This window comes from Saimiri boliviensis, chromosome 3 (assembly GCF_048565385.1).
Source record: "Saimiri boliviensis isolate mSaiBol1 chromosome 3, mSaiBol1.pri, whole genome shotgun sequence".
NCBI lineage: Eukaryota > Metazoa > Chordata > Mammalia > Primates > Cebidae > Saimiri > Saimiri boliviensis.
Genome location: NC_133451.1, coordinates 39,071,081 through 39,359,438, shown reverse-complemented (window position 1 = coordinate 39,359,438; position 288,358 = coordinate 39,071,081). Strand labels below are relative to the sequence as shown.

The 288,358-nt window shown below is 44.0% G+C and overlaps 1 protein-coding gene across 10 annotated transcripts; it reads left to right on the top strand.

Annotated features, from left to right (window-relative positions):
• Window positions 1-67,797: 67,797 nt before the first annotated feature.
• On the top strand, window positions 67,798-285,490 carry RBM47 (RNA binding motif protein 47). Of its 10 annotated transcripts, XM_039468156.2 has the most exons (8): window positions 67,798-67,903; window positions 68,060-68,218; window positions 155,860-155,944; window positions 239,465-239,587; window positions 269,958-271,111; window positions 272,157-272,363; window positions 275,723-275,937; window positions 283,056-285,490. In XM_039468156.2, the coding sequence occupies exons 5-8, from the start codon at window positions 269,989-269,991 to the stop codon at window positions 283,293-283,295; spliced, it is 1,785 nt and encodes a 594-aa protein (XP_039324090.2). In that variant the 5' UTR covers window positions 67,798-67,903; window positions 68,060-68,218; window positions 155,860-155,944; window positions 239,465-239,587; window positions 269,958-269,988; the 3' UTR covers window positions 283,296-285,490. The 10 variants fall into 10 exon arrangements, with proteins under 10 accessions (XP_039324090.2, XP_074252142.1, XP_074252141.1 ...); XM_074396041.1 differs by lacking the exons at window positions 67,798-67,903; window positions 68,060-68,218 and adding an exon at window positions 68,256-68,553; XM_074396040.1 differs by lacking the exons at window positions 67,798-67,903; window positions 68,060-68,218 and adding an exon at window positions 68,256-68,684.
• The last annotated feature ends 2,868 nt before the right edge of the window (window positions 285,491-288,358 follow it).

Genomic DNA, 288,358 nt, shown 5'->3' with positions numbered 1-288,358 from the left:
GTCCATCCAGGACTTTCATAGCTAGAGAGGAGAAGTCAATATCTGGCTTCAAAGGACAGGCTGACTTGCTGGGCTAATGCAGCTGGTGACTTTAAGTTGAAGCCAATGCTTATTTACCATTCTGAAAATCCTAGGGCCCTTAAGAATTATGCTAAATCTCCTCATCTTCTGCTTTATAAATGGAGCAACAAAGCCTGGATGACAGCACGTCTGTTTATAGCATGGCTTACTGAATATTTTAAGCCCACCATTGAGAACTGCTGCTCAGAAAAAAAAAGATTCCTTTAGAAATATTAGTGCTTGGCCGGGCGCGGTGGCTCAAGCCTGTAATCCCAGCACTTTGGGAGGCCGAGGCGGGTGGATCACGAGGTCGAGAGATCGAGACCATCCTGGTCAACAAGGTGAAACCCCGTCTCTACTAAAAATACAAGAAGTTAGCTGGGCATGGTGGTGCGTGCCTGTAATCCCAGCTACTTAGGAGGCTGAGGCAGGAGAATTGCCTGAGCCCAGGAGGCGGAGGTTGCGGTGAGCCGAGATCACGCCATTGCACTCCAGCCTGGGTAACAAGAGCGAAACTCCGTCTCAAAAAAAAAAAAAAGAAAAAAGAAAAAAGAAATATTAGTGCTCATTGACAATGTGCCTATTCTCCCAGGATCTGTCATGGAGATGTACAAAGAGATTAATGTTTTCATGCCTGTAAACACAACCTTCATTCTGCAACCTATGGATCAACAATAATTTCGACTTTTTTTTTTTTTTTTTTTTTGAGACGGAGTTTCACTCTTGTTACCCAGGCTGGAGTGCAATGGCACGATCTCGGCTCACTGTAACCTCTGCCTCCCGGGTTCAAGCAATTCTCCTGCCTCAGCCTCCCGAGTAGCTGGGATTACAGGCACACGCCACCATGCCCAGCTAATTTTTGTATTTTTAGTAGAGACGGGGTTTCACCTTGTTTACCAGGATGGTTTCGATCTCTTGACCTCGTGATCCACCCGCCTTGGCCTCCCAAAGTGCTGGGATTATAGGCGTGAGCCACTGCGCCCGGCCTAATTTCGACTTTCAAGTCCTACTATTTAAGAAATAGATCTCAGCTGGATGCAGTGACTCATGCCTGTAATCCCAGTACTTTGGCAGGACGAAGCAGGTGGATCACTTGTGTCCAAGAGTTCTAGACCAGCCTTGAGCAACATGGTGAAACTTTGTTTCTACCAAAAAAAAAAAAAAAAAAAAAAAAAAAAAGTTTACTTAGTTAGGCATGGTGGCAAGTGCCTATAGTCCCAGCTATTCAGGAGGCTGAGGCTGGAGAATCACTTGAGCCGAGGAGTTTGAAGCTGCAGTGAGCTGTGATTGCCACTGCACTCCAGCCTGCGTGACAGAGCAAGGCCCTGACTCCAAAAAAAAAAAAAAGGTCTCATAATGGACTGAAGCTTGCATCAATAGTGATTCCTCTGATGGATCTGGAGAAAGTAACCTTTATATGCACTGGGAAACCAAAAAAATTGACATGGCTCGCTTTATTGCAGTATTAACTTTATTGTGGTAGTCTGGAACCAAGCCCACAATATCTCCAAGAATGCCTGGGTTTATTTGCTTCCTTCATGTTGATCTCTCCCCACTAGAATGTAAACTCCCTGGGGGCAGGGACTTTGATTTATTCCCTACGGTATCTTAAGCACCTCTAGGTGTTCAATATTCATTTGTTGAAGGAATGAACAGATGAATGAATGAATGGATGAATGAGAGATGGACTTGATGACCTCTCAGACTTCTTCCCCAGCTCATCAACTGTAGTTTGGAGAACCTGAACCAGCACTTCATGTTCTGCTACCTTGTGCAAAAGCTTCCTGGCCCCTTCCCTCAGGGAAAGTTCCAAGAATTATGGCCAATCTCTCCCATCTTCTACTTGTTTCCCCACCGTAAGTGTCTACAAGGAACTATGCCAACCTTTCATCCAGTACCAAGTTTTTCCAGTGCCAACTACCTTCTGCCCCATTCCTGTGTTTTACCAGATGAGAAAGCAGGCCAGGGCAGCTGGGAGCCACTGGGGCTGGATTGGGAGCAACGCTTAGTTGCTGTAGTCCAATTGCAGCGCACTGGAACGCCTCCAAGGACACACAGAGAAGCTGCTGCCAGACCATAAAACTGTGTCCCCATAGGCTACCAGACTTCATATCCACCTTACAATGCCAGTCCAGTTGATAAATATAATACCCGTCCTGTTGGTAAATGACCCTATTGATTGTAGCACAGAGGTGCCAACTCCACTGAACACACCTGGTAAGTTATTCATTGTTTTTTTTTTTTTTTAGAGAAGGAAACAGGCAAATGAGATTTTTAGTCTGTCTCAGAACAGTATCTTCTTTTTGTGGGGAGAAAGTGCTGGGAGGCGGAAGCAAAATGTACAGAAAAGAGAATGGATTAGGCACCAGAAGGTCTGGATTTGAATCCCAGTTTGTGAGTTGGTGTGTGCCACAGCCTTGGGCAAACCTCTCCTGCCTTCAGTTTCCCAACTGTAAGTAGGGATTAGAATTCCTGCTCTGCGGGCCTTTCAGGGATGTTGCAGGGATCATGAGACAATAATAGGTTCATACTTTGTGAACAATTTTCTTCCAACATGGAGATTTTTATGAGCAGAACCATAATGGTGGCATCTCTCAAATGCCTGATGACGTTAAAGCATGATCTCTCTTCACCCAGTAATGAAAGTTCATCAGAGGTGAGGAAAGGAATCACTATACATTTTTAAACTTCACATTGCTTTGTTTCTTTTCTTTTTTTTTTTTTTTTAGAGTTTGGGTCTCACTCTGTCATCCAGGTTAGAGTGCAGTGGCATGATCATGGCTTACAGCAGCCTTGATCTGGGCTCAAGCAATCCTTCCACCTCAGCCTCCCTACTAGTGAGACTGCAGGTGTGAGCCACCAGGCCAGCTGGATTTTGCATTTCTATGGAAACCATCAGCACAGTATCTATTGTCTGCAGAGAAATATTCAATTATAAATATGTTTTTATGGCATGAACTAAAGGTAGTCAATGACTACCTTTAGTCATTTATATTAATAACCAAAAAAACAGATTCACGCAGACATGGTGGCTATTTGAAATTATGGCTCTGAAAATAATTTACTTTTTTTTTTTTTTTTTTGCAGAGACGGGGTTTTGTCATGTTGCCCAGGATGGTCTCAAACTCCTGACCTCAAGTGATCCACTGCCTCAGCCTCTCAAAGTGCTGGGATTACAGATGTGGGCCATATTTTTTCTTTAAAAAAAAATTCTTTAAAGAATTTTTTTTTAAAGAAAAAAGTTGTGATTGTGTGTGTATGTATATGTGTGTGTGTGCTCATTTAAAATAAGTACTCATCTAGAAATGCTTCAAAAATATACTCCACCCAATTTTAACCTAAGCAAATCGTTCAATTAAGATTGACATTTTAGGGTGGGCTCAGTAGCTCATGCCTGTATTCCCAGCACTTTGGGAGGCCAAGGCAGGCAGATTACTTGCACTCAGAAGTTTGATACCAGCCTGGACAACATGGCAAAACCCCATCTCTACAAAAAACACAAAAATTAGCCATGTATGGTGACATACACTGTAGTTCCAGCTATTTGGGAGGCTGAGGTGGGAGGATGGCTTGAGCCCAGGAGGTGGAGATTGCAATGAGCCGAGATAATGCCACTTGAACAGCCCGGGTGACAGAGCAAGACCCTGTCTCAAAAAAAAAAAAAAAAAAAAAAAAAAAATTGACATGTTAGAGTACAATGTTATGAAATGTTATGAAAGAAAATGTCACTATCCTTGTTGAAGATTATGAGCGAGACAATACCCTGGTGTTCATTTGCCATTTGCAAGCATGACATTACTGTGTATTTCTAGAGAAGTGGTGAGAACGGTTGACTGTTTCTGGGGGAAAGAGTAGGTGGGCATAGGTAAATCTCAAATAAAAACCCTACAGTGAGTAGAATTAAATTATCTATATGTCTCTTCCCCTACATTAAAAAGATTTGAGACTTATCGAAGAAAAAACCTCAAATTGTCTTGGGTGGTTGATTTCTGAGAATTAGTCAGGTAAACCTATTGTGCTGTGTGACACCATAATGAAGTCTTCTTACTGCACTCCAGCGTTCAGTTTCCAAAGGGTTTCCATCCAGCTTGGAACTGTGCCATGCCCTTGGCATCTTTATTCATGTACTTTGTGCCTCAGTAGTTCCTTCTGCGGGATGTGAATGGAGAAGAGGGTGGAATCCTGCCTACAGCATAGGCCTTGATTACAGAATCCCTTGGTTAGCAGATCTGGTGAAACTAACTCAGTTGAAAGTAAATTGTGGCCAGACACAGTGGCTTACATCTGTAATCCCAGCACTTTAGGAGGCTGAGAGGAGCAGATCACCTGAGGTCGGGAGTTCAAGACCAGCCTGACCAACATGGAGAAATCCTGTAAAAATACAAAATTAGCCAGGTGTGGTGGTGCATGCCTCTGATCCCAGCTACTTGGGCGGCTGAGGCAGGAAAATCACTTCAACCCAGGAGGCAGAGGTTGTGGTGAGCCGAGATTGCACCATGGCACTCCAGCCTGGGTGACAAGAGTAAAACTCTGTCTCAAAAAAAAGAAAGAAAGAAAGAAAAGAAAGAGAAAGGAAGGAAGGAGAAAGAAAGAAGGAAAGAAAGAAAAGAAAGAAAGAAAGACAATAGCTAAAATAAGAGCTTGAGTTTATTTGTGAATTTCAGATGTCCATGTTATCCCGACCCTCAAAGCATGGAAATCCAATGTGGTATTTCCCACCAAAACCAACATGGCTGCAAGGATTTCTCTTTTTTTTTTTTTTTTTGAGACGGAGTTTCGCTCTTGTTACCCAGGCTGGAGTGCAATGGCACGATCTCGGCTCACCGCAACCTCCGCCTCCTGGGTTCAGGCAGTTCTCCTGCCTCAGCCTCCTGAGTAGCTGAGATTACAGGCACGTGCCACCATGCCCAGCTAATTTTTTGTATTTTTAGTAGAGACGGGGTTTCACCATGTTGACCAGGATGGTCTCGATCTCTCGACCTCGTGATCCACCCGCCTCGGCCTCCCAAAGTGCTGGGATTACAGGCTTGAGCCGCCGCGCCCGGCCTAGGATTTCTGAGAAATGAAGGGAGGTATGGATTTCTCCTGTTTTGCCAGTTAATGTTTGCTCACATTAGGAGGGGACCCGTGTGTATCTGGTAGTTCTGCCTGTGTCACTTGAGGTCATCACTCTGTCCTCTCAGGAGCTGAAAACATCACTCTTTAAACCTGAACCTTGACTCCTGTTTGCTCATACGTTTGGCAGTCTAAAGACCCCATTCCCTTTCATGCCTGTTTTAACCACGCAATACATGAAGCCTGTGAAATAAAATACCCACATTATATAAATTGCAATAATCAGCTCTTGACAGATTGCTGCAAAATGTTTATCGATAACTTCCTTCAATATCCTGAGACATTTTACAAAGAATCATTGTCAGTGTTTCAGAGGGAAAGAAAAATGAGATAGTTATCTACACGATTGCTCCATTCTACTATTGCATGTGCTTGGACGCCAACCAGCTTTTTAACAAGGTTTAAAACATCAGCCAGGGCCGGGCGCGGTAGCTCAAGCCTGTAATCCCAGCACTTTGGGAGGCCGAGGCGGGTGGATCATGAGGTCGAGAGATCGAGACCATCCTGGTCAACATGGTGAAACCCCGTCTCTACTAAAAATACAAAAAACTAGCTGGGCGTGGTGGCGCATGCCTGTAATCCCAGCTACTCAGGAGGCTGAGGCAGGAGAATTGCCTGAACCCAGGAAGCGGAAGTTGCGGTGAGCCAAGATCGCGCCATTGCACTCCAGCCTGGGTAACAAGAGCAAAACTCCATCTCAAAAAAAAAAAAAAAAAAAAAACATCAGCCAGAATGTACTGAATCTATAGCAGAGGCGAAGATTAAATTTCCTTCAATTTACTTAGATAAGCTGAGTTTGGGGTTAGTTTGGGAGGAAGGAGGGAGGAGTCACTGGTTTTAATAATATAATTCACTGCCCTTTAATAAATCTGCTCTTACTTTCCCCTTTAATTTGTTCCTTTCTCTGCTTTGTTTGTTCTTTCTCTGCTTTTTATCATATCCAAAGAGCTGAGTAATATTCAAATCTATAAATGGCCTCTTGATTGAAGAAGTTCTTTAAAACAAAACAAAACAAAGGGCCAGATGGGTGGCTCACTCCTGAAAATCCCAGCACTTTGGGAGGCTGAGGAGGGTGGATCACTTGAGGTCAGGAGTTTGAGACCAGCCTGGCCAACATGGTGAAACCCCGTCTCTACTAAAAATGCAAAAATCAACTAGACGTAGTGCCTCACGCCTGTAGTCCCAGCTATTCCAGGGGTCTGAGGCACAAGAATTGCTTGAACCCAGGAGGCAGAGGTTGCAGTGAGCCAAGATCACCCCACTGTACTCCAGCCTAGAAAACAGAAAGTGAAATTTGGTCTCACAAAAAAAAAAAAAAAGCGCCGGGCATGGTGGCTCAAGCCTGTAATCCCAGCACTTTGGGAGGCCGAGGCGGGTGGATCACGAGATCGAGAGATCGAGACCATCCTGGTCAACATGGTGAAACCCCGTCTCTACTAAAAATACAAAAAATTAGCGGGGCATGGTGGCTCGTGCCTGTAATCCCAGCTACTCAAGAGGCTGAGGCAGGAGAATTGCCTGAACCCAGGAGGTGGAGGTTGCGGTGAGCCGAGATCGCGCCATTGCACTCCAGCCTGGGTAACAAGAGCAAAACTCCGTCTCAAAAAAAAAAAAAAAAAAAGCTAGGTGTGGTGGCAGGCACCTGTAATCCCAGCTACTCAGGAGGCTGAGGCAGGAGAATCACTTGAACCTGGGAGGCAGAGGTTGCATTAAGCTGACATTGTGCCACTGCATTCCAGCCTGGGCAACAGAGCAAGACTCCATCTAAAAAAACATACACACACACAAACTACCATGAAAGGAAATTAGCCCTGGAATCACACATATTTCTCTATCCTATAAGAAAATACAAATGGAGCAACTCAAGCAATCCCTTCATACTCTCCCTAAATGACACAAAGTTGTGAAGTTCCCCACTGAAAATGAATTTGCTTAAATCAGACCTGAAGAGTATTACTTTGTTTGAAGTTTCAATAGACAGGGATGTTTTCTGTTTGATGAAAGCAATTTCACCTGGCACGGTGGCTCGTGCTGTAATCCCATCACTTTGGGAGGCTCATGTGGGAGGATTGCTTAAGGCCAGGAGTTTAAGACCAGCCTGGGCAATATAAAGACAAGTCTGTCTCAAAAAAAAACAAAAAAAAAGGAGAAGAAGAAGAAGAAAGTTGCAAACAGATTTGCTAAGTTCACATATCACTTTCTGGCCCCTTAGGGTATGCCTGGAAATGCTCCAGATTCAGCTCAGCATGGCAAACAGCACAAATTTTGGGGACATTTCTTGGGCACCATCTATGGCTAGAAAAACTCTCATCTCTCTGCACCTGTCTTCCTGCTGATATTGGCAAAGAGAGCCATATTGCTGAGGCTCTTTGACTGACTTTCTCTCTCTCTCTCTCTCTCTCTCTTTCTCTCTCTCTTTCTTTCTTCCCTCCGTCCCTCCCTTCCTTCCTTCTTTCCTTCGTGTTTTTCTGAAACAAGGGCTGTTGGCAATGTCTGGGCTCCCTTGTCTTCTGCCATGGAGGGTTTCTTAGCATCCAGGAGCTGCCAGTGGTTACTGGCTCAGCTCCCCTCCCTCTGCATAGACTCCTGGATTGAAATCCTGCTGACAAGAAGGAGTTCATGTTTCCTCAGGTCAGGATAAAGAATCACCAGGATTGTGTGCTTTTTAAAAAAAAAGCTTTTTGGCTGGGTGCGGTGGCTCATGCCTGTAATCTCAGCACTTTGGGAGGCAGAAGTGGGCAGACCACCTGATGTCAGGAGTTTGAGACCAGCCTGACCAACATGGAGAAATCCTGTCTCTACTAAAAATACAAAAAATTAGCCAGGCATGGTGGTGCATGCCTATAATCCCAGCTACTCGGGAGGCTCAGGCAGGAGAATCGCTTGAACCCAGGAGGCAGAGGTGGTGGTGAGCAGAGATCACACCATTGCATTCCAGCTTGGGCAACAAAAGTGAAACTCTGTCTCAAAAAAAAAAAAAATTAAAATTTTTCTTTTCATAAGAGATGGAGGCCGGGTGCGGTGGCTCAAGCCTGTAATCCCAGCACTTTGGGAGGCCGAGGCGGGTGGATCACAAGGTCAAGAGATCGAGACCATCCTGGTCAACATGGTGAAACCCCGTCTCTACTAAAATACAAAAAAAATTAGCTGGGCATGCTGGCGTGTGCCTGTAATCCCAGCTACTCAGGAGGCTGAGGCAGGAGAATTGCCTGAACCCAGGAGGCGGAGGTTGCGGTGAGCCGAGATCGCGCCATTGCACTCCAGCCTGGGTAACAAGAGCGAAACTCCATCTCAAAAAAAAAAAAAAAAAAAAAGAGATGGAATCTTGCTATGTTGCCCAGGCTGGTCTCAAACTCCTGGGCTCACATGATCTGGTTGCCTCAGTCTCCCAAAGTGCTAGGATGACAGGCATGAGTCATCTCACCTGGCCAATTGTATGCTTTTAACTCCTGAGGGATCCCAAGTATCTATAAAGATATATACAAGTGTAATTATACGCATAGAATTGTATATGTGGTTGTGGTGCTGTGACTTCGCAGTCATACATAGTCCATTTCAGTTTATTATTTAATTCATGAGCATAAAGCCATGGGAGGTTCGTGATTATAGACATAAGGACCTGGATGGGGGTCTAAGGTAAGTCTCAAACTTGAAATGTACATTGGCTACCTTTCAAAGATAGTGTTTGTATATTCCTACTGACTCTGAAAATATATAAACAAAAAACTGGACACCTTTCACAAAAGGAGAGATTGTCTTTCCTTCTCCATCTCCCATCCCTGTGGCCTTCCTTGGGAAAAAGTGGAGGCAGGGACCTAAATCTTCTAAGAATTTATTTTCTCGGTGGAAATCTTTAATTTAGTCCAATCTCTGTATCCTAAAGATGGAAAAAATGGAGGCCCAGAAAGCTGCAAGGAAGTGTAGGTATTTGATGATGACTGGAGACTGACATCTCATCTCTCTGTGTCTGACCCATCGTTTTCAGCGTGGGACCACCATGCCTCTCTGCCATATTACCTTGGGTGCATGGGCAGAATTTTACATGTAACATTAGAAGCCATTCCATATTTGCCTTTAGAGTGTTGTTCTTGTGCTAAAGTAATATTTGTCCTTTTTCTACCCTGTTTGCACAAAGTGCAGGGAGATCGGGTACACTTCCCCAGAGCTTGCAGGAGAGAGGTCTGCACTTTGAAGGAGGCTGCGGCCAGGAGTGAGGTAGGATAAAGCAGTGATTTTCTTTTTTTCTTTTTTTCTTTTTTTGAGATGGAGTTTTTCTCTTGTTGCCCAGGCTGGAGTGCAATGGCTCCATCTCGGCTCACTGCAACCTTCGCCTCTTGGGTTCAAGCGATTCCCCTGCCTCAGCCTCCCAAGTAGCTGGGATTATAGGTGCGCGCCACCACACCCAGTTATTTTTTAGTATTTTTAGTGGAGACAGAGTTTCACCACGTTGGTCAGGTTGGTCTTGAACTCCTGACCTCGTGATCCACCCGCCTTGGCCTTCCAAAGTTCTGGGAGTACAGGCATGTGCCACTGTGCCTGGCCAAGCAGTGATTTTCAAGTGTTTTCCCAAACATCCACAATAAGACATACATATTGCCGGGCGCGGTGGCTCAAGCCTGTAATCCCAGCACTTTGGGAGGCTGAGGCGGGTGGATCACAAGGTCAAGAGATCGAGACCATCCTGGTCAACATGGTGAAACCCCGTCTCTACTAAAAATACAGAAAATTAGCTGGGCATGGTGGCGCGTGCCTGTAATCCCAGCTACTCAGGAGGCTGAGGCAGGAGAATTGCCTGAACCCAGTAGGCGGAGGTTGCGGTGAGCCGAGATTGCGCCATTGCACTCCAGCCTGGGTAACAAGAGCGAAACTCCGTCTCAAAAAAAAAAAAAAAAAAAAAAAAAAAGACATACATATTGTGACCTAGGTCCCAAATGACACGGACATGGAGGTACATGTACATCTGTACATATATAACTCAAACAAAGTCCACAGACAAACACTGGCTGTTACTATTTCAGTGAATTCTGCTGTGTTTCATTTTTGGAAAATCTGTTGCTTGTGATCCATTGCATTGATTTTCTGTGTCTTTTGTCAATAGGACACAATTCTGTGGCTTTACTTCATGGGCTGTACCTGGCTTGCTTCATCATGCTCTTGCTGCCCCGAATATAGCTAAGCAAATTGTTTCTTTTTTTTTTTAAGAGACTCAGTCTTTCTCTTGTCTGCCAGGCTAGAGTGCAATGGCATGATCTCGGCTCACTGCAACTTCTTCCTCCTGGGTTCAAGCGATTCTCCTGCCTCAGCCTCCCAAGTAGCTAGGATTATAGGCGCCTGCCACCACTCCCGGCTAATTTTTGTATTTTTAGTAGAGACAGGGTTTCATCATGTTGGTCAGGCTGGTCTCAAACTCCTGACTTCAGGTGATCCGCCCACCTCGGCCTCCCAAAGTGCTGGGATTATAGGCATGAGCCACCGTGCCCGGCACAAGTTGTTTCTTTCTTTTTTTTTTTTTTTTTTGTGAGACGGAGTTTCGTTCTTGTTACCCAGGCTGGAGTGCAATGGCGCGATCTCAGCTCACTGCAACCTCCGCCTCCTGGGTTCAGGCAATTCTCCTGCCTCAGCCTCCTGAGTAGCTGGGATTACAGGCACATGCCACCATGCCCAGCTAATTTTTTGTATTTTTAGTAGAGATGGGGTTTCACCATGTTGACCAGGATGGTCTCGATCTCTTGACCTTGTGATCCACCCACCTCGGCCTCCCAAAGTGCTGGGATTACAGGCTTGAGCCACCGCACCCGGCCACAAGTTGTTTCTTAAAATGGGACCCAGTTATATCCTATAACTCACTGGGCACCGTCTTGGTTGGTGTTGTACATTACCAAGGGACTTTCCCCTGGGCAGACCCCTGTTTTCTAGGGGAGCAGATGCCCTTTAAGGATAGAGCTTGTAGCGCCTCTTTTAAGCTACTGGCTCACCTTTTGGGTTCCCTTTCCATTTCCCTTCCCAAGTAGGAGTAATCAGTAAATAGTTGCAGACCAACCTGTTCCAGTCTATGACCTTGGGCTAGTTGCTTAAATTCTTTGATCCTCAGTTCCTTGATCTATAAAATGAAAAAAATAATTCTACCTCACACGGCGGTTGTGAAAGATAAGTGATATATTAAATGTGAAGCTGCCTTCTCAACATTAAAGTCAATGTTAGGTATAATTATAATCTTACCTGTAACACTGTAGGCCATGACACGTTAGAATTAAATGTACAGAGGATAAAGGGACCTGCTCTGAACACCTCTTTGGTTTCTGATGCTTCAACTCCCTGGTATTTAATAAACTAACAAAAACATTAATACATTCTAAAAGCTGATAATTAAATAAACCTATTAAAATCTATGTAAAGTTATATGTTGCTTCCTAACAAGCCACCTTAAAACTTATTGACTGAAATTTATAGAGACAGAAAATAGGACAGTGGTTACCAGGGGCTGGGAGGAGCAGGGAAAGGGGGAACTATTGGTTAGTGGGTACAGAGTGTCAGTGTGGGAAGATGAAAAAGTTCTGGAGCTAGATGGTGGTGATGGTTGCATAACAATGTGAATGTACCTAATGCCACACTTAAAAATGGTTAAAATGTTCAATTTTATGTTCTGTACATTTCACCACAATAAAAAAGAAACACGGGCCAGGCTTGGTGGGTTCATGCCTGTAATCCCAATATTTTGGGAGGCCAAGGTGTGTGGATCACCTGAGGTCAGGGGTTCAAGACCAGCCTGGCCAATATGGTGAAACCCTGTCTCTACTAAAAATATAAAAATTAGCCAGGCATAGTAGCCGGCACCTGTGATCCCAGCTACTAGGGAGGCTGAGGTAGGAGAATTGCTTGAACCCAGGAGGCCGAGGTTGCAGCGAGCCAAGTTTGTGCCACTACACTCTAGCCTCGGTGACAGAATGGAATGAGACTCTGTCTCAAAAAAGAAAAAAAAAAAGGAAAGAAACACTTGGTAACCTAAAACTGTGATGCTTTTAGAGTTAGAATTTGGCCAGCTCATCTTTGCCCTATGTGGTGTCACTGGGACAGTTCAACTGGGACCAAAACATCCAGGATGGCCTTTTTTACTATGCTGGTGCTGGCTTTTAGCTGGGATGCCTCTCCTTTCCTTCACGTGGACTCTCAACCTCCAAGGCTTCTTTCTCCACGTTGCCTCTCTCTACAGCTGGACAGCCTGGACTTCTTTACAAGGCAGTTGGGTTCTCCGAGAGAAAGCAGAAGCTCTAGATCTCTTAAGATCTGGGCTTGGGCCGGGCACAGGGGCTCATGCCTATAATCCCAACACTTTGGGAGGCTGAGGTGGGTGGACCACTTGAGGTTGGGAGTTTGAGACCAGCCTGACCAACATGGAGAAGCTCTGTCTCTACTAAAAATACAAAATTAGCCGGGCACGGTGGCTCAAGCCTGTAATCCCAGCACTTTGGGAGGCTGAGGCGGGTGGATCACGAGGTCAAGAGATCGAGCCCATCCTGGTCAACACGGGGTCAACATGGTGAAACCCCGTCTCTACTAAAAATACAAAAAATTAGCTGGGCATGATGGCTCGTGCCTGTAATCCCAGCTACTCAGGAGGCTGAGGCAGAATTGCCTGAACCCAGGAGGCGGAGGTTGCGGTGAGCTGAGATCGCGCCATTGCACTCCAGCCTGGGTAACAAGAACGAAACTCCGTCTCAAAAAAAAATACAAAATTAGCTGGGCATGGTGGCGCATGCCTGTAATCGCAGCTATTTGGGAGGCTGAGGCAAGAGAATCACTTGAATTTGGGAGGTAGAGGTACAGTGAGTCGAGATCTCGCCGGTGGACTCCAGCCTGGACAACAAGAACAAAACTCTGTTACACACACACACACAAATATGGGCTTGAAGTCCCAGAAAGTTGCTTCCATCACATCTCAGTGGTTCAGGCAAGTCATTTTGCTGGTATAGATCCAGCGTGGGAGTGGAGGACACACAGGGTGAATTCGGAGGGGCACGGTTCCTTTAGGGCCATTTTGTAACAATCTACTACAGCCTCCACGCCAATTTATTAGCATTTCTCCATGCTCTGCCATACCTTGAATTCTGTTATGGTGTAATGTCTCCAGATTAGCACATAGGGTCATGGTTAAGACGATGGACTTTAGCCCAAGGTTTCAAATCTTGGCTCTGCCATTTGTTGACTGTGAGACCTTTAGCCAGTTATTCACTGTCTCTGTTTCAGTTTTCTTACCTATAAAATGGGGATGACAGCCGGGCGCGGTGGCTCAAGCTTGTAATCCCAGCACTTTGGGAGGCCGAGGCGGGTGGATCACGAGGTCTAGAGATCGAGACCATCCTGGTCAACATGGTGAAACGTCTTTACTAAAAATACAAAAAATTAGCTGGGCATGGTGGCACGTGCCTGTAATCCCAGCTACTCAGGAGGCTGAGGCAGGAGAATTGCCTGAACCCAGGAGGTGGAGGTTGTGGTGAGCCGAGATCGCGCCATTGCACTCCAGCCTGGGTAACGAGCGAAACTCCGTCTCGAAAAAAAATAAATAAAAAATAAATAAAATGGGGATGACAATAATCTTTATGTCATTGTGTTGCTGTGAGTATTGAATGAATATGAATAAAAAGCTTAATAACAGGCACAAAGTAAGAACTATATAAACATTTGCCATTATTGTTATTGTCATAATAAACATAAGAAGCAGTATGGTGGAGAAGGGAATCTTTAGAGCTACATAAGACAGAAAGATTGGAAACGCTTGGATACACAGGACCTCCCTGCCTCACAGAGGTCTCACTTACATCCAAATCCTTTGCTGACATTTAAGCTTCTTTCCTTTTGTTCTGTCCACAGGTGACATGGAGAACAGCTGATCAACATCTCTCCATAATAATCCTCTGAACACCTGAACACAGCTGTGAGAGCTTAAAGGTTTTCTGAGGTTAATCTGGGCACAGGTAATTGTGTTGATATGTTCAAATGCATCTAAGTCTATGCCTGGGTATAGTTGCTGGGTTAAAATAGGCACATCATATACACTTCAGGAAGCTGGAGCGCTGGGTCTTGTTTTCCCTGAAGGCATTAGGGAATGTGCCTGCTCTTTTTCGGAGCATAAACCTGGAAGAGGATTCCAAGGAGGGCAATGCAAGCCAGAGCTGAGAGGTGCCATGTGTAAGGGACGCTGCTGGCCCAAAAGACCAGGCAAGCCTGAGAACCAGTCTTGTTGAACAATTAATTCGCACCTATTGTTTATTACCATGAGTTCTTTCTGAGCTCAGCAGTGGCCCTATTGCCTAATCCAATGGACACTTGTCTTTTTTCTTTTCTTTTCTTTTTTTTTTTTTTTTTTTTTTTTTTGAGATGGAGTCTCATTCTGTCACCCAGGCTGGAGTACAGTGGTGCCATCTCTGCTCACTGCAACCTCTGCCTCCCAGGTTCAAGCAGTTCTCCTGCCTCAGCATCCTGAGTAGCTGGGACTACCAGCATGAACCACCATGACTGGCTAATATTTGTATTTTTAGTAGAAACAGGGTTTTGCCATGTTGGCCAGGCTGGTCTCGAACTCCTGACCTCAGATGATCGGGCCCCCCCCTCAGCTTCCCAAAGTGCTAAGATTACAAGTGTACCTGACCCCAATAAGCACTTTTCTTTCTTTTTTTTTTTTTCTTTGAGACAGGCTTTTGCTCTTGTTGCCCAGGCTGGAGTGCAATGGCACCATCTTGGCTCACGGCAACCTCTACGTCCTGGTTTCAAGTGATTCTCCTGTCTCAGCCTCTTGAGTAGCTGGGATTACAGGCATAAACCATCATATGTGGCTAATTTTGTATTTTTAATAGAGACGGGGTTTATCCATGATGGCAGGCTGGTCTCAAACTCCTTACCTCAGGAGATCCGCCTGCCTCAGCCTCCCAAAATGCTGGGATTACAGAAGCAAGCCACCGCACCTGGCAATAAGCACTTTTTAATCCTCAGCTTCATGGACAGCCCTGCAGCATTTACCATCCTGTCTTATTTTGGAGGGAAGCAGTACATTGTGATGTATTGGAGCCAGCATGCTTGGATCCAAGTCCTAGCTCTGCCCCTTCCAGCTCCATTGATCTTGAGCAAGTTTCTTAACCTCTGAGTTTCATCATCTTTATTCCATCTATAAAATGGGATTGATGATACTACATTGTCATAAGGTTGCTTGAAAAGATTTTAAGGCTATTTTTTTTGGTAACCCTCTTAGCACAGGGGAGGAAAACAGTAAAAATTCAAAAAAATTTTTAAAGTCTCTTCTCCATTGACTTCTGGAACATTTGGTTCTTCTCTTGACTGTTGGACCAGTCCTTCTGTTTCTTCTGCCAACCTTCTTTCACTCATCCGTGAAAAACTGGTGGTTCCCCCAAGATTCTGTCTTTGATCCTCCGTCTTCTCATTTTGTATAACTTTCCTATGTGATTTCTGCCCTTGGTCCTCCAAACCTTTGTGCCCTGATGTCTTCCAAACCTTTATCTCTAGGCTTTTTCCTTTGTAGACGCCTTTATCTGGATGATCCAAGGTTCCTAAAATTCAAAAGGTCTAAAGCCAGAACTTCCATTCTTGGCTATGATGGAGTAGTAATTGGTATTCGACTAGCCATCCCACCATTAAACACACACACACACACACACACACACACACCCCTGTAATCCCAATACTTTGGGAGGCTGAGGTGGGCAGATTGCTTGAGCCCAGGAGTTTAAGACTAGCATGGTCAACATAGCGAGATCCTGTCTCTAAAAACGTTATTTTTAATTAGACAGGCATGGTTGTACGTCTTGTAGTCCCAGCAACTCAGGAGCTGAGGTGGGAGGATTGCTTGAGTCCGGGAGTTCAAGGCTGCAGTGAGCCGTGGTTGTGCCACTGCACTTCAGCCTGGGTGACAGTGAGAGACTCCATCTAAAACACACACACACACACACACACACACACACACACACACACAAACACACATTAGTCAACAGTTTCAGGAATTGGCCAGGAGAGACTACAAATCTCTGGTCCCTGAGGGAAGAGAAACTCATCTTTTGTAAGCCCCAGAATCATTCTGTCTCTTTACCTGGGGGCAGTTTCTTGGCATTCAAGCAGGAAAAGGAGAAGTTACTGATCTGAGGAGGCAGATTTCAGAGTTTGGGGCAGCTGAGCAGCTGGAATCTACTGTGCAGGGCACTGCAGAGAGGAGCTTTGCAGAGGAAGGATTCCAAAAAGTCCTGGTGGGGGTGTCCTCTGAGTACTTGGCTGAGAACTGTACTGCACATGTATAAGGTGAGACTACCCAAGGATGACCAGATACCAGCTTCCATGTGGTGAAAGAAGCTGAGCAGAGAGTGAGTTCAAGCAGCAATGGAGGGGGTGGGCATTAGAGTTACGGCTCAGTCTGAGTGGAAAAGCACTTTAGCACTTTGTTAATAACAATCCAGGCATCCATCTGGGACATCGAAGAGTTCATATCTTAAAAGTAAGGACGAGGGCCTGGTACAGTGGCTCATGCCTATAATTCCAGCATTTTGGGAGGCCAAGGCGGGTGGATCACAAGGTCAGGAGTTCGAGACCAGCCTGGCCAAAATAGTAAAATCCCCGTCTCTACTAAAAATACAAAAATTAGCCAGGTGTGGTGGTACAAGCCTGCAGTTCCAGCTACTCGGGAGGCTGAGGCAGGAGAATCACTTGAACCTGGGAGGCAGAGGTTGCGGTGAGCTGAGACCATGCCATTGTGCTACAGTCTCGGTGACAGAGTGAGATTCCGTCTTAAAAAAAAAAAGTAAGGACTATGGCCAGGTGGGTGGCTCGCACCTGTAACCCCAGCACTTCAGGAGGCCAAGGTGGGCTCAAGCTTGAGGTTGAGCTTCAGCTCAGGAGTTTGAGACCAGCCTGAGCAACATGGCGAAAGCCCAGCTCTACAAAAAATACAAATAGCCAGGTGTGCTGGCATGTGCCTGTAGTCCCAGCTACTCATGAAGCTGAGGCAGGAGGATTACTTGAGCCTGGGAAATTGAGGCTGCAATGAGCCCTGATCTCATCACTGCACTCTAGGCCCTGTCTTAAAATAAAAAATAAAGTTAGGACCACGGTCTAGAGAGATTTTTTTTTTCTTTTGAGACGGAGTTTTGCTCTTGTTACCCAGGCTAGAGTGCAATAGCGCGATCTCGGCTCACCGCAACCTCCGCCTCCTGGGTTCAGGCAATTCTCCTGCCTCAGCCTCCTGAGTAGCTGGGATTACAGGCACGTGCCACCATGCCCAGCTAATTTTTTGTATTTTTAGTAGAGATGGGGTTTCACCATGTTGACCAGGTTGGTCTCGATCTCTTGACCTCGTGATCCACCCGCCTCGGCCTCCCAAAGTGCTGGGATTACAGGCTTGAGCCACCGCGTCTGGCCTTTTTTTTTTGAGGCAGAGTTTCGCTCTTGTTACCCAGGCTGGAGTGCAATGGTGCAATCTTGGCTCACCGCAACCTCCGTCGTCTCCTGGGTTCAGGCAATTCCCTTGCCTCAGCCTCCCGAGTAGCTGGGACTACAGGCGTGAGCCACCATGCCCAGCTAACTTTTTGTATTTTTAGTAGAGATGGTGTTTCACCATGTTGACCAGGATGGTCTCGATCTCTTGACCTCGTGATCCACCCGTCTCGCCTCCCAAAGTGCTGGGATTATAGGCCTGAGCCACCGCGCCCGGCCAAGAGATATTTCTTAAATTGTTGTCCCCGGACCAGTAGCATGAACATAACCAGGAAATTTGTTAGATGTTCTGTTGGAAATGCAAATTCAAGGGCCCCACTTCGGACCTGCTGAATCAGAAACTCAGGAGAAGCGCGGAATATATGTTCTAACAATAGCTCTTCAGATGACTCAGATACAAACTAAGTTTGAGAGCCACTGTCCTGGAGGAAGGCTCTCACTAGACATGCCCTAACAAAGCCTAAACCTAAGCCTTTACGAAATTCACAGGGGAAACAGAGCTTGAAGGTTGGAAAAATATCTTGAATTTCCCAAAGATCTTCCCTAACAAGGCAAAACAACCAACCAAACAAACAAAAAAAAACTCGTACACAAGTTCAAAATGACCAGGGAATAACTGACCTGCCTGCTAGAACAAAAATAAAGATAACAGAATCCAGGATCCAGAATTTCTACAATGTGTTATCTGTACTGTCCAGTATTACCATAAAAAATTACTAGACGTGAAAAAAAGGAGTAGGAAGAAGGAAAATAAAGAAAAACAAAAGTAGTCAACAGAAATTGACCCTGAGACTGCTCAGATATTAGATGTAGTAGACAAAGACATTTAAGCAGTATTTATAAAGATATTTGTCCAGCTGCAGTGGCTCACGCCTATAATCCTAGTACTTTTTAGGAGGCCAAGGCAGGAGAACCACTTGAGCCCAGGAGTTCAAGACCAGCCAGGAAAACAAAGTAAGACCCCGTCTCCACCAAAAAAAATTAAAAATTAGCCAAGTATGGTGGCACAGGCCTGTGGGACCAGCAAAATGGGAGGCTGAGGCAAGAGGATTGATTGAGCCCAGGAGGTCAAGGCAGCAGCGAGCCAAGATTACACTATGCATTCTAGCCTGGGCGAAAGAGTGAGACCCTGTCTAAAAAAAAAAAAAAAAAAAATTAATTAAAGTAAAATAAAAATAAAGACATTCAAGCCTGGGAAATATAATAGAAACCCTGTCTCTACTAAAAAAAATAAAAGTAAAGGCCGGGCACTTTGGCTCATACCTGTAATCCCAGCACTTTGGGAGGCCAAGGCAGGTGGGTGACCTGAGGTTGAGAGTTCGAAACTATCCTGGCCAACATGGTGAAATCCTGTCTCTACTAAAAATACAAAAATGAGCTGGGTGTGGTGGTACATGCCTGTAATCCCAGCTACTCTGGAGGCTGAGGCAGGAGATTCTCTTGAACCAGGGAGTCAGAGGTTGCAGTGAGCCGAGATCGTGCCATTGTACTTCAGCCTGAGTAACAAGAGCGAGACTCTATCTCAAAAAAAAAAAAAAAAAAAAAAAAAAGAGTAAAGTAAAAATTAGCTGGGCATGGCAGCTTGTGCCTATAGTCTTAGCTACTCAGGAAGCTGAGGAGGGAGGATCGCTTGAGCCCAGGAGTTCAAAGCTGCAGTGAACTATGATCACCCCATTGCATTCCAGCCTGAGTGACAGAGCAAGACTCTATCTCAAAGAAAAGAAAAGAAAAGAAAAGAAAAAATGTAGGCCGAGCATGGTGGCTCACACCTGCAATCCCAGCACTCTGGGAGGCCGAGGCAGATGGATCACTTGAGGGCCAAAGTTCGAGACCAGTCTGGCCAACATGGTGAAACCCTGTCTCTACTAAAAATACAAAAATTAGCCAGGCGTGGTGGCACATGCCTGTAATCCTAGCTACTCCAGAGGCTGAGGCAGGAAAATCGCTTGAATCTGAGAGGGAGAAATTGCGGTGAGCTGAGATTGCCCCAGTGCACTTCAGCCTGGGTGACAGAGTGAGACTACGTCTCAAAAAAAATAAATAAATAAAAGAAAGAAAAAAATGTAGCACTTTGGGAGGCTGAGGCAGGTGGATCACCTGAGATCAGGAGTTCGAGATCAGCCTGGCCAACATGGTGAAATCATCCTGGCTCGACTAAAAATACAAAAATTAACCAAGCACACTGGCAGGTGCCTGTAATCCCAGCTACTCAGGAGGCTGAGGCAGGAGAACCACTTGAACCTGGTAGGCATAGGTTGCAGTGAGCCAAGATTGCACCACTGCGCTCTGGCCTGGGTGACAGAGTGATGCTCTGTCTCAAAAATAAATAAACAAATGATAAAAATAAAGAAAAATTAGCCGGGCGCGGTGGCTCAAGCCTGTAATCCCAGCACTTTGGGAGGCCGAGGCGGGTGGATCACGAGGTCGAGAGATCGAGACCATCCTGGTCAACATGGTGAAACCCCGTCTCTACTAAAAATACAAAAAACATTAGCTGGGCATGGTGGCGCGTGCCTGTAATCCCAGCTACTCAGGAGGCTGAGGCAGGAGAATTGCTTGAACCCAGGAGGCGGAGGTTGCGGTGAGCCGAGATCGTGCCATTGCACTCCAGCCTGGGTAACAAGAGCGAAACTCCGTCTCAAAAAAAAAAAAAAAAAAAAGAAAAATTTTGAAGGCAGAGAAAAATGACATGTTACGTATCGGACAACAGCAATATGAAGATGGCTGACTTACTGTGAGAAACAAGGGAGACCAGAGGGCAATGGAATGACAACTTCAAAGTTCCCAAAGAATCTAAAACCAAATAATTTTCCATCCCTCTTCCTAGTTTGCTCATCATTCTCTATTCTCCACTTGAATCCCTGGTCACTATCCATTTGACTTTCCAAGCCAGAAAACAGAAAATTCTTCTAGATTCCCATTTGTCATCTTTTTTTTTTTGGAGATAGGATCTTGCTCTTGCCTGGGCTGAAGTGCAGTGGTGCTATCGTGGCTCACTGCAGCCTCCACTTTCTGGGCTCAAGCCATCCTTCCTCTCCAGCTTCCCAAGTAGTTGGGACTATAGGTACGCCACCACACCTGGCTAAGTTTTTTATTTTTTGTGGAGACAGGGTCTCACTATATTGCTCAGGCTTATCTTGAACCCCTGGCCTCAAGTGATCCTCCTACCTCAGCCTCCCAAAGTGCTGGGATTATAGGCATGAGCCACTGCACCTGGCTTCGTCTACTATTCTTAATCATCTAACAGATTTGGTTTTTTTTTTTTTTTTTGAGATGAAGTCTCACTCTGTTGGCCAGGCTGGAGTGCAGCGGCATGATTTCTTGGCTCAATGCAGGCTCCGCCTCCTGGGTTCAAGTGATTCTCTTGCCTTAGGCTTTTGAGTAGCTGGGATTACATGCAGTTGCCACCATGCCTGGCTAATTTTTGTATTTTTAGTAGAGACAGGATTTCACCATGTTGGCCAGACTGGTCTTGAACTACTGGCCTCAAGTGATGTGCCTGCCTTGGCCTCCCAAAGTGCTGGGATTACAGGTGTGAGCCACTGCACCTGGCCTTCATCCAACAGATCTTTTTGATTCTACCTTTTTGGTTCTTTTTGTTTGTTTGTTTGTTTGTTTTAAGACAGAGTCTCACCCTGTCGCCCAGGCTGAAGTGCAGTGGTGCAACCTTAGCTCTCTGCAACCTCTGCCTACCAGGTTCAAGTGATTCTCCTGTCTCAGCCTCTTGAGTTGTTGGGATTACAGGCACCTGCCACCATACCTGGTTAATTTGATTATTATTTTTAAAATATCACTTAGTTAGGGCACGGTGGCTCACGCCTGTAATCCCAACACTTTGGGAGGCCAAGGCAGGAGGATCACTTGAGGTCAGGAGTTCAAGACCAGCTTGGCCAACATGGTGAAACCTCGTTTCTACTAAAAATACGACTAGCCAAAAATTGGTGGTATATGCCTGTTGTCCCAGCTACTTGGGAGGCTGAGATAGGAGAATCTCTTGAACTTGAGAGGCAGAGGTTGCAGTGAGCAGAGAACATGACAGTGCACTCCAACCTGGGTGACAGAGCAAGACTCTGCCTCAAAAAACAAACAAAAAAACCCAAATACACTAAAAAATGTACTTTGGGGCTGGGCATGTTAGCTTACACTTTGGGTGGCCGAGGCAGGTGGATCACTTGAGGTAAAGAGTTTGAGAACAGCCTGGCCAATATCGTGAAACCCCATCTCTACCAAAAATACAAAAAATTAGCCAGGCATGGTGCCACAGGCCTGTAACACCGGCTACTTGGGAGGCTGAGGCAGGAGGATCCCTTGAACCTAGGAGGTAGAGGTTGCAGTAAGCCGAGATCAAGCCATTGTACTTCAGCCTCAAAAAAAAACAAAAGACTCTGCCTCAAAAAAAACCAAAAAGCAAAACAAAAAAAAAAAAAACAAAACAAAAAAACAAAAAAACAAAGTCGCTTATCTAGGCACATTTGTTCATCTTCATTTCCATTACATTAGGTCAGGCTTTTACTGGCTATTGTTCGCAGCTCAGATTTAGGAGTCCCATTCCCTGGGTTTGAATTTTGGCTTTATCCACTTACTAGATGCAACTATAGGCATGTTCTTTGACTTCTCTGAGCCTTAGTTACACATAAAACAGGAATAATAATAATAAACCTATCTGTGGAGTTTTTTTTTGTTTTTGTTTTTGTTTGTTTTTTGAGATAGAATCTCGCTCTGTCGGCCAGACTGGAGTGCAGTGGCGTAATCTCAGCTCACTGCAACCTCTGACTCCTGGGTTCAAGTGATTCTCTTGCATCAGCCTCCTGAGTAGTTGGGATTATAGGCACCAGCCACGATGCCTGTCTAATTTTTGTATTTTTACTAGAGATGTTGTTTCACAACGTTGGCCAGGCTGGTCTGGAACTCCGACCTCAGGTGATCCACCTGCCTCGGCCTCCCAACGTGCTGGAATTAGAGGCGTGAGGCACCGTGCCTGGCCAATGTGTGGAGATTTTTAAGGTTGCACAGAAATATTCTGTGTCTCCACTATGAGAGTCCCAGGTAGACTGTGTTATGCTGTAATTACAGGCATCCCCCAGGCTAAAAGAACAGAAGCTATTTGGAATATTGCCAGTTGCCATGGCAGAGAGGAAGCAAGTCTGACACAATATGGTCTAGCTCTTCCTCCTTAAAGTTTTGGCTGGGCGCAGTGGCTCACACCTGTAATCTGTAATCACTTTGGGAGGCCGAGATGTGCGGATCATCTGAGCTCAAGAGCTTGATACCAGCCTGGCCAACGTGGTAAAACCTCATGTCTTCTAAAAATATAAAAATTAGCCAGGCATGGTGGTACACACCTGTAGTCCCAGCTACTGGGGAGGCTGAGGCAGTTGAATCACTTGGACCTGGAAGGCGGAGGTTGCAGTGAGCTGAAATGGTGCCACTGCACTCCAGCCTGGGCATCAGAGCGAGACTCCATCTCAAAAACAGAAAAAAGATTTCAACATGGATTTTGGAGGGTCACAAAATTCAGACCATAGCAGTACCTGTGCTGTAAAAGCCAAATGCAGAGTCCTTTGTTAATGAACTCCACCAAAGTACATGAGAAGGAAGAGGCAGCAAAATGATTTGATAAAAGAGAGAGAACTAATGTATTCAGAGAAAAAGGGAGAAACTCAATCTTTGTCTAAAATGAATTTCCAAATCAACTCATTAGTAAATGCTCCAATAAAAACAGTGTATTTGTTATGTGTGAAATGCTGTTTTAATATTCATAACTATAAGAAAGATAATGAAAGGTGTTACCATAGGCAGTTCGGAGTTTGGTCTTACGCTAGATTGACTGAGTAGCTCAATTACTTAGTTGCTCCCTGCATCGAAGAGGCTCTTAGAATAATAGTAACGAAGCTGACTACTATTTTACACGCATATATTATCTCTAATTTTCAAAAAAGTTCTGCCGGGCACAGTGGCTCAAGCCTGTAATCCCAGCACTTTGGGAGGCCGAGACGGGTGGATCATGAGGTCGAGAGATCGAGACCATCCTGGTCAACATGGTGAAACCCCGTCTCTACTAAAAATACAAAAAATTAGCTGGGCATGGTAGTGCGTGCCTGTAATCCCAGCTACTCAGGAGGCTGAGGCAGGAGAATTGCCTGAACCCAGGAGGTGGAGGTTGCGGTGAGCCGAGATCGTGCCATTGCACTCCAGCCTGGGTAACAAGAGTGAAACTCCGTCTCAAAAAAAAAAAAAAAAAAAAAAAAAGTTCTATAAGGAAGGCAACTGTTTTAGGCAAAATGTCTAAAATGGCCCCTAAAGATGTCCCACCTTAATCTCTGGAACCTGTGAATATGATGAGATTTCACTCTGATGATTATATTATGTTGTATGGCACAGCTGACCTTAAGAAAGAGATTTTCGGCCGGGCGCGGTGGCTCAAGCTTGTAATCCCAGCACTTTGGGAGGCCGAGGCGGGTGGATCACGAGGTCGAGAGATCGAGACCATCCTGGTCAACATGGTGAAACCCCGTCTCTACTAAAAATACAAAAAATTAGCTGGGCATGGTGGCACATGCCTGTAATCCCAGCTACTCAGGAGGCTGAGGCAGGAGAATTGCCTGAACCCAGGAGGCGGAGGTTGCGGTGAGCCGAGATCGCGCCATTGCACTCCAGCCTGGGTAACAAGAGCGAAACTCCGTCTCAAAAAAAAAAAAAAAAAGAAAGAGATTTTCTGGGTGAACATGAGCTGTTGAAAGCAGAGAGCAGCAGGCACGGTGGCCCACGCCTGTAATCCCAGCACTTTGGGAGGTCAATGCAGGAGGATCACTTGAGCCCAGGAGTTTAAAATCAGCCTGGGCAACACAGCGAGATCTCAACTCTACAAAAAATAAATAAGTAGAAAAAAAAAGAATAAAAGCAGAGAACTTTATCTGGCTGAGAGCAGAAGTCAAGGTGTTCAAAGTGTCAGAAGGGTTAGATATGTAGTTGCTGCTTTGAAGTAGAGGGGTCACTGAGGAGGAAGGGGACAGGCTTAAGGAGCTGAGAAAGGGCCTCCGCTGATAGCCAGCAAGGAAAGAGGGCCTCGGTCCCACCACTGCAGGAACTTACATTCTGCTGACAACAGGATGAGCTTAGAGGAAGACCCTGAGCTCTAGGCGAGAACACAGCCAACCAGCATCTTGATTTCAGCCTTTCAAGGCTCTGAGCAGAAAACCTGGTTATGCCATCTGGGGCCTCTGGTCTACAGCCCTGTGACATGATGAGTGGCTATAGTTCTTACCCTCTAGATCTGTGCTAATTTGTTACACAGCAGTAGAAAACTAATAAAGCATTCATACCCTCCTCCTAAAGAGAGGAAACTAAGACCCAAGGAAGTTTAGTAAATGTGGTAAAAACTATATATATATATATATATATATATATATATATATATATATATATATGTTTTTTGAAATGGAGGGAAGTTTAGTAAATGTGGTGAAAACTATAGTAAATGGAGTTTTACTCTTGTTACCTAGGTTGGAGTGCAATGGCACAATCTTGGCTCACTGCAACCTCTGCCTCCTGGGTTCAAGTGTTCTCCTGCCTCAGCCTCCTGAGTAGCTGGGATTACAGGCATGCACCACCACACCCGGGCTAATTTTGTATTTTTAGTAGAGACAAGGTTTCTCCATGTTGGTCAGGCTGGTCTTGAACTCCTGACCTCGTGATTGCCCGCCTCGGCCTCCCAAAGTGCTGGGATTACAGGTGTGAGCCACCACGACAGGCCAAAAGCTATCTTAAGAATGTGGTGGCCGGGCGCGGTGGCTCAAGCCTATAATCCCAGCACTTTGGGAGGCCGAGGCAGGTGGATCACGAGGTCAAGAGATCGAGACCATCCTGGTCAACATGGTGAAACCCCGTCTCTAATAAAAATACAAAAATTAGCTGGGCATGGTGGCGCACGCCTGTAGTCCCAGCTTCTCGGGAGGCTGAGGCAGGAGAATTGCCTGAACCCAGGAGGCGGAGGTTGCGGTGAGCCGAGATCGCGCCATTGCACTCCAGCCTGGGTAACAAGAGCGAAACTCCGTCTCAAAAAAAAAAAAAAGAATATGGTGAGAGCAGGGTTTGATGCAGGCAGACAGACCTACCCACATCGCTGTGCAGTAATGTGTTAACCAACCAAGATCCACAGGATGCACAAGGAATAAAGTTCTCGAGAGAGGGAAGGATGACTCAGCTTCCTACTCAAGTTTTAGAATGACTCAGATTCTTACTTACTATTGGCTGAACAATGGCATGGGTTTCTGCAATGATCTTGATCTGTGGGAGTGGCCCCCACGTATCTGCTCTGTTGAGATGTATTAGCTTGTCTCCTTTTTTAGCTACAAGCATTAGATGACTGATTTCCAAATGAGTGAAGCTGAATGGATTTAGCCAGATTAACATTCTAACAGCAAGAAATAGGGAAGAAAAGGCAAATCCTGGGGCGCTTTGTTAACACACGGAATCACTCACACAAACATGCTCAGGAAAAGCCCTCTCTCCAAGGCCTAGCATTGTAGATTTTCAGCTTCCTAAAGACACGCAGGTTTTAAAAGGTGGAGTTTAAAGAGCAGTTACCATCAGGACCTGGCCCTAGCTCTTCAAGTGACCTTTCCTTCCTTTTTCCGACTTACTCCACTCCAACCACAGGACTCTGGACTCTCCCATGAATATGCTAAGCTCCTGCCTGCCTTGGGCATTGTGCCTCTGTTCTCTCTGGTGTGGAATATTTTTTCTCTAGTTCATGTACTTAATTCACTCAAATCTCTGCTCAAGTGGCACCCGACTGGAGAGCCTTTCCCTGACTAACTTATTTAAAGCAGTGCTGTTCTCTGCCTGTCAATGTCTCTTTCTCCTGCTTTATTTACTTATTTATTTATTTACTGAGACAGAGTCTTGCCCTGTTGCCCAAGCTGGGGTGCAGTGGCGCGATCTCAGCTCACTGCAACCTCCACCTCCCGGGTTCGAGCAATTCTCATGTCTCAGGCTCCCAAATAGCTGGGACTACAGGTACGTGTCACTAAGCCTAACTAATTTTTGTATTTTTAGTAGAGACAGGGTTTCACCAATGTTGGCCAGGATGGTCTTGAACTCCTGACCTCAGGTGATTCTCCCGCCTCGGCTTCCCAAAGTACTGGGATTACAGGTGTGAGCCACCCGCACCAGCCCCTGCTTTATTCTTCTTCATAGCACTTTGATTACCTGATATGCCTGAGATCTATATATATCATTTGTTTGTCATCACCTTTCTCCTGCATGAGGACGTAAGTTCTAGGAGGGCAGAGAGGCTTTGTCTGTTTTATTCATTGCTGTATTCCCAGCATCCACAACAATTTACAGCACATAGTAGGGAATCAAATACTTGTTGAATGAATTAATGAATCAAGAACAAAAACATTGCGTCTGTTAAATGATTTGGCATTCCTGAGCTATTTCTGTACCTAATCTCTCTCTCTCTCTCATTCTTTGTAGTATTTGTGAATGAGTCGAATGTGGGAAAGATACTTAATCACATGGTTGTACAAAATCTAGAATAAAGAAGATTAAACCTGGAGACAGTGTGGTGTAAGGCTGAAGTCCTTCCTTGCCTTTCAATAGGCATGTGGCCTTGGAGAAGTCATTTACTTCTTTTGGCTCCAGATGTCTTATCTTTTTTTTTTTTTTTTTTTTTTTTGAGACGGAGTTTCACTCTTGTTACCCAGGCTGGAGTGCAATGGCGCGATCTTGGCTCACCGCAACCTCCACCTCCTGGGTTCAGGCAATTCTCCTGCCTCAGCCTCCTGAGTAGCTGGGATTACAGGCACGCGCCACCATGCCCAGCTAATTTTTTGTATTTTTCATAGAGACGGGGTTTCACCATGTTGACCAGGATGGTCTCGATCTCCTGACCTTGTGATCCACCCACCTCGGCCTCCCAAAGTGCTGGGATTACAGGCTTGAGCCACCGCGCCCGGCCAGATGTCTTATCTTTTAATGGGTCTAATGATAGGGTGCTATTTGAAGGGACTAGAGCAGATGGGTTCTGGAGGTTTCTTCTTACACTAAGATCCTTTGAAATTAGAGCTCAGCTGGTAGAGAATTAGGAAATGTTGGATTTAGTCCTATGTTAAATGTAAACTGAATGTATAACTTAGAGCGAGTCCTTTGAGCTCTCTAGAACTCCAGCTAAACCAGAATTTCTTTGAGGTCCCTTTGAGGTCAGGTCTCAATCACCTGCAGGCATTGGGGGGAACCAGGTTGACCAGATGTCCTGGAGTTTGTGAGACCTTAGTCTCTGTCCCTCCAGGGCTCGGGTCCACCTGCTGTTTGGTAGAGGTGAGCCTTGCCACTGCAAAGTGGGTATTTTCCATAAGTATTTTCAGTAAGTATTTTCTGAGCACATGTTATATGCCATGTGTTGGGGATACCGCAGTGAACAAGGCAGAGAAGGCCCCTGTCCTCTGACATTCTAGGGATAAGAAACAGACAATAAGCAGATAAATGGAAAATAAATCAAGGCCGGGCGCAGCGGCTCATGCCTGAAATCCCAGCACTTTGGGAGGCCGAGGTGGGTGGATCACCTGAGTTCAGGAGTTCGAGACTAACCTGGCCAAAATGGTGAAATCCCGTCTCTACTAAAAATACAAAAATTAGCCAGGTGTGGTGGCACATGCTTATAATCCCAGCTACTCGGGAGGCTGAGGCAGGAGAATTGCTTGAACCCGGAGGCAGAGGTTGTAATGAGCCAAGATCACACCACTGCACACCAGCCTGAGTGACAGAGAGAGACTGTCTCGAAAAAAAAAGAAAAAAGAAAAAAATCAAGACTAGTGTGATATTGTGGTATAATAAATAATATATATTTAGTCTTTGTCCTCATTTTCCTGCGCAGAGCTCCTAAAACCTTTGTAATTTCCCAAGTGATAAGTTGAAAGGAGTGTCTTTTTTTACTCATAAAAGCCCCTTTCAACCATACCTGAGTTTTTTGTTTTTGTTTTTGTTTGGTGACAAGGTCTCACTCTGTCACCCAAACTGGATTGTAGTGGTGCAATCATGGCTTGCTGCAGTCTTGACTTCCTGGGCTTGAGCAATCCTCCTGCCTCAGCCTCCCAAATTGCTGGGACTACAGGCACATGTCAGCACACCCGGCTAATTTAAAAATATTTTGTAGAGACAGGGTCTCACTGTGTTGCCCATGCTGGTCTTGGGGTCTTCCTGCCTTGGCCTCCCACAGAGCTGGGATTACAGGCATGAGCCACCATGCCCGGAACACACCTTCACAAGTTTGTGAAGTGACTTCGGGAAAACCCCTAAGGAGGGGGTGCTGACTGTCAGGAGAACTATCTTTGTGATTAAAGAGTTGAAACTTTCAAGCCCACTGCTCAACCTCTAGGGAGAGGAGGAAGGTTAAAGATTGAGTTCAATCAGAAATGGCCAATGATGGACTCAATCATGCCCACATAATGGAACCTCCATAAAACCCCTACACAACAGGGTACAGAGACCTTCCAAGTGAGTGAAGAAACACATCAAGATGCTAGGAGGTCAAAGGGATGTGGCTGGAGAAAAAAAAAAAAAAGATGCTGGGAGCGTGGCATGCCTGGAGAGCATGGGAGCTGTCCCCTTACCTTTCCCTGTGCATTTTTCCCACCTGGCTGCTCCGGAGTGGCTTCCTTTACAATGAACTGGGTGATGGTAAGCGAAGTGTGTTCCTGAGTTCTGTGAGCCACTCTAGCACATTACGGAACCCGAAGAGGGGATTGTGAGAATCTTTTATTTATAGTCTGTTGGTCAGAAGTGTAGGAAGCCCACTGGCTCCGGCATGGTTTTCTGGGCATAGCAGCTGTTCTCCTTCCTACTCCAGCTGTTTCAGGAGCAACAGAGTCAAGGTCCCCTAGGCTCAGGCAGACCGGTTATGAATTTAGACCTTGAATTTAGGCCTTGACAACAGCAGATAACTACTAATTAGAACTGGCTAGCTGGGCCAGGTGTGGCGGCTCACACCTGTAATCCCAGCACTTTGGGAGGCCAAGGCGGGAGGATCAATTGAGATCAGGAGTTAAAGATCAGCCTGGCCAACATGGTGAAACCCCGTCTTTATTAAAAATACAAAAAATGTTGGCCGGGCACGGTGGCTCACGCCTGTAATCCCAGCACTTTGGGAGGCCGAGGTGGGTGGATCACGAAGTCAAGAGATCGAGACCATCCTGGTCAACATGGTGAAACCCCATCTCTACTAAAAATACAAAAAAATCAGCTGGGCACGGTGGCACGTGCCTGTAATCCCAGCTACTCAGGAGGCTGAGGCAGGAGAATTGCTTGAACCCAGGAGGCAGAGGTTGCGGTGAGCTGAGATCATGCCATTGTACTCCAGCCTGGGTAACAAGAGTGAAACTCCGTCTCAAAAACAAAAAACAAAAAATTAGCCGGGTGTGGTGGCAGGTGCCTGTAATCCCAGCTACTCAGGAGGCTGAGGCAAGAGAATCACTTGAACCTGGGAGGTGGAGGCTGCAGTGAGCTGAGATCATGCCATTGCACTCCAGCCTGGGCAACAAGAGCAAAACTCCGTCTCAAAAATAAATAAATAAAAATACAAAAATTAGCCAGTCATGGTGGTATGTACCTGTAATCCCAGCTACTCAGGAGGCTGAGGCAGGAAAATCACTTGAACCTGGGAGATGGAGGCTGCAGTGAACTGAGATCGTGCCACTGCACTCCAGCCTGGGCAACAAACAAAACTCCATCTCAAAAAAAAAAAAAAAAGGAACCATAGGAAGCCCAGTGTTGTGTTCGGCATCTGAAGAAATGGTAGTCTTATGGGACTGAGCTCTTCCTCAGTGGAGTCTGTGCTAACTCCAGACAGTTAGTATGTCAGAATTGAGTTAAATTGTAGGACACCCAGCTGTTGTCTGCAGAGAACTGGTGAACTGCTTGGTGTGAAAAACCTACGTGGTTTTACTGACATGTGTTGTGTTTTCAGAAGTATTCTGTGAGGGTATAGGAAAAAAAGGGTTCTTTTTTTCCTTTTCACTAGAGAAAAGTGCTAGAAAGGAAATAGAAGAATGGTATCATAGAGAATAGCAGATAGGACCTGTTGAATTAACTTAGATCAGGAAAGGCCTTTCTGGAGCATTTAAGCTGAGCTTTACAAAATGAGAAAAATCCAGCCATGCGAAGAGCATTCCAGGCAAAGGAAAAGGCAAGTACAACCCTTGAGGCTGCAAAGGGCCAGGCTGCTCTAGAACCAGACCAAGGCCAGTGTGCAGAGGGTGCAGTGATTGAGGGAGAGCAGATGAGGTAGGCCGGGAGGCAGGCAGGAGCTCTTCATGGGAATGAGGCCTTAAAAGCCATGGTTAGGGGGAAACATTGCCCCAGTTTGCCCAGAACTGATGGTTTCCTGAAATGCAGAACTTTCAGTGCTGAAATCAAGAAAGTCCTGGGCAAAACAAGATGAGGTCACCCTCGCCATGGTAAGGAACTGTGTGTGCCAAGCTGATACTGTGCTTTACTCGGCCTGCAATAGGCAATCACTGAAGGGTTGTAAGTAGGAAATGATGCTTAGTGATTTCTGTTTTTAAAGGCTTTTCTGTGGCAAATGCTTAAGAAAGGAGCAAGTTGGAAAAACAGGTGGCCAGTGAGGCAATTACTACACTCCTCCATGCAAGAAATGATGGGGCATTCAAACAGACTGAAGATGGAGAGAGAAGAAAGGATATAACGGCCGGGCTTGGTGGCTCATGCCTGTAAATCCAAGCACTTTGGAGGCCAAGGCGGGCGGATCACCTGAGGTCAGGAGTTCAAGACCAGCCTGACCAGCATGGTGAAACCCCGTCTTTAAAAAAAAAAAAATAGGCCGGGCGCGGTGGCTCAAGCCTGTAATCCCAGCACTTTGGGAGGCCGAGGCGGGTGGATCACGAGGTCAAGAGATCGAGACCATCCTGGTCAACATGGTGAAACCCCGTCTCTACTAAAAAAAAAATACAAAAAATTAGCTGGGCATGGTGGTGCATGCCTGTAATCCCAGCTACTCAGGAGGCTGAGGCAGGAGAATTGCCTGAGCCCAGGAGGCGGAGGTTGCGGTGAGCCGAGATCGCGCCATTGCACTCCAGCCTGGGTAACAAGAGCGAAACTCTGTCTCAAAAAAAAAATAAATAAAAAATAATGGATATAAGATACATTTTTGAGTTAGAATGAACAGGACTTGGAAACGTATATGGAGAAGGCAAAGGAGTTCAAGATGTCTGTAGTAGCACAACTCACAATTGCAAAGATGTGGAACCAACTTAAGTGTCCATCAAGCAATGAGAGGACGAAGAAAATGTGGTAGGCCAAGTGCGGTGGCTCACACCTGTAATCCTAGCACGTTGAGAGGTTGAGAAGGGTGGATCACTTGAGGTTGAGAGTTCGAGACCAGCCTGGCCAACATGGAGAAACCTCGTCTCTACTAAACATACAAAATTAGCTGGATGTGATGGCACATGCCTGTAATCGCAGCTACTTGGGCGGCTGAGGCAGGAGAATCACTTGAGCCCGGGAGGCAAAGGTTGCAGTGAGCGGAGATCGAGCCATTGCACTCCAGCCTGGGGGACAGAGTGAAACTCCATCTCAAATTAAAAAAAGAAAAGAAAATGTAGTATATATACACCATGGATATGAGTAGTACTCAGCCACAAAAAGGAATGAAATAATACCTTTTGCAGCAACTTGGTTGGAGCTGGAGGCCATTATCCTAAGTGAAGTAATTCAGGAATGGAAGCCAAATATCATATGATCTCACTTGTAAGTGGAAGCTAAGGTATGAGGACGTAAAGATATAAGAATGATATTATGAACTTTGGGGACCCAGGGTGCGGGGGAAGGTCAGGAGGGGGTGAGGGATAAAAGACTTTTGGGTACAGTGTACACTGCTTAGGTAACAGGTGCACTAAAATCTCAGAAATCGCTCCTGAAGAACTTATCCATGTAACCAAAAACCACCTGTACCCCCAAAACTATTGAAATAATTTTTTTTAAAGGTTGATATCCTCAAAAAAAAAAAAAAGAAAGACAGAAAATTAGGCCAGGTGTGGTGGCTCATGTCTGTAATCCCAGCACTTTGGGAGGCCGAAGCGGGTGGATTACCTGAGGTCAGGAGTTTGAGACCAGTCTGACCAACATGGTGAAACACTGTCTCGGAAAAAAAAAAAAAAAAAGATATCTGGACTCTGGTTTTACTATCTCCTCAACTGGTTTTGCCAATTAAGAGAAATCTGAGGAGGACCTGGGTATGGAAGTTCAGAGTAGGCCAGGATGGAGGTACCTGAAGTTCCGTTCAGAAGAAAATGTAAAACACAGAATGAAAGCACTCTTATTGTTAATGTTCAGGGTATTTTGTAAGCAGTAGCTAATTAGTTCTCAAAATCGTTGTTCTGAGTTGTTAATTACCTAAATCCCATTTTATAGTTTCTGGAAAAGAGCAAGTATAAGTAATTTGCCTAAGGCTAGAGTAAATTGTAGAACTGACAGCAGCACCAATTAATTCCTGGTAGTCTTATGTTCTGCCAATCTTTTAAAAGAGTAACTCATAGTTGGGATGAGTAAATTGAATGACGTTTGGGAGAGTAAGGCATAGATTTAGTAGTCTGAGGGTTGTGGCTAGGTGCGGTGGCTCATGCCTGTAATCCCAGCACTTTGGGAGGCTGAGGTAGGCAGATCATGAGGTCAGGAGATCAAGACCATTCTGGCCAAAATGGTGAAATCCCGTCTCTACTAAAAATACAAAAAATTAGCTGGGTGTGGTGGCGGGCACCTGTAATCCCAGCTACTTGGGAGGCTAAGGCAAGAGAATCACTTGAACCCAGGAGGCAGAGGTTGCAGAGAGCCACCGAGCTCCAGCCTGGGTGACAAAGCAAGACTTCTGTCTGAAAAAAAAAAAGGTCTGAAGGTTGTGTTTTGACTTTCCCATTTGTTACTTAGGTGACATGGGCACATATATAACATTCTTAGTTTCCTCATCCATAAAATATTAATTTTTATCTTAGAGAGTTAAATGTTCAACATGTCCTTACTTTTTTTTTTTTTTTTTTTTTTGAGATAAAGTCTCGCTCTGTTGCCCAGGCTGGAGTGCAGTGGTGAGATATCAGCTCACTGCAACTTCTGCCTCCCGGATTCAAAGGATTCTCCTGCCTTAGCCTCCTGAGCAGCTGGGATTACAGGTGCATGCCACCATGCTTGTCTAATTTTTGTATTTTTTGTAGAGATGGGGTTTCACCATGTTGATCAGGCTGGTCTCAAACTCTTGACCTCGTGATCTGCCCACCTTGGCCTCCCAAAGTGCTGGAATTACAGGCACGAGCCACCGTGCCTGGCCCATGTTTTTACTTTCTGCTATATCCTCTGCCTAGAAACAATCTTACCCAGAAAACTGTTAACCTATTAGGGATATCTTCTTTGATCACCCTATAATAAATTAACAGCAGCCACCCTTCACCCAGAGGCACTTTTTACTCTACTTTAGCCAAGTTTGATTTCTCTTTATAGCACTTATTACTGTCTGACCTATTAGATGTCCATTTTTTTTTTTTTTTTTGAGACGAAGTGTCGCCCTTGTTACCCAGGCTGGAGTGCAATGGCGCGATCTCAGCTCACTGCAACCTCCGCCTCCTGGGTTCAAGCAATTCTCCTGCCTCAGCCTGCTGAGTAGCTGGAATTACAGGCACGTGCCACCATGCCCAGCTAATTTCTTGTATTTTTAGTAGAGACGGGGTTTCACCATGTTGACCAGGATGGTCTCGATCTCTCGACCTCGTGATCCACCCGCCTCGGCCTCCCAAAGTGCTGGGATTACAAGCTTGAGCCACCGCGCCCGGCCTTTAGATATCCATTTTTATAAGGTCATAGGTGTTGTCTGTTTTATTCCCTGCTAGTATCATCCATGTCTAGAACATTGCCTGGAACAATATATGAGTGCTCAATAATATTTGTTGAATAAATGAATAAATTAAATGAAATTATGCATATAAAATACTTAGTACAATATCTGCTCATGATAGAAATTCATCATTGCTAGCAGTTACTGACAATGTTTAAAGCAATGTTTATTTATATATCTTTATTAAAAATAAATCTTTAGGCTGAACATTTAATGCACACACCTATAATCTCAGCATTTTGGGAGGCCAAGGCAGAAGGATCACTTTAGGCCAGGAGCTTGAGAACAGCCTGAGCAACATAGAGAGATATCTGTCTCTATATAAAAGATAATAGTAATAAATAAAATTTTAAAAATACTTCGTCTATTCTTGGCCGGATGCAGTGGCTCACACCTGTAATCCCAGCATTTGGGTGGCCAAGGTGGGTGGATCACTTGAAGCCAAGAGTTTGAGACAAGCCTGGCCAACATGGCTAAACTCCATCTCTATTAAAGATACAAAAATTAGCTGAGCGTAGTGGCATATGCCTGTAGTCCCAGCTGCTCAGGAGGCTGAGGCACAAGAATCACTTGAACCCGGGAGGCAGAGGTTGCAATGAGCCAAGACTGCGCCACTGCACCCCAGCATGGTTGACAGAACGAGACTCTGTCTTTAAAAGAAAAAAAAAAAGCCTGACACAGTGGTTCACACCTGTAATCCCAGCATTTTGGGAGGCCAAGGCGGGCAGATCACTTGACGTCAGGAGATCGAGTTTAGCCTGGCCAACATGGTGAAACCCCATCTCTACCCAAAATACAAAAATTAGCGAACATGCGTGGATGACATGTGTCTGTAATCCCAGCTACGTAGGAGACTGAGGCATGAGATTCACTGGAACACGAGGGGCAGAGGTTGCAGCGAGCCGAGATTGTGCTACTGTACTCCAGCCTAGGCAACAGAGCAAGACCCAGTCTCAAAAAAAAAAAAAAAAATTTATATACCTAAATATATACATGTATGGGTTATTCTTAAAAAGGTGCAACAGTTTTGTACTTCACTTGATTAATTTACAAAAAGACTGTCTTTATACTCCTTGGTGATTCTCATTATTATTTTGTGGATAACAGCTATGTGGCTATGAGAACAAACCAAGCCCAGGGATCAGTTTTGTTTTTTTTTTTTTTTGAGACGGAGTTTCGCTCTTGTTGCCCAGGCTGGAGTGCAATGGCGTGATCTCGGCTCACCACAACCTCCGCCTCCTGGGTTCAGGCAATTCTCCTGCCTCAGCCTCCTGAGTAGCTGGGATTACAGGCACACGTCACCATGCCCACCTAATTTTTTGTATTTTTAGTAGAGACGGGGTTTCACCATGTTGACCAGGATGGTCTCGATCTCTTGACCTCATGATCCACCCGTCTCGGCCTCCCAAAGTGCTGGGATTACAGGCTTGAGCAACCGCGCCCGGCCAGGGCTCAGTTTTTTACTTTATTTGTTTATTTTTTCTGAGATAAAGTCTCGCTCTATCGCCAGTGGCACAATCTTGGTTCACTGCAACTTCCACCTCCCAGGTTCAAATGATTTTCCTGCCTCAGCCTCCCGGGTAGCTGTGATTACAGGTATGCAGCACCACACCCAGCTAATTTTGTATTTTTAGTAGAGATGGGTTTTCTCCATGTTGTCTAGGCTACTCTCAAACCCCCAGCTTCAGGTGATTCACCTGCCTCAGCCTCCCAAAATGCTGGGATTATAGGTGTGAGCCATTGCGCCCGGCCTCAGTTCTATATTTCAGAAGTGGATTTCCTTTTCTGGAAACCAAAACAGAGTCGAATGTATGCTATATAATCAGTGAGTTTGCAAACAAAGATTCCAGCTCCTTCTGATATGATCGAAACTAAACATGCTAGGTTTCACGTCTGGTATGGGGAAGAAAAAAAAAAGAATGAAACATGTAAACCAACAGGCTCCTAAAACTATCAGTGAGTCAATTCAACTAGAAAAACAAAAAATACTCTATTGTCATGGCTGGTGACAGTGGGTGCAGGAAAGCTAAACGTTTATTCATAAAGATGCTGATACATTTAGAAAAAGAAAAAGCCAGATGCCATCCAATTGAGATTTGGGTTCACTGCACTGAGAAGTGTGGAGCCTTCGTACTCTCAGGGGTGACTAAGCCATTATTTCACTCCGAACACAAAGAACCGTTACTTCGTGCACCCCTCACTGTAATTAGCTCTTGCAAACAAGGGATGAAGAATCGAACCTGAGATGTCCTTGGCTGTAGGCCAAGTGCTCAGAATTATTTATTTTATTTTGGTTAAGGAAACAGGGTAAGAGGGCGATGTCTAATAACCTATTTCTTCACGGGCCCCTGATTTAAGCGCAATAGGATAATAACTACGCACTCTTCTCACTGAGAGTAATAGGAGATTTCTTCCAAGAAACTCTGGTTGCATATGGTTTGAGCCAGTGGTATGCTGGTGGATGTTTAACCACCAGCCTGGGGGAGGTAGAAAGGCTCGTTTGTAATGTTTGCTGATTTCTGCAGTGTAAATATTCCCACTCTGGCTGATTTCAAGCTGCTAATCTGACATCACTGAATGAAGAATTGGAAAGAAAATGTGAAGTGGCATGTTGTTATATACAATTTCCACTATTCAAATACAGCCGGGAATGGTGGCTCACGCCTATTATCCTAGCGCTTTGGGAGGCCACGACAGGTGGATCAGTTGAGGCCAACAGTTTGAGACCAGCCTGGCCAACATAGTAAAACCCCGTCTCTACTAAAGATAAAAAAATTAGCTGGGCGTCGTGGTGGGCACCTATAATCCCAGCTGCTAAGGAGGCTGATGTGGGAGAATTGCTGGAATCTGGGAGATGGAGGTTGTAGTGAGCCGAGATCCTGCCACTGAACTCCAGCTTGGGAGACAGAGCAAGACTCCATCTCAAAATAAATTAAAAAATACACAGGCCACGCACAGTGACTCACACCTGTAATCCCAGTACTTTGGAAGGCAGAGGCAGGTGGATCTCCTGAGGACAGGAGTTTGAGACAAGCCTGGCCAACATGGCAAAACCCCATTTCTGCTAAAAGTACAAAAATGAGCTGGGCTAGTAGTGACGCATGCCTGTGATCCCTGCTACTAGAGGGGCCGAGGGAGGAGGACGGCTTGAACCTGGAAGGTGGAGGTTGCAGTGAGCCGAGATCGCGCCGCTGCCTGGGCAACAGAGTGAAACCACAGTGAACTATAAGAAAATCATTAGGAAATGGTAAGTTTTGAGTACCTATTTCTTCACCGTAAGTATACTGTATTTCATCGTAAGTTCGCGTAATTTAATTTTAGTAATGGCTGTTTTAACAACTGGCTTACGGACTTTCAAAATTTAACAGTTGGCTCTCAGGAGCCTGTCAAAGGAGGTTCAAGGTGCACTGCTGATGTGAACCCGGAGGCAGGGGCCCTGTGTGTTCGGGGGCTAAGAAGAACGCAGCAGACCCATTGCTTCAAAAATGGAGCTCCCCAGTCTCTTCCAGGGGTTCTCTTTTCTCCTTCTGTGAGAATCCTCGTTTTAGCACACCTTGCCTCGTTTTACTCGTTAGCAAAACAGAGAGAAGACCACTCCCATTCCTGGTGATGGAGTCTGTAGGCTACCTGTGATGTTACACAGGAGGAGAGTAAGTCTCAGAAGAGTCACATGATGATGATGATGATGATGATGATAGCTGACACTGGTTAAGCTTGTATTATACGTGCCAGTCACTGCGGTAGATGCATTACATAACATCTCATTTGAACCTCATAAAAATCATATGAGTAGGTGCTTTAATTTGTATTTTCCTAGACCGGGCGCGGTGGCTCATGCCTGTGATCCTAGCACTTTGGGAGGCCGAGGTGGGTGGATCACCTGAGGTCAGGAGTTCAAGACCAGCCTGGCCATCATGGTGAAACCCCATCTTAAAAAAAAGAAAAAGAAATTTATATTTTCCTGTTTCAGATGAGGAAACTGAGATGCAGATGGTTGCACAGTATTTTCTGATTCTACTTCTAGAAAGAGGTTAAGCCAAGATGGAAATTCAGGCTGTCTGACCAAATTGCTCATGCTCACAGCTACTATAATTGGATGGTTTGTAAGTGAGGTGGGGGTTGGCAGGAGTCAAGGGGTGGGGTTGGGGTGGTGGTCAAACATAAGTCTTCCAGTTCCTGTGGGGCGATAAAGATAGAAAAAAGTGAACTTCTGAGGCTGATTCACCTTTCTTATCCTAGTTTATCTGTGGAAAAAGAAAAGTTCTGAAGAATGAACCACTTGGCCAAATGAGTTGAGTGATCAAGAATGAACACGCACAAAAATAAAAAAGATTGTCTTTATAAAAAAAAATAGGTGGGGCATGGTGGCTCACATCTATAATCCCTGCACTTTGGGAAGCCAAGGTGGGTGGATGACCTGAGGTCAGGAGTTCAAGACCAACCTGACCAACATGGAGAAACCCCATCTCTGCTAAAAAAAAAAAAAAAAAAAAAAAAAAATTAGCTGGGCATGGTGGCGAGTTCCTGTAATCCCAGCTATTTGGGAGGCTGAGGCAGAGGTTGAGATCACGCCATTGCTCTCCAGCCTGTACCACAAGAGTGAAACTCCATCTCAAAAAAAAAAAAAAAAAAAAAAAAGCCAGATGCAGATGTTGTGGTACATATCTGTGGTCCCAGCTACTTGAGAGGCTGAGATGGGAGAATTGCTTGATCCCAGAGTTCAAGGTTGCAGTGAGCTATCACAGCACTGCACCACTGCACTCCAGCCAGGGCCAGAGTGAGACCCTGTCTAAAAAAAAAAAAAGAAGCCAGATGCAATAGCTCACTCCTATAATCCCAGCACTTTGGGAGGCTGAGGTGGGCAAATCACCTGAAGTCAGGAGTTCAAGACCAACCTGGCCAACATGGCAAAACCCTGTCTCTACTAAAAACACAAAAAATTATTTGGGTTGCCGGGCGCGGTGGCTCAAGCCTGTAATCCCAGCACTTTGGGAGGCCGAGGCGGGTGGATCACGAGGTCGAGAGATCAAGACCATCCTGGTCAACATGGTGAAACCCCGTCTCTACTAAAAATACAAAAAATTAGCTGGGCATGTGGGCATGGTGGTGCGTGCCTGTAATACCAGCTACTCAGGAGGCTGAGGCAGGAGAACTGCCTGAACCCAGGAGGCGGAGGTTGCGGTGAGCCAAGATCGTGCCATTGCACTCCAGCCTGGGTAACAAGAGCGAAACTCCATCTCAAAAAAAAAAAAAAAAAAAAAAAAAAAAAATTTATCTGGGCATGGTAGTATGCCTATAATCCTGGCTACTTGGTGGCTAAGGCAGGAGAATAGCTTGAACGTGGAAGGCAGAGGTTGCAGTGAGCTGAGATGGAGCCAGTGCACTCCAGCCTGCAACAGAGACACTGTATCCAAAAAAAAAAAAAAAAAAAAGGAATGACTATGGGCTTCTCCTAGGCTTTCTAAGATCCCTTTGAGAACAAATAATTCTCCAGATTTTTAAAGTGATTATGATAAAAACTCATACCTTCTTTCTTTCTTTTTTTTTTTTTTTTTTTTTTTTTGAGGCGGAGTTTCACTCGTTACCCAGGCTGGAGTGCAATAGCGCGATCTCGGCTCACCGCAACCTCCGCCTCCTGGATTCAGGCAATTCTTCTGCCTCAGCTTCCTGAGTAGCTGGGATTACAGACACGTGCCACCATGCCCAGCTAATTTTTTTTTGTATTTTTAGTAGAGACGGGGTTTCACCATGTTGACCAGGATGGTCTCGATCTCTTGACCTCATGATCCACCCGCCTCGGCCTCCCAAAGTGCTGGGATTACAGGCTTGAGCCACCGCGCCCGGCATACCTTCTTTCTTAAATGGAAATAATATACTGTATATGTTAGTGATAGGACAGTTATATATATCATCATATCTTCTTTTTTTTTTTTTTTTTCAAGACAGTTTTACTCTGTCATCCAGGCTGGAGTGCAGTGGCACAATCATAGCTCACTGCAGCCTCAAACTCCTGGGCGATCAAGGTGATCCTCCTGCTTCAGCCTCCTAAGTAGCTGGGACTACAGGCACGCGCCGCCACACCTGGCTTTTTAAATTTAAATAAACTTTGGCAAATCCACAAATGGAATATTAACAGCTTTTTTATTTTTTTCTTTCTTTTTTTTTTTTTTTTAATTTTTTTCAAAGATGGGGTTTCACCATGATGGCCAGGGTGGTTTTGAACTCCGGACCTCAGGTGATCCACCCACCTCAGCCTCCCAAAGTGCTAGGATTACAGGCGTGAGCCACCGCGCCCGGCCAACAGCTTTTTAAAAAAATGAGGGGGATTCAAAAGCACATGCAGACATCAATTACACCTCTGAGTTACATTGTAACTAAAAAAAAAACTAGGATTACAGGTGTGAACCACTGCACCCAGCCTAAAGATTTTTATTATTATTATTTTTTTTGAGATGGAGTTTTGCTCTTGTTGCCCAGGCTGGAGTGCAATAATCCGATGTTGGCTCACTGCAACATCTGCCTCCCAGGTTCAAGTGATTCTCCTATTTCAGCCTCCCCAGTAGCTGGGATTACAAGCATGCACCACCACGCTCAGCTAATTTTTAGTATTTTTAGTAGAGACAGGATTTCTCCATGTTGGTCAGGCTGGTCTGGACTTCCAACCTCAGATGATCCACCTGCCTCAGCCTCCCAAAGTGCTGGGATTATAGGCATGAGCCACCATGACTGGCCATAATTTTCAATGTTTTCGTAGAGATGGGGTTTTGCCATGTTGAAGGAGCCATTCTTGAACTCCTGAGCTCAAGCGATCTGCCAGCCTCGGCCTCCCAAAATGCTGTCATTACAGGTGTGAGCCACCATGCCTAGCCTGAAAAGTGCCAGGACTTTTTAAGGGAATTTAAGAGATTAGAGTAATTAACAGGGCAGGAGGAGGGCTCGCCAGATGGGTATTGATATCTCAGTGGGACCAAGACTCCCACACCGACTGTGCCACCTGCTTGAGTGCTCTGGTTTCCCACATCCTCTTTTGAAGGAGCTATGCCTCATTCCTTTGCACTGAGACTCAGTTTCAGGTTAATGTGGTCCAGTTCTGAAAGGCCAAACATTCTTTGCGGGCCTTGATACTCATAGGGACATTTGGCCACCTCTTTTAATCTGATCACAACCCAGAATTTCTGCACTGATAAATGACTGAGTCTTTTGATTTATTTTTTGCAGAGGTAAAATCTGGCAGCTAGTAATCTGGTTATTTTCTGATCAGTGTGGCCAGATGGCACTTTCAGTGTTAAAACTGTTCAGAGAAAGAGGTTTCACGGTGTTCTATAAGTTCTCAGCACTGTTTCTCATACATCCACATTTTTGATGATGCAAACTTTTTTCTGAGCCCGGAAACTTAGACATTCAATGATGAAAAGTGATGTGGGAAGCTCCCAATGTCTGGTTAGCCAGGGATCATCCTCAAAACCCTGTTTTATTAGACATTCAATACAATTCTATATGTTTCCTGTTTAGATATTTACTTTGATGAAGGGCATTTAAAACTTTTCCATAGGCCGGGTGCAGTGGCTCATGCCTATAATCCCAGCACTTTGGGAGGCCGAGGTGGGTGTATCACGAAGTCAGGAGTTCGAGACCAGCCTAACCAACATGGTGAAACAACGTCTCTACTAAAAATACAAAAAAAAAAAAACCCGGCTGTGGTGGTGTGTGTCTGTAATCCCAGCTACTCAGGAGGCTGAGGCAGGAGAATTGCTTGAACCCGGGAGGCAAGGGCTACAGTGAGCCAAGACTGCGCCATTGCACGCCAGCCTGGGCAACAGAGTGAGACTCTGTCTCGAAAAAACAAAAAACAAAATAAAAAAAACTTTTCCATTACAGTTGTTATTACTGCATGATAACCATTATTGTTGCATTAATAATTAGTATTGTATAGAACACTTGTACATTGTTATTTGCAGAATATCTTTTCATATTTGCCTTTTTTGGGCCAAGTACACTGGCTCACATCTGTGAGCCCAGCACTTTGGGATGCCAAGGTGAGGATCTCTTGAGACCAGGAGTTAGAGGCCAGCCTGGGCAACACAGTGAGAATTCATCTCTATCTATCAGGACAAAATATGACAAATTTAAAAAGATACTCTGTGAATGACAATATATAAGTGTTCTATACACTATTCACTACTTTTGTTTTTGTTTTTTAGAGACGGGGTCTCACTATGTTGCCCGGGCTGGAGTGCAGTGGCTGTTCACAGGCGCAATCCCACTACTGATCAGCACGGTAATTTTGACCTGCTCCGTTTCCGACCTGGGCCGGTTCACCACTCCGTAGGCAACCTGGTGGTCCCCCACTCCCGGGAGGTCACCATATTGTTGCCGAGCTTAGTGCGGACACCCGGTCAGCATAGCGCACTACAGCCCAGAACTCCTGGACTCAAGCGATCCTCCAGCCTCAGCCTCCTGAGTAGTTGGGACTACAGGCACAAGCCACTGTACCCGGCACAGTATTCATTATTAATGCTACAATAATGGTAATAATGCAGTAGCTTGGGCCTGTAATCCGCGCACTTTGGGAGGCTGAGGTGGGCAGATCACTTGAGGCCAGGAGTTCAAGATCAGCCTGGATGACTTGGCGAACCCCCATCTCTACTAAAAATACAAAAATTAGCCAAGCACGGTGGTGGGCTCCTGTAATCCCAGCTATTCAGGAGGCTGAGGAAGGAGAATCACTTGAACCGGGGAGGCGGAGGTTTTAGTGAGCTGAGATCTCGCCACTGCACTCCAGCTTGGATGACCGACAGGGATACCCTGTCTCAAAAAAAAAAAAATCTGCCTCAGTCCTCTCCACTGTCCTTTTAGTGCCCTTGCCACCCAAAAGAACTCTTTTAGTGCAATGAAAGTACCTAGTTTTGTTATTTAACTTATTAAAAGGGTATTTGTTTTTAAATTTTTTTACATGCTGCTTCCCTTATTTCTGTTTACTTCGTAATCTTTTTTTTCTTCTTCTTTCTCTTTCATTTACTAGAACTCAAATTAGAGAGTTTGAAATGCCTGGTAATATGAATAGTTCTTGGACTGATTTCTGATTCATCATCTTTTAGCCAAACAGCTTGAAAGTATGAGCAATTGCCTACCTCTTTGGCAGCCTCTGAGGACTCCCTTAGATCTCTGGAGCTGGGAGTTCGAGTTCATTCTGGTGTTATCTAGCACAACTTCTTCATGAAACAGAGGAGCGTAGAGGGGCCAAAGTTACTGCAGTAAGTTCACACTAGTGAAGGAAAAACTAGAGTCAGAACCAGAACCCGCACGTGCAATATTCTAGTCCAGGTTTCTTTTTTCTTGCCTTTGCTCTTCTATGAGTGCTATCCTTCATCTATCCTTTTAAACGAATGTGTATTTTCTCCCTAATCCCATGTGATGGATTCAAGGATCATTTTATTTTTTATTTTTTAAGATGGAGTCTTGCTCTGTTGCCCAGGCTGGAGTGCAGTGGTGCTATCTCAACTCACTACAACCTCTATCTCCTGGCTCAGCCTCCTGAGTAGCTGGGACTACAGGCACAGACCACCACACCTGGCTAATTTTTGTACTTTTAGTAGAGATGGGGGTTTCACTATGTTGGCCAGGCTGGTCTCGAACTCCTGACCTCAGGTGATCTACCTGCCTCAGCCTCCCAAAGTGCTGGGATTACAGGAGTGAGCCACCATGCCCAGTCGTCTAGGATCGGATCCTTTTAAATATCAGCGGGTTACACAATTGTGACATTTGAGACACAGCAGTCTTAAGACTAGCCAGGCCTCTTTGGAAATCACAGCTTTCAAGATGGGAGTCTCCTCCCAACTTTTTTGTTCCGGTCTTAGGGCAGTAACAAGAGACTTTCTCGTGACATACCTAAGCCTTCCTGCTTTGGGCTGAATTACAAGTAGGGCAGTACTTGCCAATCCCATGGTATTTTGGTGTCTCTCTCTGGTCCTTGCCGAGATTAGGAAGTGGGAACATTTAAATCCCATGCCTGCAGGCTCCCTTTCCCTTTTTTTTCTTCTTCCTTCCTTCCTTTCTTTCTTTTAAGTCAAGCACACTGCTAAACCCAAATTGGGAGATCTTCCAAAAATGAGGGCTCTTTAAACTCTATCCCTTCCCTTTTCTTTCTCCCAGTCATGGTGCCTGCCTCACAATGCACCCAAAGGCAGTAAGTCTACAAACGCATAGAGGAGAAAAATAAGAATCATGCACGGAGTTTTATTTCTTTTCTTTTTAATTCCTCCTTTTATAATTTATTTTTTTTGCTGGGTGCAGTGGCTTACTCCTGTAAATCAGCACTTTGGAAGGCTGAGGCAGGAGGATCACTTAAGGTCAGGGTTTAAGATCAGCCCGGGCAACATAGAGAAACCTCATATCTTAAAACAAACAAACAAACAAACAAACAAACAAAAAACTGGCATGGTGTATGCCTGTAATCCTCTACTCAGGAGGCTGGGTGGGAGAATCACCTGAAGCCACAGTGAGCTATGATTGCACCTCTGCAGTCCAACCTGAGTAACAGTGAGAGACCCTGTCTCTATAAAAATAGGCCAGGCATGGTGGCTCATGCCTATAATCCCAGCACTTTGGGAGGCAGATGAATCACAAGGTCAGGAGTTCGAGACCAGCCTGGCCAACATGGTGAAACCCCATCTCTACTAAAATTACAAAAAATTAGCTGTGTGTGGTGGTGGGCGCCTGTAATCCCAGCTAGTCAGGAGGCTGAGACAGGAGAGTCGCCTGAACCTGAAAGGCAGAGGTTGCGGTGAGCCGAGATCGCACCACTGCACTCCAGTCCAGGTGACAGTGTGAGACTCCATCTCAAAAAAATAAATAAGTAAAATAAAACTTTTTTTTTTGAGGCTGGTCGTGGTGGCTCACGCCTGTAATCCAAGCACTTTGGAGGCCAAGGCAGGTGAATCACCTGAGGTCAGGAGTTCAAGACCAGCCTGACCAAAACGGTGAAACCCCGTCTTTAAAAAATAAATAAATGTAAAAAAGAAAAAAGAAAAACACAACTTTTTTTTTTTTTGAGACAGTGTCTCGCTCTGTCACCCAAGCTGGCCTCGAACTCCACGGCTCAAGGGATCCTCCCACCTCAGCCCTGTGTGTAGCTAGCCTACAAGTGTGCACCACTGTGCCCAGTATTATACAGAATTTTAAATTATTATGATATCTATTTTGAACACATGACCTAAATCAAATAATGAGAGTCTTTTTGCCGGGGGGGGGAGGATAGACTATTGCTCTATCACCCAGGCTGAAGTGCAGTGGCGTGATTTTAGCTCACTGCAACCTCTGCCTCCTGGGTTCAAGTGATTCTCCTGCCTCTGCCTCCCAAGTAGCTGGAATTACAGTCATACGCCACCACACCCAGGTAACTTTTGTGTTTTTAGTAGAAATGAGGTTTTACCCTGTTGGCCAGGCTGGTATCAAACTCCTGAGCTCAGAAGATCTCAGCCTCCCAAGGTGCTGGGATTACGGGCGTGAGCCACCACACCCCGCTTGATAGTCGTCTTGAGTTTTGAACTGTGTATGAACTATTTTCAAACTCTTCTTGTCGTTTAGACCTAGGTTGCATTCCTTGCTAGCTGGGAGACCTTGAGCAAGTCATTCAACCTCCCTGAGCTTCTCTTTTTCCCATCTGTCTAACAGCTATACGGCAGCCCCTAACTAGCGCTAACGCCTCTTTCATCTCTGCCCAAGTCCATACCTCTCCTACCCTCTTTTCACCATTGCTTCGCTTTTTCTCTCCCTCCTCAACCCTCCTGGTTCTTTCCTCATTTCTACTAACAGTATAGCTAAGCACGGGTTCACTTTCTTAGGCCAACTCCCCATTTCTTACACTGCAGGCTGTTTGGTTCATTTCCATTTCCACCCAGCAGGGAAGATTAACTTTCCTTCTCCTGGCTCTGGAATTTGTGTGTCTGTTTGTTTGTTTGAAGTTGAACATGGCAGGGATCGGCCTGCATCTTCCATTCCTGCTCATTTTGGTTCTTCAGAGGGGATCAGGTCTTCTTTGGCAGGGAAACTTTAAAATAACACCTCAGGCAAAGCACAAAAAGTCAGCTGCAACCAGCCTTTCCCAAAGACCAGCTGCCCGCTCACCCAACAAACAGATAGGGATTCCTCTACAGGATTCTATCTTTTGGGGGGCTATTCATCCAGCTTTTGGTTTCCTACCAGAGCTGGTATTTGCTGTCCCGCTGTGATAAAAACTACAAAGATAACAGCTTTCTGAAGGACTGAAGGCATCTTTGAGATGCCTCAGGCTGATCTGCAGAGATTGTCATCGCAGTTTAGCTGCCTTTGCACCAGTCCTCTGGCTTCACGTATTTTCACTTACTGGAATTTACTTCATTGATTCCTAATGGCCTGGGCAAGTTAGCCTGGAAAGGGAGGGCCTTCTTTGCACTAAAATCACAATCAGAGTCAGCCCTGTGGGAGGGAGAAGGCGAGATTTCCTAACCTTTCCTGAAAGCACACCAAGAATTCCCCTTGGCGGGGAGCTGGGGTCAGGAACATGGCTTCCAACTTCCTACTGTGTACCCAAGAATTACAGCTAGGAAATCACAGCAGAGGGGTCATCTATTCATTCATCAAATATTTATTAGGCATCTTCTCTGTACAAGGCACTCTGCTAGGGCCTCAGTTTACAAAGATGCGTAAGTCATGGTTCCTACCAGGCAAAGTCAAATAAGCCTACAGATACTCACAGTGCTATGTGATTCACATCTTAAGAGAGGCCTGTATTGGCTGGGCGCAGTGGCTCACACCTGTAATCCCAGCATTTTGGGAGGCCGAGGAAGGTGGATCACGTGAGGTCAGGAGTTCGAGACCAGCCTGGCCCACATGGTGAACCCTCGCCTCTACTAAAAATAGAAAAATCAGCTGGGTGTGGTGACATGCACCTGTAATCCCAGCTACTTGGGAGGCTGAGGCAGGAGAATCATTTGAACTGGGAGGTAGAGGTTGCAGTGAGTCAAGATTGTGCCAATGCACTCCAGCCTGGGCAACAAGAGCAAAATTGTGTCTCAAAAAAAAAAGAGGTCTGTGTTAAGGTTGAGGATCTCAGAAGAGGGAAGCCCTCACGCTGGAGGAAAGATGGCTTCACAGAGGAGGTGACTGTCTGCAGAGCCTTTCAGGAGGAAGAGCTCAGCCACTGGAGACAAATGGCATGAGGGCTGAAGTGGTGGAAAAGGAAGTGACTGTTTGGTTTTTGAGTCTTTCCCGAAGCAGTTCCGGAAACAAGAATATGAAGGTAGTAGTGAATTTGGGAGATGATTCCAGAAAACCTCAGAGGGACATGGGGAGTGCAACAGGGAGTGGAAGAAAGGCATGGCATGTTAGCAAGACGCTTGCCACTGTGAGCAACTGGAGCTCAGTCCAACCAGGCAGCTCTGGAAGTTGATGGAGAGCAAGTCTCAGAGTCATCGCAGCACAACGGCAAAGAAGTTGGGTGGGGGGAGTTGCTTTCAGGGATACTTCCAGCTTGCCCTGCCTCTGTGTTCTTAGAGTCAAAGAAAAGCTGCAGGAGAGTTGTAGATATTTGCAGCAGTGTTCCGTGTGTACAGGTCAATGCAACCAGATATCAGGGAGGCCCCATGGTAACTGCTACATGGGGCCCAAGGAAGTGAGACATGAAAACAGCACCACAGGCTGGGCATGGTGGCTCATGCCTGTAATCCCAGCACTTTGGGAGGCTGAAGTGGGCGGATCGCCTGAGGTCAGCAGTTTGAGACCAGCCTGGCCAACATGGTGAAACCCTGTCTTTACTAAAAATATGAAAATTAGCCTGGTGTGGTGGCAGGCACCTGTAATCCCAGCTACTCGGGAGGCTGAGGCAGGAGAATCGCTTGAACCTGGGAGGCGGAGGTTGCAGTGAGCAGAGATGGTGCCACTGCACTCCAGCCTGGGCGACACAGTGAGACTCCGTCTCAAAAAAATAAATAAAATAAATTTAAAAAAAAGAAAACAGCACCACAAATGATGGGCCATTTGTTGAAGTGGCAAGAAGTAGGTTGTGATTTGGGAAGGCAGAGTGACACAGAGACACCCGCCTTGGCCAGAACACCACATGGATGAATTGCTAGCGTTTCAGGGAATGTGAGTGAATCATTCCCTCTTCTGTGCCCCCAGGCAAAACAGGGCCCTTGTGCTCTTATAGCAATGGCCGTGTGTGCCGACGTGCACCCAACCAGACCGTCGGTTTGTGAATTGTGGTTTCATTCACCATCTTGAGTCTAACAGCCAGCCCAGGGTCTAGCACAGGGCAAGGACTCGGAAGGTATTTGAGTGATGGATGACTAGTTTGGTTTCTGCTCACAGTTCTACCCAGAGCTATTCACTGTGCTTAGAGTAGGATTATCTTGTGTACGCACTTTGGAAGTGGATTGGAGAGGCGTGGTTGACAGGATGCTCTGAAATATTTTGGAGCTCTTCCCTGTAAGTCCAGAGCTGGTCCCAGGAGACACTTCCTTCTTCCCGTGCTACTGCAGCCAGGCCGGCAAGAACTTTGCCGGATTGTCACTTTCACGGACGACATTGCGCTGCAGTCCTGTTGTCATTGGAGGAGCCTGGACTTTCCCTCCGGCCTCGGCCAACGGAGTGGCCCGAGCTCCTTTTTCTGACTAGCTCAGACAGCAGTGGCCTCTGGTTGCCAACCAGAGAAGGAGGCTATCACTGTCATTCAACAAGAGGACAGTTTTCTGAAGTGGCCATGTGACCTTTTCAGAAAATCCCCATGGAAAGGGGAAATATCTTGATGTAAACAAGAGGAAAACAGAAACGACTCAGTCACCAAAATAGGGCCTCACACCCAATGATTCTGACACAGACCTCGAGAGAGAGGAAAGTTAATAGGATCTCATCACAGGGTCCATAAAGAACCTCTAGAGGTCTATTCAGTTCATCCTCCTGTGGAGATACAACCAAACTGAATTCATTAAACAACTATACTTAAAAACTTCTTAGGAAAGAAGATTATTTTTTGACTTTTCTCACTGGGCATCGGAAAATGTTTAGATAAGAAATTCTTTGGAAAAGAGATTTCTTTTGTCTTTACCCATTAAGGATCAAAGAATGTTTACAGGTATAATAGAATAATAGAACTTATTTCCTGAAAACTCATTTCATAGCTGAGGAACTGAAGCAGAGCCCGACTGAAATGTGTCCTTTGACCCACAGTTCAGAAACTTCCTTCAATCATTCATCAGGCATTCCTTGAGTCCCTGCCCCATGGACCTTTATTTGGAGCTGGGGAAATTGAACTCAGCAAGGCAGTTGCGACACCACCAGGAGGCGGCTTATACTCCAGATGAACAAGAATATTTGCGCTTAATTAACTATAACCAGATGTCACCCATGCCGTAATGAAGACATGTTCAAATGCATCTTAAGTCTTACCAAGGGCCTTTCTGGTATAAAAACATGGGCAGTCAGCTGGTCCGAGTTCAGTGGTGTTTACAACTAATTGATAACAACCAGTTACAGATTTCTTTGTTCCTTCTCCACTCCCACTGCTTCACTTGACTAGCCTTAAAAATAAATAAATAAATAAATAAATAAATAAATAAAACATGGGCAGTCGCCTAGGCGAGGTGGCTCATGCCTATAACCTTAGCACTTTGGGAGGCCCAAGGTGGGAGGATTGCTTGATTTCAGGAGTTCGAAACCAGCCCAGGCAACATAATGAGACCTCATTTCTACAAAAAAAAATTGTTAAATGATGTAGGCATGATGACACACATTTGTAATCCCAGCTACTTGGGAGGCCAAGGTGGTACAATCACTTGAATCTAGGAGGTCGAGGCTGCAATGAGCTGTGATCACGCCTCTGCACTTCTGCCTGGGTGACAGAGTGAGATCCTATCTAAAAAAACAAAAAGAAAATTTAAAAAAAGAGAAATAAATTCACTTGGGCACACACTTAATGACAATTGTGTAAATCCCTGGATTCTTCTGTAAAAACAGAAAACACAAGTCCCCATCTCAAGTTTGTAGTGCCAGACTATTATTTGTCCAAAGAGTTCAAAGGAGCTAGACCTTTCTACTGCTGCAATCTTGGAAATGTGGTCTCACTACGTCGCCTCGGCTGGTTCTCTAAAATAAAAGAAGAGGAAACTCCTTCTACTTCTACTAATATATATATATTATATATATATAATACATATATAATATATATATAAACTCCTTCTACTTCTACTAATATATATATATTATATATATATAAAATTTTTTTTTTTTTGAGACAGTGTTTCACTCTTGTTGCCCAGGCTGGAATGCAATGGTGCAATCTCGGCTCACTGCAACCTCCGCCTCCCAGTCAAGCGATTCTTGCCTCAGCATTACAGGTGCCCACCACCACACCTTGCAAATTTTTTGTATTTTTAGTAGAGTCGGACTTTCATCTTCTTGGCCAGGCTGGTCTTGAACTCCTGACCTCAGTTGATCCACCCACCTTGGCCTCGCAAAGTGCTGGGATTACAGACATGAGCCCCTGTATCTGGCCCACTTAATATTTTTGAATGAAGGGGTCATATGAGTCACTGGTACCTGGATGATTGTCATTGTCATGTACATAGCTGATTGCCAAAGCAACCAGTAGAGGTTAGGATATAATTCGATTTGAGCAATACAGTGTCAATTATACTCTGAAAGAAAGACTTTGGTACTGATACTTACTACTGTAAAAAGAAAAAAAAGTACCAATTTACTGAAGTTAAGAAAGGACATACGGGCCGGGCTCAGTGGCTCACGCCTGTAATCCCAGTACTTTGGGAGGCTGAGGCGGGCGGATCATGAGGTCAACAGATTGAGACCATCTTGGCCAACATGGTGAAACCCCGTCTCTACTAAAAATACAAAAAAATTAGCTGGGCGCTGTGGTGTGCGCCTGCAGTCCCAGCGACTCGGGAGGCTGAGGCAGAAGAATTGCTTGAACCCGGGAAGTGGAGGTTGCAGTGAGCCAAGGTCCCGCCACTGCACTCCAGCCTGGTGATGGAGTGAGACTCTGTCTCAAAAAAATAAAAATAAATAAAATAAAATAAAATAAAATAAAGGACATACTACCAGGAAGATGGCTTTTGACTAGTAAGATAGGAGGGGGAAAACCCTGTGGGACATACATGTGTGTGAATTCCACTAACTCCACCATTGCTATTTCATGACTCATTCAAGAATTGGACTTGAAGTTGTGGCTCAGTGACACACTGCAGTAAAAGTGCCACTTAGGCCCTGGACCAAATCTTCTGCTCCCCTCGTGGTCAGCAGTGATCTAGCTCAGCTGCTAGCTCCATAGCTGAATGCTGAGGAGAACCTGTTCTGGCCAACCCATGAGATACCCCACTCTCTTTCCTGCAAATCTCTACCTTCTCTCTGCAGCCTGATTTTGATTGATGGCCACATGAAGCTAGAAACCTTGGAAGTAGTTGCTGCCTCTCTGCTTCTCACTGCTACTCAACCTCTTCCTTTTTTTTTTTTTTTTTTTTTTTTTTTTGAGATGGAGTTTCGCTCTTGTTACCCAGGCTGGAGTGCAATGGCGCGATCTCGGCTCACCGCAACCTCCGCCTCCTGGGTTCAGGCAATTCTCCTGCCTCAGCCTCCTGAGTAGCTGGGATTACAGGCACGCGCCACCATGCCCAGCTAATTTTTTGTATTTTTAGTAGAAACGGGGTTTCACTATGTTGACCAGGATGGTCTCGATCTCTTGACCTCGTGATCCACCCGCCTCAGCCTCCCAAAGTGCTGGGATTACAGGCTTGAGCCACCGCGCCCGGCCTCAACCTCTTCCTTACCCCATTAGTTGGTCATCAGATTCTCTCAGCTGTCTTTATTTTATTTATTTATTTGTTTGTTTGTTTATTTGAGACAGAGTCTCATTACGTCACCCAGGCTGGAGCGCAGTGGCATGATCTTGGCTCACTGCAACCTCCACTTCTGAATTCAAGTAATTCTCATGCCTCAGCCACCTGAGTAGATGGCACTACAGGTGGGCACCACCATCCCCAGCAATATTTTGTATTTTTGTTGTTGTTGTTGTTGAGACACAGTCTCACTCTGTCACCTAGGCTGGAGTACAGTGGTTCCATCTTGGCTCACTGCAACCTCTGCCTCCCTGGTTCAATGATTCTCCTGCCTCAAACTTCCAAGTAGCTGGGACTACAGGCATGCGCCACTATGCCTGGCTAATTTTTTATATATTTTTAGTAGAGATGGATTTTCGCCATGTTGGCCAGGCTGGTCTTGAACTCCTGACCTCAAGTGATCCACCTGCCTTGGCCTCCCAAAGTGTTGAGATTATAGTTGTGAGCTACCACACCTGGCCTAAAATTTTTTCTTTCAGTAAAAACATAATAATAGTTTCCTGTCCAAATATTACCACCTCTAAGAGGCTTCCCTTACTTTTCCCTTTTTCCCCACAGGCAGAATTAATAGACCTCTGGCACTTGGAGCCATCTCCACTGCCCCCTGACTTTGTACTCTGTATCTACGGGTCTGTAGTTCCAAGGTGTGGAATAGATCATGTTTCCATTTATCTGTGTATGCCCAGTGTGTGACTCTTGACAGATAATATTTGTTGAACAAGTGAATGAATGAATAAATGAATGAATGCATGTCCGGGGTGTCTGGGACACCCAATCCCACCTGACTGGCTTTTCTCTTCAGTTTATGGACATGCTCATCTCAAAAGGCCAGCTCCCCTTTGAACCCTGTCACTGTTCTTCATTTCATGGCCCCATTAGTTGAGCAGGTTGTCTTGCTTGCTGTCTTCATGCCTTCACTGGTCAGCCTTACCACCCTTGTCAAGGGCACCATTATCTCCCAGCTGCAAAATGAAATGATAGTTTTCAATCCTTGTCTTAATACTTTGCCTCAGTTGACTTTGTAAACGCGCCTTCCTTCTTGAATCTAATCATTTCCCGGACTAATGCTTTCTTCTGAGCTTCTCTGTGTGCTCTTTTCTCTAGTCCCAGCCTCTTTTTGTTCACCCAGCACTCTGGGCGATCTCTTGGTTTCAAGCCCTATCAATTTGCTCCCAAGACATCAAACTTGTGCCTACCTACGGGACACTCTTCTGCCTGCTAGGTGCACTGATAAGGCTCATTTGGCCTGTCTGTGTGGGAGTTTTGAAGTTCAGGAGTTTGAAGATGAATTCAGGCACTACCTTAGTGACCTCCGAACTGGTGTCTCTGCTGCTGCTCTGATCCCTTGCAATGTGCACTAACACTGCACTCAGAACTAGTGACCTTGTTAAAACTAGCATCTGTCTGGGTACAGTGGCTCACGCCTGTAATCCCAGCACTTTGGGAGGCCAAGGCAGGCGGAATAGCTTGAGGTCAGGAACTCGAGTGTAGCATGGCCAATACGATAAACCCCGTCTCTAATAAAAATACAAAGATTAGCTGGGCATGGTGGTGCACATCTATAATCCCAGCTACTCGGGAGACTGAGGTAGGAGAATCACTTGAATCTGGGAGGCAGAGTTTGCAGTGAGCCGAGACTGCACCACTGAACTCCAGCCTGGGTGACAGAGCAAGAGACTCTTTCTCAAACAACAACAACAACAGCAAAAACAAAAACAAAAAAACAAAACCCAAAACCAAAACAAAACCCACTAGCATCTGACTGGTCACTCCTCTACTTGATAGCTCTGCATGCCATCAGAGCAAAAGCCAAAATCCTTACAATTTGGCCCTATTATCTTCCTACCTCATTTCTTACTTCTATTCATTCTGGCTAAAGCAGCCCAAACCTTCTAGCTGTTCTTTCTTTTATTTATTTCTTTTTTTAAAACACATTTTTGCAAAAATTTTTAAATTTTTAAATTTTTAAATTATTTTTTAAGAGACAGTGTCTTGGCCGGGCGTGGTGGCTCAAGCCTGTAATCCCAGCACTTTGGAAGGCCGAGGCAGGTGGATCACGAGATAAAGAGATCGAGACCATCCTGGTCAACATGGTGAAACCCCATCTCTACTAAAAATACAAAAAAGTAGCTGGGGATGGTGGCACATGCCTGTAATCCGAGCTACTCAGGAGGCTGAGGCAGGAGAATTGCTTGAACCCAGGAGGCGGAGGTTGCGGTGAGCCGAGATCGCGCCATTGCACTCCAGCCTGGGTAACGAGCGAAACTCCATCTCAAAAAAAAAAAGAGACAGTGTCTTGCTCTGTCACCCAGGCTAGAGTGCAGTGGTATAGTCATGGCTCAGTGCAGCCTTGAATTCCTGGACTCCAGCACTCCCTCTGCCTTAGCCTCCTAAGCAGCCCATTTCTTTAAAATTGTGGCAGGGTCTCAGTATGTTGCCCAGGCTCCTGAGTAGCTGGGATCACATGCATGTGTCACCATGCCCTGTTTTTCCAGCTGTTTTTGTTTGTTTGTTTTGAGACAGAGTCTCGCTCTTGTCGCCCAGGCTTGGGTACAGTGGCATGATCTCAGCTCGCTGCAACCTCCGCCTCCTGGGTTCAAGTGATTCTCCTGCCTCAGCCTCCCAAGTAGCTGGGACTGCAGGCACCCGCCATTATGCCCAGCTAATTTTTGTATTTGTAGTAGAGACGGAGTTTTGCCATGTTGGCCAGGCTAATCTCAAACTCTTGACCTTACATGATCCGCCCGCCTTGGCCTCCCAAAGTGCTGGGATTACAGGTGCAAGCCACCATGCCCGGCCTTTTCTTTTTTAACTTTTATTTTAGGTCCAGGAATACATGTGCAGGTTTTTAAATGCAGGCAAACTCGCATCACAGTGGTTTGGTGTACAGACCATTTTGTCACCCAGGTACTAAGCACAGTACCCGATAGTTATTTTTCCCTATCCTCTCCCATGTCCGTCCCGCAGGCCCCAGTGTCTGTTGTTCCCCTCTTTATGCCCATTGGTTCTCGTTATTTAGCTCCCATTTATAATGAGAATATGTGGGCTTTGGTGTTCTGTTCCTGCAGGATGTGATGGTGAAATGAAACTTGGACTTAGAGTCAGAAGAGGTCTGAGTCCTGGCACTGCCTTTTAGAGTCTGGTTAATCTTGGGAGAAGTCACTTTATCTCTCCAGGTCTGTTTCCTTACCTATAAAATAAAATGATTGAACCAGAAAAGAGATGGCAGATAAGTTTCTCTTTTGGTGCTAAGCCTGATAAACGGCTACTGATTTTCTGGAGAATTTGTTGAGAATACCAAGCTCAGTGGCAAAGAGTTAACTTTGCTAAGAATGCTGGCCTCCAGCTCCATCCATGTTCCTGGAAAGGACGTGATCTTGTTCTTTCTTTTTGACAGGGTCTTGCTCTGTCACCAGGTTGAAGTGCAGTGGCATGATCACAGCTCACTGCAGGCTTGACCTCCCAGGCTCAAGCAATCCTTCCACCTTAGCCTCCTAAGTGGCTCTGACTACATGGTGTGCACCACCATTAAATTTTTTTGTAGAGACAGGATCTCCTTACATTGCCCAGGCTGGTCTTAAACTCCTGGGCTCAAGTGATCCTCCCACCTCAGCCTCTCAAAGTGCTGGGATTACAGCCATGAACCACCATGCCTGGTCGATCTCACTCTTTTTTGTGGCTGCATAGTATTCCATGGTATACATGCATTCTGGCCATTCTTGAAGGCACCAAGCACACTCTTGCTCTGCCTGGAGTATACTTCCTCTGAATGTCTGCATTAATCTGTCCCTCACTGTCCTTAGTTCCTCTCAATGTCACCTTCTCAGGGAAGTCTTTTCTTACCATCTTTGAAATATTACAACCAGCTTAGCTTTGTTTTGTCTCAGTTTTACTTTTTTCTATTCCCTTCTCTGCTCTTTTTTTTTTCTTCTTACTTACCATCATCAAACATGCTTTATATTTTACGTATTTGTTTTTTGTTTGTCTGCTCCCAACAGAAGCAAGCTCCATGAGGACCGGATTTATGACTATTTTGTTCACTGGTGTTTTCCCCAGGCCTAGAAACATGATTGGGATATAGTATGAGTTCAGTGAATATTTACAGAATGAATTATTATCTCTACTCCAAATATTCTGCTGTCTTCTATCTTACCCTCAAATATCTGACTCTCTCTCTTTCTCTCTCTCTTTTTTTTTTTTTTTTTTTTTGATGGAGTTTAGCTCTTTTTGCCCAGGCTGCAGTGCAATGGTGCGATCTCGGCCCACCACAACCTCTGCCTCCCGGTTTAAGGGATTCTCCTGCCTCAGTATCCCAAGTAGCTAGGATTACAGGCATGTGCCACCATGCCCGGCTAATTATTTTTGTATTTTTAGTAGAGACAGGGTTTTTCCATGTTGGTCAGGCTGGTCTCAAACTCCCTACCTCAGGTGATCTGTCCACCTCGGCCTTCCAGTACTGGGATTACAGGTGTGAGCCACTGCACCCAGCCTGACTCTTACCATAATACCATGACTCTCATCTTTTAAATATATCTTGAATCCTCTCTTTATCTACTTAGCAACTACCCTGGACTCTGACGGATAAGCCTATCTGACCTCAGCACTCCCTATTTGAAACCTTTCTGAATTCCCTGGCATGACAGACACTTTTCCTCATGAACTGGCCCCTGTCTGTCTCTCAATTTCATCTCATCTCACTGCCATGCAACCCTCTAGCCATAGAAAACTCCTTGCCTTTACACACCTGAATCTACGATTTATTTTGTTCCTTGGTGAATTTTGCTCAGCTGCAATGCACGTCTCCTCTTCTTTGCCTCGCTAGCTTGTAGGCAAACTTCAAGCCTCTCAGCTCTCCCCAAGACTGGCCCTTTAAGCCAAGGTTAGACTATTTAAATACTTCTCAAAACAAAAAACAAAAATAAAACAAAGAATATATAACTACTTGCCGGGCGCGGTGGCTCAAGCCTGTAATCCCAGCACTTTGGGAGGCCGAGGTGGGTGGATCACAAGGTCAAGAGATCGAGACCATCCTGGTCAACATGGTGAAACCCCGTCTCTACTAAAAATACAAAAAAAATTAGCTGGGCATGGTGGCGTGTGCCTGTAATCCCAGCTACTCAGGAGGCTGAGGCAGGAGAATTGCCTGAACCCAGGAGGCGGAGGTTGCGGTGAGCTGAGATCGCGCCATTGCACTCCAGCCTGGGTAACAAGAGCAAAACTCCGTCTCAAAAAAAAAAAAAAAAAAAAGAATATATAACTACTCATACAGCATCCTGGGCTGATACATCGTATGACCATTGGCTGGTTGCTTACCTGACTTCATAAGGTATGAGTTTCTTGAGGAAAGGAACCATAGCTCATTTTCTTTTCCTTCTTTCTTTTCTTTCTTTCTTTTTTTTTTTTTTTGAGACAGAGTTTCGCTCTTGTTGCCCAGGATGGAGTGCAATGGCATGATCTTGGTTCACTACAACTTCTGCCTCCCAGGTTCAACTGATTCTCTTGCCTCAGCCTCCCGAGTAGCTGGGATTACAGGCACATGCCACCACACCCAGCTAATTTTTTTTTTTTTTTTTTTTTTTTTTTTTTTTAATTAGAGACAGGGTATCACCATGTTGGCCAGGCTGGTCTCAAACTCCTGACCTCAAGTGGTCTGCCTGCCTTGGCCTCCCAAAGTGCTGGGATTACAGGCATGAGCCACCACATTTGGCCCAGACTATGTTCTTGAGGACTAAGTATATACAGGTGATGGACAGATGGTGGACACACAGGTTTTCCAAGTGGAAAAATAATGGAAGCAGAGGCAAGAATTTTCACATTATTTTGATGTAGATTTTACAGTTAGTAAATTTGGCCACATCTGCAATTAATTCTGTCCTGTAAAATCATCATCCCCTGCAGTATATTTCAAATTAAAACCTTACCCCTCCCTGCCCCAACACACACATATTTTTAGAGATGGTTTCTCACTATGTTGCCCAGGCTAGACTTGAACTCCTGGGTTCAACCGATCCTCTCACCTTAGCCTCCTGAGTAGCTGAGACTACAGCAGCATGCCATGGTGTCTGGTGTAACCATATTTTTGAAAACGCACTTTTATTCTGTGAAAGAAATTAGTGATCCAAGGGAAAAAAATAAATAAATAAAATAAAGAAACACACTTTTAATAATTTTGAAATGTGTTCCTAACTCTCAAATCCTAGATGAGCTAGACCCTTTCTTAACACACACCTCTCAATATTGACAGCATAAGATTTAAATGTCTATACACATTCACTCATTCATTCAAAGGACACTTACTGAGTGCCCACTGTGTTCCAGGCACTGTTCTCGACACTAGTGATACCATTACCAGAATACACATAACATTTGTAACATAATCATAGACATACACGGAATTTTTTGTGAGGCCTTTGAGGCCATGGTTAGGATCATAGGTTCCTGAGCCAGAATGCCTGGGTTAAACCCCGGCTCTGCCACCTTCTAGTTGTGGGAACTCAGTGATGTCACTTACCTGGTCTCTTTGTGTATATAAATGGGTGTAACAGCAGTCTCTAGCTCATGGGCTTGTGAGGATTACATAGTTAATACATGTAAAGTGTGTGGCACAGCGTCTGGCAAATTCTCAGTAAGCACTTAATAAATGTTAGCAATTTTATGTTGGCAATCTTTTCTGATAAGTTATTGCTGAATGACTGAGCTTCTTAGGTGGGGCTGGTTTCCATTATAAAGTAGAAAGAAATCTGCAGATCGTCTCTGGTAGGGAATAAGTCTTAAAGGGATACAGAGGAATTAACAGCATTTGTTGCCATAACAAAATCATTCCTTGGTCTTGAGCAGGCCTTTAAGAGCCTATAATTTACATTAGTGCTCCCTCCATCTCAGCGGGACAGGCTTTGGCAGAGCTATTTGTGCAAGAATGAAGGTCAAGAGACTCCTTACATTGAAGGCCTTTCTCAAAATGAAGGATTTGGCTTCTGAGATTAATGTTCGAAGTGAACCCCTGCTATACTTAATTCCCTTTTCTGTGAACTCAGGACATTTTTAAAATTCAGTCAGGGGCCCTCCTATGGTGTGGCATGGAAACCGATGACCCAGACCCCCTTCTAAACGAGTTCTCAATGGCCCTCCCTCATCCTATGGGCTGGCGGCTGCATTCTAGGGGTAGCCCCTGGGCTAAATCCTTTGGATTAAAGAGTGCCCTGGAATAAAATGTCTTAAATTTGCACATATTAGATTTAGTGGGAATTTGATATTAAAATTGAAAACAAAACTATTTTTTAGAAAAAGTTTCTATGGGGTGGCCACCCTATGGGGCAATTGGAGGGGCTTTTGAAACTGTGTGGAGAGGTCTCTCTGGTTAAACTGCATGTTCTGGATTAAAATAGGATTTACTGGCTGGGCATGGTGGCTCACGGCTGTAATCCCAACACTTCGGGAGACTGAGGCAGGTGGATCACGAGGTCAGGAGTTAAAGACCAGCCTGGTCAACATGGTGAAAGCCCAACTCTACTAAAAAAATACAAAACTTACCTGGGTGTGGTGGCATGCGCCTGTAATCCCAGCTACTCAGGAGGCTGATGCAGGAGAATCTCTTGAACCTGGGAGGTGGAGGTTGCATTGAACCGAGATTGTGCCACTGCACTCTAGCCTGGGTGACAGAGCAAGACTCTGTCTCAAAAAACAAAAACAAAAACAAAACCTATTTCTTTTCTGAATAATACCTGTTGAGAGAAATATCACCAGCCACAACAGAATGCTTAGGTTTAGGCTTGGTACAGTCTCATGCCTGTAATTCTAGCACTTTGGGAGGCCAAGGCGGGCAGACAACTTGAGCCCAGGAGTTTCCAGCCTGGAAAACATGATGAGACCCCATCTCTATAAAAAATACAAAAATTGGCCGGGCGCGGTGGCTCAAGCCTGTAATCCCAGCACTTTGGGAGGCCGAGGTGGGTGGATCACAAGGTCGAGAGATCGAGACCGACCTGGTCAACATGGTGAAACCCCGTCTCTACTAAAAATACAAAAATTAGCTGGGCATGGTGGCGCGTGCCTGTAATCCCAGCTACTCAGGAGGCTGAGGCAGGAGAATTGCCTGAACCCAGGAGGCAGAGGTTGCGGTGAGCCGAGATCGCACCATTGCACTCCAGCCTGGGTAACAAGAGCGAAACTCTGTCTCAAAAAAAAAAAAAAAAAAAAAATACAAAAATTAGCTGAGAGTGGTAGCATGTGCCTGTAGTACCAGCTGCTCGGCAGGTTGAGGCAGGAGGATGGCTTGAGTCAGGGAGGTCAAGGCTGCAGTGAGCTAAGATTGCGCCACTAGACTCCAGCCTGGGTGACAGAGCAAGACCCTGTCTCAAAACAAACACACAAACAAACAAACCAAAATGTCAGTTGTTTATCTTGACATCACCACTGCCATCAGGCAAAATAATAACAATAATAGCAAAGAGTTACAGAGCAATTGCTATATACTCAGCATTGTTCTAAGTGCTTTGCATTTTTTCACTATAGTGCCCATTTAGGTCTCATATGTACCATTTTAATGCACGGCTTTCGATCTTTAAGAAAAATAACAGGCCAGGCGTGGTGGCTCAAGCCTGTAATCCCAGCACTTTGGGTGGCCGAGGCAGGTGGATCACGAGGTCAAGAGATTGAGACCATCCTGGTCAACCTGGTGAAACCCCGTCTCTACTAAAAATACAAAACATTAGCTGGGCATGGTGGCACGTGCCTGTAATCCCAGCTACTCAGGAGGCTGAGGCAGGAGAATTGCCTGAACCCAGGAGGCGGAGGTTGCAGTGAGCCGAGATCGCGCCATTGCATTCCAGCCTGGGTAACAAGAGCGAAACTCCGTCTCAAAAAAGAAAAAAAAAAAGAAAAATAACAGAGGCCAGGTGTGGTGGCTCATGCCTGTAATCCCAGCACCTTGGGAGGCTGAGGCAGGGGATCCCCTGAGGTCAGGAGACCAGCCTGGCCAACATGGTGAAACCTCGTCTACTAAAAATACAAAATTATCACACAATTGCCAGCATGCAAACTTCGATCATCCTAACTTCCATCCCAAGCTGTATCTTTCTGGCCTTTTCATAGAGTTGGAAGCTTACTTCACAGGGCCAGCACATCTCACTTCTCACAGGGCACAGATCTTTGACGGGAGTCTTCTTGGATTTGAATGCATGCAAAATGAGAATTGTCCAAAAATAGTCTGGCTCTGTCTGCACAACTAAGAGCTAAAATAATCTTTTGGAACTCTTTGATTCTGCTCCCCAACTGAATATAAGAAAATAGACAGGCCGGGCGCGATGGCTCACGCCTGTAATCCCAGCACTTTGGGAGGCCGAGGCGGGTGGATCATGAGGTCAAGAGATCGAGACCATCCTGGTTAACATGGTGAAACTCCATCTCTACTAAAAATACAAAAAATTAGCTGGGCATGGTGACGTGTGCCTGTAATCCGAGCTACTCAGGAGGCTGAGGCAGGAGAATTGCCTGAACCCAGGAGGCGGAGGTTGAGGTGAGCTGAGATCATGCCATTGCACTCCAGCCTGGGTAACAAGAGCGAAACTTCGTCTCAAAAAAAAAAAAAAAAGAAAGAAAATAGACATAGTTTCAGTAGTGTGGAATAGTGAAAAGAAGTAAAAAAAAACAAAAACAAAAATAAAACCTGGCTCTGCAACTTACTAGCAACTACTGAGAACCTCACTTTCCTGATCTGAGCAGTGAGGTGCTACAAATGCTTTGTGCCTTATCCATATTTAACTCTCACAGTTGTGATGATCAAAAGTGATAATAAATATATCATTGGAAATGTTACATACATGCTGTACACATGAGTGGAAATGCTATGCACATGACTGGTTTTTTTTTTTTTTTTTTTTTTTTTGAGACGGAGTTTCGCTCTTGTTACCCAGGCTGGAGTGCAATGGCACGATCTTGGCTCACCACAACCTCCGCCTCCTGGGTTCAGGCAATTCTCCTGCCTCAGCCTCCTGAGTAGCTGGGATTACAGGCACGTGCCACCATGCCCAGCTAATTTTTTGTATTTTTAGTAGAGATGGGGTTTCACCATGTTGACCAGGATGGTCTCGATCTCTTGACCTTGTGATCCGCCCGCCTCAGCCTCCCAAAGTGCTGGGATTACAGGCTTGAGCCACCGCGCCCGGCTTTTTTTTTTTTTTTTTTTTTGAGACAGAGTTTCACTCTTGTTACCCAGGCTGGAGTGCAATGGCGTGATCTCGGCTCACCGCAACCTCCGCCTCCTGGGTTCAGGCAATTCTCCTGCCTCAGCCTCCTGAGTAGCTGGGATTACAGGCACGTACCACCATGTCCAGCTAATTTTTTGTATTTTTAGTAGAGACGGGGTTTCACCATGTTGACCAGGATGGTCTCGATCTCTTGACCTGGTGATCCACCCGCCTCGGCCTCCCAAAGCGCTGGGATTACAGGCGTGAGCCACCGCACCCGGCCTAATGACTGGTTATTTTTATATTGTGGCTTACCTCGCTTGATGAAGGTGTCTTAGATAGTGTTATTTGATCTAAGACTCAGGCGGGGCACAGTGGCTCATGCCTGTAATCCCAGCACTTTGGGAGGCCAAGATGGGTGCATCACCTGAGGTCAGGAGTTTGAGACCAGACTGGTCAACATGGAGGACCCCTGTTTCTATTAAAAATACAAAAATTAGCCGGGCGTGGTGGCACGTGCCTGTAATCCCAGCTACTCGGGGGCTGAGGGAGCAGGATCACTTGAACCTGGGAGGAGGTTGCAGTGAGCCAAGATAGTGCCATTGCACTACTCCAGCCTGGGCAACAGAGTAAGACTCCTTTTCCAAAAAACAAACAAACAAACAAACAAACAAAGACTTAAGCATGGGAAAGACAATTCTTTGTGAGCCTTGGAATAGATTTCTTTCCAGATTCTAAAGGAAATACCGTATCTTCGGTAACTTCTATGTGCCAGGGACCATGCTGAGATTTTAGCTCTCATTTAACTCTTGTAGAAATCCAGAGAGATGGCCGGGCGCAGTGGCTCACACTTGTAATCCTAGCACTTTGGGAGGCCAAGGTGGGTAGATCACCAGAGGTCAGGGGTTCGAAACTAGCCTGGCCAAGATGGCAAAACCCACTCTCTACTGAAAATGCAAAATTAGCTGGGGGTGGTGGTGCATGCCTGTTATCCCAGCTACTTGGGAGAATCGCTTGAACCTGGGAGGCAGAGGTTGCAGTGAGCTGAAATTGCGCCATTGCATTCCAGCTCGAGCAAGAGTAAGACTCCATCTCAAAAAAAAAAGAAAAAAAAAAAAAGAAAAATTCAGAGAGATAGGTGTTATTAATTTATTGAATACACTGAAACTCAAAGTGATTAAGCAATTTGTCCAATATCACATAGCTCAGAGAAAAAATTGAGATTCAACTCAAATCTATTGGAAAGTAATTTTCATGCCATTTGCACTCACTCTGGAACACTACCTCACAGGCAGAAGGAAAAGAAGAAAACAGAAAGTAAAAGGCAGGGGTCTGGAAAACTAGAATGCCCCAGGAGAATAGAGTTGACCTAAGAATTAAAATAATTATAATAATAATAAAACAGGGATCAAGGTTAGCCACACAGAAAAAGAAATAATAAAAGTATACATTTCTTTTGCTATAGCCTGCAACTTAGAAAAATCTATTATTATTTTTTGTTTGTTTGTTTGGGATGGAGTCTCACTCTGTTGCCCAGGCTGGAGTGCGGTAGCACGATCTCGGCTCACTGCAACCTCCGTCACTTGAGTTCAAGTGATTCTCCTGCCTCAGCCTCCTGAGTAGCTTGGATTACAGGTGCCTGCCACCATGCCTGGCTAACTTTCATATTTTTAGTAGAGATGGGGTTTTGCCATGTTGGCCAAGCTGGTCTCGAACTCCTGACCTCAGGTAATCCGACCTCCTCGGCCTCCCAAAGTGCTGAGATTACAAGTGTGAGTCACCTCACCTGGCCAGAAAAATCTATTTTTGTCATGTTCCTGGGAGGCCAGTGAGAAATAGGAACAAGAATTATACCTGTTTCTCCAGTGAATATGGGGTTCATAAAAAAAAGGATATATCCAAGCCGGGCGCGGTGGCTCAAGCCTGTAATCCCAGCACTTTGGGAGGCTGAGGTGGGTGGATCACGAGGTCGAGAGATCGAGACCAACCTGGTCAACATGGTGAAACCCCGTCTCTACTAAAAATACAAAAAATTAGCTGGGCATGGTGGCGCTTGCCTGTAATCCCAGCTACTCAGGAGGCTGAGGCAGGAGAATTGCCTGAACCCAGGAGGCGGAGGTTGCGGTGAGCCGAGATCGCACCATTGCACTCCAGCCTGGGTAACAAGAGCGAAACTCCATCTCAAAAAAAAAAAAAAAAAAAAAAAAAAAGGATATATCCATTTCATAGGGGTCAGCGGGCAAAACTGAAGAAGGAGCAGAAGTGCCAGGCAACATCTGAGAGACAGTAACTGATGCTCTCTGAGATGGGGACTCTCTTCCTGATGTGGAACCTGAGGCTCCTCAGCAGGAGTTTTCCCTGACTCCAGCTCCAGTTCACCTGTAGTCACCGACCTACACACTTTCAAACTGCTTTTATTTTATTTATTTATTTATTTATTTATTTATTTATTTGTTTGTTTATTTTTGAGACGGAGTTTCACTCTTGTTACCCAGGCTGGAGTGCAATGGCGCGTTCTTGGCTCACCCCAACCTCTGCCTCCCGGGTTCAGGCAATTCTCCTGCCTCAGCCTCTCGAGTAGCTGGGATTACAGGCACGCGCCACCATGCCCAGCTGATTTTTTTGTATTTTTAGTAGAGACGGGGTTTCACCATGTTGACCAGGATGGTCTTGATCTCTTGACCTTGTGATCCACCCGCCTCGGCCTCCCAAAGTGCTGGGATTACAGGCTTGAGCCACCGTGCCCGGCCCTATTTTATTTATTTATTTAAGTCTTACTGTGTCACCTGGGCCAGAGTGCAGTGGCTCGATCTGGACTCACTGCAACCTCTACCTCCCAGGTTCAAGCCATTTTCCTGCCCCAGTCTCCTGAATAGCTGGGATTACAGGCACCCTCCATCACACCTGGCTAATTATTAAATTTTTAGTAGAGATGGGGTTTCACCATGTTGGCCAGGCTCATCTGAAATGCCTGACCTCAGGTGACCTGCCTGCCTCAGCCTCCCAAAGTGCTGGGATTACAGGCATGAGCCACTGCACCCAGCCTTATTTTATGTATGTATTTATTTATTTATTTGAGTCAAAGTCTCACTCTGTCACCCGGCTGGAGTGCAGTGGTGCAATCTTGGCTCACTGCAACCTCTGCCTCCTGGGTTCAAATAATTCTCCTGCCTCAGCTTCCCAAATAGCTGGGATCACAGTCACCCGCCACCACACCTGGCTAATTTTTGTATTTTTAGTAGAGATGGGGTTTCACCATGTTGGCCAGGCTCATCTGGAACTCCTGACTTCAGGTGACCTGCCTGCCTAGGCCTCCCAAAGTGCTGGGATTACAGGCGTGAGCCACTGTGCCCAGTGAGACTGTCCCCTCTTGAATCCTTCAGCTCAATCTCTGACAGTGAGACTTTTGAGGTGATAATCCAGATACTTCTGGAAAAGAAAATTTCAGGCTAATGTGAAGCTAGGTTTTTGAGTTGTCTTAAGCAGGTGGAGCCCTTGTTTGTGCCTGGCAGTGTCAACCCTTAGGTCTGGTGAGGGAACTTAGCACAGAGAGTTCCCACTGCCTGCTGTTTACAGTTGGTGCTGGCTGGTATTGACAAGAAATGAACCTAAAATGCAGGAAATGTTGAATTTGTCTGGGTTAAATTTTGCTTCCTGGGAAGATAAAAGATCAGAAGCATTTAAAATGTTTCAGAATTCTTTGATGATTTTAAGGAATCATTTTTCCCAAAGGTGGCAAATGCTGCTTTTAAATTTAGCTAGAACTGAGAACCAGCCCTGGCCTTACCACTCAGTCCTTGGACTTAACCCGTGTGATCTGTGTCTTCATCTGCAAAATGGGGACAAAATAGCTAAGAGCTCATAGGATCATTTTGTAAGGATCAGATAACATAAGAAGGGTGAAAATGCTCCATAAAGTAGAAAGGGCTTCATTAATGGAAAGGGATTATGAGTTCTTTCTTTAAATGTGAAGTTAAATGGAGGATAAAGGGTGGAGGCACTGATAACATTTTAGCCTCCAATAATCACTTTTTAATGTTTATGAGGCGTTTCAAAACCATTTTCCTCTCTTTCGTACTGTTTTTTTAAAAAAAATTTTCTATAGGAAGATAGGACCTCTCTAAGTATTTTTTTTTTTTTATTTTTATTTTTATTTTTTTTATTTGAGACGCAGCCTCACTCTGCCGCCCAGGCTAGAGTGCAATGGCGCTGTCTCGGCTCACTGCAACCTCCGCTTCCGGGTCCAAGCCATTCTCCTGCTTTAGCCTCTGGAGTAGCTGGGACTACAGGCGCGTGCCACCACGCCGGGCCAATTTTTTTTTTTTTTTTTTTTTTTTTTTTTTTTTTTTTTTTTTGTATTTTTAGTAGAGACGGAGTTTCACCGTGTTAGCCAGGATGGTCTCCATCTCCTGACCTCGTGATCCGCCCACCTCCGCCTCCCAAAGTGCTGGGATTACAGGCCTGAGCCACTGCGCCCAGCCCATACTACTTTTCAAACGGCAAGGGTCATTACTTGTCCGGCCCAGTCTGGGATAAATAACTCTCCCAGGATTAGACACCAGGTCAAGTGCCAAAATACAAATGAGAATTAAGCATAGCAGATGGTTGATTGCTGGGTCCTGAGTTTCCTTCCTATTTAGTGAGCTTCATGGAATGCGGGCAAATTTATCTGCATTTCTCCTGTCAATCTTGTAACTTTTAAGTGAGATAAAATTCAGTTGGCTACCCTTTACAGGGACTTTATTTCCCATTGTATTCAAGACTGTCAGCAATGAATATAAACTGTTTGTAAAAATCCCATCGTTAGAATCTTCCAGAAACTGAGGCTGGGAGAGATTAACTATCTTGCTCAGGCCTCACAGCTGGTGAGTGACAGGGCTGGGGCTACAGCCCCGGTCTAACTCTGATCACACACCCCTTCTTTGGAAAAAAGTCATCATGTAAATAATAATAAGAATAACAACAATAACGGCAGCTAACACTGAGCGCCAGGCACCGTTCTAAGCTCTTTGCATGTGTTAACTCAACCAGCAAAGAACTACTTTTAGAGCATTCTTTTACTAAGGTAGCCCGATGAGAACGGTATTTTTTTCCCCCTCAGCTGAATGACACCGCAACCCGAAATCACAACTGTGTTTTAGGTTCCTGGTGGTGCCTGCTTCCTCTTCTAGTTTGTTTAGTCACAGAATGCGATTCCTGTTGGCCGATTCCGCGCCTACAAACAGGCTTAGCGCTCCTCTGAAATGCGGGAGGCTCCTTAACTCTTGTATAAACAGGTAAGGCGAAGGGGGTGGGGCGCAGATTGCGGACTTCTGGGTTTCTTTGGGATGGGAACGGAGTGGGGGTTCGAGCCAACTGCCCAGAGAGCAGGCAAGGTGAAGCGAGGGCTTGGCTGCTGTTTCTCAGTGCAGTGTTTTTTGTTCCCTTTCTAGAAACCAGCCGCAACTTTAGGTCAGAGCGCATTAAAATGAGCCGCTTCTGAACGAGCAGCGCCCAGGCCCCAGGCCCTGCTGCGAAGGCCCCGGCAAAGGTCAGGGCCCCGTCCGCGTGACGCTCCTGCCTGCGCGCGGCCAAGCCATGCTCGTCCCCAGGTAAGGACGTCCCGGGAGCTCTCCCCCGGTACGCGGGGGGCGCAGAGATTCCACCTCGTCCAGCGACTTCTTTACTTGGGGGGAGAAGGGGAGCGGGGCGGTTCCAATCGGCTTGAGATTCCACAGCAGGTTCCTGATTCCTCCATGGCTGGGTTTCTTGGAACAGCCCGACGGGGCCCGGGCGTCTGACCCGGACACACGTTCCCAGGTGGAGCAGGTGCCACTTCTGGGTGTCTGAAAGGCATGTGACTTTTGGGGCGGGGAGAGAAGTCCGTCTGGTCAAGGCCCCCCAGTCTCTCCCATCAAGGCCGATTTTCTTTGAACCTTCAGCAAAGGTATCTGCGCTCCTAAAAAAACAACAGGAATGTGGCACTGGCCTTTCGCCAGGCGAGGCTCAGCGAGCAGGATACAATTTCAGGGCAGATTTACGGGAAGTTGCCGGTGTTGGGAGTAAAAATCTGGTTTGGTGAGTTTAAGGGAAGGGAGTAGACGAGAGACAACCTCGCTACTGTGAGGCGGATGGCCTCGGCAGGGGGCGGGCGGCGGGAGGAGAGAGGGAGGGAACCGGGAAGGGCCCGCAGACCAGACGCCGAGCGCTCCCGAGCGCAGCGCCCCACGCAGCCGGGACCCGGTGCCGCTCTGCGGGTGGAACCGCCGCGCGCTCCCAGTCTCGGGAGCCGAGCCCCAGAGAGCTCCGCCGCCTTCGGGTCGCCGCTCCCGCTCTTCACTGTGGAATGAGCAGCTTGGGATAGAGAGAAGCCGGGGTTTGGGGAGCGGTCCTCCTGGAGACTTTCCCTTTGCAGGTCTCCAAGGTTAAGCAATTCCGACCCACTGGAATTCCCAGAGCCTGGGAGTTAAGCCTAAAACGCTCTGTTGCTTTAAGCGGCGCGGTGGGGAGTCGCTGGACTTTCCTTATTTTGTTTTTACATTAAAAAGAGGGCGGCGGAGAAGATGTTGTAGGTGACTTCCTAGCTGTGTAAGTTGCTCCTGGGCTGTGATGTTAATTTCTGAAGTGGGCGACTCCAAAAACTTAACAAGGAAAGGTAAGGTGATTTTGGTAGTCCCTTCTAACTATTGTCCCTTAATCTTACGTTTGGGTCCCGATTTTTGAAGTATATATATATATATATATATATATATATATATATATATATTTTTTTTTTTTTTTCTTCTCTCTTTAGCCCTTATCCCTCATGCTATCACTCTCCTGTCTCTCGGTATATTTAGTGGGAATAAAAGGGTCAACTTCTGGGAAAGCAGATAATCGTATACAGTCCCCATCGTGTTTCCTGTAGTGATGAATCTCTTTCCATAAAAGAAACTGATTTTTTTTTTCACTCTTGAAAATACATGATTGGACCGCCCAGAAGCACAGGTGACTTTAGACTTAGATTATTACTGTGTGTTTGGGGAAGCGTCCTGGACGGGAGGCAGCTCATTTAAGTGTTAACCAAGGCAGAGGGGGGTCTTCCTGCAGTAATTTACCTCTGAAAGTAACACTCGGTGGAGGTGTAATTGTTTCAAATTAAAAATTCAACCCGTAGAAAAGAGCAGGACTGACGAATTATGACATCTGACAAATCATCAGTCAACCGGATATTTAAGAAATCAGATAAAATAAATGGAAGTGGAATTTTTTCAGATAGATGACTCATTTTTTAATTAGGTAAAAGTTCAGCCACTCATGGGTACTGTCCCAAGGCATAAGTGATAGGAAGATAGCGTCTTCAAGGTACTTACAGGCCATTACTACCCTGAACTAAAAAATCAAACCTTTTTTTTCTTCCTGGTAGTATTTTAATGACTCATTCAGTTTTCTCTAGCAGGAATATAGATTAAAAAATGTATTTAAAAGTTTTAAGGCAAGGTCATACGAATTTCTCAGGGTGGGGGGAAGCAAAGGGTTGACAACCCAACTTGAAGGCATTGCCGAAGTTTTGAGCTCAAAAGGTTGGCAGTTAGACCCGGAGCCTTTGAGAATTGGAGGTGCCGATTCTAAATGGTGAAAGTCAGCGGCGCAACACTCAACCTCTAGACAAACCAAAGTAGTCAATCTAGAGGCTAAGGGAACACTTTGTGGGAGTTTGTTGCTATTCATTTAGACAATGATCTTTGTCAGATTGCTGAATTGGAAATCTTGGAAGGAACTAAAACTAGCCCAGTCTGAAAGGAAAACAGAAGGAAGAAAAGAAAGGTTTAGATTTTAATATTTTTTCTGGTCTACCTTACCTTCACCTTGTTCTAATATACACAATATTGGCCTCTTTGACTTAAATTACTGCATACTGGAGGGATGGGGTCTCAGAAATGTCCCAAGCACCTAGCTTCATTATTAACTTTCAGTATGTGTCAAATGAAGAAACAAGCCTAGCTCTGCTATCCTTTACCAGACTAGGTAGGCCATGCTGAAATTCATCAGATCAAGAGTTTCTGAATATCAATCAATTATTAAAGATTTATTATCTTTCTCTTGGTTTTTGCATTTACAGAAGTTTGTAGGATTGAGAATTTATTATCTTTTTTTGTCAATTTCTATATTTTTAATAGTCAACATATTTATTTTTGATCCCTTCACTCACTGTGCTGCTCTAGATTAAATGTTGAAAGAATTCTGCCCTAAGCAGTGGTGATACTGAGGATGAAATAAAGACGGAAAGCAAGGGAACTACATGCTTCTGGACACATGTTCTATATACTTGCTCTAGCTAGTGTTAAAGACTACTCACGTTTTTTTCCTCACATGATAAGAACATTCATATTAGACTCTTTGGTTTACTGTTCTAGGTCATGATTTTTTTTTTAAGATTAGGTTAAAGTAGATGAAATTATTTTCTTACAGAAGGATTTAATTTGCTTTTCAAGTTCTGCTCTGGAGCTCAAGATTAAATCACTTCCCACATGATTGAGGTTTCACTGCTATAGAAAAGCATTTGGCGATTTCAGTTAAGTTTCTACCTCCACACCTTAAGTCTCCTGATTTTTCAGAAAAGATCAGGGAATGGATACAAGGGTGAAGGGAGGGAGATTTTCTTAAACCTGGACCCAGGCTCAAGTGGAACTGTGATTTGGTTATCCCAGAAGATACATAATTCGCGGGTGGGGGTGGGGATGTGGGGAGGGGAACTTACTCTGAAGAGGGTTTAAGTTTGGGATTCATGAGATTTAGAATAAAGGATACATTTAGAATGAAAGTAAAATTTGTGTGCCATACTTTTATCAAGTTACAGTGAAGACATTAAATGCAGCTTTAAGTGCTTGTCACGGTTGATTCCAACCTAAATGTTGTATTGCAGTGTTTCAGCTACTGGCCTGAGTAGGGGAAATATTTTCTTTCTCTCTTAGAAACAGTCTCTGTGTCTTAATGATGATGCTGATTTTCTGCTTTAATATCATAAAAGGTATGTGTTAGTCACAGCATTACTGCTCTGAGGAATGGCTTCAAAGAGCAACTGGGTAAAGATTTTCAATAATAGCAATGCAGAGATGACTTGGGTTTCAAGATAGGAGGCCTTTGGAGCCTCTAGAGAATTGTCAGAGAAATGATCAGTAACTAATTGCTCAGTTGCCGCCTCAAGTTGTTGGAAACATCTTATGCTGGAGAGATTCAAGGGGAAATGGCACCCTGCCATTTTTTGTGTGTGGCCCTGAATCATCTTGTCAGTAAAACTCCTGAGATTGTCTGAGCTTGAGTTCTGATTGTTTGTGTTTCTCTCACAGTTGCTTCCCCATCTATTCTGTCTGCATCTGTATGGGGGGAGGGGCGGTGGGGAGGGCCATCTCCCCCACTTGAAGTCAATGACCACTTTCTTTTAAGGATCTCTTATCTTTTGCTCTGAAAATGTTCTGGGGAAGGAAAACTTTCATTTTCCAGTGAAAGTAGAAAGGGAGAGAGTGTCTAGAGGAATACATAGCCAAGAAACAGGTACGTTCTGAATGTGGTCCTAGTGTGGAAAGCTCACATGGAGATTATCCATATCCTCAAAGTATTGCAGGTAAACTAGCAACTGTGGGAATGGGAGGCTCCTCCTTCCCTTTTGTAATTCAGATGTTCGTAGTGTACTGCAATAGACACTAGTTTGAATGAATTCAAGATAATCATCTCTTGGTACAACCAAAAGTAAACTGATTACAAAAGGTGCGAACCCTTCAACCGCACTCCTACTTTTTGCCTTTCCTCTACTTTCTGTGTGATTTAAGGACTCCTGAAAAAAGAAAAGAATCACAGTTCAGTTTATGTAACTTACATATTTAATAGGAACACTTTTTTGTTGTTGTGACTCTCCCCTTTTTGTCTTCATAGGAACTTAGTTTATGTAAAAAATGATTTGTGGGTGTGTCTGGATGTACATGGTTTGTGTGTTTGTAAAATAAAATGCACAAATAAGCTGATCGCATAGAAGTGATTAGTAGCTTTTTCGGAACACCCTATCAGAGCTTTTAGAGTGGAGTCATTTTAGAAATCAAAAGCACAATCTCTGCTTTTCCGAAGGCCATTTCAGGGAGATGGCATCAGGAGAAGACAAAGTGCTACTGTAACCCTGAAAACCCTTTGTGTTTTAGGAAAATATCAATCTTTTGGTCTCAGGAGATTCCTGGTTCTGCAAAATGTACACTTTATTTATGGATTACACTCAGCCACATTAATCAAGGAAACAACATCCAGCCTCTTCTTTTTTTTTTTTTTTTTTGAGACGGAGTTTTGCTCTTGTTACCTAGGCTGGAGTGCAATGGCACGATCTCTGCTCACCGCAACCTCCGCCTCCTGGGTTCAGGCAATTCTCCTGCCTCAGCCTCCTGAGTAGCTGGGATTACAGGCACGCACCACCATGCCCAGCTAATGTTTTGTATTTTTAGTAGAGACGGGGTTTCACCATGTTGACCAGGATGGTCTCGATCTCTTGACCTCGTGATCCACCCACCTCGGCCTCCCAAAGTGCTGGGATTACAGGCTTGAGCCACCGCGCCCGGCCTACATCCAGCCTCTTCTAATCACGATGTTTGTCTTTGGGGATACTATCTGTTTGTGGTTCACATGAACCTGGTGGCCCTGCATGAAGGCCATAGTGGGTTTCTGGTGGGCGTATGTTGAATGAAAGGGGAGTTGCTGACAGCTTTGGCTTCCTGATTGTGCCTTGCTTTGAGAAATGGTCAGTTTTGCTCATACTTCCTGAGTATCCACCAACTGGGGTTGAAGACAACCTGTACCCAGATGCTGTGGGTAATCCACTTATGGGTGAGCAAGAGTTAAGTCTATGTACCAATGGGCAGTGGGTGGGTATACAATGAATGCAGGGCATTGTGCAGCTGAAATGGAACAGGACACCTGTACCTGCCAGTGTATTAAAATTATAATAAAAAGTACCTACCTTTCAGAGCACCGAGTCGTGGCTAAATAGAGTTTGCAAAGCATTTCACATGCCCCAAGAAAAAGAAAAAGTACTGAAGTACAAAATGGACACGGTTTTTTCAGGTGTTACTTCTCTTAGATCAATTTGATTCCTATTCTGAAAACGTGTATTTGAGCCTTGCAAGCTCCGGTAAATCATTCATGTTTCAAAAAGTAGGGTTCTATGTTGGTGAGGATAATAGCACTGTGACTTTTGAAAAGATGGTTTAGGCTGGGCACAGTGGCTCGAGCCTGTAATCCCAAGCACTTTGGGAGGCCGAGGTGTGTGGATCACAAGGTTGGGAGTTCGAGGCCAGCCTAGCCAATATGGTGAAACCCTGTCTCTGCTAAAAATACAAAAATTAGCTGGGCGTGGTGGTGGACATCTGTAGTCCCAGCTACTCGGGAGGCTGAGGCAGGAGAATCGCTTGAACCTGGCATGCAGAGGTTGTTGACTGTGAGCCGAGATCGTGCTACTGCACTCCAACCTGGCGACAGCAAGATTCTGTCTCAAAAAAGAAAAAAGAAAAGATGGCTTAAATAATATTTCTTTTTGTGTGTTGTCATTTAGTTTTAAAAATAATAACATGGTTTTCGGTACACCAAGCCCTTGCCAAGATTAGGCCCATCTTCCCAGTAGCCTTCTCAAGACAAAGTTGCCTTTGTGTAACTACCACTGGGAGGGTTTGGTGACACAGAAAACTCAATGGGGCTCTGCAGCTTATTAACAGAAAATGCAATGGCCTAATGTTTGTGTTGTTTTTTTTGTTTTGTTTTGTTTTGTTTTATTTTATGTCCTACCAGCTAATATCTGTGATCTATTTCTCCGTGAGGATGTGATCTTACCATTTTAGACTTTTCCAGGGAAGAATGAGGTGGCTGTGGTTTTATCTTATAATTTAGTTAGATTATAAAAGGCAAAAGCTGCTGCATGCTGGCATGGAGGAGAGCTCAGCCCTGTGGGCTAGTTTGTTCTCAGAGTAATCAGCAAAGTTTCGTCACATGTGGAGAGAAAGAAAAGGGGTTTAGCTAGAGTAAAGATGCAGATTTTGGGGAAAGGATGGCTATTCATACTAAATTCACACTTCGTAGCAGCGTGGCTAGGAGCATAGACTGTCTTGGTTCCACTCTTAGCTCTGCTGCTTATTTCATGTGACTTCAGGCAGGTTAACTTAAAAACAACAACAACAGGCCGGGCGCGGTGGCTCAAGCCTGTAATCCCAGCACTTTGGGAGGCCGAGGCGGGTGGATCACGAGGTCAAGAGATCGAGACCATCCGGGTCAACATGGTGAAACCCCGTGTCTACTAAAAATACAAGAAATTAGCTGGGCATGGTGGCGCGTGCCTGTAATCCCAGCTACTCAGGAGGCTGAGGCAGGAGAATTGCCTGAACCCAGGAGGCGGAGGTTGCGGTGAGCCGAGATCGCGCCATTGCACTCCAGCCTGGGTAACAAGAGCGAAACTCCGTCTCAAAAAAAAAAAAAACAAAAACAAAAACCCTTGTGACTCAGTTTCCCCAACTATAAAATGCCTACCTCACAGGGTTGTTACAAGGATTAAATAAATTTATCTGGGCTAGGCGCGGTCACTCATACCTGTAATCCCAGCACTTGTGGAGGCCAAGGCTGGTGTATCACTTGAACCCGGGAGTTCGAGACCATCCTGGGCAATATGGCAAAACTCCGTCTCTACAAAAAATACAAAAATTAGCCAGGCATGGTGGTGCATGCCTGTAGTCCCAGCTACCCGGGAGGCTGAGGTGGGAGCATCCGTTAAGACCAGGAGGTGAAGGTTGCAGTGAGCCAAGGTTGTGTCACTACACTCTAGCCTGGGCAACTGAGCAAGACTCCATCTCGAAACAAACAAACAAGACAACCAGGTTTATACCTTTTTGTCTGTTCTTTAATATCCTTTATTTATTTATTTAAAATTTTTTTTTTTTTTAAGAGACGGGGTCTCGCTATGTTGCCCAGGCTGGAGTGCAGTGGCTATTCACAGGCATGATCCCACTACTGATCAGCACAGGAGTTTTGACCTGCTCCATTTCCGACCCGGGCCGGTTCACACCTCCTTAGTCAACCTAGTGGTTCCCCGCTCCTGGGAGGTCACCATATTGATGCTGAACTTAGTGCAGACACCGGATCAGCATAGCACGTTACAGCCCAGAACTCCTGGGCTCAATCGATCCTCCCACCTCAGCCTCCCGAGTAGCTGGGACTGCAGGCACTACCACCGCGCCTGGCTTTAATGACCTTTAAAAGGGTGAGAGTTGCCAATAAGCAATGATGAGGTGAAAAAAGTGTATTTTTTTTTTTATAATTAGAAAAAACATATTAGGTCATTATTAGAAGGAAATTACTGATAGTTGTTAGAAGGAAAAAAGCACATTTTCTCAAAATTAGGGAGAGTAAAGATCTGAGCATCATGGTTCATGCCTGTGGGCTACTTGGGAGGCTGAGGCAGGAGCACTGCTTGATGACAGCGTTGAAGGCTTTAGTGTGTTAGGATTGCGCCTGTGACTAGCCACACTGCACTCCAGCCTGGGTCACACAGTGAGATCTTGCCCTTAAAAAATAGGAAGAGTCAACCAAGAAATCCAAGAGTGAAAGGGCAGTCTTTGGTGAATATGAATGAGCCACAGCAGTGTGGTTTTTCTGGTGGGCTGATGGTGTACTCCTAGTTAAGGAAAAGAGATGAGGAAGGACAGGTGGCTGAAAAAGTATTGGAAGAATTGCCTCTAGTGAAATCCTATTTACAGAGCAAGGGGAAATCCAATAACAAGTTAGCCCCTCCTATTTGGTGCAAACAGTAGTTTGGCCCAGGGACCTCTTTTGCTTGGTGCCCCACATTGTGGGTTCCCGGATCTACTTTAAGGTGTATGTCAGTTTGCCAATGAGTAAACAGAAACTGCCAGCTCATGTGATACGAACAAGCCCAGTGTGAAACCTAGGAGTCACTTCTCTGGTGGGAACTGCAGGAGGCACACAGACCCTGAAATTAAATGGTAACACCCATGTTCTCATACACCCTGGTCCTGTATGAAAGGTCTTGCCCTTTCTCCATTGGCTAGAGTTAGTCATGGAAGGGTGGATGGTTCTCCAGAATCTGCTTACCTGCTCCCCTGCTTCCACCTTTGCCCTTACTGCTCTCCCCGCACTCGTTTCTTGACCCAGTATCCAAGTGACTTTTTTTTTTTTTTTTTTTGAGATGGAGTCTCAGTCACCCAAGCTGGAGTGCAGTGGTGTGATCTTGGCTCACAGCAACCTCTGCCTTCCAGGTTCTGGTGATTCTCCTGCCTCTCCTGAGTAGCTGGGATTACAGACGTGCACCACCATGCCCAGCTAATTTTTGTATTTTTAGTAGAGATGGAGTTTCACCATGTTGGCAAGGCTGGTCTCTAACTCCTGGCCTGAAGCGATCCACCCACTTTGGCCTCCCAAAGTGCTGGGATTACAGGTGTGAGTTACCTCACCTGGCCAGAGTGACTTTTATTTTTATTTATTTATTTATTTATTTATTTTGAGACGGAGTTTCGCTCTTGTTACCCAGGCTGGAGTGCAATGGCGCGATCTCTGCTCACCGCAACCTCTGCTTCCTGGGTTCAGGCAATTCTCTTGCCTCAGCCTCCTGAGTAGCTGGGATTACAGGCACGTGCCACCATGCCCAGCTAATTTTTTGTACTTTTAGTAGAGATGGGGTTTCACCATGTTGACCAGGATGGTCTCGATCTCTCGACCTCATGATCCACTCGCCTCGGCCTCCCAAAGTGCTGGGATTACAGGCTTGAGCCACTGCGCCTGGCCCCAGAGTGACTTTTAAAACAGAAGTCAGATCGTGTCAGTCCCCTGCCAAAAACTTTTTAGAGCCTCTCTATCTCACTCAAAACCAATGAGTGACTTTATTTCTAGCCCGAACATCTCTTTTAGCTCACCTCCTACCATGCACATGCTTACTCCCTTTGCTTTAACCACACTCATTTTCTTGATGGGGTGTGCCCAGCACATTCATACCACAGGGTCTTTGCACTGGCTGTCCCGATCCCCGAACCATCATCCCCAGATATCTCCGTGCTTCACTCCTTCACCTCCTTCAAGTCTTTGCTGTGCCTTCTCCTGGTTAAAACAGCAAGTCCTCCTTCCTGCTTGCATTCTCTGTCTCCCTACCCTGCTCGCTCTGGTATTTATCACTTTGCAGCATGCTATGGAATTGTATGACCTATTGTCTGTCTGTCCCTGACGAAAATGTCTGCTTCATTCATTGATATACCCCAAGCACATTAAAGCAGCATCTGCCACAGTGCAGGTACTCCATAAATATTTGTGGAATGAATAAGACACACAGGCTTTTTATACATTTCAGGTGTGACCGAAAGTGTTTACTCGAAATACAACCTCGAACACACCTTTCTGAATGAGCATGGGTTTTCTCCCCGACCTCTCCCAGGAGGCCGCCATGTTTTCTGTGGTTTATTTTCTCTGCCACCACAAGTCCTTGATGGAGGCTGATGACTAAGTAACGTTCAAGGCAGGGCCAAATGTGGGGATGTCGCAATCATTTCAGTACTTCCCAATTTCAGAGCTTCCCTGTTTCCAAATCAAAGCCTCCTCTTTGGCAATCTTTTTGTGATTTATATCTAAATGTATAGCCCTCTGTTTTGAACCCTGAATTGTATGCCCTACAGATAATTACACTTGACTGACTTGTGTTACTATATCATTTATCACCTTTTCTATTGTCATTTAATTATAATGATTGTTCTGAAAGTAACTGTCAAGACAAATTTTCTTAACTATCTCTTTTCAACTTTGAGGTTATCACAAGTGCCAGCTGCTGCTGCAGGAGTCCATACAGATTGTTCTCGGTTGTAGAGCTCAATTAGTATTTTTGCCTTGACCTGGCACAAAACGAAAGTGCTAGAGTCATTGTTTGAGTCTTTGATTTTCCCCCAGAACCTTTGTACAAATACTTGATCTTGGGTTTTACTGAGTGGCAAGACAATTCTCTCATCTGTCATGCGTGTTTGTTAGTATTGGTTTTGTTCTCTCCTTTGGACAATTACCTAGGTTTGACAAAATTGCTTTTCTTGGCCTTTGGAGGCACAGCTCCCTCTCTGCGTTCATTTGCCTTGTTTAGATCCGTAATTCACTGAAAAGGGCTTCCCCAGGAGGCGGAGGTTGCAGTGAGCCGAAATGGCGCCATTGCACTCCAGCCTGGGTCACAAGAGCGAAACTCCCTCTCAATAAAAAGAAAAACCCAAAATCCAAATAATTCTAAATCAGCCACAAACCATGACTGACAACAGTCAGAAATAGCTAAATCAATCCAGGCTCTTCATCTACGATCAGTTGACTTTATGTACTATCGTCTTTTTTTTTTTTTTTTTTTTTTGAGATGGAATTGCCAAACTGGAATGCAGTAGCGCAATCTTGCCTCATTGTAACCTTGGCCTCCTGGGTTCAAGCGATTCTCCTGCCTCAGCCTTCCAAGTAGCTGGGACTACAGGGGCGTGCCACCATGCCCAGATAATTTTTTTTTTTTTTTTTTTTTGAGACAGAGTTTTGCTCTTGTTACCCAGGCTGGAGTGCAATGATGCAATCTCGGCTCACCGCCTACTGGGTTCAGGCAATTCTCCTGCCTCAGCCTCTTGAGTAGCTGGGATTACAGGCACGTGCCACCATGCCCAGCTAATTTTTTGTATTTTTAGTAGAGACGGGGTTTCACCATGTTGACCAGGATGTCTCGATCTCTCGACCTCGTGATCCACCCGCCTCGGCCTCCCAAAGTGCTGGGATTACAGGCTTGAGCCACCGCGCCCGGCCCAGATTTTGGGTTTTTCTTTCCTTCTAAACTGATTTGGAAGACATCATCACAATTTGTTGAGGAATTTAAAACACACACACACACACACACACACACACACACACACACACACACACAATTATACCTAATAAACAAAGAGCTACTGTTCATAGTTCTTTCTGCAGATCATCACTTTTCTTACCATATGTGCTGAATGGGACATTAGAAATGAATAGTGGGGCTGGGCTCAGTGGCTCATGCCTGTAATCCCAACACTTTGGGGAATTGAGGTGGGCGGATTGCGAGAGCCCAGGAGTTAAAAACTAGCCTGGGCAACATGGTAAAACCTCTCCTCTACTAAAAAAAAAATTTAAAAAGAAAAAACTAATAGCATATAAATATTAAATTAGACTTGTCTTTGATAACATACCATGTAGAGGGAGCTGGTGGTAATTATTTACCAAAATACAGAACCAGTAAATATAAATTAAATTGGTTTAAACTAGACACATTGAAAAGACTTATTTTTCTTGCCTAGATACAGACTTTTTTTTTTTTGAGACTGAGTCTCGCTCTGTCACCCAGGCTGGAGTGCAGTGGCGTGATCTTGGCTCACTGCAACCAACCTCTGCTTCCCGGGTTCAAGTGATTCTTCTTTCTCAGCCTTGCGAATAGCTGGGATTACAGGCATGTGCCACCACGCCTGGCTAATTTTTGTATTTTTAGTAGAGACAGGGTTTCACCATGTTGATTAGGCTGGTCTCGAACTCCTGACCTCAAGTGATCCACCTGCCTCGGCCTCCCAAAGAGCTGGGATTATAGGGGTGAGCCACTGCACCCGGCCAATTTTTTAATTTTTTAATTTTTATTTTGTTGTAGAGACAGGGTCTCACTATGTTGCTCAGGCTGGTCTTGAATTCCTGGGCTCAAGTGATCCATCCCCCTTGGCCTCCCAAAGTGTTGACATTATAGGTATGAGCCACTGTGCCTGTCTGGGAGTTCCTTTTTGGGGGTGGCGGTGACAGTGGAGAGAGCCAGTGGCCTGCATGTGATTTCTTCTGTGTATCCACCTGTCTCTTACAGGCTGAGTCTGAGGCTGGCAATGGCTGGCAGAAATAGCAATATGTGGTGATGGCCTGGAGGGAGGGCTGAGGATGAGGGGTTTTGACCTGTGTTGCTGGCTGTGATGGCAGAGACTGGAGGAGAACAAGTCTAAGGCAGGTAGGGGAGATCAAGAGCTCAATTTTGGGCGTGTTTACTGAGATTCCTGTTCAAACATCCCAAGGAGATGCTGGAAGTTTCCCTTTTATTGATTTTTTTTTTAGACAGAGTCACACTCTGTCTCTAGGCTGGAATGCAGTGGTGCCATCTCAGCTTACTGTAATCTCCGCCTCCCAAGTTCAAGCAATTCCCCTGCCTCAGTCTCCCGACTAGCTGGGACTACAGGTGTGTACCACCACACTTGGCTAATTTTTTGTATTTTTAGTAGAGACAGGATTTCACCATGTTGGCCAGGATGATCTTGATCTCCTGACCTCATGATGCACCTGCCTTGACCTCCCAAAGTGCTGCGATTACAGGCGTGAGCCACCGTGCCTGGCTTTTAGAAGTTTCCCTTTTATATCCAGTGCCTCTAGCAAAAAAACAGGAGACATCTCTAGTGCCTAGCATTCATTTTTAGAAAAATTATATTATTTCTTATTTTATTTTATTTTTAGAGACAAGGTGTCACTCTGTTACCAGGCTGGAGCACAGTGGCGTGATCACAGCTTACTGCAATGTCTTGGGCACAAGCAATCAGTCATCCTTCTCAGCCTCCTGGGTAACTGGGACTACAGGCACATCACCATGCCTGGCTGCCTAGCATTTTTTTTTTCTTTTTTTTTTTTTTTTTTTTTTGAGGGTCTTACTCTGTTGCCCAGGCTGGAGTGTGGTGGCACAGTCATGGTTCACTGCAGCCTCGATCTCCCTGGGCTCAGGTCATCCTCCCAACCTCAGCCTCATAAGTAGCTGGGATTACAGGCATGCATCACCATGCTCAGCGAAATTTTTTTATTTTTTGTAGAGACAAGAGTTTTGCCACGTAGCCCAGGCTGGTCTTGAACTCCTGGGCTCAAGCAATCTGCTCCCCTCGACCTCTCAAAGTGCTGAGATTACAGGTGTGAACCACCATGCCTGGCCCTTCACATTCTTTTAGACAACTATTCTGTATTTCAGTGTTTCTCTTTGTGTCCACATTTGCAAATGTAAAGTATGTGATCTTTACTTACATATTACAAATGACAAAATAATGCTAATTGAGTATCAAGGGTGTATAGGTGTATAGGAAACTGTAATGGGGAAATGGGGGGGGTGCAAACATTAAAAAAAGAACATGACTGGGCATGGCGCCTCATCCCTGTAATCCCAGTACTTTGGGAGGCGGGTGGATGACCTGAGGTCAGCAGCTCAAGACCAGCGTGGCCAACATAGTGAAACCCCATCTTTACTAAAAATACAGAAAAATTAGCTGGACGTGGTGGCAGGCGCCTGTACTCCCAGCTACTCGGGAGACTGAGGCAGGAGAATGGCTTGAACCCAGGAGGCAGAGGTTGCACTGAGCCGAGATTGCGCCATTGCACTCCAGCCTGGGCAACAGAGTGAAACTCCGTCTTAAAAAAAAAAAAAAAAGACATAAGTATATTTTCAGTCATCTTATAGTTCAAATTAGTCATATAGTCACTAAAATTTTAATATTTATGTTCTATAATATGTAATCATATACTGATATAAATGTATTTAAAGTACACGTATATTTATATATACTTAACATTGAAGATATTTAATATTTTAGCATGTATATGTACTTAATTTACAATATTAAATGCCATATATATTTAATAGTAAAAAAGAAGTGTACATCGTTGTGTGAACAGAGATTCATCCCACGTAACTAATAAGCAAAAGATGAGGGAAAATATAAAATGAAGTTGAGCCCGGTGGCTCACGCCTGTAATCCCAGCACTTTGGGAGGCTGAGACGGGTGGATCACCTGAGATTAGGAGTTCGAGACCAGCCTGGCCAACATGGAGAAACCCTGTCTCTACTAAAAATACAAAAATTAGTCGGGCATAGTGGCGGGTGCCTGTAATCCCAACTGCTCGGGTTGAGTCAGGACAATCACTTGAACCTAGGAGGCAGATGTTGTGGTGAGCTGAGATTGTGCCATTGCACTCCAGCCTGGGCAAGAGAGTGAGACTCTGTCTCAAAAAAAAAAAAAAAAAGAAAAAAGAAAATATAAGATGAAACAGTGGATTTCCTTGTGAGTTCTAACCACTGAAAGGCATGCAAATTCATGCTGTAAATATTGACAGTATAAAAATGGATCCATTAGAACATGTAAATGTATTTTGTGTCTGTTTCTTACTTAACTTTTGTAAGCTTTGTAAAAAGGGTCTGCTGTGCTGCTTTTGCATATTATGTGGGTAGGAATTAGAAAGCTGATACAGGCACACTTTAAACCACTGATTTGTATCTCTAGTATACCGAGTTTTTGATTTTCTAGTACCTAAAGCAAGCACTGGGGATATTAGGGTGAGCAACACACAGGGTTTTTGGAGCTTACAGTGGTGGAAGCTTTATCGCTTTGTTTTTAGCACCACACTGAAACCTCCCAAGCAGAGATTATTCTGAAAAAAAAAAAAAAAAAAAAAAAAAAAAAAAAAAAAAAAAAAAAAAAAAAAAAGATTGAGCATATACTTGCAAACTCATAGGAATAAAAGGCCATATTTTAGTCTCAAGCAATGACCAAAAAAAAGTGATGTTTTAAAAAGTCATGAAGCATTAGAATTGGATGGAGGTAGAAGAGGCTATGATGGATAATGCTTTGCAACCATGGCTATAGAAACTGTCAGTGGCTGTAGCGTTTTACCTCCAATGTCACGTTAACGCCATTGGAGCCTATGAGGTATAATTTTATTTATTATTGCTTAATTGAGCCACAGATGGTGTGGTTTTTGGATTTGCATAAGAGGGTTCAGTTTCCAAAAGGATATGAAGTGCCTGAAATTTTCACATTTATTTATTTATTTATGAGCCGGAGTCTCACTTCATTGCCCAGGCTTCAGTACAGTGGCGTCATCTCAGCTCACTGCAACCTCTGTCTCCCGTGTTCAAGTGATTCTCATGCCTCAGCCTCCCAAGTAGCTGCGATTACAGGTATGCACCATTATACCCAGCTAATTTTTGTATTTTTAGTAGAGATGGGGTTTCACCATGTTAGCCAGGCTGGTCTTGAACTCCTGACCTGCTTTGGCCTCCCAAAGTGCTGGAATTACAGATGTGAGCCACCATGCCTGGCTAAATTCTGTTTTTAATAAGAAAGTATATAATTCGATCAAGACAGTTGCAGGTGAGTGAAAAAAAAAAAAAGTGACTTTGGTGAGGAGATGTGTAAGGTGTACCTGGAACAGTCATGTAAAGAAAGAGGCTTTGTGTGGATAATGACTTTTTTTTTTTTTTTTTTTTTTTTTTTGAGACAGAGTTTCACTTTGTCATCCAGTCTGTAGTGCAGTTAAATGATCTTGGCTCACGGCAGCCTTGACCTCCTGGGTTCAAGAGATTTTCTTACCTTGGCCTCCCATGTAGCTGGGACCACAGGCACACACCACCATGACTGGCAATTTTTTTTGTATATTTTGTTGAGACAAGGTTTCACCATGTTGTTCAAGCTGGTCTTGAACTCTTGAGCTCAAGCAAGCCACCACACCCAGCCATGACTAACATTTATTGAGTATCCACTGTATGCCATACTTGGTTTCTTATTTTTATTTGTTTATTTTTGAGGCAGGGTTTTGCTCTGTTGCCCAGACTGGAGTATAGTGGTGTGATCATAGCTCATTGTAGCCTCCTGGGTTCAAGTGATCCTCCTGCCTCAGTCTCCCAAAGTGCTGGGATTACAGGCATGAGTCACCGCACCTGGCCATGATTTTATTTAACCAACAAAACTACCCCTGAGAAATAGGTTTTACAATTATCCTCATTTGACAGGTGTAGAAATGAAGCACTATCAAGTAACTTGCCCAAGGTAAATGGTGGTCAGAATTGAGGCCCTTTTGTTTGTGTGTATGTGAGACACACACACATGTTGCCCAGGCTGGAGTGCCTCATAAGTAGCTGGGACTACAAGTGTGTACCACAATGCTCAGCTATTTTTATTTTTATTTTGTAGAGATAGGGGTCTCATTCTTTTGCCCAGGTTTGTCTCAAACTCCTGGGCTCAAGCGATCCTAAAGATGGCTGAGGTTTAAAGGTTTAGGTGTGGTTAAAATCAAGGTGTCGTATGCTTTATTAATTCTGTATCTTGACTTCATTTAAAGCAAAAAAAAAAAAATCCTTGTACAGTACTTTCAGCTTCATGGAGAGAGACTTATATTAAATGAACACATGCTGGTGTAGAGCTGGACTGTGAGCAGCTTCGGGAACGCAGCGAACATTCAAGGATGGCTAGAAATGAGCTCCATGTACCAGGCTGACATTTTCCTTTGAACAAATAGTTTTGGTCAATATTTGATGTCCTGTAGATTTGGGGAAGAAAGATAAATAAATGTGTTTGCAGTTGTTCCTGGCCGAGAGAAGCTGAGTTTACCTAAGTTTCCATAAAAAATTAATTATAGTGAAAGGAAATGAAACAGAAACTTAGGGGATAGAGATCATAGGTGAATGAAGATCCCTCTGGAAATTGACATGGGTTCTAAATTTGACTTTGTAATGGAAATAAATGCAGCTGAATGAGCTCTCATTTTTGCTGTATATAAGATACCTTCAGATAATAAATGGGAAAATGATGTGTACTGAGGAGTTTGGAAATTCTTTGATTACCTTTTGTGTTATGCCAGGTCATTTAAGATCACAAAAGTCCTACAAGTGCCCTGTTGGATCAGATTAAAGAACTGCTCATCCTAGTTTCTGTCTGTAGCAGACTTCAGAGAATATGTTTTAGACAAAGTCATTCATAGAACTTCTAGCTATGCTGCTGCTTTTTTTTTTTTTTTTTTTTTTTTTTGAGATGGAGGCCTGCTCACTTGCCCAGGCTGGAGTACAAGTGCAGTGGTGCGATTCAACCCCCGCCTTCGGGGTTCAAGCAGTGCTGCTGCCTCAGCCTCCTAAATAGCTGGGATTACAGAGTGCGCCACCACACCTGGCTCATTTTTTTTTTTTTTTTTTTTTTTTAGTAGAGGCTGGTCTTGAACTCCTGATCTGAAGTGATCTGCCTGTGTCGGCCTCCCAAAGTGCTGGGATTACAGGCATGAGCCACTGGGCCCGGCCATCTAGCTATACTTCTTGAATATCAGTTAGATGCAGACATTAGATCCCATTATTTCTCCACACCCGCATGTTATGGATCCGTGATCAGGATCCAATTCATTCAGATTCCCCAGGACTTCTTGTTAAAGCAGTACTTACTTTCTTCCCTTTGAAGCTCACCTTCAGACTTCTACAGGTAGCCTATTTACCTTCATTTCAACTCTCTTGAACCTTCATTCTTTTAACATTTGAATTCTATTCCATCTCAGTCTTAATCCTTCTGTTCTGAAGAGGCATGAGTCTTGCATGGAAGGCCAAGACTCAATGCTTGATTATTTTAGTTGTACCTCTCATGTATCTTATTGGAGATACATTATATATATATAGATTATATTGATTATATATATGTTATATATATAATCAATGATATCTTGGATAAAATGTCCCAGTTAATCTCAGATGCTCTCTGGTTTTGCCCAAGTCCTAAATAATGATTTCAAGTTTGCTTTTTTGTTGTTGTTGTTTTGTTTTCGGTAGCAACAACTCCAACCATTTATTCATTGAGTGGATACGGGTTCTGTATCAGGCCTTGGACATACAAAATGCATCAGAAGTATTCTGGGTTGTTGAAGCTTGCAGACTTGCAGACTAAATGAGACATGTAAGCAAAAATAAAATACTCTTTTGTGCTTTCTGGAATAGAGATATTCACTTATCCATCCAGTGATTCACTGAAAACCATTTATTTTGTGCCTACATTTACCTAGAGAGACTGAAGCATTAAAAATGAATGCCATGCCGGGCGCCGTGGCTCAAGCCTGTAATCCCAGCACTTTGGGAGGCCGAGGCGGGTGGATCACGAGGTCGGGAGATCGAGACCATCCTGGTCAACATGGTGAAACCCCGTCTCTACTAAAAATACAAAAAATTAGCTGGGCATGGTGGCACGTGCCTGTAATCCCAGCTACTCAGGAGGCTGAGGCAGGAGAATTGCCTGAACCCAGGAGGCGGAGGTTGTGGTGAGCCGAGATCGCGCCATTGCACTCCAGCCTGGGTAACAAAAGTGAAACTCTGTCTCAAAAAAAAAAAAAAAGAATGCCATGAAATTTTCTGGATGCTATGGTAGGAATCAGTAGCATCAGTTTAACCTGAGGAGGCCTAGCAGGGGATGAGGGAAATGTTTAGGGAACTCCTCATAAAGATAAGACTTTTAACAGACTTAATGTTTACATAATATATTAGACTGTTTTCATGCTGCTGAGAAAGACGTATCAGTTAATTGGATTTAACAGTTCCACATGGCTGGAGAGGTCTCATAATGATGGTGGAGGGCATAAGGCACTTCCATGGTGACAGCAAGAGAGAATGAGGAAGATAAACCCATCAGATCTCGTGAGACTTATTCACGATCACGAGAATAGCCTGGTAGAGCCCGGTCCCCATGATTCAATGACCTTCCCTTGGGTTCCTCCCATAACACATGGGAATTCTGGGAGATTCAGTTCAAGTTGAGATTTGAATGTGAACATAGCCAAACCATGTCACACAGCATGAGTTATGTGCTTGGTCCTGTTCTAAACACTTTACAAAGTTGAACTCATAGAATCTGCATAAGAACACTATGAAGTGCCTGCAATTATGATCCCCATACACAGATGAGAAGACAAGGCACTGAAAGGTTAAATAACTTCCCCCGTGTTACTTAGCTAGTAAGGGCAGAACAGGGAGTTGAACCCAGGTGATTTGGCTCTAGAATTAGAGATGATTCTTGAATGATCTTAAATGAGATCCAGAGATATGAAAAACAAGTAGTTGCCATTTGGGGAGGGATTCTTGGAACCTAGAGAGAGATAAGGTTGAAGGGCAAGAAGAAACCAGACGTCAAGGACTTTATTTCATGGACAAAGCATGTACTTTATAGAAAGCAAGGACAAATGGAAGCTTAAAAAGAAGAAAAAAAATTACAGCCGGGTGCAATGGCTCATGTCTGTAATCCTAGCACTTTGGGAGGCCGAGTTGGGAGGATCACCTGAGATCAGGAGTTCAAGACCAGCCTGTCCAATATGGTGAAACTCCGTCTCTACTAAAAATACAAAAAGCCAGACATGGTGGCGGGTGCCTGTAATCCCAGCTACTCCAGAGGCTGAGGCATGAGAATCGTTTGAAACTGGGAGACGGAGGTTTCAGTGAGCTGAGATCGTTGCCACTGCACTCCAAGCTTGTTTCACTCTCATTGGCAAAAGAAAGGGCTTTTTATTGCTATTTCGTTCTTTTTTTTTTTTTTTTTAGGTGAAGTTTCTCTCTTGTTGCCCAGCTGGAGTGCAGTAGCATGATCTTGGCTCATTGCAACCTCTGCCTCCCAGGTTCAAGCAATTCTTTTGTCTAGGCCTCCCGAGTAGCTGGGATTATAGGCGTGTGTCACCATGCCCAGCTAATTTTGTATTTTTATTGGAGATGCGGTTTGACCATGTTGGTTAGGCTGGTCTCAAACTTCTGACCTCGTGATCTGCCTGCCTTGGCCTCCCAGAGGGCTGGGATTACAAGTGTTAGTTAGCCATGACACCCAGCCTGTTTTTGGTCTTCATACTCAATATGGATTAGGCCTCTGTGCAGAGGCAGTTGTTTCTTTGCTACCAGATTGGTAATTTAGATCCTGCAAATTTTGGAAAATAAATTAATCTCCAAGTTTTGTTTTCCCCTCAAATGGTAATGCTCTGCTTATTATATCAGTGAGCATTTACTGGAGCAACTACTGGGTACCTACTAGTTGCTCTGCTAAGTTCAAGGGACTTTAGGTGAACAGGACACTTTTCCTGTCCTCAGCTGCTCACATTCGAGTGGGGACAACTCACTGTGTCCAACTCACTGTACCGTAACATGACATGTGATACGAACAGGGACTGCAGAGGAGAAGTTGGGGAAGAGGGGTGATCTTTTAGCTTTTTATTTTTCTGAGATATAATCAATGTACTGCAAAATTCACCATTTTAAAGTAGAAAATTCACCTTTTTTTTTTTTTTTTTTTTTGAGACTGAGTTTTGCTCTTGTTACCCAGGCTGGAGTGCAATGGCGCGATCTCGGCTCACCGCGACCTCCGCCTCCTGAGTTCAGGCAATTCTCCTGCCTCAGCCTCCTGAGTGGGTGGGATTACAGGCACGCGCCACCATGCCCAGCTAATTTTTTGTATTTTTAGTAGAGACGGGGTTTCACCATGTTGACCAGGATGGTCTCGATCTCTCGACCTTGTGATCCACCCGCCTCGGCCTCCCAAAGTGCTGAGATTACAGGCTTGAGCCACCATGCCCGGCCACCTTTTTTTTTTTGGAGACGGAGTTTTGCTTACTGCAATCTCCACCTCCTGGGTTCAAGCAGTTCTCCTGCCTCAGCCTCCTGAGTAGCTGGGACTACAGGTGTGTGCTGCCATGCCTATCTAATATTTTGTATTTTTGTAGAAATGAGATTTCACCATGTTGCCTGGGCTGGTCTCGAACTCCTGAACTCAGGCAATCTGCCTGCCTTGGCCTCACAAAGTGCTAGGATTACAGGTGTGAGCCACTGTGCCAGGCCAAAAATTCATCATTTTAAAGTAGAAAATTCAGTGGCTTTTAGTATATTTACAAAGTTGGGCAACCACCACCATGATCTATTCCAGAATATTTTCTTTTGTTTTTCTTTTTCTTGTTTTAATTTGAGACAGGGTCTCACTCTGTGGCCCAGGCTGGAGTGCACTGATGTGACCATAGTTCACTGTAGCTTCAACCTTCCAGGCTCGAGCAGTCCCCCCACTGCTGCCTCCCAAATAGCTACGATTAGAGTCATATGCCGCCACACCTGGCTAATCTTTTTATTTTATTTTATTGCTTTTTGAGATGGAGTCGTATTCTGTCCTCAGACTGGAGTGCAGTGGTGTGATCTCGGCTCACTGCAACCTCTGTGTTTTGGGTTCAAGAGATTCTCCTGCCTCAGCCTCCTGAAAGCTGGGACTACAGGTGCACACCACCATGCCTGGCTAATTTTTGTATTTTTAATAGAGATGAGGTTTCACCATGTTGGCCAGGATGGTCTCAATCTCTTAACCTCGTGATTCACCTGCCTTGTCCTCTTAAAGTGCTGGGATTACAGGAGTGAGCCACTGCACCCGGCCTACACCTGGCTAATTCTTAAATTTTTTGCAGAGATGGGATCCCACTGTGTTGTGCAGGCTGGTCTCAAACTCCTAAGCTCAAGTGATACTCCTCCCTCGGCCTCATAAAGTGCTGGGATTATAGGCATGAGTCACTACGTTCTTCCCTATTCCAGAATATTTTCATTACCCCAAAAAGAGAGTCCAAACCCGTTAAGCAATCACTTCTCATTTCTTTCTCTCCCATCCCCTGGCAACCAGTAATTAACTTTTTGACTCTATGGATTTGCCTTACTGGACATCTCACATAAATAGAACCATACGATATGTGACCTCTCATGTCTGGCTTATTTCTCTTAGCATATATGTTCTCAGGATCCATCCATGTTGTAGCATATATCAATACTTCATTCCTTTTCATGGCTGAGTAATAGTCCATTCTACAGACATGCCAGTTTTTGTTTATCCATTCATCAGTTGATGGATGTTTGGGTTCAGCTGGACTTTGAATAGATTTTTGCACAGTGTAGGAGAGAGGGTGTGATAAAATACACCATTTTAAAGTAACACATATGTTTTGTGGGATTTTTTTTTTTGGAAAGAGTCTTGTTCGGTTACCCAGGCTGGAGTACAGTGACACAATAATGGCTCACTGCTCCCTCCATCTCCTGGTCTCAAGTGATCCTCCCGCCTCAGCCTCTCCATGCCTGGCTAACTTATTTTTGTTTTTTTTGTTTTTTTAGTACAGAGGAGGTGTCACTATATTGCTTAGGCTTGTAACACATATGTTCATGTCGCTCAGTACTTACTGAATGCCATGCACGTTTCAAGTCCTTTACCAACAGTGACTTCCTCAGTTCTTATTACAACCCTACGAGATGGCAAATGAGGCACAAAGAGGTAGAGCAATTTGCCCAGGTTGCCAGCCAGCAAGTGGAGAACTGGAGACCAAATCCAGGCAGTATGGCTTCAGACTTCATCTCTCAACACCAAGCTGTGCTACAGAGCAGGGACATGGGGCCGGGTGGGCCCAGTCTGTGAACTGTCTAGGTGGGCTAACGGCAAGGAGGGTGCGGGAGAGAGCGATGGATGAGGCCAGAGACTGTGTGTCCTCCGCTCTCAGTAGCTGTCCATCTCGAAGACAGATCTAACCATGTCATTCACCTGTTAAAAACTGCCGCTACAGCTGGCCTCAGTGGCGCATGCCTGTAATCCCAGTACTTTGAGAAGCCTAGGTGGGCAGATCACCTGAGTTCGAGATCAGCCTGGCCAACATGGTGAAACCTCATTTCTACCAAAAATACAAAAATTAGCTGGGTGTGGTGGCAGGCGCCTGTTATCCTGGGTACTTGGGAGGCTGAGGCATGAGAATCGCTGAACCCAGGAGGTGGAGGTTGCAGTGAGCCAAGATCACGCCACTGAACTCCAGCCTGGGTGACAAGAGTGAAACTCTGTCTTAAAAAAAAAAAAAAATTTTTTAGAGATGGAGTTTTGCTATGTTGCCCAAGCTGGTCTTGAACTCCTGGCTTCAAGGGATCCTCCTTCCTTAGTCTCCCAAGGTGTTGGGATTGCAGATGTGAGCCTCCACACCCAGCCCATCCTGCTTGTTCACTGCGGCACATTGCCACTTTGTCCTTCCTCCCTTCCATCCATCCTTTCCTAGGACCAGCTCAAATAACTTCTCTTAAAGCTTCTTGGATCCTCTGGATCCCTCCAGAACGTGGCTCTGCCAGGTTCTGTGTAATACTGCAGAACTTGTTTAGTTTGTCCCTACCAGACTGTGAGGTGTCTCAAGGCTGGGGATGTTACTTGTTGAATCATATTTGTTGGATAAATGATTGGTTAGGGCCGAAGGGTTAAGACCTTGGATGTGATGTGTTTTATGGATTGCAGCATACTCAGGATGTTTTAAAACGAACAGCATGATCAGTGCTGTTTTTCACTAAGCTGGGCATGGTTAGTTGTGTGGAGACTCAATGAAGGAATGAGATCCTGGAGTCAGGGACAGGAACATGAAATCAGCACTGATTGAAATGCCTGGTGCCGGCTGAGAGCGGTGGCTCATGCTTGTAATCCTAGCACTTTGGGAGGCCGAGGCAGGTGGACTGCTTGAGTTCAGGAGTTCGAGACCAGCCTGGGCAACATGGTGAAACCCTGTCCCTACAAAAAAAAAAATACAAAAATTAGCTGGGTGTGGTGGCGTGCTTCTGTAGTCCCAGCTACTCGTGAGGCTGAGGTGGGAGGAGAATTTGAGCCCTGGAGGTCGAGGCTGCCAGGCCACGGCACTGAAGCCTGGGTGACAGGATGAGACCCTATCTCAAAAGAGAGAACGAGAGAAAGAGAGAGGAGAAGAGGAGAGGGGAGGGGAGGAACTCCAGTGCCAAAGAGGAGTCACTAAATCTAAAAAATATATACATTATAACCACTGATTCCACCCCTAGGTTATATACTCAACAGAAATGTATATATACATTCACCTATAGAAAAGTTTAACACAGCTCTTAACGGCACCATTACAAATATTCCCATACTGGAAGCAGCTCAGATATTCACCAATAGTGGATGAATTAAAAAATTGTGGCATAGGCCAGGCGTGGTGGCTCAAGCCTGTAATCCCAGCACTTTGGGAGGCCGAGGCGGGTGGATCACGAGGTCAAGAGATTGAGACCATCCTGGTCAATATGGTGAAACCCCGTCTCTACTAAAAAAAAAAAAAAATACAAAAAAGTAGCTGGGCATGGTGGCACATGCCTGTAATCCGAGCTGCTCAGGAGGCTGAGGCAGGAGAATTGCCTGAACCCAGGAGGCGGAGGTTGCGGTGAGCCGAGATCGCGCCATTGCACTCCAGCCTGGGTAACAAGAGCGAAATTCCGTCTCAAAAAAAAAAAAAAAAAAAAAAAAAAATTGTGGCATATTCATTGAATGAGATACTACATAAAATGAAAACAACCACTACTTCATGCAAAAATGTGCTTAAAGCCATAAAGTCATGTTAAGTGAAAGAAGCCCATAGAGTGTGTACTGCAAAATCTCCTTTACATAAAGTTCAAAAACAGGCAAAATGAATCTAGTGTTAGAAATTAGAAGAGCAGTCAACCTTGGGTGGGTGATGACTAAAGGGACATGTGGTGCTTCTGGAGTGCTGATCGTCTAAGTACTATGTTTTGGTGTTAAAGTTCACTGAGAAGTACTCTTAAAAAAATTTTTTTTTTTAAAGATGGGATCTTACTCTATTGCTCAGGCCAGCCTTGAACTCCTGGGCTCAAGCGATCGCCTGCCTCGGCCTCCCAAAGTTCGGGATTACAGACATGGTGAGCCATCACGTCTGGTCCGGGGTACTCTCTTAACTTGTGAATTTTCTGTTTATACATGATACTTCAATGAAAAGTTTGTGCTTTAAAAAATGGGAAGAAAATAAAAATGATTTGTAAAAAACTAAAAAGCTTTGTTTCAGAAAGAAATAAAGAGCTGACTTAATGAAAAAATAAACAGAGAAATGAACAATGAATCTAAGATTCTGAGCTGCTTCTCTCAGTTGCCCATTTGGCTAGTTGTCTTGAGATTTATAATATTCCATGTTTTAGTTGTAAAAGTAATAACTACTAACAATTACATTTTGTTTTACAACATTCAAACCATATGGAGTCATTCTGTTTCCTCTTTAGAACATCTCTGTGAAGTTCATTAATTATTCCCAGTCTTCAGAGGAGAAGAATGGAAGGTCTGGTTGAGGTGTCATTGTTTTTCTTTTTGAGATGGAATCTTGCTCTGTCGCCCAGGCTGGAATGCAGTGGTGCAATATTCACTCACTGCAATCTTCACCTCCCAGGCTGAAATGATTCTCCTGCTTCAGCCTCCCAAGTAGCTGGGATTACAGGTGCACGGCACCACACCTGGCTAATTTTTGTATTTTTAGTAGAGGGAGGGTTTCACTATGTTGGCCTGGCTAGTTTCAAACTCCTGACCTCAAGTGATCCACTCGCCTTGGCCTCCCAAAGTACTTGATTACAGGCATGAGCCACCGTGCCCAACCCAGAGAGATTTCTTAATTTCCCCTAAGTTGAAGGGCTAGTTAGTGACTGAACTGAAACAATTTCCTTTAAGTCCTGTTTTTTTTCACCACAACTTGGGGCCATGTGAGGTTGGCAATTGTACTTGGACTCATAGTCTCCAGGAACAGAGAGCAGAGGAAGGAGGCCAGTGAGGCAAGAGTGGCGAACAGTCTACATGATAAGTCCACAATGGAAGCCTTGTAACTAATTATGTCAGGCCAACAAATAAGCAAGCAAAGCTTTTTTGGCATGCGAGTTTAAATCCATTGTTCTTTTGCTGCTTTTCTGCTTAAATAATTAAGGCTCTTAAGTACGAATTAAATGACCTCAAGCTAACAAAAAGGGAATGCCATTGACTCAATTGAGTTGTAATTGAAAATCTTTTCTGCTGCTTTCAGTTAGTTTTCTGCACACACGAACCTTCCATGAGTGGTCATGGAATGATCCAGCATGTTTTTAGCGGGACAGGGCCAGTGGGGCTTTCCGATTTGATATTCCATCCAATGCAGAAATGCCTCTCCAACATTAGTGATAGTCATGATCTGATAAGCATGTGCACCAAGAGCTTCACTTGGGCCAGGCACTCATTTATAGTTTTCTGAGATTGCTGTTATCAATATCTCTATTTTACATTTGAGCAAGTAGATTCAGAGAGGCTAAGCAAGTTGCCCTAAAACACACAGCTAATTATGGCAAAGCAGATCCAGAGTCAGGTCTTCCTGACTTGCTATTTGGAGGATTCAGTTGTTGTGCATCCTGGCCTTGAATTCCTACAGTGATGGTTACATCATCATTTCCATGAGGCACTTCAGGCTGTGACTGGAAAACCTTACTAGGAAGATCTTTTTTATGTTGAGCTGAAATCTTCTTTCTTGTAACTTTCATCTATGAGGCCTACTTCTGCCTTCAAGAATAATATCGATTAAGAGCCCTCCTTTATGCCAGGCATGGTGGCTCACACCTGTAATCCCAGCACTTTTGGAGGCAGAGACAGGAGGATTGCTTGATACCGGGCATTCAAGACCAGCCTGGTCAACATAGTAAGACCCTGTCTCTACAAAAAAAAAAAAAAAAAAAAAAAATCATTAAAAAATTAGCCAGGTATTTTGGCTGTAGTCCCAGCTGCTCAGAAGACTGAGGTGGGAGGATCACTTTAAGCCCAGGAGGTCAGGTCTGCTGTGAGCTACCATGGTGCCAGTGGACTCCAGCCTGGGCAACAGAGGAAAAAAAATTCCTCCTTTGGGGTGGAAAAGCCACTCATCCAAAAACTTAAAGTGAAGGGGTATGTTAGTCTGTTGTTTCTAGAATGATGCTCGGTTATCTCTTGGTGTGCAAAAACTACCCTATATTCAATGATTGCCTACTATCTCATGAGTTGGACGGATTTGGGTAGGGCTTAGCTGGCAGATTCTTCTGCTACATGTGTGTTACCTGGAGTTAGTTGGTAGTATTCAATTTGTGGCTAGTCTGGCTTGGGGATTTTTTTTTTTAAGTTCATTTCTATATTTTCATCTGAAGGCTTGATGATTTAAGATAGCTTTGCTCACATGCCTGACACCTTGGCAGGAATGTCTCGGAGCCTCTCCATAAGGCCTCTCCTGTAGGGTAGTTGGACTTCTTACATTTCAGCTAAGTGTCCCAAGAGATAAGACTGCAAAGCTACCAGGCCTGGGTTTGAAAGCTGGAACAGTATCACTTCCGAGTTGAAGCAGGCACAGAGCCCACTCAGGTTCAAGTGGAGAAGGCGTGGATCCCACTTAAGAATGAGAGGTGTATCAGAGAGTTTACAGGCATTTTTAATCTGTCACACTGAGGATCAGCCTAAATGTGTTTCCATTTTCCTGGGTAGGGGGTGGTAAGTACCTGTTTGGGCTTGAAATATTTTCTCTATTTTGTAGCATTTTAAACTTTAGGAACTTTTTTTTTCTTTTCTTTTCTTTTTTTTTTTTTTTTGAGACAGAATCTTGTTCTGTCTCCTAGGCTGGAGTGCAGTGGTGCGATCTCGGCCCACTGCAACCTCTGCCTCCCGGGTTCAAGCCATTCTCCTGCCTCAGCCTCCTGTGTAGCTGGGATTACAGGTGCGTACCACCATACCCAGCTAATTTTTGTATTTTTAGTAGAGATGGGGTATCACTTTGTTGGCCAGGCTGGTCTCGAACTCCTGACCTCGAGTGATCTGCCCACCTTGGCCTCCTGAAGTGCTGGGATTACAGGTGTGAGCCACCGTGCTTGGCCAGGGACTTCTCTTCTCTAATAATTATTTTACTTATATACAACAATCTTTACCAGTACTAATTGTTTGCTGAAGTCAAGGATGACGAATCTGTTACAGTCCTATTAGGACGATTCCTCCTCCCCCCTCTTTTTTTTTGGTTTTACAAGGATAAAAGACTTTCTGATAGTTCATTTATGGCTTAAACACATATGAGCAAAGGACAGATGGACACTATAGAATACAGAACGTAGAAACCCTAAATCAAATAATTTTTTTAAAAATAGCTTAATTTATACTCTTACTATATTATATCATTTTCAGACTTTCATTCCTGCAAAGCATTTGTGGTATTTTTATTCTTTGAAGCAGTATTTTGTTTTTAAAAATGCACTGATTTACTTATTTGTCTCTTCTTTTTTCTAAAACAAAGCAGCATTTTAAAGGTCTATGATTGGAGCCAGGTGTGATGGCTCATGCCTGTAATCCCAGCACTTTGGGAGGCCAAGGCAAGCAGATCACTTGATCTCAGGAAAGTCTGAGACCAGCCTGGACAACATGGCAAAATCCCACCTCTACAAAACAATACAAAGACTACCTGGGCATGGTGGTGTGCACCTGTGGTCCCAGCTACTCAGAGCCTGAGGTGGGAGGATGGCTTGCCTGATAGGTGGACATTGCAGTGAGCTGAGATCACACACTGCACGCCAGCCTGGATGACAGACTGAGACCCCATCTCTAAATAAATAAATGAATGAATAAAGTTCTGTGATTGGGGTCAATGGTAAATTTCCCATGTGTGCACTTTATTTTCCATTAGACATTGCAGCAAAATTCAGTGGTCGTTCCTCTATCTATATTAGCAGAAGGAGTTAATTGAAATTGTTTCTAATCTTTTGATCCTTGTCACACTACTCTGCTATGCAATAATACACTAAAGAATTTTCAGAAAGTAAATGTTGGGGACTTAATATAGCTCCCTGCCTTAAAAATATTCCATTTTGTGGAGTTAGGCTAGCAGTTGGTATGCTGTGTTGACCAAAAGATCTTGTTTTAGAAAACAGAAAATGCTTTAATGTAGAAATGAAATCAAGAGACTTAAGATTAGAGATGTGAGTGCATTTTTGCTGGTGCCTTTGCTCCTTCTGATTTTCCTCAGGAAAATTTTTCATGGTGATTCAAAAACTGAAATAATATAATCCCAGCACTTTGGGAGGCCGAGGTGGGTGGATCATGAGGTCAGGAGATCGAGACCATCCTGGTCAACATGGTGAAACCCCGCCTCTACTAAAAATACAAAAATTAGTTGGGCATGGTGGTACATGCCTGTAGTCCCAGCTACTCAGGAGGCTGTGGCAGGAGAATTGCTTGAACCCAGGAGGCAGAGGTTGCGGTGAGCCGAGATTGCACCATTGCACTCCAGCCTGGGTAACAAGAGTGAAACTCCGTCTCAAAAACAAAACAAAACAAAACAAAACAAAACAAAACAAAAAAAACCCCAAAAACTGAAATACGAGCTTTTTCATGGGCAGATATTATTGTTTGTTTGCTTATTTATTTAATGTTTGTTACTAACAAGTCATTTCTGCAAAAAAAAAGTTAATAAACTTGGGCACATTCATGTACATTGTTTTGTTTTATTTTAAAGTTCCAGTTTATGGAATTATTTCAATAAGTATTCATTTACATAAATACATACTTAATACCTGTATAAATATATTAATATTCATTCATTCATTTATTTGAGAATAATGAATGAATTATGTCACCCAGGCTAGAGTGCAGCGACATCATCTTGGCTCACTGCAACCTCTGCCTCCTGAATTCAAGTGATTCTCCTGCCTCAGCCTCCAAAAGTAGCTGGGATTACAGGCACCTGCCACCATGCCCAGCTAATTTTTGTATTTTTAGTAGAGATGGGGTTTCACCATGTTGGCCAGGCTGGTCTCGAACTCCTGCCCTCAAGTGATCTGTCCACTTTGGCTTCCAAAAGTGTTGGGATTACAGACGTGAGCCACTGTCCCCAGCCTGTAAGTGTTTATTTATTGAAGTATTTTGATAAACTAAAACTTTAAATACTTTGATATTTAAAAATTTGTTTTTTTACTGACCTACTGAAAGGTAGAACAAACACCTCTGTGTCTGGGACCAGCAGAAGGAATAAACCGCTGGAGAGATCTCTGAAGCCCCTCGTGACCCTCACCTTGATTCTCTTTCTCTCTTCTCAAGGGTGACCACTCCCCTGAAAGCAGGGTGATGACCCTTCCCTGGCAAATCATTTTTCCTATGCTACATATGGTGTGTACCCATACACAAGGCGTGGGCCTTTGCATTCTTCATGGTTAGGGAGAAAGATTAAAAGAAGAATCATCTTCTGAACCACTTGGGAAATTAGATGAAAGTCAAATTTTGTCTACAATAAATACGATATTATTGGAACACAGTGTAAAGACCTATTTATGGCTGCTTTTGCTCAACACAGTGGATTTGAGTAGTAGCTGCTCAAACTGGATGGCTCAAAAAGCCTAAAATTTTTCCTGTCTGACTTTTTACAAAATGGTTGCTAACCTCTTGTGTAGCGTAGGCACACAAACTACACAGAGTAAATAATCTGGCTAGAGGAAGAGCAACATATAGGTACATATGCCTGCACCAGGAAGGGAACAAAACACTTTTTTTCTCCACTTAAGCCTAAGAATTCTGCTGTCCTTTTTTCTTACCTCAGGAGATCAGGAACGATCGACCTTTCTCCTCCCAACCTCTGTCCACTCAGTGATGTTACCTTACTCCTCCGCTTTAAGCATCTTTTCTCTTGCCTCACTATTCCCAACCTCATGTCAACAAAACCAGCAAATTCCATTTGTCCTGTGACAAAAAGAATAGTTTCCTAGTCCAAGCGCGGGCTCACACCTGTAATCTCAGCACTTTGGGAGGCAGAGGTGGACGAATCACCTGAGGTCAGAAGTTTGAGACCTGTCTGGCCAACATGGCGAAAACCTGTCTTTACTAAAAATACAAAATATTAGTTGGGCATAGTGGTGGGCACCTGTGATCCCAGCTACTTGGGAGGCTGAGGCAGGAGAATCACTTGAACCCAGGAGGCGGAGGTTGCAATGAGCCAAGATTGGCCACTACACTCCAGCCTGGATGACAGAGTGAGACTCCATCTCAAAAAAACAAAAAAAACAAAAAAAAACAACAATAGAACAGCTCCAAGGATAGTCACCTCCCTGCTCCCAAAAGTTCTCGGCTCAGCAGCACACTTTGCCTGTGCCTCTCATTAGGCACATTGCGTTCCCTTGCAACTTCCCTTGTCTTTTGTCTTTTGTGGCTTAGAATGCTGGTTTATTGCACACAGAGAGACTACATCCACACTGGCTGCAGATAGATAGGTGAAGGTCAGCAAAGTAATTGAGCAAATAATCTCTTTTTGTGGGGGAGGAAGGACGACATCTTACTCTGTTGCCCAGCCTGGAGAGCAGTGATGTGATCTTGGCTTACTGCATCCTCTGACTCCCAGGTTCAAGCGATTCTCCTGCCTCAGCCTCCCAAGTAGCTAGGATTATAGGTGCATGCCACCATGCCCGGCTAATTTTTTTTTTAGTAGAGACTAAAAATATAAGGTTTAGGGTTTTGCCATATTGGCCAGGCTGGTCTTGAACTCCTGACCTCAAGTTATCCTCCTGCCTCGGCCTCCCAAAATGCTAGGATTACAGGCATGAGCCACAGAACCTGGCCTGATCTTTTAAACATAAATAATAAAGAATTGATGAGGCAATTTCCATTTCTTTTGCAGAAACAAATAACTCTTCCTTGTTTCTTTTCTTTTTTTCTTTTGAGACAGTCTTGCTCTGTCGGCCAGGCTGGAGTGCAGTGGTGTGATCTTGGCTCACTGCAACCTCCACCTCCCAGGTTCAAGCACTTCTCCTGCCTTAGCCTCCCGAGTAGCTGGGATTACAGGCAACTGCCACCACACCCCACTAATTTTTGCATTTTTGGTAGAGATGGGGGTTCTACCATTTTTGTCAGGCTGGTCTTGAACACCTGACCTCAAGTGATCTGCCCATCTCCGCCTCCCAAAGAGCTAGGATTACTGGTGTGAGCCACTGTGCGCAGCCCTTCTGGGGGTTTCTTTAATGATGGATATTCCCCCTTCCTAAGCCAGAATTATGCAGATAACTTTCTCAACTGATTATTTCCTCTTCCAAGAAGAGCTGAAGAATGCACAGTGTTAAGCACATGGGGTGCTTGATAGTGTAGTGGTAAGGTTCAAGAGCTTTGAAGCCAAGCAGTCTGTTAGCTACGAGACCTTGGACTTCTCTTAGCACAGAAGAGAGGAATGGCTATCGCATAGCAATCTGTGGCGTCTGCCAAAAAGATAGAATATAAAGATTAATCATACAATAATACTCAGCCTTCAACCTCAAAGTGCTTTTAAAGGAGCCTGTGAAATAAAATAATAAACCATAGAAAATAATAAGTACTGCCAGGTAAAAATCATTCAAGGTAAGAGAGTGATTAATATTTACGAAAGAAATACAGAAAGGGATTGGAGTGGAAAGGAGTGAGACAATCGAGAGGGCTTCCTGAAGGAGGTGGCAGGGAGAAACAAGGATTTGGGTCCATGGAATTCAGAGCAAGAATATTCTAGACCCTGAGGATAGCATGAGCAAAAGCATTGAGACTGATATATCAGGTTGCATATAGGAAACAGAGACCAGAGAATGCCTTGGTTTCATTGCAAATGAAGGGAAATGGAGAGAAGAGACTATAGGGTTGAGGTCTGGTAAGGCGAGGCCTTGAGTGTCACGCAAAGGAGTTTGGTAGCTGTGACAGTTTATATGGTCCTACTAGTAAGACGTGTAGCTGTGTAATGAGAGCTTTTGAGCCTGAGCTCTGTCGTCAGTTGTGAAAGACTGTCGTACCATAAGGGCCTTGACTTTTCCTATCTTGGTCCAATGTCACTCCTTGCAGATTTACTGTCTCAGTACAAAAGATGTGAAAGACACTGAAACATGCTGTTTTACAAAACATCTCAGAGGCCAGGCACAGTGGCTCATGCCTGTAATGCCAGCACTTTGGGACGCCAAGGCAGGCGGATCACGAGGTCGGGAGTTCGAGACCAGCGTGGTCAACATAGTGAAACTCTGTCTGTACTAAAAATACAAAAAATTAGCATAGTGGCGGGCACTTGTAATCCCAGCTACTGGGGAGGCCGGGGCAGAAGAATCGCTTGAATCTGGGAGACTGAGGTTGCAGTGAGCAGAGATTGCACCACTGCACTCCAGTCTGGGAGACTGCGAGACTCCATCTCAAACGAACGAGGAAAACTCAGAAAGAGCCAGTTGAGAAGGAGTGTGCAATGGCCTCATGTTTGTACTCTCAAATCAAGAGAAATATTCCTGACCATAGTGGAATATGTTATCTGTTGTTGTCTTTCTTATTCCTACACAGCTCTGGTGGTAGAAACAGGCCAGTGTGGAGATTTTCGTATTTGAAGTGGGTGGAAGCGGGTTGCGGGTGGAGGTGAGAAAAATGATTTTCTAAGCGATTCCCTTGGTAGGGATGTACAGGTGTATCAGTGTTCCAGGTGTTTCTAAAGCAGTCTCCAGGAGCCTCCCTGCTGAAGGTATTATTCAGTGCTTTCACTGTTAAAGTTGGTTCATTGAATAAAAAATTGTATAATGTTTTTATAAAAATGTATGCCCCAAATTGTTTGCACAGATTCTAAATTGGATGAGGAGGTTGATAAACCTAACTAAGGTTCAGAATGTCGTTTCAGTTTGACAGGGAGAACTAAGACGCTGGGCATGGTGACTCACTGTTTTAATTCCATCACTGAAGGCCGAGGCAGGTGGATTGCCTGAGCTCAGGAGTTTTTGAGACCAGCCTGAGCACAGGAGTTTGAGACCAGCCTGAGCACAGGAGTTTGAGACCAGCCTGAGCAACGTAGTGAGGCCCTGTCTCTACAACAAAATAGAAAAATTGGCCAGTCATGGTGGCTCATGCCTATAATTCCAGACTTTGGGAGGCTGAGGCAGGCAGATCACCTGAGGTTGGGAGTTAAAACCAGCCTGACCAACATGGAGAAACCCCTGTCTCTACTAAAAATGCAAAATTCGCCAGGCGTGGTACATGCCCGTAATCCCAGCTACTCAGGAGGCTGAGGCAGGAGAAACACTTGAACTCAGGAGGCGGAGGTTGCAGTAAGCCGAGATCATGCCATTGTACTCCAGCCTGAACAACAAGAGTAAAACTCCATCTCAAAAACAAAAAAACAAACAAATTAAGCCAGGTGGATGCCTGTGGTCCCAGCTACTAGGGAGGTGAGGTGGGAGGACTGCCTGAGCCCAGGAGGTTGAGGCTGCAGTGAGCTGTGATTACGCCACTGCACTCTATAGCCTGGGTGACCCAGTAAGATCTGTTTCTCAAAAAAAAAAAAAGAAAAAGTAAGTGTGATACCAGGTGGTGTAAATAAGAGGAAAATAAGTTAATGACTGCAAACGATGATTCCCCTGTACTCTACTTCGATGCTAGTTTTTGCAGAGTCACAGATCAAAGATTCCACATTTGAAATCTGAATGGGAAATGGTGGACTTCTGGGAATGGAGAGACTCCTATTATAAATGAGCGTAGGGTCGTTTTGTTTATGAACAGGCATTTTTGCTGAGGTGTGAAACATTCTTTTGGGAAGTGATGCTCTTTCAGATTACCATGGCGAATCTCTCCTAGGCATCCAAAATATATATTAACTTTGAGAGGTTTCATTTTCACATAGATTTACCCCCCACCAAATTCTTACCAGTTCTGAGTATTACATGCCCTTTCTGCCATGTGTCTTCACTTGTGCGTGTCCTGTCCCCTCTGTAAAAGGCCAGAGAACTCTACTCCAGTGTTGACGCTTTGGGGAGCCTTTGCCTTAGGTAGAACCTATTACTCATTAGGGTAACTGTGAAATTCTTCCCACATATATCTCAGTACCTGGCCTATTCCCTGACCTGGCAACTCTCACTAGAATGGAGTGTGGGCTTCTGTCCGTAGTGTTTGGGGAAAGCCTCCTCAATTTGTCATAGCCTCCAAACCTCGACTGAGACTGAAGGTCAGGAAACATTTGAGCTGCTGTTTTATTTTCCTCCTAGGAGTTAAGAGGAAAGTGAAAGATTCCTGGGCTCAGGACTCTCAAAAGTAGAAAAAAAGAAATGAAAGCAGCCGTCTCTCACTGCCTTCGTTGCCCCTGCAGGTACTTATGATTAGTGTTCTTGATCAGTGTCTTTGTGTTCCTCGTGTTCCTAAATACCAGAATTAAAAATTAAAACAGCTTTATTAAAGTGCTATTCATATGTTGTACAATTCACCCCTTTAAATTGTACAGTTCAGGCTGGGCGTGGTGGCTCACACCTGTAATCCCAGCACTTCGGGAGGCCTAGGCAGGTGGATCACTTGAGGTTAGGAGTTTGAGACCAGCCTGGCTAACATGGGGAAAACCCATCTCTACTAAAAATACAAAAAAATTATCCGAGTGTGGTGGTGCACACTGGTAATCCCAGCTACTCAGGAGGCTGAGGCAGGAGAATTGCTTGAACTTGGAAGGTGGAGGTCGCAGTGAGCTGAGATTGTGCCACTGCACTCCAGACTGGGGGACAGGCTCTGGGAAGCAGAGTGAGACCCCATCTCAAAAAAAAAAACCCACAAATAAATAAATAAAAACTAAATTGTACAGTTCAGTGGATGCTAGTGTATTCACAGGCATGTGCAACCCACATACAGTCAGTCTGTTACACAGTAAGTTTAGAACATCTTTTTTTTTTCATTTTTCCTTTTTATTTTTATTATTATTATTTTTTTTAAAAAAACAAGACATCGTTACTTTGGATAGAACATCTTAATCACTTCAAAAAGATACCTTTGGGCCAGGTGCAATGGCTCACGCCTGTAACCCAGCACTTTGGGAGGCTGAGGTGGGTGGATCAGGAGTTTGAGGCTAGCCTGGCCAACATGGTGAAACTGTCTCTGCCAAACAATACAAAAATTAGCCAGATGTGGTGGCGTGTGCCTGTAAGTCCCAGCTACTTGGGAGTTTGAGGTGGGAGAATCATTTGAACCCGGGAGGTAGAGGTTGCCGTGAGCTGAGATTATGCCGCTGCACTCCAGCCTGGGAGACAGAGGGAGACCCTGTCTGAAAACAAAAACAAAAACAAAAACGAAACTTCGGCCTGGGGTGGTGGCTCACGCCTGTAATCCCAGCACTCTGAGAGCCTGAGCTGGGAAAGCTGCTTGAGCTCAGGGGTTTGAGACCAGCCTGGGCAACAGTGAGACCCTGTGTCTACAAAAAATTAAAAAATTATCTGGGTATAGTGGTACACACCTCTAGTCCCAGATACTCGGAAGGCCGAGGTGGGAAGATTGCTTGAGCCAGGCCGATGGAGGCTGCCGTGAACTGAGATTGTGCCACTGCACTCCAGCCTGGGTGACAGAGTGAGGCCCTGTCTCAAGAAAAAGAAAAGAAAAGGAAAACAAACGAAAAGAGAAAAGAAAAGAAGGGAAAGGAAAGGAAGGGAAAGAGAAGGGGAAGGGAAGAAGGAAGGGACCCTTGAACCCTTTAGTTATTATTTCTCGATCCCTTTTCCCCTCAAACTTAAGCAATTTCTAATCAAGTCCCAGAGTTTTTGATGGCACACAAGGGACTGACAGAGACCGTAACAGTAAACATGTCAGCCACAATTCCAGTCTCTCCTTGCGGCTCCCTCTTAGTAACTAATGATGCAGTCTCCTCCCTTGGGCCAGTAAATTCAAGATCTCTCTTTGGAATCTTCATTCTAAGAAAGTAATTTATACTTGGGGTAAAGGCTCATTACTACACCCCAAGGCTAACCAGACAGCTAACTCCAATGGGCATCTGAGAAGATGAAGATGGATGTAGCTAAAATAAATGCGTCTGCTGGATCGAAGTCTAACTACCATAATACCTTCTAGGCTCTTATTCCGCTCAATGACCTACTGTGTGAATTTCAGAAATAAAACCTTTATTCTCTCCATAATTTGGTGTTTTCAAGAGAGTGACATAACTTGCTCCCCCACCCTAACTCTTCTTTCTATGATGGTCCTCCGTTGAGGAAAGATTCAGTTTGAATTAGACATGTGTAAGGACCTTCCAGGTCCTTGTCATTATTTTCTTTTTCTATTTTTTTTTTCCTTTTTTTTTTTTTTTATTGCATTTTAGGTTTTGGGGTACATGTGATGAACATGCAAGATTGTTGCATAGGTACACACTTGGCAGTGTGGTTTGCTGCCTTCCGTCCCCTCACCTGTATCTGTCATTTCTCCCCATGCTATCTCTTCCCACCTCCCCACCCCCCCACCCCTCCCCCATTTCCCCCCAACGGACCCCAGTGTGTAGTGCTCCCCTCCCTGAGTTTTGCTCTTGTTGCCCAGGCTGGAGTGCAATAGCTCGATCTCGGCTCACTGCAACCTCCACCTCCCAGGTTCAAGTGATTCTCCTGCTTCAGCCTCCCAAGTAGCTGGGACTACAGGCGCCTGCCACTACGCTCAGCTAATTTTTGTATTTTAAGTAGAGACGGGGTTTCACTGTGTTGGCCAGGCTGGTCTTGAACTCCTGACCTTGTGATTTGCCCGCCTTAGCCTCCCAAAGTGCTGGGATTACAGACGTGAGCCACTGTGCCTGGCTCCTTGTCATTATTTTCTTTGAGTGTTCAAATAGTGGGATTTTGAATCCTGAAAGGGAAACTGCCCCGGGAGTGTACCTTGGTTGAGGAGCGTTGCATTTTAAATGATAGAGGCCTGGGAACATTTTAAATGTTCCCCCCAAGCCTGTTGGACTCACCCTGTAGGGAGTTTTGACTTTCTCATTGGTCTAAGGTTACTACATTTAGCAAATGAAAATGATTGGTTGCTTATCTGAAATTCAGATTTTACTGCATATCCTTTATTGTATCTGGCAACTGTCTTTGGCTACAGCCCAGTACACCTTGTGTCTTTGTGTTTGCTGTGTGTGTGCCACTGGTCCTCAGACTTGCAGGGCCCCATGAACTGGCCAGGTAAAAGAGAGATTCTGTTTAGCATGTTGCTGACACGTAGAAGAAACGTAGGCTGCAATATTACCCATGGTGCCGTCCGGCTGAGGGCAGCCTGAGGCTGCACGTAAGGGCTGGCTTCGCCACCCTTGCCTTGAACAGCTCACTGTGATTCCTTAGAACTGCGTTTTGTCCTTTTTCCTTCTCTGAAATGAAAGCCGGGAAAATACCAGTAACCAGCATGCCAGCATTACTATGTACTTGTCTCATTTGATTAGCAATCCTGTTTACCGCGGCATCACCTCCCCATCTGAGGTAATTCTTAACCTTTGAGGGGTGTTATGATGCCCATTATATAGATAGAGAAACCAAGGCTCGGGAGGGTTCAGGAAATTGCTGGAAGATCTTTCCGTTGTTAGCAAAGGTTCTGAGAATGAACTCCCGCGCCCCGCCCATTTCTCCAATGTGTTAGTTGGTGAAATCAAGTGAAACTCCAACAACATGCCCGGAGGGAAAAGGGTTCTTAGAAGCAGAGGGAAGGGGCACTTCCACTTATTTTGTCCCCATCTTTACAGCGAGTTCCCTTTCTCTTTCTGTGTATTCCCTACCCTCATCCCCTACCCCGTACCCCCAGCATCCAGTGCCTGGCTCCCAGAGCTTCATAAATGTCTCCTGAATGCATAGATGTTTGGAGACAAAGGCAAAGTAAGGGTGGTGAGGGGGCCTTCTGGTCTCTTCTTAGTGTTAACCCCGTCCCTGCCCCGCAGCTCCTCCCTGAGCATGACCGGTGGCCCCTTCACACGCCCTCCTGACTCAGCAGTGAGGATCTCCCTAGTTGCACCCCTCTATTCCCAAATTCTAGCCTCCGAGTCTGTTCCAACTGCTCTCGTTTCCCCCCGCCTGTCTCTAGATGCCTACATCCTCCTCAGCCGCAGCTCAAAGTCCTGCCTCTGCACAAAGCCCGTTCCACGCACCACAGGTGGACCCCTCCTCAGGGGGCTTCAGTCCTTGGCCTGTATCACACGTTTGAGTATTTAGGGTGGTGGCTGATGCAGAGCAGGAAGTTCCTGTTAGTAATGTGGTTGTTACTAATCCCCTCATTTTATAAATGAGAACGCTAAGGCCCAAAGAAATTACGTGATGTGCCCAAGGTCACGCTGTTATCTGAAACACTTGGCAGCTGCCTGCACGAAGCTGTTCCGAATCCCTCTCCGGCTACACCATCGGGCTGCTTTCTTGGATTGACCACTGTGGCTGTGTGCACTGTCTTTTGTAAGGAAACCCCAGAAAAACACCCTTCACGAAAGTTCACAATGGAGAGAGGTCAGCAGTGGGGTCTTTGCCTTCTTCATGGTGACCCTTGTTTCTGAGGGCCACCTTCTCCTTGGCCAGCGCTCTTCAATTACCATTGTCCCTGCCCGCCTGTTCTGAGTCCTACTCCCACTTGAAAAGTGGACGGAGCACCAAGCTGGATCTAGGATGCTTGAGGGGATGGAGTCAACCCAGAACCAATACGCAATGGCTGCTCTGGTTAACAGAAGGCTTTTTCATCGCTGCCTCTCCTCTGTCTCCCTTCCGTTTCCCTGCCACGCATGCTTGCCATTAACTCCTTCTTACCCAGGAGCACCCTCTAACAGGCCTGCTTTCAAAAAGTCTGACCCTGTACCCAAGAGAAAAGCCCCAAACTCTAACAGGGGTTCTGTTTGCTGGTGGTTAAAGGCTTACCTTCCAGACTCTCTCTCTCTCTCTGGTTTGAGGAACCTCTTCTTTTCAAGGTGTTATCACAGTCTTTTGGAAAGACACCTATACTACCTCCGTGACTCAACAGAGTTCTTTACCTCAACCCTCATTGGGATGAACCCATCAGAATACTATGCAGTTATGCTCCCATTCAGCACAGTGCAGTGGAGAGCGAAGTGGGGGTGTGGTGAGGGTGGGGGCATTTATGCTATCTCCCTAACACCTTAATTCTGTAAGAAGTGTATCCCCTCTTGGCCAGGCATGGTGGCTCACTTCTGTAATCCCAGCACTTTGGGAGACCAAGGTGGGTGGATCACCAGAGGCTGGGAGTTTGAGACCTGCGTGACCAACATGGAGAAACCCCATCTCTACTAAAACTACAAAATTAGCCGGGTATGGTGGTGCATGCCTGTAATCCCAGCTACTTAGGAGGCTGAGGCAAGAGAATCACTTGAACTCAGGAGGCGGAAGTTGCAGTGAGCCCAGATCACGCCATTGCACTCCAGCCCGGGCAACAAGAGTGAAACTCCATCTCAAAAAAAAATAGTAATAATGATAACAAAAAAGAAGTGTATCCCCTCTTATGGATTTCTGCGCCATGGTGTTTTGCATAGTGCTGGGGATTTAGTATAACTTGGGCTGAATAGCTTTGAAACGATCAAATGTGCTTTAGAGAAGGAGCTTGGTGTGGGGAGAAGAGGCGAAAGATAAAGAGTGTTGTCCTGCTTACCCGCTTCCAGACTTCCAAAGAATGCCCACTCTGCTGTGTTCCCTAGACTGTGTTAATCCATCCGCTCATTCAACGCATGTGTCTAGAGTGCTTGTTATTTGCCAGATACGATATTTGGTGCTGTGCATCAGCAGTGAATGACACTCTGCGTCTTGTTCCATGCTTGATGGATGACCCCCCCCCCACCCCGGTCACATTACTGATAACATGGGCGTGGTTAATAAACCATGCTTGATCATGTGCTGAAACTGTCATGTGGCACTGCTTGGGTTCGCTTTGGTTTTGTGGTGAAGTATGGTTGCTAAGACAGGCTTTGTCCTGCAAACTCCCCACTCCACCCATTGTGGTTACTCTGGCTAACCAGGGCTGCCAGTATAAGGCAAGGTACTAATAGGCAGTTATAATGTATGTACTTTTTCTTTACGCAAGACCTGTAAAAATCAGTTTATTAGCGCCTAATGAAACAATGAGGAATATTTATGGTGCGGTTTTGTTGCTTTCTTACCTCTACAATAAAAGTCATCATTCTTGATGATTGCAAACTTATTCTGGGGCTCTGAAATGGAAGATTCACACGAATTAGAATCAAAGGAGCTTGATCTAATTTTCCTCTTTTTTATTTGGCTCACAAATGCCATTCCATCCCCATTTTTTTCCCCCTATGCACAGCAAAGTTTTAAAATAAACAGCAGCAACTCTGTTTTCCTAGTTTAACTAACATGGAAACATTTAATCCTCTTAGTTTTCTTGATTTTTGCAAACAAGGATTTGTGAGGATAAAACTTTAAGTAGTCCAGTCACATGGACTAGGTATTCATTTAATGATTCTGAGTAAAACCTGTTAGAAAAGCAAAGTAGTGAATTAATAATGTCCCCCGGTCATTTTCTCTGTCTTAATTTTCAACCACAGGTTGCGCAACTTTAGCAGAAGCTGTAGAGGTGATCACTTTGCCTCCATTAGTTGGAATAGACTCTTCATATAACTAGCTAAGACTCCATCAGCTTTCTGATCTTTCCATTTTGAGCATCAGAAAACAAACACACAGTTGTTTCCTATGATTCATTAAAAAAAAAAAGAAAACAAACACACATACACGTGATCTATAACTGTGCTGTCTGATGTAAGAGTCACCAGTCACCTGTGGCTCCTGAAATGTGGCTAGTGCAACTGAGTTGAATCTTTTATTTTAATTAATTTAAATTAAAAACTAAAGCCATCTAAATTATTTTTTTGTTAAATACAACTTTATTGGGAAGCCTGTAAGTGCATTTGAGGCAATGTGTAGATGTGTGTGTGTGAGATCTACTTTTTTGACTATAAATTTTATGCAATACACACCAAGCACTTCTACTGAAAATCTAGTATCCAAAATGAAATGTACTGTAAATGTAAAAAGGAATATGAAATATCTCAGTTGAATAGTTTTTTATATTGATTACATGTTGAAATGACAATGTTTTGGATATGTTGGGTCAAATGAAATACGTTATTAAAATTGTCACCTGTTTTTTATGCTTTTAAAATGTGGCTTCTAGAAAATTCATCAAATACATGTCTCTCATGCATTTCTAATAGACAGCACTGGTCTGATGGATTGGAATGGAAGTTTCCATGTCATGGCTCACAGGGTTTTTACCAGCCTACCTTGGGAGTATGTCATGATGTGTTCAGTTTAAAACATGAACAACCAGCCCAGCATGGTGGCTCACACCTGTAATCGTAGCACTTTGGAGGCCAAAGCAGACAAATTGCTTGAGCCCAGGAGTTCGAAACCGGCCTGGGCAACATGGTGAAATTCTATTTCTATAAAAACCATAAAAATTGGCTGGGTGCAGTGGCTCACGCCCATAATCTCAGCATTTTGGGAGGCCAAGGCGGGTAGATCACGAGGTCAGGAGATTGAGACCATCCTGGTCAACATGGTGAAACGCCATCTCTACTAAAATACAAGAAATTAGCCAGACGCGGTGGTGCGCACCTGTAGTCCCAGTTATTTGGGAGCCTGAGGCAGGGGAATCGCTTGAACCTGGGAGGTGGGGGTTGCAGTGAATAGAGATCGAGCTTCTGAACTCCAGCCAGGGTGACAGAGCAAGACCTAATCTCAAAAAAATGTAGGGTTTAGCCGGGCGCGGTGGCTCAAGCCTGTAATCCCAGCACTTTGGGAGGCTGAGGCGGGTGGATCATGAGGTCAAGAGATTGAGACCATCCTGGTCAACATGGTGAAACCCCGTCTCTACTAAAAATACAAAAAAATTAGCTGGGCATGGTGGCGCATGCCTGTAATCCCAGCTACTCAGGAGGCTGAGGCAGGAGAATTGCCTGAACCCGGGAGGCGGAGGTTGCGGTGAGCCGAGATCACGCCATTGCACTCCAGCCTGGGTAACAAGAGCGAAACTCCGTCTCAAAAAAAAATATATATATATAAGGTTTGATGGTAGATTTGTGTTTTAAACAAACTTTGTGTTATAATAAATCATAACATATATTTAATCATTCTGCTTTAAAAAATTAATTGTTAATTAATATTTTTTAGAGGAAGGGTCTTACTACATTACCCAGGCTGGTCTTGAACTCCCAAGTTGCCTCAGCCTCCCAAGTAGCTGGGACTATAGGTATCCACCATCTTGCTCAGCATCTGTTTCTTTTTAAAGCTTGTCAAACCCAGAGGGTCTTTAATACTTTTTTAAAGCAGACCACATCACATATTTAATTCTTACCAGTGAAAAGTCTCACAAACTAAATTTTAAATTTTAAACAATTCAGCTGATTAAAAGGGTCATTCACAGTATGGTTTAATGAATCAAATTTTAAATCATTTTATATAGCATTTCAGTAATATTTTACGCTATAAGCACCATGGCAATTGTGGTTAAAAGCTTAGGTTTTAGAGTCCGACACACATGGACTTGATTCCATATCTGCCATTTCCGAGTTGTTTGTTCTTGGACTAATATTTTAAATTTGCTGAGCCTTGGTAACCTCATCTATGAAATGGGACAATGGCCGGGCGCGGTGGCTCAAGCCTGTAATCCCAGCACTTTGGGAGGCCGAGGCGGGTGGATCACGAGGTCTAGAGATCGAGACCATCCTGGTCAACATGGTGAAACCCCGTCTCTAATAAAAATACAAAAAATTAGCTGGGCATGGTGGCTCGTGCCTGTAATCCCGGCTACTCAGGAGGCTGAGGCAGGAGAATTGCCTGAACCCAGGAGGCGGAGGTTGCGGTGAGCCGAGATCGTGCCATTGCACTCCAGCCTGGGTAACAAGAGCGAAACTCCGTCTCAAAAAAAAAAAAAAAAAAAAAAAAAAAGAAAGAAATGGGACAATGATAGTTGCCACCTTATAAAAAAGATAGAGCTCATGTAAGATGCCTGGCATGTGGAAAGCATTCAGTTGTTGGTAATTGTTATTGATTATGTACTTTTTATTGTTGTGTTATCATTGGCATTATAACGTATCCAGCGTTGACCTCAAAGGCCCTCTCTGCCGTCTCACTGTCTGTTGTCTCTGAAGGGTTCTGTCAGAGCTGTCATTCACTTGCAAGTTATATTTACTGTCAAAATTATTTGAGCTTGCTCTCCTTGCTTGCTAATCCCAATGATGTGATTTGATCTTGCCTTTTTTTTTTTCTTGTGAGACACATTCTTACTCTGTTGCCCAGGCTGGAGTGCAGTGGTTCGATCTCGGCTCACTGCAAACTTCAGCCTCCCAGGTTCAGATGATTCTCGTACCTCAGCCTCCCGAGTAGCTGGGATTACAAGTGTGCACCACCATACCCAGCTAATGTTTATGTGTTTTTAGTAGAGACAGGATGTTAGAGATGGTGTTGGCCAGGCTGGTTTTGAACTCCCGGACTCAAGTGATCTGCCCACCTCAGCCTCCCAGTAAGTGCTGGAATTACAGGTGTGAGCCACCATGGTTGGCTGGCCTGACCTTGCTTTTGTCTCCCTTTCCTCTTTCTTATTCTTTCTTTCTTTCTTTTTTTTTTTCCTTTTGAGACACGTTCTCACTCTGTTGCCCAGGCTGGAGTGCAGTGGCGCTATCTTGGCTCACTGCAACCTCTGCCCCCTGAGTTCAAGGGATTCTCCTACCTCAGCCTCTGGAGTAGCTGAGACTGCAGGCATGCGCCACTACACCTAGCTAATTTTTATACTTTTAATAGAGATGGGGTTTTACCATATTGGCCAGGCTGGTTTCAAACTCCTGACCTCATGATCTGCCTGCCTTGGCCTCCCAAAGTGCTGGGATTACAGGCGTGAGCCACTGTGCCCAGCCGTCTTTCTTGTTCTTTATCCCCATTTTGCAATTAACCTGTAACCTTGAAGCTCCTTTTCTCTTTGCCTTTCCCATACTTCGCACATTCCACATACTCTACTAGTTTGACTTTTCAGTGTGTATTGAGCATTTGCTGTGTGCTAGGCTGCCTTCAAAGTGCTTATTCACTAGCAAAGGGAGTTTATAAATAAGGGCAGTGCAATGCCGCAGTTGCTCTGATAAAGTTGGAGGAGCGTACAGCATGGGCAGGGTGGTCATGAGACATGGATTCTACCAGGGTGGTGACTAGACTTTGTAGAGGAGGTGACAATTGAATGGTTTTGATGAATGACTAGGCATTGAGAGTAGGGCGTAAGGTTGAAGAAGAAACAGGTAGAGGGCTCAGTGGCAACTCATGAAACCTCCTGGAGCCAGAAGAATGTGTTCAGGAAACATGAATAGTTTGTATGGAATAGTGGGGTCATAGTACACAATGATGGAGTTGGAGTGAGGCAGGGAACAGATTCTGGAATGCGTTGCTGACTAGTTGGTAGTGAGTGACATCATCAGATCTTAACTTTTTTGGTTTGCCTTTTTTTTTTTGAGACGGAGTCTTACTCTGTCACCTGGGCTGGAATGCAGTGGTGTGATCTCGACTCACTGCAACCTCCACTTCTTGGGTTGAAGCAATTCTCCTGCCTCAGCCTGCCAAGTAGCTGGGATTACAGGCACCCACTACCACACCCAGCTAATTTTTGTATTTTTAGTAGAGTTGGCGTTTCACCATGTTGACCAGGCTGGTCTTGAACTCCTGACCTCAGATGATCCTCCTGCCTTGGCCTCCCAAAGTGCTGGGATTACAGGCGTGGGCCACTATGCCCAGCCAAGTTCTGCAAATACTAGTTTGGCAACAAGGACTAGGTCTAGGAATGGCACCTGATAGTAAGCTACAGTGAGAGTCAGAGTGAAGAACCAGAAATAAAATGTTGGCTGCAGGGATAGAAAGAGGGAGGTGAGGCCGGGTGCGGTAGCTCACGCCTGTAATCCCAGCAGTCTGGGAGGCCGAGGTGGGCAGATCACTTGAGGTCAGGAGTTTGAGACCAGTCTGACCAACATGGGGAAACTCTGTCTCTACTAAAAATACAAAATTAGCCAGGCATGGTGGCACACGCCTGTAATCCCAGCTACTTGGGAGGCTGAGGCAGGAGAATCGCTTGAACCCAGGAGGCAGAGGTTGCAGTGAGCCGACATCACGCCATTGCACTCCAGCCTGGGCAACAAGAGCAAAACTCCATCTTATAAAAAAGAAAAAAAAAAAAGAGAGAGAGAGATGAGAAATGGAGATTTGAGATGGACTCAGTAAGTCTCAGTGACTGACTGGGTGACAGGAGTGAAGGAGCAGGAGTGAGAGGTGCCAACCAGGATTGTGGCCTGGGGATGTCGGGGATGGCGGTCCACTTGCTAAGATGGGTGCGGAGGAGAAGCAGCAGGTTCGGGGGAGAAAGAATGGGCCAGCATCATCAGACATGGTGAGCTTGAGGCACTGCTCGTAGAGTCGAGGAGGGCGGTCTGGTTGCTCCTGGGGCTGGCGTTCAGGAGACAGCTGGACTGGAGCTCTGTGGCCGTGAGAGTGCCAAGATTCCCTTTCACTTAGCCTCGCTTTGGCAGGAACGATGCCATACACCTGGGCTGTAGCCTCCCTTCACACGCGCACTCACACACACCCTGGATGCTCTCTGGTTATCTTTTAAGGTACTTTCTATCCGTGGTTTCTGAGCTGTCTTCTGAAGAAGAGATAATTTAATGTCACCTCTTCCCCCACTACCCCCTCCTCATCTGCTCACAAGCAGAGTGTACCAACCTAGAAGTCTTCCTCCAAGAAACCAAACAAATCATCTCCGCGCAATGCTGTCTCATTCTTCATCTTCCCAAGTGGCTCCCTGCAAGCTTAACACACTCTCTCTCCTTTTATTTATCATTATTAATTTTTTTTTGAGACAAGGTCTTGCTCTGTCATCCAGGCTGGAAGCAGTGGTGTGAGCTCAGCTCACTGCAGCCTCTGCTTCCTGGACTCAAGGGATCCTCCCACCTCAGCCTTCCAAGTAGCTGGGACAACAGGCAAATGCCATCATGCTCAGCTAATATTTAAATATATATATATTTTTTGAGACGGAGTTTCGCTCTTGTTACCCAGGCTGGAGTGCAATGGCACGATCTCGGCTCACCGCAACCTCCGCCTCCTGGGTTCAGGCAATTCTCCTGCCTCAGCCTCCTGAGTAGCTGGGATTACAGGCACACGCCACCATGCCCAGCTGATTTTTTGTGTTTTTAGTAGAGATGGGGTTTCGCCATGTTGATCAGGATGGTCTCGATCTCCTAACCTCGTGATCCACCCGCCTCGGCCTCCCGAAGAGCTGGGATAATAGGCATGAGCCACTGCACCCGGCCCATATTTAAATATTTTATAGAGACGAGGTCTCACTATATTGCCCAGGCTAGTCCTGAACTCCCGAACTCAAGCAGTCTTCCCACCTTAGCCTTCCACAGTACTGGGATTATAGGCCTGAGCCACCGTGCCCAGCTTTTTCCTTTTGTTTCGAATAAAACCTAAGCTCCATCCCATGGCTCTTGAGTTTTTCAGCTCAAGACCTTGGGCCACCTCCCAACCTCCGTGCTCCCACTTCTGCCTCTATCACCAGACTCCAGCTACAGACTCTTGTTCCTGGAATTAAAGAGAAAACAAAATGAACAAATCCTGTTTCCACCGCGGGGCATTTGCCCTTGTTTATGCCTAGATTGCTCTTCCCCTAGATCCTTGCTAGGCTCCCTGTCTCAGCACAAATATCAAAGCAGACTTCTCTCACCAATCCCTGTGAGTCTCTATCCTATCCCTCTGCTTTATTTACTTCACAGCCTTTACCACTTTCTGTGCTTTTCTGTGCCCTTATGTATTGTACGTCCTTCCCCGTTGGTGTGAGAGCAGTGGTAGGGATCATTCCTCGGTGTGTGTGAGCGTTGAGCCTAACTGAATGATAGGGAAAACTTGATAGGCAATGGAAGGAAAGAGACGTGGAAACGGACAAGATGGGTAGCTGGAGCTGCCAGTGCATGCTGGTAAATGCAGCCCACGGGCGGTCAGTGGGTTGGGGATGATGGTAACCAAAATTTCAAGGCCTCCCCCGCCCTTTTTTTGGGACGGAGTCTTGCTCTCTTGCTCAGGCTGGAGTGCAGTGGCGCGATCTTTGTTTACTGCAACCTCCACCTCTCGGGTTCAAATGATTCTCCTGCCTTAGTTTACTAAGTAGCTGGGATTACAGGCACGGGCCACCACATCTGACTGATTTTCAAATTTTTAGTAGAGATGGGGGTTCACCATGTTGGTCAGGCTGGTCTCGAACTCCTGACCTCATGATTTGCCTGCCTTGGCCTTCCAAAGTGCTGGGATTACAGGCATGAACCACCAAGCCTGGCCCATTTCAAGGCCTTTAGTCCATCGTCATGCTATGGTCATTGGGCTTTCTCTCCAGTGTCCCAGCACTGATAGGAGGAATTCTTAGAGCCCTTGGAGCCAGGAAGAATAGAGTTTTTAGGTTCCAAATGAGGAAAGTAAACTCATTTGTTGTTCAGTTTGATTATCCTTCACAACAAAGAGAAAAGGCTCTAGAAACATGGAGGAGGGAAATGAGGCAGTGGAGAGGATTCAAGCACACAGGCGAGTCACTTGGATTCTAAGATTAAAAAAAAAAACGTATAAGGAAACACATTTAGAAAATACCCACAAAGTGGACCCACTGGACTTTGCTACCTAAACCAAGTTCTACTGAAGGAATATTTTTTACTGATGAGAAGCCCAGGATATTTGGCATGTCGGAATTTAGACCGATTCGAATTTACAAATCCTCTAAAAGCAGCCTGGGATCGGTGGCTCACTCCCGTAATCCCAGCACTTTGGGAGGTCAAGGCAGGAGGATCCCTCAAGCCCAGGAGTTCAAGACCAGCTTGGGCAACAAGGTGAGACCCTGTCTCTATAAAAAATAAAAATTAAAAAAAAAAGCAGCCGGGCATGATGGCGTGTACCTGTAGTTCCCTCTACATGGGAAGCTGAGGTAGGAGGATCCCTCGAGCCAGGGAGGCAGAGGTTGCAATGAGCTGTGATTGCAGTATAGCCTGGGTGACAGAGTGAGACCTTGTCTCAAAAAACAAACAAAAAATTACCCTAGGCCGGGCGCAGTGGCTCAAGCCTGTAATCCCAGCACTTTGGGAGGCCGAGGCGGGTGGATCACGAGGTCGAGAGATCAAGACCATCCTGGTCAACATGGTGAAACCCCGTCTCTACTAAAAATACAAAAAATTAGCTGGGCATGGTGGCACGTGCCTGTAATCCCAGCTACTCGGGAGGCTGAGGCAGGAGAATTGCCTGAACCCAGGAGGCGGAGGTTGCGGTGAGCCCAGATCACGCCATTGCACTCCAGCCTGGGTAACAAGAGCGAAACTTCGTCTCAAAAAAAAAAAAAAAAAAAAAAAAAAAAAAAATTACCCTAAAGTTTACTTTCTCTACATAGTAACTCCAGCAAAGAAAGACCCACAGGGAAAAATGTTTCAGAGCTTCTTGGGGATGTAGATGGACTCGTGTGTGGAGAAGTGTTCTGATTTGAACCATCTCCATAAGATGGGTAAATTTTCTTCATATCATCTCCCTAAAATAGGTAATCTAGTTCACACTTAAGTTGGATCTTTTAAAAAATCATTTTAATAATTTTAAAATAATTACCCTTAAAGTTATAAATCGAGTTCTGCCTAGAGAATCTGAACTAGTTGTTCCTAATTTTTCCTTTGCTATTTCAATTTTTTTTTTTTCCCGAAGATAGAGTCTGGCTCTGTCGCCCAGGCTGGAGTGTAGTGGCAGGATCTTGACTCACTGCGGCCTCTGCCTCCTGGCTTCAAGCAATTCTTTTGCCTCAGCCTCCCAAGTATCTGGGACTACAGGCACACACCACCACACCTGGGTAATTTTTTTGTTGTTTTAGTGGAGATGGAGTTTCACCATATTGGCCAGGCTGGTCTTGAATTCCTGACCTCAAGTGATCTGGCCTCCCAAAGTGCTGGGATTACAGGCACGAGCCACCGTGTCCAGCTTACTATCATGTTTTGAGCACCTACTGTGCATAGCATTGTGCCAAGCATTTTGGGTGCGTTATCCCCTCAGGCCTTACAGCAGGCCCTGCTACACAGCACCACTTACAGATGAGGAACTGAGACATCGAGAAGTCATCTCTCTTGTCCTCTTGATAACCTAGGTAACATAATAACTCTAGAAGTTAACGTAAAAGGGAAAATGATAGAAAAGGCCAGAAGCGAAGCTTTCAGATGGAAGAACAATTAAATCTAAGTGGTGGGCATGTAGAGAGAAAAAGTTAAGAACACTGAAAATGATGGAAATAGAAAATGGAGGCAGAAGGAGGCCATTTATTCATCTCTAAGTGTCAGGATGAAAATCCTGTGTATCAAAAGACAAAATTGCAACAAATGTAGTTTAAAGTTCTCACTTGCTTTTATTCGAGATTCTAGAATCAGGCAACACTTCTTCCATATTACAGAGAAAGGGTTCTGGTCAGCCAAGCAGAAGAGCTTGACTTTATGAAGCAGAAGCAAAGAACTTAAAGTATATTAATTGTTTCAAAGATACTTTTTTTGTCAGGCAGGGACATCAACAACAGGAGACAGAACAACAGAAAAATAACATCAGGTTACTTCAGGCTGCCTTTTTTGGTGTAAGGATTAAAGCAGGGAGTTTCATTGTCATGCCAGTTAAAGATTTTAAATTTTAAGAAATTTAGTGTTATCTCTTTCTCCTCATTACTGAGAAGGTCAGACAACAACTTAATTTCTGTTTTGTGATGTGAAACTTTGGCCTGGGTGACTCCATTTTGATTTTCTGGTCTGTTGGGCCCTAGTCGCAGAAGTTTAGTCCAAAACAGTGACCTTTTATAATTTTTTTTTTTTTTGAGATGGAGTCTCACTGTTGCCCAGGCTGGAGTGCAGTGATGTGATCTCAGCTCACTGCAACCTCTGCCTCACAGGTTCAAGCGATCCTCCTGCCTCAGCCCCCCAGTAGCTGGGATTACAGGCATGCGCCACCACGCCTGGCTAATTTTTTCATATTTTTAGTAGAGACGGGTTTTTGCTGTGTTGGGCAGACTGGTCTCAAACTTCTGACCTCAAGTGATCCACCCGCCTCAGTCTCCCAAAGTGCTGGGATTACAGGCGTGAGCCACAGCGCCCAGCCTAATTTTTTTTTTTTTTTTTTTTCTTTTTTTAAGAGAATAGGTCTTGCTGTGTTGTCCAGGCTGACCTTGAACGCCTAGGCTCAAGCCATTTTCCCACCTCAGCTCCCTGAGTTGCTGGGACTACAGGCACGTGCCACTGCTCCTAGCTCCCTATACTTTGTATTTGACAGTTTGTTGGTTTCTTCACCAGGCAATAACACAATGGTACCACATTTAGCTAATCTTGAGATATGTGCTGATATGTGCTGAAGTAGGAAAAAACACAGAGTTTGAAATGCTCTATGATGAGGCAGAGATTTGGGGCTTTGCGTTTCTGGTTTGTTGCATTCCTGTTTCTTTGTGACTATAAGCTTATTCCAGACAATTTTTTTAAAGTATGAAATACCATAAGGGAGGATCAGGAAAGGGAAAACAGGATTTTTTAAAAAATTGGAACAGGGATTAAATAGCAGATAGGAACATCCTTTTTTTTTTTTTTTTTAAAAAGAATCTAACCAGGTACCCATTATGCAACCTGCGTTTGTCTGGACTGTCCCTTGAGCTTTTTTCCAAAGCTGTCTTCATGTAAGTATGAATTCCCTGATCTTTCTGAGGCTGCCGGTGAGGTGTTCAGTCTGCAAACAAGCTGTTGTTGAGGACTCTCGACACCATGAGCAGGCATTTCCCAGTTTGTGGAAGTCCCTGTGGCCTGTGTTAGATGCGGCCACTATCATGCACAGAGCTGGAGCGTAGGCACAGCCATTGGCTAGATGGGGTTGAGCCCCTTTTTCCAGAACTGAAACTGGTCCCAATCCACCTCTTGGCTCAGTACTCCAGGAAGGCTGTTTGAGGAAGCAAACCTATAAGGAACTAGGAACAGTCATGTGCTCAGGATTGACTCACTCAGGGTTTCCTCTTTAGCACATGACCCTCAGGCCACCCAGTGCTTGGAGTGGGCTGAAAGTTAATGATTCATTACTGCCAGGTAAGGCTTTATTTGAGCAACTCCTTTTTTTCTCCTGGCTTGAGTCACAGGTAGCATTCAGCATGGACTTTGGAGCCAGCCTGTCTGAATCTCATCACTCAGCTCCAGCAGCTCTGTGATTCTGGGAAAGTTATTTAATGTCATCCTATCTCAGTTTCTTCATCTTTAAAATGGATATCAGCAGCAGCAGCAGCATTTCTGTGAATACTATATGAGCTAACACATGCAAAGTGTTTAGAACAGTGCCTGCCACATGGGAATTTTAAGTATCTAGAAAATGAAACAACTGCCAATTGCTAACTTCACAGATAGAAATGAGCTGGGCTTGCACCTGTAATCCCAGCACTCTGAGGGGCCCCGGCAAGAGGATCATTTGAGGCCAGGAGTTTGAGGCTGCTGTTAGCTATCCATGATCATGCCACTGCACTCCAGCCTGGGCGATAAAGTGAGACCTTGTCTCTTAAAAAAAGAAAAATGGGCTGGGCGCGGTGGCTCAAGCCTGTAATCCCAGCACTTTGGGAGGCCGAGGCGGGTGGATCACAAGGTCAACAGATCGAGACCATCCTGGTCAACATGGTGAAACCCCGTCTCTACTAAAAATACAAAAAAAACTAGCTGGGCATGGTGGCGCATGCCTGTAATCCCAGCTACTCAGGAGGCTGAGGCAGGAAAATTGCCTGAACCCAGGAGGCGGAGGTTGCGGTGAGCCGAGATCGCGCCATTGCACTCCAGCCTGGGTGACAAGAGCGAAACTCCGTCTCAAAAAAAAAAAAAAAAAAAGAAAAATGACAAATGATTTCTTATTGTGACGTTAATATGTTACATTTGTCTGATATTTTACAGTTTTCAAAATGCTTTCATATATGTTATGTGAGGTGATCACAGGGGCTAGTAGTTAGAAACTTTCACCTTTGTAAGAAATAGGCTTGGAGGGCTGGGCACAGTAGTTTATGCCTATAATCCCAGCCCTTTGGGAGGCCGAGGCAGACTAATCACCTGAGGTTAGGCGTTCGACATCAGCCTGGCCAACATGGTGAAACCCCATCTTTACTAAAAATACAAAAATTAGCCTGGTGTGGTCATGCATGACTACAATACTAGCTACTTGAGAATTTGAGACAGGATAATTGCTTGATCCTGGGAGGTGGAGGTTGCAGTGAGCTGGGATCTCGCCACTGTACTCCAGCCTTGGCAAGTGAGACTCCGTCTCAAAAAACAAAGAAATAGGCTTGGGGGTCAGGCACAGTGGCTCAGGCCCAGGCTTGGAGTTCAGGATGAGCCTGAGCAACAGAGCAAGACCCCATCTGTAAAAAAAAAAAATTTTTTTTTAAATTGGTCAGGCATAAGTTATGATCATAGGTGACAGAGGGAGAGACCCTGTCTCCCCTCAAAAAACAGAAAAGAGAGAGAGAAAGAAGAAATAGGCTGAAGAAAGGGCATAATCTAGGAAAGATAAGGGAAAGAATGTAAGGGATCCTCTCTCAAGGAATGCATTCCATTGCTTGGGGCAAGTGCCCCAGGAGGAGCTGAGAAAAGATGCCTCTTAGCAAGCTATGTGAGCCTGCAGACGGGAACTTTTCCCCAGTGCCCCATTCCAAAGGAGAACCCTGCCTTGGGTGGTGATGGAACCAGGTGAGCTATTACTGACAATGCCCTTCCCGCTGGGGCTGATTTTTCCAGGCCACAAGCCTTGGCAGGCTCCCCTTTCTTCTGGGCTCCCTCTAGATCAGAGAGCACCTCTGAGATCAAACCCTTTCTCTCCCTGCTGGAGCCAGTCAAACTTTGGAGCTTGGCAATGTGTGAGAACAAGCACAGAGGAAACCGTGAAGGAAGCTGAGGTTTCTCTTCAATTGAGAAAAATTCCGAATGACCAAATATCACTGCGCTTGGCAGGCAGAATGGCTTCATTTGTCCTTTCAGTGCTAAAACCAGGATAGTCCTGGGCAAACTGGCATGGGTTGGTCACTCAGACACACAGTAGCCCTTTTCAAAGGGGTCCAACGGGATTAAGTGCAAAACCATTAAGTATTCAAATTTTAAGTATTCAGTTAAGTTGTGAGACTTCTTTATAGATAGCCATTCCTTGGTGTTTCTTTATAGGAGCTGTGTTAATAACATTCCCTTTGTGAATTACAGCATCTGCTGAGTTTTTCTGTAGGGCCAGCATTCTTCGATGTCAAGTTTCTCAACCTTGGCACAGTTGATATTTTGGATTGTTTTAAGGGGTTTTCCTGTGCATTATAGGATGTTTAGCAGCATCCCTGTGCTTATTAGGAGCCAGTAGCATTCACCACCAAAAATGTCTGATTCACACATTGCCAAATAACTTCTTGGGGACCCAAATGTTCACAGTTGAAAACTATTGCCTTGAGGTCTATAGCAGCTCCCATGTTTTAGGGAAATTCACTCAAACTGATTGATTACCTTCGTAACCTATCTGATATTTTCTTCTTTTTTTGTTCTTTTCCTCCAGTTTTGCCATTTCCAATACTTTTTTTTTCTGAGACAGAGTCTCACTCTGTCGCCCAAGCTGGAGTGCAGTGGCGTGATCTCTGCTCAATGCAAACTTCGCCTCCCAGGTTCAAGCGATTCTCTGGCCTCAGCCTCCCCAGTAGCTGGGATTACAGGCATATGCTACCACACCTGGCTAAGTTTTGTATTTCTAGTAGAGATGGGTTTCACCATGTTGGCCAGGCTGGTCTTGAACTCCTGACCTCAGGTGATCTGCTTACCTCTGCTTCCCAAAGTGCTAGGATTACAGGCATGAGCCATCACACCTGGTCCATTTCCAATACTTTGATAGCTTCCTTGCCTTTTTTATCTTTCCTCTCATCTATAATCTTCTGATTACCTATGAAATTCTAAAAGATACCCAAAGAATATAAATTTGTCTAATGTTCTGAAAAGAGTCATTCTGTTGAATTATTTTTAGAATCTGGAAATTCTTTATTCTCCTAACTTCTCAGTTTTTCTCAGTTGGGTGTCCCCTGAGGTTCTCTGGAATCAAATGAAAGTCTTCATTTCTTAGAAAAACCGGAATGAAACTTGATCTTCCTGAAAAGCTTGTTTCCTCTTATGATACTAGCTTTACCCAGTCTATTTCTGAAATAATGAGATTATATTTTATGTAAAAGCTTTAGAAGGAGTTTCCTGCACTCGGGGAGAATATTTTAGATCTCAGAAGTCTAATAACCCACAACAACTGCAGAGAGGCTGCAGAACGGAAGACCATGTGCACAATCTGGATTCTTCCACCTCGTGCAGTCAGCCCTCTTCTTCCTCATTATTTGAATGAAAACTATTCTAAACACTGCTCTTCGGTTGCTATGAAAGCTTTGTGGCAAAAGGTCATCTGATCTACCCTTAGCCTTTTTTTTTTTTTTTTTTTTTTTTGAGACGGAGTTTCGCTCTTGTTACCCAGGCTGGAGTGCAATGGCGCGATCTCGGCTCACCGCAACCTCCGCCTCCTGGGTTCAGGCAATTCTTCTGTCTCAGCCTCCTGAGTAGCTGGGATTACAGGCACGCGCCACCATGCCCAGCTAATTTTTTGTATTTTTTTAGTAGAGACGGGGTTTCACCATGTTGACCAGGATGGTCTCAATCTCTTGACCTCGTGATCCACCCGCCTCAGCCTCCCAAAGTTCTGGGATTACAGGCTTGAGCCACCACGCCCGGCCTACCCTTAGCCTTTACAAATGAAAATTTAAACCAAAGATGTCTAATATAATTTTATAAAGTTTTGCGGAAATGGAAATTCTGATACTCTTTCTTAGGAAACTTCCAATTTTTAATTACCCTCAAAGTCAAAATTTCTTTTATTCTTTTCTTCTCATTTCTTTGTGTTTTTCTTTTCTTTCTTTCTTTCTTTTTTTTTTTTGAAATGGAGTCTTGCTCTGTTTCCCAGGAGTTCAATGGCATCATCTAGGCTTATGGCAACCTCTGCCTCCTGGGTTCAGGCGACTCTCCTGCCTCAGCCTCCCGAGTAGCTGGGACTACAGGCACGAGCCACCACGTCCAGCGAATTTTTTATTTTTGTATATTTAGTAGAGACTGGGTTTCACCATGTTGGCCAGGATGGTCTTGAACTCTTGACCTCAAGTGACCCTCCAGCCTTGGCCTCCCAAAGTGCTGGGATTACAGGCGTGAGCCACTGTGCCCAGACTAACTACCATCAAAGTCAAAATTTCATCCTTTTCTTTCTTTTGTTTTTTTTTTTGAGACGGAGTTTCGCTCTTGTTACCCAGGCTGGAGTGCAATGGCGCTGTCTCGGCTCACCACAACCTCCGCCTCCTGGGCTCAGGCAATTCTCCTGCCTCAGCCTCCTGAGTAGCTGGGATTACAGGCACGTGCCACCATGCCCAGCTAGTTTTTGTATTTTTAGTAGAGACGGGGTTTCACCATGTTGACCAGGATGGTCTCGATCTCTCAACCTTGTGATCCACCCGCCTCAGCCTCCCAAAGTGCTGGGATTACAGGCTTGAGTCACCGCGCCCGGCCTAATTTCATCCTTTTCTTAACCACTGAAGACAATTTCTCTTTATAATACTCACTTTATTTGAAAAAATTTTAATCTAATTATAAAATTAACATTGGTCCTGGGGAAACACAGAACACGAAGGAGATAATTAAAATCACCTGCAATCCCAGTATCCAGAGATAACTAGAATTGTGGCTTTAAAAAATACATATAAGATGTGCTTACCAAATTCTCTGGTCGGATTTTTCCTGTTCAGTTCTCAACTAGAGATACAAAACACTTCTATAATTTTTTTTTTTTTTTTTGAGATGGAGTCTTGCTCTGGAGTGCAGTGGCACGATCTCGTCTCACTGCAACCTCTGCCTCCTGAGTTCAAGTGATTCTTCTGTCTCAGTTTCCCAGTTAGCTGGGATTACAGGCACCCACCACCATGGCAGGCTAATTTTTGTATTTTTAGTAGAGACAGAGTTTCACCATTTTGGCCAGGTTGGTCTTGAACTCCTTACCTCAAGTGATCCATCTGCCTTGACCTCCCAAAGTGCTGGGATTACAGGTTTGAGCCACTGCGCCTGGCCCACTTCCACAATTTTGTGGTGAATTTTAATATATTATACCTTAAAATGAATAAACAAGGAGGCTTATAGGAGAATTGAAGAATGCATGATGTTGAAGACTTTTTCTTTATTATTTAAAAAAATTTTTATTATTTAAATTTAAAAAATAGAGATGGGATCTTGCTGTATTGACCAGGCTGGTCTCAAGCTCCTGGCATCAAGGATCCTCCTGTCCTGGCTTCCTAAAGTGCTGGAATTACAGGCATAAGCCACCACACCCAGCCCACTTTCATTATTAAGTTGTTTTGTTCAAATAAATTGCATGTGGGTGCCAACCGTTCTTAGTTTCTAAATCTGTCTTTAGAGAATTTTTTTAATGCTATGCAAGTAAATACACTTATAGCTTCTACTCCTCTCCTTTTCCACAAAAAGTAGAATGTTCAGTGAATTGTTAGGCAGCTTGTCTTTCTTCACTTAACAATTTGTCTTGGCGATCTCTCAATAACAGTACATCGAGAGCTCCCACAATGCCTTTATTTATTTATTTTTTGAGATAGAATCTTCCTCTGTTGCCCAGGCTAGGGTGCAGTGGTGCAATCTCAGCTCATTGTAACCTCCACCTCCTGAGTTCAAGTGATTCTCCTGCCTCAGCCTCCTGAGTAGCTGGGATTACAGATGCTTGCCACCATGCCTGGCTAATTTTTGTAATTTAAGTAGAGACGGGATTCCACCATGTTGGCTAGGCTAGTCTTGAACTCATGACCTCAGATGATCTGCCCTCTTCAGTTTCTCAAAGTGCCGAGATTATAGGCATGAGCCACCAGGCCTGGCTGCTTTTTATTTTTATTATTATTATTATTTTTAATAGCAACATAGTTTTCATTGTGTGGATATCATAATTTAGTTAAGTAGTTTCCTATTGATGGACATTTGGTTTGTTTCCAGCCTTTTACTATTATAAAGCTACTGTAATACTACTGTAATAAATTACTTTATACACATGTCATTTCACAGGCACAAAATATATTTCTGTAGGATAAATTCCCCAAAGTAAAATTGCTAGGCCGGAAGAGTATATGCGTAAGCAATTATAAGACATGTAATAGATTGCCAAAGTGTCTTTCATAACGTTTGTACCAATATGCTATATACTCCCATCATATATATATGAGAGTACCCCTCTCCCCACAGCTTTACCAATATAATCTGCTATCAAACTCTGGGATTCTTTTTTTTTTTTTTTTGAGAGAGTTTCGCTCTTGTTACCCAGGCTGGGGTGCAACGGCGCGGTCTCGGCTCACCGCAACCCCCGCCTCCTGGGTTCAGGCAATTCTCCTGCCTCAGCCTCCTGAGTAGCTGGGATTACAGGCAGACGCCACCATGCCCAGCTAATTTTTTTGTATTTTTAGTAGAGACGGGGTTTCACCATGTTGACCAGGATGGTCTCGATCTCTTGACCTCGTGATCCACCTGCCTCGGCCTCCCAACGTCCTGGGATTACAGGCTTGAGCCACCATTCCCGGCTGGGATTCTTTGTTTTTAGACGGATGGCTCCATCTCTCTGGCTCTGTCACCCAGGCTGGAGTGTAGTGGCAAGATCTCAGCTCACTACAGCCTCCATCCACCTCCCGGGCTCAAGCTATCCTCTTACCTCAGCCTTCTGAGTGGCCAGGGCTACAAGCATGCATCACCATGCCTGGCTAATTTTTTTGTATTTTTTGTAAAGATGGGGTTTCTTCATGTTGCCCAGGTTGGTCTCGAACGCCTGAGCTCAAGCAATCTGCCCGTCTTGGCCCCCCAAAGTGCTGAGATTACAGGCATGAGCCACAGCACCTGACCTAGACTGGAATTTTTACCAATCTGATAGGTGAGAAATAACGTTTCAGTGTAGTTTCAGTTAGCATGTTTCCATAAAGTTAAATGTCATTTGTATTTTCTTTGTCAATTGTCCATATCTTCTGACCATTTTTCTATTCATTTATTGATCATTTTCTCGTTGATTTTTATATAGTGTGGAAATTTGTTATTTGTGATGTGAATTGTGGATTTCTTCCTTTGTATATCATTTGTCTGCTTATTTAGTTTGTAGGTTTCAGTAGCTTTGGGGGAACAGGTGGTGTTTGGTTGCATGGATAAATTTTTTTTTTTTTTTTTTTTTTTTGAGATAGAGTCTTGCTCTTTTGCCCAGGCTGGAGTGCAGTGACACAATCTCGGCTCACTACCACCTCCTGGGTTCAAGTGATTCTCCAGCCTCAGCCTCCCAAGTAGCTGAGGTTACAGGCATGTGCCACCACAAACGGGTAAATTTTTTTGTATTTTTCGTAGAGATGGGGTTTCATCATATTGGCCAGGTTGTTCTCAAACTCCTGACCTTGTGATCCACTTGCCTCAGCCTCCCAAAGTGCTGGGATTACAGTTGTGAGCCACTGTGTCCCACCAGATAAGATTTTTAGCGGTAATTTCTCAGATTTGGGTACACCCATCACCTGACCAGTGTACACTGTAACCAAAGTGTACTCTTTTATCCCTCACTCCCCTCCCACCTGGTTTGTATTTAAAAAAAAAAAAAAATTCATGTAGTTAAATTATTGATCTCATTACAATTTTTGGACCACGAGTCACAACAGAAAGGTCTCATTTCAGGTTATAAAAGAACTCTCCCATGTTTTCCTGTAGAACGTTTGTGGTTTAATTTTTCACATTTAAGTGTTTGATTTACTTAGGACTTATGCTGGTATGAGTTACAAGGTATATATACAACTTACTTTATCTAGATGAGTATCTAGCTGTCCCAACACCACTTATTCAGTAGTTCCTGTCTCTACACATATGATATTCCTCTTTTATCATTTACTAAATTCCCATATATACTTGAATATGTTTCTGGATTTTCTATTCCATTGTTTTGACTACTCATGTGTCAATATTTTACTTGATTCTTTTTTTTTTTTTTTTTTTTTTTGAGACGGAGTCTCGCTCTCACCCAGGCTAGAGTGCACCGGCTCACTGCAACCTCTGCCTCTCAGGTTCAAGCAATTCTCCTGCCTCAGCCTCCCGAGTAGCTGGGACTACAGGCATGTGCCACCATGCCTGGCTAATTTTTGTATTTTTAGTAGAAACGGGGTTTCACCATCTTGGCCAAGATGGATGGTCTCGATCTCTCGACCTCGTGATCTGCCCACCTCAGCCTCCCACAGTGCTGGGATTATAGGCGTGAGCCACTGCGCCCAGACGGTTTATTTTTTGAGATGAAGTCTCACTCTGTTGCTCAGGCTGGAGTGCAGTGGTGCAGTCTCGACTCACAGCGCCCTCTGACTCCCAGGTTCAAATGATTCTCCTGCCTCAGCTTCCCAAGGAGCTGGGATTATAGGCATGTACTACGATGCCCTGTTCATGTTTATATTTTTAGCAGAGATGAGGTTATACCATGTTGGCCAGGCTGGTCTGGAACTCCTGACCTCAGGTGATCCACCTGCCTTGGCCTCCCAAAGTGCTGGGATTACAGCTGTGAGCCACTGAGCTTGGCAGTCAGTGTTTTATTTTTGTATGTAGGTGTTTGTGTTGTATCATTCCACTGTTTCTCTCTGTTAGTTTGGAAGTCTGTCTTTAAAAAAAAATCTTTAGCATTTGCCCACTTTCTGACTTATATGCTAGTCATGTGTTTTAATTCTCTTTATGTACATATTTGAATATATTAGATATGTGTTTGTTCTTATTAAAACCCCATAAAACATTATCATGATTGTTTTATGCAGTCAGGCTTTATTTAAATTTGTCATTTTAATTGTTCTTCATTCTATGCTGTATTCCCCACCTTTCCTTCCTGGACCATTTTCCTTCTGCTTCAAGAACGCCCTTTAGAACAGGGGTCCCAAGCAGGAGGTGAGCAGCATAGCAGGAGGTGAGCGGCAGGTGAGCCAGCACAGCTTCATCTGTGTTTAGAGCTGCTCCCCATCACTTAACATTTCTACCTGAGTTCTGCCTCTCATCAGATCATTCTCGTAGGCATGTGAACCCGATTGTGAAATGCACATGCAAGGCCCAGACATGCAAGGGGTCTACTAGGTTGTGCGCTCTGTATGAGAATCTAATGCCTGATGATCTGCCACTGTCTCCATTACCCCCAGATGGGACTGTCTAGTTGCAGGACAATAAACTCAAGGCTCCTACTGATTCTACATTATGGCAAGTTGTATAATTATTTCATTAGATACTGCAATGTAATAATAATAGAAATAAAGTTCACAATAAATGTAATGCACTTGAATCATCCCCAAAGCATCACTTCTTCCCACACCATTATCACCCCTTTCCACCATGGAAAACTTGTCTTCCGCGAAGCTGGTCCCTGGTGCCAAAAAGTGAGGGGACTGCTACTTTAGAATATCCTTTAGTGGTAGTCTACTTCTGACAGATTCTCTCACTCATTATGTTTATTTTCAAAAATATTTTTGACCAGATGTAGTGGCTGTTGCTTGTAATCCCAGCACTTCGGGAGGCCGAGGAGAGTGGATCACTTGAGTTCAGGAGTTTAAGACCAGCCTGGCCAGCATGGTGAAACCCCATCTCTACTAAAAATACAAAAATTAGCCAGGCATGGTGGCAGGCAATCTGTAATCCCAGCTATTTGGGAGGCTGAGGCAGGAGAATTGCTTGAAACCTGGAGACGAAGGTTGCAGTGAGCTGAGATTGTGCCACTGCACTCCAGCTGGGTGACAGAGCTAGACTTCATCTCAAAAAAAAAAAAAAGTGAGAATAGAATTCTAAGTTCATAGTTCTGGTTGCACACTGATGCCGTCATTCTACTCTTTTGGCTTCTGTTGTTGGTGCTTAAGAAGGCAGTTGTCAGCCTGCTAGCCCCTGGAAGATCATTCCATTTTGTATAATAAGCATAGTTGTTTATAGGCTGTCTGATAATTTCTTTCTTTCTTTTTTTTTTTTTTTTGATGGAGTCTTTCTCTATCGCCCAGACTAGAGTACCACTGCACTCATGATCTCGGCTCACTGCAGCCACTGCCTTCCTGGTTCAAGCAATTCTCCTGCCTTAACTTCCCAAATAGCTGGGATTACAGGCACCTGCCACCACGCCCAGCTAATTTTATTTATTTATTTATTTTTTTGGTATTTTTTAGTAGAGATCAGGTTTCATCGTGTTGGCCAAGCTGGTCTCGAACTCCTGACCTCATGATCCGCCCACCTCAGCCTCCCAAAGTGCTGGGATTACAGATGTGAGCCACTGCTCTCGGCCAGGTTGTTTAATAATTTCACTCTATGGCATTCTCTGTGAGTTTAACTTTGTTTCTTATATTTCTTCCAGCTCTCACTCATGTTGTATTTATGCATCTGGTTATTTTTGACTGGATGCCGGATCTTGTATTTGAAACTGTTTTTGTAGAAATAACTTGAGTTCTGGCCAGGGGCCGTGGCTCACACCTATAATCCCAGCACTTTGGGAGGCCGAGGCGGGCAGATCACCTGAGGTCAGGAGTTTGAGACCAGCCTGACCAATATGAAACCCCGTCTCTACTAAAAATACACAAATTAGCTGGGCCTGGTCGCGGGCACCTATAATCCCAGCTACTTGGGAGGCTGAGACAGAAGAATTGCTTGAACCTGGGAGGTGGAGGTTGCAGTGAGCCAAGATTGCACCATTGCACTCCAGCCTGGGCAAAACTTTGTCTCCAAAAAAAAAAAAAAGAAAGAAATAATTTGAGTTCTATGATTAATGTTCTTCTCACACCACACTATGCTATTTATTAGGACCTTCTACTGTGTTTCAGTATCTGGTAGTGCTAATGGCCCCTCCGTCAGAAGATTCCAGGTTAGGAAAATTATTTAGGATCAGCTTGTCCAGTTCAAATGCCTTGTTTAGTTCCTCCCCTACTTAAAATATACTTTCCTATTTTTTGTTTGTTTGTTTTTGTTTTTGGAGTGCAACATGTTAAATTCAAGTCAACTCAGGGGAAGAAAATGACATCTTAAGATGTTGAACCTCCCTATCCAAGAATATGATAGAGGCCGGGCGCGGTGGCTCAAGCCTGTAATCCCAGCACTTTGGGAGGCCGAGGTGGGTGGATCACGAGGTCAAGAGATCGAGACCATCCTGGTCAACATGGTGAAACCCCGTCTCTACTAAAAATACAAAAAATCAGCTGGGCATGGTGGCGCGTGCCTGTAATCCCAGCTACTCAGGAGGCTGAGGCAGGAGAATTGCCTGAACCCGGGAGGCGGAGGTTGCGGTGAGCCGAGATCGCGCCATTGCACTCCAGCCTGGGTAACGAGCGAAACTCCGTCTCAAAAAAAAAAAAAGAATACGATAGAGACAACACTTTTTTTTTCTGAGACAGAGATTTACCATGTTACCTAGGCTGCAGTGGAGTGGCGGTGTGATCATGGCTCACTGCAGCCTCGATCTCTTCGGCTCAAGCAGTCCCCTTACCTCAGCCTTCTCAGTAGCTGGCACCACAGGCACTGCCCCACCACACCCAGCTAATTTTTGTATTTTTTGCAGAGATTGAGTTTCATCATGTTGCCCAGGCTGGTCTCCAACTCCAGAGCTCAAGTGATCCTCATGCCCTGGCCTCCCACAGTGCTGGGATTACAGGTGACACGTGAGCCACCGTGCAGATGCAGTGGCCTGATGTTAGCTTACAGTAGCTACCAGGCTTCAAGCGACTGAACAACATTTCCTGAAAAAAGAATATTGTTGGGATTCTTAGGTGTACCTTTTATTCAGCTTGGGACTTTAGAACGTTCTCTGAGGTCAGTGTCAAAGTGTAGTTTAACATGTAAATATTCGTTTTAGATCTCTCCACAGGGACATAAAGCATAACTTCATCAGTGATAATGTGATACTAGATTTGTGGCTTCTTGAAGATAGAAGCATTAGCTTTTATTTTGTGCCTGTCTTGTTTTGCCTCATCCTGAATCACTTTGGGGACAAGATGTCCCGACCTCGGTCTTGATTTTGTCAGGCTAGCCTTACATTTCTTTGGTTTTTATGACACTGGATTATAAACCTTTCTTCAAATGTGTTTGTTGTGCTATAAACCTGGGCTATAAACCTGGGCTCAAATTAATTGGGAGACCCAAAAACCGTGCTTTTAATGCCTTTACAAGATCTTGGGATCAGAGACAATAGTTACTGCGTAACTATTCTTTGTGCACACTGTGTCTTACTGAACTGGCTCGAAACTGGCTCGAAGTCATGGCTGGGCTTTATGACGCTAGATACTCAACTCTTCAAAGATACGATTTTGTCCTCTGGAAAATGGTCATAATCATAGAATCTTTACCAAAGTATTGCAAACATTAAATGAGAGAACTTACAGTATGTGCAATAATAGGTATATAGGAAAGGCCCAATAAATGTTAGTTGTAATGTAATAAAATCTCCTCATTTTTCAGGTAACCTCTCTGAGCTTCAGCCACTTAGGTAACTTTCCTAAAATTCCAAAGTTGTTAGAAAGTGTCAGTGCCGGAGTCCAATGTCTCTGAGTCTTTTCTGGTGCCACCAATCCATAATATTAGATTTGGGCTCAAATCTTAATTCTGTTATAATCCAACTGTGTGAACATGGACCACTATTACTTACATTTTCTGAGCCTTAGTTCCTCAGTCAATGCTAGTCTCCCAAACTCCCTTCGCCAGCTCATACCATCTTAAGAGCAAGCTCAGGGCACAGGAACGAGGATAGAGAAAAAAGAGAGGATAAATGATGACGATGCAGAATGGGCCCGGCCCAGTGGCTCCTGCCTGAAATCTCAGCACTCTGGGAGGATGAGGTGGGAGGATTCAACGGGAGAATAAAGAGTGGCTAAGGCCTATGGTCCTTATGAGGTAGGTACTGCTCTTAGCGCTTTACCTATGTTAATTTCATTTATTGTTATCCTCCAGAACATAGGAAATGTGTTGTGATTATCCGCATTGTACAAATGAGGAAACAGCTGTAGAGACGTGAAATGGTTTGCATACACTTGTAAGTGACAGAGCTAGGATTCAAACTAAGACATCTAGCTCTTAATGATGCTGGCCTCTTAGTTGACTCCACAGTTCATTCCCAGCATGATCCAGGGCTTTTGATTGGTGACTTACTGTGAGAATGATCACCCAGCTAACCTGAAGGTCGAGTCTGGCAGGGGGGCAATCCCTACCACCAACCTACCTCCTCAGTAAAGTGTGGTTGCTCTTTTGCTTTGTTCTTTTCTCTTGGCTTTCCCTCGTTCCTCCTTTTCTTTTTATCTGTCCACTTTTTTCAGCCTTAACCTCCTGGGCTCAAGCGATCCTCCTGCCTGAGCCTCCCAAGTAGTTGAGACTTCAGGCATGCGCCACTATGCCTGGCTAAGTTTTTATTTTTTGTAGAGACAGTGTCTCTCTATGTTGCCCAGGCTGGTCCTGAACTCCTGGGGTCAAGCAATCCTCCCACTTCATCCTCCCAAAGTGCTGAAATTACAGGCATGAACCACCGAGTTCAGCCAATTCTGTTTCTTTATCATTTATCCTCTCTTTTTTCTCTCTCCTTGTTCCTGTGCCCTGGGCTTGCTCTGAAGATGGTATGAGCTGGCGAAGGAACTTAGGGAGACTAGCAGTGACTGAGAAACTGAGGCTCAGAGAATATAAGTAGTAGTTATCCATGTTCACACAGTTGGATTGTAACAGAATTGGAATTCCAAGCTTGCACTTTTCACCAGGGCTGCTAATTGCACACCCTGATACCGTCATGCTAGTTGTTAAAATGTGGAAGTCCCTCTGTGCCTGTTAGTGGAGAGCTTCGGCCTGAAGCCTCCTATGTGTCCACCACCACCAGCCAGGCCTCCCTTGCCCCTTCCGCGGAAACCAAGGGACCTGCTCATAAACCAGCAACTAAAGGGTTCATGTCCAGCCCCACAGAGGCATCAAGGACCCAGCTGCAGCACGAAGGTTGGCTGGCAGATGTGTGTTGGTGCTCCTGAGGTTTCCCTGCTCTTAATCACGCTGCTGTGTAGTAGCAAGTGTCATGCCGAATACTGCTTAACATCACTGGGGTAGTTGAGGATGAACGAGAAAATGACTTCACAGTTCGTTAGTGAAAACGCCATTTGGGGTCAAATGAGAAACACTGTGGAAGCTTAGTTGAATTCGTTGCCTCCCTTGGTAAACTACAGAATGAAGAAGGTCGCATCTGTGGACAAAGAGAACATCTCTGTGTGTTCTAACCAAGGCTGAGGTTTGTTTTGCTCGTGCTCACCCGATGACTCTCATCCCCTCGAGGGAATTCTTCATTGCTGGTGTCTCTTCTAGAAAATGATTCAGCTCCTGAGCAGCTATATATTTATATTCTCAGTGAAAGAAGTTTTCGCTTCTAGGAAATAGTAGTCAGAAACAGAAAGGAAATATTTCGGCTGGGCATGGTGGCTCATACCTGTAATCACAGCACTTGGAGAGGCCAAGACAAAAATTAGCCGGACGTGGTGGCATGCGCCTGTGATCCCAGCTACTTGGGAGACTGAGGCAGGATAATTGCTTGAACCCAGGAGGTGGAGGTTGCAGTGAGCTGAGATAGCACCCCCGCACTCCAGCCTGGGTGACAGAGCGAGACTCCATCTTAACAGAATAAAGAAGGGAGGGGGGAACTGGGAGAAGAAGGGGTCTAAAATGTAATGACGCTGCCTCCTTAGCCTGCAGCCTCAGTCTCAGGTACTGAATGGAGTGTTTCCTTAGCCCCTGCCCGGTCCCCACTTTCACTACCCGACGACCTATTCAAGACACCCACAAGAGAGACCTTCTTCTAGGTCTTCAGCCTATGGGGCCTTGCTCAGAAGCTCCACCACGCCTGCTTGTGTCCCTCCCTCCCACTGAGGAGCCTCAGGCCTCAGAGGACCACAAGACTGCTGTTATTTGTAGAATTGTTTCTATTACACTTGAGCAAAAAAAGATTTTTTTTTGGTGGGCGTGAGGTCCTGAACTTCACTTGTAACATCCTCTCTTTGAAAAAAGCATTCTGTGTTTCAAAAAGGAACTCACACGTGAACTTTTCTTAAAGCTAGATAGTGATGTTTTCTATTCTAAAAGGACGAAATCAGTATATTTTACTCTTCCCCAAATTCTGTTGATTCTTTCCTATTGCTTCCTGTTTGATGATAAACCAACAGATGTGTCACCTGTGCTGTTTATTTTTCCTGCTTTAAAGCCGTGCTTTTCCTAATCTTCAGAGATTCCCTGTGTATTCATTAGGATCAGCTAGGTGTCTCTAACATAAAGATCTCCAAATGTCAGTGGTTTACCCAACAGAAATTTATTTCTTGGCTGGGTGTGGTGGCTTATGCCTGTAATCCCAGCACTTTGGGAGGCTGAGGTGGGCGGATCACGAGGTCAGGAGTTCGAGACCAGCCTGGCCAACGTGGTAAAATCCCATCTCTACTAAAAAGACAAAAATTTAGCCAGGGTTGATGGTGCACACCTGTAATCCCAGCTACTTGGGAGGCCGAAGCAGGAGAATTGCTTGAAACAGGGAGGTGGAGATTGCAGTGAGCCGAGATAGTGCCACTGCACTCCAGCCTGGGTGACAGGGTGAGACTCCTCGAGGAAAAAAAAAAAGAAAGAAAGAAATTGCTTACTTAAGTAGCTTTCCTGGGTGTGTGTGTGTGCAGGTTAGGGGGTAGATCACCTTCATAAACTCATTTGGAGAGCCAGACTGACAGTTGCTTTGCCATTTTCATCATTTGATGTCCAAGGTTGCCTGGGCATTGGCATTCCAGTCAGCCAGAAAAGGAAGGAGCCCAGCGGAGAACGTGTGTTAGATTTTTATGGGCAGGACCACATTGCTTCATGATGATTCACAGCTTCCTCTCCATCCACGGGCCAGAGCAGAGTCAGTGATCACACCTCTCTGTAATATGGGAAGCTAGAGGCCGGGCATGGGGGCTCATGCCTGTAATCCTAGCATTTCGGGAGGCCGAGGTGGGTGGATCACCTGAGGTCAGGAGTTCAAGACCAGCCTGGCCATCATGGTGAAACCCTACCTTAAAAAAATATATATATATATGGGAAGCTAGACTGTGGTCCCGCTGTGCGGTTCATGGAAGGTGGTGACTTCTACGCCTTGTATTCTTCATAATTTAAAAAAATTTGTTTACATTATATGAATAGAGATAGTATCTTGCTGTGTTGCCCAGGCTGGTCTTGAACTCCTGGGTTCAAGCAATTCTGCCTCGGCCTCCCAAAGTGCTGGGATTATGGGATGTGTGCCACCACACCTGGACTATTTTTCATAACTTTCTTTTTTACATTTTGTCTTAGCTTTTTAGAGACTATCATAAAACATATTTTTCATAACTTTTGAACATATCGGGCAATTGCCATTGTAAATGTGCCCTCCTGAAGGGTGTACCTGGGGCCCTAGCACTGCTCTTTTGTCTTAATTTCAAGAAGTAGCATCGGTGACGGCCATGCGGAGAGGGGTGTTCATTACCCCTCTGGATGAGGTAAGCGAGCTTGGCACATGAGAAAGTAAACCCACGTTCTGCTTAGTGGACACTGCCCTGTCTGAGTATTAACCATGTGTGCAGTGGGACAGGTCTCCCTTTGGGGACCCCAGTTGACTGCTGACCCACTGTGTGACCTTGGGGAAGTCACCTTTCTCTCTCAATCTCAGTGTTCTTATCTAGATCAACTAGCTGATATCTGAGGTATTTTGCAGTTTTGAGAGGGCACAATTCTAAGAATGTGGGCCATGGGTCATCCTGCAGAATAATAACAACAGGAGCACGGAGTTTGGTTTTACCACTTCTACAGCCATGGAATCATTTTTCTAAAAATGGGCAAGGAAAGAAAAGACAGCTTCATAGCATTAAAGTGTTCATTGTTTCAATGCTGTTGAAGAAGCCAAACAGATTGCTGTGCAGCTAGCCTAATTGAATGGCCAACAGCCTCCGAGCTAATCAACCATCCTAAAATGTACTTTTGATTTTTAGCAAGGGCTAACAAATGCCAGTCTAATATAACACATGGGTCCTGTCGTTTTGGATATTCTTAATACCCTGTTTACCTTGCTGTCATTGCACTTGACCCTTTTGGGGGCGCGGCTTTTGGAGCATCATGCCCACCCAGTGATTCTTCATTGCTGGTGTCTCTTCTTAAAAATGACTTCTTCTACGGAATAGTAATCAAAAACAGAAGGGAAATATTTTGGCTGGGCATGGTGGCTCATGCCTGTAATCTCAGCACTTTGGGAGGCGGAGGTGGGCAGGTCACTTGAGGTCAGGAGTGAGAGACCAGCCTGGGCAACATGGCGAAACCCTGTGTCTACTAAAAATACGAAAATTAGCCGTGCGTGGTGGCAAGTGCCTGTAATCCCAGCTACATGAGAGAGTGAGGCAGGATAATTGCTTGACCCTGGGAGGCGGAGGTTGCAGTGAGTCGAGATTGTACCATGGCATGCACTCCAGTCTGGGTGACAGAGACTCCATCTCAAAAAAAAAGGGAAGGGGCAACTGGGAGGAGAAGGGGTCTAAAATGTAATGACGCCCACCCTTTTAGCCTGATGCAACCTCAGTCTGTTTCACTGTATAATGATCTTGTCTTTGGGACCGGAAGCCTTCTCAAGGGCCCCTCCTGGTCTTTGCTTCAGTGGCCTGCCTTGATCACCTGTCCTCCTTTTTCCAGGCTTCCAAAGGAGGACTACTCTTCCTTCTGATAGTCCTGTTTTTCTTTGGTTCTGTTAATCCTACAGCCTGATTACTCACCTCTCCCACTGGTCTGGTCCCGGAGCCCAGCAGACCAGGTGGTCTCTTTCTGTTAATTGTGCATATCTTTAAATCTAGTGGATTTTGCAGATTTTCTCTCAGGGCTATGTTTCCTGGACTGTAATCTTGCGGTACTGATCATAAAACATGCAATTGATTTAATAATAGCTTTTAAAATGAGTAAGTATACACATGGGCTATTTGAGAAACAGGTTTCCAATCACTGAGTCATTTAGGAGACCTTGCATTGTGGACCTCTAATGAATGTTAACTGACTGGCTGAATGAGTAAATGAATAAGAGGAGGACAGAGATTTCTGATCTAGAAAAAAATGTTTTTACATTAAGACAATGGAGGCCAGGGGAGGTGGCTCACACCTGTAATCCCAGCATTTTGGGAGGCCCAGCTGGGTGGATTGGTTGAGCCCAGGAGTTCGAGACCAGCTTGGGCAACATAATGAAACCCCATCTCCACAAAAAATGTAACCATTAACTGGGAATGGTGGTGCATGATGGGAGATGATCCTCCCATTTCAGCCTTCTGAGTAGTTGAGATTATAGGAGGCTGAGCACAGGAGGTGGAGGTTGCAGTGAACTGAGATTGCACTACTGCCCTCAAGCCTGGGTAACAGAGCAAGACCCTATCTCAAAAAAAAAAAAAGAAGAAGAAGAAGAAGAAGAAGTGGGGTACAGTGGCTCACTCCTGTAATCCCAGCACTTTGGGAGGCCAAGTTGGGTGGATCACCTGAGGTCAGGAGTTCGAGACTAGCCTGGCCAACATGGTGAAACTCCATTTCTACTAAAAATTCAAAAATTAGCCAGGTGTGGTGGTGGGTGCCTATAATCCCAGCTCCTTGGGAGGCTGAGGTGGGAGAATCGCTTGAACCCAGGAGGTGGAGGTTGCAGTGAGCCAGGATTGCAGCATTGCACTCCAGCATGGGCAACAAGAGTGAAACTTCATCTCAAAAAAAAAAGACAGTGGAGCCAGGTGCGGTGGCTCAAGCCTGTAATCCCAGCACTTTGGGAGGCCGAGGCGGGTGGATCACGAGGTCAATAGATCGAGACCATCCTGGTCAATATGGTGAAACCCTGTCTCTACTAAAAATACAAAAAAAAAAAGTAGCTGGGCATGGTGGCATGTGCCTGTAATCCGAGCTATTCAGGAGACTGAGGCAGGAGAATTGCCTGAACCCAGGAGGCGGAGGTTGCAGTGAGCCGAGATCACGCCATTGCACTCCAGCCACCTGGGTAACAAGAGCGAAACTCTGTCTCAAAAAAAAAAAAAAAAAAAAAAAGACAGTGGAAGAATTGCCCCAGAAAAGCCAAGATTTAAGTCCCAGCCTGCCTCTTGAACACTTTTTAATAAGATAATCTCTCAGGGCCTCAGTTTCCTTTACTGAAAGTGGGTTTAACAGTTCCTTACCATGCTTGAGTATTGGGAGGAATAAAACCAGGCACGTGCTCTCCTTTAATGCAGTTCCTGATATGTAGGCAAAGCTAAGAATGTGGGAAGTAATGAGAGAAAAGGGAATAGCAGCAACATTTTAGTTGTAATGGTGGTCAACAGTCAAAGAGGACATAGATGGCTGCAACATACAAAATAGGTGAAAACTTCGGATGCATGACTAGGCAGGAGAGGGCCAGGGGAGGTCACCTCCTGGCTCCCCCTGGGCTGGTAAGTGACAAAAGGCCAGCACTGCCAGGAGCAGAGAGAGCTGGGGTGTCTTCATTCAATCCAAGGAATCAGTTGTATTGTGAGCTCTGGTTAGATTTTTTAAAAACTGTACCTGGCAAGGATGCTTTGAACTCTATTGATCATGAGAGAGTGGTAAGAAAGTGCTGGGCCATGCACACGTGCATTCCTGAAACACCTGCGCCTTTGCAAAGTGGAGACAACCAAAAGTCTGCATTTCCCTGCTCTTGTGTTTTAAAATCAGACCTTAGGCAGCACGGAAAGCATTTTCGGGGTTTTCTGCCCTTCTCATGGAGTGGAGTTAGATTTTGCAGGTGATACTGGTGAAACCTTAAACTGTCAGTGACCCTGGCCATGTTTGGAAATTCCTGACAACTGTCAGACCTCTGTGTGTCGAAATTCAGCTTGGCTGTGTTTTGACAACAGTGTAATGCTGACCAGTCTGGTGTTTAACTGTGGTGCCTCTGCAAGGGTCAGGATGGAAAAATGAGAGAGTAATGTCAAGAAAGTGAGTGCATGGTTATGGGTGATTGATTCTTAGACCTACTTGCTAATCTGTATGACAGCTTTGTACCTACTGCAGGTAATTCAACCAAAATTTTTAAAAAAGGGAAACACTAGAAACTGCTTGAAATGTATAGATTTGGAGGAACACTGACTTATCTATTTCGTTTGCGGTTTGTTATGCTTGAGAGTCAAGGCTGGGGCATATTTTGTGCTGCCAACAGGAATCAGAAGTTGAGAAATCAGGAACAAGTGTTCTTTCTACCCTATAATAAAGGGCCTGACTTCGCAAAAACAACAATAATCCTATTTTTGCACCACTGAGAGCCTTCCCAATCTGGGTGGGACTTTAGAGGGTGGTGGAGGGGATATTTCATGAAACTCAAAAATCTTTGCTGAATCAAGATTTTCTCTGTCCTGGTGTTGGTCACCCACAGCAACAAAGATAGAATCTGTCTTTTATATTTAAACAACCCCTCAGTTTTTCTTAACAATCTTATTTTAAAAAAAATTTCGATAAGGTCCCTAATGTTTGCTTCAGGCTTTCTCATTCAACATTATCTTGCACTTTGGGGTTTGAGGGAGAAAATGCAGTTTCTGAAATGATGGTTGCATACCCATGTCATTTGATTGGTTATAAATAACACTGACATTATGGGCTAGCCACATGATATTCTGTGTTGTCACCTGTAATTGCTTGAGAAACACAGTCTGATTTCATGTTAGATTCACTTGAAAAATATTTATTAGGCTCTTTCCTTCCATGTGCCAGACATAGAGGCAAAGGCAGCTTTCCAATAGAATCCAAACTAGCTTATATTTTATCTGGGTAAAGTAGCCTCTAAAGAAATAACCATTACTGAGGGGAAAATGGTATCTATGTCATGGTAGTGTAGTATACCTTGTCATTGGGATAGAATAAAGGCTAGATCTGCCCTATTCACCACGGTCACCAGCACCGTGCTTGGAACAGAGGAGGGGGACTTTCTTTTTTGAGATGGAATCTCACTCTCTCATCCAGGCTGGAGAGTAGTGGTGCGACCTTGGCTCACTTCCACCTCCGCCCCCTGGTTCAAGCAATTTCTCCTACCTCAGCCTCCCAAGTACCTGGGATTACAGGTACACACCACCACACCTGGGTAATTTTTGTATTTTTAGTAGAGATGAGGTTTTACCATGTTGGCCAGGCTAGTCTCGAACTCCTGACCTCAGGTGACTCACCCGCCTTGGCCTCCCAAAGTGCTGGGATTATAGGCGTGAGCCACTGTGCCCAGCATCAGTACATATTTTTTAGACATTTACTCATTCAATAAATGATTGAATTAATGAATGTCTAAATGTTAAAAATCATAGAATTCGATATAGTGTAAGTTAAAGCAAATGGCAGACCAAAAGTTCACAGGGAGGAAAAATGATTTCTGAGGCTGTGTTAATGAGATACCTGTATTTTAAGGGGAGAAATCCCAAATCTCAAATATCAACTCATACAAACTGTGAGTCACTGCTTTCTCTGAGCCTGTTTTCTCCGTCTGCAAAAATCGCGAATAATAATAATGATATCTTTTTTGAGCATGAAATGAAGCAACAGTGTAAAAAGGATAGGTGCAAAACTTCACTATGGGAGCTTTGAGGAATTCAGGATGGTGTAATTTACACTGAGATGTGCTTATAATCTGGTTGGGAAGACAAGATCTAACCAGGGTAAACATGAAAAAGGAATAATAAAATCAAGCAACAATCCAAAACTATAAAGATAACAGGTCACTGAGCAGCATATGATGAATTACCAAATAGGATTGCCCAGGGAATAACAATTTCACAACTCAGAGGTGGGAGAAGGCCTTGTGTTTGTCTGCTGAGAAACCTCTGTTTTTTTATTGTGAAATTCCAGACTCATGCATTCATTCACTCAACAAATATTTAAGGAGCTACTAGGATGTGGCAGGTGCTACGCTACATGCTGGAGACGCAGAGATGAGCAAATAGATAAGAGTACCATCCTCGGCCCGGCGCAGTGGCTTATGCCTGTAATTCCAGCACTTCGGGAGGCCAAGGTGGGCAGATCACCTGAGGTCAGGAGTTCGAGACCAGTCTGGCCAACATGGTGAAACCCTTTTCTACTAAAAATACAGAAATTAGCTGGGCATGGTGGTGGGTGCCTGTAATCCCAGCTACTCAGGAAGCTGAGGCAGGAGAGTCGCTTGAACCTGGGAGGTGGAGGTTACAGTGAGCCGAGATTGTGCCACTGCACTCCAGCCTAGGCAACAAGAAGGAAACTCCGTCTCAAAAAACAAAACAAAACAAAATAAAAATCATCTGAGTGTAGTGGTGCATACGTGTGGTCTCAGCTACTCAGGAAGCGGAGGCAGGAGAATCATTTGAACCTGGGGAGGTGGAGGTTGCATTGATCCAAGATCACACCCCTGCATTTAAGCCTGGGTGATAGAGAAAGCTTCTGTCAAAAAAGAAAAAAAAAAAGGAAGAAAGGGAGGGAGGGAAGGAAAGAAAGAAAGTAGAGGAAAAGAGAAGGAAGGGAGGAACGGAGGGAGGAAGGAAAGAAGGAACTAGAGAGTCACATTTTGCTGCTAAATTATTTCTTTAAAACTTTTTTTCTTCCTCTAAAGCGATCAGAAAGAATGCTGAGTTATTTCTTTTTTTTTTTTTTTTTTTTTTTTTTTTTTTTTTTTTGAGACGGAGTTTCGCTCTTGTTACCCAGGCTGGAGTGCAATGGCGCGATCTCGGCTCACCGCAACCTCCGCCTCCTGGGTTCAGGCAATTCTCCTGCCTCAGCCTCCTGAGTAGCTGGGATTACAGGTACGCGCCACCATGCCCAGCTAATTTTTTGTATTTTTAGTAGAGACGGGGTTTCACCATGTTGACGAGGATGGTCTCGATCTCCTGACCTTGTGATCCACCCGCCTCGGCCTCCCAAAGTGCTGGGATTACAGGCTTGAGCCACCGCGCCCGGCAAATGCTGAGTTATTTCTAAAACTTACTTCGTTTTTCAGAGTTGTGGTGTCTCTTACAGGTGAGGTGTACTTCTTGGAAAGAATTTGATGAGATCACATATATAAAGTACTGAGAGCAGAAGGCACTATGCACGTGTGAGCTTTCATAAAGCAGACCTATTTGTTAATGAAGCCAGTGGAGGCTTCATTCGTGACACCATGGCCAGCCCACCCACTTTTGTCTTTATTTGAAGTTTGCTTTGCATACCTCACTTTTTCCCTAGGTATTGTCCATGCTGGGCTCTTTGTCTAATGCTAGAAGCCAAGCAGCCTCCAGATGTTACTGTCATGCCTGATATGTTGTGAAACTGCACTTTAAAGGGACAGAGGACAGGAAGTAATGACACATGACTCAAATGACTGGAAATGGTTCTCGGATAGGAAGTGATCGTTGGGACAGTAATGAGAGGAAGTACAGTTCAGTTGAATGAGCCCTTAGAGGGTGTTCGTTCCCTGGGCGCAATTCTGCTGAGTGTACTCTTTGCACCAGGCACCATGCTGGGTCTTGGGCTTGCAGAGATGAATAAGGGACTGTGCATTCTTTAAGTGGTCCTGCGTCTGTCGATGTTCACCATTTCTATGTGAGCTTGGAGAAACCAGGTAACCTCTCTGCACCTGCGTACTCAGTTTCAGGACAAAAGGGCTGGCTGGCTCACGTTACAACAAAGGCCCCATTTTACCTGCAGATGTCTCCGATCTCAAAGAACTTCTTAGCAGAGGTTGCTGGCCAACCACTGTTCGTGCTCTGAATTCGAGTAAAGGACATGGGCTCCTTAGCTTTCGTAGTAGTAATGTTGGAACAGGTTTGATGGAGGGCTGATTATCTCTCCAAGCAGGGGATATTTTATTTCTCAAATATTGACTATTGACTAGTGTTAAACCCTGCGTTAGGAGCGGGGAGTGCCTTGGGGAAGAAGAGAACGTCCCTTACGGAGCTTAGATTTTAGCGGGGCAGAGAGGTGCTAAAAAGTGATAAAAATGAATATAGGTGGCTCACACCTGTAATTGTAGCATTTTGGGAGGTCCAGGAGGGCAGATCACCTGAAGTCAGGAGTTGAAGACCATGCTGGCTAAAATGGTGAAACCCCGTCTCTACTAAAAATACAAAACAATAGCCAGGCGTAGTGGCACATGCATGTAATCCCAGCTACTTGGGAGGCTGAGGCAGGGGAATAACTTGAACCCAGGAGGCTGAGATTGCAGTGAGCCGAGATCATGCTGTGGCACTCCAGCCTGGGCAACAAAGACTCTGTCTCAAAAGAAAAAAAAAAAATACTTAATGCAATTTCAGATAATAAGATGTGCAAAGAAGATAAAGAAAGTGAAGAGGAAGAAAGTATAGGGTCAGTGATTGGAGAACTCTTTTAAAAGAATAACCGCCGGGCGCGGTGGCTCAAGCCTGTAATCCCAGCACTTTGGGAGGCCGAGGCGGGTGGATCACGAGGTCGAGAGATCGAGACCATCCTGGTCAACATGGTGAAACCCCGTCTCTACTAAAAGTGCAAAAAATTAGCTGGGCATGGGGGCACGTGCCTGTAATCCCAGCTACTCAGGAGGCTGAGGCAGGAGAATTGCCTGACCCCAGGAGGCGGAGGTTGTGGTGAGCCGAGATCGCGCCATTGCACTCCAGCCTGGTTAACAAGGGCGAAACTCCGTCTCAAAAAAAAAAAAAAAGAATAACCAATTCACATAGCGTTCCTTATTTAAAAAAAAAAAAAGTGATCAGAGGCCAGGTGTGGTGGCGCATGTCTATAATCCCAGCTACTGGGAAGGCTGAGGCAGGAGAATCACTTGAACCCAGGAGGCGGAGGTTGCGGTGAGCCGAGATCATGCCATTGCACTCCAGCCTGGGTAACAAGAGCAAAACTCCGTCTCAAAAAAACAAAAACAAAAACAAAAAGTGATCAGAGAAGACTTCTTGGAGGAGGAAGCTTTTGAGCAAAGACCTGAATTCAGTCAGGGGGAGAGCTAGGATTAGGGGTGGGGTAAAGCCTGGGAAAGGAAAACTCCAGTTGGGAGTGACAGTGAGTGCTAAGGCAGGAGGAGACAACGAGCTGGTTTGTTGAAGGAACAGCCAGAAGGCCAGTGGTATCGCCAGCGCTGTGAAGTTGTTGGAGAATGAACAACAGGATGTGGAGCACAGCCAAGCCACATCACGCAGGCTCCTAGAGGGAACCTCGGGAAGGACTTCAGATTTTATTCCGAGTGTGAGGTGACGTTGTCGAAGGGTTTTGAGAAGGGAAGTGAATGACCATGTTTAAAAAGGAAGATTGATCTACCAGAATAGGGACTTGGCGACCATGTACAGAAATGAGTCTACCTCTAGTTCAAGTTAATTTAGTCCGCCTGATACTGCAGGATCTGGGCTACATGAATTTTTAACACCTCAGCAGTTGAAATACAGAACCTATTTTCGTCTTTTTTTTTTTTTTTCTGTTTGAGACAAAGTCTCGCTCTGCGCCCAGGTTGGAGTGCAGTGGTGCAATCTCGGCTCATTGCAACCTCCACCTCCCAGGTTCAAGCAATTCTCCTGCCTCAGCCTTCCAAGTAGCTGGGACTACAGGCATGTGCCACCATGCCCAGCTAATTTTTTGTATTTTTAATAGAGATGGGGTTTCATCTTGTTAGCCAGGATGATCTCCATCTCCTGACCTTGTGATCCACCCACTTTGGCCTCCCAAAGTGCTGGGATTACAGGTGTAAACCACTGTGCCTAGCCCCTATATCCTTACCTTTAAAAAAGTCTTAGGGTCTCTATATGTTTCTTTTTAAAAAGGTCTTGTATAAACCTGGATTGCTCTTGCTGGGCATGGTGGCTCATGCCTGTAATCCCAGCACTTTGGGAGGCTGAGGCTGAGGATCATGAGGTCAGGAGTTTTGAGACCAGCCTGACCAACATTGAGAAACTCATCTCTACTAAAAGTACAAAATTAGCTGGGCGTGGTGGTGCATGCCTGTAATCCCAACTACTCAGGAGGCTGAGGCAGGAGACTGTTTGAATCTGGGAGGCAGAAATTGCGGTGAGCCAAGATCGTGCCATTGCACTCTAACCTGGGCAACAAGAGCGAAACTCCATCTTAAAAAAAAAAATTCCGGGCATGGTGGCTCACGCTTGTACTCTCAGCACTTTGGGAGGCCGAGGTGGGCGGATCACCTGAGGTCAGGAGTTTGACCAGCCTGGACAACATGATGAAACCCTGTCTTTAAAAATAAAAAAAATAAAAAAATTTTAAAAAAATAGATGGATTGCTCTTTAGAAGATCAACGTTTCCAGTTTTTGAGTCCATGCCTGTGTCATCTTTTAACTTCTTTTAGTGCAACTTTTGAAAAGTACACTATTTGGGCTGGGTGCAGTGGCTCACACCTGTAATCCCAGCACTTTGGGAGATGAAGGCAGGTAAATCACTTGAGGTCAGGAGTTTGAGACTAGCCTGGCCAACATGGTGAAACCCTGACTCTACTAAAAGTACAAAAATTAGCTGGATGTGATGGCACGCTCCTTTAATCCCAACTACTTGGGAGGCTGAGGCAAGAGAATCGCCTGAACCCAGGAGATGGCGGCTGCAGTGAGCCGAGATTACACCAGTGCACTCCAGCCTGGGTGACAGAGCAAGACTCTGTCTCAAAAAAAAAAAAAGGAAAAAAGAAAAGTGTGCTCTTTGCCTCTCCCTTCTTCCCTCTTCTTTGTCTAATTCCTTCTTCCCTCCTTTCCTTTCTTTTTAAAAAATACTTGATATTTTATTAGAGACCTGGGTTCTGCTTGCCAATATTAAGAAAATGCAGGGTTGTTTTTATTAGGTACTATTCGTTTGCTTGATTTTGTTGTTTTCTTTGCACAATGTTATCTTGGGAATATTGAACGTATTCACAGATGGTAGAATGGGAGCTTGCAGTCCTGATCTTGTTCGAGACGTGCTCGCTTCTGATATGCTGATTCCACGTTGCAAAAGTGAAAGTATGTACTAAAGTACGTTAAAATTAAGCAGCAATGTAAATAGAGATTAAATTGTCTTTTGAATTTGTCAGCTTCAAACCATGTGTATTTTGTGGCAACCATATTTTCTCGGTTCTTTCGAAACTGTGAACCAAGCCCATAGTGGTGCTTATACCTTTCGTGTAGAAGCAGGTCGGAACACTCACTCTCAGTTACCCTGACAAATATTTGTGGGTAGGCTGGGCTTGCGACCTACACAGCCTCTTAACAGCCCACGTTGTGCTCAGGAAATATATCAGAACCACTAGAGGGCAGCTTGTCCAGTGAACCTAGGAGTAAAAAAGTACTGTTCTTTAGCTATAGGATAATGTGGGGGAAGATGTCTGAATTTTTCAAAATGTTTCTTGTTCCAGCATGAAACTGTAGGTAGAAAAAAAAAAAAGAAACAAAATGTTTCTTGCATAAGGAAGGTTTTGTTTTGTTTTGTTTTGTTTTTTGCATTCTTTGACAGTTTGATCTATTCAAAGAAAGAATGATTTTGGAAATTAAGTTTTTTTGTTTTTTTTTTTTGTTTTTTTCTGGGTGGCATCTCACTCTGTGGCCCACGCTGGAGTGCAATGGCATAGTCTTGGCTCACTGCAACCTCCACCTCCCAGGTTCAAACAATTCTCCTGCCTCAGCCTCCAGAGTAGCTGGGATTATAGGCGTATGGCACCATGCCCTGCTAATTTTTGTATTTTTAGCAGAGACAGGGTTTCACCATGTTGGCCAGGCTGGTCTTGAACTCCTAAACTTGTGATCCTCTCACCTCAGCTCCCCCAGATTGTTGAGATTACAGGCATGAGCCACTGCACCTGGCTGGAAATTAAAAGTTTTAAGATGAGTTTCTTCATGCACATCTATTTTTCCCTTCTCTGGAATACAAAAACCCATTTTCCCTTTGAATCCCTTATTCCTCCTTCTTCTGTCCCTTCAATCTTTATTAAAGTATAATTTACTGCCAAAAATTAGCCGGGCATGGTGGCACGTGCCTGTAATCCCAGCTACTCTGGCGGCTGAGGCAGGAGAATCACCCAGGAGGTGGAGGTTACAGTGAGCCGAGATCGTACCATTGCACTCCAGCCTGGGTAACAAGATTGAAACTCCATTAAAAAAAATATATATATATATATATATATATATATATAAATATGTATATATATATATATATATATATATATATATATATATATATGATCGGGCCAGGCACAGTGGCTCACGCCTGTAATCCCTGTAATCCTAGCACTTTGGGAGGCCCAGGTGGGCAGATTGCTTGAGGTCAGTAGTTCAAAACCAGCCTGGCCAACATGTTGAAACCATCTCTACTAAAAATACGAAAATTAGCTGGCCATGGTGGCATGCACCTGTAGTCTCAGCTACTCGAGAGGCTGAGGCAGGTGAATCATTTGAATCTGGGAGGAGGATGTTTCAGTGAGCTGAGATCGTGCCACTACACTTCAGCCTGGGCGACAGAACAAGACTTGGTATCAAAAAAAAAAAAGAAAGAAAAAATTGCATATGATAAACTTCACACATTTTCAGTGGTGACTTTTAACAAATGTATCCAGCTGTGAAACCACTACCCCAATCAAGACGTAGAAACTTCCGTCTCTGGAAAGTTTTCTCGTGCCCCTCTGCAGTCAGTCTCCCCTTGCCAGCCCCACACCCCCTTGAATCTTTAATCCTTGAAGACATTTTACCTGAGACAAAGCAGTTTATAACTTCCAAGTAATGATCATGCACATGGTTTACAGCCCTGTGTGGGAAGCCATGTGAGAATTCTGGAGAGATGCAAGGAAATCAAACCCAGCTTCCTTCTAAGACAATTCTGTTGGTTTTGACCCATTGTGGCTGTGGTGGTGGTTATCCTCTGGCACAATCATTAATTTCCCATCTGTTTTTTAATTTTTAATTCTGCTTTATTTATCATTTGTTTCTGGGCACAGTGGCTCACGCCTGTAATCCCAGCACTTTGGGAGGCCAAGGTGGGCAGATCACCTGAAACCAGCCTGGCCAACATGGTGAAAACCCATCTTTATTAAAAATAATTTTTATTAAAGTTAGCTGGGCGTGGTGGCACACGCCTGTAATCCCAGCTACTTGGGAGGCTGAGGCAGGAGAATTGCTTGAACCTGGGAGGCGGAGGTTTTAGTGAGTCAAGATCCTGCCACTGCATTCTAGCTTGGGCCACAAAGGGAGACTCCATCTCAAAAAACATAAAGCAAAAAATCCCCAAAAAACTTTTATTGCACTTAAGTACTTTTATTATTTAACTTAAGACTTAAAGGCCGGGCACGGTGGCTCAAGCCTGTAATCCCAGCACTTTGGGAGGCCGAGGCGGGTGGATCACGAGGTCGAGAGATCGAGACCATCCTGGTCAACATGGTGAAACCCCGTCTCTACTAAAAATACAAAAAATTAGCTGGGCATGGTGGCACGTGCCTGTAATCCCAGCTACTCAGGAGGCTGAGGCAGGAGAATTGCCTGAACCCAGGAGGCGGAGGTTGCAGTGAGCCGAGATCGCGCCATTGCACTCCAGCCTGGGTAACAAGAGCGAAACTCCGTCTCAAAAAAAAAAAAAAAAAAGACTTAAGAAATCCTCCCTATGAGGGAAGTGCTGTTATTATCCTTATTTACAGACTGAGGAAAATGGGAGGGAAACTGAGGTACTGGCCAGGTGCAGTGGCTCACACCTGTAATCCCAGCACTTTGGGAGGCTGAGGCTGGTGGGGAGGCTTGAGGTCAGGAGTTCCAGCCTGGCCAACATGGCGACACCCTTCTTGCATAAGGAAGGTTTTGTTTTGTTAAATAAAATTAAAAAATTAGCCGGGCATGGTGGTGTGCGCCTGTAATCTCAACTACTCAGGAGGTCAAGGCACAAGAATCACTTGAACCTGGGAGGCGGAGGTTGCAATGAGACGAGATGGTGCCACTGTACTCCAGCCTGGGTGACAGAGTGAGATTCTGTCTCAAAAAGACAAAAAAAAGGAACTGAAGTACAGTCACATGTGGCTTTTGATTGATAAAAAAGAATGAGTGAGGTTGGTTTCCTGATATGAAATGAAGATAAGTGAACTTATTTAACAAACTCATTTTCTCATTTATCAGGATGTGTACCTAGGCCAGGCACGGTGGCTCACACCTGTAATCCCAGCATTTTGGGAGGCTGAGGTGGGCACATCACTTGAGGTCAGGAGTTCAAGACCAGCCTGGCCAACATGGTGAAACACCGTCTCTACTAAAAATACAAAAATGAGCCTGGTGTGGTGGTGAATGCCTGTAATCCCAGCTACTTGGGAGGCTAAGGCAGGAGACTCATTTGAACCCAGGAGGCAGAGGTTGCAGTGAGTTGAGATAGTGCCACTGTGCTCCACCCTGGGTGACAAGAGCAAAACTATCTCAAAAAATAAAAGTAATATGTACTTAGATTGAGAAGCTAGGGCTTCTCTTTCCTGACATAATGCCCTTGGGCAGTGTCACCGTGGCTGCGGCTGAATGCCATGAGACTGACCTTGACCCCTAAGCATCCTTATGTCTGTTTCCATTTTCTGCCGTCTTTGTCTCCTGACAGGTTGCCCTGCCTTTAGCTCTCCTCTTCATTATGGTCAGAGTGATCCTTCTAACATGCAGTTCTGGTGATGTCACCTTCCTGATTAAAATTCTCCAATGGCTCCCTCGGCAATCAAATGGGGGCTCCTGGCTCCTTGCCTCCATTTGCTCCTTGCCAGCAGCATGGCCTGTTGCTCTCCCCTGCCCACCTTCAGCCTGGCTGTGCTCAGCTCGTTGTCATTCTCCAGAGATCCTGTACGCTTTCATGTCCCTGCACCGGGAACTGACTGTTCTGTCTGGAAAGCGCCCTCTTGTCTTTCAGACGTATCAGCTGGCTACACTGTTACTCATCCTTCGGAACATGGCTCACATCTTCCCTGATTAGCCCACACAGACGTGGGGTCTTCTTCCCAGCTTCCAGGGCCCCTTGTGGATTAAAGCTGGTGTCACGTTGTTTTATAATGGTCTCGTCCCAACTCTGTGCTTCACTTATCTGTACCCTCCTGGAGGCCAGTGACTTTGTCTTCTCAACTTGATATTTCTAGCCTAGCTCAGCACCTGGACTCACTATCCAGACTGTAATACCACAAAGGCATAGAACATACTCATATTCACCACTGCTCTTGCCATCACCTGGCATAGGGCCTGGCCTGTAGGAGATATTCATTTCATATTTGTTGTAAGTGTTAATAGTGGATGGGTTTTTTTGTTTTTTTGTTATTATTTTTTATTTTATTTTATTTTTTTTTACACAGAGTTTCGCTCTTGTTACCCAGGCTGGAGTGCAATGGCACAATCTCGGCTCACCGCAACCTCCTCCTCCTGAGTTCAGGCAATTCTCCTGCCTCAGCCTCCTGAGTAGCTGGGATTACAGGCACGCGCCACCATGCCCAGCTAATGTTTTGTATTTTTAGTAGAGATGGGGTTTCACCATGTTGACCAGGATGGCCTCGATCTCTTGACCTCGTGATCCACCTGCCTCGGCCTCCCAAAGTGCTGGGATTACAGGTGTGAGCCACCGCACCTGGCTGTTGTTGTTTTTTTGAGATGGAGTCTCTCTCTGTCACCCAGGCTGCAGTGCAATGGCATGATCTCAGCTCACTGCAACCTCTACTTGCTTGGTTCAAGTGATTCTCTTTCCTCAGCCTCCTGAGTAGCTGGGGTTACAGGCACGTGCCACCACACCCGGCTATGGCGAGTGGATCACAAGGTTAGGACCAGCCTGACCAACATGGTGAAACACCATCTCTGCTAAAAATAGTGAATGTTGGGCCGGGCGCGGTGGCTCAAGCCTGTAATCCCAGCACTTTGGGAGGCCGAGGCGGGTGGATCACGAGGTCAAGAGATCAAAACCATCCTGGTCAACATGGTGAAACCCCGTCTCTACTAAAAATACAAAAAAGTAGCTGGGCATGGTGGCGCGTGCCTGTAATCCCAGCTACTCAGGAGGCTGAGGCAGGAGAATTGCCTGAACCCAGGAGGCGGAGGTTGCGGTGAGCCGAGATCGCGCCATTGCACTCCAGCCTGGGTAACAAGAGAGAAACTCCGTCTCAAACAAACAAACAAACAAAATATATACATATATATATATATATATATATATATATATATATAGAATGTTTTTAAATATCATAATGTAACGGTTTAGCCCAGGGATTGCAACCTGAAGGGCATCATCAAGCCATGGCCTTTTGTATGGTCTCATAGCATTTTGAGGTTTTCGAATCTGATACTTGTGGATAAAGCATGTGCTTTCCCGTTTACCACTGATTAATTGCACAGTCAACCCACTCTGATTATCATGCCCTTGAACTCCTTAATCATCTGCAACTTAGCTGATCCTGGGAGATGAGGTTGGGGGATGTGGGGGTGGGAGGGGCAGCATATTTCTTTGTTTGGGCTGCCATAACAAAATACCACGGGCCAGGTGGCTTCAATAGCAGACATTTATTTTCTCATGGCTGTAGAGGCTGGAAGGCCAAGATGAAGGTGACTGCAGGGTTGGTTTACCTCAAGACTTTTCTGCCTCGCTTGCAGATGGCCACCCTCTCACTGTGCCCTCACACAGTAATCCCTTGGTCTGTGTTGTCTGTGTCTGAATTTCCTCTTCTTCTTCTTTTTTTTTTTTTTTTGAGAAGGAGTTTCGCTCTTGTTGCCCAGGCTGGAGTGCAGTGGCACGATCTCGGCTCACTGCAACCTCTGCCTCCCAGGTTCAAGCGATTCTCCTGCCTCAGTCTCCCAAGTAGCTGGGACTACAGACGTGCACCACCACACCTGGGTAATTTTTGTATTTTTAGTAGAGACGAGGTTTCACCATGTTGGCCAGGCTGGTCTTAAACTCCTGAACTCAAGTGATCCACTTGCCTCGGCCTCCCAGAGTGCTGGGATTACAGGCAAATTTCCTCTTTTTATAAAGACACTGGTATATTGCAGTAGGGCCCATCCCCACGATTTCAATTAATTACCCATTTAAAGACCCTATCTCCAAATATAGTCACACTGTGAGTTAGTAGGGGTTAGAACTCTAGTTTATGGATTTGGCAGGGTGGGGAGGAGCACTGTGTATCCTAGAACAGGAAGAGACATGAACTCTCAAGTACTGTGGTCTATTCCCTGCATCTGATTCCTGTTTTATAACATGTCACTAAAAGGGAACCCAGGAGCTAGCAGAGAAAGCAGTTTGTTCACTGAGGCAGAATCTGGATGGTTATAATGTGCACCTGCTCAAACACCTGATCTCCACCCTGGCCACTTTGATCTTGGCACGGTATCGATGTTTCTTAAGCAAGTAACATTTAGTCCGAATGCCAGGTAGGACTTAGGTGCTTTTCGGTTTGGAAATCCATACCCTTTCATTCTGTGACTCCGAAAACTGATGTGTGGGCTGCAAACTTTCTTTGCCAAGGGCTAGGTAAAAGCTGTATAATGACATGGCGCCACTTCCATTTGCTGTAAGCAAACAGCCAGGTCCTTTATTACCCTTGAAATGGGTACTCGTGACACAGGTTGGACTCAGAGAAGCAAGTCAAATGCCAGGTTTCTGTGGGTCAAAGTTCCTTCCAGCACTGTGTGTTAATCAGAAGCTCAACCTTAGTTAATTTGGCCATTGCATTGGGAAGAACTTTGTAACAAATGATTACTGACCTGGACCTCAGGAGTTAGCACAACCCAGTATTTTCTTATCCAAGAGGTATGTTGTAGTCTTTCTTGGAGGGGATGGCAGGAATGAGACACTTGTCACAGCTTTATTTATTCTTGGTGGAACGGTAGTATAATAAAATCTTCCATACGGAACCTAGCTAATCAGAAGTATTTACTTGCTGGGCACGGTGGCTCACGCCTGTAATCCCAGCACTTTGGGAGACCGAGGCAGGTGGATTACGAGGTCAGGAGTTCAAGACCAGCCTGACCAACATGGTGAAACCCTGTGTCTACTGAAAATACAAAAATTAGCCGGGCGTGGTGGTGCACGCCTGTAGTCCCAGCTACTCAGGAGACTGAGGCAGGAGAATCACTTGAACCCGGGAGGCAGAGGTTGCAGTGAGCCAAGGTAATGCCACTGCACTCCAGCCTGGGCGACAGAGTGAGACTCATCTCAAAAAACAAAACAAAACAAAAAGTATTTGCTTAAAAATATGAAACTGAATCGTTAGCTGGCTGTAGAGGACTTCCTAAGGTGAACATTTAAAACCCACACAACTCACAGTGACTTAAATGATTTTGAGTGTTTGGCAAGTAACCCCAAAAGACCACAAATTAATGTGCTTCTGCAGAGAGAATTTTAAATGAGCGTAATAATCATAGCTGCTCTTCATTGAATATTTTCTCTGTGTGCCAGGCCTGCAGGGCTTCATATTTGTCATCACAGTGTCTCCAGCAAATGGGTACTATTAGGCCCATAGTAGATGAGAAAAACTCAGAGGTTCAGAGGGGTTGAGTAAAATACCCCAGATAAACCAGCTAGCAAGCAGTAGAGTAGAGTGTCAAGCACCAGGTCAAACCTGTGAGCTGCTCTTCCCTGTTGGTCCACTGTTTATATTTCCTCTTCTCTTTCTCTCTCTCTCTTTTTTTTTTTTTTTTTTTTTTTTTTGAGACAGAGTTTTTGCCCAGGCTGGAGTGCAATGGCGTGATCTTGGTTCACTGCAACCTCTGCCTCCCAAGTTCAAGTGGTTCTCCTGCCTCAGCCTCCCAAGTAGCTGGGATTGCAGGTGCCCGCCACCACGCCCGGCTAATTTTTTTTTTTTTAATTTTTAGTAGAGATAGGGTTTCACCACATTGGCCAGGCTGCTCTTGAACTCCTGACCTCAGGTGATCCACCGGCTTTAGCCTCCCAAAGTGCTGGGATTACAGGCGTGAGCCGTTGTGCCCAGTCTCTCTTTCTCTGTTTTTTTGTTTTGTTTTGTTTTGTTTTGTTTTGTTTTTGAGACGGAGTTTCGCTCTTGTTACCCAGGCTGGAGTGCAATGGCGCGATCTCGGCTCACCGCAACCTCCGCCTCCTGGGCTTAAGCAATTCTCCTGCCTCAGTCTCCTAAGTAGCGGGGATTACAGGCATGCGCCACCAGGCCCAGCTAGTTTTTTTTATTTTTAGTAGAGACGGGGTTTCACCATGTTGACCAGGATGGTCTCGATCTCTCGACTTCGTGATCCACCCGCCTCGGCCTCCCAAAGTGCTGGGATTACAGGCTCGAGCCACCGTGCCCGGCCTCTTTCTCTGTTTTAAAGACAGGCTCTTGCTCTGTTTCCCAGGCTGGAGTGCAGTGGAATGATCATAGCCCACTGCAGCCTCAGATCTCTGGCTCAAGTGATCCTCTCACCTCAGTCCCCCCAGCTAGCTGGGACCATAGGCATCCGGCTAATTTTAAATTTTTTTTTGTAGGGATTGGATCTCACTATATTGCCCAGGCTGGTCTCAAACTCCTGGGCTTAAGTGATGCTCCCACCTCGGCCTGCCAAAGTGCTGAGATTACAGGTATAAGACTCTCCTTTCTCTCTTTGTCATAGTGAGATTTTCTTTCCTGGAATGTCCTTTAATTAATATGAAACAGAATAGTTTTGCAGAGTTGGCAAACGGATGTGACCTATTTTCTCCATGTATGTATGGGCCGGTGGAGATTTCCTATATTGCCTGGTTATGTAGCTTCCCTTGTAGTTCCATGCGCACACAATGGTCTGTGATATTAGCAAAACACTACGTTCTTTCTTCTCACCTCCTCCCCGCATTCCCTTTAGTGATCACTAACTTTGGACTTCTCAGCACCGGTCCTTGGGTCAGTATTGTTATCTTTTTCATTTCACAGCTCAGGTAACAGAGGCCTTGGAAGGAGACCCTGCGTCAGGTCACCCAGTAGAGATCAGCAATCCTTGGCACACTGAGGAGGCTTGGTAAGTTGGCATCATCTTTGCCATGATGCAAATGCACATAACCCAGGGGCGGAGAAAAGTGGGCAAACATCACATAGTGACATCAAAATGCTGACCCTTGCCACCCCCTTTGTTTTCCGTTTTACAAACATATTGTTGTGTTTGTTTAATTTACTAGGCCAGAGTGCCTAGTATGTTTGTAAGCACAAATGTCCTCAGAGGACTCCCACAGCCAAAAAGAATGACCGAGCTCTAGTTGAGTGATTTCACTGAGACTCCTTTTTTCAATACCGACTTCATGAAAATATCTGGCGGTAGCTTCTTCCTATAGTGTTTACTGCATGTCATCAACTGTAGAATGCATCCCCCAACCCTTCATACACACACAATTTTCTTTTTTGAGATGGAGTCTCACTCTGTTGCCCAGGCTGGAGTGCAGCTCACTACAACCTCTGCATCCTGGATTCAAGCAATTCTCCTGCCTCAGCCTCCTGAATATCTGGGACGACAGGCACCTGCCACCATGCCCGGCTAATTTTTGTATTTTTAGTAGAGATGGAGTTTCACCATATTGGTCAGGCTGGTTTTGAACTCCTGACCTTGTGATCTGCCCACCTCGGCCTTCCAAAGTGTTGGGATTACAGGCGTGAGCCACTGTACCCAGCTAACACACACACACACACACACACACACACACACACACAGTTTAACATGTCTGAAATTGGATGCACCTTATGCAAACAGGTCTGATGAAATATAGCATTTCTCTGATAATCCCCAAATGACCAGCATTAACTATTCCCTACCTCCTGTTTTTTCACAGAATATAAATCGTTTATTTTTTTTTTTCTTTTTAAAGGGTTGAATTTTTAAGGATAAGAAATGCATATTCTGATGAATAGCTGATTAGGAAGAAGTCTGTGCTTACCAAAGAAAGAATTTAGGTTTCTTTTTTTGTTCATTTTTGTTTTTGAAACAAAGACACACTATCACCCATGCTGGAGTGCAGCGGCATGATCTTGGTTCACTGCAACCTCCGCCTCCCGAGTTCAAGCGATTCTCCTATCTCAGCCTCCTGAGTAGCTGGGACTACAGGCGCGTGCCACCATGCCTGGCTAGTTCTTGTATTTTTAGTAGAGATGGAGTTTCACCATATTGGTCAGGCTGGTTTTGAATTCCTGACCTTGTGATCTGCCCACTTTGGCCTTCCAAAGTGTTGGGATTACAGGCATGAGCTACTGTGCCAAGCCAGAATTCAGGTTCCTAATACTGAAAGAAAAATTGTGTGTGTGTGTGTGTGTGTTTGTGTGTGTGTGTGTGTTCATATGATGGTTTTGAGATGAGCACCCCAAGGCCCTTGTAAGCAGCCCATGTGAGATAATGGAGCAGCCTTCCAGACATGGGATCCCAGAATCAGACACTTATCCAAGCTTCCCCTCCTGCAATCAGTGGGTAGGAGTTTGCAGTGAAAATGCCCCGTGTGCCAGATGTGGTGGCTCACACCTGTAATCCCAGGATTTTGGGAGGCTGAGGTGGGTGGATCCTGAGGTCAGGAGATTGAGACCATTCTGGCTAACACAGTGAAACCCCGTCTCTACTAAAAATACAAAAAATCAGCCAGGTATAGTGGCGCGTGCCTATAATCCCAGCTACTTGGGAGGCTGAGGCAGGAGAATCACTTGAACTCGGGAGGCAGAGGTTGCAGTGAGCTGAGATCATGCCACTGTGCACTCCAGTCTGGGCGACAGAGGGAGACTCTGTCTCAAAAAAAAAAAAAAAAAAAAAAAGAAAAGAAAATGGTGCCATGCTCTTAAGCCCCAGAATGACTGGTTCATTTATCTGTGAAAACAGAGTCCAAATCCATGTTCACGTTAAATGTGCAGAAAAATAAGCATCTTGAGCATTAATGCCACAGAATGGGCATGATCCCCTAAGCCACGTTTGCCTGACTGAGACAGACTTTAACAAAACCTCCATGTTATGAGACCCTGTATAGTACACGATCTGTAGGGATACAAGCAATCCATTAACAAACGTTTTTTGAGCACCTGCTATGTGCCAGGCTCTGTGCCAGGCTCTTTGCTAGGCTCTAAGCTAGATGTAGTGTAATTAAGAAGTAATTAGGACAGAAAGGATTGCTGTCCCCACAGGGCTACTTTAGTACTCGAAGAAGACATTAAATAATAAATTAACAGAGTAATAAGTGGGCTGACGAAGAATTATAAGGAGTTGAGAGTTCAAAACAAGAAAACCTAGGCCAGCCACAGTGGCTCACACCTGCAATCCCAGCACATAGGGAGGCCGGGGTGAGAGGATCACTTGAGCCCAGGAGTTCAAGACCAACCTGGGCAACATAATGAGACCCTGTAATCCCAGCTACACCTGAGGCTGAGGCAGGAGAATCGCTTGTACCCGGGAGGCAGAGGTTACAATGAGCCTAGATTGTGCCACTGCACACCAGCCTGGCAACAGAGTGAGATCTGTCTCAAAAACAAAACAAAAGAAAACAAACACTACCAATAAAACAAGACGGACTGAATTAGATGAAGGAGCATCATACCTTACATATTTAATGGTATATTTGAAAACAGTAGAAGTTACTGGATCCCTTTTCTCGTCTGTATCCAGATTTGCCAGGGAGTATATTCAGTACTCTCTTATCTGGACCTCTCCCTTTTCTTTGCCTGATTTCTGATCAAATTCAACATCAGTGTTAATTTAGGTACAGAGACTGCTGGTATTGCAAACTTATGCAAAAGTAACCCTGAAGTCGGCCGGGCGTGGTGCTCACGCCTGTAATCCAAGCATTTTGGAGGCCAAGGCGTGCGGATCACCTGAGGTTGGGAGTTCAAGACCAGCCTGACCAACATGGTGAAAGCCTGTCTTAAAAAAAAAAAGAGAGAAAACAAGTAGCCCTGAAGTCTTTGCAGTTTATAAACATGAATTTATAATTACCACCATGATGCAGACTGCAGAACTTTCCAAGACTTGATGTAGCTGGACATAGTGGCACATACCTGTTGTCATAGCTACTTGGGAGGCTGAAGCATGAGAACCACTTGAGCCCAGGAGCTTGAGGTTACAGTGAGCTATGATCTATGATTGTGCCACTGCACTCCAGTCTGGGCAACACAATGAGACTCCATCTTAAAAAAAATGACTTGATATCAGAGTAATTGGGCCCAGTTTGCACTTGGCCCATTGTGGATACAGGTAATCAGTAACTTCATCACAAAGCCTTCCTGTAAAAGCTAAGATGGTGCTGAGGTCTCCTTTCTGGACCCAAACAGATGTTTGGAAAACTGTTTTTGGTAGAGAATAAGAGCAGAAGTTTAAGGGTAATTTCAAACTTAATGATTTGCTCTTTTACAATCAATCAATTCATCAGCCTGTGCAACACAGATCCTGCCTCCACAAAAAATTTAAAAATTAGGCCAGGTATGGTGGCTCACATCTGGAATCCCAGTGCTTTGGGAGGCTGAGACAGGCAGATTGCTTCAACCAGGAGTTCAAGACCAGTCTGGGCAGTGGTGAAACCCTATCTCTACAAAAATTAGCCAGGTGTGGTGGCTTGCACCTATAGTCCCAGCTACTCAGGAGGCAGATGGAGGATCAGCTGACCCTGAATAAGGCTCAGTCAAGGCTGCAGTGAGCTGAGATGGAGACACTGCACTCCAGTCTTGGCAACAGAGAGAGATGCTGTCTTTAAAAAAAAAAAAAAAAAAAAAAAAAAAAGCTGGGCATGGTGGTGTGTCTCTGTAGTCCCAGCTACTTGGGAGGCTGAGTTGGGAGGATTGCTTGAGCCTATGAGGTCAAGGCTGCAGTGAGCCATGATTATTCCACTGTACTCCAGCCTGGGCAACAGAGCGGGACCCTGTCTCAAAAATAAATAAGTGACATAAAATAAAATTAGTTCTTTCATGTGGGCAAAAGTTTCTTAGATCCAGTGGTTGGTTACTTTGTCTATGTGCTCTTTGATGTCTTGCTATTTGCCAAACAAGATAACCTATTTTCCAAACTGAAAAGGCAGGCTGGGCGCCTATCACTTGAGATCAGGAATTTTGAGACCATCCTGGCCAACATGGTGAAACCCTGTCTCTACTAAAAATACAGTAACTTAGCCGGGCATGGTGGCAGGTGCCTGTAATCTCAGCTACTCAGGAGGCTGAGGCAGGAGAATTGCTTGAACCTGGGAGGTGGAGGTATAGTGAGCCAAGATCATGCCACTGCACTCTAGCCTGGACAACAGAGCAAGACTCTGTCTCAAACAAAACAAAACAAAACAAAACAAGAAAACACCAGAAACTGAAAAGGCAGAGGGGTGGATATGAGCCATGACTGAACCAATAACATGGCAGACAAGCAGACGATTGCCTACAAACAGAGGTCTGTCTACCTAAATGGAAGAGGTCTGTGCTTACCATAGAAGAAGAAAAAGAAAACAGTGGGCATCAACAAAGTGTATGTGTCTTTTGGCAGAATAACAGGTCACTAATGGCTTTATGCTTTGTAGGATGGTATTTAAAGCTGTAGAAAGCAAAGAGAATACTCCAAGATTATAAAGCCGAAATTGGTAGCAAATATCAGCATTGAACCTTGAGGCAGATTTCATGGGTGACACTTAAATGTCAGCCCTGTAGTTTCCAAGAACAAGGTCTTCAAGTCAGTCATTAGACATGCATCAAAGTTCCGCTGAGGTGGGGCCTCCTCCTGGGCCACACGTTGGTTAAAGCAGGTTGCCCCAGGTGTGTCAGCGGTTGCTGGGCCAGGGACAGACAGAAATAGAATGTCTGACATTCACTTCAGCCATGCTCATTGGTATCTGTGGAGGTATTGCCTGCCAAGAAATAACACCACCAGAACAGCCACACTGCTTTCATAAGAATGACAAAATTTCTATGTCTGCAAAAGAAATGAAGTCCTTTTGAAACTAAGAACAAGGTCAGCAAAATACAAGGGACACCTCAAGCAAAGAATGAAGTGGGCATTGAATTATCATACCATAGGCCCAGCATGGTGGCTGACACCTGTAATCCCAGCACTTTGGGAGGCCGAGGTGGGCAGATCACAAGGTCAGGAGTTCATGACCAGTCTGGCCAACATGGTGAAACCCAGACTTTACTAAAAATACAAAAATTAGTCAGGTGTGGTGGTGCGTGCCTGTAATCTCAGCTACTCAGGAGGCCAGGCAGAAGAATTCACTTGAACCGGGAGATGGAGGTTGCAGTGAGCCAAGATTGTGCCACTGCACTCCAGCCTGGGTGATGGGGCTAGAGTCCGTCTCAAAAAAAAAAAAAGGGGGAAAAATACAAAAATTAGCCAGATGTGGTGGCAGGCACCTGTAATCCTGGCTAACTCAGGAGGCTGAGGAAGGAGAATCGCTTGTATTTGGAAGGCAGAGGTTGCAGTGAGCCGAGATGTGCCATTGCACTCCAGCCTAGGCGACAGTGAGACTAGATTTCAAAAAAAAAAAAAAGAAAGAAAGAAAAAGACATACCATACCATGCCATGCCATACCATGCCATGCCATGCCATACCATACCATGCCATGCCATACCATACCATACCATACCATACCATACCATACCATACCATACCATACCATACCATACCATACCATACCAGGCTGGTGTGAAAAGGTACTAAACAAACTGGGCCTTTCAATGTCAGTACCTACCGATTTTTGTTCATCTCTACCTGTGTAATCAGAATGACTCTTGGAATCTTAAAATATGGGAGTTATAAGAAACCCTAAGGGTCATGAAGAAAATAATAATGATGATTTACATTTATTGAGGGTTCACTATATGCCAGGCATAAGGAAGTCTTACTTGTATTATCAGTTTTACTTGTGTAGCCTCATTTGATCTCTTGCATATCTCTAAAGAAGGGGCTAGGATTCCTATTTTACAAATAAAAAAAACAGACTTAAAAGAGAACAGGGAGCTCAAACAAGGTCATAGCATTCACGCCTGGCAGAGCTGGCTCATACCTATGTCAGTCTGAGGCGAGTTTGCAGTTTTTAACTACTAGCTCCTTAGAGGGCCAAGGGATTCTCAGAACAAGGTAAGTCCATTGACATTCTGACCAGGTTCCCAGGAGTTCACTAACTCACAGTTCGGTGAAAATGACCAAGGGATGTATTGAAAATCTCAGAACCTACGTGCTGAAATAGAAACTATATGAAGCGTAATATGCAATTAGAAAATGTATTGGTAGGTTCTATTTTAGCCTCTAGTTCTCCCATCGCTAAAGAACTTGCTATAACCCTTAACCAGGGTGGCTAAGGGCACAGTGTGGATCCCAGCTGCTCTGCTGTCCCTTGAACTGTTTTTTTTTCTCTGGGCCATCTTCTTGTATTTCACGTTTCAATCATTTTGTGAATTTTAAAAAAATTACCAGGCTGGGAATGGTGACTCGGGCCTGTTATAATCCCGACACTGTGGGTGGCTGAGGTGGGAGAATCACTTGAGCCCAAGAGTTCAAGACCAGCCTGGGCAACCTAGTGGGACCCCCCCAACACTACAAAAAATAAATTAAAAAAAAATAGCCAGGCATGGTGGCATGTACCTGTAGTCCCCGCTACTGGGGAGAGGGAGTGACAGGGTCTAGGGCTCGAGGATCACTTGAGCCCAGGAGGTCGAAGCTATAGTGAGCCATGATTTTGCCATTGCACTGTAGCCTGAGTGACAGACTGAGATCCTGTCTCAAAAAATAGAACAAAATAAAACATATCAATTCACAAGCGCTACTTACTGAAACTGATTTAATTGGTCTAAAGGGGAGCCCAGGAATCAGTATTTTTAAAAAATGCATGTAAGTAACTTCTGTTATAAACTTTTGCTTATTTGCCTGGTGAATGTCTTTGTATTGCCCTTTCTTACCTGAGAGCTTTTTTTTCTTTTTCTTTTTCTTCTTTTTTTTTAGACAGAGTCTTGCTCTGTCGCCCAGACTGGAGTGCAGTGGTACAATCTCAGCTCACTGCAACCTCCACCTCCCGGGTTCAAGCAATCCTCCTGCCTCAGTCCCCTGAGTAGCTGGAACTACAGGTGTGCACCACCACACCCAGCTAATTTTTGTATTTTTAGTAGAGGCGGGGTTTCACCATGTTGGCCAGGATGGTCTTGAACCTTGGCCTCCCTGAGTGCTGGGATTACAGGTGTGAGCCACTGCATCTGGCCTTGGAGAGCATAATTTGTATTCCCTAGCAGCTGTTTTTATTGTTGTTTTTTTTATGGTCTTCAAAGATGTATTGGGCTTAGAAAACCTCTTGGCGCCCACGAAGAAGCTATTATTACTGCTTGGTGGAGTCCTGTCTAAAAATGGATTCTCCATTTACACTGCCCCATGCATCCCTGTCCTGTGAACCACAACTGCAGATCCTCCTTATAACACTGCTCAGAATATAAAGCTTAATTACTCTACCCCTTGCCGGGCGTGGTGGCTCACACCTATAATCCAAGTACTTTGGAGGCCAAGGCGGGTGGATCACCTGAGGTCGGGAGTTCAAGACCAGCCTGACCAACATGGTGAAACCCCGTCTTTATTAAAAAAAAAAAAAAAAATTAAAGAAAACAGAAAAAAAAATTACCCCTAAAATCTTGCAGATTGCAAGAGGCTATAAGCTACTGGTATAGCGTAAAGATCAAGGGATCTCGTGTGGTATTATGACAACTACTTCTATTTATATGTGATGTTCACTTTAAATATACACATATTTGTACGTTAGTGGAAAGGGGTCCCAAAAATCTCATCTGACCTTTAGTTAGACTCTAATAAGAAGTGGTTAAGAGATTGACATATGGGCCAGGTGCTCAAAAAAAAAAACCAAGGAAAAATTAATAATTTTTAAAAAGTTTAAAAGAAAAAAAAGAAAGAGAGGCTGGGCACAGTGGCTCACAACCTGTAATCCCAGCACTTTGGGAGGCTGAGGCAGGCAGATCACGAGGTCAGGAGTTCGAGACTAGCCTGACCAACATGGAGAAACCCCATCTCTACTAAAAATACAAAATTAGCTGGGCGGGGTAGTGCATGCCTGTAATCCCTGCTACTTGGGAGGCTGAGGCAGGAGAATCCCTTGAACCTGGGAGGTGAAGGTTGCTGTGAGCTGAGATTGGGCCATTACACTCCAGTCTGGGCAACAAGAGTGAAACTCCATCTCAAAAAAAAAAAAAAAAAAGAGAGAGATTGATGTATTGCAAAACCAAGGCTGGGAGTTCAGGCCCCAGAGAATACCCAAGTCTAGAACTTATGTCTTTTGACGCAAATTACCTTTTCTCTTCACCCTCTGCCTCACTTAACAATGTCTTTCACAGCCTTTTCTCTTCTTTGACACCACCACCTTCCTAGTTCAAGTCTTAATTTTAATTCCTAAATTACTGCACTAGCCATGGAAGGAGAAAAATTGTAAGAAACTACATCAAAATGTCATCTGTGGTTGGTAGACATCTGATTTTAATTTTTTTTGTATCTGCTTTTCTGAGATGTATAGATTTTACGTAATAAACAAGTTTTACTTTCCTAAGTGAAGAGCACACGTCATTACTGGAATAGCCTACGTGCTGGTATCTTGAGTGCAGGTGTCCGTGATACAACCCACCTGTGCCTAGCTGTCGGCGTTGCCTTCCTAAAATGTGTTCTCCGGGCCCCGCTTAAACCCTCAGGTTGTCCTGGAATTTCAGTCGGAACCCAGACCAACCCTTCCACCTATCCCCTTATCTCCAGCCACACCCAACCTAACCCTCCCTGCCTGGCAGGCCAGCATCCTCCTTGTCCTGGGACCACAGGAGCTCCATTCAGTTCCTTTGCTGCTACTCTTCTCTATACACAGAACCCCATACTCTTTCTCCTTTCTCCTTTGCCTCTCCAGACGTTCTCTCTTGAAGCTCAGCTAGTCTACGGCCATACCACCCTGAATGCTCCCTATTTCATCTGAAGCTCAGCTCGAGTCCTTCCTTCTCCAGGTCACCGTTGTCACCTTTTTAAAATCTGCATCAGGAATGACAAATAGGTTTTGTTTTACCTAAACCAAGTGCATGCCATTGAAAATGGCTGCATAGAGAATTACTATTTTAGTTATTCATTCCAGAATCTTACTCTGTCACCCATGCTGGAGTGCACTGCTCTGATTGTGGCTCACTGTATCCTCTACCTCCTGGGCTCAAACGATCCTCCTGCCTCAGCCTCCAGAGTAGCTGGGACTACAGTCATGCACTACCATGCCCAGTTAATTTTGTTTACTTTTTTTTTTTTTGGCCGCCCAGGCTGGAATACAGTGGTGGGAGCTCAGCTCACTGCAAACTCCACCTCCCAGGTTCAAGTGATTCTCCTGCCTCAGCCTCCGGAGTAGCTGGGATGACAGGAGCATGCCACCACACCCAGCTAATTTTCTGTATTTTTAGTAGAGACAGGGTTTCACCTGTTGGCCCAGATGGTCTCAATCTCCTTAACTTATGATCCGCCCACCTCAGCCTCCCAAAGTGCTGGGATTATAGGTGTGAGCCACCGCTCCCAGCCTTGTTTACTTTTTGTAGAGACAGGTCTCACCATGTTGCCCAGGCCGGTCTCAAACTCCCTGCTCCAAGGATCCTCCTTCACTTCAGCCTCCCAAGGTGCTAGGGTGGCAGGTGTGAGTCCACCATGCCCGGCCTTGCATGGAGAATTCTGAAAGCCTGTCCATGTTCAGAGGAGAAAGAGTCCTGTGATTATAGTGGTTTTTGCAATAGGCACAAAAAGGAAAAGGGACAGAATGAATGTGACATATTTTTCATCCAGATTTATAATAATTCTTTTATACTTGTGATGTCCAGTACAGAAGCCCCTAGCCACATGTGACTATTTATATTTAGATTAAAAAGAAGAAAAATAATAATTTAAATTAGTTCAAATTAAATATGGAAGATTCTCCACCTAGAATGTTTAAACTTCAGGATCAGCTAGGCACAGTGGCTCATGCCTGTAATCCTGGAACTTTGGGAGGCCAAGGTAGGCAGATCACCTGATGTCGGGAATTCAAGACCAGCTTGGCCAACAAGGCGAAACGCCATCTCTACTAAAAATATAAAACTTAGCCAGGTGTGGTGGCAGGTGACTGTAGTCCCAGCCACTCAGGAGACTGAGACAGGAGAATCACTTGAACCTGGGAGGCAGAGGTTGCAGTGAGCCAAGGTCGCACCATTGCACTCCAGCCTGGATGATAGAGTGAGACTCCATCTCAAAAAAAAAAAAAAGAAAGAAAGAAAGAAAAGAAAAAGAAGAAGAAAAAGGATCTAATATTTTTTTGGGGGGGCGCTTCACCATATTGGTCAGGCTGGTCTCGAACTCCTGACCTCAGGTGATCACCCACCTGAGCCTCCCAAAGTGCTGGGATTATAGGTGTGAGCCACCTCGCCTGGCTAGGATCTGATATTCTTAAAATGCCTCATGAAGTTTATTGATTGATTGAGACAGAGTCTCGTTCTGTCACCCAGGCTGGAGTACAGTGGTGTGATCTCAGCTCACAGCAACCTCCACCTCCAGGGTTCAAGGGATTTCCCTGTCAAAGTCTCCCGAGTAGCTGGGATTACAGGGGTGTGCCACCACACCTAGCTAATTTTTGTACTTTTAGTAGACATGGGGTTTTGCCATGTTGGCCAGGCTGGTCTCGAACTCCTGAACTCAGGTCTCCCAACGTGCTGGGATTACGGTGGCTTCTGTTTTAGCTATGTAGTTATATAACAATGCAAGAAAGAATATATTTGTTTAGTGTGTGTGCCTTGTTTTCTCAGTGAGAGACCAAAAGGTTTCTATGGGCAGTAATCTTCGCTTACACTTATTTTGTAACCTTAGTGCACCTAGCCAGTGCTGGGTATAGAAGAAATACTTCATAAGTATTTGTTGACTTGAGTTTTTAGTACTTAATTGGCAGTGTACCATAAAGTAAAGTGTACGAATTTTGAAATAGGAAACAGAGTTTCTGGCCCCTTCTCTTCTGCCAACTAGAATGTGACTTAGAATATCTCATTTAAGTGAAGCAGGTCAGTTTCCTCAAGGGCAAACAGTTGTAGACTGGACTATATTGAAAGATTCTTCCAGGTTTGGAATTTTGCGCTACATATGGAGTATTCACATTTGTTTATTTATTTATTTATGAGACGGAGTCTCGCTCTGTCACCTAAGCTGGAGTGCACTGGTGCAGTCTGGGCTCACTGTGACCTCTGCCTCCCGGGTTCAAGCAATTCTCCTGCCTCAGCCTCCCAAGTAGCTGGGATTACAGGCGCCCACCACTATGTTCAGCTAATTTTTTATATTTTTAGTAGAGACAGGGTTTCACGGTGTTGGCCAGGCTGGTCTTGAACTCCTGACCTCGTGATCTGCCCACTTCCCAAAGTGCTGGGATTAGAGGCATGAGGCAGTGTGCCAGGCCAAGTATTTACTTTTAAATACAAATGTACACAAACCCCGACATGCAGAATGAAAAGTAGCAGGTTAAAAAATATTCTAGCTTATTTTAAACTTCATTTATCTTGGGAATTCAAGACCAGCCTGGGCAACATGGTGAAACCACATCTCTACTAAAAATATTTTTAAAAATTAGCTGGGCGTGATCTCAGATACTTGGGAGACTGAGGCAGGAGGATCGCTTGAATCTGGGAGACAGAGGTTGCACTGAGCCTAGATTATGCCACTGCATTCCAACCTGGGCAACAGATCTAGATTCTGTCTAAAAAAAGAAAAAAAGAAAAGAAAGAAAAAATGAGCCAGGTGTGGTGGGTACCCAACGCCTGTAGTCCCAGCTACTTGGGAGGCTGAGGTGGGAGGATCACTTGAATCCGGTAGGTAGAGGTTGCAGTGAGCCAAGATCACACCAGTATCCTCCAGCCTGGCAGCCTGGGCAAGAGAAAGACTCTGTCTCAAAAAAAAAAAAAAAAAAAAAAAAGAGAAAACCAACAACTTCATTTATCTAATTTCCCAAAGATATAAGCCTAGCATTTCAAGGTTAAATTATCTGCCATAGCTATAGCTGACTTGGGCAAGTCAGATGGACAGTTAGTGCCTTCGTCAAATCTCGCCAAGGTCTTAACACCATCTTCAGTCTCGCTGCATGCAGCAGTCACCAGCTGATGCTGCCCCCGCTTTGCCATTGCTCTAACTGAGGCATCAGTAAACTGTGGTCTGTTTGCTGTTTATGTATGGCCCTCTAGCTAATGGTTTTTACATTTTTAAAGGGTTGCAAAAAAAAAAAAAAAAAAAAAAAGGAGCAGCAGCAGCATACTGGGCAACACAGTGAGACCCTGTCTCTACCTAAAATGAAAAAATTAGCCAAATGTAGTGAGGCACCCCTGTGGTTAAGTCTACTCCGGAGGCCGAGGCGGGAGGATCCCTGAAGCCAGGGAGGTTGAGGCTGCAGTGAGCTGTTATGGCACCACTGTACTCCAGCCTGTGTAACAGAGGGAGATTCTGTCTCAAAGAAAAAAGAAAAGAAAAATATGTAACAGAAATCACATGTTTTGCAATGCCTATAGTATTTACTTAGCTCATGACAGAAAAGTTTGCCATCCCCTGCACTAAGTGACTTCCTGTACAGATCAGATCCAACTCCTTTTTTTTTTTTTTTTTTGAGACAGAGTTTCGCTCTTGTTACCCAGGCTGGAGTGCAATGGTGCGATCTCGGCTCACCGCAACCTCCGCCTCCTGGGTTCAGGCTTCAGGCACTTCTCCTGCCTCAGCCTTCTGAGTAGCTGGGATTACAGGCACGCGCCACCACGCCCAGCTAATTTTTTGTATTTTTAGTAGAGATGGGGTTTCACCATATTGACCAGGATGGTCTCGATCTCTTGACCTTGTGATCTACCCGCCTCGGCCTCCCAAAGTGCTGGGATTACAGGCTTGAGCCACCGCACCTGACCTCACATCCAACTACTTTTTAAGGCAAATCATTTTCTGAAGTGTTATAAGGTTCTATGACTCAAACACCATGGAATTAAACTCCACGTTCTCTATGTTTTAGAAAGAACTCTGAGGGCTGGGCGTGGTGGCTGACGCCTGTAATCCCAGCACTTTGGGAGGCTGAGGTGGGTGAATCACCTGAGGTTAGGAGTTTGAGAGTAGCCTGGCCAACATGGCAAAACCCTGTCTCTACTAATAATACAAAAAAAAAAAAAAAAAGAAAGAAAGAAAGAAAGAAAGAAAGAAAAGAAATTAGCCGGGCATGATGGCACATGCCTGTAATCCCAGCTACTTGGGAGGTTGAGGCAGGAGAATTGCTCCAACTGAGGAGGCGGAGGTTGCAGAGAGCCGAGATTGCACCATTGCTCTCCAGCCTCGGCAGCAAGAGTGAAACTCTGTCTCAAAAAAAAAAAAAAAAAAAAAATTGAAATAACTCTGAAGGCAGGGAAGAGCTGCTAGGCTGGCAGGGAGTAGACAGGGATGGCAGGGAGTAGATGGGGACCGTCGGCGTGATCAGCTTCGTATTGGAATACTACAAAGCAGGCAGGGCCCTGTGTTCTGAAAGCAGAAAGCGAGTGCTTGGATCCAGAGCCTGTGTGTTCTGGTCTTGGCTTTGGGAATTTGATGAGTCACGGTTTCTGGCTGTGTCGTCCTTGACTTAACAGCTTTCACAAGAATGAATCCTGGAGGCCCCATGAATGGGGAGAGCTGTGAGAGTCGTTGTAAGGCCCATGCTTGCATTTCAGTTTGTCCTTTTCCTTTTTTTTTTTTCTTGCTGCTTCTCCTTTCCACGCTCCAGGGATCTAGATTGGATGGGCAGCTAAAGGGACTGAAATGGAGAGGCGAGAGCTGGACTGCAGGGCTTAGGGCAGGGCTGGGCCACTATCTGAATTCTGATAGCAGCACTGCCAGGCGGCCCCAGGGCAAATGCAAAGTTGATAGGTTTTTCTTAAGAACTCTTACTCTTCTTTCTGATGCTCACTGCCAGGTGTCCACAGGCCCTGGAACTTCTCAAATCTTCTTTCTACTTAAGTCTATTTCCTGGGTTTTTACCAAGCCTGGGCTTTTAAAATGCACCTCTTCTTAGTTACCTAACACTCCCGTTTTGGCATTTTCCCCATATTTATCCTTTTCTTTTTCTTTTTTCTCCTCTCTTCGTCCCATTCTTTCCTCTAGGCTATTTTCAAAGCTCTGTGGCCCCTGGCTTCTGTATACACAACTGCCTTTAGAATATTCCAGTGTGCCTCACCTTAACAAAATCCAAATTTACAAAACAAAATTATTTGAAAGGTAAATCTTCTTTTTGTTACAGAAATCTCGCCAACCTGAAAGACTGGCATCTCTTTTTTTTATGTTGATTACTTTTTTTTTTTTTTTTTTGAGACAGTCTCACTCTGCAGCCCAGGCTGGAGGACGGTGAGGTGATCTACAACCTCTGCCTCCTGGGTTCAAGCAAGTCTCATTCCTCAGCCTCCCAAGTAGCTGGGGCTACAGGTGTGCCAAAGGTTGCATTTTATACTAATAATATAGCAATTTTTGTATTTTTAGTAGAGGCAGGGTTTTTCCATGTTGGCCAGGCTGGTTTCAAACTCCTGGCCTCAAGCAATGTGCCCATCTTGGCCTCCCAAAGTGCTGGGATTACAGGCCTGAGCCATCATGCCTGGCTGTGTTTATAACTTTCTACATTTCGTTATAGCAAGTGGTAACTAGGGAAGCCCCCTAGTTGGGTTCGAGCAGATTCATTTTTGTCTTTGCAGATCATGTAACACAGTGAAATGCATAGCCTCACCTTCATACTGGATCATAAAAATATTTGACTTTTCCTATTTTGTTTGCTATCAAGCCTGAGCTCATTAAATGTGTCCAGTAGCCTGGATCAGGATCATGTGAAAAATGGGACCTTGCCTTGCTTACAACAATGTTTGCATTTGTTTTGGTTGGTACAGCTTCATTTGGAGAAATTCTCACCTTATTCTCAAGGATGATTGTAGTGCAGTACCAGGCTCCATGTGGCTTTTCATTCGTAGTAATGAGCATTAGCCGAGTGTGCACCTGTAGTCCTAGGTACTCAGGAGATTGAAGCAGGAGGATTCCTTGAGCCCAGGAGGTCTAGGCTGCAGTGAGCTGAGCAGTGTCTGGGGACCTTTGCTGCATTCTTGAATTCCCAGCCTGGAACCATGCCGTTGTCCAGGAAAGCATACATGAGAAAGAATTCCCAGCCTGGAACTATGCCGAATGCCCAGGAAAGCATTCATGAGAAAAGCCTGTTCTGAGTCATGAGAAAAGCCTGTTCTGAGTCCTAATACCAATGGCAGTTCTGGATAGAATTCCTTGAGACATGGCCAGGCGCAGTGGCTCATACCTGTCATTCCAGCACTTTGGGAGGCAGGTCACCTGAGTTTGGGAGTTGGAGACCAGCCTGACCAACATGGTGAAACCCCATCTCTACTAAAAATACAAAATTAGCCACGTGCGGTGGTGTATCCTTGTAATCCCAGCTACTCAGGAGGCTGAAGCAGGAGAATCGCTTGAACCCGGGAGGCAGAGGTTGCAGTGAGCCAAGATCCCACCATTGCACTCCAGCCTAGGCAACAAGAGTGAAATGCCATCTCAAAAAAAAAAAAAAAAAAAAAAAAAGAATTCCGTGACACACACACGGCACTTCCAGCCTTGGTTTTCGTGGTTGCTCTGATAGCAGAACACATAGCTGTGAAACAAACAAAAGATGAGCAACAGAAATGGGTCTGCTAAAGTGTGAGATGAAAATATGCAGAAAAGCCAACCATCTTTAGAAATCTCATTTATTCAGAGTTCGTATAAACCTAATAGGTACAAGCTGAGATGCTGGAATCTGAATGATGGGTTCCGGTCTTGCTTTCCACCAATAATTAGTTTCACTTGACTTCTTTGGGTTTCCATTTCCTCGTTTGTAAGAGAAAATAGGGATCATGAGAGTGCTTGGCACTTAGGATTTTCGAGAATGTTGTATATGTCGAGAATTTAGCACTGTGTCTAGTATACAGCAGGTGCTTAATAAATGTTTGTATGAGTGTTTGAGCACATGTGGGAGGGACATAGCCCAGTGCAGTGTTTCTCAAATCTTGGGGTCTCTGGACAACTTCACAGACAGATAAAATGCAAGCGCTCAATTAGCTACAACTTCAGATAAGCAGTAAATAGTTTTTTAGTATAAGTATTTACCAAATATTGTATGGAACGTATATAAAAATATTTATTGCTTATCTGAAATTCAAGTTTAACTGGGCACCCTGAAGTTTTATTTGCTAAATCTGACAACCCTGTTTTACTTTTTTTTTTTTTTTGAGTCAGGCTTTACTCTGTCACCCAGGCTGGAGTGCAGTGGCGTGATGATGGCTCACTGCAGCTTCAACCTCCCAGGCTCAGGTAATCCTCCCACCTCAGCCTCCAAACTAGCTGGGACCAAAGGCTCATGCCACTATGCCTGGCTAATTTTGTTTGTTTGTTTGTTTGTTTGTAGAGACAATGTTTCACCATGTTATCCTGATCTTTTTTTTGAGACAGAATGTTGCTCTGTCGCCCAGGCTGGAGTTCAATGGCGCGATCTCGGCTCACTGCAACTTCTGCCTCCCCGGTTCAAGCAATTCTCCTACCTCAGCCTCCTGACTAGGTGGGATTATAGGTGGCTGCCACCGTGCCCAGCTAATTTTTGTATTTTTAGTAGAGACTAAAGATTTTGCCATGTTGGCCAGGCTGGTCTCCAACTCCTGACCTCAGGTGATCGACTTGTGTTGGCCTCCCAAAGTGCTGGGATTACAGATGTGAGTAACCACGCCCAGCCCACCCTGGCTGATCTTGAACTTCCCAGCTCAAGATAGGAGGGCTGGGGTTTTAGGCATGAGCCACTGCACCCAGCCCTGTTTTTATAGTCTTAAAAATTATTAGGCCGGGCGTGGTGGCTCAAGCCTGTAATCCCAGCACTTTGGGAGGCCAAGGCGGGTGGATTACGAGGTCAAGAGATCGAGACCATCCTGGTCAACATGGTGAAACCCCGTCTCTACTAAAAATACAGAACATTAGCTGGGCATGGTGGCGTCTGCCTGTAATCCCAGCTACTCAGGAGGTTGAGGCAGGAGAATTGCCTGAACCCAGGAGGCAGAGGTTGCGGTGAGCCGAGATTGTGCCATTGCACTCCAGCCTGGGTAACAAGAGTGAAACTCCCGTCTCAAAAAAAAAAAAAAAATTATGAGCCAGGCGTGGTGGGTTACTTCATTCATTTTCTAGGAAATGTCTGCCAGATATTCAAGTCTAAATATTCATAGTTTGTTTTATCAAGTAGTTTAGGTTGTGCCTCTCACAAGTGGTGTTTCCTTAAGACAGCAATCATAATTTAGTATACAGTAGAAGTCTTTATCATACTTTCTATTTCATCACACAGAATATTTTTAAAACATCTACTTGAGACTTAATAAAATAAATACTATAGGCCAGATGTGGTAGCTCATGCCTGTAATCCCAGCATTTTTGGGGAGGCTGAGGCAGGTGGAGCACCTGAAGTCAGGAGTTCAAGACCAGCCCGGCTGACATGGTGAAGCCCCATCTCTACAAAAATACAAAAATTAGCTGGGGATAATGGCAGGCACCTATGATCCCAGCTGCATGGGAGGCTGAGGCAGGAGAATCACTTGAACCCGAGAGTCAGAGGTTGTAGTGAGCTGAGATCGCGCCACTGCACTCCAGCCTAGGTTGACAGAGCAAGACTCCGCCTAAAAAAAAAAGCCACGATTACTAGTACGCTTTGGTGGCACTGCCTCTTACAGTGTTAGAAGTTTTAGCCACCGTTGCCTTTTTATCACGAGTACAGTGTCAATGCAGTGACAAAGGGAAATATGTTAGTATTATTAAGAATGTTGGAGCCCCTCAGCGTTCCAGAGACCTCACTTTGAGAACTGCTGGTCTAGTGGCTGATGTCCCCATGACAGACAGTACCAGACAGTGTGAGTGATCTCCTATCTCCTTTTCCCGCCCCTCCTTTCTTGGGCAGTTCGGGAAAACACCAAGAGCCCCTGGGCCCTTTCTTAGGCATTTGTTGAAGCTGGCTAGGTGATGAGCAGTTTCTTTTTCTTTTCTTTTTTTTTTTTAATTTTAGAAAAGCAAAGAAAAAAAAAGAAAAAAGAAAAAAAATTTTTAAAAAATTTTAGAAAAGCAGTTTTGATACTAGGTGATGAGCAGTTTCTGAGGTCACATTCATGGCACTCTTTGAAGCTCTCTAAAGGGGTTTGAGTATGATTTCTGGGCATTCCCAGGCCTTTGGAAGATTCTGGAAGATTTAGAAACTCAGATTAAATCTCTACCTCTCCTTTCTCCTCTACTATTCCCTAGTGTCCAAGGGAGTGTAAAACTCCTTTCAGAAGCTGAAACTATTCTGCAGGTCAAATGTATACTAGCCTCAAAGATGGGCTAGAAATGGGCCCCTATAGCTGAAAGATGCTTTGGAATAGGCCTGGGGTGATACAGCAGCACCCGACAGAGACGCGTTATTCTGCCCTATTGCAGCTCTGCAGTTGAAAATTCTAGGAGTATACCTGCATGCTGGCATACCAAAAACAACAGAGTGAAAACTCCACTTAGAATTGCATGGCTGGAGGTGGGAAATGCTGTTATAAGACATTTCTCTTGCACAGAAGGCATAGTCCTTTCTCAGGGACACATGAGTCTCCAAGCAGCATGAGACTTTTATATGCCAAGTGCTGTATAGAACACAGGGAATTCTAATACAACCTCTAGGGTTTAAAGTCAAATATCAAATTTGTGATCATACACACACACAAAATGAACATAAAGGGCTTACCCAAAGTAGAGGAATCCATATTTTTTTGGTTGGGTTTTATTGTCACAGGAGGGCTCCAATAGTAAATAGAGTTCATCAGTAGATTTCTAAGTGAACTGTAGAGATTATCTTTTTTTTTTTTTTTTTTTTAAAAGACAAGGTTTCACCATGTTGGTTTTGAACTCCCGACCTCAGGTGATCCGCTCGTCTTGGCCTCAAAAATGCTTGGATTACAGGCGTGAGCCACCACACCCGGCCCGAGATTATCTTAATTAGGGATAAGAGGGTAGAGTGGAGGGAAGGGGGAGGGGAGGGTGAGGAGGCTAAGGTAAAGGACTGAAGGAGAAAAACAGGGCTGAAGCGGACGGATCATGAGGTCAGGAGATCGAGACCATCCTGGCTAACATGGTGAAACACCGGCTTTACTAAAAATACAAAAAATTAGCCAGGTATGGTGGCACACACCTGTAGTCCCAGTTACTCGGAAGGTTGAGGCAGGAGAATCACTTGAACCTGGGAGGCGGAGGTTGCAGTGAGCCAAGATCCTGTCACTGCACTCCAGCCTGGACAACAAAGCAATACATGGTCTCAAAAAAAAAAAAAAAGCACGGCTGTACGGGTTCTGGGCAGACAGTGGCAGAAAATACATGCAGGTGAATCTTTTTTATTTACTCATTTTAATACAAGATCTCACTCTGTTACGGGTGGAGTACAGTGATGTGATCTTGGCTCACTATGGCCTCAACTTCCCGGCCCAGGCAATCCTCCCACCTCAGCCTCCCAAGTAGGTGGGACCATAGCACGTGCCACCAAGCCTGGATAGTTTTTTTTTTTTTTTTTTGAGACGGAGTTTCGCTCTTGTTACCCAGGCTGGAGTGCAATGGCGCGATCTCGGCTCACCGCAACCTCCGTCTCCTGGGTTCAAGCAATTCTCCTGCCTCAGCCTCCCCAGTAGCTGAGACTACAGGCACGCGCCACCATGCCCAGCTAATTTTTTGTATTTTTAGTAGAGACGGGGTTTCACCATGTTGACCAGGATGGTCTTGATCTCTTGACCTCGTGATCCACCCATCTCAGCCTCCCAAAGTGCTGGGATTACAGGCGTGAGCCACCGCACCCGGCTTTGTGTTTTTTATAGAGACGAGTGTCTCACTTTGTTACCCAGGTTGATCTTAAACTCTGGCTTCAAGTGATTCTCCTGCCTGGGCCTCCCAGAGTGCTGGGACTACAGGTGTGAGCCACCACTCCTGGCCCGGATCTTGATTTATGCCAAGCTTGTCCAGCCTGTGGCATGTCCAGGATGGCTTTGAATGTGGCCCAACACAAATTCATAACTTTTCTTTGGGATTTTTTTTTTGAAGCTCATCAGCTATCATTAGTATTAGTGTATTTTATGTGGCCCAAGACAATTCTTCTTCCAGTGTGACCCAGGGAAGCCAAAAGATTGGACACCCCTGATTGGGCAGTAGACGGGTCCTAGGGTGAGTAGGCTACAGTGTGCATTATACCAGAGTGTGACTCAGGCAAAGAGCAAGGGCTCCAACTGGGACCTGCGTGGATTCTCAAGATCTGCTGTTGTTAGCTGCGTACCCTTAGGCAGCCTCTCTGAGTCTGTTGTCTCATCTGTCTGTTTAATTTAATGAAGTGTCATATATCAAATACCTGATTATTGTAGGCACTTGAGAAGCAATGTTTGCAGTTGGGCATGGTGGCTCAGGCCTGTAATCCCAGCACTTGGGGAGGCTGAGGTGGGCGGATCACCTGAGCTCAGGAGTTTGTGATTGGCCTGATGAACAAGGTGAAAACCCATCTCTACAATAAACAGCAAAATTAGCCTGGTGTGGTGGTGCGTGCCTGTAGTCCCAGCTACTGGGGAGGCTGAGGCAGGGGAATCTCTCGAACCTAGGAGATGGAGGTTTTGGTGAGCCACGATGGTGCCACTGCACTCCAACCTGGGTGGAGCGAGACTTCATCTCAAGAAAAAAGAAACAATGCTTGCTCTGTGGTGTGATTTGATGGCTAGCTTATTTGCTATCTGGGCTTTATAATCCCCCTTTCTCATCCTCATTCAAATATAAAAATAAAAAATAAAAGCAAAACAACCACCTTAAAACCCCGAATTCTGGCATTTGTTTATATAGTGATCCAGGCGGGATTGGTTGCAGGCCCCCCAGATTTTGGATGCTTAAGTCCCCTGTATAAAATGGTGTAGTATTTGCATATAACCTACACATATCTTCCTGTTTACTTTGAGTCATTCTTAGATTACTTAGAATATATAATCCAATGGAAATGCTACGTAAGTCGTCATGACACTGGATTGTTTAGGGAATAATGACAAGAAGGAGAAGTCTGTATGTGTTTAGTACAGACACAGCCACCCTTCTCACGTTTTTACATTTTTAATTCTTTTTATTTATTTATTTATTTATTTATTTTTTTTTTTTTGAGATGGAGTTTCGCTCTTGTTACCCAGGCTGGAGTGCAATGGCGCGATCTCGGCTCACCGCAACCTCCGCCTCCTGGGTTCAGGCAATTCTCCTGCCTCAGCCTCCTGAGTAGCTGGGATTACAGGCACACGCCACCATGCCCAGCTGATTTTTTGTATTTTTTAGTAGAGACGGGATTTCACCATGTCGACCAGGATGGTCTCGAACTCTCGACCTCGTGATCCACCTGCCTCGGCCTCCCAAAGTGCTGGGATTACAGGCTTGAGCCACCGCGCCCGGCTATTTTTTATTTATTTATTTATTTTTAAGATGGGGTTTCACCGTGGTGGCCAGGCTGGTCCTGAACTCCTGACCTCAGGTGATCCAACCACCTCGGTCTCCCGAAGTGCTAGGATTACAGGCGTGAGCCACTGCGCCCGGCCTCATTTTTAATTCTTTATGGGTTCTTGGTAGTGTATATATAAATTTTTGAATATTTTTGATCTGTGATTGGTCGACTTCCGGGATGCAGAACTCACAGATACTGAGGGCTGATGGTACCTAGAATATACGCTATTGAAACACTGTTTGGGATTCAGATTTTGTGTCTTCACACTTTTTTCCTTTTTTTTTTTTCAAACTTCTAAATGGAAGCACTTTCAAACTTTTTTCATCAAAATTTAAGTATATTCAATTTTTGTTTTTTAAATTTTTTTTTTTTTTTTTTTTTTTTTGAGACGGAGTTTTGCTCTTGTTACCCAGGCTGGAGTGCAATGGTGCGATCTCGGCTCACCGCAACCTCCGCCTCCTGGGTTCAGGCAATTCTCCTGCCTCAGCCTCCTGAGTAGCTCGGATTACAGGCGTGTGCCACCATGCCCAGCTAATGTTTTGTATTTGTAGTAGAGACGGGGTTTCACCATGTTGACCACGTTGGTCTCGATCTCTTGACCTCGTGATCCACCCGCCTCGGCCTCCCAAAGTGCTGGGATTACGGGCTTGAGCCACCGCACCCGGCTTGTTTTTTTAAATTTAAGTATATTTCTGAACAGTAAGGCATCAGACTCCACGCCAGGGAGTGCAGACGTGAGTGCTCTGGTGATCTGGAAAGCAGCTGAGGGCCAGGCATGGTGGCTCATGCCTGTAATCCCAGCATTTTGGGAGGCTGAAGCGGGTGGATCATTTGAGGTCAGGAGTTTGAGACCAGCCTGATCAACGTGGCAAAATCCCGTCTCTACTATAAATACAAAGAAATTAGCCCGGTGTGGTGATGCGTGCTTATAATCCCATGTATAATCCCAGCTACTCAGGAGGCTGAGGCAGGAGTATCTCTTGAACCTGGGAGGTGGAGGTTGCAGTGAGCTGAGATTGCGCCACTCTTCTCCAGCCTGGGTGACAGAGAGAGACTCCATCTCAGAGAGAAGAAGAAGAAAGAAAGCAGTTGAGGACACACAAGTACCCTAGTGCAGAGTGGAATGAGACAGGTGACCCAAGAGAGGTGCTCATGGGAGACTCCTGTGATGGGAGTAATTACCCCCTAGCATGCAGGTGCGTCACTGGGGATTTACTTCTTTTGGGTTTGCCTAAAGAAGGGCACACAAGGGACAAGAGGTCAAGTGAGATAAACCTTAAAAATTAGAATAAGGGGCCGGCCCGTGCTGAGGGAGGAAGGAAGATGAGAAGCTTGATCTGAGAGGGAACTATGCCACAGGTGGCGGGGAGAGCAGGTTAGACCAGGTGGGGCCTTACTGCTCTGAGAGGAGGTGCTTTGGGAAGTCAGTGGCTTGAAGGAAGTCCTGGCCTGTCAGAAAAGGCCACCTCAGCCTCTGGTCTGTCAGCAATGGCTCTGTGACCTTGGGCTGTTGTTGAATCTTTCTGCATCTCTGAATCTGGAGAATAATAATACCTGTCTAACCCATCCACTGGGTTGTGTGATATGTCACATAAAATAGTAGAAGGAGAACTAGAATGATGAGGGCCGGGTGCAGTGGGTCATGCCTGTAATCCCAGCACTTTGGGGGATCACCTGAGGTCAGGAGTTCCAAACCAGCCTGACCAACATGGAGAAACCCAGTCTACTAAAATACAAAATTAGCCAGGCGAGGTGATGCATGCCTGTAATCCCAGCTGCTTGGGAGGCTGAGGCAGGAGAATCACTTGAATCCAGGAGGCGGAAGTTGCAGTGAGCCCAGATCATGCCACTGCATTCCAGCCTGGGCAACAAGAACGAAACTCTGTCTGAAAAAAAAAAAAAAAAAGTTGAAGGAGAACTAGAATGATGAGGCCTGGGTGCGGTGGCTCACTCCTGCAATCCCAGCACTTTGGAAGGCTGAGGCGGGTGGATCGCCTGAGGTCAAGAGTTCAAGACCAGCCTGGCCAACGTGGTGAAACCCCCATCTCCACAAAAAATACAAAAATTAGCTGGGCGTGGTGGCACACACCTGTAATCTCAGCTACTCGGGAGGCTGAGGCAGGAGAATTACTTGAACCCGGGAGGTGGAGGTTGCAGTGAGCCGAGATGACGCTACTGCACTCCAGCCTCGGTGACAGAGTGAGAATCTGTCTCAAAATAAAAAAAAAAAAAGAAAAGAAAAAGAAATAGAATGATGAGAATCATTGCCCTTCCCCGATGTCCATTAGGATCGTCTCAGGGAAACAAGGCAAGAAAGGAGACAGGAAGAGAGGGAAAAAAGAGAAAAAGGGAGGCCCAGCTGAGGCATTGGGAGGCGGGTCAGCTCACTGTGATAGAGGGCAAGATGAGAAATGTTGTGAAAGCAAAAGGAGCTGACAGGCAGGGCTGGAGGGCGGGGAGGGCCGTTCGCCACGCCCCAGGCAGGCAGATAAAACGGTCATTTATGGTACCCACCCTAATAGATTAGTCAGGCCCAGGAGTAGTGAGATCAATTGCCCTTTAGTCCCAGGACTAACCTGAAGCTTCTGCCACCTGAGGACATTGGGATGGAACCCAGCCACATAAGGTAGGAGACCAAAAAAAATGACAAAATCCTTCTGACATTTTAAAACTGTAAAGGACTGTTCTGTGGCATTTTCTAGGTGCGTGGAGCTGGAGAGCTGTCAGTTCTTGGAAATAACTTCTGTGGTTCTAGACATTTGTGCTTTATAGATGAGGAGACAGGCTCAGGGAGGCTAAGTTACTCCCTCAAGGTCACACAGCTGGAGTGTAGAAAACCATGATCTCAGTTCTAGCTTCAGTTTTGTTTTGTTTTGTTCTACCCTAGCAGACATTTTAAAGGTAGGAAATGCAAAATTCTGAGCACTCTCAGGGATTGGAGAAGGGGGTGGGAACAGAGAGTGGGTTATCTTATTTGCATAGCCTGTCTGTGAGTGTGATTCTGCAACCAAAGCCAATTCTGGCAGCTTCTCTAGACAGTCGTGGTCTCCTTTTAGCGAGTGGGCTTGACTGTAGCTAAGTAATTCTGCTTTCTCAGCCTCACTGTGCTCCAGAAGCACTTGGGTGCGTGCTGCTCGCGTGGGCTCAAGACTCTAGGAATCTCCATAGGTCGTTTCTGTAAAACCTGGCAGACAGATGATCCCTGGGCACCTTCTCTTTATCTCATTAACCCTGGTGGTACCAGGAGGCACCTGACATTCTGAGTATGCTAATAGTTTGGTGCCAGCAAGTTTCTGTTCTCTTCCAGTTGTAATTGTTAACTTGAATGGAATGCAAAACTTCTGGTTTGGAGCAGAGTTGGGTTTTAACTGCGAATAACTTGAAGGATATGGAAGATGGGACGTACCTTTGGTTATTGTGGAGGATGGTTTATGAGCACTTTTTTGAGTTGCATTTTCTCTGATATACGTGGTCAACGTGGAGATGCTACTGCGTCTCCCTATTCACCGGTGAACTCCACCCTTTATTAACTCTTGCCTTTGACAGTTTTTCAGTTCAGCAAGCCAAGACTTGTTGGAGGATTAGAACAATGAGCTTATCATAATGCCACCTTAAAAAAAATGCTCTAACGCTTCCAGTGTTAAGGTTTATTTCTATGAGCCCTTTCTGCAACTCCACCCTCACCTCCTGAAAGTTTGACATTTTTTTAACCCCCTTAGGGGAAGTGTGGAAATAGAGCCTTCTTGTTCATTTATATTATTGTACATTATTACATGATATCTTTTCGACCATTATATTGTGTTCCCTCAATGGTGTTTGCTCTGAGGGTGGGACACAAGGCTGTTTAGTGTCTCGTAAAACATTTACCAAAAGCACTGAACCATGGTTTTGAAGGGCATTCCGTTGCCAGAGTGTGGGAGGAGAGAGCCAGCAGGGAAAGAGAGCACCAGGTGCTTAGCAGGTATGTGCTTCCTACTTTAGTATTTCTTCATATTAAAAATTTCAAATTGCATACGATTTGGGCTCCCTTCTGTGGAAGGGGCAGGAATGGTGAAGGGAGGATGGGGGCGAAAGAGATTTCTTTGCAAACTCTATTTTTCAGTGCTGGGAGTCCCCGGATAATTGTAATCTTTAGTTTCCACCAAATGCTGTTTTTGGTTTTGCTAGAGGGGCGTGTATGTCATGGAAAGTAAGAGGAAAATCTACCTGTGCTTGAGGTTTTACGGTGGACTGAATCAGAAGTTAGCATTTGCTTTAGCAGAGTTCAGAACCAGGTGCTGTGTTTCTTGGAGGCAATGCGTAATCTTGCAATTCGCACTTCTGTGAACTCGGGGATTCGTTCCATTTAAAGGTTTTGTTAAATGGTGGTTCTGGTTTCATGAAAATGCGTGTAAACTTTCTCCCCCCACCCCACCCCAATTCTGTTAAATTTAGACAAGATAACAGCAAATTAAAGGTCAGGTTAAGCTGGGCATGGTGGTTCATGCCTGTAACTCCAGCACTTTGGGAAGCCAAAGTAGGTGGGTCACTTGAGGTCAGGAGTTCTAGACCAGCCTAGCCAACAAGGCGAAATCCCATCTCTACCAAAAATACAAAAGTTAGCCAGGAATGATGGCTTCTGCCTGTAGTCCCAGCTACTCGGGAGGCTGAGGCAGAACAATCACTTGAATCCGGGAGGCGGAGGTTGCAGTGAGCTGAGATCGCACCAGTGCACTCCAGCCTGGATGACAGGAGGGAAGCTCCGTCTCCTTCCGGCCCCCTCCCCCCTTCCGCCCCCGCAGCCAAAAAAAAAGTCAATTTAAAATGTCCTCTTATCCTCAAATCTGTGTTTATAAAACAGAGCAGCTTGAGAGTGACTTTTTCTATGCTGGTCATGGTTTAGGAGAAACTAAAGATTAAATACTTCTGGCAATACTAAGTCTTTATAATCTAGCTTTTTTGGGCAGGTAGAAAATACAATAAAGCTACAGCCTTAATCAAATGTTTCCGTATGATCAATTGTAATAAGAATATGCCACACACAGATACCAGTAACTGTGTTATTAATAGTTAAAACTCAAACAATCCATAGGAAAATCTAGGAAAAAACAGTTGAGCAGATTTCTATAATTGCCAGTTTGGGGGAAAGGGGTTGCAGTATAATACAGGCAATGTAACAAGCACGTGGCATCTGTGGCCTGCAATGATGACAGTACTAAGTTGAAGCACTCACCAATTATGAAAGAACATGATTTGGGTATATTTTTGCCCAGTGACGCTTGCAGTAAGAAGTCAAGGGTTTTTTCTTTTGAGAAGTGGCCAGTCACTTAAAAAAATGGCTGTAAGAAATGATTGTTTCAAATTTGGAAGATATTTCCTCCTTAGGAAAAACTTCCTGGTATCTTTGTGTATTTAGGCAAATAGAAAGAAATCTAAGAACTGTAGAGGTTGAAGGCCTTGAGTTTCCCGGAGGGATGGCAGGTTTAATATCTTTTTATATGCATATGGGAAAATTGGGATTAGCAGAAAGTCATTTCACTGCTCTAACCACTGCAGGTTTATATAACTTTTGACAAGTGAATTAATGTTTTCTTCCCCCGCTCAGACGCCCTTCAACCCTGATTGATGTTTTCTTATGTCTCTTTTAAGATTTTGATACTTATTGTATCTAAATGCTTGTTACATAGGTGCACTTAGCATGCTTGAGTCTATCAAGCAGGGAAAGAGAGCCATACCATGTGAATCCTAAATAGAAACCCCGACCAGTGAAAGAACTCATGCATTATTACCACACTTTCTTTTCTTTTTTCTTTTTTTTTTTTTTTTTTTTTTTTTTTTGAGATGGAATCTTGCTCTGTCCCCCAGGCTGGCGTACAGTGGTGCGATCTCAGCTGACTGCAACTTCCGCCTCCTGGGTTCAAGCAGTTCTCCTGCCTCAGCCTCCCATGTAGCTGGGATTACAGGCCCCACCACCATGCCCGGCTAATTTTTTGTATTTTTAGTAGAGATGGGGTTTCACCATGGTGGCCAGACTAGCCTTGAGCTCCTCACCTCAGGTGATCCGCCTGCCTCAACCTCCCAAAGTACTGGGATTACAGGCATGAACCACCACACCCCACAATACCACATTTTCTAAAGTAGATTGAGTCTGCGTTGAGTTCGAAATTTTATCAAGTGAACAGAAAGACTCTGGGGGAAAAAAATCTAAAAACAAACCATTTCTAGACACTTGTCATTCCTTGCTTTCCTTTATTTCATTGGGAAAATCCATATTCGGAACAATCTTTTTGTTTCTTTTTTCTTTTTTCTTTTTCTTTGGTTTTGGGACAGTCTCACTCTGTCACCCAGGCTGGAGTGCAATGGCACAATCTCGGTTCACTGCAACCTCTGCCTCCCACGTTTAGGTGATTTTCCTGCCTCAACCTCCCCAGTAGCTGGGGCTGTAGGCACCTGCTAATTTTTCTATTTTTAGTAGAGACGAGGTTTCACCATGTTGCCCAGGTTGGTCTCAAACTCCAGACCTCCAGTGATCCGCCTGCCTTGGCCTCCCAGAGTGCTGGGATTACAGGCAGGAGCCACCACGCCAGGCCCGATTTAGTTTTTCCATGCAGAATTGTTAAGAGAGTAAGATCACCAGAGGCTGCACTGGCTCCCCTGTTAGGGGTGCTTATGGTTTCATGAGAGTTTGTTGATCTAGTCATGTATCACATTAAGTCCTGAATAACTTGACCCATGTTTCTGTCATTTTAAACGCTGTTGCTGTTAAATGTGATACGATAACAATGCTTCTATGTCAGGTTGGCTGTGTTTGGCATATAATTGAGTAACGTCTCTACAAGCGTTGTTGTTTGTTATCTGCTCCTTCTGTCCTTTAGACTACAAGTTCTTCTTGATTTGTAAAATGTCATGAGGCTGAAATTTCTGGGGTTAATAATAGGCCCCAAATGAAAAGGCATTTCGCAACAAGCCACAAGCCTAAGAGGCAGGCCTGCTTTGTCTTTCCCGAACAGAGCGGTGTGGCTTTGTTAAGGAATGGGTAGGTGACAACCTTTCAAGGTGATTCTGGTGGCTGTGCCAGAAAAGTCACATGCATAGGAGCTCGGAGTCAGAACTACACGGGCAACCTGGAGGAACCTCCATAGAGACTTGGGCCATATGTGGCTGGTTTTGCTTTTTGCGGGATGAAATAAAAACCGAATGCCGCGTATAGGTTAACCCAGTGACAATGAAAAATCCTTCAGTTGTCTAGCAACTCAAGCTCTTAAGTAAGGCAATAAAACAGTCCCCACAGCAGCCAAAATTAATGCCATAAATTCTATCAGGACCTCACTCGGTGCCTATTGACTTTGTATTTTTTAGTAGCGATGGGGTTTCACCATGTTGGCCAGGCTCATGATCTCAAGTGATTCACCCACCTCGGACTCCCAAAGTATTGGGATTACAGGCATGAGCCACCGTGCCTGGCCCCCTATTCACTCTTAGTTTAGGCATCTTTCAGTAACATTTCTGGTTTCTCAGTGCATAATAAATCACAACTCTTTCTTTTCTCTTTTCTGTTGGTGAATGACCATTCAAGCAAGCATGCACACATGGACTCATTCATTCAATCAGTACTTACTAATGGCTCACTCTGGGATAGGGTCTCATCTGTCAGTTCTTGAATGTCACCTCTACAGTGTGACCTTCTAAGGTCCCCTGAACAACGTCCTCTACTTTAGCCATCAAAATACATATTGTACTTGTTTTATGCTTGCCTTGTTTGCTAAAATATTAAGTTCCCTTACGTCATGGATAGCGAGTGTCTTATTTGCTACTGTATCTCCAGTGCTTAGCATGTACCACGCATCCAGAAATATGTACCAGATATAAAAATAAATGAATGAAAGCAAACAAGTGAGAAGGACAGTGATGATTAGAGGCAGACATTTAACAGTGAAAAATAGCGGCAGATAACAAAGGGGTAAAAACTGCTGCCATCCAATCCAGAAGCTATTGCCCCATCTCAGCTGAGCTCAACCATGTAAGTTTCTTTACTTTTTTTTTTTTTGACATGGAATTTTGCTCTGTAGCCCAGGCTGGAGTGCAGTGGCAGCGTCTTGGCTCACTGCAACCTCTGCCTCCCGGGTTCAAGGGATTCTCCTGCCTCAGTCTCCTGAGTAGTTGGGATTACAGGCACCCGCCACCACGGCTGGCTAATTTTTGTATTTTTAGTAGAGACGGGGTTTCACCATGCTGGCCAGGCTGGTCTCGAACTCCTGACCCCTGACCTCATGATCCACCCACCTCAGGCTCCGAAAGTGCTGGGATTACTGGCGTGAGCCACCTCACCCAGCCTACTTATTTATTTATTTATTTATTTATTTAGAGACACAGTTTCACTTTTGTTGCCCAGGCTGGAGTGCAATGGCACGATCTTGGCTCACTGCAACCTCCACCTCCCAGGTTCATGTGATTCTCCTGCCTCAGCCTCCTGGATAGTTGGGATTATAGGCACACGCCACCATGCCTGGCTGATTTTTGTATTTTTAGTAGAGATGAGGTTTCTCTATGTTGGTCAGGCTGGTCTCGAACTCCTGACGTCAGGTGATCCACTTGTCTTGGCATACCAAAGTGCTGGGATTACAGGCGTGAGCCACTGCCTGGCTGAAAAAATACTGTTTAAAAATATTCATTGAAGTGTAAAACATAAAGGCAGTAAACTGAACAACTCTTAAAGTTTACAGCTTGATGAATTTTTACATATATATGTACCTGTGGAACTAGCACCCAGATTAAGGCACAGAATATGTTCAGCATCTCAGCATCCCCTTGCCTCTCCTCCCATCATCCCCTCAACCCAAGGTAACCACCATTCTGACTTGTATCACCATAGATACCTTTGGCTATTCTTACTTCATTAAGATGGAATCAGGCAGTATGTACTCTTTTGTATCTGGCCTCTCACTCAACATTTATCGGTGATGCTCATCCACGTAGTTTCATGTAGTTATACTTTATCCTTTGGGTGCTGCGTAGTATTTCTTTGTAAGAAGAGACCACAATGCAGAGAATTTTCAGGAAATAAAACCATGACTAGATGAGCTGAAAATCATTCCCTGGCTGTGCCAGCTCTTGAAAGTTAATTGATATCTGAAGGTGGGATGGAAGTAGGATGACCTGAAAGGCTGGAAGGAAAGAAGTCTGTTACTGGGAGTGTATTTGCTAATTGCTCTACGTGGGCTGTTTATTTAACTGCAATTATTACCCTAGAAGGTGACTGCCGCTGTTTTGTACATGAGGAAACTAAGTGTGAGAAAAGTTTTATGACTTTACAATGAGGCTGAACAAAACTTGAAAACTGTTTGTTACACCAGAGGGCAGTCCCGTCCTGGCAAAGACAGTACCAGAACACTGTTGGGGCTCTGCCACCTCCGATTCCTGAGACTCAGCTTTTATATACTGCAGACTTTTTTTTTTTTTTTTTTTTTGAGACAGAGTTTTGCTCTTGTTGCCCAGGCTGGAGTGCAATGGCTTGATCTTGGCTCCCCACAACTCCTGCCTCCCAGGTTCAAGTGATTCACCTGCCTCAGCCTCCCGAGTAGCTGGGATTACAGGCATGCACCACACGCCTGGCTAATTTTTTGTATTTTTAGTAGACACAGGGTTTCTCCATGTTGGTCAGGATAGTCTCGAACTCCCGACCTCAAGTGATCTGCCCGCCTCGGCCTCCCAAGGTGCTGGGACTACAGACATGAGCCATCACACCCAGCCAAGTACACACTTTTCTATCTTCTATTGAAGAACTGGCCAACCAACTGACTTTTTTCTTAAATCATTTTGTCTCTTTTTCCCTTCAAATTTGTTTTGTTTTAAAAATAAGACTTGCTCTGGAATTTTAAATTTTTGCTTATGAATGATTTTATTTTCAGATACACATAGTATTAATATATAATATATTCTAAAACTTTTATTTAGCAATTTTTGAATTTTTTTTATTTTATGAAATTCAGGTTTTAGTGTGTATTCATCACAAGAAAGTTAGGTGAATTTCAAGTCAGAATTGCTGAAAAGTTTCCTGAGAGTCAATAATCATGTTTTAAAGTGGAGTTTAAGGAGGTGCTTAAGGCCAGATATTGTGGCTCATATTTGTAATCCCAGCACTTTGTGGGGCTGAAGGCTGGAGGATCACAAACAAGGTCAGGAGTTCAAGACCAGCCTGGCCAACATGGTGAAACCTCGTCTCTACTAAAAATACAAAAATTTGCCAGGCATGGTGGTGCATGCCTTTAATCTCAGCTACTTGGGAGGCTGACGCAGGAGAATCACTTGAACCCAGGAGGCAGAGTTTGCAATGGTCCAAGATGGAGCCACTGCACTCCAGCCTAGGCAACAGAGCAGGCTCTGTTGACCCATGGGTGTCAAAGTCTCTGACTAACTGAATATCACATGAACAGAGTTCAGGGTAGGGGTGAGGGCCTCAAATTTCTAAATTTCCTTTTCATTACTATTAATATTTTCTTGAATTTTCTATCTTGCCAAGAGATACATTCAGCAAATAACATACTACAAAAAAGTAGTTGTTTAGAATGTCCTTCGCTTAGACTAACAAAAGGGAAGAGATGTACCCTTTAGATATTTTTCCTTTCTTTTTTTTTTCTTTTTTTTTTTTCTTTTTGAGATGGTGTCTCACTCTGTCTCTCAGGCTGGAGTGCAGTGGTGCGATCTCAGCTCACTGCAACCTCTGCCTTCCAGATTCAAGCGATTCTCCTGCTTCAGCCTCCCAGGTAGCAGGGATTACAGGTGCCTGCCACCATGCCCGGCTAATTTTTGTGTTTTTAGTAGAGATGGGATGGATTTCACTATGTTGGCCAGACTGGTCTGGAACTCCTGACCTCAGGTGATCTGCCTGCCTTGGCCTCCCACAGTGCTGGGATTAAGGCGTGAGCCACTGAGATCAGCCTTAGATTTTTTTCTAATCGCAAATTAAAGAGGTTATGTTTTTAACTTTGTATTAATATTATATAACATGTGTGGGTCAGGTTATCATTTCAATGATGCCAGATAGGCTGGTTAGCTCACCTTTGCCCAGTGGAATACATGGAAACACCTGATAGTGTCTCAGTCAAACTTTTTTTTTTTTTTTTTTTTGAGATGGGCTGGCTCTGTCGCCCAGCCTGGACTGTAGTGGCACAATATCAGCTCACTGTAATCTCTGCCTCCTGGGTTCAAGCAATTCTCTGTCTCAGCTCTAAGTAGCTGGGATTACACAGGCGCCTGCCACCACGCCTGACTAATTTTTGGATTTTTAGTAAGATGGGGTTTCTCACCATGTTGGCCAGGCTGGTCTTGAACTCCTGACCTCATGATCCATTCATATTGGCCTCCCAAAGTGCTGGGATTACAGGCGTGAGCTATTGCGCCCAGCCTCAGTCAAACATTTAAAGTTCCATCTAGAAAGAACAAGAGATGCCCATATTGTCTGCTAAAAAAGGTTTTATTATTTTCACAGTTGGTAGAAAGTCTCTTTTGTAAGAGTGCTTTTAAGCAGTAATCCAAGGTCATTTCAAATTGATTCTTTTTATCTTTATGAACAATCATAGGAACAATATCTTGTATTTGTATACTTTTAAGAAAACACTTTCCCTCCTGCTGTAGGCCTTTTAGTAAAAAAGAAAAGAAAAGAAAACTTTGCCAAATAATTTTCATGTTTACTCCTCTCCGCTTTTTTTTTTATTGCTGTGATGTTGAATATACCCATTTTGTAGATGAGAAAGTTGAAATGAAGCTAAGATCACTCACTTGGTTGGTGAAAGAGCTGACATCCACGTTTTCCACCTCTGCAGTGGCCCAGCCCTTCCCACTGGCTCACTCTGCCACCTGACCAGTGTTGGAGGAATTGCATCAGCCATTCACAGCAGCTCCTTCCACGATCCTGCTTAGGCTATTATGGCTGCCCGAATCGTACTATCTTATTGTGCGATTACTGTGTATCAAGTATTGCACCAAGTACCTTATGTATATCATTCCCAGTTTTCCCAACAACTCTGCTAGTCAGGAATCATTAACTCCTTCTTACAGATGGGAAAACCGAGGCAACAAGAGGTCAAGTGCTTTGCACAAAATTGAATTTTTAGTATGCTGGAGCCTGCCTTCACACTCAGATTAGTTTAACCCCAATGTACATTCTGTTTCCCCAGGTCATCCTGGCACCCATCAGAAAGTAATGACTTTCCCAGGGTGGTGGTTCATATGAGCCTATGATCCCAGCACTTTGGGAGGCCAAGGCAGGCAGATCACCTGAGGTCAGGAGTTCGAGACCAGCCTGGCCAACATGGCGAAAGCCCGTCTCTACTAAAAGTATAAAAAAATTAGCTGGGCATGGTGGTGAGTTCCTGTAGTCCCAGCTACTTAAGAGCCTGAGGCAGGAGAATCGCTTGAACTCAGGAGGTGGAGGTTGCAGTGAGCCGAGATCGCACCACCGCACTCCAGCCTGGGTGACACACTGAGACTTTGTCTCAAAAAAAAAAAGAAAAAAATAAAGAAAAAGATAATAATGACTTTTAATATAATTTGAGTAAATCCAGGAGCCCTACAAACACACTGTTGGCAAGTCTTGGCTTACCTCAGCACTCTTGCCTGACAAATGGGCATTTTCAGAACTAGACAAGGATGTGTCCTGGTTGGAGTCTGTTCTGCAATTAGAGCTGTAAGGAAGCCAGATTTGGTTGTCACAGGTTTCAATTGTGTCTGGAGAGGGGTACCTATACCACAGCCAGACTGGGTGAACCCTTGCTAGGGATGCTGGAGAAAGGGCAGCTCCTTGGGCAGGAGACTGGTCAGGCGATCCCCAAGATCTATTGTGCTCTCAAGATTGTGTTTTCAGACAGTCTCACTCTCTCACCCAGGCTGGAATGCAGTGGCGTGATCTTGGCTCCCTGCAGCCTCTGCCTCTCAGGTTCAAGCAATTCTCCTGCCTCAGCCTCCCGAGTTAGCTGGGATTACAGGCATGTGCCACCACACTCGACGCTTTTTGTATTTTCAGTAGAGATGGGGTTTTGCCATGTTGGCCAGGTTGGTCTCGAACTTCTGACCTCAAGTGATCTGCTTGCCTCCTCCTCCCAAAGTGCTGGGATTACAGGCATGAGCCACCATGCCTGGCCAAGATTTTTGTGAAGGAAAATTGGAGAGAGGCATTGAAGCCACTGCTTATTTGGTTCCATCTCGATCATTCTCTTCCTCCAATAAAGAGCAAAGTCTTTACGTAGCAGAAGAAGCAGAATCAACTGGTTTCTAGCACCCAAGATAGGTACACATGTCCCTGGCACTCAGGATGGCCACAGAGACACTGAGTCAGCCAGAAGGTAACTTGGAAGCCGGCTAGGTACAAAAGCCATTGCCATCAGCCTGACCTCATGCTGGTCTTGTCTTGTGTAACATAACGAAAGAGCCAGTCAACAGCGGAGCCCTCTGCCCTTCCGAGGGCAGTGGCTTTCTCTGTATAGAACTTTTATCTTTTCCTCAAAGATTCCGACCTTTGGTGGTTATTGTTGGGATTAATTGAGAGAATGTGCCGCATATCAAAGTATCTGGCACATCATGGGTGTCCAGTAGATCTCAGTTTGCCTTCCCTTTGAACAGGATTCCATGGAAGGAAGTTTGCGTCAAATGAACAGAACCGGTCTCTTACTTAATAGTGAATTAAAGATATTGAGCATTGTCTCAGGTGGCATTTTTTTCCCCTTGAGGATTGTGAAACATTTAAATTAGCCATTGTTTAAGTAAGCATCATCGCCGTCAATCACAAATGCAAACCTGGACTTGGAGTAGAAACAAAATGTTTAAGCAGAAAAAAGACTCTTATTCTGCTTTTCCAATAAAATGGCTTCTTACTGTAAAGCCATAAGAAATACCTAGTCTTTCATTTTTTAATAAGAGTATTAGAGCAATTCATCTGTATTGTTGCTGCTGTTGTTTGATGATATATAGGTTAGAAAAAGATCATATAATGAAGTTGTTAAATACACAGCTCCCTGCCCACCGATCCCCAGTGAAGATTCACTTATGATAAGGGCTTTATTTGCTACAAAAATAGCAAGGTTTTTTTTTTTTTTTTTTGAGACAGAGTCTTGCTCTGTCACCCAGACTAGAGTGCAGTGGCTAGGACTACAGGTGCCAGGTGCACACCACTGTGCCTGGCACATGCCAGTAGAGATGGGGTTTCACCATATTGGTCAGGCTGGTCTTGAACTCTTGACCTCAGGTGATCCACTAGCCTCAGCTTCCCAAAGTGCTGGGATTACAGGCATGAGCCGCCACATCCAGCCGACAAGTTAGTTGGAAGTTTAAAATCATATGTAATTTTATAGAAAAAAAATGACCAGGGTATAGGGTCTGGGAAAGAACACTAGACCAGGGATTAAAGCCATGATATGCTCTTGATCCTGTGACTTAGAGAAACTTCTTCCTACTTTTGGCTGCTGTGTTATTGGTGGTACATGCATGTTAATGTTTCTCAAGAGCATTCTATTGTTTGTACAGTGAAAAAATATATATATTTTAATTCTAGGAAATAATATTGATTTGGATACAGAAAAATTAAGTACCAGGAAATGGCTTACAAATTTTAGTCCAGCATCCCTTTTTTTTTTTTTTTCCCTTTTTTCTTTTTTGAGATGAAGTCTCACTCTCACCCAGGCTGCAGTGCAATGGCATGATCTTGGCTCACTGCAGCCTCCCTCTTGGGTTCAGGTGATTCTCCTGCCTTAGCCTCCTGAGTAGCTGGGATTACAGACACATGCCACCATGCCCAGCTAATTTTTGTGTTTTCGATAGAGACGGGGTTTCACCATGTTGGCCAGGCTTATCTCGAGCTCCTGACCTCAAGTAATCCGCCCGTCTCAGCCTCCTTAAGTGCTGAAATTACTGGCATGAGCCACTGTGCCCAGCCTTTTTTTTTCTTTTTAGACACAAAGCCTTGCTTTTCAACTGGTCTTCAGTGGGGCAATTATAGCCACTGTAGCCTCAAACTCCTGGCCTTAAGCAATTTTCCTACCTCAGACTCCTGAGCAGTTGGAATTGCAGGCATGCCCAGCTGATAGCCCAGCCTCTTTTAAAGATAAAAGTCTTTATCTTTGCATAGGAGAAAATCAAGGAATCTTGTTCTTATTCTGAAAAACAAAATACAAACTGCAGTGTTTTGCCTTCAGAGGTTGGCAGTCCTTGGTCTTCCCCCGGTACTTCTTTAGTAAAGAATCTGCCATTGGCGAGTGTCTCACAAATGACTTATATCTAGGCCATACACGGAAACCATCACCAAAATAAGGAATGTGAATGGAATGCGGACAAATTAAATGGTGATAATTTTTGGTGGGTGGGTCTTTCAACACAGATAAGTAATCCAATATTCTTTTAATTCAATTTCTATTCACAAGACCTTATAAAAGCTTAGGTGGGGAGTGGAGTAGAATTAAACAGTCTAATTCACAAAATAAAAATACTGGTTTACAACCTCACAACCTGCAAATTAACACAACAGTGAGGGTCGGGCGTGGCGGCTCAAGCCTGTAATCCCCTCATCCATGATGTGAAATACACCTTCTCTTCCCAATGCCCACCACCTACTAATGGCCCTCAGCACCTCCCAAAGCATCAACCCAGCCTCCTTCCCCCTTGAGGCCACCTTGTGAGGAGAGCCCTCTGCCTAATGCAGACTTATCATACTCCTCTGACAGTTTTTTCTTCCTTCTCAATTTTAGGTTCTGATTTCATGCCTTTGTAGTGCTTATTTCAAAGACAGGAAGTGAAGGAAGAGGGAAGATAGAAATGTCAGACTTTAGTCACTGATTCTGAGTCTATAATGCAACACTGTTCTCTGTCTGTCCAGGCTTAACAAATTCAACTATTTTCTTTTCCTTTTTTGTACAGACAAGGTCTCGCTATGTTGACGAGGCTGATCTTGAACTCCTAGCCTCAAGTGATCATCCTGCCTTGGCCTCCCAAAGTGCTGGGATTGTAGGCATGAGCCACCATGCCCAGCCCTCCATTTTTTGGACAGGGTTTTGCTGAACCCAGGCTGGAGTACAGCAGTGCTGTTACTGCTCACTGCAGCCTCAACCTCCTGGGCTCAAGTGATTTTCCTGCCTCAGCCTCCTGAGTAGCTGTAGCTACAGGTGTGTGCCACTGCACCCAGCTGACTTTTTTTTTTTTTTTTTTTTTTTTTTTAGGCAGAATTTCACTCTTGTTGCTCAGGCTGGAATGCAATGGTGTGATCTTGGCTCACTGCAACCTTTCCATTCTGGGTTCAAGTGATTCTCCTGTCTCAGCCTCCCGAGTAGCTGGGATTACAGGCATGCACCACCATGCTTGGCTAATTTTGTATTTTTAGTAGAGACGGGGTTTCTCCATGTTATTCAGGCTGGTTTCAAACTCCCAGCGTCAGGTGATCCACTCACCTCAGCCTCCTAAACTGCTGAGGTTTTAGGTGTAAGCTACGGCACCCGGCCTGCCCGGCTGACTTTTAAATTTTTTTTTTTTTTTTTTTTCTGAGACGGAGTTTCGCTCTTGTTACCCAGGCTGGAGTGCAATGGCGTGATCTCGGCTCACCGCAACCTCCGCCTCCTGGGTTCAGGCAATTCTCCTGCCTCAGCCTCCTGAGTAGCTGGGATTACAGGCACGCGCCACCATGCCCACCTAATTTTTTGTATTTTTAGTAGAGACGGGGTTTCACCATGTTGACCAGGATAGTCTCGATCTCTCGACCTCGTGATCCACCCGCCTCGGCCTCCCAAAGTGCTGGGATTACAGGCTTGAGCCACCGCGCCCGGCTAAATTTTTTTTTTAAAGATGGGGTTTCATCATGTTGTCCAGGCTAGTCTTGAACTCCTGGGTTCAAGCAATCTTCCTGCCTCAGCCTCCCAAAATGCTGGGATTACAGGCCTGAGCCACTGTGGCTGGCAAATTCAAGTGTTCTCAAGTTCTGTGTCATTGAAGTCTTGCTGATTCACAAGCAGTCATTGGCCTGTCTTCCTCACTCCCTCTTACCCCTCCCTACTAGAGAGATGGGAAAACACTGTCTTAGCTGGGGAAATCGTTCTCAACAGCATGCAGGGAGCTCAGTCCACTTCCTCCTTCATGTTTGACTTCCCCTCAATTCAGAACAGGCTGCGTTCATCAGATGAAGTTCTGGACTCCATTTTTTGAGCAGAATAACAATGACACATCAAACAAATTTGCTGTGGGAAATGCGTCAACATAAAAACACTGTAACAGGTGATTTGTCCAATGTGGCTTACCCACCTTTGTAATCTAAGAAGGGAGGCAGTCCAACCTGCTTTAGACTTATGTCAGAAACAGTTATAAAATGCTTACGCTTAGCTGGGTATGGTGGCACATGCGTGTAATTCCAGCTACTTGGGAGGCTGAGGCAGGAGAATCACTTGAACCTGGGAGGTGGAAGTTGTAGTGAGCCAGGTTCACAGCATTGGACTCCAGCGTGGGCAACAAGAGTGAAACTCCATTTTCAAAATAAAAAAATAAAATAAAACTCAAGCTTGGCCTCTGTAAATTCATTCTGATGAGCTGACTACCCAGTATGAAGGTTATAGACCCTGTTAGTGTTCAGTACTAGATGGATGGAAACCTTCAAGCAGGGCAAGCAGGAGAGGGGTGGAAGAAGATGTGTATATTCGGGGTCCTCGCTGTAGGTCCTCGCGGTGGTGGTGAGTCGGTAATTAATGTCAACCTCAGGGAGGGAATTCTGCCTCTGGAGAAGAACTAAAAGACTGAAAATAGGTCACTTGAGTTTCGAGCTTTATTTTCACTCTCATCTGAGCATCTGTTGAACTTGAGAAAAGTTGATACACATTTTTAATAGTGTATTAAAGGGTATGGGAAGCTTCTGCTCACCATTGAAATGGCAAAGGCATTAGTTAGATCAGCTCCTCCACCAGAGTGGATGCAGCATTTCTAAGACTTACTGATCTAACTCTGCCTCAAATATCTCCTTCTTCTTTCCAGGAGCTCCCCTGTGAATGCAGACCTGTGTTATTCAATCCAGTATCATAGCCCATAGCCGCATGCAGTGCAGTTATTTAAATTTAATTAAAATTAAATGAAATAAATAATTCCTTGTTTGCACTGAGCACATGCCAGGGCCTTCATGACAGATGTGTGTCAGTGGCTGTTGTATTAGAAGGTGCAGATGCAGAATGTTTCCACCGCCACGGAAAGTTCTAGCGGACAGAACTGGCCTAGATTCTTGTTTTCAGTATCCGACTACATGAAGTACGGGCTGTGTATCCTTCCACCCTCTGAGGTTAGAAGTGTAAGCATCAGAACTTTATGGGTTTTGCACACCAATCCTCTTTCTGCTTTCCACAGCTTGTCATCCAACTTTTTTAATAATCATTTAAATTGTATTGCAATCTTTGTCTTCATGTTTCTACATAAGATATAATGCTAAATTGCAAGGACCAAGTGGAAGTTATACTTAAATTAAAACCGTGACTGTTTTCCTGTGCTGTATTTCTCTTATCACGATGAATGAAGCCATCAGCTGATCATCTGTGCAGCATTTGGACTCGGAGTTAAAACTTCAGTCACCTGGGATCACTTGTTTTATATTGCTGTTATTTTTTTAACATTGAAGAACTTGATGAAGAACATAATCAACGCCAGAGGCCAGTTTAAATATTGACTTGCAGATATTTTTTCAAAACTTAGAACTTTAAATTCAGAAACAAGTGAAACCTGAGTAAGAGACATGATAGAAAACCAAAGAATGTCACGAACCGTGGGCGGTGTTTTCTGTGATAGATTTGTTACTGAAAAAATTGTGGTTAAAGGAACATCTGGTAAGTCAATCAGGTTTTTTTTTTTTTTTTTTTTGAGACGGAGTTTCGCTCTTGTTACCCATGCTGGAGTGCAATGGCGCGATCTCGGCTCACCGCAACCTCCGCCTCCCGGTTTCAGGCAATTCTCCTGCCTCAGCCTCCTGAGTAGCTGGGATTACAGGCACGCGCCACCATGCCCAGCTAATTTTTTTTTTTTTGTATTTTTAGTAGAGACAGGGTTTCACCATGTTGACCAGGATGGTCTCGATCTTTTGACCTCGTGATCCACCCGCCTCAGCCTCCCAAAGTGCTGGATTACAGGCTTGAGCCACCGCGCCCGGCTCGTCAATCAGGTTTTAAATGTATTGAGAAAGCATAAGAAAATGTGCTAAATATGTGTGTGTGTGTGTGTGTGTATATATATATATTTTTTTTTTGGTGAGACAGAGTCTTACTCTGTCGCCAGGCTGAAGTACAGTGGTGCGATCTCGGCTCACTGCAGTCTCCACCTCCTGGGTTCGAGCAATTCTCCTGCCTCAGCCTCACGAGGAGCTGGGACTACAGGCGTGAACAACCATGCCTGGCTAATTTTTAGTAGAGACAGGATTTCATCATGTTGACCTGGATAGTCTCGATTTCTTGACCTTGTGATCTGCCCATCTCGGCCAATTAAAGTGCTGGGATTACAGGCGAGAGCCACCATGCCTGGCCCAATCATTTTGTTAAATGACTTAAACTACCTTCTAATTCATCTGTTTGGTAAAATTCAGAAGTTAATATGCTTTGTGAGTATCCCTGCAAGGCTATACCTATGACCAATTCATTAAATACAAAATTAAGGCAAGTTGTTTAGAGTCAAGTAGATGAAACTTTTATTGGTTTTACATACATATATATATATATATATATATATGTGGTTAGAGATAGGGTCTTGCTCTGTCACCCAGGAGCAATCATGGCTCACCACAACCTCGACATCCTGGGCTCAGGTGATTCTCCTGCCTCAGACTCCTGAATAGCTGGGACTATAGGCACGCACCACCACGCCCAGCTAATTTTTTTATTTTTTGAGTGAATGAGTGAGTGAATACGATATAATTTAATATGATTAACCTAATGGTTCTAAGACATTCAGTTGTGACCTGTGTTTATCTAATTTATTCCAAGGAGTTATAGAACTTAATTTTTAAAATTCTAATAACAAATTGAAATTAAATTTACCTTAATTTTAAAAAGAAAATCTACATCCTAACCAACTTTTAATGAAAGAGGGGTACTACTGCCTCAATCACAGAATGTTATTATTTCAAAAACTTAAGAGAATTTTGACTAGCCCTCCGAGTTTTACAGTCTTAATGTAAATATATACTAATTGGTTTTTGTTTTGTTTTTGTTTTTTGGTTTTTTTTTTTTTGAGACGGAGTTTCGTTCTTGTTACCCAGGCTGGAGTGCAATGGCGCTATCTCGGCTCACCGCAACCTCCGCCTCCTGGGCTCAGGCAATTCTCCTGCCTCAGCCTCCTGAGTAGCTGGGATTACAGGCACCCGCCACCACGCCCAGCTAGTTTTTTTTTTATTTTTAGTAGAGACGGGGTTTCACCATGTTGACCAGGATGGTCTCGATCTCTCGACCTCGTGATCCACCCGCCTCGGCCTCCCAGAGTGCTGGGATTACAGGCTTGAGCCACCGCACCCGTCCACTAATTGTTTTTTTTTTTTTTTTTTTTTAATTGCAAACACTGAAGTTTAGAGGGAATAAAATACAAATTCCACTATACCCATCACACAGATTTCTTAGCTATTAAGGTTTTGCTACACTGTGCCATCTATCACTCCCCTTCCATTCAGCTAAGGTTTTTTTTTTTGACATGGAGTTTCGCTCTTGTTGCCCAGGCTGGAGTGCAATGGCACGATCTTGGCTCATTGCAGCCTCTGCCTCCCAGGTTCAAGCAATTCTCCTGCCTCGGCCTCCTGAGTAGCTGGGATTACAGGGGCATGCGACACCACGCCCGGCTAATTTTGTATTTTTAGTATAGATGGGGTTTCTCCATATTGATCAGGCTGTAGGTTTGCAAAGGCACCAACTCACAGTCACATTTATATATTGTGCTAGAAGTGAAAACTTGTATTTTCAGGCACTATGATTACCTTCTTGCAATCAAAAACTAGTACATCAATTGTCATACTTAACATTTTGTATTTTGGAGATGGAGTCTCTGTCGTCCAGGCTTGAGTGCAATGGAGCTATGTCAGCTCACTGCAACCTCCACCTTCTAGGTTCAAGTGATTCTCAGCCTCAGCCTCCCAAGTAGCTGGGACTATAGCAAGCATCACCATGCCTGACTAATTTTTGTATTTTTAGTAGAGATGGGTTTCACTATGTTGGCCAGGCTTGTCTCAAGCTCCTTACCTCAGGTGATCTGCCCACCTCGGCCTCCTGAAGTGCAGGGATTAAAGGTGTGAGCCACTGCACCTGACCAATCCTTAACAATTTTAATAGAATACTGTGCTATAATTTGCTTTCCAAGAATTCCTAAGAGGAATTTCTAAATTTACCAGTAATATAAATATCTTCAGGAAAGGGAATTTAAAGAAGCATCAATTTTAGGTAACCAGTATTCTGGGGTGTGCATTAATAGAAGACTCACCTCTCGTTATATGGCCCAAACCAATTGTATATTCATCAAACTAAGCAAAACCAGCTTGTTCAGTGAAGTACGATCATTTTACAAATGGACATTAGAATTTTGAAGCTGGGGCCGGGCGTGTTGGCTCACACCTGTAATCCAAGCACTTTGGAGGCGAAGGCGGGCAGATTACCTGAGTTCAGGAGTTCAAGACCAGCCTGACCAACAGAGTGAAACCCCATCTTTTAAAAAAAAAAAAAAAATTTTGAAGTTGGTCTGCTAACAACTCTCAATATTTGTCTCTGCTTTCTGGAATTAGATAAATATAAAAAAATAACAAGCACATTTTATTTGCATAATGAAGGAGGCTTACTTTGTTTTTTTTTTTTTTGGGGACAGAGTCTTTTTTGTCACCCAGGCTGGAGGGCAGTGGTGTGATCATGGCCCATTGCAACCTTGACCTGCCAGGCTCCCAGGCTCAAGTGATCCTACTGCCTCAGCCTTCCGAGTAGCTGGAACCGTAGACATGTGCCACCACACCTGACTGATTTTTTTGTTTGTTTTTAATTTTCTGTAGAGACAGGATTTCCTTATGCTGCCCAGACTGGTCTTGAACTCCTGGGCTCAAGCTATCCTCCTGCTTCAGCCTCTTAAAGTACTGGGACTGTAGGCATGAGCCACCGTGTCTGGCCAGCGAGGCTTACTTTGAATTTATAAATGTTTCTCTGGTTTTTGCTAGATTTTATTTTTGTTTATTTATTTAAATTTTTATTTTATTTGCGACAGGGTGTCACCTTGTTGCCCAGGCTGCAGTGCAGTGGTATGATCAGGCTCACTACAGCCTTAACCTCCTGGGCTCAAGCCATCCTCTCACCTCAGCCTCCTGAGTAGCTGGGACTACAGACCATATGCTACCACACCCAGCTAATATTTAATTTTTTTGTAGAGAAGGGGGTCCCACTGTGTTGCCCAGGCTGGTCTCAAACTCCTGGGCTCAAATGATCCTCCCACCTTGGCCTCTCAAAGTGCTGGGATTACAGGCATGAGCCACCGTGCCTGGCCTCTGCTAGTTTTTAAGTAGTCATATATTTGCACACATGGCAGGATATTCGAAAAATATGAACTGAAAGTAGTTTGGATTTTGTCAAAAGCAGGAAAAAACGTAAAGCCAGAAGCAAAGACGCACCGAAGTGAGGGATTCTTCACAGTGGAGAGGGGTTGAGCTTGGGGGTCAAGGCCAGCTGGGATTCAGATCTTGCTGTGCCATTTAATTGCTTTGCTGTATCTTAGGCAGATTCTTTAGCAATTCCATTTTTATTTTTCCATTTCTTTCTTCTCTCTTTCTTTTTTTTTTTTTTTGAGATGGAGTTTCGCTCTTATTGTCCAGGCTGGAGTGCAGTGGCATGATCTTGGCTCAGTGCAACCTGTCCTCACGGGTTCAAGTGATTCTCCTGCCTCAGCCTTCTGAGTAGCTGGGATTACAGGCATTCCTCACCACACCCAGCTGATTTTTGGGGTTTTGGTAGATGGGTTTCTCCATGTTGGTCAGGCTGGTCTCGAACTCCCAACCTCAGGTGATCTGCCTGCCTCAGCCTCCCAAAGTGTTGGGATTATAGGCGTGAGCCACCGCGCCTGACCATTTTTCCATGTCATGTGCTAAAAGCAGGAATGGTACTACTTTCCAGTCCAGGGTGGTTGTAAAGATTAGAGATTATGTATGTATGTAACGTGCTTAGCACAGCGTGACACACAGTAAACGCTTGATCATTGATCGCTCTAGTTATCTGCTGGTAGAAAAGAAACAGTAGCCTCGGTAGCCATTTTGGCTGGTAGCATTTTGGTTATAGCCAAAATTGGTGAACGATTGCAATGGTTGGATAACAAGTTTATATGAATGTCTGCATAGACAAGTGATTTTTTTTTCCATCCTTGGCTACACATGAGACTTGCCTGGCTGGGGTGGTGTTAGAGGGTGCTTTTAAAAACTAGTGAAGCCCAGGACCCTACAAAGATTCTAGATGTGTGTGTGTGTGTGTGTGTGTGTGTGTGTGTGTGTGTGTTTATGTGTGTGTGTGTTTAAATTCTCCAGCCAAGATACAGAATAGTTAGACCAAGTGACCGTTTGGAAGCTGTCACTCCTGCTGGTAGCCTTGCCTTGATTTGTCAGCGAGCTGCTGTGTAACTCGCACAACATTGGTGCTGATCTGGGTTCAACCCTGGTCAAAAAGTCTTATGGATTTTCCAGTTTCCTGTAAAAGTTGCGTCCTGGTGCGTTTTGTTCTTTACTCCTGTCTGCTCTCTCTGTCTTTTTTTCTCAGAGGGAAGCGGGAGAAAGCAGATGAAATAAAAGGGAATAGAAAGATGGGGCTGATAATTGCTTCTTAGTCCTTTGAGCCATCTCAGTTCACACTGTCAGGACGTGGCACTGACAAGGGATCGACTGGCAAGAGGGCTTGTTGGGGCAGCACGTAAGCGGCAACCAGCTGAAATCAGTGAAAAAGTTCTCTCCACGGACGTGAGGATTTTCTGTTAGCTTTTACTACAGAAGAAAGGGAGGGAGACAGCACACGATCTGACCACTTTTCAGGAGTTATAAAATAAGGACCTCCGGGTGGAGCCCCCTTTGATTGCAATGCGCTTTGTCAATTTTCAGTATGAATGCTAGCACACCTCTTCAAAGAAGTGTGAGATTGGCACCACTGTCTGTTACCTCCAAAACTCTGTAGAAATTATTAAATGTCCTTTTCAGTAAAGGGAATGAGTCATAGACAAAACTTTTTTTCTTTTCTGAGTTGGAATTTTGCTCTTGTCACCCAGGCTAGAGTGCAGTGGCATGATCTCGGCTTGCTGAAACCTCTGCCTCCTGGATTCAAGTGATTCTCCTGCCTCAGCTTCCCAAGTAGCTGGGACCACAGTGGAACCACAGGCACCTGCCAGAACGCCTGGCTAATTTGTTTGTTTGTTTGTTTGTTTGTTTGAGACGGAGTTTTGCTCTTGTCACCTAGGCTAGAGTGCAATGGTGCAATCTTGGCTCACGGCAACCTCCGTCTCCCAGGTTCAAGTGATTCTCCTGCCTCAGCCTCCGGGGTAGCTGGGGTTACAGGTGCCTGCCACCATACCCAGCTAAATTTTTCGTATTTTTGGTAGAGACAGGGTTTCATCATGCTGGTCAGGCTGGTCTCAAACTCCTGACTTCAGGAGATCTACCCATCTCGGCCTCCCAAAGTGCTGAGATTACAGGTATGAGTCACTGCAGTGGGCCTAATTTTTGTTATTTTTAAAATTTTATTTATTTATTTATTTAAAGATGGTGTTTCAACATTTTGCCCAGGCTAGTTTGACCTCAGGTGATCTGCCCACCTCAGCCTCCCAAAGTGCTGGGATTACAGGTGTGAGCCACCACGTCCAGCTTAATTTTTGTATTTTTAATAGAGATGGGGTTTCACCATGTTGGCCAGGCTTTTCTCAAACTCCAGGCCTCAAGTGATCCACCTGCCTCAGCCTCCCAAAGGGATTGCAGACGTGAGCCACCATACCTAGCCGCGTAAAGTTTTAGGGAACAAATTAAGGAGGGAAAATGGCAACTTTTCATGACACCTGAAAAAACAGGTGGGAAGAGTGGATCAATGAGATTTCCAAGGGACCTTGGTCATCCCATCCCCATAGTAATAGATACCAAGGAAAAGCCAGAGTGAGGCTCTTTGCTAATTCAACCTTTTGGTTGCAAGTAATAGAAACCTAATCCAAAATAGTTGAAGGGCTGAGCATTGTGGGGTGTGTGTGTAGTCCCAGCTACTCAGGAGGCTGAGGCAGGAGGATCGCTTGAGCTGGGGAGTTCGAGACTAGCCTAAGAAACATAGTGAGACTCCCATCTCTAAAAATAAAAAAATTTTAAAAAAATAGCTTAAGGAATAAATCAACAAACGAATGCATCAAATTACATTTGATACCTATATACTTACCTAACTGGAAATTCCGAAGCCTGCAGCATGACATGCTTTGGTCATCGGGACTGTTTTTCTCTATATGTTCTCTGTGTTGGTTTTGTTTTCTACTCTTCCTAAGGAAAACCCATAGCAGTCTCATCTGCAGAATGAGAAATTCCCCCAGAGGACTCCGATTCACCCTCACGGTACCACATCTGGACCTGTCCCTGGTTTCTGGGGCTTAGAGAGGTCTGTTTTACTGGGAGACTTGGGAGGGAGAGTGGGCAGGAGAAAGCAGATACGGGCTCCACCTGAGAGCCCACTTCTCAGTGCGGGTGCTTTGTTGATCTCCGGTTTAGGAATCTCCATATCATATCCCACAGACTCAGTTGCCCCTGAAGCTGAATGACACCTTGTTCCTTGTCCTCCCACAGATTACTGACTCTCTGGATTATCTCTGTACAGCTAAGCCACTTGATAAGGGGTAGATACAGCAAGATACTGCTCTGAGGGCACGAAGTACTTGACTTGTCTCTATTGACAAACTGTATCATATCTTATTTTCACCAAGGGGAAGCCATTTCTAAATATCTAGTTCTAGAAACTAGCCTGGGAGTGCAGGAAAGGTCTGATCAGGAAGGGACTCATGTTAACATTATCTCGCGACTTTATTTCAAGAGCAAGAACACCTCTGAAGCAATGACCGTTGGGGGATAAATGTAGCATGCTATCCTGCCGTGTATTATAATTATTGAGAACTACTTTTGTCTTTCCTAGTCAGTCATCTGTAAACTTGTTTTAAGTTCAATTTTGTGTCTGTGTTACCTGATACCACATAGAAGGGGGTCAATAAATAGGTGTCTGCTGAAGGAAGAATCAAGGATTTCTGACCATTGTCCTTATTTGACAAAGTTAGAATTATCAGTTGAAATTAACAATATTAACACCAAGACATCAACATTTATTTGTTATACAATACATTTATTAAAATCGTTATCCTTTCTTTTTGAGACGGGTCTCACTCTATGGCCCAGGCTGGAATGCAGTGGCATGATCACAGCTCACTGCAGCCTTGGCCTCCCTGGGCTCAAGCAGTTTTCCCACCTCAGCTTCCTGAGTAGCTGGGACCACAGATGTATGCCACCATACCTGAATGATTTTTTTTTTTTCTTTTGAGACAGAGTCTTGCTGTATTGCCCAGGCTGGAGTGCAGTGGTGCTGTCTTGGCTCACTGCAACTTCTGCCTCCTGGGTTCAAGTGAGTCTCCTGACTCGGCCTCCTGCATAGCTGGGATTACAGGTGTACCACCATGCCCAACTAATTTTTTATAGTTCTAGTAGAGACAGGATTTCACCATGCTGGCCAGACTGGTCTTGAACTCCTGACCTTGTGATCCTCCTGAGCCTTGGCCTCCCAAAGTGCTGGGATTACAGGAGTGAGCCACCTTGCCTGGACTTAATTTTTTATTGTTTTGTAGGGACAGAGATCTGTGTTTCCCCAGTTGGTCTCAAACTCTTGGTCTCATCTGATGCTCCCACCTTGTCCTCCCAATGTGCTGGGATTACAGGTTTGAGCCACTGTGCCAGGCCAATAATTAATGTCTTTCTAGTTATTATGTTTATGGGCAGGAAGAAATAGAGAAACTCATGCCCAGCCACTTTAGGTAAATGAGCCCTTGAGAATCCTCTATCCAGAACAGTCAACAGCGTTTTTAATTTCTTATGTCTCTCACCAAAGCACATACTTTTTTTTTCGTTTTTGTTTTTTGAGACAGAGTCTCACTGTGTCACCCAGGCTGGAGTGCATTGGTGCGATCTCAGCTCACTGCAACCTCCGCCTCCTGGATTCAAGTGATTCTGCTGCCTCAGCCTCCCAAGAAGCTGAGATTACAGGCGCCCACCACCACTCCTGGCTAATTTTTGTATTTTTAGCAGAGATGGAGTTTCACCATGTTGGCCAGGCTTGTCTCAAACTCCTGACCTCAGGTGATCCACCCGCCTTGGCCTCCCAATATACTGGGATTACAGGTGTGCGCCACTACGCCAGGCCAAAAAATAGAAATTCTTCACATTCATTGAGCACTTGCCATGTGCCAAGTGTTCTCTGGTCACATTGTCTTACTGAAATCTTATATCCACCCCAGAATGCCTTCTTCCTCCTTCTCAGCTATGGAGAGAATTGATCACTCCCTCCTCCTTGATACCATCTGTTGTGGACTTGATCATCCTGCATTGGATGACCTACTAGAACTATTGTTGCACTCCTGTATCTCCTACTGCATTATGAGTTTTTCAAAGACGATCTATGTCTCTCATTCAGGTTGTAACCTCAACACCCAGCTCACAGGGGGAGCTCTATAAATATTTCTTAAAACTGGATATTGTGTGATCTTCATTTGACAGATTTGCCATCATAGGTTTGCCTGGGGTTCCTAAGTGAAAAGTGACAGGGCTAGTTTTTGAGCTTCTCTGTGCCACACTCCAAAGCCTGTTTTCTTTCTGCCTCCTTGGCTTAACGTTCGCTTTGTTAGCTTGGTCGCTTGGGAATACTGGAAAGCAACATCAGCTGAGATAATGAAGGTGCTGGAGGAGGGGAAGCGGAAGGGAAGATGCAGGGGAGTTGCTGCCTGCTGATGCTGGGAAGGGAGGCTAATGATGCATCGCTCAGTTAAGCAATGCTCCAGCCCTTCAGTTTCCATCCTCACCACACTGCGCACGCGCACACACACACACACACACACACACACACACACACACACACACCCCATAAGGGACAGGTCACCGAGGGAGTGTTGAGTGAACAGGCACCAGGAAAGCATTTTCTTGGAAAGCTATTCACTGTGAGAACAACAAAGAGCTGAGACACAAAGCCAGCCTGCCGTTGGGACTTGTAGTCAATTTTGTAATTTTGCTTTGTAGTAAATTTTGAAATTGTGTCATAAAGAAACTTTGCTGTAAGATAATTCTGCATACCGAGGTTTTTAGCAATAAGGTTCTAGTCGGCAGTGAAATTAGGGGAGAATATGAAACATGGACATCATGGCATCCACAGCTGCATGCCTGGACTTTATTCCTTGGAAACAATGATCAGAACAGGAGCGATGTAGCGGGAGCCTTTGAAATGTACCCTTCTGAAGTGGAGGCTGATAAGTGGCAGCATGTCCGTACTTTTCCCACTCTTGCACAATGTGACTTGATCATTTTTTTTTCTTTTTTTTCTTTTGGAGACAGGGTCTTGCCCTCACTGCGACCTCAACCTCCCAGGCTCAAGTAACTCTCCCTCAGCCTCTGAAGTAGCTGGGACTACAGGCGCATGCACCCAGGCCTGGCTATGTTTTCGTATTTTTCATAGAGATGAGGTTTTGCCATATTGCCCAGGCTGGTCTTGAACTCCTGAGCTCAAGTGATCTGCCTGCCTCTGCCTCTGAAAGTGTTGGGATTACAGGTGTGAGCCACCACACCTAGCCTCTTTTTTTTTTTTTTTTTAAACCAGAACATTATTGCATGACTAATCACTGAAATTCTTAAGATGCTGGATGCTGCAATAGCTGCCTTCCTGGGTTTAAGTGTTGTTCGTTCACAGAATCCATGCCTGAATCTGCAGTATGCAATTTTTAGGTGCCTCATGTGATCAGTCCTGGTGGTGTTTCAACTGTTAGCCTCGACCCCTCAGTTACACTTACTCTTGCACTTGGCAGTGTAGCCACATTTGCCGCAGGTTGGCTTCTGAAGGTGGTAGGCTTTAGAGCCACAGCAGTGGCGCACCGTGTGCATCTTAATGCGATGCTTTCCAGACGATGAGGTTCCCTTCCTCATTTGGCTTCTGCAGCTGAGACCAAAGAGTGTGTGTAGCTTTAGAGAAATGTCTGTTCAGACTCTTTACCTATCTTTAAGTTGGGTTATTTGTCTTATTCATTATTGAGTTGTAGGAGTTCTTTATATATTCTAGTTACAAGGCTATTATCAAATATACAATCTGCAGATATTTTCTCTCATTTGTAAGTTGTGTTTTTCCTTTCTTTTTTTTTTTTTTTTTTTTTTTGAGACGGAGTTTCGCTCTTGTTGCCCAGGCTGGAGTGCAATGGCATGATCTCGGCTCACCGCAACCTCCGCCTCCTGAGTTCAGGCAATTCTCCTGCCTCAGCCTCCTGAGTAGCTGGGATTACAGGCACACGCCACCATGCCCAGCTAATTTTTTGTATTTTTAGTAGAGACGGGGTTTCACCATGTTGACCAGGATGGTCTCGATCTCTTGACCTCGTGATCCACCCACCTCGGCCTCCCAAAGTGCTGGGATTACAGGCTTGAGCCACCGCGCCCGGCCTGTGTTTTTCCTTTCTTAAGGGTATCCTTTGAGAAACAAAGCTTTCCATTTCGACAAAGGCCAATTTCATTATTTTTTCTTTTATTGCTTATGTTTATCATATCTAAAAGCTATCATATCTAAAAGGCTGCTGCCTACTTGAGCTAAGTTCATGATGATTTATACCCATGTTTTCTTCCAAGAGTTTTACAGTTTACAGGTGGTTGATCTATAATGATTTAGTTTTTGTATATGATACGAATTAGGGGTCCAACTTTCTTCTCTTACATTGTGGATATCCAGTTATTACAGCATAATTTCTTCAAAAGACTATTCTCACTGAATAATCTTGGCACTCTTGTCCAGAACTGATTGTTTGAACTCTCATTCTAATCCACTGTCCTGTGGCCATTCTTATGCCGGTGCCACACTGCCCACCCTCCCCACACCTTATGCTTTTCCCTTAAGATTTCCGTATCCTATATACTGTCTCGTTTGCTGTAGCTTTGTAGTAAATTTTGAAACCTGGAAGGGTGAATCCTTGAGCTTTGTCCTTCTTTTTCAAGTTTGTTTTGGCTCTTTCGGGCCCCTTGAATTTCTATGTGAATTTTAGGATTCATTTATCAATTTTTCCCAGAAACTCGCTGAAATTTTGATAGGAATATTGCATTGACTCTGTAGATCAGATAGAGGAGTATTGTCATTTTGACTGTATTAAGTCTTCCATTCATGAACAAGCAGTGTCTTTTCACTTATTTAGATTTCTTTGTTTTTTGGAGGGACAGAGTCTCACTTTGTCACCGAGGCTGGAGTCCAGTGTGCAATTGCTCCTCACTGCAACCTCCACCTCCCAGGTTCAAGCAATTCTCATGCATCGGCCAGGCACTACCACACTCAGCTAATTTATATATATATATATATATATATATATATATATATTTTTTTTTTTGAGACGGAGTTTCGCGCTTGTTACCTAGGCTGGAGTGCAATGGCGCGATCTCGGCTCACCGCAACCTCCGCCTCCTGGGTTCAGGCAATTCTCCTGCCTCAGCCTCCTGAGTAGCTGGGATTATAGGCACGCGCCACCATGCCCAGCTGCTTTGTTATTTATTTATTTATTTATTTATTTATTTATTTATTTTTTGAGATGGAGTCTCGCTGTGTCTCCCAGGTTGGAGTGCAGTCCTGTGATCTAAGCTCACTGCAACCTCCTCCTCCTGGGTTCAAGCGATTCTCCTGCCTCAGCCTCCTGAGTAGCTGGGATTACAGGCGTGCACTGCCACGCCCAGCTAATTTTTGTATTTTTAGTCGAGATGGGGTTTCACCATGTTGGTCAGGCTGATCTCGAACTCCTGACCTCGTGGTCTGCCCACCTCTGCCTCCCAAAGTGCTGGGATTACAGGCGTGAGACACCGTGCCTGGCCTGCTTTGTTAATTTTATATTTTAGTTTGTTCGTTGCTAGAAATTTATAATTGATTTTTCTATATTGGTTTTATGTCCTGCAACCTTGTTGAACTTGATTATTTGTTCTAATAATCTTTTAATGGAATCCTTAGGTTTTCTGCATGTAATTGACCATGTGATCTGCGAATATAGTTTACTTTTCCCTTTCTCATATGGATCTCCCCCCTTTTTTTCCCTGATTGTCCTGGCTAGCAACAAGTACAATGTTGCATGTAGGAGTTGTGAGAGTGTACGTCCTTGTTGCTGATCTTCATTGGGAAAACATTCAGTCTTTTTTTTTTTTTTTTTTTTTTTTACATTAAGCATATTAGTCATGGGTTTTTTGTAGATGTCATTTATCAGATTGAAGACGTTCCCTTCTGTTCTAATATGTTGAGTGTTTTAGTTATGAAAGGTTGGTGCATTGTATCAAATGCTTTTCTGGCGTCTCTTCAGATTATTGTGTATAGTTTTTGTCCTTTATTAATATGGTGTATTATATTGATTGATTTTCATCTGTCAAGCTATCTTGCATTTCTGGGATAAATCAGACTTTGTCATGTTGCTAAATTCAGTTTGCTAGTATTTAGTTGTGGATTTTAAAAAGTCTATATGCATAGGACGTATTGATTTGTAGTTTTATTATATCTTTGCCTGTATTTTGTATGCATATAATACTGACCTCATTAGAAAGTGTTCTAGTCCCTTCTATTTTTCGAAACATTTTGTGAAGGATTGTTGGTAATTAGACTTTAAAACATTTGGTAAAATTCTCCAGTGAAGCCATCTGTTCTGGGGCTTTTCTTCGTGGAAAATTTTGTGTTACAAATTCAGTGTATCTACTTATAAGTCTATTCAGATGCTCTACTTTTTGAGTCTATTTTGTCCCTTTGCATCTTTCTAGGAATTTCTTCTCTACATGTAGGTTATCTAATTTGCTGATATAGAATTGTTCATAGTATTTCTTTGCTATCCTTTTTATTTCTAAAACGTCAGTAGTGATGTCACTTCTCCTATCCCTGAGTTTAGTAAGTCGAGTCTTCTTTCTTATTTCTTTGTCATTTTAGCTAGTGGTTTGTCAATGTTGTTCATCTTTTTAAAGAACCAACTTTTAGGCCGGGCGCGGTGGCTCACGCCTATAATCCCAGCACTTTGGGAGGCCGAGGATCACAAGGTCAAGAGATCGAGACCATCCTGGTCAACATGGTGAAACCCGGTCTCTACTAAACATAACAAAAAAAAAAAAAAAAAAAAAATTAGCTGAGCACGGTAGCACGCGCCTATAGTCCCAGCTACTCGGGAGGCTGAGGCAGGAGAATTGCCTGAACCCAGGAGGCGGAGGTTGCGGTGAGCCGAGATTGCGCCATTACACTCCAGCCTGGGTAACAAGAGCGAAACTCCATCTCAAGAAGAAGAAAAAAGAAAAAGAAAAAAAAAAAAAACTCCAGAAAGAACCAACTTTTGGTTTTATCAACTTTCCTTATTGTTTTTATAGTCTGTATTTGCTTTATTTCCACGTAAATTGTTATTATTTCCTTAATCTGTTTCAGATTTATTTTGCTCTTTTTTTTTTCTGGTTTCTTAAAGTGAAAGCTTAGATTGTTTACTATATTTTAACTGTTATCTCCATCCCCTGCCAAGCTCCATTTTACAGGACAGTTTGTGAGTACGAATGACCAATGCTGAAACAGTCAGGGCATGCAGACTTTCTCCTTTGGTGACAGAGTTACAGAGCAACTGAATACATGAGGGGGCTTGACAGAGTGTAATTGACGCACAACTCTTTCATTCTGGTGCAGTCCATATAGCATTGTGATTCTGGGGCTAAAACATGGGCTCTGGGGTCTGGGAACCTGGATGTGAATTCTGCATCTGTGAGACTTTGAACACTTATTTAAGCTTTGTAAGCCTCAGTTTCTACATCTGCACAATATCGGAAAGATAATTAGTACCTCATAGGGTTGTCGTGAAGATTAAATGAAATAGCATATGTGAAGCACTTAGCTCAGAGCTAGTGGTGATAACTGTTCAATAAAGATGAGCTATTCTTATCTTGTTGTTATTGTTAGGTCAGATGGGCCTTTGCTGAGTCCACTCCATGTAAAGTAGCTCCAGAGCCTGTAGTGTGTTTCCATTAATTTGTACCTCTTTGCCAACTATCTTTGAACTCACCCATGTGTACTACCAGCATGGACCTCACCTGCATTTGCTGAGACACACTTCTCACTGAGGTTGCAAAGCCCAGGATATTATTTCCAAATGAGATCTTTTCTCAGACCAGTTGCAGGCCTTGCTTATTTGATCATCCACCCACATTATAATGATGGTATGAGAACAAATGATAGTATAAGAATAAAATATTTTCCTAAACAAATTTGAGACATGCTCAGGGTGGAAGTACCATAAATTATGAAAATGGTACTCACTGAAAAATTCTAATTTTCATTTTATAGCATCTCAACTTCAAGTTCTCCTCTTTTTTTTTTTTTTTTTTTTTGAGAGAGAGTCTCTCTGTGTCACCCAGGCTGGGGTACAGTTGTACCATCTCAACTCATTGCAACCTCTGCCTCCCAGGTTCAAGACATTTTTGAGCCTCAGCCTCCTCAGTAGCAAGGATTACAGGGGCACACCACCAGGCTAATTTTGTATTTTCAGTAGAGACAGGGTTTCACCATATTGGCCAGGCCGGTCTTGAACTCCTGACCTCAGGTGATCTGCCCACCTCGGCCTCCCAAAGTGCTGGGATTACAAGCCTGAGCCACTGCGCCCAGCCTCTCTCTTTCTTTCCCTCAGTCCCAGCTCTTATTAATCTGTCATAGAGAGCTTCACTAAAGAACAGAAAGAATGTGAATTCCATTTTTCCCCACTCTGGCTCTGTAGGTGCAGAGAAATCACAAAACACTAGGCTATACAAGGGGGAAAAGTGAGAAAAAGTTATTAGCATATAAATTGATAACCGGCTTTCTTTGGTATATCCATCAAGATGAATTTTATCCAAGTAGATTTATTTTTTGGAAGACTAAATTTAGTGTGAATAGTCAATAATATAATTATATTAATAACAATTAAATTTCATTTATCTCTTCATACTTGGGGCTTGCCATTCTTATTCTTTGCGTAGCTGTGCTTACAAAGTGTTATGCAAGGATGTGAAAGGTGAGCACAGAGGGGTGCCTACTTGACTGTCTGGTTTTTTATAAAAAAGAAATGATGAGGCCAGGTGCGGTGGCTCATGCCTATGATTCCAACACTTTGGGAGGTCAAGACAGGTGGATCACTTGAGGTCAGGAGTTCAAGACCAGCCTGACCAACAAGGTGAAACCCTGTCTTTACTAAAAAATAGAAAAATTAGCTGGGCATGGTGGTGCCTACCTGTAGACCCAGCTACTCAGGAGGCAGGAGAATTGCTTGAACCTGGGAGGTGGAGTTTGCAGTGAGCTGAGATCACATCACTTCATATCAGCCTGGGGGACAGAGACTCCATCTTTTTTTTTTTTTTTTTTTTTTTTTTGTCATGGAGTCTCACTCTGTGGCCCAGGCTGGAGTGCAATGGCTTGATCTCAACTCACAGCAACCTCTGCCTCCCGGGTTCAAGTGATTATCCTTTCTTGGCCTCCTGACTAGCTGGGATTACAGGCACGTGCCACCATGCCCAGCTAATTTTTGTATTTTTAGTAGAGAGGGGGTTTCACCACGTTGGTCAGGCTGGTGTTGAACTCCTGACCTTGTGATCTGCCCACCTTGGCCACCCAAAGTGCTGGGATTACAGGCATGAGCCACCAAGCCCAGCTGACTCCATCTTTTAAAAAAAGAAAAGAAGGCCGGGCACGGTGGCTCAAGCCTGTAATCCCAGCACTTTGGGAGGCCGAGGCGGGTGGATCACAAGGTCGAGAGATCGAGACCAACCTGGTCAACATGGTGAAACCCCGTCTCTACTAAAAATACAAAAAATTAGCTGGGCATGGTGGCGCGTGCCTATAATCCCAGCTACTCAGGAGGCTGAGGCAGGAGAATTGCCTGAACCCAGGAGGCAGAGGTTGCGGTGAGCCGAGATCGTGCCATTGCACTCCAGCCTGGGTAACAAGAGCGAAACTCCGTCTCAAAAAAAAAAAAAAAAAAGAAAAGAAAAGAAATGATGATATAAAATGAAATTACTAACATCGTCAGGTGGAGGAGACCATGAGGAACCACTGAGTTCCTGAGACCCTGATTCCTCTGGGGTCTTTTTTGTCCCATTCACTTCCATCTGCCAATCCCCAGTGAAGGCTCCACTGAGTCTAAAAGAGCTAACAGATGACCCTTGACCATTCTAAGGTTGCTAATGGTGTCTCTCCCTTCTGGGGGAGCACAAAAAATATTTTTTTGTGGCAACTGAAATCTTAGGACTCTTCCACTCTAGTGAGTGCTTAAAGAAATAGTGGCTTTGACTTCAGGATCTAAAATAAACCTGAATCCTTGTGAGTTTCTGGACTAGAAAACAGCAATAATCAGAGATCACCTGACAGTTAAGAACTGGCTAAAAATGTTTGCACATTACCAGTATCAAGCAGCATATAAATTACCCAGAGACATACAATAAATGTTGCATAAATGCCTTGGTTATTAAACAGGAAATGTGCTTTGTTGAATCATAGTCACATAGGGGAGTCCTGCCTGAACGTGTAAATTTATAGGAATCACAGCCAATGTTTCTCAACCCATGTGCTCTATACCCAACCCTCTATTTCCTCTAAATATCGTCTATTGAGGGGAAGATTTTACAACATCCATTTAAACCTGTGACGGGGTTTCATTCACCATGTTGACCAGGCTGGCCTCGAACTCCTGACTTCAAGTGATCCACCTGCCTCAACCCCCCAAAATGATGGGACTACAGGTGTGAGCCATTGCACCTGCCCCAAATTTAGAAATTTTTGCTGACTTAGTAGGACTCACTGTTTTGATTTCTGTCTAATCAAACAGTTTGATTTGAATAAAGTTAAACTATTTTCACGTTTATTCATCATAGAATTTTCTTTTTCTGCGGACTGCCTGCTTCTATCTTTGCCCATATGTATTACACTGTATTTTTCTTGTTGATATGGAAGCACTTTGGCATATTAAGGAAATCGACTCTTTAATGACACACCCCTAATTGTAGTTTGTCTTTTGTTTTGTTTACATAAATTTTTTTTCCTTTGAGATGGAGACTCGTTCTGTCACCCAAACTGGAGTGCAGTAGCACAATCTCAGCTCACTGCAACCTCCGCCTCCCGGTTTAAGCGCTTCTCCTGCCTCAGCTTCCTGAGCTGGGACTATAGGCACCCACCACCATGCTAATTTTGTATTTTTAGTAGTAACAGGGTTTCACCATATTGACCAGGTTGGTCTTGAACTCCCCACCTTGTGATTAACTGACCTTGGCCTCCAAAAGTGCTGGGATTACAAATGTGAGCCACTGTGCCCAGCTAATAAATGTAAATTCCATTTAGTGCTCAGTTCTTGGGGAATACAAAAGGGGGTAATCAGTTTCTCCCTTAGCTACTGTATTTAATTACTAAACTCTCCACATTAAGGTTATTTTTGTTTTGTTTCGTTTTGTTTTTTGAGACAGCGTTCTGCTCTGTTGTCCAGGCTAAAATGCAGTGGTGCAAACGTGGCTGACTACAGTTGGACCCTCTAGGCTCAGGCAGTCCTCCCACCTCAGACCCCCAAGTAGCTGGGACTACAGGCACACACCACCATGCCTGGCTAATGTTTGTTGTTGTTTTGTTTTTTTTTAGGGATGTGCTTTTGCCATGTTGCCCAGGCTGGTCTCAAACTCCTGGACTCAAGCAATCTGCCCACCTTGGCTTCCAAAGTGCTAGGATTACAGGAGTGAGCCACACTTCCTGGCCTGTTTTCTCTTTATAACCATATATTCTCATAGTAATGTGTTGTCCCAATTTTAAAAATTGTCTACTTGAGGAATTATCCAGAATCATAACTGACACTGTCATTTACGTTAATACTTCCAACCAAAGTTATTCTCATTTAATTCTCTTAGTAATTTCAACCTGGAACTTGAGGGACTGGCAGTTTTGGAACTGGCATTTCTAAAAACGTGCTGTGATAAGCCGCTCCATCACCATTTATTTCGTTTCTTTGTCTGTAAAACTAAAGCCAGAGAAATGAGGTGCTTGACAAAGCATTCAGGTGTCAAGGGCCACATATGGATTTCAAATTGGAAGCGAGAAACAAACATAGTAGGAGAACCGAAGAGGGTCCATCTGCGCATTCCTGCCGCTGAGATGCAGCACCTGTCAACTTAGCTTTCCCTTCTCCTGGCTTTCCAGAGGGGTTCACCAAACAGGTAACAAGATTGAGCTTCATAGTGATTCTTGACAAATTATCTTATTATGACTTATGGCTCCATTTTGTAAGTAAACAGTCATTTGACCAACTGTTTGGAATTCTTGTCTGTAACAATTATTGAGAGGCCGGGCGCAGTGGCTCACGCCTGTAATCCCAGCACTTTGGGAAGCTGAGGCAGGCTGATCACAAGGTCAGGAGATCAAGACCATCCTGGCCAATATGGTGAAACCCCATTTCTACTAAAATATAAAAAAATTAGTTGGCACATGCCTGTGGTCCCAGCTACTTGGGAGGCAGAGGCAAGGGAATCGCTTGAACCCAGGAGACCAGAGGTTGCAGTGAGCCAAGATCACGCCACTGCACTCCAGCTTGGAAGACGGAGTGAGACTCCATCTCAAAAAAGAAAAATTATTGAGCACCCATGTTAGTGAATTTCTGTGTGTGTGCACTGGGTGGAGAAAGAGGTTGAGAGCAAATACCTTGGGTATGCTCTGTAAGGAACCATAATCACCTTGCCATGCAAGCATATGACAACTGTGTAAACAAACTTTTGTTATAAGAGACAGTCTTAAACTTTGTATATGAGCTTTAATTTTCAAATGTAGAATCAGAAGCATTGCTGTTTAAGCAACATCTTGATGAAACAGGAATCAAGTTTGAACTCAAGTGACAAATACACAACCGCCAAATGTATAGAAAAGAAGAATGCTGAAGTGGTGTGGGAGTGAGTCAAGTTGTTTTGAGAAAGATAGATACCTGGCTAAAAACATCCTTTTGGAGGAAGGTGATTCTAGTGGAGAGTTATCAAGGAAAACAAGAATCTGCTAGATAGAGAAAGAAGAAAGGTAGTTTTGGAGATTTTGTGTGTGGGTGTGTATCTGTTGAGGTTGAAGGGAACAAAGGGAAAATATGCAGTGATTTGTAATCATAAGTTAACTAGAGATTTGCAGCTCCTGATCAGAAGCCTGCAATGTTACGGATGACCAAGGATCACCTCAAATTCCCTTCATGGGAGTAACATGATCCCAATCATACCCAAGGAAAACGGTTCTTCCTGCTGCTTTCAGGATGGTGAGCAGGGAAAGGTGTCAGGTAGGGTGGGGGTTGTGCATGGTTAGTGCTGAACTAAATCAGGAAGAGAGGAAAATAAAATAATTAGCAGAATATAATGATGGATCAAAATGGATATGTTGAGGGATGAAACAAATAGGTTCATTTTATCAAATCATTAAAATCTTGCTGATCAAATTTATATATGTTACAGATATTTAACATATATTATGTATATGTATTTTAATCACCCCTATTCATATTCTTACTATCCAGAGACAACCACTGTCAATATTTTGTTATATTTTTCTACTTTTGATTTCTATAGTGTCAGTAGAAATTGCACTGTACATACAATTTTCTCTACTCTTTTTTCTTTTCTTTTCTTTTCTTTTTTTTTGAGACGGAGTTTCGCTCTTGTTACCCAGGCTGGAGTGCAATGGCACGATCTCGGCTCACCGCAACCTCCCCATCCTGGGTTCAGGCAATTCTCCTGCCTCAGCCTCCTGAGTAGCTGGGATTACAGGCACGTGCCACCATGCCCAGCTGATTTTTTGTATTTTTAGTAGAGACGGGGTTTCACCATGTTGACCAGGATGATCTCCATCTCTTGACCTCGTGATCCACCCACCTTGGCCTCCCAAAGTGCTGGGATTACGGGCTTGAGCCACCGCGCCCGGCTCTACTCTTTTTTCTTAAACTCACATATTGAGCAGCTTTACTCATGACATTAAATTCTTCATAAATGTAATTTTTAGTGGCTGGTGTGTCCCCATTTATTTAACCATTCCTATAACGATTGTTTCTCAATGTATTATAAAGAATTCTGAGATAAATATCTTTGGATGTAAACATAATTTTTTCTTAGTTCTTAAGGATAGATTTATAATAACATCATTGCTAAGTAAAAAGAATAAATATTTCCAAGCTCTTTGAATACACTATGCAATTTCTTTTTCTTCCTTCCTTTCTTTCTTTTTTTTTTTTTTTTGAGACAGAATCTCACCCTGTCACCCAGACTGGAGTGCAGTGATGTGATCTCAGCTCATTGCAACCTCTGCCTCCCAGGTTCAAGTGATTTTTCTGCCTCAGCTTTCTGAGTAGCTGAGACTATAAGGGTATATCACCACACTTGGCTAATTTTTGTAATTTTAGTAGAGATGAGGTTTCATTATATTGGCCAGGCTGGTGTCGAACTCCTGACCTAGTGACCCGCCTGCCTTGGCCTCCTAAAGAAAGTGCTGCGATTACAGGCGTGAGCCATTGCACCCGGCCTGCAATTTCTTTTTTAGAAGGGTTTTGATGCTTTCATATTTGTCTTACTTAAGTGTGACATTCACTATTCATTAAGCTTTTTAGCCAATTTTATTGGTTGATTTTAAAAAGTGATATTGTTTATTATTTTATTATATATATATTTTTTGAGATGGAGTCTTGCTCTGTTGCCCAGGCTGAAGTGCAGTGGCACAATCTCAGCTCACTGCAACCTCCACCTCCTGAGTTCAATCAAGGCTCCTGTCACAGCCTACTGCATAGCTGGGATTACAGCCATACGCCATCATATGCAGCTAATTTTTACATTTTTAGTAGAGATGGGGTTTCTCCATGTTGGCCAGGCTGGTCTCAAACTCCTGACCTCAGGTGATCTGCCCACCTCAGCCTCCCAAAATGCTGGGATGATAGGTATGAACCACTTTGCCTGGCCAAAAAAAAGTGATATTGTGTATAGTTTTTGCTTTCATTTGCATTGATTTGTTTATCATTGAGGTTGAGGATTTTGTTAGGTTTGAGATTCATTTATTAATTCCTAGACATGAGAGATTAAAATATATATAACATACATATATATGATACACAATACATATATGATACAGATTGTAGATGTGTGTGTAAACCCACCTAAAGAACCATCCAATATAAACATCCGATGTTGTGCCTAATAGATATATGATACGTTATATTGATAATTGAAGATAATAATTCCAATGGTAATGAGAATCTGAGAGAAGAGATACAGGCCAGGTGCGGTGGCTTATGCCTGTACTCACAACACCTTGGGAGGCTAAGGTGGGATGATCATTTGAAGCCAAGAGTTCAAGACTAGCCTAGGCAGCTTTGCAACACTCTGTCTCCACTAAAAACTAGTCAGGTGTGGTGGCATGTGCCTGTAGTCCCATCTGCTTAGGAGACTGAGGCAGGAAGACTTCTTGAGCCCAGGATTTCAAGGACTGCAGTGAGCTATGATCACATCGCTGCACTGCAGCCTGGGTGACAGCAAGACCTGGTCTTAAAAAACAAATGTAATGTAATATAATGCCTTTTAAAACAGAGAGGAGATACAGAGATAAAGAAATATACTTTTTTTTTTTTTTTTTTTTTGAGACAGAGTCTCACCCTGTTGCCCAGGCTGAAATGCAGTGGCGCAATCTTGGCTCACTGCAGCCTCTACCTCCCAGGTTCAGGAGATTCTCCTGCCTTAGCCTCCTGAGTAACAGGGATTACAGATGCCTGCCACCATGCCCAGCTAATTTTTGTATTTTTAGTAGAGATGGGATTTCGCCATGTTGGCCAGGCTGATCTTGAACTGCTGACCTCAGGCGATCCACCTGCCTTGGCCTCCCAAAGTGCTGGGATTACAGGTATGAGCCACCCCGTCCAGCCAGATACTTCAATTTTATTATAATTAATACGAGTGCTTCCTATTATTAGCTAACAAGAAGTCTAATTTGATTGTAGAATATTTTTAAGTGGAAAGTAATGTAACTGTGAGAAGTAGAAGCAGCGTGACCAGAGAAGATCCTAGACCAGAGTCAGTGTTGGATGGAGAGACAGGAGGTCAATCAAGGAAAAATGGGCTTCCCATCTGGGGGACTCTTGGTCTATTCCACACTCTTCCCATCTGGGCCTTAGTTCTCCTCTTGACCGTGATCTGCAACTAAGGTCCCCATGGGAAGAGTATGGAATAGACCAAGGGCGGGACACTCAGGGAAGCAGGACCGAGCTGAAGGGCAGACGGTGGGTGGAGGGGAAAGAGGCCTGCCTGGAGGAGGAAGCCCCCCTCATTGCCATCCTCCAACTCCTTCCACAAGGCCTTGGGAGCGCCCCAAGAATTTTGCAGTCAGGCTTTTATTTATGCAAGTTTTGTTTCCTTCAAATTTGTCAATTTCCTAGAGTATGGACCTTCCATAACCCCACCACCACCAGCAACACCCCATCGATGTGTCTCTTAAATTTGTGGTTTATTGCTTTTGATAATGTAGGTCGCTGTAACTCTGTTTTTGTGTATTTGTTTTTGTGTCTTGGCGCTGAAGTCAGTTTCCACAGTGTATATATTTTTCTGAATTAAAGACCCATAAAAGCAAAAACAAGAAATGGAGAGGAACGCAGAGATCATGCACAATGTGTTTAGCAATTGTTGGCTAAAACCTACCTGTTTAAAAATAGCATTCCAATATGCTGCCTGATGAGTAACAGCACTCACAGAATATATATTTTTGTTTTTACTGTTTGTAACAGAATGCCATGTCATAACAAAAAAGTTTTGCCCCGTATTACTGACATGGTCTTCTCCCAGTGGCTCAGGCTGAAAACATTAGAATCATTTTGGATGCTGCCTTCCTACAGGCCATCCATTAGCCAGTTCTTTCAACGCTGCCCTCAGAATACAGCTCAAAGTCAAACTCTCTTCTTCTCACCCCCCAGCACTTTCATGGCAGTGTAAGCCACCACCCTCCCATCCCTGGATGACTAGAACAGCCTCCCAAATGGTTACTCTGCTTCCTCTTTTGCACACCTGTGATCTCTACCCCACACCAGTGATTTATCTGTTTATTTTTTGAGATAGAGTATGGCTTTGTTGCCTAGGCTGGAATGCAGTGTGGCACGATCCTGGCTCACTGCAACATCTGCCTCCTGGGTTCAAGCATTTCTCCCATCTCAACCTCCCAAGTAGCTGGGACCACAGGTGCACACCACCCTACCTGGCTAATTTTTGTATTTTTTGATAGAGACGGGGTCTCATCATGTTTGCCAGGCTGGCCTCGAACTCCTGACCTCAAGTGGTCCACCCGGCTCAGCCTCCCAGAGTGTTGGGATTACAGGTGCAAGCTACTGCGCCCGGCTGCACACCAGTGATCTTAAAAAATAGAAAAGCAGCCGGGCGCGGTGGCTCATGCCTGTAATCCCAGCACTTTGGGAGGCTGAGGCAGGGGGATCACAAGGTCAAGAGATCGAGACCAACCTGGTCAACATGGTGAAACCCCGTCTCTACTAAAAATACAAAAAAAATTAGCTGGACATAGTGGCACGTGCCTGTAATCCCAGCTACTCAGGAGGCTGAGGCAGGAGAATTGCCTGAACCCAGGAGGCGGAGGTTGCGGTGAGCCGAGATCGCACCATTGCACTCCAGCCTGGGTAACAAGAGCGAAACTCCGTCTCACAAAAAAAAAAAAAAAAAAGAAAGAAAAGAAAAGAAAAGTGAGGCCAGACGAGGTGGCTCACGCCTGTAATCCCAGCACTTTGGGAGGCTGAGGCAGGCGGATCACCTGAGGTCAGGAGTTTGAGACCAGCCTGGCCAACATGGAGAGACTTTATCTCTACTGAAAATACAAAATTAGCTGGGTGTGGTGGCGCATGCCTGTAATCCCAGCTACGTGGGAGGCTGAGGCAGGAGATTCACTTGAATCTGGGAGGCGGAGGTTGCGATGAGCCAAGATCACACCATTGCACTCCAGCCTGGGTAACAAGAGTGAAACTCAGTCTCACAAAAAAAGGAAGAGAAAAGCGGATCACATCACTTCTCTGCTCAGAATCCTCCAATCAACCAAGAAGAACCTCAAGTCCTTGCCTGGGCTTATTAGGCTTCCATCTGACCCCTGCCTATCTCTCTCCCTCTGCTTACCCTGCTTGTCTTCATCTGGAATGCTTTTTCTCCAGGTCTTCAGAATGCCTGCCGTTCATCAGTGACAGAGAGAGAGAGAGAGAGAGAGAGAGAGAAAGAAAGAGAGAGAGACACTTTCCCAACTACTCTGACCAAAATAGCCCCCAGTTTTCCCTGCTAACCCTGCTTAATTCTTGCTCATGGAATTTCTCACTAAACCCCCTCCACAAAACATGTCTATTTTCATGTTTTTATTATGTTTCTCCAACATGATGGAAAGACCTCCTCTGTCTTGTCACCATCCAGTCTTCAGGGTCTAGAACAAAGCCATACACAGTAGGATCAATAGCCATCGTTGAGTGATTAAGTGACTCTTGCAACCAATTTGAAATTGAGTGCCTTGCAGAGTTACCCTTTGTCTGTAGAAAATTAGGTTCATTGTGTCTAAACGATTTGCTTCAGTAGCATTTTATGTTGTTCTTTTTCCTGAACTTACACTCCTAGCTAATTTTAGCATCCCATCTGAACTGATCAGCCTTGCAGTTGACCTTTTAAAGATGTCCTCATGTTTCTAATTACACCTGTAATCCTTAATAACATAACCAGTATTTATAGATCCATAGCAGCTAAAGTTTTAGTGTTCTATATTTTTGAAAGATTTCAATGACTTCCATATTCCCGTCAAATTTCTTTAGCATATCTACTTTGATTTTTCAAAAAAAGAGCTCCCTTTTCAAAGTGGTAAAATAATATGTTGAACAGGCAATTAAGCTTAAATAAGAACTGAACCCCAAGGTCTTAAGAAGAAAAATTTCAAGCTTTTTAGACTCTACATATCTCATTTAGTAACTTGCCAGCTTATCCAGCCCCTGATAAGATTCCATCTCCCGGCTGATTATAAAATAAGTTTAAGGTTTATTCTAATTTTAGGAATACCAAATGCTTGAAATAAGGAATTTTCCATTCTTCAGGAAAGAGATGTTTTACTTTTTAAATCACAAAGTAAACAAATACAGAGAATAGATATTTTGAAGCGTAGGGTTTGTGTTTGCCTCTGTTTGTAACTTGGTACGACTGTAAATAAGAATGAAGGCTAAGCCAGGTGCTTAAACCTGTAATCCTGGCACTTTGGGAGGCTGAGGCGGGTGGATCACCTAAGGTCAGGAGTTCAAGACCAGCCTGGCCAACATGATGAAATATCACCTCTACTAAAAGTACGAAAATTAGCCAGGTGCGGTGGCATGCGTCTGTAGTCTCAGCTACTTGGGAGGCTTAGGTGGGAGAATTGCTTGAACCCGGGAGGCAGAGGTTACAGTGAGCCGAGATCATGCCACTGCGCTCCAGCTTGGGCGACACAGTGAGACCCTGTCTCAAAAAATTTTTAAAAAAGATAAAATAAGAAAAGGCATGCAGGCTAGTTATACTTACCTCCAGGAAGCTTTCCCCATGGACTCTGATCTATCTTAGCAATGCTCTTCACCTGACTGCAGAGGCTCCCATTGTCTGCATAGCACATGGTGTTCCATTTCACTGCGTATTCTGTAGGTTGTAATTGTCTGACATTTAATGATCTCACCATGAGGATTATTAGCTCCCAGTTAATAGAAGTCACATTATGGCTGGGGATGGTGGCTCATGCCCATAATTTAATAGAAGTCACATCATGTCTGGGCACAGTGGCTCACGCCTGTAATCACAATCACTTGGGGATGCCTAGGCAGATGGATTGGCTGATGTCAGGAGTTTGAGACCAGAGTGGCCAACATGGCAAAACTCCACCTCTACTAAAAATACAAAAAGGTGTGGAGGCTCACACCTGTGATCCCAACACTTTGGGAGGCCAAGATGGGCAGATCACTTGAGGTCAAGAGTTTGAGACCAGCCTGGCCAACATAGCAAAACCCTGTCTCTGCCAAAAATACAAAAATTAGCTGGGCATGGTGGCACATGCCTGTAATCCCAGTACTCTGGAGGCTGAAGCAGGAGAATCACTTGAGCCCGGGAAGCAGAGGTTGCAGTGAGCCAAGATCATGCCACTGCACTCCAGCCTTGGTGACAGAGCGAGACTCCATCTCAAAAAAAAAAAAAAAAAATCCAAAAATTAGCAGGGCATGGTGGTGTTCACCTGTAGTCCCAGCTACTCTAGAGGCTGAGGCAGGAGAATCGCCTGAACCTTAGAGGCAGAGGTTGTAGTGAGCCAAAATCATGCCATTGCACTTCAGCTTGGGTGACAGAGCGAGGCTCCGTCTCAAAGGAAAAAGGAAAAAAAAAAAAACAAAAAAACCACATCATGCTCCAGATTTTGCTCTTCCTCAGGGCTCGAGTACATCTCGCGATATTATAGAAAGTGCTCCTTAAACACCAGTTGGAATGGAAAAGCATAGTGCTTGACAAATCCAGAATGTTAGGGGATTTTTGTGACAATTTTGAGGAAATTATTAAATATCATGTGATTTTTTTTTTTTTTTTTTTTTTGAGACGGAGTTTCGCTCTTGTTACCCAGGCTGGAGTGCAATGGCACGATCTCGGCTCACCGCAACCTCCGCCTCCTGGGTTCAGGCAATTCTCCTGCCTCAGCCTCCTGAGTAGCTGGGATTACAGGCACGCGCCACCACGCCCAGCTAATTTTTGTATTTTTAGTAGAGACGGGGTTTCACCATGTTGACCAGGAGGGTCTCGATCTCTTGACCTCGTGATCCACCCGCCTCGGCCTCCCAAAGTGCTGGGATTACAGGCTTGAGCCACCGCGCCCGGCCAATGTGATTATTAAAGAGTAAAACTCACAGAATACTTGGCAAAACCACACACTTGCTGAGCCCTTGTTACCCTGACTGCCTGTTCCTCCTGACTTAGGAGGGAAAATATCTACTTTTCACATTATGACAACGTAGCTGGCTTTTCTCTAGCATAAGTGGAACCAAAGGCTAAAATTTTACACTGCTTTGTGACTTGGTAATAGGTGTCTTCTCTCTACCAGCATTCAATATTTATTCTGAACTTTTTCTTTTTTTTTTTGAGACAGAGTTTCGCTCTTGTTATCCAGGCTGGAGTGCAGTGGCACGATCTCGGCTCACCGCAACCTCCACCTCCCGGGTTCAAGCAATTCTCCTGCCTCAGCCTCCCGAGTAGCTGGGATTACAGGCACGCGCCACCATGCCCAGCTAATTTTTGTATTTTTAGTAGAGACAGGGTTTCACCATGTTGACCAGGATGGTCTCGATCTCTTGACCTCGTGATCCACCCGCCTCGGCCTCCCAAAGTGCTGGGATTATAGGCGTGAGCCTGAACTTTTTCTTTTTAAGATTAAGAAGTCTTTTTTTTTTTTTTTTGAGACGGAGTTCCGCTCTTGTTACCCAGGCTGGAGTGCAATGGTACGATCTCGGCTCACCGCAACCTCCGTCTCCTGGGTTCAGGCAATTCTCCTGCCTCAGCCTCCTGAGTAGCTGGGATTACAGGCACGCGCCACCATGCCCAGCTAATTTTTTTTTGTATTTTTAGTAGAGACAGGGTTTCACCATGTTGACCAGGATGGTCTCGATCTCTCGACCTCGTGATCCACCCGCCTCGGCCTCCCAAAGTGCTGGGATTACAGGCTTGAGCCACCGCGCCCGGCCTACTCCGTCTCAAAAAAAAAAAAAAAAAAAAAAAAAGATTAAGAAGTCTTTTAAAACTATCACAGAATCTATGATATGAGGTAAATACTGGTAATGACTTAGCTTATCAGATGCTACATTTTGCTTTGTTAGAGGGACAGAAAGGGATCACCATGCAATCTAGCAGCTTTCTAAGACTTAATGAAGAGTGCTGCCTAGGGTAGAGGAAGGCTTAGTGGGAAAATGCAAAGAGAATTCTCTTTAGATTCAAATTAGATTTTGTGGCTTAGCATTAAAGGGTTTCCAACTTAGCTCCAAAGATGACATCTCAACAAAGTTTTTCTGGGTTAGTACAGAAATTCCTGTCCCTGACAGGCTGACAGAGCAGCAAGGTAAAGCATGAGGTAGGTAGAGAGGGAGTTAATCAGGAGGAAAGAAAGAAGATGATCCGCTTAGCTCAAGATGGTACAGTGTGATCTCTAAGAGCCAGAATGCCTGGGTTGGAATCCTCACTCCACTACTTATTTGCTGGCTGTTGGTCTTAGACCAATTATTTTATTTCTTGTGCCTTAGTTTTCTCATCTATAAAATATGTTTAAGGTTTATTCCAATTTTAGCAATACTCAATTCTTGAAATAAGGAACATTCTTCAGGAAAGAGGTGCTTTACTTCTTAAATCACAAATTAAACAAATACAGAGAATGCATATTTTGAAGTGTAGGGTTTGTGATTGCCTCTGTCTGTAATTTGATATGATTGTAAATAAGAAAAAACGTATTTTTCATCTACAAAATGGAGATGAGGCTGGGCACGGTGGCTCACGCCCATAATCCCAGCACTGAGGCAGGTGGATCATCAAAATTCAGGAGTTCGAGACCAGCCTGACCAACATGGTGAAATGCTGTCTCTACTAAAAATACAAAAATTAGCCAGGCATGATGGCAGGCAGCTGTAATCTCAGCTACTTAGGAGGCTGAGACAGGAGAAACACTCGAACCTGGGAGGTAGAGGTTATAGTGAGCCGAGATTGCACAACAGCACTCCAGCCTGGCAACAAGAGTGAGAATCTGCCTCAAAAAAAAAAGAAAAAGAAAAAAAAAAATGGAGATGATCACATGTGTTAATATATGTGAAGCGCTTAAAACAGTGCCTGGTAAAGGATAAGGGCTGTATGTAGGAATTAACTACAGTTAATTGCTACAGATGGAGGTGATGAATTAAGTGGCTGCCTCCCAGATGAACTCTTGTCAGTGTTGTATGTAGCACACATGGGTGCTTGAAGTCTGCGAGTTTCGTGACTGCCCATTACACAAGAAAGTAGGGACACTTAGACTAACTGGGCTTCTGTGATACATTTAAATTTCTATGATCCTGAAAAAGGTTGGTCCCCACTCATTCTCATCCCTTCCTTCTTCCTCTCTGGGTCAGTCTCCCCTGTCAGTGAACCTTTCTAAGGGATAGGTATTTGGTCTAGTAGGTGAGCACTCAGGGAAGGCCTAAAGCCTGTGATTTTATTAAAGAGGGTGGAGGGGATGGGAATGGAACGGAGTCAGGGTGAGTGGAGATCCCAGAGCAGTCCATGGCCTGGCCAGTTTAAACCATCTGAAGTGCCTGCCAACTCCACAAAGACCTGGAAAATCAGGTTTGCTTCAAAATAATTATCCAAAAGCATTATATTTTCTCTTGGGTTTTTTTTTTTCCTATAATACCTGTACCAAGCTCTTACTACTTTATTTGAGATGGCAGGTGCCTTGTGTATGTTCACATTGAATAGCCACTAACATGTAAGCAAGAAATACTTGATATATGATTTTTTTTTTCTTTTTTTGAGATTGGGGGAGTCTCACTCTATTGCTCAGGCTGTAGTGCAGTGATGCAGTCACCGATTACTGCAGCCTTGACCTCCTGGGCTCAAGTGATCCCCCTACCCCCTGAGTAGCTGGTACCACAGGTGTGTACCACCAGAGCCGGCTAAGATGTGATTTAAATGAGTTTATATTAATAGCATATCTCATGAAAAATCTAATGGATTAACATGCTTAATTTTTGTAATGATCGATAGTTTCCCTTATAATTCAGAGATTATGCAAACATAACCTTCCCGCCACCACCGAGCACACACACACACACACACACACACACACACACACACACACACATTCCTATTCTGTACCCTGCTGTTTTTTTCTCATTAGTTCTTTCACAATCTACCATACTACATATTTTACTGATTTATTCATTTAATACCTGACTCCCCTGTGAGACTATGGGGTTCTTGAGGGCAGGGATTTTTGTCTGTTTTGCTCACTCCTTTAGCCTCAGTACCTAGAACCGTGTCAGGCACTCTGAATGGATGAAATATACAAACGTTAGTTACTTTGATAATTTTAATCTTTAAAACAGTTGTATCTCTGGGCACAATGGTGCATATTGTAGTCCCCGCTACTTGGGAGGCTGAGGAAGGAGGATCACTTGAGCTCAGGAGTTCTAGACCAGTCTGAGCAACACAGCTAGACCAGCTAGACTTTATCACAAAACAAAAATAAATAAATTAAATCAAGGGTACCAATTGAGAAGGTACCATTTTATTTAGTTGTACTTATTTATTTATTTGAGACAGGATCTCACTCTGTCATTCAGGCTGGAATGCAGGGATGCAGCCGTGACTCAGTGCAGCCTCAACCTCCCAGGCTCAAGCAAGCAATTTTCCCAAGTAGCTGGGACCACAGGCATATGCCACCATGCCCAGCTACTTTTTTTTTTTATTATTTGTAGAGACGGGGTCTCACTATGTTGCCCAGGCTGGTCTTGAACTCCTGGGCTCAAGCAGTCCTCCTCCTACCTTGGCCTCCAAAAGTGCTGGGATTATAGGCATGAGCCACTGTATCCAGCCTACTATTTTAAATTTTAAAAGGACAGTCCGCAGATCCTTCCTAATGTCCAGATAAGGAATACCCATCTCAGATATGGCAATGTCCATTGTTTAATTCTTCCTTCTCTGTGACTGTTGATGCTATAATAGGGTAATTGACAAATCATCCAAAATAAAATACTATGGCGCTTTAATCATCTGGGCTTGTGGATACTGCTTTATACTTCATCTGTTTTTCAATACTGATTAATTAGCTTTTTACCAACTATTATTGCTGATACCACCAATACAGTTCTGTCATTTCATTATCAGTGTTTGACACCTTTTCAGGTGAAGGCTACTATCTGAATGTCTATGTGCACACGTGTGTGCAGTTTCTTTGTTTTATGCTTTAGTCATGTGTTAATACAATAAATAATTTCAGCAAAGGCTTGAAATTCTACATGGTGTCAAATACGCTTGAGGGAAATGATACGCAGCTACTATATACAAAAGCAAATACACACTCAGATGATCTTTGCGTTTGCTATATCTTAGATTTTAGATAAATTAAACTAAAAAGTAGGCTGGGCATGGTGCTTCATGTCTATAATCCCAGCATTTTGAGAGGCGGAGGCAGCCAGATCAGTTCAGCCCAGCAGTTCACGACCAGCCTGGGCAACACAGCATGACATGTCTCTAAAAATAATAAAGTAATAAATCATAATAGTAACTATCTTAGCAGGATGCCACAGTGGCCTTAATAGATCCTATGTAAAATAGCCCACATAATTTCACGTCATGTTTTACTGTGCTCCATTTCCTCCTCTCCTGGACCTGAGTCCTGTTGCTTCCTTCTTTTTCCAAATCTACCTCAAAGCTTATCTCATCCCAAGCTTCTGTTTTGCGTCTGTACTTTTTTTTCTTTTCTCCATAGGCTCAGACGGCAGAACTGCTTGCTGTTACTCTGCTCTAAGTCAAAGATGCTTTGTGAAAGACAAAGGATCACTCCTCCAGGGATGACTTAAGCTTGTTGCAAGCCAGAACTATCAGAAGTTAACTTGGCTTACGCCTTTAATCCTAGCACTTTAGGAGGTTGAGGCAGGCGGATCACCTGAGTTTGGGAGTTTGAGACCAACCTGACCAACATGGAGAAGCCCTGTCTCTCCTAAAAATACAAAATTAGCCAGGCATGGTGACACATCCCTGTAATTCGAGCTACTTGGGAGACTGAGACAGGAGAATTGCTTGAACCCGAGAGGTAGAGGTTGCAGTGGGCTAAGATCGCACCACTGCACTCCAGCCTGGGAGACAAGAGTGAAACTCAAAAAAAGCTAACATGGCTCATTGTAGCATAATTGTTCTCCTATGATGCTTTTTATGTGCAGGGTTAGGGTTATACATTTGCCTATATCGAGGACTATATAGTAGGAGCCACTGTTACTATCAGTAGAAGGGGTGACTTGCTTTTTGTGTGTACTTTTCTATATTTTTTGAGTTTGTTAAAACTAGTGTGTGTATTTGCACATATTTTAAATTAACTCTGTTCAGAGCCAAGGCAGGAAAAATTTGCTTATTTTTTGTTTAGGGCAGCCTATAATTTTAATTGTTGTTTTCAGGTATTCAGTGAAAACTTGCCTTCTTCTTACCCCCTTAGTCTTAAATTTATCATCCTGAGATGGTTTATTTCCTATGTTTTTGCCTAAGTTATTTTTTGGTAAGATTTGGTATAGGAACACACGTGCACATGCTCACATCAAATCACAATCTCAAAATACCCTCTTTCTAATGCTTAAAACATGTCAGAACTTTTTCTTATATAATATACTCAATTACTCTTTTTTTCTTGTTAAATTTTCTTTTCTTTTTTCTCACTTTCAAAGCTACTGCCAATCAATACTCAATTACTCTTATAGAAAAACAGATTTTCTGAGTCCCATTTGTAGTCAGGAGGAATTTGAATCTGTCTAAAATCAGTAGTTTTTGAAAATACTGTCTTAGTAACTAAGGATTGCTTCAGAGTTCATTCAGCCAAAACCTAGCGATTTAGTTTTATATAATATTTAACATAGTTGTAATCTTAGACGTGTTTTGGATTTTGACCTTATGTTAACTAGTTGATAATTTATAGTCACTGTCGATAGCTTTAGATTATTTTATCTAGGAGTAATAAAACTGTCTTTAAAAAATATATATATGGGTAGATGAACAGATTGAAAATGTTCTTATTGTCATTCTGGCCTTTTTTTTTTTTGAGATGGAGTCTCACTCTGTCGCCCATCTCGGCCCACTGCAACCCCTGCCTCCTGAGTTCCATCAATTCTCATGCTTCAAACTCCCAAGTAGATGGGATTACAGGCACCCGCCACCATACCCGAATAATTTTTGTATTTTTCATGGAGATGAGGTTTTGCCATGTTGGCCAGACTGGTCTTGAACTCCTAACCTTAAGTGATCTGCCCACCTTGGCCTCCCAAAGTGCTGGCATTACAGGTGTGAGCCACTGTGACCAGCCCTTTCTGTCCTTGTTACTTTCAACTCTGGCTTCTTCAAATTGCTAAGGTTTAACTGAGTAAGGTTAACAATGACAACAGTGACACTCAGAAAAAACAGGTCCACACTTGTGAAATTTTTGTTTTAGGAGGAGTCACAGTTTCTCCTTCCTCTCTTGTGCCATGGAGCTCACTCTAATCCCGGTTCAGAGGACACAGAAGTCACGTTGTTTCAGGATCTCCTCCAGAGCAGCTTCAGCTCCCTTTTCCTCAAATGGACAAATCAGCCTCCAGAGAGACTTTCAATGAGGCTCCACCCCAAAACTGCTTGACAAGGAGTGTATTTACTCAGCTTAAGTGCTTCAGGTCCTCCTGATCTGTTATGTGCAGATGGTTTTATTATCATAAATCATGCTGTACCTTGTGATTTGACTCTATGTCTCTTCTACTTTTCTCCACTTCTCATGAGTAAATCAGTTTCCAGCTCCAAACTTTATAAAGTAAAATAAGGTGAGGGTTTGGTTCATGTGTAATTTTTGCCTGTATTATTTTTCTGCCAGACTGATCATCATAAACATGATTGTTGATAGTCTTTTAGACACAGGGTACTTAACCCAAGTTACCTACCCCAGATATAATGAGAAGGGGGAAAAGCAACGCTTGCTAAAACTATAACATTTCTAAGAAATCCTAGTAACACTTTTTGAGTACTTTCTATATGCCAGGAGCTTTTCTAAGCACTTTACATACATTTATTTATTTAATCCCAACAGCCTAGACAAGCTAGGCATTAGTGTTTCTCATCTCTGCAGGTAGCTGTGCAAGTGTAATGGGCATCCATCTGGTTCTAGGACGGTGGATTTCAAAAATCATGTTTCCTTATAGTCATTATTGGGTTTGAATAAAATATTTCTGTTAAATGTCCTTCTGTATGACGTGGCAAAGCTTTTGTTTTCTTGAGCCTTTCCCAAATCCATCAGTTACAGTAGGGTTTCCCTTCCGTTTCAGATTGCTGTTGAGCATTTTCTATATGGCAATTTTAACACTTCCCTTCTTTCTGTACCACCCACTCAAGCTCATTCCAGGTGCCCTTAGCAAATGACTGCCAAGGCATTAAGTGGCCAAAGCTCATTTCATTGACCAATGAGGAGCCCTGTGCCATGCATGTATAACAGAGTTACACAGTTCCTGGGTTTGGGAGCGAAGGTTGCTTAAGCAGAGCTTTCGTTACAGTTAGGCTGTCGCATCCAGATTGGAAAGACTGGAAAGGTAGGGGAAACCTTATTTGTTTTAATTGAATAGAAGAAGAGATAGTTATGTTTGGTTAAAGCAATTTAGTTCAGGCCAGATAAACAAGTGATCCATTTTGTTTGTTTTTTAATTGAAGACCAAAAAAAAAAAAAAAAAAAAATTGGAAGTTGGTAAGAATTTCAACTGCTGCAGTCTCCCTTACCAGTAGTAAAACCAAAATTCTTAAGTTATAAACATTTTTTTAAAAAATCAGTTTATCTAGCAGCTTTTCACTTTACATGCTTGAAAAATCTAGATCTTCACAATGTTTTTGTTCTTGTTTTATAGTTTGCTGTTACTTAAACTATGGTGTAAGAAGGAGGAATGTATCGGGATTTTCGTTTACATTTGTAATTAAAGCCATTTCTGAGTCAGTGTTTAGAGGAGAAAATTATAATTTTAAGATATGATAACTAAAATAAGGAAAATTTAATGGAACTAGCTTTATGATAATTAGCATATAAAGATTGACAATGGTGAACTTTTCTCAGAGAAACGTTCTGAAGACTCTTATTGTTTCAAAACCAATGGTTAAATTCATGAAATGTATATGCTTTAAAGCATTCACATTAGTTTCACTTTTGTTATAAGTAACAGTTTTGGTACATTTTATATTTGAAATTTGTTTTAATATTAACTCAAATGACCAGAGACTTAGAATCTTTATTCACTTCTCTCTGTCTGGCAATGGAGCAATTTGAATAGCATTTGAAATAGAAGCCAATCTTTCAAAGAAAAATATTCTTCTCTCAATGAACCCTTCTCCCTCATAATGAAAACTTTCTTTATTATGATGAATCCAGTTGCAGTAAAATGTATACGTGAGACATGCATATTCTTATTTATTAGCTTACATCTGATATTTAGTGTCAAAAGATATGTTTGGATTCAAAGAAAAGTATAACTGGTTTTCCCTGATTACTTTTTTCCAAAGGTGGCTTAATATGGGTTTGTATTTTATAACAGATTAGGTAATAAGTTTATTTTAAAATGTGGCAAATGAGAAATGGCACTGTTTGATTAAAAATGTTTTTAAGTGTTTCGATTTGAACTATACTTTGGTCTAATTTGTAAAGAGAATTTTTAAATGTACGTATCACAAAGTATTAAATTTCCAAGAATTTCAGTGACTGCAAATTCCCTTTTCTTACTTTGACATATTCATTTAAAAAAAGACTTGCATCCTGAAATTTTCTGCTTTTATTAGATTTGTTCCCAGTGCCTTTTTGAAAGACGTCTGCTGCTCTCAAGATCCTTGTTATTTATGTCTTTTACTCTGGTTGATTCTCTGGGGGAGGTGGGTGTGGGGGTGACCTACAGTCACAGTATTAACTATTCATGGTGGAGAATACTTGCTAGCCACCTTCCCCGGCATAAGTCAGTGCTGCTTCTCAATTCCAAGCTGAGGTTCAAAGGTTTAGACTAACTTCACAGATCAGAGGTCAGGTACAAATTGCTGCAATTTGTAGTTCAATTCTGCCGATAAGACAGAACTTCACAGCTGTGATGATTGCTTTTTTCCACTTCTGCACAGAGGCCAGGCTGGGCAGTTTACAGCGTAATTTATACAAGTCAGCCCTTGGCACCCGAGTTTAATGAGTAACTAGCTAATGCCTTAGGTTTCGCTGGTACAAGGTGCATATTATAAAAAGGGTCAAATGTCAGTGCACAAACACAGAGTGGGGAGGGGCGTGATAATCTCATCAGCACCATCGATGAATCATATGTAAAGATTCAATAATTTGTGTTTATTTGTTAAGATTATATTTCCACTGTGTGAACGTTAGTATGTTCATTTTCTTTGCTATTTGAAAGGCGTAGATAATTTGGTTAGGTTTTAGCAAGAAAGAACTGTCTGATTAGAGATTATTAACTAAGAAGTAGAAAGTGAAATGGCAGTTTTGGTTACTCATTTTGTGCGGTCTCTGGGTTCTAAAATGTGATAACTTTTTAAGAAGCTAGGAAACATGTCAGAATACCAGTTATTTATAAGCCCATGATATTTATGCCTATGTGATATTCTCTGTTCGTCACCCAAAAAGTTGAACTCCTATCTTTTATTTCTAACCTATGTTGAGAATATCATTTATCGTTTAAAGCTGAATATTGGGGTTCTTGGAAAAATTCCTACCGGATAGGCCTTAACGATTCTGAATTTGCCATTCAGTTTTAACTCCTCATGTTGACTCTGAAGCTGTAATATTTATGCACATAGAATCATTTGTCCTTTTGTTTGTTTGTTTGAGACGCAGCCTTGCTCTGTAGCCCAGGCTGGAGTGCAGTGGCAAATCTTGGCTCACTGCAACCTCTGCCTCCCAGTCCCAGTTTAAGCAGTTCTCCTGTTTCAGCCTCCCAAGTAGCTGGGATTACAGGCATGTGCCACCATGCCCAGCTAATTTTTTTTATTTTTAGTAAAGATGGGGTTTCACCACATTGGCCATGCTGGTCTTGAACTCCTGACCTTGTGATCTGCACACCTCAGCTTCCCAAAGTGCTGGGATTAAAGGCGTGAGCCACCATGCCCGGCCCATTTGTCCTTTTTGTTATAGCACAAATTTGAATTTTCTACTCTTCCAAATTGGAGTGCAGCAGCAATTGGATTCTTCCATAGAACACCTCGAGTTTGAATCACAGTTTCTTCACTTCCAGCTAAGGGACCTTAGCAGATGGGCAGCCTCATTGAACCTCAGTTCTGGCATCTCCAGAACGAGTAGAATCATAGATCTTGCTTCATGAGGTTGGAGCAATGATTAAATAAGATGAGGTATGTAGATTGCTTTGCGCCGTACCTAGTGCATGAGAAACATTCAATGAATGTTGGGTCATTGCTATTAGTAATATTATTATGTTACTTAGGTTGTGAGTTCACCTAGCCTACCACTATACCATCTCAATTTGGTTTAGACTTGGTCTTGGCTCTGTTCATTTCATGAGGGATATAGTTGGATGTAGCATAGAATAAGGTGATTTGGGCATGTTTCAGGATGCATTTCTTTTGGATGTCATGAGGAAGCTTATAAAATTCCTCCATTTCAAATCTAGCACTCTTTCAGATGCTTTTTTTCTTTAGTGGATTTGCTGTCACATGACAAAAACTGTAAAAGGAGATAAATCCAAATTATCTAATTTCCTTTGAGAGCTCCTTTATTCTGCCAAGCAGTGAAAAACATTTGAGCTGAAAAAAAAAAAAATCCATAAATGATACCTTACCAGTGGGCTAAATTCTATTATTGATTTTATATCTATATATCTATATATATTACACTTACTAGAATTCATGCTTTCCAGAAATGAAAACATTAAAGTGGTTCTTTTTCATTCCTTTTTTTCATCTCAGTCCTATAGAATGTAAAAATAGCATTTGAAGAAAAATATAATTTTTTTTTTTTTTTTTTGAGACAGAGTTTTGCTCTTGTTGCCCAGGCTGGAGTGCAATGGCACAATCTCGGCTCACTGCAACCTCCACCTCCTGGGTTCAAGCAATTCTCCTGCCTTAGCTGGGATTACAGGTATGCACCACAACGCCCGGCTAATTTCTTGTATTTAGTAGAGATGGGGTTTCACCGTGTTGGTCAGGCTGGTCTTGAACTCCCGACCTCAGGTGATCCACCCACCTTGGCCTTTCAAAGTGCTGAGATTACAGGTATGAGCCATTGTGCCCAGTGAAAATCATGATTTTCAACTACTAATGAAAATATAAAAATTATATACTTGGCATGAAAAAGGTAGTAACACCTCAGACTAATTAAACAATTAAGTGCCTACTGTTGGCTTGGATTAGGGGTGGAACTCTAGGATTCTAGTTATGAGTAAGGTCTTGATTCTTCCCTGGTAGAGTTTAAAACTGACTCAAGATGACCAGCATTATAGCAGTTACTATAAGACTAAACCAAAGAAAATTGCCAACAGTCCTACAAAATAGCAATTTCATATGATTCAACCTAGTGCTGTATGAAGGATTATATGATGTTGGAACATATCCCTGGGGGCTGCAGGAATGGCGTCCTAGAAGGAATGAAGTTTGGGATGAGTGCAAGCTGGCTAGACAGGGGAATTGGTGAGGGCTGAAGCATTGGAACAGCATGTGTAAGGGGGAAAGTGGCCCAAGATGAGGCTGGAGAAGGACCTGGACTCTCTTTACAGGCCTTATGAACCTTACCAAGGATACACACTTAGTCTACGGGCAACGAAAGGAGAGTGTAGGGGTTTAAGCAGAAGGGTGATAAAACCAAATTGTGTGTGTGTATATAATACATATATAAATAAAAATATAAATAGAATATATGATATATAATACATAGATGTTATAATTTTATATAACATAACATACAATTATATATTATATTTATATATTTTATTAAAATATAATCTATTATATAATATGTAATACATATAAATATACATAATACATATAAATATTATATATTATACATATTGCATTATACTTTATTTATTTATTTTGAGACAGAATTTTGCTCATCACCCAAGCTGGAATGCCTGCCACAATCTTGGCTTCCTGCAACCTCCACCTCCTCGATTCAAGCAATTCTGTCTCAGCCTCCTGAGTAGCTGGGATTACAGATGTGGGTCACCACACCCTGCTAATTTTGTATTTTTGGTAGAGATAGGGTTTTACCAGGTTAGCCAGGCTGAACTCGAGCTCCTGACCTCAGGCAATCTGTCCATCTCAACCTCCCAAAGTGCTGGGATTACTGGCGTGAGCCACCGTGTCAAAGTGCTTGTATTTTAAAACGGCCCTTTACCTGCAAGGAGACCTAGATTGATTGTAGCAGACCTGAGTGGAAAGGGAGAAGCCAGCTGGGAGTCTAATACAGGAGTCTAGGCAGGAGCTAATGGTTAGTTTATGAGATACTTTCAAATGTCATGTCTTGAGTAATCCTTGTAATGGTGATCTTTCAGTATGTGGGTGACAACCTGAGGCTCAGAAAGTTACATAGCATGCCCATGGTCAAACTGTGCAGGTTGGTAAAGCAAGAGCTGTACCCCAGTTATTTGACCCTCAACATGGTGGTCTCCTGGCAACTTTAGGCCCCCAAGTACCAGCATCCTTGGGTGAGGGCAATTGGTTTATCTTAAGAAAGGATCTGGCTGGGCATGGTCGCTCCTGACTGTAATCCCAGCACTTTGGGAGGCCAAGGCGGGCAGATCACTTGAGGTTGGAAGTTGGAGACCAGCTTGGCCAACATGGTGAAACCCCGTCTCTACTAAAAATACAAAAATTAGCCAGGCATGGTGTGTGCGCACCTATAATTCCAGCTACTCAGGAGGCTGAGGCAGGAGAATCGCTTGAACCCAGGAAGCAGAGGTTGCAGTGAGCTGAGATCACGCCATTGCACTCCAGCCTGAGTGATGGAGTGTGACTGTGTCTCAAAAAAAAAAAAAAAATTATGAAATGGATTGTGTTGGGAGTTATTCTGGAAAGTCAGATTTTTCTGGAAACAAACATTAACCCTAAGTGTTTTATTTTGGGGAAATGTCCTGTGTGAATAGCCATGAAAGGCACATCTGTGATTCTTCTTTTCCTTTTTATGATGTAACACAAAACTACGTGAATCCTGTTTTACATTTATACATTAATAATTTGCTTTCAGGCCGGGCGCAGTGGCTCACGCCTGTAATCCCAGCACTTTGGGAGGCCGAGGCGGGTGGATCACGAGGTCAAGAGATCGAGACCATCCTGGTCAACATAGTGAAACCCCGTCTCTACTAAAAATACTAAAAATTAGCTGGACATGGTGGCGAGTGCCTGTAATCCCAGCTACTCAGGAGGCTGAGGCAGGAGAATTGCCTGAACCCAGGAGGCGGAGGTTGTGGTGAGCCGAGATCGCACAATTGCACTCCAGCCTGGGTAACGAGCGAAACTCCGTCTAAAAAATAATAATAATAATAATAATAATAATTTGCTTTCAGTTCATAGAATTTACATGCTCATTACCTTGATATTACATTTTAAAGGGAGACATTTTACCATTATAGAGTGAAAACTCTAAATTCTTTACAAATAATATATGCCAAGACTGGTGCTTTATAAATATTTTCTCTGTTTTCCACAACTGTCCTGCCAGGAATGATTTCTACTTTACAAATGTGGAAACTGAGGCTTAGGAAAGTTGAATATACTTGTCTGGATTTACTTAAGCGAGTAGATGAGCGATGCAGGACTTTAAATTTTATTTTATTGTCTTGACAGTGTACAATTATTTTCAAGACATACCTTCTTGTACTTTTACATTGATTTTCATAGTCTTTATCAGCCACTATGATGTTGATTATTAGTTCTTATCCAGGATGCAGCATTTTGGGAATTATCTTTTCACAGAGTTGAGTAAAGATTATGTGTATTGAGACGTAAATTGTTTAACAGCTATTGCCCTATAATTTATTTGAGGGCGTGGCTTTTTTCTTTCAGGAGATCATTGAACAAGATTAAAACTAGGTCATGGTGAAATGTTATTGCTTGTATTTCCATAAGGTTATAGATCTCAATGAGCACCCAGTCATTCCAATATAAAAATAGTAAGGGCAGAATAATTTTGAGCTATAACTGATATGAAAGACCATTTAATCCAGCAGGTTTCCAACTGTGCTCTATGGAGTCTTAAAGGTCTTATGGTGTCTCCAAAGGGACACAATGAATGATGGAACTGGAGGCACCTCCCTTCTTCATCCCCTACCCATACGTGAACCAGCTCCTGTTTTATTGGTGGTGTTTTTACATCTAGTTGGATTTTTGGTGGAAGAAAGGGTGCTACAACTAAAAAACAAAGAAATAACAAACACAATGATTTTTTTAAATTTTAAGAACTATTGATAATTCAACTCCTTTATTATTATTATTTATTTTTATTTATTTATTTATTTATTTTGAGTCTTGCTCTGTTGCCCAGGCTGGAGTGCAGTGGCACTATCTCAGCTCACTGCGGCCTCTGCTTCCCAGGTTCAAGTGATTCTCCTGCCTCAGCCTCCTGAGTGGCTGGGATTACAGGTGCCTTACACCACACCTGGCTAATTTTTTATATCTTTAGAAGTGACAGGGTTTCACCATGGCCAGGCTGGTCTTGAACTCCTGTCCTCAAGTGATCCACTTGAGGACAATCCAAATTGAGTTCAATTTGGCCTCTCAAATTGCTGGGATTACAGGCATGAGCCACTGTGCCTGGCCTCCTTTATATTACTTTTTTTCCATGGGAGTAAACTTTGGCTCAGACAGGTGAAATGAACAGGGAATAACAGAGGTAGAGTTAAAACTAGCCTTCTCGTTCCCAGTCTGGTGTTGAAACCACTGTGCCATATTGAATCTTGTAAGTGATTTGGAGCTTCAGATGGCTTGAGGAGGGCTGTCTATAGTTTGGAAAATCAGGCAGATTATATTTCCACATGTTGGAATAAAAATCAAGGTTTTGTGCTTAAGGTATGTTTTAATTCCTCATCTGAAATATCTTTATCTTGAATTTTAAATTCTTTTCATTTGAATATTTGCTATATCATTATTTATTAAAGATTATCCTAAAACCCCAAATCATATTTCTTATGGGCCTCTCCACGCAAAGAACATTCTCGAAAGAGTCTTGACTCTGCCAAGTACAGTGGCTCACACCTGTAATCCCAGCACTTCGGGAGGCTGAGGAGGGTGGATCACTTGAGACTAGGAGCTTGAGACCAGCCTGGCCAACGTGGTGAAACCCAGCTCTACTAGAAAATACAAAAATTAGACAGGCGTGGTGGTGGGTACCTGTAATCTCAGCTACTTGAGGGGCTGAGACAGAATAACTTGAACCCGGGAGGCGGAGGTTGCAGTGAGCTGAGACCGTGAGACTGCACTCCAGCCTGGGTGACAGAGAAAAACTCCATCTCACAAATTAAAAAAAAAAAAAAAGGCTTAATTCTATATTTTAGGGCAGAATAGTAAGTCTCTTTCATGTCAAGTCTGATTGGTAGTGGATAGCTGGAGTACTTGCTTCAGTGGTTTTGAGAACCCTCTCTGGACCCTGCAGAAAAGAGTGTGAAGATCTGTTAGTGATGCGTAACATAAGCCTGTAAATTAGCTATGAGCTAGATACTACTATCTCTGTAAAGGATATTACCTCTTCTTGCATAAATATAGGCTACATCTGTATTCCTTCTTTAGTGTTATGTGCTTCTTGAAGTCATGTACACTCTAAAGAGGGCAGAGAGAAAAACACAAATGGAAGAAATTGGTCATTTTTTTATTACTGTTCTCTGTTTCTTTAAGAATCAGGTAAGTAGTTGAACTTTTTGAAAACATGATAATTAGAGTAATGGTATTTCATTTTTTGAAGAAAACGGCTCCCCAATTTCTAACCATTATGCTTAAGAACTACAAGAGGGTCTGGCCCACCAATTTCCAATGCACATATGAAAATTGTGTTGAAATAGAAAATATTTCTAACCATTTCTTTTTTAACCCTTAGGATTTGCCTCAAAGGGCGCTCCAAAAGTTGAACAGAGAAATCCCAAGGAAGCTGCCTGAATCTGCCTGTCTACTCTCGTTCTGCATCTTACAAAGGACCATACGAATCAAGTTGGTGGTTTTGGTGAGTATGCCTCCGCTGGTCCTTTTCCTTTTTGCTTAAGCAAGAATGTAAGTTTTTGCCCTATCAGCCAAGATACCTGCCGCTTAGACAGTGTGTACCTGTTGTGTGTTCATGTGGCAACATTAGTGGTATAGAACATGGTAAGTCATTTGGAACCTACAATATAAACCTTTTTGTCTTTTAACACTTTACGTCTTTGTGGCTTAAGAGACAAGGTTGTGTTGCTTATAAATCTTCCTCTTAACCTCCCCCCCAAAAAAGGTCAACTGTGTTTCTTTTTTTTTTAAAGACAGAGTCTCACTTTGTTACCCAGGCTAGAGTGCAGTGGCACAATCTTGGCTCACTGCAGCCTCCACCTCCCAGGTTCAAGCAATTCTCATGACTCAGTCTCCCGAGTAGCTGGGATTATAGGAGTGCATCAGCACAGTTGGCTAATTTTTCTATTTTTATTAGAGAAGGTTTTGCCATGTTGGCCAGGCTGGCTCTCAAACTACTGGCCTCAGGAGATCCATCAGCCTTAGCCTCCCAAAGTGCTGGGATTACAGACATGAGTCACAGCACCCAGCCAGTCAGCTCCGTTTCAATCAGACTATATTTTGGTTGTCTGAACCAGGAAGGGTTCTTGGTATAAACTAGACTGTGATTTGGTGTGATAGTATCTTGTGTTTTTGATCAATCCTCACACTGTGTCTAACTTTCTGTTTCCTTGCCTGTCATATAAGGTAAAAATAACTGTCATCCCAATTCATGACAGTTCAAAGAATCACAACATATGTAAAAGCACTCCGACAACATTTTAATCCTCTCCAAGTAAGACTGAGCCCAGAAGGGAGAGGCTGCAGTGAGCCAAGATCTTTCTTTTTCTTTAGAGGTGGAGTCTCACTCTGTGCCCAGGCCGGAGTGCAGTGGCGCGATCTCAGCTCACTGCAAAACTCTGCTTCCCGGGTTCAAGCAATTCTCCTGCCTCAGCCTCGCGAGTAGCTGGGACTACAGGCACATGCTGCCATGCCTGGATTTTTTTTTTTTTTTTTTTTTTTTTTTTTTTTTAGTAGAGCCAGGGTTTCACCGTGTTGCCCAGACTGGTCTTGAACTCCTGAGCTCAGGCAATCCACCCGCCTCAGCCTCCCAAAGTGCTAGGATTATAGGTGTGAGCCACCTCGCCCAGCTGAGCCAATCTTTCTATGGATCTAGCAAGTGAGGTTATTCTATGGATGATGATCCTATGTGTGCTAGGAAGGGAAGATAAAAGAAAGACTAGCCTCTCTCTGACCTTGGACCCAGCCCTCCTTTGCCCTAGCAACAGCGCTCACACAGCTCCAGAAGGTGGGGGCAGTAGATACTGGCGTGTCAGGGAGGGGCTGCTGGTGACGCTGATGTGCCCAACAATCCCTGTGAGAGAAAACAGGTACCCTGTCTTAATGTTCTTCAGGCTGGGTTTTGGATTTAGTACATTGAATTCGGGGACTCAGAGAGCTAAATTTTTTTAATTGTAATTTTTTTCACCTTATAAAAGTATACTAATGGAAGCAAATCTGGAAATTATAGAAAAATGTAACAAAACCTACCCGTAATCCCACAATCCAAATATAACCACAATTAACGTGGTCAATTAACTCCGACTTTGCTTGGTTGTTTAATTTTCATATGCAGCAGTCGTCGCCCCATCTTTCGCGTTCCTCGGTTTCAGTTACCTGCGGTCAACTGTATTCCAAAAATAGAGGAGTCCAGTATGATATGATATTTTGAGAGAGAGACCACACTCACAAACTTTTTTTTTTTTTTTTTTTTTTGAGACAGAGTCTCACTCTGTCACCAGGCGCTAGGCTGGAGTGCAGTGGCACAATCTCGGCTCACTGCAACCTCCACCTTCTGGTTTCAAGCAATTCTCCTGCCTCAGCCTCCCGAGTAGCTGGGATTACAGGCACGCACTACCATGCCCAGCTAATTTTTGTATTTTTAGTAGAGACGTGGTTTCACCATGTTGGCCAGGATGGTCTCGATCTCTTGACCTTGTGATCCGCCCACCTCGGCCTCCCAAAGTGCTGGGATTACAGGCTTGAGCCACCGCGCCCGGCCGACAAACTTTTATTAGAGTATTGCTATAACAGTTATATTTTATTATTGTTAATCTCTTACTGTGCCTAATTTATAAATTAATCATAGGTATGTATTATGTATGTAAATATGTATAGCAAAAAAACAGTATATATAGAGTTTGGTACTATCAGAGGTTTCTGGCATCCACTGGGGGTCTTGGAACACGTCCTCCTCAGATGCGGGGGGCACTGCCACATAGCTTTATATTTTGTGTTTTTTTTTGAGACAGAGTCTCACTCTGTTGCCCAGGCTGGAGTGCACGATCTCAGCTCACCGCAACCTCTGCCTCCCGGGTTCAAGCATTCTCTGCCTCAGCCTCCTGAGTAGCTGGGATTACAGGCACCCACCACCACACCCAGCTAATTTTTTTGTATTTTGAGTAGAGACAGGATTTCATCATGTTGGCCAGGCTGGTCTTGAACTCCTGACCTCATGATCCACATGCCTCGGCCTCCCAAAGTGCTGGGATTACAGGCGTGAGCCACTGTGCCCAGCCTACTGACTATTATTTAGCAAAGTTAAAATAGCTGAGAATATTAAGCAGATATTCTAAGCTGTGGTTATTATCCACAATTTGTTGATCGAAGGTTGTGTTTATTACACTACATGTAAATATGTACTATTATGTTCATTGTGTTGTGTTATACATAGCACTGCAGTAAACAGATTTGAGTGTAAATCTTTGCTTGGGGATTTGATTATACATGCCTATAGATGGAATCACTGGGCTAATGAGAATGGACTATTTAACAAACACTCTAAAGTCTTGATATTGTTCAGCTGTTTCAGAAACAGCAAATTATACCTACCTTCCCACTATTCCCATGCATCATATATGACAATGTGCATTTCACAGGGCACATGTAAAAACCGAGTATTTTAACAATTTAAGAAGATTTAAAACCAGAAATATTTTTATAGAGACTCAAAAAATATTTAGACTGGTGCAAAAGTAATCGCAGTTTTTGCCATTAAATGTAACGTCAAAAACCGCGATTACTTTTGCACCAACCTAATAAAGGCCTATTCCCTCCCCTTTCCCTACCCAATCTTTATCCAGTATCAGGTCTCTAAAGTAGAAGACAGTGTCACCAAATCTGCTATTACTTATCTACCTCAATCCCTCCCATCTCTCTATGGGAAAAGGATATGTGAGGCCTGCATTCATTCACTGAACATTTATTATTACCACTTAGGTTCATTTCTTGCTGTGTGCATCAGAAGTTGCTGGCTCATGTGGTCCTTCTGTTTAATATGATTCTATGTTTGAAGTATCACCTACTTTTTTCCATGGGAGCTGCACCATTTTACGTTCCCCCCCAGCCATGCACAAGCCTTCCAGTTTCTCCACATTCTCACCAGCACTTGTTTTTTTGATAATTGCCATCACAGTGAATGTGAAGTGGTAGATCATGGTGGCTTTGATTTGCATTTCCCTAGTGATGAATGATGTTGAGCAACTTCTCACGTGCTTATGGGGCATCTGTGTGTCTCGTTTTTTTATTTTTTCAAGGGTCTTTGCAGATGTATAATGTATATCTTTGCAGATGTATGATGTGTATCGTCTTTGGAGAAGTATCTGTTCAACTTTTGTGTCCATTTTTAAATTAGCTTATTTGCTTTTTTTGTTATTAAGTTGTAGTTCTTTATATATTTAGAATATCACTTCCTTATCAGACATGATTTGCAAATATTTTCTCCTACACCATGGGTGGCCTTTTCACTTTCTTGACAGTGTCCTTCCGCGCACAAAAGTTATTAATTTTGATTAAGTTTACTTTATTTTTTCTTTTGTTGTTGTGCTTTTGAGGTTGTCCGAAAAATCATTGCCAAATCCAAGACCATGAAACTTCGCCCCTCTGTATTTTCTTCTAAGTTATAATAGTTTTATCGCCCACATTTAGGTCTTTGGTCTATTTTGAATTTATTTCTGTAAGGAGTGTAAGTAAGGGCCAGGATTCTTTTAAAGGTGTGCTTTTGATTCCCACCAAATCTCGATGAAAGCATGTGTCAACAAGTGAAGAAAACAACACAAGCACTCACAGCCAACATTGGTTCTGAATGATTTTTCTTCCTCGCAGAGGCTTAGGTGGTTTCCCAACAGATCGGTGAAGGAAAGCGTTTGGGGAACTGATGGCTCCTGTAACCAGGATACAGCAGCGAGGCAGGAGTTGGGCTCAGCAAGTGTTTTGTTGTAAATATGCTTGAAGAAATCCCCACAAAGAGAACAGCAGGGGTGGATAGTGGGTTAGGCTAGAAAAAAACTGTGTGCGTGTTATGTAGGTACCTATGTTTGTAGCAGAGGGAAGGAGAAGGGGACACTCTGTTGTTGTAAACTGTGGGCTATAGAAGTTAAAAACATCTTTGTACAAAAACAAATTTCTTTTCATGCTGTTTCAGAGAAAGAAACTAAATTAGCTACAATTATGTGCCAACTATGTTTCCAAAACAGTTGTCCTAGTTCTGTTTTACTGTGGACAGAACCTAGCTGTACTTAACGAAATGTGAAGTCTGTCTAGGCTTCCCTTGGAGAATACTGAAAAGTACAGAGTCCCCAGGCTGTATAACTGCCTTGCCTAGCTTCAGATGTCTGCACTGGACTGGCTGCTTGCTGTCTGATGGGCTTGGAGATGATAGTAGCGCCACGCTAATGCAACCGAGGGTCTTAGAGGTCTCCCCACATGAACAAGATTCTCTCTTAGGCTCTCAACATTGGAATGCTTGATATTGACCATTGGCTGTCCAAATTTCAAATAAATTAATGTTAAATCTTTTTTTTTTTTTTTTTTTTTTTTTTTTTTTTGAGACAGAGTTTTGCTCTTGTCTGCCAAGCTGGAGTGCAATGGCTCAATCTCGGCTCACTGCAACCTCCGCTTCCCAGGTTCAAGCAATTCTCCTGCCTCGGCCTCCCAAGTAGCTGGGATTACAGGCAGCTGCCACCATGCTTGACTAATTCTTATTTTTGTTTTTGTGTTTTTTGTGTTTTTTAGTAGGGACGGGATTTCACCATGTTGGCCAGGCTTGTCTCGAACTTCTGACATCAGGTGATCTGCCTGTCTCAGCTCCCAAAATGCTGAGAGTACAGGCATGAGCCACCACGCCCAACCCGTTAAATCTTTTAAAATTCTGCCATCAGAACCCATGAGAAACAAAGTGTGACCCAGCCCATCCCTGTTTTGCTTTTTGTGGGGACTGGTTTAGGTCCTCAGCAGTGTGGCCTCTGTAGGTCCTCATTTTCCCTTTGCCACAAAAAGGGATTTGGGGAAAGTGGAGATAACTAAACCAATTAAATGTTCTGATGCAGGATGGGATAAGATAGACCATGCTTTCTAAAAAACAATTTGCAAGACTGGTATATTTCCCTTGAAGCATTAAAGTCATTTCACACTTACTAACTCAAAGAATATCCAGTATTTCCCTCAGCCTGAGAAAAAATGATTAGCTCAAATCAGGGGTGTTTTTACTTATGTATTAGTTTTTCAATTGAAATATTAACTCTAAGTGCACTCAGTGAAAGTACAGAATACGCGGGACATGAATAGCAATTAAACACCAACAATCGTTCCAGGAGTTTAGTAGACCTGGGAAATCATAAATTTCCTGACACCTGAATTTTTCATTTTCTATACTCTAGGTTCAGTAAAACTCTAGATATATATTTTCTGTTCATTTCCATTCTTAATTTAAGTGCATATTTCATGAGTTTCTTTAATTAATATAGTTGTGCTTTCTATGTAGATTGTAAGAATTTCTAGCTGACTCTAACTGCCTAGTTTAATTATAGAGACTGGGAAAACTGGTTCTCCTTCCTTTCCTCTTCCTTCTTCTTTTAATATCTTTTTTTTTTTTTTTTTCTTTTTTTGAGACAGAGTCTCCCTCTGTCACCAAGGCTGGAGTGCAGTGGCGCAATCTCAGCTTACCACAGCCCTCGCCTCCAGGGTTCAAGTGATTCTCCTGCTTCAGCCTCCCAAGTAGCTGTGATTACAGATGCCCACCACCATGCCTGACTAATTTTTGTAGTTTTAGTAGAGATGGGGTTTCACCATGTTGGCCAGGCTGGTCTCGAACTCCTGGCCTCAAGCAGTCCACCTGCCTTGGCCTCCCAGAGTGCTAGGATTATAGGCGTGAGCCACCACGCCTGGCCTATTCCCATTTTCCAATTGAGTGATCTGAAGCTTGGGAGAGTAAGGCACTCACCTGAAGTCACACAGTTAATAAATGGGATGGAACTCAAGCAGCTGGGCTCTAGCTCAAGCACTGTCATATGCAGCCTCTCAAAATACCTTCAAATGAAAGAGTGATTAAAAACTTTTTCTTCGGCTGAGTGAGGTGGCTCACGCCTGTAATCCCAGCACTTTGGGAGGCCAAGCTGAGCAGATCATGAGGTCAGGAGTTTGAGACCAGCATGGCCAACATGGCGAAACCCTGTCTCTACTAAAAATATAAAAATTAGCCAGGCGTGGTGGCGGGTGCCTGTAGTCCCAGTTACTCGGAACGCTGAGGCAGGAGAATCACTTGAACAGGAGGTGGAGGTTGCAGTGAGCCGAGATCGTGCTGTTGCACTCCAGCCTGGGTGATAAGAGCAACACTGTCTCAAAAACAAACCAACAACAACAAAAAAAACTGCCTTCATGGGCAGGCCCTATTTATGTGCCTATTTCCTTGTGACATAATATCTCTACCAAATTCCTGAGACAGTATAACAGAAGCTAAGCCTATCAGTTAAAGCCCCAAAAAAAGTTATAGAAATTCTATAGCTTCCTGGCCAGTACCTAGTTTACCAAGAAAATTCTAGGGATATTAACAATGGCATTTGATACAGTCCATTAGGGGTTGGTGTGGCTTTTCTATATGACATTCCTGATGCCTGGGCTATATGTTACAAACGCCAGCTCCTGTACCAAAGCTGGCCTATTCATGGCTCCTTTTGGCCATGCAGAAATACCACTAGATAGTACCTGGGTACGACTATTTGTACCCAGCCCTACATGCAGGTAAACCACAAAAAATTTTTAAAATTATTATTATTATTATTTTTTAGAGACAGAGTCTTGCTCTGTTGCCCAGGCTGGAGTGCAGTGGTGCAATTATAGCTCAATGCAGCCTCGAACTGCTGGACTCAAGCAGTCCTCCCACCTCAACCTCCCCAGTAGCTGGGATTTCAGACATGTGCCCCCGTGCCTGGCTCTACCACAAAACTGATATAAATCGAAAAACGAAAAAAAATGTCCCAAGCAATTTGGTGGATGTGAGATATAAAAGGAAAACTCTTTTTGTGGCTTTGTCCCACCATGTTCCTTACAAAAGACAGTGCACAGTCATTCATTCTTCTATTCATTCATTCTTTCATTCAAACATTCATTCAGTGCCAGGCACTGGGGATAAAATAAAATAAGCATCCCTGCCTTTGAAATGCTTCAATTATAGCTAATAAAATAAGGTATAAACCCTATTGTTTTAACTTTTCTAAGACATTTCAAACAATGCCTAAAGAAGTAGAAAGGGCCTTTAATATCTAAAATCACTTCATCGTAAAGGCGAATTTAACTTTTTTCTGTGTTAAAGGACCTCTCTCAGATGGTCCCATTTCCAATAGAGTTCTTTGAAAAGACTTAGAAACAAATGAAATTGATAAAACAGCCCACAATATTCACAAATACCACAGGATGACGAAGGTTCTTATTCATACCAATGGACTCATGGTGCTTACTTTTCCAAATTTTTAAAGTAAACAAGCCATTGCGTATTAGAGTTTAACCTTAGCCATACGTTTACTGAAGGACCTGTTTTTTTAAATTATCGTTTTTGTTTTTCACTATGTACCCCAAAAAGGAAGAAAAGAAAAGGGGGAACAACCCAAATATCACCGAAGCTAGAGAGGTGGAACAACATTGAAATGATGCAGTCAGTCAAAAGAACATGTATTTTCTGGATTACAGTTGTATTTAATGCATTTTGTCTTTATTTTCCACTGGAAAGTTCGTTTCTTCTTTTATTTTTTCTCATAAAGAGCCTACTATGGTCATACTGTCATACATATAGTTGACTTTGAAAATGTTTTTAGCTTCCAAAATACCCCACATTCCACATTTATAGAATAAAGTATTTTAAGTCATGACTTTTTCGATGTTGAGAGTATTCCTGGATGAATGCTATTTCACTGTAACTATTGCCTTGAGATAACTGGTCAACGAACAGTAACATCAGCATGACCAGGATCTATTTTTTCTGTGGTAGCAGATATTGTTTCCTAGTTGCAGCTGAAATGACTAATGTTTACCAAATAAAAGCAGAAGGTCACACCTAAAACTGAAGCTAATCTTTGAATATGTCAGTCTGTCAGAGCATTTGTTTCAGGACAGGCAATTCGTCATTTGTTTTACGAAAAGACCTACGTTATTTTTGTATACTACCATTTGACATACCACCAGAAGGTATATATTGTACATGTACTCATGTACAATATAACATAGTAATAACAGACCATAGTGTTCACTATGTTACTGCTACTTGCAAACTACTAATATAGTTTGAAATTAGGAGGAAAAGACTAACATTCACACACCATTATAAATGACCGTAAGCTTATGTTTGGGAAGGTTCACTTCCTTTTTATTTTATTTTATTTTATTTTAACAGAAGGTCTCACTATATTACCTAGGTTGGTCTCAAACTCTGAGGCTCCACCCACCTCAGGCTCCCAGAGTGCTAGGATACCACACCCAGCCAAAGTTCACTTTCTAAATCTGTATGGGCATAAATTTAAGAAAAATTTTAAACTCAATCCCCAATGTAATAGTAAAATTTAAGAAATTTGAAGAATGAAAAATACCCTTGGTTGGGCACAGTGGCTTACGCCTGTGATCCCAGCACTTTGAGAGACCGAGGCTGGCAGATCACTTGAGGTCAGGAGTTCAAGACCATCCTGGACAGCATGGTGAAACCCTGTCTCTACTAAAAGTACAAAAAAATATTAGCTGGGTGTGGTATGCACACCTATAATCCCAGGCTGAGGCACGAAAATCACTGGACTGGGAGGCAGAGGTTATAAGCCAAGATTGTGTCACCACACTCCACCCTGAGTAACAGCCTTTTACAGAAAAAGAGTGCAGTGGCACTATCTTGGCTCACCACAACCTCCGCCTCCTGGGTTCAAGTGATTCTCCTGCCTCAGCCTTCTGGGTAGCTGGGATTACAGGTACCCACCACCACACCTGGCTAATTTTTGTATTTTTTAGTAGAGATGGGGTTTTACCATGTCGGCCAGGCTGGTCTTGAACTCCTGATCTCAGGTGATCCACTCCCCTCAGACTCCCAAAGTGCTGGGATTATAGGTGTGAAACACTGTGCCCAGCCCCCACAAATTTTAAAATTTTTAAAAATTTTATCTGTTCTATTTGGACTCTGAGTTTGGTTTAGTTTTGGACATAAAACAACTCCAGTGCCAAAAAAGAAGTTAAACTATAAAGCATCACCCCAAAGATAAGGCATCCTTATTAACTACAGTCACAAATTTGCCATTATCTAACTGATTTTGAACTAAGCACATGATCACCTTCCTTCTCAGTTTCTCTATCAAGAAAATGAGGCTGGCCGGGTGTAATGGCTCACACCTTTAATCCCAGCACTTTGGGAGGCCGAAGCAGGAAGATTGCTTGAGCCAAGGAGTTTGAGACCAGCCTGGGCAACTTGGCGAGACCTCATCTCTACAAAAAATAAAAAATCAGCCAGGTATAGTGGTAAGCACCTGTAGACCCAGCAACTTCAGAGGCTGAGGTGGGAGGATGGTTTGAGCCTGAGAGATTGAGGCTGCAGTAAGCTGTGATCATGCCACTGCACTCCCGCCTGGGTGACAGAGTCCTTGTCTCAAAAAAAAGAAAAAGAAAAAAAGGGAAAAATAAGAAAATGGGACTAATACTTTTGTATCATATTGTTGGTATATATAGATAAATAGGCATAATATGTACAGGAAATATGTATCTATAAATTCTCAATAACTTGAATCATATTCTTAAAGACGCAGGAAATTTCCAATCTAAAAGAATACTGCTATGAAATTTTTGCAATTAAAGATTATTTTTATAATTAAAAAGTAATCATGCATCAAACTACCAGTTCATATCTTCAACTTCTGGCACATAACATTTTTCTAAGAAGGAATACTATGCCCGGGTTTCTCTTGTAAACCTGCTTCAGTAATTTTAATATTTTAATTTTAACATGGCATATGATACCATAATTAGTTAATAGGCAAAATTCAGGGCCTACTCCATTCAATGGGTAGGCACAAAGCTCCTGTGCAAGAATACTAAGGAGTGAGAAAAAGAACATAATACTTACATAATTGGAAAAATGTAAAAGGGAACATAGTAGCCATTACACATTTCACACGTACAGTGTCTTAAGGCCCTATTCATGTACATGTAGAAGGTAATATCTGTGTAAATGTCCTTTCAGTTTATCCATAAACATTTGGGACTAAATTCCTGCGGGTTCTTTACATTTTGATTTTTAAAAGTATCTTGCCAGGCAGATAATTTACAATTCCAAAAGAAGATCCCTGAAAAACGTTTACTCTTGACCATCTGGAATAACAACAAAGGGCCTTGAGCATTTACTGAAGCCAGACACTTTTTTCTTTTTTTGTTTCTTTTTGTTTGTTTGTTATGAGGCAGGGTCACCCTCTGTTGCTCAGACTCACTGCAGCCTTGACCTCCTGGGTTCAAGCAATCCTCCTACCTCTGCCCTTGGAGTAGCTGGAACCACAGGTGTATACTATCACGCCTGGCTAATTTTTGTATTTTTTTTGTAGGGACAGGGTCTCACTATGTTGCCCAGACTGATCTGGAACTCCTGATCTCAAGTGAGCTTCCCACCTCAGCCTCCCAAAGTGCTGGGATTACAGGCTTGAGCCACCACACCCAACCAGCCTGGTACTTTTACTCCTCCCCACATTGTCATTGATAATATTATCACCATTTTATAGATGGTGAAGCTGAGGCTCAAGGAGAGAAAGTGACTTGTGTGATGGCATTTGTTTTTCAAATGGTACAGTCAAGATAGGAAGCAAGGCAGTGTGGCCCCAGAGCCTGACCATGTAACCACTGCCTCATCACGGTCCTGTGTTCTCACTTAAACATGGCAATTATGTGAATTTTAGTCCTTCAACATTTCTATGTTAGTTTAATTCTGTATTGCCTAGGCTGGAGTGCAATGGCATGATCTTGGCTCACCGCAACCTCCACCCGCCGTGTTCAAGCGATTCTCCTGCCTCAGCCTCCTGAGTAGCTGGGATTACAGGCTCCCACCACCGTGCCTGGCTAATTTTTTGTATTTTTAGTAGATACGGTGTTTCACCATGTTGATCAGGCTGGTCTCAAACTCCAGACCTCAGGTGATCCGCCCACCTTGGCCTCCCAAAGTGCTGGGATTACAGGTGTGAGCCACCATGCCCGGCCATTTTTTAAATCTAAAAACATAGTTTGAACATGTAACTCCTTACCAAGAGCCAGATATAGGCTATGGGACAGCTTGCAGAACTCTTTGAAAGCTAAGAAGAATGGTAGGGAGGGTGGAGAGGGGAAGCGACAGGGATGGTAGAAAGTAACGATTTCGCTACAGCTTTCCCATGTGCCTGTGCTTGAAATTTCTTCGACTCTATTAGCCCACGTCCATTTCTCACCCATCTTACCTGTTAACACTGGCTATTGCTAAACCTGCTATAAGAAAGTAGCAAAGAATGAGTATCATGGTAGAAAGAGCTCTGGCTTTGTCATCAGATTGACCTACATTTCAATTCTGTAAGTTTGGTCAATTCTGTAAGTTTGGTCGATCTCCTGATCTTTAAAAAGGGGCAATACGGTCAAGTATGGTGGCTCACGCCTATAATTTTAGCATTTTGGGAGGCTGAGGTGGCAGGCCACCTGAGCTCAGGAGGTCAAGACCAGCCTGGCTAACATGGCGAAACCCTCTCTGTATCAAAAATCCAAAAATTTAGCCGGGTGTGGTGGCACTTGCCTATAGTCCCAGCTATTTGGGAGGCTGAGACAGGATTCATTTGAACCCAGGAGGTGGTGACTGCAGTAAGCTGAGATGGCGCCACTGCACTCCAACCTGAGCAACAGAGTGAGCCTGTCTCTAAAAATAAATAAGTAAAAATCATTAAATATATAAATAATAAAAAATAAAAGGGTGCAGTAATAGCTAACACTGATTCCGCCCTTACTTTGCTTTGTTCTAAGCCCTTGGCTATCTCATTGATTTCTCACAGTGATGCTTTGAGATAGTGATAATTATCACTATTCTCCTTTTTGCAGGTGAGGATAATGAGGAATCAGAATTTTAAATAGTTTACCAATGTGTCATACAGCTACACAGCTGAAGAGCTGGGGCTCAAATCTAGGAAATCTGACTTTAGAGCAGAGGTTGGCAAATGTTTACAGTAAAGGTCCAGACAGTCAACAGTTTAGGTTTCATAGACCATATAGCCTCTGCCTGCTACTCAACTCTGCCACTGTCCCCATCAACACAGCCATAGACTAATGTAAACGAATGGTCGTGGTTATTTGCCAATAAAACTTCATGAAAACAGCCAGGGGGTCAAACATCCAGGTCTCCAGCAGGCATCTACCCCCTCCTATAGAGCCCACATTTAAAATTGCCACTCATAGAAATGTCATGAGAAGTCAAATTACACATATGTGTTCAAAAAACATAGTAACTATTATTAAGTTGGGAGTTTTTAAACCATACATTAAGGTAACTCTTGAAGAGATTTATTCCTTTAAAAAAATTTTTTTTGACCTCTCACAAAACAAGAGAGATTCTTTCTAATCCATCTCTTTACCTCTAGATTGCTTTTAAGCTGCCTATTCTCTCTCTCTCTCTCTCTCTTTTTTTTTTTTTTTAAGGCAGAGTCTCGCTCTGTGTCAGGCTGGAGTGCAGTGGTGCAATCTCAGCTCACTGCAACCTCTGCCTCCTGGGTTCAAGGGATTCTCACGCCTCAGCCTCCTGAGTAGCTGGAATTACAAGCACACACCACCAGATCCAGCTAATTTTTGTATTTTTAGTAGAGATGGAGTTTCACCATGTTGGCCAAGATGGTCTCAATCTCCTGACCTTGTGATCTGCCCTCCTCGGCCTCCCAAAATGCTGAGATTAGAGGTGTGAGCCACCACACCTGGCCTGCCTATTCTCTTTTAGCACTGCTCTGTTCTTAGCACGTAAGTGAAATGCACTCTCCGGCCCCTTTTCCAGAAATAGTAGACATTAGGTGGGACAGTATCCTCCTCTGAAATTCTCTCACAGTGCTAACTGCTGGCAGTCAGCAGCAGGTCTCACTCATAAAGATGCTCAGTAAAACGGAGCTCATCTTCATCATCTTCATTCATTCTATAACATCATTGTGCATTACACTGGCAATAACATGGCATATGATAACATAATTAATTCTAAGTGTAAGAGGTTAAGTAGAACTTCTACTGCTGCATAATTTCCATCTGTCTGTAAATATAATTAAACAAGAAATAGATTTTCAGTCCTCGGCTACATGTTATAGCTGGCTCATTCCCTGAGGTCTGTTTTGGCTCAAAGTCCATCGCTGCTTGTGCACTTTACTAAGCCACTGTCTTCGTTCTGGCACTCAATCAATGTTTGTTGAAGGAAAGTTTGTGACCTCCTAGGCCTGAACAATCCTATATGGTTTTCCATGTTCCCTCCCACCCCTCTGCCATTGTTTCTAGCACAGTGCCCTGTACAAAATAAGTAATCTCTAAATATCACTATTGATTGTTTTAAGAAGGAAACCACAGTTCCTTTAATTATTTGACTTTTTTTTTTTTTTTTTTTTTTTTTTTTTTTTTTTTTTTGAGACGGAATCTCGCTCTGACACCAGGCTGGAGTGCAGTGGCATCATCGTGACTCACTGCAACCTACGCCTCCCGGGTTCAAGCGATTCTCCTGTCTCAGCCTCCCGAGAAGCTGGGATTACAGGTGCTCGCCACCACACCCAGCTAATTTTTGTACTTTTGGTAGAGATGGGGTTTCACCATGTTGGCCAGGATGGTCTCAATCTCTTAGTCTCGATCCCTTGACTTCAAGATCCACCCGCCTCGGCCTTCCAAAGTGCTGGGATTACATGCGTGAGCCACTGCCTACAGCCATATTTATTGTCTTTTAAGTGTCAAGCTTGGAGGACTTTATGATAACCAAGAAGAGACATAAATTCTGCTTTCTCGGAGTTTACATTCTAGTTGTAGAAAAAAGACTAAAAAAAACCTGCAGTAGTAGTATGTATTATGAAAAGGCGGATGTTTATAATAGACGGTAGATCTGACCTGCCAGATGCTAGACTAAGGTTGACAAGATACAGAACTTCAGGTCCATCCTGAAGTTTTTGGTCTCTTGTCACCTTGCAGACACTACTCAAGTCTCCTGCTTGTTTAGCAGAATAGTTCATAAACACATTTATAAAATTGTTTCTGTTCCTCTGAACGAAACACGTCGTGCAAGAGCTACTCATTCTTTCAGTAAGGACTCAGCCTGATCTAGACCCTTTACAGTCTGGTTTCATTTTCTTTTCTTTTCTTTTTTTTTTTGAATCAGAGTCTTGCTCTGTTGCCAGGCTATAGTGCAATGGCATGATCTTGGCTCACTGCAATCTCCGCCTCCTGGATTCAAGCGATTCTCATGCCTCAGCCTCCCAAGTAGCTAGGATTACAGGCACCCGCCACCACACTCAGCTGAATTTTTGTATTTTTAGTACAGATGGGGTTATGCCATGTTAGCTAGGCTGGTCTTGAACTCATGATCTGCCCTCCTTGGCCTCCCAAAGTGCTGGGATTAGTGGCGTGAGCCACTGCACCTGGCCTCATTTACTTTTTGAGCTTCATCTTATGCCCCATATCCACCTCCTACATTTTACCTATTCGAGACTATTCCAGAATTTTTGCAAATGCCTGTCTCTGCTCATAATGTTCCCTCTGCTCTGTCTCCTTTCCTTCCTTTTTTTTGTTTTGTTTTGTTTTGTTAATTTTCTTTTCCTTTTTTTTTTTTTTTTTTTTTTTTGAGATAGAGTCTTGCTCTGTTGCCCAAGCTGGAGTGCAGTGGCATGATCTCGGCTCACTGCAGCCTCTGCCTCCCAGGTTCAAGTAATTTTCCTGCCTCAGCCTCCCACGTAGCTGGGACTACAGGCACATGCCACCACACCTAACTAATTTTTCAATTGTTAGTAGAGACGGGGTTTCGCCATGTTGGCCACGCTCTTCTTGAACTCCTGACCTCAGGCAGTCTGTCCACCTAAGTCTCCCAAAGTGCTGGGATTGTAGGCATGAGCCACCGTGTCTGGCCAGCCTTGACTATTCGTAAGAGCCAGATCAAGACACCAAGCCCATTTTGGAGATGAACTGTAAAAATAACAACTTCTTTTTGTTTTTTTGAGACAGAGTTTCACTCTTGTTGCCCAGGCTGGAGTGCAATGGCACAATCTCGGCTCACCGCAACCTCCACCTCCTGGGTGGAGCAATTCTCCTGCCTCAGCCTCCTGAGTAGCTAGCTGGGATTACAAGCACCCGCCACCATGCCCAGCTAATTTTTTGAATTTTTAGTAGAGATGAGGTTTCACCGTGTTGGTCAGGCTGGTGTTAAACTCCTGACCTCAGGTGATCCGCCCACCCCAGCCTCCCAAAGTGCTGGGATGACAGATTTGAGCCACTGCACCTGGCCTAACAACTCTATATAAATAAAGTACCTACCATGTATGCTAGTATATAATCATATCATACAGCTCCAAGATAGACTCTACAAGTAAATCTGAACAGAAAGTAATTTTGTGCATATCCCCTGCCCCCAGATTTGCAATGTCTGGAGACATTTCTGGTTGTCACAACGTTGTGGAGTTGGGGGCGCTTTTGCATCTGGTGGGTAGAGAACAGGGATGTTATGAAACATCCTATACTGTACAACACACACACACACACACACACACACACACCCCATAACATATAATTATCACAAATGTCGGCTGGGCGCAGTGGCTCACCCCTGTAATCCCAGAACTTTGAGAGGCCGAGGTGGGAGGATCACGAGGTCAGGAGATCAAGACCATCCTGGCCAATATGGTAAAACCCCGTGTCTACTTAAAATATAATAATACAAAAATTAGCTGGGTGTGGTGGCACATGCCTGTAATTCCAGCTACTTGGGAGGCTGAGGCAGGAGAATTGCTTGAACCCGGGAATTGGAGGTTGCAGTGAGCCGAGATCGCACCACTGCCCTCCAGCCTGGTGACAGAGTGAGACTCCATCTCAAAAAATAAAATCACAAATGTTAACAGGGCTGAGTTCAGAAACCCTGGATTAGATAACACCTGTATTTGCTGTGCAGCTCAAATTCTGAGATTTTATGAAATTAGATATTGTGTGTGAAAGAATTTTTTTCTTTTCTTTCTTTCTTTTTTTTTTTTTTTTTTTTTGAGACAGAGTTTCGCTCTTGTTACCCAGGCTGGAGTGCAATGGCGCGATCTCGGCTCACCGCAACCTCCGCCTCCTGGGTTCAGGCAATTCTCCTGCCTCAGCCTCCTGAGTAGCTGGGATTACAGGCACGCACCGCCATGCCCAGCTAATTTTTTGTATTTTTAGTAGAGACGGGGTTTCACCATGTTGACCAGGATGGTCTCGATCTCTTGACCTCGTGATCCACCCGCCTTGGCCTCCCAAAGTGCTGGGATTACAGGCTTGAGCCACCAAGCCCGGCTAAGAATTTTTTTCTTAAACAGAGTCTCACTCTGTCACCCAGGCTAAAGTGCAGTGGCTCGATCTTGCCTCACTGCAGCCTGCACCTGCCACGTTCAAGCAATTCTCCTGCCGAAGCCCCCGGAGTCTGGGACTACAGGCACGTGCCACCACACCCGGCTAAATTTTGTATTTTTTTTTTTTTAGTAGAGACAGGATTTCACCATGTTGGCTAGGCTAGTCTCAAACTCCTCACCTCAAGTGATCTGCCCACCTTGGCCTCCCAAAGTGCTGGAATTACAGGCATGAACCACCTTGCCTGACCTGAGAGAATTTTATAAATTGCAAAACACTGTATGAATTCAAGCTACTGTTAAATGATAGAAGCCACTGACTTCTCCTTCTTCCCTTTCCTCTCTCATATCTGTCTGCCAGTTGGTCTTTCTGTTCCTTGCCAGATCCCTCAAAGGCTTAGGTCAAAGGAGCCAAGGTAAGGAATGAAACTAGAAGTCCCTCTTACTGTTTGTTCATAGATTGGGAAAGTGTTTGCCCAAGAGGCACATGTATGCTGAATTTGTGGGTTTTATTTTTGTTTGTTTCAGTATTACCCCATCAACCTTTTGAGACAAAGTAAGGGAGTAATACTTATTTAAAGGGAACAGGGCTGGGCGTGGTGGCCCATGCCTATAATCCCAGCACTTTGGGAGGCCAAGGCAGGTGGGTCATTTGAGGCCAGGAGTTTGAGACCAGCCTGGCCAACATGATGAAACCCCATCTCTACTAAAAAAAATGTACAAAACTTAGCTAGGTGTGGTGGCGCACGGCTGTAGTCCTAGCTACTTGGGAGGCTGAGGCAGGAGAATCAATTGAACCCGGGAGGCGGAGACTGCAGTGAGCGGAGATGGCGCCCCTGCACTCCAGTCTGGGCAACAGAATGAGACTCCGTCTACATAAATAAATAAAGGAAACAAAATAATAGAAGCCTAACTGGTCATTTGTATGCTGCCAAATCCCTACGGAAAATCCCCCCACTGCACCCCTTTGAGGAGGGTGGCTTCAGCCCTCTTTTTTTTTTTTTTTTTTTTTTTTTTTTTTTTTTTTGAGACGGAGTTTCGCTCTTGTTACCCAGGCTGGAGTGCAATGGCGCGATCTCGGCTCACCGCAACCTCCGCCTCCTGGGCTCAGGCAATTCTCCTGCCTCAGCCTCCTAAGTAGCTGGGATTACAGGCACGCGCCACCACGCCCAGCTAGTTTTTTTGTATTTTTAGTAGAGACGGGGTTTCACATGTTGACCAGGATGGTCTCGATCTCTTGACCTCATGATCCACCCGCCTCGGCCTCCCAAAGTGCTGGGATTACAGGCTTGAGCCACCGCGCCCGGCTCTTCAGCCCTCTTGTAGTGCACAGCAGGCGTCCCGGAGAACCCACAGCTAAAGGCCCAACTCTCAGGTGTGTGTTGATAGAAACTCCTGGGAAAGCTGAGCCTTTTGACTGCATCTGTTTATCAAACACAGTTATTCTCTGAATGATGCGCTTTGACGTGACAAATCTGTACAGTCATCAACACAATTAAGACCCATTATGAATGAACTCTTGCTCAGATGAGGGGCAGGCAGAAGGCATGGTCCAGAATGTCATTATCCCGTTGTATCTTCAACCTCTCAAGATTTTAACTGAAGAAAGGAGAGTCAAGGAGAGATGTTTATGTGCCCCAAGGTCGATGCTTTTCATTAGCAAGAGGTCCCTGCCTGCGACAGAAAAAAAGAGCCTGTGTTTCAAAGTCTTCAGCTTATTGTTTGGCCTCCCAGGTAAATTCCATGTTCTGCCTCCATTTTGAGTGGAACGCCTTTTCTACTTTCAAACTCTGAGGTAATAGGAACCTCCCTGGGCCAGGGCCCTGCCCGCGAGCAGGAGTATCCTTCCAATGCTTATTCTATGGGTGGTGGTAACTTGGGCCAAGGCAGTAAGATAAATGCTCAGGGTAAGGCCAGATCTTGGAGACTTTTTGCAGAAACTGTATTTCTCTTTGATTTCCTACTCCCCTACCCCCAGTTTCGGGCTACATCTTCCTTTACCAAATAATCAAATAATTTTTCTGTAAACTGTGAGGTTATTCTGAACTTTAGTGATAAACGCCTCTCTAAAACACAACCTATGGCTTTTAAGTGACATTCTTTAAAGTAATAATAATAATTGCTAACCTTTTTAAACAAATTGTGTGCCACACATTGTCAAACGTCGCTTAATCTCGGTGCTATTGCTAGAACCGTCTTAGAGGTGTGGAAATGGAACTAAGGTGATTTGCCTGAGGAGACACAGCTAGTAAAGTGGCGCAGTCATGACTTGACCTTAGATCTCTGACTCAAGTCTTTGCTCTTAACAAATATGGTATGCATTTTATTAGATCTGGGCATTGTGTGTGTTAGGTCATGCTTAAGAAGTGAGTATTAGGACAAAATTTTATGGTATGAATAAGGAACATCAAAATAGAAATCTAACCACAGAGACAGAATTACCTCTTAGATAAACACATTTTGAAACCCTCCACTGAATTAAATTCCAGGTAGTGGCTGGAAGACATTGTACCCCACTGAATATATCTTCAAATTGCAATTTGTCCATATGTCAGCAAATAGAGCTCTCCCAAGAATTCCAAATTGCATACTCATCTCAACACACACACACACACACACACACACACACACACACACACACACACTCACAGGTACACTCTGAGAGCTGTGAACTAAAGTTAATTGGTAGTCTTATTAATTCTAAAGTAAAACTCATGCATGTTTTTGATCCTAGGTAAACACTGGTATGTAAACATTGAAAATATTTCCCAGTAGAACACTGGTATCCTTTGCCCTCTAAAATGTTCCAGTTCAAAGTTAAAATCTTTTTTTTTTTTTTTGAGATGGAGTTCTGCTCTCGTTGCCCAGGCTGGAGTGATCTTGGCTCACTGCAGCCTCCGCCTCCCGGGTTCAAGCGATTCTCCTGCCTCAGCCTCTCAAGTGGCTGGGGTTACAGGCATGTGCCACCATGCCCAACTAATTTTGTATTTTTAGTAGAGATGGGGTTTCTCCATGTTGGTCAGGCTGGTCTAGAACTCCCAACCTCAGGTGATCTGCCCGCCTCAGCCTCCCAAAGTGCTGGGATTACAGGCGTGAGCTACCATGCCCAGGCCAGTTAAAATCCAAATGAAAGATACTCTGAACCAGTGCTAAAAAGGGAATTCAAATCCTTGATGATGTCTGCTTTACCTGTTTGCCTTGAAATTTTATTTTAAAGCAACAAGTTCAAACTCTCCCTAAAACAAAACAAAACTCCCTAATTCAGAATAATAAAAGCTTGATTTAAAAGTATATTTTTTTTGCTTGTTTTATATACCAAGCTGAGTAAATGATTTGTTTCAAATATATTGCCATGTTTATTTAATGCTAGCAGCCTTCAGTGAAGACTCATGCGTTTGCAGGAATCGCTGTGTGCTGGGAGGGTCCTACTTCAGGGGATTTGGCATCTACGTAGATGGTTGGACCTTTTGCATCCAGTGTGGCAAGTCTCTTCACATTCTTTCTGGGAGAACCTCTGCAAAGTGCTTTAGCCAAGGATTAGGTGAGAAACAGGCTTACACATGGATGCATAAGCCAGCAGTGGAGAATCACACTGCCAGACAGCTTACCTGCTATGAAAGGGATCTGGGAGACTCTGACACACCAGTCTCCACCAGAACTCACAGGCGAGGCTTATCTTACTGACTAGTTTAAAGTTGCCTGGAATAACTTCTTGCCTGTTTTCCTGTAAGCACAGAATCCTATATGGGAGCTAGATTCTTACCTCAAGTTCGATGTGTTGTTGTTTTTTTTTAAGTTCGATTGTCTTTCTTCTCTTTTTTTTTTTTTTTTTTTGAGACAGGGTCTGGTTGTGTCACCCAGGCTGGAGTACAGTGGTGAGATCACTGCAGCCTTGACATCCCAGGCTCAAGCGATCTTCCCACTTCAGCCTCCCGAATAGCTGGGACCACAGGTGTTACACCACCACACCCGGCTAATTTTTTATTTTTGTACAGATGGGGTCTCATTATGTTGCCCAGGCTAGTCTCAAGCTCCTGAGCTCAAGCAGTTCTCCTGCCTCAGCATCCCAAAGTGTTAGGATTAAAGGTGTGAGTCACCACGCTCAGACTAAAGTTCAGTTTTCTAGTGCTAACATTCCTTGATCACTTAGTGCTAAGTTCTGCACTAAGAACTTTACACAAATCATTTTATTTAATTCTCATCACAGCCCAATGATGAAAATCAGACTCCCAGGGTTCACGCATCAACTCTTAGGCTTATTAACTGAGAGTCTACTTAGCCTCTCTGTGCTTCAGTTTCCCTATCTGTAGGGTGGAGACCCTAGTATTATCCCATATAGACATTGTGAGGATTGGAGTGAGTTAATACAGACAATAAGCATAGCACTCCGCCTGTCACATAATAGGCATTCAATAAACATTACTTAATACAGTCATCATTTTAGTGATGAGAATATAGAGTCTTAATGGTGTTAAATGGCTTTTCTCAAGGTTCACAGCTAGAAGTGGAGGAACTAAGATTTGGACTTAGGACTGACTCTGAAGACTTGCATTTATTCAACATACTGTGAAGCCTAAATCAGAATGCCCAGCCCCTTTTAAAACTATCGATGAAACTGGGGAATTCTGTGTTATTTATCTAGATATTTTGATTTGCTCACAGTTTCTGCTTCTGAAGTGTGCTTATTATTCATTCTGTCCACACTTCTGCCCCAAGCAAGAATCTCAACATTCAGGATACAGTATTTCACACTAGTCCCCAGACACCCCTGATATATTTAAAAGCAAAATTCTGATATACATGGGCTTTTAACTTAGGGAACTATGGCCCTATCAGAAACAAATGTTAACAATGTTGAGGTGTAGAACTCTTTTGAAGCAGGCTCTGGTCACTAACCATGAGTGCAAAATGCTTTAATTCTCAATTGAAGCATAATTCAGTTAACTGAGTTCAGTTAACTCAGAAGTCAGTACCACAAGGACAAGGTCCACCATAGCTAGTATAGTTCCTGGTACATGGCAGGTGGTCAGTAACTGTTTGCTGAATGAATGAGTGAATGAAAACAAACCCTCTTGTATCTCTTTTGAAATTTTAAGAGATTATCATTTGTATATAAGTGTCAGGACTGAGCCAACAACCTTGATCAGACATTTTCTTCTTTCAGGTCTCATAAATTTGGCCATGGCAGTTAAATGAAAAACAGTTTGGAAGAGAGATAAAAGGCAGCTAAACAACACTGTCTTTAAAATATGTTAGAATTTAAGGCTGGGCACGGTGACTCATACTTGTAATTCCAGCACTTTGGGAGGTGGGCAGATCACTTGAGGTCAAGAGTTTGAGACCAGCCTGGCCAGCGTGGTGAAGCCCCATCTCTACTAAAAATACAAAAATTAGCTGGGCATGGTGGTGCGCGCCTCTAATCCCAGCTACTCAGAAGGCTATGCAGATGAATCACTTGAATCCTGGAGGTAGAGATTGCATTGAACCAAGATTGTACCACTGCACTCCAGCCCAGACAGCAGAGTAAGACTCCGTCTGACAAAAAAAAAGTTAGAATTGGCCGGGTGCGGTGGCTCAAGACTGTAATCCTAGCACTTTGGGAGGCTGAGGCGGGCGGATCACAAGGTCAAGAGATCGAGACCATCCTGGCCAACGTGGTGAAACCCCATCTCTACTAAAAATACAAAAATTAGCTGGGCATGGTGGCGCATGCCTGTAATCCCAGCTACTCGGGAGGCTGAGGCATGAGAATTGCTTGAACCCGGGAGACAGAGGTTGCAGTGAGCCAAGATTGTACCACTGCACTCCAGCCTGGTGCCTGGCAACAAAGTGAGACTCTGTCTCAAAAAAAAAAAAAAAAAAAGGCCAGGCGCAGTGGTTTATGCCTGTAATCCCAGCACTTTGGGAGGCTGGGGCGGGTGGATCATGAGGTCAACAGATCGAGACCATCCTGGTCAATGTGGTGAAACCCCGTCTCTACTAAAAATACAAAAAATTAGCTGGGCATGGTGGCGCGTGCCTGTAATCCCAGCTACTCAGGAGGCTGAGGCAGGAGAATTGCCTGAACCCAGGAGGCAGAAGTTGCAGTGAACCGAGATCGCGCCATTGCACTCCAGCCTGGGTAACAAGAGTGAAACTCCGTCTCAAAAAAAAAAAAAAGTTAGAATTTAAAAATTGGTCCTGAAATTAAGTTATCATTCAGCATAGGAAATTTATTATACTTATCAAGCAGAATCTATGTGACTTAGCCTCAAGGATGTGCTTTTCCACATTCCTAGACCAGGGGTCAACAGAGCTGGAGAGTAAATACCTTACTTAAGCCCTTATGGGCCACACTGTCTGGGTCTCAGCGATTTCACTTTGCCATTGTAGTACAAAAGCAGTCATATATTATCTTTTTTTTTTTAAAGGATAGTGCTGTGTTCCAATAAAACTTTATCTATAAAAACAGCAGGCCATATTTGGCCCACAGCCATAGCTTGCCAATGCTGGTCTAATGCATGTATAATTACAATAAATTAAGCATTTCATTACATCTTTGAGAGAAGGATCATATTAGCTGTATAGCTACCTTTTTCAAGGTAACTTGAAAATCTTTTGCTTTTTGTTTTGTTGTCTTTGAGACAGGGTCTCACTCTGTCGCCTAGGCTGGAGTGCAGTGGCGCAGTCATGGCTCACTACAACCTCCACTTCCTGAGCTCAAGTGATCGTCCCACTTCAGCGTCCTGACTAGCTGGAACTACAGGCACATGCCACCATGCCCAGCTAATTTTTGTACTTTTTGTAAAGACAGGGTTTTACCATGGTCTCAAGCTCCTGAATTTAAGCAGCCTTCCCCGCTCAGCCTCCCAAAGTGCTAGAATTACAGGCATAAACCACCGCACCCAGTTTTAGTTATCTTTTAATATATCTAAGCATTTGGAATCTGAATTCACTGAGTAGCACATCATATAACTTATGTAACTATGGTATATTACACAGGATGATAAGGAGAATAAAATTTGTAGGCCATACGATGTTCTTGAATTTGTTAACCTGAGTCAGCGTACCCTTTTTTTTTTTTTTTTTTTTTTGAGACAGCGTCTTGCTCTGTCACCCAGGCTGGAGTGCAGTGGCGTGATTTCGGCTCACTGCAACTTCTGCCTCCTGGGTTCAAACGATTCTCCTGCCTCAGCCTCCCCAAGTACCCAAGTAGCTAGGATTACAGGCATGTGCCACCATGCCTGGCTAATTTTTGTATTTTTAGTAGAGATAGGGTTTCATCATGTTGGTCAAGCTGGTCTCAAACTCCTGACCTCGTGATCCACCTTCCCAAAGTGCTGCGATTACATGCGTGAGCCACCACCGCACCTGGCCTCAGCGTACCATTTTTTAATGGACTCTAATGAAATCCTAATTTTTTTTTTTTTTTGAGACAGAGTTTCACTCTTGTTACCCAGGCTGGAGTGCAATGGCGTGATCTCAGCTCACCGCAACCTCTGCCTCCTGGGTTCAGGCAATTCTCCTGCCTCAGCCTCCTGAGTAGCTGGGATTATAGGCATGCGCCACCATGCCCAGCTAATTTTTGTATTTTTAGTAGAGATGGGGTTTCACCATGTTGACCAGGATGATCTCGATCTCTTGACCTCGTGATCCACCCGCCTCGGCCTCCCAAAGTGCTGGGATTACAGGCTTGAGCCACCGCACCCGGCCATGAAATCCTAATTTTATTGACTCTAATATTTGTCTTTTTTGCATCTCTGAACCTTCTGGTTTTTTTAAGGATTTTTTTTTTTTTTTTTTTTTTTTGGCTGTGGTAAATCATACATGTCACCATTTTTCAGTGTATGGTTCAGTGGCATGCAGTATATTCACACTGTTGTGCTGCCATCACCACCATCCATCTCCAGAACTTTATCATCCCTAATTAAAACACCCACATCCATTAAGCACTAATTCCCCACTCCTCCCTTTCTCCGGCCCATGGTAACCACTAGTCTACTTTCTGTCTATGAATCTGACTTCTCTAGGTACCTTATATAAGTGGAATCATATAATATTTATCCTTTTGTGTCTGGCTTATTTCACTATTAGCATAATGTCTTCAAGGTTCTTCCATATTGTAGCATGTGTCAGAATTTCATTCATGCTTAATAAGCTGGGCACGGTGGCTCACACCTGTAATCCCAGCACTTTGAGAGGCCAAAGTGGACGGATCACCTGAGGTCAGGAGTTCGAGACCAGCCTGGTCAACATGGTAAAACCCCATCTGTACTGAAAATACAAAAATTAGCCAGATGTGGTGGTATGTGCCTGTAGTCCCAGCTACTTGGGAGGCTGAGGTGGGAGAATTGTTTGAATCTGGGAGGTGGAGGTTGCAGGGAGCAGAGATTATACCACCGCACTCCAGGCTCAGGGACAGATTGAGACTCTGTCTACAAAAAAAAAGAAAGACAAAAAAGGTTGAATAATACTGCATTATATATGCATACCACATTTCTGTTTATAATAATCCGTTGATCAACATTTGGATTACGTCAATCTTTTGACAATTGTAAATACTGTTGCTGTGAACATCATTATACAAGTATCTATTTGAGTCTTTTGGGTGTATATCTAGAGTGGAATTGATGGATCAAATGGTAATTTTTTTTTTAATTATTTTTTCTTTCTTTTTTTATTTTTCTATTTATTTATATTGCAGACGGAGTCTCACTCTGTTGCCCAGGCTGGAGTACAGTGGTGTGATCTTGGCTCACTGCAACCTCTGCCTCCCAGGTTCAAGTGATTCTCCTGCCTCAGCCTCCCGAGTAGCTGGAACTATAGGCATGTGCCACCATGACCAGCTAATTTTTTTATTTTTCATAGAGACGGGGTTTCACCACATTGGCCAGGATGGTCTTGATCTCTTGACCTTGTGATCCGCCCACCTCGGCCTCCCAAAGTTCTGGGATTACAGATATGAGCCACCGCGCCCTCAAATGGTAATTCTATCTTTAATTTTTTGAGGAACCATCATACTGTTTTTCACAGTGGCTATACCATTTTATATTCCCACCAACATTGCATGAGGGTTTCAATTTCTCACGTCCTTGCCAATGCTTATTTCCTGGTTTTTGTTGTTATTTTTATAATAACCATCCTAATGAGTGTGAAGTAGTATCTCATTGGGGTTCTCACTTATTTTTATGCCATACTTGTAGTTGGTATAACAGACACAGCAGATTTGGATATCATGTTAATCAATGTCTGGCCCAAATTATATATATATGCATGTATGTATGCACTGATTCTTCTCTAAAATTACAACATGTTTTATAAGAACATGTGAACAATAAGATATATAATACAAACAGCTTAACTTATGGCAATGGGAAAACTGAAAAAATAGACAAAAACTGAAAAATGAAACTATAACTCAAATTAGATGAACATGAAAGTGTGTTGTAATTTCCCCTACAGTTACTAAAATTGGAGTGAAAAAATCTATCTCGAAGTTCCTAGTGGCCAAAGTAAAAATAAAAACAGGGTGGCTAACAGGAAAAAAAAGGCTTTTCTTGGTTCTTTTATGGGAGAAATAAGCTATTGATATTTTTAAACGTTTATAGATAATTGTATTGCTGACACTAGCAGATTTCAGACTGAAAGCAAACAGGATTTTTAAAAAAATTATTGGGGTTGGGATTGGCAATGACTCCATTGCCTGACTACTGTAAGACTGTTTCTTTGGGTAGAATAGTAGTTTCAAAGTACAACTGGGGTGATGGGAAGGCAACTCCACCCATCAGCAGAGAGATAAGTTCTATTTCCTTGGACTTTAGTCAGTTAAATTTTTTTTTTTTTTTTTTTTTTTTTTTTTTTGAGACAGAATTTTGCCCTGGTGGGAGCGCAGTGGTGCAATCTTGGCTCACTACAACCTCTCCTGTGTTCAAGTGATTCTCATGCCTCAGTCTCCTTAGTAGCTGGGATTACATGCCCAGCTAATTTTTGTATTGAACTCCTGACCTCAGGTGATCTGCCCACCTCAGCTTCCCAAAGTGCTGGGATTATAGGCATGAGCCACTGCGCCCAGCCCAGTTAATGTTTTATACAGTACAACGGGTAAATCTTGAATTGTCTCCTACATGTTTATATATGTACCTGTAATTTCCTGCCCATGTCACAGATTATAACTACATGGGTGTTTATACAAATAGTCTTCTTAAAAATATGTACTTATCATCCATTTGGAAGAAGGGAAAGATCTTCATGTTCAAATTTGATGTCGAAATTTCTTGGTCGGGTGCAATGGCTCATGCCTGTAATCCTAGCACTTTGGGAGGCCAAGGCAGGAGGATTGCTTGAGCCCAGGAGTTTGAGACTAGCTAGATAACTTAGTGAGACTCCATTTCTACTTTAACTGGGATCATTTTGGATCTTTTTTTTTTTTTTTCATCTTTTTTTGGGGGGGGTGTTCCTTTTTTGTGGAGAATGGGGTCTTGCTATATTATTGCCCAGGCAGATCTCGAACTCCTGGGCTCAAGTAGTCCTTCCACCTCTGCCTCCCTAAGAGCTGGGATTGCAGGCACAAGCTACTGTGCCTGGCCCTCCATCTCTATTTAAAAAAAAGAAAAAAAAATATTTTTCAACTTAAAACTACAGAAGCTAATGTATCATTTTCCAAGAATACTACAAAAAAAGTCATGATAACTGGAGATGTTGTCAAACCAGCTTCCTAGCACTTGAAGAGGAAAAAAAATAATTAGAAGTCACATGTAACAGATGTTTTTAAAGAATTGAGAATGTTTGTCTTAAAATTATTCTGAAATTGAAAGAATTGGCCTAAGATTTTACTCCAAAGTTTGGATGAAAGTTAATAACTGACATTTCTTGGGCATTTACAATATCCTAGGCATCATTCAAAGTGTTGTATATGTATTAACTCACTCCTCTAAACTTTAAGAGGTTACTTCTATTATTATCATTCCCATTTTACAGGCAGGGAAACTGAGGTGAGGCATGGAGCAGCTAACACTAGGAAGTATTAGAGTTGAGATTCACACACAAACATACGCAGTCTGGCTCCAGAAACCACAGGCTCACCTGCTAAACTGTACTGCCTCTTGATATTAGAGCAAATTAACACAGAAGGACTATTTTGGCCATCTGGTAAATAAATAGCTCAGATATCTTTTGTGTTATTATTGTTTTGTTTTTTCCTTCAATGATCTAACTCACTTTTATTATCCTTCAAATTTCCCTTAATATTCTTGTATACACCTCCTAGTCCTAAATTTTAAAAAATGAATGATACTTCAGGTTCTAATTAACTGATAAAAACTTATGCAGTCATTAAAAATGATGTTTTTACAAAGATTTTTTAAAATATGGAGGAATGCTTATAAAATAAAGTCGCACCATGTAAATTAGGAGGAAACCAGGCTTCTCCTCCCCCCACCTCCTCTAAAAAACATCTAGGAAACTGATAGGAAACTTTCATTGTGACTATCATTGGGTAGGAGAATTAGGAATAATTTCTTATGTACTTTTCATAACTTTCTATAAAATTTAACGGAATATTTTTATAGTCCAAAAAAATGAAGTAGACAGACTTTTTTTTTTTTTCTTTTGAGATGGGGTCTTGCTCTGTCGCCCAGGCTGGAGTGCAGAGTGATGCAAACTCGGCTCTCTGCAACCTTCACCTCCCAGGTTCAAACAATTCTCCTTCTTCAGCCTCCTGAGTAGCTGGGATTACAGGCTTATGCCAGCATGCCCAGCTAATCTTTGTGTTTTTAGTAGAGACGGGTTTCACCATGTGATACTCGAACTCCTGACCTCATGATCTGCCCACCTCAGCCTCTCAAAGTGCTGGGATTACATTCGTGAGCCACCACGTCTGGCCGACTTCATTTTTTAAAAGGCCAACTGGAGCATTTCATTACAAAAGTATAGTCTGCAGCTCTTCATGATAATCTTATTGCATAATTTAGAATCATTTCCACAGAGCCCTGAGCTATATAAGTGAAGGTGGCACAGTGCAGGCCTGCACTGTGACATGTGGCTGTTTAATTAAAATTTAAAATCTAGCTCCTCAGTCACACTAGCTCCATTCCAAGTGCTCAAGAGCCACATGTGGCAAGTGACAGCTTTTCTAGTGTCATAGAAAATTCTATTGGTTTAGAAGAAAACAGCACTGGTTTAGAAGAAAACAGGGAATCTGGAGCCAGAAAACTTGGAATCAAGCCCGTCTACGAGCTGAGGCTTGCTGTGTGAAATGGGGCAATTGACTCAACCTCTCTAAGCCTATTTCCCCATGGCCAAATTGGGACTGAAGATAATACCATTTACCATATACAGAGGTTAAGAAGATTAAATAAGAGAATTCAGATGACAGTTCTCTGAAAACAGTAGTGTGGTTTACCAGGTAGCTGTTGCTTCCCAAGTCCCCCAGCTTGAATTCAGCTAGCTTTTTTGAGGACTGATTCCAAATCTTTGAATGCTTCACATCAAGAATTTTACCTGAGTGCCACCATCAAAATCAGATTAACTAGCTCTTATTACACAGTTCGTAGACCGAGTTCGTGGCAATGTGGGCATTTCATTTCTTTCCTGTAAAAAGCTTCAATACACAGCTCTCTCTATACAATAACACCTCCTAAAAATTGTCTTTAATAATTTAAAATCTTCACTGTAAATACACTGCTGTATTTCCATTCCTACAATGAAAAAGACCACCTTAAAAAAAGAAAAAAGCTGCCGGGCGCGGTGGCTCAAGCCTGTAATCCCAGCACTTTGGGAGGCCGAGGCGGGTGGATCACGAGGTCAAGAGATCGAGACCATCCTGGTCAACATGGTGAAACCCCGTCTCTACTAAAAATACAAAAAATTAGCTGGGCAAGGTGGCGTGTGCCTGTAATCCCAGCTACTCAGGAGGCTGAGGCAGGAGAATTGCCCGAACCCAGGAGGCGGAGGTTGCGGTGAGCCGAGATCGCGCCATTGCACTCCAGCCTGGGTAACAAGAGAGAAACTCCGTCTCCAAAAAAAAAAAAAAAAAAAAAAAAAAGCTGTGTTCACCAAAGAAATAAATGGAGTTTGTAAAATTCCATATAACAAGGAAATCAGACAGAGTTAACAGTGCAGTAATTAAGCAAAAGGTCGTGAGGTTTTTACCAACAATGATAGCAGTTTCTCAAAACTTCAAACTGTCTAGTTACTGATGAAATGGAAGGACTTGCTCATTGTGATTTTTTTTTTTTCTAACTCCTGGTTTTTGCTGCAAAACAACGTGACTATTTCAGACAAGTGGGAGGGCTTTTGCATTGCCAGAATGCCTCCATCCTATTTCTCACTTAAGCCCCCTCCCCCTCCCCCTCCCCACCCCCCGCCACCCCGCCCCCTGCCTCTCGCCTCGACCCCGTGGCCTATGAATGCATACTTGCAAGGCTGCTAAACCCAATCCAAAGGAGGCAGGCTCCAGCAGTTCACCACTCACGCTCCTTTCTGCTTCCCCAGGTTTCCGCCAGCTGTGGATGCCTTTGACATTATGACCGCAGAGGATTCAACCGCAGCCATGAGCAGCGACTCGGCCACGGGGTCCTCGCCCAAGGTGCCCGAGGGCGTGGCGGGTGCGCCCAACGAAGCAGCGCTACTGGCGCTGATGGAGCGCACCGGCTACAGCATGGTGCAGGAGAACGGGCAGCGCAAGTATGGCGGCCCGCCGCCTGGCTGGGAGGGCCCGCACCCCCAGCGCGGCTGCGAGGTCTTCGTGGGCAAGATCCCGCGTGACGTTTATGAGGACGAGCTGGTGCCGGTGTTCGAGACCGTGGGCCGCATCTACGAGCTGCGCCTCATGATGGACTTTGACGGCAAGAACCGCGGCTACGCCTTTGTCATGTACTGCCACAAGCACGAGGCCAAGCGCGCCGTGCGCGAGCTCAACAACTATGAGATCCGCCCGGGCCGCCTGCTGGGCGTGTGCTGCAGCGTGGATAACTGCCGCCTCTTCATTGGCGGCATCCCCAAGATGAAGAAGCGCGAGGAGATCTTGGAGGAGATCGCCAAGGTCACCGAGGGCGTGTTGGATGTGATCGTCTACGCCAGCGCGGCCGACAAGATGAAGAACCGCGGCTTCGCCTTCGTAGAGTACGAGAGCCACCGCGCGGCCGCCATGGCGCGCCGCAAGCTCATGCCCGGCCGCATCCAGCTGTGGGGCCACCAGATCGCCGTGGACTGGGCCGAGCCCGAGATCGACGTGGACGAGGACGTGATGGAGACCGTGAAGATCCTCTACGTGCGCAACCTCATGATCGAGACCACCGAGGACACCATCAAGAAGAGCTTCGGTCAGTTCAACCCTGGCTGCGTGGAGCGAGTCAAGAAGATCCGCGACTACGCCTTCGTGCACTTCACCAGCCGCGAGGACGCCGTGCACGCCATGAACAACCTCAACGGCACCGAGCTGGAGGGCTCGTGCCTGGAAGTCACGCTAGCCAAGCCCGTGGACAAGGAGCAGTACTCGCGCTACCAGAAGGCGGCCAGGGGCGGTAGCGCGGCTGAGGCGGCCCAGCAGCCCAGCTACGTGTACTCCTGTGACCCCTACACGCTGGCCTACTACGGCTACCCCTACAACGCTCTCATCGGGCCCAACAGGGATTACTTCGTGAAAGGTTAGTGGGGGGCTCTTCTCCTGGGGCAGGGGTGGGGGGCAAGAACGTTGCCTCCTAGGGAGGGGGCATCAGCGATATTGTGGCTGGCATTTGCTGAGCTGGTAGGCGCCGAGGGCCCTCCCACCCCTGTTTTGGTTTTGCATTCTGGGTCCTGTTCTTTGCTGGCACCGAAGGCCATCACTTCTGCAGCATGGATAGAAATACAGATCGTTCTGGGGTGAGCGGCAAAATCACACAAAATCAGCTGTGCAAGCGCTGACATTCTGCCTTGCCTGGGCCCACTGGGTTACCCGGGGCTAGTCCACCAATCTCTTGGTGTTTAGGTTAAAACCTGCTTGTGATATTAAATCTTAAGAATTGGTGGAGTCAATTATTTTTAGTTTTTTTTTTTTATTATTATCATTAATTAGGATATAATGAAACCCAGCATTACCTGGAAAATAAGATACATAGATCTGCGTCCTGTTCTCTGATTAGCTGGGTCTGTGACTTTAGTCACTTTAACCTCCCCTGGCCTATTTTCTCGAGCATGAAATGAGGAAGGTGGACTATCAAATCCCCTTCCAGATCTGACTTTTTATAAAAAATTTATTTAGTATTTTTTTATATATATTATTATTATTATTATTATTTTTTTTTTAATTGGATACCATTAAAAAATTGTCTCACCATATTGCCCAGGCTGGTCTCGAACCCCGGGCTCAAGCCTCCCAAAGTGCTGGGATTACAGGCGTGAGATACTGGCCCCTCCCCTTTTTTGGTGTTGGGGAGGGTGGTCTGTGAATGTTTTCCTTTACTGAAATTGCAGATACAAATCCTAGGAACTCACCCTGCAGGTTTGCCCCTTGTGCTAAGCGGACATGCTTAGGATACAAATCTAGGCTGAAATAGAATGTTGGAAGCATCTTTATCAGCCCATTAAAGAGCAAAGGTACAGCTTCCTGCAACTTAGACTGGGGCAGTTAAATGCCAAGAACTGAGGGCTGAGGTCTCCTCCAGCACCATCACATTGGTTGCTCATCATCATTTGTGTTGTTATTCCAAGCAGGCAGCATAAGAGGCCGAGGGCGAGGAGCAGCTGGCAACAGAGCCCCGGGGCCCAGGGGTTCCTACCTCGGGGGATATTCTGCTGGCCGTGGTATATATAGCCGATATCATGAAGGGAAAGGAAAGCAGCAAGAAAAAGGATATGAACTTGTGCCCAATTTGGAAATCTCTACCGTCAATCCAGTTGCCATTAAACCTGGTGCAGGTCAGTATGAACCAGATTTGAAAATGCATTCATTCAGCATAAACCCCCGCCCTTCTCTTTGAAGTAAGTCCTAGCCTTACTCAGGCTCTCACATCTACACATGGGTTCTCTTCTCCTAGGCAGCTAGAGACAAGGCAAAAAGAAAATGGCCCACTGAACCTCCTTACCTAGAACTTCAGGGGATGGTGTGGCTTTGACTATGTTCAAATCAAACGTGCCTGCAGTAAGGTTTTCAAAGGGGCATCACCAGTTGTCAGGCCTTTTCTCAGTCTGTGGCTAAGTAGGTAGAGTTGTGGGGGGAAGAAAGGAAGAACATGGGGCTCTCTGTATCTTCTATCAGGTAAAACCTGTCTTTTCCTTACTCAGGCCTAATTCTGCCCCATCTATCTGAAGTCAGAGGGTAGACCTTATTGCCCCATTCTGAGAGTTGTTGGGAAGGGCAGAAAATTCCCCTTCAGGAGTAAGCAGCATGTCCCTTGTCATGGTCTGAGCAAACAAGAATGCTTTGGGACAAGGAAGTGGTGACAGATTTTTGTTGTTTTTGAGGCAGGGTCTCTCTGTCACCCAAGCTGGAGTGCGGTAGCTTGATCTCAGCTCACTGCAACCTCTGCCTCCCAGGTTAAAATGCTTCTCCTGCCTCAGCCTCCCAAGTAGCCGGAGCTACCGGTGCACAACACCGTGCCCATCTAATTTTGTGTATTTAGTAGAGGCAGGGTTTCATGTTGCCCAGGCTGGTCTTGAAATCTTGACCTCAAGTGAACCACCCACCTCAGCCTCCCAGAGTGATGGTATTACAGGCATGAGCCACTTTGCCTGGCCTTCGGTGAAAGTTTTTGCAGCTAGTTCCCTGGTTTCTAATTTCCAGCACTGATTTCCTCCTCTAGCTGGATCAGTAGATTGGGAGTAGGGATGCTCAAGTATTTCAAGCCAGGGAACTTGAACTTTGCTTTCACCTCCAGGCCCCACAAACCTGTTTATCAATGTTGTTAGTGCCCATGGTCCTGTAATGTGAGGCCGGTCTTCCAATCCGAACCTGCAAAGAACATTAACTCCATATGTGAGTCTAGCATAAACTCATGCAGCACCCCACACAAGCATCCCAAGAGATGGAAAGTTCAGTCCATGGGTAATTGGCATGACCCTCCTCCAGACCCCCTCCTGGCTTCAGTACGGGTAGATCGAAGAACTTTCTGGAGCCCAGCTACTCCATTTTTCTTCTGGTTGAGAATGTACACTTCTTTCCCTAGCTAAAATAGAGTCAAGGAATCTGTGCATTGGGGACACAGGTACACATTGGTCTCATAGAGTTAGAAAGCATTTCTTCAATTGAACTTTCTTTTGATACATCTAGTAATTATTATTATTATTATTATTATTATTATTTTGCCTGTGTAAAAATTCTGCAATTTCTGCAGTTAAGTGACTCCTTAGACTAGGTTTCCTTATAAATATCATTGACATTGTGAGCATAGTGAAACTGATCCTATAGCTCTGTAACATCATAAAATAGAGCCTGGATATAGGAGTTGTCACTTCTACTTAGTGGGAAAGGGACTCCTGTTAGCAAGCTACCATAGCTTAAGGTTTAACAAGAGAAAAGAAGTGTTAAATAATCTTTAGCTGTGTAAAGTTGTGTCCTGGAGCCTGAGGCAGAAATTCTTACGGGCTGATGGCCAGAACAATTCAGTTACTTCGTACAACCCCTTGTAGCTTAAACTCACAACCCTCTCTGGGCCCCATCTGTTGGCGTCTATTTCTGGTCATCCAGAAAATGAGAACGTTTTATTTTAGGAGAGGCACCAGGGTGGTGGCGAAGTATCTGGGCACAAGACAAATGGAAGATATGGTTGGAAAGGCAGGTAAAAGATTTGGTTAAGGTTTTAGGTATATTTTATCGAATGGCTGCATCATTGTTTAGCTTACAATCATTTGTCTCTTTACCTTTGATCAAGTCTCTCTTTATTAGAATAAATGTACCCACAGTTGGAGAAAAACTAGAAATAGAAAGATTTTTTGTGTACACATATTTTTGCTTATCCTTTTAACACACACCACCATCACCACCCCACTCACACACACATACGCAATCAGGGCTAATATCTTTTCCTTTTCATCTCTTCTTACTGTAACTTGACATTCAGATCCAGTAGCTGCTACCTGTTTGAATCTCTGGTTGAAATCATAATTTTGGACTTTACTTGCAGAAATTCTTTGAATTGGCAGGTCTCACTAAAAGCCAATCACTCCACTACTTCACTACTTTGAGTGGAGATGAGGAAATTGAGGAATGTCCTATTCTTTACCATGTGTTTTTCCTTGAATCGGTAACATTGAAACTGAAATACAGGGTAGGGAGGATGTACACAGGTCTGAGTTCTCAGAATGAAACTCGCAACAGCACCTGTTTCTTAAACAGTAGAGAAAGTGAATAAAAGGCAGTGGGCTGGTCATGAGTGAGGTGAATAAGAGGGAACAGGAGGGCCCAACTCTCACAGGCGGTAGACCTCAAGCCTCTGATCTCACTTCTTCATCGAAGCCATTTTCCCATAGTCAGAGGCCCTGTCTTGCTCAGTAGGACATCAAGAATAAGATTCAAACTGTGATTTTTCTGTAGAAATAGTAGAAAATACTAATACAGAAGCCTAACTCTGGGGTTCTCTTCCACGACAGGCAGGGGAAATCACCTGCCACCTCCCACCCCTGCCTCTTGGGGAGCAGGCACCTGGGTACATGGCGTGTACTGAGAGAACAGCAGTGAGCGAGGAGAGGCCCGTGACCTCTCAACGGGGTTTTAAAAGGTACCTTAGGCCAGGTGCGGTGGCTTACGCCTGTAATCCCAGCACTTTGGGAGGCCAAGGCAGGTGGATCGCTTGAGCTCAGAAGTTCAAGACCAGCCTGGGCAATGTGGTAAAACCCTGTCTCTACAACAACAACAAAAACTAGCTAGGCAAGGTGGCCTGCACCTGTAGTCCCAGCTACTCAGATGGCTGAGGTGGGAGGATCACTTGAACCCAAGAGGCTAAGGCTGCAGTGAGCCTTGATTGCACCACTGCATTCCAGCCTGGGCAACAGAGTGAGACCCTGTCTCAAAAAAAAAGTTTTTTTGGCCGGGCATGGTGGCTCATGCCTGTAATCCCAGCACTTTGGGAGGCCAAGGCAAGACAGGTCACGAGGTCAAGCAATCAAGACCATCCTGGCCAACATAGTGAAACCCCATCTCTAAAATAAATAAATAAATAAATAAATAAATAAAAATTTTGTTTTTAAAAAAATAAAAAATATCTTAGAGCAAGTGATGGAACCCACCCCTCAGCGACTGAAAGTGAGTGACCCGTTTTTCCTTCTTGCTTCTCTTGCAGTAGCCATCCCTGCCATCGGGGCTCAGTATTCCATGTTTCCAGCAGCTCCAGCCCCTAAAATGATTGAAGATGGCAAAATCCACACAGTGGAGCACATGATCAGCCCCATTGCCGTGCAGCCAGACCCAGCCAGTGCCGCCGCTGCCGCCGCCGCCGCCGCCGCCGCCGCCGCTGCCACTGTCATTCCCGCTGTGTCGACGCCACCACCTTTCCAGGTAGAGTTCTCGTGGCAGTCATCGTCATTTGCGTGTGAAGCCTCTCTTTCTCATGGGTTCATTTAGTATTCGGCACTGAGAATTTACTGTGTGCCTGGCTCTCTGTTACTGCTATGTGGTTGGGTGACAGGAAGCATTCTGAATACGAATTATGACAAAAAAATTTTTAATTAATTATACTACCTTAACAATATTATTAAGGGTGGGAAGCAATATGCAAAAATGGCATGTGTCATTTTTCATAGTGTCATAATACGGTACTTTTTTTTTTTTTTTTTTTTTTGAGGCAGAGTCTTGCTCTCTTGCCCAGGCTAGAGAACACTGGCACAATCTCAGTTCACTGCAACCTCCACCTCCCAGATTCAAGCAAGTCTCCTGCCTCAGCCTCCGAAGTAGCTGGGACTACAGGCGCATGCCACCACACCCGGTTAATTTTTTGTGTTTTTAGTAAGACGGGGTTTCACCATGTCAGCCAGGATGGTCTTGATCTCCTGACTGCATGATCCTCCTGCCTGAGCCTCCCAAAGTGCTGGGATTACAGGCGTGAGTCACCGTGCCCAGCCTTGTACATTTTTTTTTTTTTAACAGCACTGGATACTTTTTCACTGATGTTGTTAAAGAACTGGCACACAAAGTACAGAGAGCAATTTCATATCTTCACATTTCACACTGCAGCTCAATGAAGATGTTTAAAAAACAACCCCTACGTGTGTGTGTGTGTGTGGTTAGAGAGCAAGAACAACTGTATGGCTATGTAAAATCTTATGCTGGATACATTGGCTCATGCCTGTAATCCCAACACATAGTGGGGCCAAGGTGGGAGGATCACTTGAGGCCAGGAGATCAAGATCAGCCTGGGCAACGTGGTGAGACACTGTCTCTACAATTTTTTTTTTTTTTTGAGATGGAGTTTCGCTCGTTACCCAGGCTGGAGTACAATGGCGCGATCTCGGCTCACCGCAACCTCCGCCTCCTGAGTTCAAGCAATTCTCCTGCTTCAGCCTCCTGAGTCGCTAAGACTACAGGCATGCGCCACCACGCCCAGCTAATTTTTGTATTTTTAGTAGAGAGACAGGGTTTCACCTTGTTGACCAGGATGGTCTCGATCTCTTGACCTCGTGATCCACCCGCCTCGGCCTCCCAAAGTGCTAGGATTATAGGCGGGAGCCACCGCGCCCGGCCTACAATTTTTTTTTTTAATTAGCCTGTCATGGTGGCATATGCCTGCAGTCCCAGCTACTGGGGAGGCTGAGGCAGGAGGACCACTTGAGCCCTTGAGGTCAAGGCTGCAGTGAGCTGTGATTACACCACTGCACTCCAGCCTGGGCAAAAGAGTGAGACCCTGTCTCAAAAAAAAAATTTACAAAATATGCCCTTAATCCTCTCCTCCAACCGTATCTCTCACTGTTCTGCTGTCTCTTCCCCAACTCATGTTACCATGTTGGCCTCTTTCCCCACCTTTGTTCGTAGTGTATCCATGGTTTCTTTATTTTCTTTTTTTTTTTTTTGAGACGGAGTTTTTTTGCTTTTGTTACCCAGGCTGGAATGCAATGGCACAATCTCGGCTCACCGCAACCTCCGCCTCCTGGGTTCAGGCAATTCTCCTGCCTCAGCCTCCTGAGTGGCTGGGATTACAGGCACGCGCCACCATGCCCAGCTAATTTTTTGTATTTTTAGTAGAGACGGGGTTTCACCATGTTGACCAGGATGGTCTCGATCTCTTGACCTCGTGATCCACCCGCCTCGGCCTCCCAAAGTGCTGGGATTACAGGCTTGAGCCACCGCGCCCGGCGGTTTCTTTATTTTCATCTCTTCCACAGAATCTTCCCCATCCACCTTCTAGAGAAATTTTCTCCTCTGTGCTCCTCATTACTACATCATTACTTGGCCTATGGCTGCCAGTGTGTTCTATCTCCCAATGAAAATGAAGCTTCTCCAGACCAAGGGCTGTGTCTTGTTTCTTTTATCTTCACCTCATAAGACATAGGGAGTACATCCATTTCACAGAAGAAAATCTTGTTAAAGCTATTCTCTGTGAGGCAGTGAATCACGAATACCAATCACAAGTACTCAGGCCCAAGATCCCTCATCCAAATGAATAAGAATTATCCAGGGCCCTTTTTTTGATTTTTGATTTTTGATTTTTGATTTTTGATTTTTTTGAAACAGAGTCTCACTCTGTCACCCAGGCTGGACTATACAGCTCACTGCAACGTCCACCTCGCCGGCTCAAGCAATCCTCCCACCTCAGCCTCCCAAGTAGTTGGGACCACAGACACACAACACCATGGCAGGCTAACTTTTTTATTTGTAGAGATAAAATCTTGCTATGTTGCCCAAGCTGGTGTTAAACTCCTCGGCTCAGGCGATCCTCCCACCTCAACCTCCCAAAGTGCTGGGATTACAGGCATAAGCCATCACCTAAAAACAGAGATTCTTAGATTCTAAGCCCTGAAGATTCCAATTCAGTCAAACTGGGCTGGAGTCCTAGTCTTGACTGCATTATTCAGAAAGGGCAGACTAATTGAAGTTTTATTTATCTTTCAGTATGTCATTATTCTTTAACTTGGGATCTCTGAAAGACAAAAAGAAGAATTGGTTGTAAATGACTCACACTGTAGAATGACAACTAAGCGTAATTATAATAATTGTGGACTGATGGTAAATATTTGCAATAACTTAGCAGCAATACTTACTGGAATTCTAATAATTTCTAATTCTTCTTTACTAAGAAATTCATGAACATTTGTCTTTGATGTGTACTGTGAGTTCTGGTCAGGTCCAAATTCCAGGCGCCATAATCATGTTCTGATGATTTCATGACTATTTCTGTCTCCTATCAGTCTGCACTGGCTGTTGCCATCAGGGTCTCTATTTGCAGTCTTTGCTGATGAATTTGCTCAAAGTACAATCATTATGCATTGATTCCTTTGGAGACTTTTTCCTCCTCCACATTCTGCAGAATGCCTGGGAGCTACTTTTTCACCTGAGACTGGCTTCCTTGGATGTATGGTGGCTGGGTGTCTCGCTTCATCTAAGTACTCTGTGTCTTCATCTTTCAACCTGGGCTCTGACATGTTCAGCCCTCCACTTCTTTTGAATTCTCTGCCAAACTGCAGCAGAGGAAGGAGCGTGTTAAGCACCACTGAGTGGAGGGAAGAACACCTTTCTGAGTGGGAGCCACGCTGGAAACTGATGGCTTTCAGGACCTACTTAAACAGTGCCCTTGATCATCCTCCCCTACCTTGTAGTTGCTGGAGGGTGTTCCTGTTTAGCCATTTTAGATCCAAAATTTCATGACGTTTTTGCAAGCAATAAATAAATATTTGCTGGTGTAGACTTTATCAGTTTTTCAAACTTCTCATAGTGTTCTCAGTCTTAACAACACCACTTGCTATAGATAGGGCAAGGATAAACATTCCTCCTTGACAGGAGTGAAGATTCTTCACCTGAATTAGAGGCACTTTTTTTTGAAATGGAGTCTTGCGCTGTCATCCAGGCTGGAGTGCAGTGGCACGATCTTGGCTCACTGCAACTTCCACCTCCAGGGTTCAAGCGAAAGATGCGTTAATGTTTCTTCCACTACCACCACTGCATTTGTATTTATTCCCGCTCTTTGCTGATGCTGTATTAATGCAATTGTATAATGGTCCCCGCTTATCCGTGGAGGATACATTCCAAAACTCTCAGTGGGTTCCTGAAACACAGATATTACCAAACCCATAATATACTATGCACGACTTTCCTTCTTTACAATTTCACAAATAGAAAATTTCTTTCTTACTGTAGCTTAGCAACCTCAGCATAGGATTTTTTTCTTCCCTTATTAAGTAGAGAACTTTCCCCTTTTCACTGAGAGGAAGGTCCCTCGTGCTCCTCTTTGTCATATCCAAATTGCCAGCGTCACTACTCTTGCACTTTGGGGCTGATATTAAGGAAAATAAGGGTTCCTTGACAGTCAGTCTGATAACCCAGACGGCTACTAAGTGGGATGGGCATGGAGCATAGACATTGTGGTTTTCCTGGACAAAGGGATGACTGTCGGGACAGAGAGGGCTGGCATGAGATTTCATGGAGCTACTCCTTAGAAAGGTGCCCAATTTAAAACTTAGGAATTGTTTATTTCTGACATTTTCAGTTTAATATTTTCAGACTTCAATTGACCACAGGTAACTGAAACCATGGAGAGCAAAGCCAAGTGCTTTCCCATTTATTCTCATTTTACACATAAGAAAATGAAGGCCCAGCAAGGTGATAGAATTGCTGGCCAGGAGTAGAATTGGGATTGGGAGATCAGATGCCTGATCTGTGTATGCTCTGTCCTGATAGCGTGGTGAATGCCATCATAAAAGGGACATCACAGGAATGGAAAGAGAAGCCTTGGGTTTGGGGAGCTACTCTTGATTCCAGACTGTGAGCCAGTGAACGTTCACGTGCATAACTTGTCCGAGCGAGCAGCCTGAACCCAGGGGTTGGGCTGGCCTGTAGCACGTGGAAAGGTTTCTCTCACGTGTCACCTTCCCTGTGATTTCCTCCCTTTTTGCGCTGGTTATTCAATCTACATCCACATGTATGGAAAAGATGGCTTGTGTCTTGCTGTGAACTGCAGTCTTTCCAGTTCCGGAGCTCCTCTCCCCGGCTGTAAAAAGCCACAGATGAGACACTCGTTGCGTGCTGTAGAAAGCAAGTTAACATGGGGCTGAAAGTGCAGGCTCCAGAGTCACACATTGCCTTGCTTAAAAGCTGTGTCATTTTGTGCAGGTCATTTAACATATCCACACAACTCCATATAATCAGAGTACCACCTCTACTGTGTGATGATTCAATACTGTCATACAAATAAGGCACTTAGAATAGTGTCTGGCAGACAATAGCCTCTGAGTTTGGAAGTTTGTTTGTTTGTGACAGGGTCTCACTTCCATTGCCCAGGCTGGAGTGCCGTGGTGTGATCTTGGCTCACTGCAGCCTTGAATTCCCAGGTTCAGGTGATCCTCGTGCCTCAGTCTCCTGAGTAGCTGGAACTACGGGAGTATGCACCGCCGTGCCTGGCTAAGTTTTGTATCTTTTGCAGAAACAAGGTTTTGCTATGTTGCCCAGGCTGGTGTCGAACTCCTGGCCTCAAACCATACTCCCTCCTCAGCCTCCCAAAGTGCTGGGATTATAGGCATGAGTCACCTCACTCAGCCTCAGAGTTGTTATTAATTGTTATAATTCTAAATTAAAATTATTATAATTACTATTTGATTGTAGTTGAAAACAGTACTCTTAGGCTAGAAGTTCCTTTGAGCTCAATTTTGTGGCTCCAATTTGTAAATTTTGTAAGAGAAATTACAACTAATTTCTTTATAAAAAATCCAGGAAGAAATAATTATTTTAATTCACCATTTCATATATGCTGAATTATTTATTTTGACGATGTATTAAGATAGAGGGGGCCAGGCATGGTGGCTCACACCTGTGATCCTAGCACTTTGGGAGGCCAAGGTGGGTGAATCACCTGAGGTCAGGAGTTCAAGACCAGCCTGGCCATCATGGTGAAACCCCATCTTTAAAAAAAAATAATAATAAAAATAAATAAATAAAGATATAGGGAGACCATACCAGCATTTCCTACAAGGCATTCTATGGATCAGGAGGTGCAACAGATATTTCGTTAAATGAATGTTTTATTTTATCCACAATCCCTTTTCAATGAAGCATCTCACCGAACTTGTTCCCCGGCAAACACTTTGGGAAGTGCTGAACCACAGTCTTCCCATTCATACTCCTGTTTGTTCTGAAAACCTCTTACGTTGCACTTTCAAGCAGACAGAAGGAAGTAGCAGGGGCTTTTCTAGAGCCAGTGGAGGCCGTCAACGGGTTAGGCAGCTTTCCTTAGCTTGTCCTCCCTCACTTCCTCCTCGTTTGGAAACTGCTCCCTCTCCTTCGAAACCCAGCTCAAATATCCCTGCTGCTGGGACATTTTCTCCAACTCCCCCGTTACTTGGTTCTTTCTCTAAGTTTCTACAAAAAATGTGTATATACAATGGTGTCATCTCTTAGGTAGGAGATGATGGAAACCACCACATGGGCTGAGAATTGTATATGGTCACTTATTTAAGGTCACAGCTTAAGAAACTTGCCCTTTGGAGATCAATATATTTGGTTCCTTTAAGTTGACCAGTCTGTTCTCCTCTCTTTTTGATACAGATCATGTTCCTTCAGTAAGTATGAATTGAGGCAGCTGGCATGTATCTAGGGGCCATATTTAAGGAAAAATACGGATTTTTAATGACTGTGAAATCAACTGCTTGGATGGTAGTTTCTCAGCTGCCTTCTCTAGCTCACTCTGGGGCATAGACTGATTGAGTAGAATGGTGGATAGAAGATTCCAGAATACAGTACAAAGAATGTCCTCCTTATTCACAAGTTCTGCGTCTGTATTCAACCAACCATGGCTTGAAAAAATAAAGACAATAAAAAATAACAATACAACAATGAAAAATAATACAAATGTTAAAATACAATGTAATAACTATTTATATAACATTTGCATCATATTAGGTATTGTAAGTACTCTAGAGAAGATTTTAAAGTGTATGGGAGAGCCCAGGTGTGGTGGCTCATGCTTGTAATCCTAACTCTTTTGGAGGCTGAGACTGGAGGATTGCTTGAGGCCAGGAGTTCGAGTGGCCCTGAGCAACATAGTGAGACCTTGTCTCTATGAAAAAAAAAAAATGTTTTTACGGTATACAGGAGGATATGCATAGGTTAAATGCAAATGTGTCATTTTGTCTCAGGGACTTGAGCATCTGAGGATTTTCGTGTCCACGGAGGTCCTAGAGCCAATCCCCCGTGAAGATACTGAGGGACAACTGTGTTTCATCTTTCCCTCAGCCTTCCAGGCCTCTCACTTTCACAAGGTCGCATTGCCGAGTTTGAGGATGCAGCTCCACCTGACCTCTTCAGTGGCTCTCATCCCACTTCCTTACAGTAACTGTTATTTGCCGGCCCCTCTGCCTTCCTCGCCCTTGCTATCACATCTCTGTACTCCCAACCCCTGGGAGAGGCTTGTTGAATGAATGGATGATAGGTACCTACAGGTGTTCAGGAAGGCTCTTTTTTGTCTCTCTTCTCAGGGCCGCCCAATAACTCCAGTATACACGGTGGCTCCCAACGTTCAGAGAATTCCCCCTGCCGGGATCTACGGGGCCAGTTACGTGCCATTTGCTGCTCCGGCCACAGCCACGATCGCCACACTACAGAAGAACGCGGCAGCTGCAGCCGCCGTGTATGGAGGATATGCAGGCTACATACCTCAGGCCTTCCCCGCTGCTGCCATTCAGGTCCCCATTCCTGACGTCTACCAGACATACTGAGGCTGGTGACCGGAGTGAAGACAGACCACACAAACGCCACTGAAGGAACGCTTGACTATTTATGAAGAAAGAATGTGTTGGATTCGCACATGCAACCTGAAAGTGAAGAATGTTCAGATGTATTCCTGAAATATTTTATACACATGAAGTTTTCACTAGTTTTTTAAGACTGTTTTCAACTTAGCAGGCCTGCGTTCATACATTTCCAAAAGACTCGCCTGGCTCGTGCCTTCATAGCATCTTTTAAAAATTTGTATGCTATACTACATTTGTATACAGGTTTTTGTTGTTGTTGTTGTTGTTGTTGTTGTTTTAAGGATATATTTTCAGTATGAAGGTTATTTTCTTAACTTCTGCACTCCAGAGATTTCTATTTTGTAGTACCTTCAATAATATATCAACTATATATTGAAAAAGCACACTTGAGCAGCTAGGGAACTATTTTGAAAAATAGATTCAATATTTAAAGATACAAACAGTAGTGCTTAAAAATACTACATAAAACATTATTATAAAGGTTATACTGGAAAGTGCAATTTTAAAATGAGGAAAACCTCTGTATTTCTGCTGGCATTAAGGGTTGACGGTGTCACCATGTATCATCCATAGCAGTACTATTTTTTAAGAGAAATTCAACACTCAATCTCTCCTTAAGCCAACATGAAAAAGACTTGCCACACTCCTGAGTCCGAACACTGGAACGCTGTCCTCTGCCACCATTAACCGGGGCTCATTCTCCATGTGCCTTAGCCTTAAACGTTCCCCCGAGACCCCGCCTCTCCTCACGTCCCCTCCTCCCAGATTCCTGGTCCCATCGCAATGTCTGGCAAGTCTAGGACTGATGAATAGCTCTGATAGAAGAGCTGGTGGCTTTTATACTTCTTCCTGGGTTTTTGTCGGGGTTTGTTATTTCGTTGTATGTTTTTTTGTTTTGGTTTGGTTGGGGAAGTATCATCTTCTATGTATGCTATTTTCAGTAGCAGAGTAAGCACAGGTTTTAATCAGGTTGCATAAGACACCTTTGCATAGCTATTTAATTGCCCATTATAAAACTTTAAGGCCATTTCTAATGCTTTTATTAGTTTTTGAAGTATGAGTTTGTAGGGACAAAGAATGTATGTGATTGTAGACAAGACCCCCTAGAGACTCTTGTCAGAAGAAAGTGATGCTTCTAGTTGCCTTATCAAGTTTCATGCAGAAATGTCCGTGGTCCTCAAGAGTGTTGGAAACATTATGTTTATTAAATGGGCCTCTCTTCTCTTGCCATGCACTTGATGGGCAAACTGAATTGGGGCGTACACATCCAGGAGGAGGAAGAGAGACCTTGAGAAGTTTAAAGATAGTTTGTAAATATCTTCTAATGCTTGTTTTTAGTCCTTTTATGTTGCAGAAGTTTATGATACGTAGTTTAATGCAAAGTGAAACCATTTTATTTCAATGTTATTAAAAAGGTTTGTTTTATTAGGAAGTTAATGTATTGTTGCAGTGTTTTGTGCCTGTTTAAAGGCTTTTTGTTTAGCAGAATGAATGTAAAATACAGTAAAATGTTAAGATTGTCATCTACTTTTTTTTGGAACTATATCAACTTGGAATTTTTTTTTTAAAAGGCTCAATCAAGGAAGTGAGGTGTGCAATAAGGTAGCAAGTATGCAGTTGCATTTTTATGTCATGTTAGAGATCCATACAATCTTCCCACTCACGGGGTTTTTCTTGATGGCTGAATTCCTGTGGATTAATAAGAGGATCATGCCCTTAGCAAGTACTTTTGTTTTGTTTTAAATTAAGAGATTCCCAAATGCCTTTCTCCCCCCTCATCTTGAGATGAGTTTTTATATATAAGCAATATTTATTTAACTATTCTATAAAATTATTGAGTGCCTGCTGAGGCCTTTAAATATTCCTAACATTCCTTTCCATCATTCTCAAATGACATAAAGTAATTGTGCAATGTTCCTGATGATGTACCCCGCAAGCTGCATCCAAACTCGAATCTGTTGGAATGAGTGACCCAACAAAATGTAATTCAGATCAGATCCTCATCCTTTGTGCAAAAAAAAGTACTCTCCTTCTAGTGAGGGACTGTCACAGAGGTTCACTGGATGAAACTCTGACCCAGTATTCTTACTGTATTTTACATATGCCTGTAAATTATTTGCAAAAAAAAAAAAGAAGAAGAAGAAAAGAATGAAAGAAAATTAAAAAACCAAAAAACAATGATGCCTTAACATGGCAACCACCAAGCTCCCTTAAAAACAAATGTTGGTGACATAGCCAGTTAAGTATCAGTGAGCCTCCTACCTGGGACTTATCTGTTCCTACTGTTTCAAAACCATTTCATGTACACTACTGCTGAGGTAAGTTTATAACTTGAAATGTGAACTTTTTTTTTTTTTTAGGGTTAAGAACAAACTATATAAATATAAAAAAAAAAGTTTTAGAGTTCTGTTTTCAAACATTGCTAGTAGTTTAGTTAACTTTAGCTGCTTTATATTTGAAAAGCTTTTATTTAGATCTTGCTCCATTTACAATACATTCTTAGGATGTATGTAGTAAATAAAGCTTTCTTTAAAGCGATTGCAAAACCTTAATTGTGTTTTCTTTATACTGATTTATTTTTTCTCAAAATATTAGGGAAACCCTAATAGCATAGAAAGGATTGGCTAATTTGATATTTTCCGTTGGAGAAATCAGCAAGTTACAGTCATATGTTTGTCTTGGGGTAACCATTGAAGATGGATTCCATAGACCAGGTGTAGTGGCTTATGCCTGTAATCACTTGAACCCAGGAGGCACAGGCTGCAGTGAGTCGAGATCGTGCCATTGCACTCCAGCCTGGGCAACAGGAACAAAACTCCGTCTCTCTGTCTTTCTCTCTCTCTCTCTCTCTTTCTCTCTCTCTCTCTCTTTCTGGTCTCGAACTCCTGACCTCAGGTAATCTGCCCACTTCGGCCTCCCAAAGTGCTGGGATTAAAGGCGTGAGCCACCGCGCCAGGCCAAAACGCTATCTAAAAAAAAAAAAAAAAAGATGATGGGTTACATAGCAAACTGTGAATTATGAGTATCCTCAAACTTTGGCTTAGGTGGTAGGAGATGGTAAGAGGTTGAACACTCAAATAATACTCAAATCTGGATCGGAATAAGATGTAGCAAAGCCTGTCACCACTCTCAGTGCCAAAGTTTATTTATAATCCCAAAGGCTTGTAAAGGGAGAGAGTTGATGTACATTGAATTTTTTGATGGTTTCATGAAAGTGCTGGGATGGCCTTGATGCTGGTCATTGCATTTGAAACCAAAACCTTGTTTCTCCTTTTCAGTGCATAGTGAGGTTAGCAGGAAACTTTGCTTTTCTCCAGAGATCATCAGTAACTTCAGGCAATATCTGTCATCAAAGCCAATCAAATGACGAGAGAAGATGGTAGATTGCCAATAGAATAAAGTCTAAAAATTGTTCCACTTGGATTTGCCAGTGATTAAGAATTTTACCTTCTTAACTTTGAACCTGGGCTGTGGCTTCCCGATTTGCATTTCTTGGAATTCTAACTTCCTGCTTCCTCTTAAATAGATAAAGGCCTTTTTAGAGGCAGAACAGACTGGGAAACTTCCCAAGATGACAGCTTATTAGGCAGTGTTTTTAGGGGCAACAAGATCTACTGATCTACTTGTTCCGGGAAATAATTACAGAAGCCCTTCAGGTTGCACAATCACATTCAGGTTAGATTGATCTCTTTAGAAAAAGAATTCACAATCAGAATAAGGAGGCCAATAGTGTGTCAAATGAGGATAATGACTATAATCATGTGATTCACTGGGCCCTTAGGCTTCCATAACCTCAAGTGGACCTCGCAGAACCTCACTGGAGTAGGCAGGGCAGATACAGATATGTGACAGGTCAAGGTCACCCAGCTGGTAAGAGTGGGACTCAAATCTATACTCAGGTCTGAGTGTCGTGGCTCAAGCCTGCAATCCCAGCATTTTGGGAGGCCAAGGTGGTCAGGAGTTCAAGACCAGCATGGTGAAACCCCATCTCTACTAAAAATACAAAAATTAGCTGGGTGTGTGGTGGCACCTGTAGTTCCAGCTGCTCAGGAGGCTGAGGCAGGAGAATCGCTTGAACCTGGGAAGGAGGGGTTGGGGTTAGGAGGGCAGGGTTGTGGTCCAGCCTGGGTGACAGAGTGAGACTTTATCTCAAAAAAAAAAAAAAGAAAAGAAAAGAAACATTAAGCTCAATACTCCTTGTTTCAAGATCTAAATGCCCCCATTTTTTTAAATTCCAAAAATACCTGCCATGACAACAAAGCACTTAACTGAGTTAGAAAACATGATCTGATTTTTCTTGTATATCCAATTTTTATATGATTTCTTTATTATAAAGACTTCTAGGCACTAAAGCTTTCTATTTGAGTTTTTTGTTTTGTTTTGTTTTGTTTGGATTTGATGTTTTAAGTCACAGGAAGTGTGACATTTTGGCATAGCTGTTTTGATGAAATGATGTTTTGACACCATGACCCTAAAAAAAATCTATCTTCAGCTTTTTACAAAATTACTGAGTAGGATGACACAGACGTACTTACCTTATCCTATCTTTTTCTTGACACATCCACCAAATTTCTGAACCCCCACGTCAAAGAGAGGATTAGGTTTAAATACAGAAAGAGACTCAGGGAGACATCCACAAAACGTTTTGCTTCAGTTCCAAGGTCTAAGCTATTGGACTAAACACACCTTTTTTTCCTGTCTCCTCTTTTCGCTTATTAGTACCCAGCATTCCTGTTTCTCTCTTTTTTTTTCCTTTGAGATGGAAGGTTCGCTCTATTGCCCAGGCTGGAGTGCAATGACACGATCTCGGCTCACTGCAACCTCCACCTCCTGGGTTCTAGCAATTCTCCTACCTCAGCCTCCTGAGTAGCTGGAATTACAGGTGCGTGCCACCACGGCTAGTTAATTTTTTTTTTTTTTTTTTTTTTTTTTTTTTTTTTTTTTCAGTAGAGATGGGGTTTGACCATGTCGGTCAGGCTCCTGTTCTCGAACTCCTGACCTTGTGATCTGCCTGCCTTGGCCTCCCA

Excerpts from the sequence above, each read along its gene's own strand:
- RBM47 (XM_039468156.2), top strand. The coding sequence starts at position 269,989 with ATGACCGCAGAGGATTCAACCGCAGCCATGAGCAGCGACTCGGCCACG. Across the intron at positions 271,112-272,156 it reads CAGGGATTACTTCGTGAAAG|CAGGCAGCATAAGAGGCCGA; the intron begins GTTAGTGGGGGG and ends TGTTATTCCAAG. Across the intron at positions 272,364-275,722 it reads TGCCATTAAACCTGGTGCAG|TAGCCATCCCTGCCATCGGG; the intron begins GTCAGTATGAAC and ends CTTCTCTTGCAG.